The sequence below is a fragment of the Schistocerca piceifrons genome, chromosome 1 (genome assembly GCF_021461385.2).
Source record: "Schistocerca piceifrons isolate TAMUIC-IGC-003096 chromosome 1, iqSchPice1.1, whole genome shotgun sequence".
In the NCBI taxonomy this organism is placed as follows: Eukaryota; Metazoa; Arthropoda; class Insecta; order Orthoptera; family Acrididae; genus Schistocerca; species Schistocerca piceifrons.
Window position 1 is genome coordinate 704,899,072 of NC_060138.1, and position 288,358 is coordinate 705,187,429.

Here is a 288,358-nt window from a genome sequence, read left to right on the forward strand (position 1 = left end):
AGGGAAATTGTTGGTGTCTGATGTACACCCAGTCCAAACTTAAATTGTATGATAATTTCAAAGAGTGTCCCATAAAGATTCATTTGATTTCCCAGGACTATTTCTTCTACAATAATGAAGACAGAAACTTGGGGTGAATTAAATTTGCATCTTAACGGTATCGAAATAATAATACATTGTAATAGTAAAATAATAGGAATAAATACTGACGGAACTGCCCCTGGGTTCAGAATGCGTGACTGCTTTTAATTGTCTGTGACTGCTTTTAATTGTCTGGCTACGGTTAACGTCTAGGTGCAGCCAACGTCCTTGTCACAATATCCTAATCAACAGTCACACTATTGTTCAATAAATTAATGAAATGCAGGCGGAAAAAAATAATGTTCACAACTCACTAAAAGTTTGATTTAAGTACAAACAAAATTTATTGATCCCTCTTCATTCAGTCAACTTGACGACAGAAACTAAAGCTTGTTAATGAACAAACCAGAGCAACACATCTAGTCAACCACTGAGCAGTTCCGATAAACAACTGAAAATAGTTCTAAGTTGAACTGTATGTGTTAGAACTGGAAGCTCCACACTAACTAACTAGCGTTAGTCACAAATCCAAAAGAGCCGCAAACACGCGGATATGTTTCAGAGCTCAAACCTTTCCACTTTCCGTGAATTATCTAAGTCTGCGCTCTTGTTAACTCGCCGAAATATTCCTAAGCCCACACGACTATATGCCCACAGATTTTCTAAGTGTTAGCCAACGGTGAGCGCTACATAGAAGCGACCCATTCACCGCTCATAGATACGTACGTCCGTACTGCTCCAGCTCTAGCACACAAATACATTTACCATGGATTCTTAACAGCATTTTATCTTACTCTAAACATTCATATACAAATACATCAGACTTGATGGCAATTTTCACAGCTTTCCGATGCTGTCCTGTTTTTTTTGCCGAGTCCATGACTTTGCTCAATAATTAGAGTTTCGTGAGAACGATAGCTAGCGTAGGATATTTTCCTATTAAAAAACAGAAGCAAATAGAAATAAATACACCTACACTACCGTTCATTAATTTCGAATACACCCAATAAATGAAATCTACTTCTCTGCAGATAAGGTCTAATACCGTGGTACGGTTGAGGAAGCAAAGTATTAGTGCAACAGTTGTACACATATCATTATTTTTGTTTGTGGTCATCGAGATACAATAGTATCCAACAAACAATTTTGTGTACATAAACGTTATGTACCTATCTGAAATGCTTGTTTACCTATTTGCCGACGGACGCCGCATTTGGTGCACCTGTGTTGTTCCCTTTAGTGACGTGATGTCTGCAGTGAACGGCAAACATTGCTACGATACATAACATGTGGTTCCTGCACGTCAGTTCCTTTGTGACATTGAAGTATGCACATCGCTAGTATGGCTCCACGAGCGCAGATATCCATAGAAGAAAGTGCTGCAATTGTAGCACTTAGCCAAGCAGGTTTATCTATTCGCCAAATTGCGAAACAGTGTAGTGTGTGTATAGGGGGAGTGCAATACACCCTTTACCGTCAGAAGACAACAGGTAGCAATAAGGACATACTATGATCAGAACGACCTCGTAAAACAACTAAAAGTGACGATAAATATATCAGAGTGACCAGTAAGAGAAATAGATTCAAAACAGCGCCCCAAATTCGTGCAGAATTGGTAGAAATGAACACCACAACAATATCTGTTACAATAGTAAAAAGGAGACTGACTGAAGCTGGCTTGAAAGGATGTGTCACAGCAATAAAACCCCTTCTAAGGCACATAAATAAACAGAAGAGTCTTGAATGGGCTAGAAGACATCGTAATTGGACATCGGAAGAGTGGACGAAGGTGTTATTCACCGATGAATCGAAGTTAGAGAATTTTGGAACCACAAGGAAAATATTTGTTCGCCGATTTGTAGGGGAGAGGGTAGCCCAGCTGTGTTTTCTACCTACAGTTAAACACGGTGAAGGCTCTATTATGGTTTGGGGATGTTGCCGGAGATAGAGTTGGCGAAATTCTGAAAATAGAAGGTTGTATGGATCAGAAGCAGTCCCACCGCGTACTTCAGTACCATGCAATACGAAGTGGATTGCACTTAGTAGGGATAGGGTTCACCTTACAACAGAATAATGACCCAAAACATCGGTTGGCATACTGTACGAACTACTTTGCATCAAAGGATAATCAGGAAGTACTGTATGATATGGTATGGCCATCCCAAAGCCCAAACTGAAATGTTCTGGGATGAAGTGGACAGACGTATCACGGAAGTTAATATATCCAGCAAGGAACATCTCTGGAATATTGTTAAGGATGTGTGGAATCATATAGATTCACGATACCTACAAAAACTGAGTTTGTGAGGCAGTCATTAAATCCAAAGGAGGATACTTTGATGAAAGTAAAATATAATGATTTTGATTGTAATATATATGTGGAAGTTAATATAATTATATTTTGTGAGAAATAACATGTGATTTGTGTTGTAAATCTGAAACACCATAGTGTATTGAAATTAATGAGCGGTAGTGTGTTTCCAAATACCTAAGCATAAACTGAAATGCTGCCGCTAGTTTTGTTATTATATTAATTCTTTTGTGCAAAATATATGTTGTTATCCTTGAAATACATATTCAGGCATGTAGTTCAAAATAAATATTATTTACTAAAATTCTAGTAATATGTTCTGATAGAGCTCTACGAACTCTATCTGTGGACTCTTAGTTTATAAAAATCGCAAAAGACGTTGAAAATTTTGGTGCTTCATTTTAACTAAAAACTGCAGCAATTTGCGGCACATCTGTCACGCTGAACGATACTCATCAGTCGTCGTTGGTCCCATTCTTGCAGGATCATTTTTTGACCGCAGCGGTGTCGGAAATTTGATATTTTACGGGATTCCTCATATTCACGGTACACTCGTGAAATGGTCGTACGGGAAAATCCTCAAGTCATCGCTGCTTCGGAGATGCTGTATCCCATCGGTCGTGCACCGACTACAGCGCCATGTAACTCACTTAAATTTTGACACTCTTGTCATCGTAGCAGCGGTAACCGGTCTAACAATTACGCAGCTCCGTATTCTGCCTGTTTACTTAACTCTGCATTTGAATACGCGTGGCTATACCAGTTTCTTTGTCGCTTCAGTTTATTATTCAGTTTCTTCGCGGGAACCTTTAGAATTGACACACAAAGCTCTATGCTGAAACTGAAAGACAATTGACTACTTGTCAGTTTCAGACGCTTTATTCTTACACTTTGAGTTTTAACTGTGATTGACTTAGAAACAAGGAAATATGATTTGGAAGTTTTACCTTACCTTCGAAACCAGAGAATCCTTTGTTATGACGAAAACATGAGCTGGGCTGCGGCATAGCTCCCAGACGGCAGCCCTTCTTGAAACGGTGACGGCAGTCGTGCAGAAGACGACAAAGACTCAGGCCCCGGGGGATGTGCGCCACAGAACGGGGCGGCCAGCTGTCAACGCGTGTGACAGGCGGCAGTGGCTGTGGCGTCCAACAAGACAGCGCAGTGCAGGGGGCGCCCCTGGCTGCTGCTGTTGCCGCCGCCTGCACGAGACGTCGCCAACAGCCGACTCAGGTGCGTGGACGCGGGGCCGCGACGCTACGACATGTGTCCATCCAGAGCCTCGAGTATGTCAGATGACCTGCGGCACAAAACTCCGATGCACATATCGAGATCTGACTACTCTTATTGTTCTGCATACAATTCCAGTCCATTCAGTAATTTCTAAAACCCATTCACGTAGATATACTCATCTTGAGGAAGTCATTTTATCCAGGGCGGCAGATCCACAACATTGTACGTGGTCTCATGTGATCTAAAAGCTTTAACAGCAAACATAAGCATCACATTTCTTTTGTATATTATTATTTGCCTCCAGCACGAAATAAAAAAATGTTTGGGATTTGGTTGGTATGTATTACTACAGGTTTTGGTTTCGTACATGCTACAAAGAGAAAAAAAGTTTCTCATAAATTTATGGGATCTTACCTGTGAAGTGAAGGGGTATGGCAGGATACGAGAGGTTATTGTTGTTAGCGGCTATCTGTGTGTAGATGTACAGGGTGATGATGTTGCGAACTTTTAGGGATGATGAAGTAGGGTAAATGTATCGATCTGAGATGAGGAACTCTGGTCCCGAAACGACTCAGTCGAAATTTATTAGCGAAAATCGTTCTGATACGTCTGACAGTGGAACGCATGCACCGGCCTTGTTGGTAAGATTGCGGAATGGGCAACTCTCAGAGGCGGCAGTACAGTCCAAAGCAAAGACAAAATGTCCAGTAATCAGGGGCTCTACAACGCGTACCTTAAGGGCACCCATATGCACTTGTTCGGCAGACGAGAGGATTTTCACGGTAATGTAGATCAATAATTGCTCATAGCTCTTACGGTATGCATTTTAGAGCTCATGTCTACTACATATTTTTTTTCTTGTACTGGTCCATACCACCACCTCTGAAAGTTGATTATCGTACAGTATTAGCAGCAACACTACCGGCACATGCATTCCGCAGTCAGAGGTATCAAAATAATTAAAATCAATAAAGTTCAGCGTCATGAAGTCTGTAATTTATCACATAATATAACACATAGTGGCTGCATCTCCCTGAGATACCATTGTCATCGACGATGGAGAGATTTAATAATAAAATGTGTTTCCTCCACTGCAATATGCTCGTCATTGACGGTTCCGCTGCAGTCACGGGCCACAGAAACTGTGCATTGCTGATAATACATCCCGGCTGTGCTGCCGGTCACATGAATTGTAACATCGTGTTTGCCAACGATGCCGCCACTGTTGCCTGCCAGTACGATATGTCTCATTTACCCTGACAACCCGAAATAACTTTTGTCAAGAAACAAAACAAATAGATAAAGAAAACTGTGAAGGTACTTCTCTAGGGAGCTTCTATAAATATCTCTCCTTTGTTATTTTGTTTTATTAATTTTACACTGATTGAAAAGTGCCCAGAAGACCTTATCGGATTTCAATGTAACTTCCTACACGTACATACCGTGATTACAGTTGCAATTCTCTGTGACAAGCAAAACGGCTATCTACATCTACATCTAAATGTACGTGATTACTCTGCTATTCACAATAAAGTGCCTGGCAGAGGGTTCAATGAACCACCTTCAAGTTGTCTCTCTACCGTTCCAGCCGGCCGGTGTGGCCGAGCGGTTCTACGCTCTTCAGTCTGGAACCGCGCGACCGCTACGGTCGCAGGTTCGAATCCTGCCTCGGGCATAGATGTGTGTGATGTCCTTAGGTTAGTTAGGTTTAAGTAGTTCTAAGTTCTAGGGGACTGATGACCTCAGATGTTAAGTCCCATAGTGCTCAGAGCCATTTGAACCATTTCTACCGTTCCACTCTCGAACGGCGCGCGGGAAGAACGAGCACTTAAATTTTTCTGCGCTAGCCCTGATTTATTTTATCGTGATGATCATTTCTCCCTATGTAGGTGGGTGCCAACAGAATGTTTTCGCAATCGGAGGAGAACACTGGTGATTGAAATTTCATGAGAAGATTCCGTCGCAGCGAAAAACACCTTTGTCTTAATGATAGCTACTCCAGTTCCCTTATCATGTCTGTGGCACAATCTCCCCTACTTCGCGATAATACAAAACGAGCTGCCCTTTTTGTACTTTTTCGATGTCATCCGACAGTCCCATCTGATGCGGATCCCACACCGCACAGCAATACTCCACAATAGGGCGGGCAGGCGTGGTGTAAGCAGTCTCTTTAGTAGACCTGTTGTACCTTCTAAGTGTTCTGTCAATGAATCGCAATATTTGGTTGGCTCTACTTACAACATTATCTACGTGATCATTCCAATTTAGGGTATTTGTAATTGTAATCCCTAAGTATTTTTAGTTGAATTTACAGCCTTTAGATTTGTGTGACTTATTGCGTAAACGAAATTTAGCGGGTTTCTTTTAGTACTCATGTGAATAACTTCACACTTTTCTTTATTCAGGGTCAATTGCCACTTTTCCCACCATACAGATAGCTAAACTAAATCATTTTGTAATTCGTTTTCGTCATCTGAAGACCTTACAAGACGGTAAATGACAGCATCATCTGCAAACAGTCTAGGACGTCTACTGAGATTGTCTCCAATGTCGTTAATATAGATCAGGAACAACAGCGGGCCTATAACACTTCCTTGGGGAACGCCGGATATTATTTCTGTTTTACTCGATGACTTTCCGTCTATTACTACGAACTGTCATCTTTGTGACAGGAAATCACGAATCCAGTCGCACAACTGAGGCGATATTCCATAGGCACGTAGTTTGGTTAGAAGACGCTTGTGGGGAACGGTGTCGAATGCCATCTGGAAATCTAAAAATATGGAATCAATTTGACATCCCTTGTCGACAGCACTTATTGCGTCATGAGTATAAAGGACTTGCTGTGTTTCGCAAGAACGATATTTTCTGAATCCATGCTGACTATTTGACAATAAATCGTTTTCTTCGAGGTACTTCATAATGCTCGGATACCGTATATGTCCCCAAACCCTGAGCGGTTGTGTATAATTGTTAAATGCGGAGTTATTGTATCAGCATGCTCTGAGAGGAACCTGACTGGTATACAATCTGGACCGGAAGCCTTCCTATTATTAAGTGATTTAAGCTGCTTTGCGACACTGAGGATATCTGCTTCTATGTTTCTCATCTTGGCAGTTATTCTTGATTGGAATTCAGGAATATTTACTTCGTCATCTTTGGTGAAGGAGTTTCGGAAAATCGTGTTTAATAACTCTACTTTAGTGACACAGTCATCAGTGACGTCACTGTTGTTATCGCGCAGTGAAAGTATTTATTGCGTCTGGCCACTGGTGTGCTTTATGTATGACCAGAATCTCTTTGAGTTTTCTGCCAGATTTCGAGATGAGTTTCGTCCTGCAAATTATTGAAAGCATCTCTCATTGAAGTACGCGCTATATGTCGAACTTCTGCAAAACTTTGCCAGTCTTGGAAATTTTGCATTCTTCTGAATTTGTTTTTTTTTTCGCTGCTTCTGCAAAAACGATCTGACTCCTTTTGTGTACCATTGGGTTCAGTACCATCACTTATTAATTTATGTGGTATATATCTCTCAATTGCTGTCGATACTATCTCTTTGAAATCATTCCACAATTTTTATACGCTTACTTGATCAGATCGGAAGGAGTGCACATTGCCTTTTAATAAGGCCTTTAGCCGTGTGTATTCTTTAAAGGAAAATTTTTTATAAGAAAGAAAGGGTTTATTTTAAGTTGTTGGTCTGACTTGTTGTTCAGGCATTCAGGCATTTTTATCAGCTTTTCTAAATAGATATACTTTATGTTTCTTTTTGCTGGTTGTAGGAGTTACGGTATTCAACCTAGCAGCTACTGCCTTGTAGTCGCTAATCCCTGTATTCGTCACGATACTCACTATTAGTCCAGGATTATTTGTTGCCAAGAGGTCAAGTATGCTTTCGCAACCATTTACGCTTCGAGTGGGCTCATGAACTAATTGTTCAAAACAATTTTCTGAGAAAGCATCAGAGAGTATCAGAGTATCGGAGAGTATTCGAATTATTAGCGTTTAGTGTTAACCGGTCTTGGTAGGGAATATAAACGACATGAACAGCATCAGATGATGTTGTTGTCGTCAAGGACACGGACATGCCGCTTCTCATTTGAGACACCGCTATCACTGACTATTTGGAAGGGACCTCATTGTAGATCACCATGTGGCCGGCTGGTCGAATTATGCACTATGCAGATGTGTGAATAGGCAGATGTTCGACAGCTTAGCAACGTGAGGGCTTGCGTATTTGTCATCAATCCCTCCACCCCCGCACCTGCCTGAGCTGTGTGCGGCTCGCGTTCATGCCGTTTGTTTTTTGGCATTTTGTCACATCGAGTGGCATCTTGTTTCTTCCTTACTTACTAGCGTAACAAAGTTGCTGGCTTGCCTCCTTGAGTGGCAGCAGCAGCGCTTATCGATACTAGTACTGTTGTACTACCTTTGGTGTGACCACTAGCATTTCTGGGTGGTGGTGGTGGTGGTGTGTGGTAGTCAGTCAGTTGGGACGGAGCAGCGAGGAGCTCTCCACGGCGTGTGGCCAGGCCGGGACCACTGGCGGCGTGCACGCGCTGTCGGATCGTGAAGTGCTAGCTGCGAGAGCGACAAAGTTCGTTGCCCAAGGAACCTGGACGCTGAAGTTGAGTGATCAGTTAACCTGTTATGAAGCCTCAACTATTTAGACATTACTTCGTTCATTTGTTGGTTGTTGCTCCCTGGGCTGTTCAGGCTAGCAGCAACGTATGATGTACTGGGGTCGGCGAAATCTTGCAGCCGCCTTCCTATATTGTAATTAATTATGAAATTGACTGTTAATTATCAGTGAAGTGCACCGGCGGTATTTTCTGCCCTGTGGCCATTAACGGCCCAGTTACTTGCCCTGGCCGTTAACATACTTTCCCGGCAGTGTGCCTTTGCACGGCGTTTAGTTCGATAGCCTTTTGAGTTGTTTGGTTCATATTTGCTTAGAGTGATTATTGATCCCTTGGCTGTTTTTAAACGCCAATTTATGAAGACGTAGTCCTGTTCGCATCCTTGTCCTCGGCCGATATTTTCATCGTTGTGCCATTGGTTGGCTGGAAGGACATTGGTTAAATTGTTGGTTGGTCCTTGGGCCATACCTAGTTTGGGCTGCCATCCGGTTATTTAACTTCAATTCTTGGCTGCCTGTCTCACCTCACCTTGTGTTTGAGCTATCTTCTCAGGCGGACCCTTGGAACACATCTGAGCACCCCTTGTCTGCTTGTTTTAGATTGTGATTTTCATGCTAGTTTGAAGTATTATGCGAGGCCTTCAGCCGTGTATTAACTCAGTTCTTTTTAAATTTTGTGTAAAGGCCTTCAGCTGTGTTAAATTAAAATTTTGAAGATTGATTTTATTTTAAAAAAGAATAATTTTTTTCCTTGAAATTGGTTCTGTCTGAAATAGTTTATAATCCAGGCTCTAAAGCGTTAGTTGTTCGATGTGTTATGTGTGGCCTTCAGCTGAGGATTTACGTGAACCCCTTTTAATAAGGCCTTTAGCCGTGTGTATTCTTTAAAGGAAAATTTTTTATAAGAAAGAAAGGGTTTATTTCAAGTTGTTTGTCTGACTTGTTGTTCAGGCATTCAGCTGTTGTTTCAAATTTGTTTGTGGCCTTCAGCCATGCAATAAGTTGATATTTCTTTAATTAGGCTTTTGGTCATTCTATTGTAAGTTTAAAAAGGAGTTTCTTGGAAAAATTGTTGATTAGCGTGTTTGCATTATAGTTGTCCTTCAGACGTGTATTGTAGGCCTTCAGCCGCTAATTGTCTCCAATTGCATATTATTTTAAAGGAAAAAGAATTTTTAACTTCTGTTTTTAATTGCTTTTGATTTCTAGGCCAGGCCTTCCGCTGTTCTTGTTTTTGGTGTGGTTTCGGGCCTTCAGTCCAGAAAGCATCCCAAGTTCTTTAACTCTGTAGCCATATTGTTTATTTGTGATTTTTTAAAGTAATGCGTAAGTGAGTGGTTCTCAGAAAAATAAAGTTGTGTGTTTGATTGTGCAACTCACAGTAACTGTTTACGGCCACATCCACAATCATTACCTTATCCTGTGCGCTCTCTGAGTACCTACCTACCTAGTCTCACTGCCAATGTCAGCAATGGTCTATCTGCAACGTTCTGTGCCATCCTGCGTCATTGGTAGAAGACTAGTAGGACCCAGACTAGGTGATTTCTATTCCATGTGAATCTGCCGTTAATACGATAACACACTCGTCTTCGTTTGGGACCGTGTTTGGCGTCGCACTGTGTTCAGCGGTGACCCTGGCTTCTGAACATCTCAAATGGCTATCGTCAGCGAGTATGGCGGCAACCGGGACAGAGGTCCTACTCTTCCAATGCTTGGGAGAGGCACAGAGCTGTTATTCCTTGCGTCATGACGTTTGGAGCCATCGGCTGTAACTTAAGTCACAGCTGGTAGCGACTGAGGAAACTCTGGCGGCACAATGGACATTCTGTGCCTTCGTGTGTTACCTGATGTGCGACAGTATTGTGACGCCATTTTTCAATTGGAGAATGCTCCCCCACATATGACATGTACGTGATGATGAGGTACTCCTGTGGCCAGCCTGATACCCAGATCTGTCCCCAATAGAACATTTGTGGAACCAGCTCGGACTTCAGTTCTGTCTCAGGGCCAGTGTCCAGGACACTAAGGAATTGTTACAACAGCTGTGGGCCAAATTGCCTCAAGAGAAGATACAAGGTCTTTATCACACCAGTTCAAACCGAATCAGTGCGAGCAGGTGCAATGTCATACTGAATATGACTCCATCTTGTAATCACCGAAGAACCATCACATACCTCCTCAACCCATGAAGGTCCATTTCATTCCTTCTCCCCTTCTGTGGGAAAGGAAGGTTTTTTTTTATTGAAGGGTATATAGTAGCAAATATCAACACACTCGAATAATACACATGTCTTAAAGCATGTTTCAATTTACAGGTATAAGTATATTCTATAAGACAACCTATCAAACTGTACTGTAGTGGTAGCTTCTGACACCGAATGTAACAGAATCACCAAATGTAGTGCGAAGAGGTAGAAGGCACCATATTAAGACTTATCGGAGCTTTCCAAGTGATTTATTGTTTCCATCTACAGTGCTGCATTCCTCTCGGTCTGTGTCACCGGGTCTCGCAATGCTGAGGACACCACTTCGCTGCCTGCAAACGGCTTGGCATGGAATGGCTGCCTCAGCGACACGTGTATGCACGGCTGTGTATTGGTCTTGTATGGCCGCGGAGTTGTGGCATCGTCAGGATGCTCTGGTAGCTGACAAAGGAGCCTTCTCCTCTGCCACCCCAGCGCCACCCGGTGTGAGCTGCAGGCGGCCCGCTGCATTTCTTCTTTGCCATCATGGTTAAGACTGTGGCGACAACAAACGCTTGCAGTCAGGTGTCCAAATCTGCGGCCCTTGTCTGAGGATGCCCCCAGTATGTGTGTGGAGCCAAGACGACTGCCTGCGGTAGTGAGCAGTGGAGTGGCCTGCTGCTGGCTGGCTATGGACCCTGCGTCGGCCTCAGAGGGTCGAAGCAGCGACCTGCCAGGTACTGGAACGTTGGCGCCCGAGCTGTTGGTGTGACATGCCCTGCTGTCCAGGAGAGCTGCTACACTTCAATGCCCCACATTGGCCTCAGAGAGTCGAATGAGCGACCCCCCATGGACTGGAATGCTGGCGCCCCATCTGCTGCTGTGTGTAACCGGTGGTGTGACATGCCCCGCCATCCATGAGGGCTGTCACAATGTGGGAGGTTGGTCCTATTATGTTAGGAAACCGGCACCTGTTTATAAGCGGCTGTGCGCCTCTGTTTTGCTAACGCGCAGCTCCGAGTCACGTACTCACAACAGCTAGGTTGCGCCTGTGGGCCCCTTTTGCCTGTAACTTGCGCCATGCAAACTGCTGCGTTTACTCCGTTTACTCTTTTCAGTGATTTGACGATCCTGTGGGCTCCATTCTACTTCACAACCACTGGTCGGCCTAACTTACTGTCAACAGGCCAGTGCCTGGCTGTAACTTGTGTGCTCATAAATGTTGCACCAAATCTAACTTTCCTACCTTAAACTGTGATGCCGCTACATTATTCCCCCTTCGGAAAGACCCAGTCCCCAGGTCGATCTCTAATTACTCTTAAACTTGTTTGGGTTGACACGTACTTATGACATATTTACTACTACAATTAGGAAACTTAGATGTGGTCTACTCGTCTTAAAACACATGACATATAACAAAACGTAAAAATTCCTTACTGGATAACCACTCCACTTAAGGGGGGTAGGACATCAAACGGGCTGACTTGGATCATGAGAAGCACCACAGGACGTTTTATTTTCTACTGTCTATACTTTTACAAATAAATTCATAAAACTTTGTCAGCATGACCAGGAAGGATTCAGGATTCACACTCATAGCAGTGGAACTGCAAAAACATAACAAAATAAATCTCTTTTTAGGTATGAAATTTCATCATTTTTTCACTTGCTGTTGGCTGCATTTGCTGCTATAGGTACATTTTTCTTCACAAGTAAGAGAGATTCTTTGATGAATTTTGCACAGCATACAAACCATACTTACAGGTGTATGAAACTCTAGAATTTTCCAAATCTGTTAAAAACTGTGGTAAAAATTGAGATAATTAACTACAAAATTTGATTTTTTTCTAAACATAAAGTTTAAAACGTAACAGCTCATTCATTTTTTCATAAATTAGATAGATTCTAAAGTGTCAGACACCTGTAAGTATGGTTTGTATGCTGTGCAAAATTCATCGAACGGTCTCTCTTACTTATGAAGAAAAGTGTACCTATAGCAACAAATGCAGCCAATAGTAAGTGAATAAATGATGAAAGTTCACATGTAAAAAAAAAAAATTATTTTGCTATGTGTTTGAACTTCCGCTGCTACGAGTATGAATCCTGAATCCTTCATGGTAATGCTAACAAAGTTTTATGAATTTACTTGTAAAAGTATAGATAGTGGAAGTTAAAATCTCCTCTGGTGCCCCTCCTGCTCCAAGTCAGCCTGTTTGACGTCCTACCCCCCTTAAGGCTCGATCAGTCCCTTACCTTCCTGTCTTGCACCCTCGGTATCCAATCCACTGGGATTTAGACTACTGTCGGTTCCTTCTTGCAATTGGCTCTCTGCCTGATCAGAATGAAAACAACACACAATAAAGTTAAGACTGCGATGTCACTTGCCACAGTGGTGCTCAAGTTGGTTGTTATTTGTCGTTGCCTTTCGCTATATTGAGTGACATGCTGCACAAGCTGTTCAGCTGATATGCGCCCCTCTTGTTCTGAAACGAACTGGTTTACGGATCTCAACAGACCTGACTCCAGGCTCTGATTTAACAAGGTCAGATTCTGCCTTGGCAAAAACTCTAAAGTTGCTCCTGGCCAGTACAGCTGTGGCTGAGTAACATTCAATTGCGTGACTCCTGAAATTGACGATGGCAGGTGGGAGGATGGTCCTATTATGTTACACTCAGTTCCACTGATCAAAATTCCGCTCCCCTCGAGCTCTATACATTTCGCTTCGGCAAATACTCCCTGCTCAAGACAACTTGCTACTACTATTAGGTGGACCCACTACAAGCTCAATTTTGGCTCCACGATGTCCCTTGGACAGTCTATTTCCTTCCTCCTGGCTAAAAAAAACTGCACCGTGCAATTGTCAGGATTAGTGCTTATCACCCTGACTGGACATACCGTTACCTTCACTCTATGACAGCCCTGTAATTCCTCCCTCGTCATCTGGCTGTTAACTGCCGAGACCAACAATACCTCCTCAGTTTTTTACTTCTACAAACTTGCTCAACGCTCCCCATTTCAGTGATCTGAGTACAGGGATCACCATTACTCTTCTCCCCTCTTCTAAACGTTACTGTACCTGGCAGGCAAACAATACTCGAAAACACATACAACATAAGAAAATACAATGCCTAATTAATCTACGCAAACCCAATGATACATAACACGAAAACAAAAAAACTACAAATACTCCGTTACTTTCTGGATCGCAAGGCATACAGTACATCATGCTGTACTGTATCTTCCTGGTTTTCTCTGTGCTGAATACCTCTCTTCACTCTCTCTTTCTTCTTCTTCCCTTCCTTTGGCATGCCTGGACTCACATCTGGGAAACTCTTAAATGGCCGTAAACGCCCAATGTGTACTATAATTGTTCTAGTTGGCAGCTGAAGCTTAAAATTAACGGGGGACATGGTTTAATCAACTTAGTACGGCCCCTTAATACCTTGTGAGGAACTTCTTCGTTTCCCTTTTTACGTGTAGCGGCTGTACAGCATTACCCATTGGCCCACTCTATACTGTGGTAAACTTCCTTTCCGCTTCACTGCATCTTCCTGCCTTTCCAAAGCCTTCGTATTCACCTTTTGTACGCGTTTCCACACATCCCCAATTGTTCTCACGAATTGACGTACAGATTCACCGCTCTTTCCTTTCTGTAGCTTCACTAAATCAAATGGTGACGGCATATTTCGCCTGTACACTACCTCATATGGAGACAAACTGGTATTTGTATGGATTTTCGCATTATATGCGCATACAATATGCTTAAAATACTCGTCCCACTGATGGTGATGAGAATCCACATAAAAGCTCAGCTTCTTCTGATTGTTCTGTGTACCCGTTCTGTCCTTCTGTTCGCCTGTGGATGCAACGCGCTCGTCCTCAACTTCTTTACGTTCAACAGCTTACACAGTTCCTTCATTAAATCCGACATGAAGTTGGTCCCTTGGTCAGTAATTATTGTCTCCGGTACACCAAACTTCAAAATCCAGTTGTTTACTAACGCTTGCGCGACCATTGCTGCCTGTTGATTTGGCATAGCGACCATTTCCACATACCTCGAAAAATGGTCTATTATTGTCAGAACGAATCTGTTCCCCGATGGTGTTCACCTAAAAGGTCCTAATACATCGATCCCCAGCACAGAAAATGGACATGTCGCTTCCAGCAATCGTTGCAGTTGTATCTGTTTCCGACTCAAATGTGCTCTCTGCGCACATGGTATACAATTCTTGACGTATCGATCCACGTCTACTTTCCTACCTCTCCACCAATACCTCTCCGTCACTCTCCTATTTGTCCTTGTACACCCTGCATGACCAGATAGCACGTGATCATGTGCTTCCTTTAAAACCTCCTCCCTCAGCATCGCTGGCCCTACTACCCTTGGTCCTAACTTCGTTTCTCTGCACAGAATACCGTCGTACATATTAAATTGTGGCTGTGTCTAACACAATTTACAATCGTTGTCCGGGTCCTGTAATTGTTGCCATACTGCTAGGTCATAACCTATGACTTATACTTTTGCCACCTTCCCACTTAGTGCATCCATATTACTGTGCTTCTTCCCAGGCTTGTGCACCACCTCGTAGTCCACTAAGCCTCACAGCCCATCTAGCGAGTCTAGTGGACAGATCCTTCAACCCTACAACCACTTCAATGCAGCAGGATCTGTCACTACCCGAAATCTCCTCCTATATAAGTAACATTTAAAATATGTGATTCCATAGATTAAAGCATCTCCCTCCCTGTTGTTGAGTAATTTCTCTCTGCTGCATTCAACTGCCTAGACGCTTAGGCTACTGGATGTTCTTTCCCATAAATTTCCTAAGAACACACCCTAATGCTTGATTCCATGCATCGCATGCTAGTATAAACTCCTTTTCAAAATCTGGAAGCACAAGAACCGGACTTGATGTGAAAACTTCTTTCAGTTTGTCAAACGCTTTCTAACACTTTTCTGTCCACTCAAATTTCACACTCTTCCATAACAACCGCGTCAACGGCTGTGCTAAATCTGCAAAACCCTTCACGAACTTTCGATAGAAATTACAAATTCCGATGTATGACTGCACTTCCTTAACTGTTTTCGTTTCCCAAAAATCCCTTACAGCCTGTACCAACCTCGGATCTGTTCGCACTCCTTCCTTACTGATGACAAGACCTAAATATTTCACTTCTTCCAATGCAAAATGACACTTCTCCAGGCTCAACGTTAAACGAGCTGCTCTTAACCTCATAAAGACTTACCTTAACTGCTGTCTATGCTGCTCCATACTACTTGAAAGCACTATAATATCATCCAAATAGACCAGACACTGCCGTGATTCCAAACCCTTCAACACACTGTCTAGCAACCTCTGAAACGTTGCTGGAGCGTTTTTCAAACCGAATGGCATTCTGATGTACTAGTAATGACCTCCCGGTGTAGAGAAAGCAGTTTTTGGACGATCCTCTGGAGTCAGCTCTAACTGATGATAACCACTTGTCAAATCCATTGTACAAAAGTGCTGGTACTGTCCTAAATGATCCACAGTCTCCGATATGTTTGGAATAGGGTATGCGTCAGTTACCGTCTTATTATTGAGGTATCTGTAGTCACAACAGAACCTGTATTTCTTAGTTCCATTCCTAGGTTTCTTTTAGGCACAACGACAATGCCTGCTCCCCAGCAACTATTACTGTGCGCTATAATACTGTTCGCAAGGTGCTGATCAGTGAAATCCTCCACAATCGGCTGCTAATACCTCGGTTATCTGTATGGTTTACGGTAAACAGGTGCTTCATTCTCTGTTGGTATCCTATGTTGAACTAATGGAGTTGCTGGCTACGGGCCTTGCGGAAAAAACAAATCCTTAAATTCCACCAATAATTCTTCCATATGCTCTCTTTCTCCTCCTTTCAAATGCTTAATTTTGTCGCGCAATGGAGTTCTATCAGCAGTTAGTGGTTGATCGCTTTGCCTACCTCTCGAACACCAGTCTTCGTCATCTGGCACATCCAAATTTGCTACTTAAATTCCTTTTCTCAATTTCGCGTCTACAGCGCTAAAATTATTCACGTTTACGGGAACTACTTGCTCGTTGTTCCTCTCCTGTACCCATACAATACTACGTTTCACAAAACAAGCCAATGGACCCAAAGCTTCATTATCCTTCAATGGTTCAATAACACATACTGTACCCACTGGTAGATTCGACTCCACACTTACCCAAAGCGACTTCCCAGTACCACCACACACACACTGCGGTTCATTTGGTTTGTTCATTACATTGAATGCCCTCGCAACAGCTCTGCATCTACAACAGTTTCCCCTAGCTGAAATAACATTCCACCAAGTTCAACAGTTCGTTGTTCAAAATCAATTTTGGCATGATGTTGATGCAAGAAAGCTACTCCTAGGATCATATTGTAGCCCTCGCTTACCCATGGTACTACCTCCATGCATGCATCAAATTGGACTTTCACTATGCGAAAGCCAACTGTCACTGACCCCAAAGGTGTGACCTTCTTATCCCCCCTCCCCCCGTCCACACAACATATAACATGATGGGTCTACCTTCCTTCATCCCATTAAACTCTTAGTAGCCACTGACACTTGCGCTCCTGTGTCCAACAAAATCTTAAAGTTTTTCGTTCCTATGGATCCTACCACTGAACATTCCACCTCTACATACGTATTTGTAACATTGAAATTAAACGGGAGCTCCCTTAGGTAGGTCTTTGGCCCCCTCTGCCCTTTAACGGTTGTCCATCTCTACTAACTCCACTTCTCCATTCTCCACACTGCTGATTTCCACCCCTTCCTTTATTCCTCGGTGACTGGGTACATTGCCTCTGCACATGTCCCGTACGACAACACTTATAACATTTTATACCCGCTGTAAACACTGCTTGTCTATCACGTACCCTCTTTGCCACGTCTATTTCCGCACATTGGATTTTCAGCTAAATGTCTGAACACAAATTTTTCGGAGTCCTTTTCACACACTTTCACCGATAAATGTGCCGGTAACCCCTTCAAAAATACATCAAGTGCCCTTTGCTCGTCCTCCTGAAACAGAATACCATTCGGTTCATCGCTCTGACCCAACTCTTAAGTGTATTCGTTAATTTCTCTTATTCTGTCCGCAAATTTCTATATGTCTCCCCTTGTCTCTTCGTCACTGTAATCAACCTCTCCCTAAAGTACCGAGCACTATTGTGTTTCTTGTACCTTTGTAAAAGCCCCTCCTTGAACTGCTTAAACTGTTCTGCCTTCCTTGAGGCCTCAGAACACCTTACATATGTCTTTGCTTCACTCGTTAATCTAATCTTGGCTACATGTAACAACTATTCATCCAACCAACCATTCATTACAGCTGAAGTGTCCAAAGTCCTCCACAAACGAACACACATCATCAGATGCGTTGCCAGAAAACGGAATAATCAAACTCACGGCAGCTGGTTCAATCTCCTACTGCGACACCCTAGGCAAAAACGATTGATCCGATCCAGTTTCCTTCTCACTTCTAGATGTTAACTCACTTCTCAACTATGTATTGTCCGCTGTCAATTGTACTACCTTTTCCACCAAAATCTGTACCGCTTCTGGTACCGACACATCTTGCGTTCCTGACTCTGTCGTGGTGTTGCTTTCGTTCCCAGTTAGTCCCTAAACAAAATATTTAAGTATAAGAATAACCTGACTCCCTACACCACAGTATTATCATATTCAGTAACATCATACTCAAACCAGTACAAAAGTAATTAAGTGCCACAGGAGAAAAAAAATCTTACTGCCCCAAATACACTAACACTTACTCTGACAACAAAAAATACTATGCCCACGCAGAACATCTACAATGGCCTGCCATAAGCCAGACTCAAAAACACAAAAAAGAAATAAAACGTCCAACACTCAAAAGAAAACTGGTCAAAACTCACCACATCTTGTGACTGTAATGCAGGCAGTGGGCTCGAACATTGTACTGTACAGATGACGGCTGCTATTCTGACACCAAATGTAATGGGAGCTTGTGACACCGAATGTAACAGCAACACCAGATGTGGTGGGAAGAGGTAGAAGGCACCACATTAAGATTCGTCCGAGGTTTCGAAGTGTTTTGTTGTTGCCAACTACAGTGCCGCATTCCATTCGGTCTGCGTTACCCGCATGCTGGGGACACCACTTTGCTGCCAGAGAAACAGCTTGGCATGGAGTGGCTGCCGCAGTGACATGTGCATGCACTTTTTATTCTTTATTGTTATTTTTAAGCCTGTTTACAGGCAGGCCAGCAGCAGCATACGACGCCGCTCTTTGGCCTCAGAGAAACACAAAAGATACAAATGAAGACAATTAGAGGAAAAAATATGGCGGACATATAAACGGAGACAAACACTTTTTAAAATACATGGAGCTGTTTACGGGCGTAGAGTCCAAGATAAAATTTGTTCAGACACTTGGGCACATAGCCGGCCGGTGTGGCCGTGCGGTTCTAGGCGCTTCAGTCTGGACCCGAGTGACCGCTACGGTCGCAGGTTCGAATCCTACCTCGGGCATGGATGTGTGTGATGTTCTTAGGTTAGTTAGGTTTAAGTAGTTCTAAGTTCTAGGGGATTGATGACCACAGATGTTAAGTCCCATAGTGCTCAGAGCCATTTGAACCATTTGAACTTGGACACATACATAGACGAAAATTGTCACACTCGAACGTAGGTGCACAAAACGAATAACACTGAACCAGTAAGCAGGAAACGACGGCACACACAGAAACACGAGGCGTTGATCTCCGGCGCGCGAATGTTCACTATGCGTGTACGAGTCCGGGGACCTGCCAAGAGAGGAGGAGGGGGGGTGGGAGAGGGAGAGAGGAGACCAGAGATGCCACGGGCAGAGGAGATAGGGGGAAGGGAGGAAGGGGGAGGGGGAGCCTGGGGGAAGAGGGGTGGAGGAAGGGGGATGGGGGGGAAAAGGAGAGAGCAGGGAGGGAGGGTGCCTAAAGGAAAAGACACAGGAAGTGGGGGGGGAGGATCAAAGTTGATAGGAGGGGTAGATGGAGGGGAGGAGGACATCATCAGGGAGGGGGAGCTGGCGGAAGCCACCTTGGGAGAGGGTAAGGAGGGTGGAGAAATGGAGACCGGGTGGGACGTGGGAATACAGGTGCGGCAGCAGGCAGGGGTGGGAGAGGATGGGGAGACAAGCGGGTGAGGAGGATCGAGTTTACGGGAGGTGTACAGGATCCGTAGCCTTTCAAGGAAAAGGAGGAGGTGGGGGAACGGAATGAGATCGTACAGGATCTGCGTGGGGGAGGGGAGACGGATGCGATAGGCGAGGCAGAGAGCATGGCGTTCAAGGATCTGAAGGGATTGTGCATGCACTGCTGTGTGTCGGCCTTGTACGGACACGGAGTTGCGTTGTTGTCAGGATGCGCCGGTAGCCGACTCAGCAGCCTTCGCCTCTGCCACCCCAGCGCCGCCCAGTGTGAGCTGCAGGCGGCCCGCTGCGTTTCTCCTTTGCCGTCGCGGTTAAGATCGCGGCGACAACAAGCGCCCGCGATCCGGTATCCGAATCTGCGGCCCTCGACTTGGGATGTCTCCAGCGTGTGTGGGGAGCCAAGACGACTGCCCGTGGTAGCGAGCCATGGAGTAGCCCACCACTGACTGGCTACAGACCCTGCGTCGGCCTCACGGTGTCAAACCAGCGACCCGCTTTGTACTGTAACACTGGCGCCCCATCAGCTGCCGTGTGTGGCTGGTGGTGTGACACACCCTGCCGTCCAAGAGAGCTGTCACACTTCAATGCCTTGTTAGAAAACCGGCACCTATTTATACATGGCTGTGCGCCTTTGTTTTGCTATCGCTCTGCTCTGAGTCACGTACTCACAATACCCAGGTTGCGCCAGTGGGCCCCTTCTACCTGTAACTTGCGCCATGCAAAACCACTGTGTTTACTCTTTTCAGTGGTTCGACGGCCCTGTGGTCTCCATTCTTCTTGGCAACCGCTGGTCAGAGTACTTACTGTCAACAGGCCCGCGCCTAGTTGTAACTTGTGTACTCAGAAATGTTGTACCAAATCTAACTTTCCTATCTTGAACTGTGGTGCCGCTACATTACGGCAGTGATGGCGAATAATAGAACGCAGATAGCTAACGTGATGGCGTGACTGATGTGTCAGTTTTCGTGCTTACTGACAAAAGTAAAGCATTTAAATTAATCTGTGCACCGTATCTATAGCAACAGTAGGAAGACAGTGATTAATCTTGAGTGACTGAACAGTGCTCAGCGCTTTTATTCGTGGATGAACAAACACAGTCTTCACCAGTGCTGTGGTCGCAAATCGGAGGGTTACTGGTGAACCAATGTGTGGGCACTATCTCTGGTTTGAAAATTTCGAGGACTGTGCCTTCATGCAAACAAGGGTGAGTTGCATCAATCACTGATCTGAGGTTGTTTCGCGGCTTTTACGGAGTAGGGCAATGTATAAAGGAATATACTCGGTAAATACGTCAGTGCCTCATATCTCGTAGTGTGCACACTCTGGAACTGCAGTCCCACGACGCTCAGAACGGCAGCTGTGATGGTACATGGGTCTTCTCTTTACTTACAATAGATTTATGATGCACCTGGAGACATTATTCTCAGTACAGAATCGTCAAGTATCAGCTTCGTAAGTCATCGTCAACACGCTTTCTCGGACTCCCAGAACGAATTGAGGTGCAGACAAAGTAGAGAACTTTGAAGAAGACTCATAAGTCATATCTGATGTCAATTGAAAAAGTCTTCTCTTTAAAATAAAGTGTTGTTCCAGTTGTAATACTGTAATCTATCTATCTCCGAAAACATTTTCGCTGCAACAAGTAATCAAGCGTAATGAATATTAGGAAGGCGTCGATACCGGTGGGTGTCATCATGTCATTCGTAAAAAATAATATGTTTACGTAAACCGATTTCTATGTGAACAATGTACTTCGTGAGCTGCTGGATTCATCTAACACGAACAGAATCATTTTGAAGTCTTTTTGACCAGAAACATACTTATGTAAATTTCATAAAGTTATTTACAACACTATTTTCACCAAAAGTTTGTTACATTTACTTAAAAATATGTGTAAAGTCAGTTCAAATACTTTTGTTGCGTTACGTAAATTAATAAATTCTTTGCCTGCAATTGTGATCTTTCTGATCTCTCTCTCTCTTCGTGAAGAGAGATTATGTAAACTCCGATATGTTTGTGCAGTCGGAGTGAGCAGCTGGAGTTTTGTAGCACATGTCAGGTAATGGAAATAATTACTGTGTAAAATTAGTGACTACTGTGAACCAATTGATTGAGTGATTAAAAATACCGATCTTAAAATGAATGAACTTTCATTATTAAGTGGATAAAGTCATCCATTAAACTATTACGATTCTGTGAAGTTTCCAGATTTCTTTGTACAGGAAAAACATACGCAGAAGATGACAACGAAGCCAATATAAATCTACATTCCAGATTCAAAAATTAGCAACGTCGGCACGAATACTTTGAAAATTACCCAAACTTACATATATCAGTAGTTCGATGTGTCAGTGGGGGTATGTTGTTGTTGTTGTGGTCTTCAGTCCAGAGACTGGTTTGATGCAGCCCTCCATGCTACTCTAACCTGCAAAAGCTTCTTCATCTCCAAGTTACTACTGCAAACTAAATCCTTCTGAATCTGCTTCGTGTATTCATCTCTTGGTCTCCCTCTACTACTACTACTACTACTACTACTACGTGATCAGGCCCAGTGGACCGCACGCATCTACAAGTTTCCTCCTCCACTGTATTCTGTCCATTGCTGCTATCCGCCATTCGTCCACATCTATTGACATTTGTTTTAAATCTTCATGGAGTCCATCCCTCCAACGCTTCTTGGGTCTCCCTGGCGGTCTCTTTCCTGTAGGTGTGAAATCCAGGAGCTTCCGAGGCCATCTGTGATCCTCCATCCGGGCCACATGGCCGGCCCACTGCATTCGTTTGGCTTTGACAGCTCCTGCTATGTTGGGCTGCTGGTATAGTTCCTCAAGCTCTTGGTTGTATCTGATCCTCCATTCCTCTGTATCTGCATCCAGAACCGGACCGAAGATCTTCCGAAGCACTTTTCTCTCAAAGACAAGGAGCTTATGGAAGTCCTGTTTCCGGATACTCCATGTCTCACAGCCATATAGAACAACAGGCTGGATCAGAGATTTGTATAGTCGAATCTTGAACTGTCTGGAGAGAAATTTGGACCGAAGCAGTTGTGCTAGGCTGTGGTAAGATCGGTTTCCTGCTTGTGTTCTGGCATTGATCTCTGCTTCACATGACGAGTTCTCAGTGAAAAGTGCCCCTAGGTATTTGAATTCTTGCACTCTCTTGTAGGACTGGTCCCAAACCTGCAGTGATTGTAGATGATCAGCAGTCTGACAATGACCACGCGTCATAACGAGGTACTCTGTCTTGGCTTCGTTTATGTTTAGCCCAAATTTGCTGGCAGCCTCTTTTAGTGCTTTGGCCATTTGCTCCAACTCCTCTTCCGACCTAGAGAGTAAACAGATGTCGTCTGCATAAGCTAAGTATGCCAGTCTCTTTCCTTCGATTTCAATCCCTTCGTTCTCTTGGAAGGTCTCGCGTATGATCTTCTCGAGGGCAAAGTTGAACAGGATAGGGGACAACCCATCTCCTTGCCTGAGTCCTGTCACAATTTCAAATTCCCCAGTTACGCGATTTCCCATCTTCACCTTTGCATGTGTTTCATTCAGACAAATCTTTATCAGATTGATGAGTTTCTCTGCTATGCCAAACTCCCTTAAACAGTTGAGCAGGCTCTTGCGATGTATGCAATCATAGGCCTTCTTAAAATCAACGAATAAAATATGCAAATCTTTACCATATTCACCCAGTTTCTCAGTGAGCTGCCGGAGACTGAAGATGTGATCTACTGTTGACCGTCCTGGCCAGAAACCTCCCTGGTACTCCCCAATCACCGATTCTGCCACTGGCTGAATTCTATGTCTGAGGCAATTGGACAGGATCTTATAGCAGACGTTAAGCAGGGCGATTCCTCGATAGTTGTCACATTTCAGTTTGTCGCCCTTCTTATGTATTGGACAGATCAGAGCTGTTTTCCATTCTCCTGGTAGTTCTTCTTTGGTCCATATTGCCTGTATCAATCGGTGTATTTTTTCTGCAAGTTTCTCTCCTCCTGCCAGGATCATTTCAGCCTGTATTCCATCTTGACCTGGACTCTTATTCTGTTGAAGGTGTCTGATTCTGGTTTTTATCTCATCCAGGGTAGGTGGGGGATAGTCTGCATCGGCTGTAATTGGGTACTGGAAATCAAACTGCAGTTCGGGTTCATCACAATTTAGCAGCTGTCGAAAGTACTCTTTCCATCTGTCAGCTATGTCCCTATCATTCGTCAGGATCTTGTCACGGGAATCTTTGACAAATTTCTGCTTGGCCTGGTGACCTTTGCAGAGGTACTTCACCCTCAGAAACATTTCCCTCGTCTTTTGTCCTCTGAAGTCTGTTTCTGCTTCAGTGATGATATTCCTTACATGTTTCCTCTTTGTTCTTCTCAGAATTGCTTGTGTAGTCTTTCGGACCTCCTCAAATTGTGCTTTGGCCTGTGCCAGATTTGTCCCCTTCAGCCATTTGTTCCTGGCTTCCTTTCTCCTTTCCAGGGCATCTGCACATTCCTTTCCAAACCAGTTCTTCTTGCCCACTGGGTTTCCCATGAGTGTTTCCTTTGCTGTATCCCTAACTAAGCTCTGGATGATTCCCCACATAAGTTCAACGTCCTGATTCGCGTCCACTTCGCTAAGTGCTTCAAAGCGGTTACTAAGTTGCAACTGGTATCTGGTCTTCGTTGTCTCATCTTTTAGTTTCTCCACATGGTACCTTTCCACTCTTTTTAACTTAGGCCCCGTTCTTCCTTTACACTGTATGTTTAAATGGCCTCTGACCAGGAGATGATCACTCCCACCTTCGGCACCCCGCGCTGTCTTAACGTCTAACACCCATCTCTTGGCTCTGAGATCAACGGCAACATGGTCTATTTGATTTACAGTTCTCCCATCTGATGATACCCAGGTTCCTTTATGTATGTTTTTCCGCTGGAAGTTTGTGCTAGACATGAACAATCCTAATGATGTCGCGAAGCTGATGAACCTAACTCCATTGTCATTGCTTAGGTTGTGTAGACCGTGCCTACCTGTTGTGTCTTGGAATATTTGTTCTTTCCCAACCTTGGCATTCATATCACCAAGGAGGATCCTCAGGTGTCCATTTGGTATAGCGTCCATCACTGCCTCTAGCTGTGCATAGAACTCGTCTTTCACTTCACATTCGCTCTCCTCCGTGGGAGCATGACAGTTCACAAAAGTCGCCTTAATATGCTTTACTTCCAGTGTTAGAACAGATATTCTTGGGTTGACTGAAACGAATTCTGAAACATTAGTGGCCAACGTCTTACTGACGCAGAAACCAGTGCCTAACAGATGACCTCGTTCACAGGCTCCATACAGAATTGTACAGCTTTCAACATCAATGCTCCCAACATCGTCCCACCGGATTTCTTGCAGTGCAACTAGGTCTAGTTTGTACCTCTGAATTTCCTTGACCACACTGATTGCAGCTCCTGTGTTGTACAGACTCCTTACATTCCACGTTCCAAATCATATACCGTTTCTTTGCCATTGATGTCGTCTATTTTTGTCAGTAATGTTCCGAGGCTTACTTGTAGTCTTGAAAGCATGTTTAATTTTTTATGGAGAGAGGGTGCTGGCCTCCCGTCCAACCTGCGGTGTTACCCCCACAGCTCACAGGACTGCTGGCTTTTCTTAAGGGGTGGGCTCCCCTCAGGAGTTGGGTTATAGGAAGGAATAAGAAAATTGGAAAGACGCCCTCGGGCCTCGAAACCTAATACCGTTGGGGTCGAAAAAGTAAGAGTTGGCCAAGGGAGGCCGACAGGGAAGGAGAAAGAAGGAGTCTGACACAAGTAAGTGGAAGCAATGTCAGACTCAGCTCGGGTCCCCGCGGTCGCCACCCGCGTACTTCTAGCTGAAGCCCCTGGGGCTCTCCCTCTACGGTTTTTAATCTCCACGCTGCCCTCCAGTACTAAATTGGTGGTCCCTTGGTCCCTCAGAACATGTCGTACCAACCGATTCCTTCTTCTAGTCGAGTTGTGCACAAATTCCGCTTCTCCCCAATTCTGTTCAGTACCTCCTCATTAGTTACGCGATCTACCCATCTAACCTTCACCATTCTTCTGTAGCACCACATTCCGAAAGCTTTTATTCTCTTCTTGTATGAACTAGTTATCGTCCATTTTTCACTTCCATACAGATACTTTCAGAAACGACTTTCTGACACTTAAATCTATACTCGATGTTAACACATTGCCCTTCTTCAGAAACGCTTTCCTTGCAATTGCCAGTTTACATTTTATATCCTCTCTACTTCGACCATCATCAGTTATTTTGCTCCCCAAATAGCAAAACTCGTCTACTACTTTAGGTAACTCATTTCCTAATCTAATTCCCTCAGTATCACCCGATTTAATTCGCCTACATTCCATTATCCTCGTTTTCCTTTTGTTAATGTTAATCTTATGTCCTTCTTTCAAGAGACTGTCCATTCCGTTCAACTGCTCTTCCAGGTCCTCTGCTGCCTCTGACACAATAACTATGTCATCGGCAAACCACAAAGTTTTTATTTCTTCTCCATGGACTTTTATTACTACTCCAAATTTTTTTTTTCTTTGCTTTACTGCTTGCTCAATATACAGATTGAATAACATCAGGGATAAGCTACAACCCTGCCTCTGTCCCTTCCCAACCGCTGCTTCCCTTTCATGCCCCTCGACTTTCATAACTGCCATCTGGCTTCTGTACAAAATGTAAATAGCCTTTCGCTCCCTGTATTTGACCCCTGCCACCTTCAGAGTTTGGAAGAGAGTACTCCAGTCAACATTGTCAAAAAGCTTTCTCTAAACAAACGTAGGTTTGCTTTTCCTTAATTTATCTTATAAGTTGTAGGCTCAGTATTGCCTCATGTGTTCCAACATATTTACAGAATCCAAACTGACCCTCCCTGAGGTCGGCTTCTACCAGTTTTTCCATTCGTCTGTAAAGAATTCGCGTTAGTATTTTGCAGCAGTGACTTATTAAACTGATAGTTCGGTAATTTTCACATCTGTCAACACCTGCTTTCTTTGGGATTGGAATTATTATATTCTTCTTGAAGTCTGAGGGTATTTCGCCTGTCTCATACATCTTGCTCATCAGATGGTAGAGTTTTGTCAGGGTTGTTGGCTCTCCCAAGGCTGTCAGTAGTTCTAATGGAATGTTGTCTACTCCCGGGGCCGTGTTTCGAATTTGGTCTTCCAGTGCTCTGTCAAATTCTTCACGCAGTATCATATCTCCCATTTCATCTTCATCTACTTTCTCTTTTATTTCCATAATATCGTCCTCAAGTACATTGCCCTCTATACACCCTCTATATACTCCATCAACCTTTCTGCTTTCCCTTCTTTGCTTCGAACTGGTTTTCCATCTGAGCTCTTGATATTCATACCAGTGGTTCTCTTTTCTCCAAAGGTATCTTTAATTTTCCTGTAGGCAGTATCTATCTGACCCCTAGTGATATATGCGTCTGCATCCTTACATTTGTCCTCTAGCCATCCCTGCTTTGTCATTTTGCACTTCCTGTCGATCTCGTTTTTGAGACGTTTGTATTCCTTTTTGCCTGCTTCATCTACAGCATTTTTGTATTTTCTCCTTTCATCAATTAAGTTCAATATCTCTTCTGTTAACCAAGGATTTCTACTAGCCCTCGTCCTTTTACCCACTTGATTCTCTGCTGCCTTCACTATTTCATCTCTCAAAGCTACCCATTCTTCTTCTACTGTATTTATTCCCCCCCTTCTTGTCAATCGTTTTTGGAGGTTATAATTTTCGTGAAAGTGGGCATGTCACAAATAATACTAATATACTGTATACATTTATTGTTTCTTCCACATTCCTTCCAACAACTTTCCTGATTATTTGTAAGAGGTTACTCACATACGCTCCCATTCAGTTAGCACGTTAACCAGGTTTCACAGATCCTGACCTCTCACGCAGTAAATAAATATTTTTAGAATTAAGTAGACTTGGAAACTACCATTACACGGCGTTAGTGCGAACCTATCATAAATGAGCTTCCTTCAGACTGGCCGAGAACGGCATTCTGAATGGTAATTTAAATTGACAGCTGATGTACATGTTTTTGAGGCTGGTTTGTTTACCTTACGTGAAGTGCTGGGGTTAGGTGCATATGTGTATTTCGTGTAGCTGAATGTTTTTTCTGGGTCCAGAGACGCTTAGTATTCAACTACACTGGTAATGTATACTTATGGGAAGTGTGTCAAAGACCGACGTTTCTCTTTTCCTGATAGTGCTTTACGCATGCAAATAAATGCACCGCGCTTCTACATAAGCGCAACTTTATTGCTTTTGAGATACATAGAAAATTTAATTAATGGTTTCACCTTAAAATTCTACACGTGGAATTCATTCATTCAGTTAAGCTAATAGGATTAGGTCACCATATGATAACGTGGTCACTTCCGGAATTCAAATTTAAATCGCCATTCCATTTGTGTTATAAAATTTTGGCTGGCCGTTGTGGCCGAGCGGTTCTAGGCGCTTCAGCCTGGAACCGCACGACCGCTACGGTCACAGGTTCGAATCCTGCCTCGGGCTTGGATGTGTGTGATGTCCTTAGGTTTAAGTAGTTCTAAGTTCTAGGGGACTGATGACCTCAGATGTTAAGTCCCATAGTGCTCAGAGCCATTTGAACCATTTTATAAAATTTTGTTAAGCATCCATGTAGACATTAACTAACATGATAGTGTCTCCTGTATCGATTTCGCTATGGAGATGTAAACATCAGCACTATTTTTTTAAATTATCACGCAGTATTTATTCGGTAACCGACTTTCTCTTCTCACGTCTTCTTTGAAAACGTCTAATGACTTTATCAAAAACGTAACACAAAACTGTATTTGTCTCTGCTGTAGTGACACGTACTGCAGTTACCTGGGGTATCATAAATCACTCAGCTACTGGAGTTGACAGTAAACGAATGGAAGCCTCCTGGAGTTGACAGTAAACAAATGGAAGCACAAGGAAATGGCACACTGGTTACTCAGTCAACTCCATTCAGCTAAAGGTTTTTGTGAGTATAGTTAATGTCTGCCAACGAAGGTAGACACCAAAAACGAAAAACACGACAAAGATGACAATAAAAATTGTGCACCATTTGGATGACTTATCTGTGAAATTCAAACTTCTAAATATATATTTTTACTTAAATCGGAATAACTGAGAAGGTGAAACTTCTACGTTTTTACTTAAATTGCTTAATGCAACTGTACCTTCTAAAACTACGGAGTGATACTGAACCTACTGTCTCTTTGCTTTTTTTTTATCATTTCATTTCAGACAATGACATACAGAATTTTCCCTGCCAAATACAACTTAAACTTATCCTATTCATTTATTACCCACAAATTACAAGAATAGCGCATTCTGACTATTAATTAACACAAAAGAATGGTCCTGAATTAGAAGGAATCCTAGCAATAACCCATACCTTTTTATAAGTCACTTACCTCAGAGGAAATCTTCATGACACGAACTACAGCATATACAACCAGCTAAATAGAAAGATTATAACTACTGTAGGCTCTAACTACTAATATGCATGTGGTTAGCCAAGGAAAGATTTTGTTGCAGAGCAAACAACGTATTTAGCAAATTTTACCTCAATCATGTGACTTCCAGTTTCAAAAATTATATAATAGTCTGTGACATCCAGTTCCAAAAATTATATACTCGTCAATAATTTCATTGCCCACATTTTACAATCCATGTCCAACTAATATTAAAACTCCATGATGGACACATGTCCAGACCATCCGCTCACACTAACACTGCAAATCTCCATCACTGCTAACTATTAACGTCTAACTGCGAGTCCGACCAGCCACAGAGTCTCTTATAGAGGGCGCACAGCGCTGTCAGTGATATTAATGCAGTCTAAAGCACTGCTGACACATAAACAGACTACTTACAAACAATTTTACAAAGTGTTTTGGGCAGTGGCCAAGACTAATTTGCTAGAAAGAATTTTATATTAACAATAGCAAATAGATCAGATGCCCACAATTAGTATTACACTGTTCGTCAATAAAGCAAAAATTCTCCTCACAGTCCCTAAAGACAATCCTAACCATTCAACAGAAGAGTGGTCTATGGTAGTTTTATGCGCGAAGTCTGAGCAGTAAAAGAAAATGCTCATGTAAATAGTGTACCTCCATGCAGTCTTGAAGACGTAGTGTTGTCCTCCCAACAGAAACACAGAGCTTACTCTTCACATGAAGATTGTTAATGGGTCACAACAGAGCAGACCCACAGCAGGGTAAGTCGAAATCTAGAAGAATATTGATAGAATTGATAGGTCACCAGAGAGCAGAACCACATTATTACTTGTAGAGATTAAGGTAGTATTGGGCCACCAAAGGTGGAGACCCACTGTAGTCCTTGTAGAGATGGCCAGCAGCCATCCATTGTGACTGTGTGGGTGCACAACCACATTTGAAGAGTCTTGAGGAGACTGTAGCAAGTCCATGAACCACCACTAGTGCAGTCACTAAAGTTTTTTTTGCAATATCCTTAGAATTAGCGATGGTGTTAACCAGTCCCTTGCTGATTTATCAAGACATGTGCGAGCACTAACACAGTCATATAACCTCTGAGATTTTGTACATATAGTATGACCAACAGACAAATGTGTGCAGTGAAATTAATCTGTACTGTTTACCTTACTTGGAGAAATAGTGTCTATACAATCACAATTTTACAGCAGAAGAATAGGATTACAAAGGTATAAAAAACATAATTACAGTAAAGGACATGATAAAATAGATAACATTTGTAGCAATACAGGATTTTCAGAAAGAATGAAAATAAACATACACATGAGTATTACAGGAATTATGACATACGTAAATAAATGAAAAATGAGAATCTCCTTAGAAACATTAACTTGACACATGAGCATTAAAAGAAAACATAATAAATAATGTCTGGACATCTTCCCAAAGTAAAGAATATGTTATTAAAAGAGATTAGATTTGAGGAGAACAGTATTCCTCAGCATAGTGAATGCAGCTTAGTATTAGAAAGGAAAACAAATTCTACCAAATTTAACTTATCAGGTAAACACACAGAGATAGGAAGAACACAGACACACAAGGGTACACATAAATACATAGCGAAATAACACAAAAGGAAAGGACAGGGTCTGTTTTCAGTGTAATATTTGGTACTGCAGTTCTTGTGGTGAGCATTGTATACGTCTTTTTCATTTTTCTCCTTTCAATAATATCCTTCATCCAGATCCCTCTATAACTTTCAACCAAAACTATTTCATTTAATTCTGAGAGATCTCCCTTAGTTCAACATTTGTTCCCAAAAAGAAGTCCTATCTCTCTGTTGTCACTATACCCTTCTTATCTGTTCTTTTCGTTTTTCAAAATAATTATTCCTCATTGTACAATACTCTTTGGCCAAACCTTTCTCTTATAGCTTTTCAATGGATTTCTTCCCAACTCATCACAACTCATTTTCTTATATAGCACACCGTCTCTTAAACTGACTTAAATCTACTGAGTTCTGATACATCAATTAGAGAATGAAGCAGTGCAGCAGCACAAAACAATTAACACAAACAACAATGACAAAAATGCAAATTGGCAAAGCAAGCAGCAGAATATCTAAATTAGCAAAAAAATGCAACATTACAACTAATATAAAGCAATATACAGTAAACAAGAAGGTAAATCAGTGGTAATACAAAGTAAAATCCAGTAGGATATCACCTGACAAATAGCAGCAGCAAATGCAATAACTTATACCTGAACATGACAAAGCACAATGAGAAAAAAATATTACAGTAAAGACAGCAATGTAGATAAGGGAAATGTCTATCCACATCTTAATGTCTATGTCACATCTTAACACTAGGGTAGCGCACCACAACAACTTATTCTACCAAAAAATTACCAAGTCCTTGAAAAGAAAATTATGTATGCAAGTCCTGTTACTAGTCCGTTCTTCTTATTATTGTTCTTTCCTTTCCATGTACTCTATTTTTTTTAAGAACGTGGATCACAAAATTATGATTTAATGGATCTGTTGACAGAAAGTGTTTACATTAGCATATTATTGAATTTTATTTTATAAGACTAATACTGCAGGGCAGCTAGAAACTAGATTACAAAAAAAATAAGCAAATATGTACAAAGCGAAGCATAAAACATAATTCACCAGCCATACAGCTTTTCATAAGTAAGTAAAAATTCTCTCAGCTCTCGTAGAAAGACACTTGTTATAATCAGGTGTGCAGATGGAAGAATATTTCTCACCACATAATAAGCATTTCAATAAGTAGCACAAAATACAAGCTCCAAAGTGTAATCATATGTTTCCAAGTAATAGTGTCTCCCGGTTTGTGGTGCATTCTCCAAAGAAATATCAATATTGAGGTCGTCGGCCTCTCTTTTCTACAGCTGTGTGAGCGCTTGCAGCGTGCTTCACAGTGGCTTACATGACACCATTAAATTTGAAAGGTAACACAACAATGGGTTTTTCCAGGGTGCTAGCGCACAGCCAGTTGCAGCAGAGCATTATGTCAAGGTCACCTACAGTTTTCACCAAGATATTTGCGACGGCAGTGTCAGCTACAATCACAGTTTCATACAAATAAATTTCACAGGTGGGAAAATTAAAGGAGTAGTGTGTGGAAGCGAAATCTCATCAATAGCAGTGTCCAAAAATTTTTGTCGGCATTCTGGTACTCACAATCACATATATACTCACTTTTCATAATGATCATAACCATATCTCGACGTCATAATACACATGGTTGTCGTAAAAATATCGTCATAACACATCAATCATATCTCAAAATCGTTGTAGCTTCCTCCACTAATTTCAAAATCTCCAAAAAAATGCTCTCTTGCTCGTTTCAATAGTGTCATATACCTCAAACGTACTTCAAAAATTATGATCCCATAAAAAATACATCTCTCAAAGCTTTCGCAGTTTCATAATGGTTCTGAAAATATATGTGAACAGTTCACAAAATGCAGACAAAGTACAATTTCATAAATGTAAAGTAATCGAACTGCGTAATTACGCAGGTATGTGTCAGTGACATAGTAAAAAAAGCTTATTCCTCTCAGTTAAATGACCAGATAGGTGTGTAATTCTATGTTAGAGAAATATGGTACCGATGTATAAAATTGTATAAGCAAATACCATATTAACTAGGGCTCCTTGTACTTGCCACATGCATGGTACACAAAGTAGGCGTACTCCCATGAGGGGTAATGTAATCATACCTCAGATGTTACAGATCAAGACTGCTGAATGATGTATCGCCGAAAATCTTCTCTGTATCATTGTAATTCAAAAATATTTCTAAAAATGTTCCAAGTACAAAAATTAATCACTCAATAGCGTGTCCTGTAGCGCTAAACTGTGCTTCTTGCTGCAAGATAATCTCTGTCGTTGGCTAACGGTACAAATGTGACAAATGTCGTAGTTATCGTCATTCATAAGCAAAGTTCCCTAAAAAAATCAATGAACTTATCTTTGTCATATACAAAAGTAAAGTGCTATGTGTATAAATGTCGTAGTTATTACGTTCATTGCCGTGACCTTGAAATTACTATACTGTAATGTATTGTTGTGTTAAGAAAAATACCAGTCTCATTGTCGCTATGCCACAAAAGTCATTACCTAAATATGTTTTACTTTCGAGAAGAACGTAGAAAAACTGTGCAGACATAAAACAGATGCAGCGCAAAAGCAGTAGTGAAGAATGTGTCACTCCTAAGTAGCGCCGTAGTATACTCGTGTAACTGTCAAACAAACCAAATACTCTGTCATCAGTGACCTCTCAGAAAGTACTTTAAATAAAAAAATCTCATTTCAAGTAAATCAAAATGTTGCAGTAAAACCTCATTAGCAGTATATATTCCAGGAATGTGAGCATTATAGTCGTGATTTAGTCGTGCAACTAACAAGCCAAATGTACAGACAATGAGACTGTGTTATCAGTTCCCTATAAAAATGAACTCGTCAAATTACTATCTTAAAAATTCCATAGGTTATTAACTAGACAGATAACTTCAAAACATCGCTGCATGCGAAATGTGACAAAGCGTAATAGTAACTTGAAATGAAAAATTTAATAGCAACGACTAAGTCAGAAAGCAAACTATTTCTTAATAAACGGTTTTACACGAGAAATGTGGTATAATCTTTTGTTAATTTTTTGTTTGTTTGTACTCTAATAACCAATTAGGAGGAAAGCAATAAGAAAATTGATGAAGCCAAGCCTGTGGATGTATACCATTTCTAGAATTATTGAATCTACTGAATTTACGCGTTGCGATGAAGAGCCTACAGTCTAAGTCATCATGACGCCGAGTCGCAAATCGGTCATTCTTACATCGTGTCGGCGGTTCCATCTCAAAGTTCAGTGCACCCTGCCGACTCGTTTCAAGATTTCTGAAGTACCATGTATTATTGCCGTGTAATTTTTGTGTCATAATCGTATCTAGTGCTTCCTTAAGGTTTTCCAGATTTTTTAAATTTTTTAATTTTTTTTTTTTTTTTTTTTTTTTTTTTTTTTACATGTTTCGTGACCGTATCGGTAAATGCAACTGAGTCAGTTTTAGCCTGCAAGGCGTCGTGATTTCCATATTTTCATGAATAATAATCTGCATGTCTTTTATGTCAGCTTCATGATTCTGTAATGTGTCTTCATGTCGCGGAAAGATAGGCTGAAAATATTCACAAATTTGTGTTTTTACATCTTCAGAAACGTTTTGATGTTTCGATTCGATTTCGGGTGTCTCAGCGGTTAAACCTTCACGTGTTTGTTCAAGTGGTTGTTCAATTGTGTTAAATTTTTGGAGCTGTTGTAGTACTCGTTCCTGATTTTGTACCATTGTGTCTAACTTTTGGTTTATAAGTTTCTGATTTTGTTTCATTTGCTGCATTAATTACAATAACAATGTATGTTGTGAATGAACCATGTTCGTTTGTGCTTTTCGGCAATGCATTTGCATCGGAAATACTCGCATTTTGAAAATCAGAGAGTGAGTCTTGACTTAATTGAGAAAAGGGTGATGTCGCAAAACCTGCATCTACGGTATTTGTAAGATTTGGTTCTGTAATCTCGCATTCCTGAGGCCAAATCGATCGACAATACTTCCCTGTTCACTGATTGTTTCACTGTCTATACCATTATTTGTTGTCTGGTCCATGTCCCTATGCAAAATTACCAAATTACTGTATTGAACATTTGTCAGTTCGTTACTAGATGGTGCTAAGTTACGCTCGTCTTCACTGTCATTTCTCAATTTGTTTTGTAGCCTAGTGTTACGTTCCAGAATGAGATTTTCACTCTGCAGCGGAGTGTGCACTGATATGAAACTTCCTGGCAGATTAAAACTGTGTGGCGGACCGAGACTCGAACGCGGAACCTTTGCAGGAGAGCTTCTGTAAAGTTTGGAAGGTAGGAGACGAGATACTGGCAGAAGTAAAGCTGTGAGACCGGGCGTGAGTCGTGCTTCGGTAGCTCAGATGGTAGAGCACTTGCCCGCGGAAGGCAAAGGTCCCGAGTTCGAGTCTCGGTCGGGCACACAGTTTTAATCCGCCAGGAAGTTTTAGTGTTACGTTTTTCACACGCCATGATTATCACAGTTTTTCACACGATAACACACAAAAAACAATTTGAAAGGCAAAAATGAGAAGATACACTAAAATAGCACTGAAAATAATCAATATCTAGTTAGTTGCAAACACGACTGCGAAATACTTAGTGCAAATCTGCGTGCAAGCCACAACTGCTGTGCTCATTACAATATAGTATAGTAGTAGGAAACTACAACTACAAAGGAAATTCCATATATACAATTATGCGCTAGTAATAAACAATAACTAAGTTCTAATCATACACTAATTATTCAAACTACAAGAAAATCAGAAGATTCCAGTGAAGTATCCTCGGCTGAGGGTAGCCAGATGAAAATTCTAAATATTTTTTTGTACTTAAATTGTAATAACTGAGATGGTGAATCTTATACGTTTTTACTTAAACTGCTTAATGCAACTGAACCTTCTAAAGCTGCCGAGTGAAACTGAACCTACTGTCTCTTTGCTATTTTTTTATCATTGCATTTTAAACAATGACCTACAAAATTTTCCCTGCCAAATACAACTCAAACCTATCCTATTCATTTCTTACCCACAAAATACAAGGATAAAGCAATCTGACTGTTAATTAACACAAAAGAATAGTCCTGAATTAAAATAAATCCTGACAATAGCCCATACATTTCGTAAGTCACTTACCTCAGAGAAAATCTTCATGAGAACTCCAGCCAGCTAAATAAAAAGATTATAACTACTGTACTCTCTAACTACTGATTGGCATGTGGTTAGCAAAGGAAAGATTTTGTTGTAGAGCAAACAATGTATTTAGCAAATTTTACCTCAATCATGTGATATCCAGTTCCAAAAATTATATAATCGTCTGTGACATCCAGTTCCAAAAATTATATACTCATCAATAATTCCGTTACCCACATCTTACAATTCATGTGCAAGCAATATTAAATCTCCATGACGGACACACGTCTGGACTGTCCGCTCGTGTTAACACTGCAAACCTCCATCACTGCTATTAACTTCTGACTGCTAGTCCGACCAGCCACAGAGTCTCTTGCAGAGTGCGCACAGCGCTGTCAGTGACATTAATGCAGTGTAAAGCGCTACAAACATACAAACATATAAACTGGCTACTTAGAAAGTGACTGCATTTTATTTTTCCGATTCATAACGGGGCTAGTACAGCGACCAGTACGTATGATATGAAGAAACAAGCAGCCTTAGTTGCAGTGTTAAATATTTTTATTATTTCCCAATGACGCGTTTCACATTTTTAAAAGTATCTTTGAATTGGCTAGTATTTGGTACCGATGGGTACATGGAATGCGGCACATAAAATACCCCAGCAGGTAAACGCCCGTTGTCAGAGCTTTCAAAACACTACGCGGTGAGATTTCTGCATGCAGTGCAGTCCGATGCAAACCAAACTGGATCAGGCCTGCAGTAATGCTTTACATCGTAAACATGTCAGAGGTGTAGTGCATATTGTCCGGCATATTTTCGATGTAAAGCTTTACTGCGGCCTGATCCCGTTTGGTTTGCATCGGACTGCACCGAGTACCGTAATAGGGCTTTGACAAGAAAATTTACTTGCTGGGATATTTCATGTGCCGTATCCCATGTACCAATCGCTGCCAAATATCGGCCAATCAGAAGATGCCTAAATAAAGATGAAACGCGTTACTGGGAAATTAAAAAAAATTAACACTGAAGCCAAGTCTGCTTGTTTCTTCATATGCACTTTATTTGTACGTTACAAATCTGGAATGAGATTTTGGCTAGTCAAAATATATTTCGAAAGATATAGATGCATTTTACAATTAATAAATTAATATCATTATTAATTGAAGCTTTGTCTTTTAGTTGAGATGAGTTACTTGTATGGACATACTTTGATGTAATTCGTCTGACACCTGAGTTGCTTCTGAATGCTTGCCACGGAATACGTCAAGTAGTAAGTTGATCCGCTCTCTTATCAGGCTTCGTGGGTTTAGTTCATAGAAGCTGTCCACCAGAAAACCTGTCACGTCGCTGCAAATAAGAGATAGTTCTGACTTCCAATGAAGACTGAGGACAATTTCTAAGTACTAAACCAGTTGTGAAAACCTGAATCACAGTATGAGAGCTAATGAAGAAGATATAAATGATAAGACTGGTGTGAAAAGAGATGGATAATTTCATGTAGTTTTACGTTGTAGTTTGTTTAGTTACATCAGAAACAATAACTATCATTAACATCTGATACTTGAATTTTTCCTGGCAGAGTAAGTATTCCATGAGGTTCCATCCACAGGGCGTTCTATGGATTATTCTGTCACGGAAATCTTTGCCACGACGAAACCCATTTTGGAAAAACTTTTGGTGGAAGATCTTATTGACCACGATGACGTCTTTCAACTTAATAAGGCGACCCGGTGTTTCTTTCATATCTACAGCAATAATAAATAAATTCACTGTTTAGACATCTTAAGTTTAACTCCGCGGGATTGCTGTTGGATAGAAGACGTGCATGTAACTCTAACGTTATGGATGCACCTGCGCGCCTCTGATGAAACAACATTGGACAGAAGCCGCTAAATTCGTCACAGGGCGCTCTTGCATCAATAACGTATGGGCGTGCTCCCCAGCGCCAATTTTGCTACCGACTTAGCGATGTGCACCATCGATTTCCAGTGTAAAACTCTCGCCTCAAGATGGATGAATGGTTTTCAGTAGAGATATCGCGGCAAGATGCCGACGCCATCCAGATGCAACCTCATGGTATAAGTTTTATCGCTGCAAAATTTAGATTATGATGAATTCAGGGCCTTCATTCTAAAGCATTCCATTAGATATGGCTGGAGAACTTCCGACTGATCTTAGATTGACAAAAATAGCGGAGAATTCTATAGAATTCTGCCTCAAGATGCGCTGGAGAATTCCACAATACACATTATTTTAATGGGCTATTTCCGTCCGAACAGTCCACGAAACCCAGACGGTACCAACCGACCGCCATATCATCCTCAGCCGACTGGCGTCTTAATGTCAGTTTTCGTGAACTGGAGCCGCTACTACTCTGTCAAGTAACTCCTCAACTGGCATCACGAGGCTGAGTGCATCCAGGTAGATCAACAGCTCTTGGCGGCCCGGATCCAAGTGCCAAAAACGCGCGATAGTGCTTATGTTCGGTGATGTGACGGGAACCGCTGTGTCCGCTGCGGCACAGCCGTCGACAACTTATTATTTGATAACCCTTTAGTTTTCATCTGTGCATTTACGAATGTTACCAGCTGTTCAGTGGCCAAGAAGAGTTACGGGTATGAAACGTATTAAATTCACGATATTTAGACCGACAGCCGTAATCGTTTTTTAAACAGTAGTTTAATCAACCTGGCTGCTGGATGTTACAAAAGCTATTTCGTTCAAAACGACTTTGTTGTCCGTTCATCGTAGACACATTACTAAGAATTGTTTTGTGACGTAAAGCGGTTCCTACGGAGAACGTTTTATGGTACCCAGTCTGCATGTTGGAATCAAAACATTCCGCTCCCTCCGCGTCGTGAACACTTCGAGTCTTTCAAACCGTTGGTCCTCAGAACCCAAGCCGCCCTCGACTTCGATCTTTAGCAGTAGCAACGTTATAGACAACCGTGGCAAGTAGTAAGACGACCGAACGATACGAGACACTATCTCACTGGAGGCAGGAGCAGCCAATTAACGAGTTAGCCACCGACGTAGCGCATTTCTCTCGTCTCAATCAAGTAGTCGCTCATTTGCTCTCTGACTCCGAATTTCTGTTTGTTAATTTTTGTAATTTGAGCATAACGCAAACTAACTTTATTGTAGTTTCATCCACCATGCTGGTCAGTCTATACACTGAGCAAGCAGTAAAGGAACTATCGAGAAATCCGGGGGAAATTACATTAAAAAAATAGTACACTAGTTTTGCTATTTGGGCAACATAGTAACTGGTGACGCAGATGTAGAGAGCGTGGCACTAGCGAGGGAAGGTTTACTGAAGAACAGAAATATTTCAGTATCAAATATAAATTTAAGTAAAGGAAAATTTATGGTCTAGCTGCACTGAGCGTTGAAACAATTCAACAGGTGCTCGCGACCGGTCGCCTTGACCTCTTCGGCCATCCAGACACCCTTCCCGTCCGACTCAGAAGCCTCAAGCGATGCTCATTCCTGATTTCCGACTCTCTTCATTTTCCGCATTGCTCGCAGCCTCACTGTATTCTGGCAAGGGGACGAACGGTGGTATGCATCCTCATTGAAACAGTCGTATTGCCCGTCGAGGCGTATCTATACAGTTATATGTGTAGTGGTACCTGTTCTTTCGGACATGTGCTACAGAAGAATGCGTAAGTTTAGGTGAGTAGCCAATGGAGAGGTACCAAATAGCGTTGTGGAGAAAAAAGCTGAGTGGTGCAACAAACCGAAGGGATAGACTGATGAAATACTCACTGAGGGGTCAAACAGCAGTTAATTTGCTAATGGATGGAAGTGTGAGGTAACAGCTTGGACTGTATCTAGTGATTGCTTGGCAACTTTTCTCGATGGATAGCTGAACGCGGGTAAAGGTGGACAGCAATTGCGCCTGTTGTGTACTGATGTAGGGATGATTGGCCATTGTCCGTAAACGTAAGGAGGGACAATGTGAAGCGTTCGATACGAAAGTAAAATTCTATATACAGAACTAACAGAAAATTTTACGAAATTTTATTCTAATCAAATACCAAGTGAGTTGCTGATGAGGCACAGATCCCCAGTTGGGAATCTTTGTTAGGGTTTCTCCAGTTATGGTGCTTGATTTCAGTGAAGAGAAACTTTCAGAAAATCTTGATCAGAACCTCGAGTTTCAATCGTTGCACTAACAATAAACCAACAGACAATAAGATATATGATGTGAGATAGAAAATCAGAGGGAAGGCAACTGGATCCGGTGGCGTATTTAAACGACTCTACGTAAAGTACTGGGAACAACAGCAGACGATCAAAGGTCTAAGGGGGACATAAAATTGCAAGTGTTTGAAAAAATGCAGCATTCGTTCCCGATTTCAAGAAGGGTAATCGAACAGATATCCACAATTATAAACCTATCTGTCGATGCCAATACGTGAAGAATTTTCGAACACGTTTTACGCTCCCTATAATGATCGTTCTGGAGACCGAAAAATGCCTCTACAGTAGTCAACGTGGATTTTATAGAGTGGTGACATTGTCAAATCCAGCTCATCCTGAACGTATATGAAATGCAGAAGTCCGTAGACAGCGGCATACAGGTTTTTGTCGCATTGCTTGTCTTCCGGTAGGCACTTCCATACATTCGCTTAGTGAACAAAATACGAGCGTACGGAACGTGAAAACATCTGTCGTATAAGAACACCCAACAAATAGAACATACCTTGCTGTTCTTGTGGGAGAAAAATTTTCGTACGTAGAAGTGTCTTTGGAAGTAGCAAAAAGGACTGTTGTAGGATCATTGTTCTTCACGGTATACTGAAATGGACTGGTAGGCAATGTCCAAAGGCCATTTCTAGATGATGCCAGCGTACGCCAGAAAGCCACAATGCTAAAAAATTGTTGCGAAATGCAGGAACATCTCCAGAGTATCGATGCATGCAGCAGGAAATAGCGGTTGACCCTCAACATAAATAAATGTGACGAATTTCTCATAAATAAGTGGAAAGAGAACACAAAATAAACTGGTGGCGACACACCTCAGGACCAGACCAACTAAGAAAAAGACGTGATCAACCCCATGCAATGACCTTGTAGAATTCCTGGTTAACGACGTAGAAATCAGTCAGTCAGTCGGACAAACACTGGAGACATCGCGAAGACCAAAGTTAGAAAGAGCACGAGAATTTGATCAGTACCTTACAGAAGTCAAATCCCAATGGATTACAAACTGGTGAAGACAGTCACAGATGAATAATCAGAAAGACAGAGACAAATTAAGATGCAATTGAGTCAGATTTTAGGAAAGAACTGAAACGTACAATGAATGGGAAAACATGGGGCTGAACAAGAGAAAACAGGCTGAGCTAAGGTGAAAGGAAGAAAAGATAAAGAAGCTTTGGTGGTGCAACAAGAACTGTGAAGAAGTGGCAGAGAATTGCAGGAAAGCCTGGAAAGACCAGAGCAGCAAGAAGGGCCCCAGGAAAATGCGTTTTCCTAGGAATACGGAAGGAAGCGACCAGAACAATAAGATGGATCAGAGGACAGAGGGTTATGCGGGGACTGGACGAGACAGAGGACAACTTTATGAGGAACAATAGTAGAGACCTTTTGGCGAAATTCAAATGTAGTTTGACTGAATACAGGGGCAGAATACTATTTGTAAGAGATAAGAAAGGGGAAATGGGCGTTAGAGGAACTGTAAGATACCTACAGAGTACTTTCACGACCCGCTGAACTGCGAACCACCTGAAGACGAGCTGGAATTGTGGAAGGATACAGAAGATAGACGCGCCTTCCAACCAAGGACGAGATCTCGGAGGCCATAAGCGAACCAAAGAAAAATGAGACAGCTTGAGAAAATCGGATAGCAACCGGGATGATAAAGTGGGGAGGCGACAAGACGGTAGACAACGTGACCGGGGTTACCTGCCACATTTGGAGGACAAAGAATATATCAGAAGGATTGAATAATGTGATCATTGCGCCAATACATAAGAAGGTGGACAAGAGGGATGCAGACAATTACAGAAGAGTGTCGCTACTAGAGGTCGGCTACAAGGTGCCTCCTCGAGAGATGAGAACACCTTCACAGGATCGATGCATGCAGCAGGACATTACAGTTTACTCTCAACATAATCAAGTGTAACGTAATAAGCATACATAGCATACATTGCCGTTTTTAGAGAACTCCAATCCGTTTCAACGGAACTGTGTACTGAACTATTCGTTATCACTATATCTATAGCCTCAGAGAACTTCAGGTGAATCTTTTCATTTTTTAGTACTTCCGTATCTCACTTCTTCCCGCATTGATTCTTCCTGACTAGTCTCTTAAACTTCAGCCTACTCTTCATCAATATCAAATTGTGATTTGAGTCTATATTTGCCCCTGGGTACGCTTTATAAACCAGTATCCGATTTTGGAATCTCTGTCTGACCTTGATGTAATCTAACTGAAATCTTCCAGTATCTCTCAGCCTTTTCCAAGCGTACCTCCTCCTCTTGGGATTCTTGAATAGAGTATTTGTTATTACTAGCTGAAATGTATTGCAGTATTCAATTGGTCTTTCTCCTCTCTCATTCCTAGCACCAAGCCCATATTTTCCTGTAATCCTTTCTTCTACTCCTTCCCCTACAGCCGGATTGCAGTGCCCCACTACTATTAAATTTTCATCTCCCTTTATGTAATGATTTATCCGTTCAATATCTCTATATAATTTCTGTATCTCTTCATCTTCTGCTTGAGACGTCGACATGTAAACCTGATCTATTGTTGTCTGTATTGGTTTGCTGTCGGTCATGAGAACAACAATCCTTTTACTGAACTGTGTGCAGTAATTCACTCTCTGCCCTACCTTCGTATTCATAACGAATCCTATTCCCGTTGTACCATTTTCTGCTGATGTTGATATTACCCTATGCTTATCTGACCAGAAATCTTCTTTCCACATCACTTCACTGAGCCCACTATTTCTAGATAGAGACTTAGCATTTCCCTTTTCAGCTTTTCTAGCTTCCCTATCACGTTCAACGTTCCACGTCCCGACTCCTAGAATGTTATCATTTCATTGGTTATTCAATCTGTTTGTCTTGGCCACCTCCCCTTTGGCAGTCCCATGTCCGAGATCCGAATGGGGAACAAGTCCGGTGTCTTTTGCCAATAAAAACATCATCATAACGTTTTTAAATTACAGGTCACATGCACTGTGGATACACAGTGTGTGTCTTTAATGCAGGGGTTTCCATTGCCTTCTGCTTCCTCAAGCCGTTGATCATGTCTGAGTCTTCCGCCTTTTAGGGACAGTTTCCCATCCCAGGGCCAAGAGAGTGCACTAAATCTCTGTCTTCTCCTTCGCCCTCTTTGACAAGACTGTTAGAGAAATGGGAGTGACTTCTTATGCAGCACTCTTTCGTTGCTGATAATTTTTGTTTAAAAATTAAGTAGTATCTGGGTTCGAACTCGGGACTAAGGACTTTTCGATTATAACCAAATATGCTACGCCCACACCACTGTTATGTATGCCATAAAGAAAGGAACTGGAAGTTTAGGTAATAATGTGTTACTCTCAATTCCATCTGACACGTACGAAACCAATTTTCAGTTCTTAATAACTGAAATAATGTTAGACATTTCACTACGAATAATAGTCTGGATCGAACTAAATTCGTTATTATTATTATTTCCATGTTACCACAAATATAATCATAATGATCTCACAACTGGCCGTTGTCACAAAAAAGGGTCGTATCTGTCAAAAACCACAAAAAGATAGTAATTACGTACATAAGATCAAAACTCATAGATATTCACATCTTGCTAAACGAACAACGTCCTTTTCTTGTCTTTCAGCTACACAACTATATTTGTTTTTAAACCACAGTTTTCCAAACCGGTTGAACTTCACTTTCCATCTCATGCTTTCATCAGTTTCATGAAGGAGTCGTTATGCAGCCCCCTTTAATTGCAGCATCACCTTATCGTGTTCAAAGACAGCATAATATTTCATCCTTCTGAAAATTGCTCATCCTCAGGCATTTGCCAACCACACCTATAGGAATATGAATTACTGGTTCACCAGTTTTGAAAAATGAAGAAGCCGCAGGACAGTTGCTTGGTCCATAGTCTTTTACTGTACGCACGACCGATTTCAGAACACTTTAAGTTCCATCATGTTTCATTATTTTGGTAACTTTTGCAGTCCGGTCGTGATGTCCGTTTTTTTCGGATTTTTTAGGTCCCTTTTACCCTTTCGACACGGAATCTTTGGTTCCATGACAACGTTGGGCTGAGGATGACCTCAGTTGATTAAATGATTTTATTTGTTAGTAACGTCCTGTTCTCTGTTCTAATTTGTTTTAATTTAGAAATTTTAGGCGCATAGTTCCTTATCTGATATTTTAGACTTGAGAATCTCCACCCATTCGCCTGTAACAGAAGTTTTTTTAATATTATAGATTACATCTTCTGAAAGAACTTTTAAGTGTTCCGCAACCGATCGTGTACACAATAAGTGATTGTGGATTAAAGAACTGTCCTACAGCTTCTTCATTTTTCAAAATGAATTTTTACAGTTGCGGCTGCCTCATAAGAAGAACTCATTGGTTCGCCAGGCAGGCTACTTTGTACTGAATGATGTTGCTTCAGGAAGTCCAGTTACAGCTCGCTTTTCCATGGCACTTAAAAATATGTACCCGTGTGTTAGAAAATATTATTATACATTTATCCACGAACGCATAACATATTCTAAGTTTAGATTGTTTATTACAATTTAGAATGATCTTAGCTTATCTTGTCCCTTTATTATAAGCCATGGAGAATACCACTTATTCACCTTTTCTCTGTCTCTGCCGTTTTATATGTTATAAAATTCTGAAAGCTAATATCAGCTTTTTGTTTCAGGCTAAAGAGTGTAACCCTTTCATTTCACCCGAATCTTTCGGCCGAATCCGGCCATTCGGGATCCACTCCTAGCTTTTTATCTATAAACCGCAATTAGATTTAATAGTGTAAAAATCCTTTTATGAAAGTAAACTTATACTTAATCTATTATTGCTAAATACATTTGCATAGTATAATTAATATCAAACACCTTTTTCCTTATCTACGCAAATTCTCATATTCTTTTATCTTCCTGTTATCCACTAGTGCGTATGAATAAAGAACAAACAATTGTCTAAAGTAATACAGCCAAGATAGAGACTATGACTAATAAAAATTAATTTCTTGTATTCTAAATGCAAGCCACACATTTATATTTAAACATCCGTTACTCAGAGACTCCCCATATTTACCATATAGAAATTAATAGACTGTAGCAAAGCAATGCCTTTCAGTGGGTTCACATAAAAGCTCACTTCACATACTAGTAGTGATTGTTTCTTAAACACAATAACAGTATTATGCACAAACATACAAATGATATTAATATTTGTCTTTCAATAATAGAACTTACTTTATGTACAAGGTCAATTCAAAGTAGTCCTTTATCACTGCAGATATTCTACGGCCACATCTGCTGTATCTCTTGTTTCAACCATTGAATGCAGTGTGAGGTTTTACAATAAGCCTTGTGTGGATTAATCATAAGATGATACTGATAACTACCTGTTACTCCAGTTTTTTTTATCTAAACTTGGCCATATTTTAACAATAAATCTCTCAGTTCAGGTTGCTGGTGAGGGTTAATAATGATGGATTATAACACTTCTCACTAATGTTGTCATTACTGTTATCCTCTGATTATCACGTTCAGGCAAGCGTTTAACTTCTCCATCCCTGGTCAGAAGGAGTTTGATTTGTGCACTTCGACTAAATTTCCCGTTATCAAATCTACAGTACAGTCTTCTCCATTGACATACAGTAACTTTTTTTCGAGGAGAGATCGATTCGAGCATTCCTGTCTCTTAAGAATTCTAGGCCAGAGATGCAATTTTCTATTAATTCTTCAACTACGACGAATATGCATTTTATTGCTCCACTCCCTATTACCACTTCTATTTGCTTTGTCCAACATTGATCTGCCACCTAAAGCACAGCCTATCCTACAATTCTGTGCAGGGTAGGTGGGGACTTTCTGAATTGCCTTAATCTCATTAAACAAATTCTTCGACATTACGTTAGTCCTGTCTCCCGTATCAGCCATTACAGTCATTCAAATCGTCGTGACAACGAGTGTGCTTGCATGTATAACTTCCTCATGCTCTTCTGAATACTTCTTGTTATTAGTAGATAATTCCTTTCCAAATATCGACGTTGTCATTGCATCTCAGCATGTTGGTTGAGTGAATTTGATTACCCCGACCCCAGTCCACGGATGTCTTTGCAATGTTTATTGAGGCGGAAAGTAGGTGAGTAATTGGTCACAGATCGTGACTCTTCAGTAAACTCTATGACATTGACTGTGGGACTGTGATCTCTCCAATCAGAGACTACAGTACGATTTCTTGCTGCATTGTTTCGCAATTGAATAGAGTTTGTATTGCACTACGGTTGGTGTTAGTGGCCAGTTTTCTACTGACTGCAAGTGCTGTGACAGTTATTCCACATGGCACATTAATTATTGTAATATCCTGAATGGTATCTATTCTGAGCCCTCCTTTTTTTATTATGTCTTGAAGATCATCAGCTTGCTTTTCCATTACCTGTGGTGCCCTAGACGGTGTTATCAAATTACCATGATAGTCATCTGACCTGCCGTGGTTGTTAATTGGCGGGTAAGTTGGATTTCACTTACTCGCCCCACTACCGATATAACTGTTGTTACGATTAATCCTTGCATCCTCATTTATTAAATCAGTGAGGTACAAAATAGCCATGAAATTTTTTAAATTGGTTTCAGGTACAAGTTTTTCCCGAATATAAGTCGGTATTTTAGCTGTAAATATGTATAATGCATGTCTGTGAGAGACAGGTTCACCCCAAAAATGGGTTTTAATTTAATGTAGTTCATAATATTTCCGTAAGTACCCTTGCCTAATGTTATATGGTTCAGGGTTAAATATTGCTTTGCGTGACTCTCTTGGACATACTTTGACCAACATTTTAGCAGGATTGCCTGTTCTTAATTTTGACAACGTTATGCCGTTTTCGGTGCACAAAGGGAAGCTTCGTCTTGAATAAAGCCTGTGATAATATGTATCTTCTGCTGCTCTGTCCAAGTTTTGGGTCATACATCTTTACACGATTTGATGAAAATCACAGACTGTATACTTTTCTTGTCAGGAATAAACACCTCAAACTGTTGGAGTTTTAACAGGCTTTGCCCTAGTAACACAGAACATATTGAAGGTACTGCCCCATCCTACAGGACACATGGCTGGGTTGCCATCCACTAGTTCCTGTTTCAGCTTGATGCATATCATCTGGAGATCCTGGACTTTGACTGGCATCGCCTATTCTAGTTGCAATGGGTATTGAATCAGTTACTAAATCCTTGACATCGGACAACTCTCTCTCTTTCTCTCTCTCTCTCTCTCTCTCTCTCTCTCTCTCTACATGCTACTGATTTTAGCATGTACACCATGCCGCCCATAAGGTAATTCTTGAGTTAAGCTGGTCCTAATCTGGTTTAATTCCCTCTTAATTGACAGCAGTTGAGTGCCATGGTCAGTATATATTTCAATTACAGTCTGTTGTATTCGATTCCTGTATGATTTATGTGGGCGAACTGTTGCCATAAAGATTCTTTTAAATTCCCTTCCCGTGACCACAGAAATTTTCAGTCTAACTTTAATCTACCCTCAGTGATGTGAAGAGTCGCTAGGAACGACACTTTGTTGGGATTCCACGTTAAACTTGTAACCACCCGTACCCTTACAAACTGTAGGTACCCCTTTCCCCAGTGTGATATCTGGAATGGATTAGGGACGCGGAAGACGCTGAAGCGGCTTCCGATGGAAAAACTTGCGACCAGTCATAGAGACACACTATGTAACTAAATATAAAGTTTGCTTACGTCATACCTTTGCTTCTTATAGTTGTAATATTCAAGAACGTTAGTGCACATAAACCAACAGTAACATAAAAATTTCTTAAGTCGAATTGCCCGGTTTTCGAAAATAAAATAAAACGATCAGTAGCAGGCTTTAACAAACTAGAACAAGAAATGAAATTCATAGTTGGATATTAAGAAAACAAATAATTCGCAATCTATCCTGATCAGTTCAAATGGCTCTGAGCACTATGGGACTTAACTGCTGAGGTCATCAGTCCCCTAGAACTTAGAACTACTTAAACCTAAGTAACCTAAGGACATCACACACATCCATGCCCGAGGCAGGATTCGAACCTGCGACCGTAGCGGTGGCGCGGTTCCAGACTGTAGCGCCTAGAACCGCTCGGCCACTTCGGCCGGCTATCCTGATCAGTCATCGATAGGTAATATATTAAAGGAGAAATAAGTAAATGTAAGTATTTATTAATAAAAGGTATTATGTTCTGAATAGTAGTAGCAAATATCAGTCCCACTGTAAAAATCAGTATCGTTATATATAATATGGTTAACTGTAAAACATATAAGAAGTAGATATCATCTTTGTCAGATTATTTTTCTTTTTAAAACTTCTTTATTTTAAAAAAGTATTTGAAAACAGTGTTAGCAGCTAAAATGTGATCATCACCTACCTTTTGGATGTGTGTGAGAACTCGTGACAAAGCACCGTGTAACTGTTCATACGAAGAAACAGGCTCTGATTAATACAACCCTTTTAGGAATCAGTTAGTTTAGCAGTTATGATGCACTCGTCTAAGTGAGTAGCCACTAATCTTCTACCATTAATTAATCCCCGATTAGCGTTAAGATTTTAATTAACATAATAATAACAGTTTTCCTGGCAACTGGTCTGGAGGTAAACCGGACGGATTTGAAGAGTTCAAGAATTCTACAGGGTACAACTGACGTTGTTTACTTCTTAAAGTTGGACAGAATGAGAACTGAGATAAATCTTTGACTCTAGGGGTAAGATATTACGAATTACATATTCATTACTTCTTGTACAATAATCATTTTTTTAATGTAGAATCGCTGTTAAATTTGTTGTTGTGGTCTTCAGTCCTGAGACTGGTTTGATGCAGCTCTCCATGCTACTCTATCCTGTGCAAGCTTTTTCATCTCCCAGTACCTACTGCAACCTACATCCTTCTGAATCTGCTTAGTGTATTCATCTCTTGGTCTCCCTCTACGATTTTTACCCTCCACGCTGCCCTCCAATACTAAATTGGTGATCCCTTGATGCCTCAGAACATGTCCTACCAACCGATCCCTTCTTCTGGTCAAGTTGTGCCACAAACTTCTCTTCTCCCCAATCCTATTCAATACTTCTTCATTAGTTATGTGATCTACCCATCTAATCTTCAGCATTCTTCTGTAGCACCACATTTCGAAAGCTTCTATTCTCTTCTTGTCCAAACTATTTATCGTCCATGTTTCACTTCCATACATGGCTACACTCCATACGAATACTTTCAGAAATGACTTCCTGACACTTAAATCGATACTGGATGTTAACAAATTTCTCTTCTTCAGAAACGCTTTCCTTGCCATTGCCAGCCTACATTTTATATCCTCTCTACTTCGACCATCATCAGTTATTTTGCTCCCCAAATAGCAAAACTCCTTTACTACTTTAAGTGTTTCATTTCCTAATCTAATTCCCTCAGCATAACCGACTTAATTAGACTACATTCCATTATCCTTGTTTTGCTTTTGTTGATGTTCATCTTATATCCTCCTTTCAAGACACTGTCCATTCCGTTCAACTGCTCTTGCAAGTCCTTTGCTGTCTCTGACAGAATTACAATGTCATCGGCGAACCTCAAAGTTTTTATTTCTTCTCCATGAATTTTAATACCTACTCCGAATTTTTCTTTTGTTTCCATTTACTGCTTGCTCAATATACAGATTGAACAACATCGGGGAGAGGCTACAACCCTGTCTTACTCCCTTCCCAACCACTGCTTCCCTTTCATGTCCCTCGACTCTTATAACTGCCATCTGGTTTCTGTACAAATTGTAAATACCCTTTCGCTCCCTGTATTTTACCCCTGCCACCTTTAGAATTTGAAAGAGAGTATTCCAGTCAACATTGTCAAAAGCTTTCTCTAAGTCTACAAATGCTAGAAACGTAGGTTTGCCTTTCCTTAATCTTTCTTCTAAGATAAGTCGTAAGGTCAGTATTGCCTCACGTGTTCCAGTGTTTCTACGGAATCCAAACTGATCTTCCCCGAGGTTGGCTTCTACTAGTTTTTCCATTCGTCTGTAAAGAATTCGTGTTAGTATTTTGCAGCTGTGACTTATTAAGCTGATAGTTCGGTAATTTTCACATCTGTCATCACCTGCTTTCTTTGGGATTGGAATTATTATATTCTTCTTGAAGTCTGAGGGTATTTCGCCTGTTTCATACATCTTGCTCACCAGATTGTAGAGTTTTGTCAGGACTGGCTCTCCCACGGCCGTCAGTAGTTCCAATGGAATATTGTCTACTCTGGGGGCCTTGTTTCGACTCAGGTCTTTCAGTGCTCTGTCAAACTCTTCACGCAGTATCATATCTCCCATTTCATCTTCATCTACATCCTCTTCCATTTCCATAATATTGTCCTCAAGTACATCGCCCTTGTATAGACCCTCTATATACTCCTTCCACCTTCCTGCTTTCCCTTCTTTGCTTAGAACTGGGTTTCCATCTGAGCTCTTGATATTCTTACAAGTCTTTCTCTTATCTCCAAAGGTCTCTTTAATTTTCCTGTAGGCGGTATCTATCTTACCCCTAGTGAGATAGGCCTCTACATCCTTACATTTGTCCTCTAGCCATCCCTGCTTAGCCATTTTGCACTTCCTGTCGATCTCATTTTTGAGACGTTTGTATTCCTTTTTGCCTGTTTCACTTACTGCATTTTTATATTTTCTCCTTTCATCAATTAAATTCAATATTTCTTCTGTTACCCAAGGATTTCTACTAGCCCTCGTCTTTTTACCTACTTGATCCTCTGCTGCCTTCACTACTTCATCCCTCAAAGCTATCCATTCTTCTTCTACTGTATTTATTTCCCCCATTCCTGTCAATTGCTCCCTTATGCTCTCCCTGAATCTCTGTACAACCTCTGGTTCTTTTAGTTTATCCAGGTCCCATCTCCGTAAATTCCCACCTTTTTGCAGTTTCTTCAGTTTTAATCTACAGGTCATAACCAATAGATTGTGGTCAGAGTCCACATCCGCCCCTGGAAATGTCTTACAATTTAAAACCTGGTTCCTAAATCTCTGTCTTACCATTATATAATCTATCTGAAACCTTTTAGTATCTCCAGGGTTCTTCCGTGTATACAACCTTCTTTCATGATTCTTAAACCAAGTGTTAGTTATGATTATGTTGTGCTCTGTGCAAAATTCTACCAGGCGGCTTCCTCTTTCATTTCTGTCCCCCAATCCATATTCACCTACTATGTTTCCTTCTCTCCCTTTTCCTACACTCGAATTCCAGTCACCCATGACTATTAAATTTTCGTCTCCCTTCACAATCTGAATAATTTCTTTTATTTCATCATACATTTCTTCAATTTCTTCATCATCTGCAGAGCTAGTTGGCATATAAACTTGTACTACTGTAGTAGGCGGGGGCTTCGTATCTATCTTGGCCACAATAATGCGTTCACTATGCTGTTTGTAGTAGCTTACCCGCATTCCTATTTTCTTATTCATTATTAAACCTACTCCTGCATTACCCCTATTTGATTTTGTATTTATAACCCTGTAATCACCTGACCAGAAGTCTTGTTCCTCCTGCCACCGAACTTCACTAATTCCCACTATATCTAACTTCAACCTATCCATTTCCCTTTTTAAATTTTCTAACCTACCTGCCCGATTAAGGGATCTGACATTCCACGCTCCGATCCGTAAAACGCCAGTTTTCTTTCTCCTGTTAAATAGAATTGCGAAACATGTTCGTTCATTGATTTCGCTGCCATTGGGCATAGTGGCAATATTTAAACAACTGCGAGAACTGTCGTGCATGTTAGTTAAACTGATGGTCAGTGGATGGCATCGCCTACATTGTTTTCATAAAAATGTTTGCAAAATAAAGTTTTTAACGATAACAACAGCGTTAAAGTTTTGTGTACTTTTTGTCATTAGTGGTGAACGAAATCTTGAAACTGATGTCTCAGTCGTTAATTCCGATTAAGTAATACGGGAGGTATGGCGTACCGACAAGAAAACACCACTGATAAATAATATATATGATTCAGTTTCCTTCATCTGTATACCATGAAGCATTAATAAAGGTCAATAGTTCGCAGTGTTGAAGACAACCATAACCACAAAAACCTAAATTATAGCACTAAGCTACAAGGAATAGCATAAAGAAAAAAACGGCATAACAAACACGAACTTTCTACTCCTCAGTTTCTTTGGAGCAAGCAAGGAGCGTTTCATTAAAAAAGAGGGACTTTGTTCTCAGAGAAAAATGTAAAAGAAACATTCTGAATCAATAACAAGCTATAGTCGATAATTGCGACAGCATACACATTAAAAGAGAAAGATTCACAAAGTCATATAATGTTTTGCACGTGGATGATCAAACGAAACCAAACGATATCTGCAGATACTCAGCAGTTGCTGTATAGGAGAATATTGATACTTTTATAGACAAATATCAGAATTTACGGCACTGTACAATCGTAAACCTGTTGCCTGAGGCTAATTATAACCATCAAGTTTTATTAATTTATCAATATTCTTGACTAAGCACTAACAAACGATAAAAAAACTGTCATCAGGCCGAGTAGTTTGAACATCATAGTGTATTAGGTATGGTACTAGCAGAGAATGTTGCATTTTCTTTCGTCTGACATGTGAACGGGCATGCATACCAATCACTTACCGGAGATACAGTTAACAATGGAATCCGTACAGCGTGCAGTTCGATAAAATTCACATACAGAATGCATTGCTAAAAGAGAAAGGAGTGTTAAAAGGTAGACTAAAACCTTCATTACCGGAAAGTCTGTCAACTTAGAAACTTCAAATCTGTTAACTTACACTTACCTACGTTTTTTTCACTTCAGTTAGTTGCCGTAATTGGCAAAGTATTCTGTTTGAAAAGTCTGTTGAACCTGGATATAAAACGGAAATAAAATTAGAGACTGCAGTTCCAAAATTGAGAGTATTTAAGCGAGGATTTCCGATTACGGTATTTGCCTTTCAGCCAAACAAAACCTCTTCTTTGGCAATATTACAAGATCACATACTAAATGGAAAAAATCTCTAAATGAGTTCATGGAGGTTTTGAGAACTTCATTAAAGATTCCGAAACATGTCGGGCAAAAAAGCTCTCTTCATGTTTTCCCCTCAGGCATATTCAGCCTGAAAGTAATCTGTGTCAAAGGTAGTGTATGTATCGTTAGATTCATTTCCGTTACTTCGGCAAAATTCTGAGATGCCTTGAACTTACAGTTGAGGGAATGTGTTGTGAATGCAGTGTGTGATGTGTGTCACGTGCCAAATCCGTTAAGCAGTACAGCGAATTTCAGAGGCAAACATCTTACAAATCTGTCGATACCAAACATTTCCACTAAATCTCGATTTTGTGAATTGGAATCTCTAACATAAACACTTCGAATTCACATCCAGGTAACTCTAGAGAAAATCTCTGACCAGACAAGAAAAGGAGAAACTGTCAAAGCTCCTTATGGCACTATTTTATAAAAGGGTCTCATGTGATTGTTCGTGGACATAGTTTATATAAACATGGTCTACCTGTGGCTCAGTTGATGTGTTCGGATTCATTGACGAGTAATGAAAAATGTAGGTCGCTTCGACTAGTCGTACAAACTAGAAATCTGATTCATAAGTAAACAACGAGGGACCTTTAAGGGGATAATTACGAGGGCCGTTCAGAAAGTAACCTCCGGTTGATTTAAAAAAATACACCAAGTTAAATAAAAATATTTTAATATATACATCTTACAACTACATCTTTGCACTATTTGTCTGCATAGTCTCCATAGCGATTGAGGCACTTATCGTATCTCTTCACAAGCTTTGAAATTCCTTCTGCACAAAAATCACCCGCTTGTGCCTGGAGCCAGCCTGTGACCGCATCTTTGAGCTCTTCGTCGTCATCAAACCGCTGTGACCCGAGCCATTTCTTCAAATGCATGAAGAGGTGATGATCACTTGGCGCCAGGTCTGGGCTGTAAGGTGGATGGTTGATAACGTCCCACTTGAAGGACTCAAGAAGGGCCGTTGTTCTGCGAGCAGAGTGAGGACGGGCGTTATCGTGCAAAAAAACGATACCGGAAGTCAGCATACCACGGCGTTTGTTCTGTATAGCCTGTCGTAACTTTTTTGTTGTTTCACAGTACACGTCTTGATTAATGGTCGTATCACGTTCCATGAATTCAACCAACAACACCCCTTTGGCATCCCAAAACACCGTTGCCATCAGTTTTCTGGCAGAAAAATGTTGCGAGGCTTTTCTTGCTTTGGTAGGCGAATTTGAATGTGCCCACATCTTTGATTGTTCTTTTGTCTCAGGGTTCACGTACTTAATCCAGGTTTCGTCACCGGTCACGATTCTGTTTAACAATGGTTCTCCTTCGTCCTCATAACGTGACAGAAAGTCTAATGCAGAGGCCATTCTTTGAGTTTTGTGGTGGTCGGTAAGAATTTTGGGCACCCATCGTGCACAGAACTTACGGTAACCCAATTTTGCTGTCACTATCTCGTACAAGAGAGTCTTAGAAATCTGTGGAAAACCAGTAGACAACTCCGACGTTGAGAAACGTCGATTTTCACGAACTTTTGCATCAACTGTCTGAACGAGTTCGTCAGTCACCAATGATGGTCTACCACTCCTCTCTTCATCATGAACGCTTTCTCGTCCACTTCTAAATAAACGTACCCATTCACGGACAACTCCTTCACTCATAACTCTTGGTCCGTACATGGCACAAAGCTCACGGTGAATAGCTGCTGCAGAATATCCTTTGGCTGTAAAAAACCTTATGACAGCACGCACTTCACATTTGGCGGGGTTTTCTATTGCAGCACACATTTCAAACTGCCACAAAAACTAAACTAGCGCAGGTACGACGTTCACTCGACCACGGCTTGATGCCGACTGACCTGTTGAGTGCGTGAACGCACAGATGGCGTCGCTACTCCCCCCACAACCCGCACTGTGACCAATCGGAGGTTACTTTCTGAACCGCCCTCGTATAATCTGTAAAACGTTTCGGTATTTACTAGCGTATTTACAACTGCACTACTGTGATGGACTCGTGAATAACATCGTGGATAACACATATTTTAAACTTCAGGCTTATGGAGACAACGGTTGCTGATAAAGACTGGAAGATCTCCTGCAGCATAAAAAATTTTTCGCTTGGACTAAAATTGTTCATGTATTAAGAACGGTTTTATTTAAACGTAGACCAATAGTGCTGTGTAAGATATCGATCGATAAGAAATAAAAATTGCGGAGTAGCGAAATGGGTTGTATCTTCATTAAAGGATTTATGAATGTAATTCTGATAAGTAGTGGACAACGAATACAGACAAGGCCATATATTTAAGCATCCAGGGTGATAAACTGAGCCTCCAACGAATAAGTATAAATACGATGAGGATTCAGTCATATAGTGTAACAGCTGTTTTCGAATAATGTAGGCTTTAATGACAATGATTTCCGGGAGTTTAAGAGAAATAGCACTCGAATAAGTAATTCTAACACCTTCACAGTGGTAGCAGTCGAGAACAGTGAGCTCTTCGTCCACTTCGAGAACCAAATAAACATTGCCTCATCTCCAATAATCGTCTCAGTTGCTACATTATCATAACGAACATTCGCGTCTGTTTCTTGTTATGATGTCGGAGCTTCAGAGTATTGCGGCAGAGGTGATGCAAGAGAGGCTGTAGCTCATTTCTAAGAGACAATAAAGCACTCAGACTTAACTTAATACTGTTATATTGTTCCACTTTCAATGATCCCTTTCTGAATTCATGTTGCAGGATGCCTTATCTTCAGAACAAAAGGAAGTCAGATCCGCAGTGAATGGAGTCGTAAAATGTGCGGCTGCTTACACATCTCAGACTCGGCATTGTCACAGACTACAATGGGATGTCTGTCTGTTACTGATCTCAACTCATATTATGACAAATAATTACTTACAACCAAGTGGCGTGTCTTAATAATCAAATTTATTATTTAAAACAGTAATGAGAGTGTCGCAGAGGAAATCTTACTAAGAAGTAACATGATAACTTCATTAAAATTTCAAAAGTTAAAGAGAAGTAAAAGCACCTAGAACATGGCAACCATCTCTAAGCATAGGTCCAGTACCAAGAAAATTCAGAAAGTCATAGGCAATGATTTAAATAAGATCTGTATCGTGCGAAAAGCGTCCATTGAGCGTAAGCAATAAAGAGTGTGACGTCTTCTACATGAGCACTGGGAAAGTCCGTTAAATTTCGGTTACACTATAAATCAAACAAGTTTAAAGGCTGTCGGTTCAGTTAAATACCTAGCAATTACAAATACAGCTTAAACTGGAATCATGAAATAGCAGATGTTGTAGGGAAGGCGAACCAAAGACTGCTTTTTATTAGCAGAACACTTAAAAGATCATTGAACTCTAGAAACTGACTACACTACGCTTGTCAGTCCTCCATTAGAATATTGCTGTACAGTACGGGATCTTAACCAGATACGGTTGATGAAGACATCGAAAAATGCAAGGAACGGCAGCTCGTTTTGTATTATTGCAGAATAGGAAAGAGAGTGTTACGGAGAGGGTACGTGAGTCAGGATTGCAATCAGTAAAACAAAGGCGTCTTTCGTTGAAGCGAGATCTTCTCACGACATTTCAATCACCAACTTTCTATTCTGAATCCCAAATTATTTTATTGACTCTCCCCGAGGTATGGAGAAAAGTCTTCCGTAAAAAAGTAAAAGTAATCAGAGCTTGTACGAAAAGATATAGGTGCTCGTTATTCACACGTGTTGTTTAAGAGTGGAACGGTCAAGCAATTGCTTTCAGCACGTCTGCCAAACACTTCAACATAAATCACAAGAGCACGGCTAAATAGAGCAATATTTCAGCTAAAGACTGTCATTTTTCCACGTGGTCACCACCATTACTCATGAACTTTTGAGAACGATGAACCAAAGCCTGCATGCCACGCTTGTAAAAATCGGAACCAGCTGAGGCCAACCGCTTCCTTACAGCTTTGACAACAGCATCCGAGTCTCGAAAATGTTCGCCACTTAGTCCAGCTTTCAGAGGCCCGGAGAGATGGAAGTCTGAAGGCGATAAATCGGACTGTGTGGTGGACATGGTAAGACAGTCTAGCCGAATTTTGCAATGAGTTGCGTAGTCGCAAAACTGGTGTGGGGCCTGTCGTTATCATGTTGCAGGTGAGAGTTGGCCTTCTTTTCTGGCCTTACCCTGGAAATTCGGGATGTCGGTTTAGCCAGTGTCGTCTTGTAACGTGCTGAACTGACAGCTTCTCCAGCCTCCAGGACATCCAAAAGAACCACACACTGGCTATCCCAGAAGACTGTTATATCACTTTGCCTGAACACGGCTGTGTATTGAATTTCTTCTTTGTCGGAGAATTCGCATGTGGCGACATAGACTGTCTTTTGGATTCCGGCTCTTAGTGGTGACGATGCTGTTCAGAAAATTGTTAGCTTCAGTTTCATATTGGTTCAGTAGGTCCCGACAGATTCCCATTCGATGAGTTTTTTGTTCTCCTGTAAGCATCCGCGGGACACATCTCGCACAGATTTTGCGATAACCAAGACGTTACAGTATTGTTTCCAAGGCATTGCAGCCGACGTTCAGCTTTGCGCACAATTCTCTGGTCGTTATCCACTGCTCAGCGTGGATGAGTTGATCAAGACGCTCTTCATTACCAGGGATGTCAGCTGTGCAGAATCGACCGGGCCGTGGCTTGTCATGCACACCATTTTCACCGCCTCTAAAATGCGTACCCTCAGTCATACATTGCTCATGTCTTTTGTATCGTCTCCATACACCTTTAGCAAGAGTCGATGGGTTTCAATCGGCGCAATTTCTTCAGCAGTGAGGAATTCAATCACATTGTTTCATACGCACTCCACTTTTAGAACACCACACTGCTGGCGCCTACTACCACAGAACAACGGAACCACCTGCAAACGAAATAGGAAGATTCAAGCATTAGCACTACACCAACGACGTCTGGCGCCGACATCCAGAGTCACCACAAAAAAAAGAGGCACTACTTTCGGAACGACCCTCGTATGAGCAACTTCACCTTTTGCCCCAAATGTGATAAATTATGTATGAGTTGCTGTGGCACTGAGAGCACACTTGAAATAAGCACGTACACACGACCTGCGGAACTTAAGCCTAGTTTACACGACGGCACTAGGTTCCGGGCAACTGCGCTACCGACCACTCCTCTTGCGCTCCGCGCGTTTGCGCAACTCGTCGGTGAAACCAAATAGTTTCGGCGTGTTCCAACTATGACGACACTAGTTGCATGAGTTTAGAGGTTATGTGTGTTCGTAGAGTGTAGACAAACTGAAATATTGAGTGGGGAACGGAGAATAATGCTCGCTTTTTGGATATCTTATCCTTTGCATAGGCGTTTGTGGGATTTCAGTGATGCTGATTACAAAAATAAGCAACATATTGCTGCTCCTGAGGCCATCACATACGATCAGAACATAGATAGTTTGACAATATCTGAGCTGCAGGGCAAAATTTATTGAATTAGGAGCACATATGCAAATGAATTAAGAAAAATACAAGCAAGTGTAAATCTAGCTGTAGAAATGCTCTTGTCTACAAGACTAAACTCTCATCATTCGAGTTGGCAGACTTTTTTTTTAAGGAATATTGTTGACAGGAGGGAAGGCTACACAAATCAAGAAGCTACATTCTTTATTCAATATTCATCTATTTAGAACGTCGCAGCAGTGCGTCCCATTCACATATGTTTTAATTTTTTAATATTTCCACTGTACAGAGAGTAGTTTGCAAACCATTCTCTTCTTAATGCGGCCTACTTCGAATAATTATTGCTGCTAATGTTAATAATTCCATACAAAATGTGTATGGAATGTAGCCATGTATGGAAGTGAAACATGGACGATAAATAGTTTGGACAAGAAGAGAATAGAAGCTTTCGAAATGTGGTGCTACAGAAAAATGCTGAAGATTAGATGGGTAGATCACATAACTAATGAGGAGGTATTGAATAGAATTGGGGAGAAGAGGACAAAAAGAAGGGACCGGTTAGTAGGACATGTTTTGAGGCATCAAGGGATCACAAATTTAGCATTGGAAGGCAGCGTGGAGGGTAAAAATCATAGAGGGAGACCAACAGATGAATACACTAAGCAGATTCAGAAGGATGTAGGTTGCAGTAAGTACTGGGAGATGAAGAAGCTTGCACAGGATAGAGTAGCATGGAGAGCTGCATCAAACCAGTCTCAGGACTGAAGACCACAACAACAACAACAACAATGTTAATAATTATTACTGTTAATAATTATTGGTCATAATGAAAAAAGCGTCATCACCAACTAAAGCCGCATCTTATAGCATGCCAAGTGTTCTCGATTGTAATGCATGCAATGTGATATGTAATTTCAGTTCTGGCGACAGTGCTTCATGCATTACATTATCTTTATTCCTTATCGCATAATTAACTCTATTTAGATGAAACGGTAACAGTTCTAGTGACATTCTAAGATAATTAAAAGAACTTCTTGGCTCTTCCATTACAAATTATTTCAGCAAGGATGCTGAGAAACCGAGCTGATATCTTTTCTTCATCCAGTCACGAAACAAAACACGTTTCTTATTGCTTTATTATGCAGCGATTCCACAAAACAAGCTTTAACTCCATCACAACTCGTGCGATGTGCAGCTGCCAAAACTTTCATTTCAGACACGATTCAGGAACCCACAAAACGAAGAAACTGAAGTGTATACTGGTTTCGCCTTGTCTACACTCAAATATGAAACCATTTGCGTGCCAATCATTCCACGCAATGAGTGGCGCAACCCAATGTCGTCGTGTAAACTAGGCTTTATAGACTCTAACAGTTTCACATATTGATGTCTGTACTGTATCGGCCTCAGGGTATTGGGTGTTAATACCAAATAATGTTATGTGCGCTTAAAAATGTTTGGTATTCTCACTTTTTTTGTCTGTATATTTACAGTGTTTATTGGTGGCATGTTTTTGTCGCAAGTTTTGCAGCATTTTGTTCCATTTGGCAAGTAAGAGGTACAAATTATCATTACTGTATTGGATCACTCCATGGTCATTGGAAACCAGTGTAAATACAGTATTCGAAAGTATATCTAATAACGGTATTGGTGGCACTTACTTTAGTAACAGGCCTGTTTACGATTTTATCTAAAAAGGGACAAAGCTTTCCAGAGGTTTATATCCACAGTTTAAGAATCATATGTATTATTGATGTCATGACTGTTGGCAAATATATAACGGGAATGCTTCTATTTGTTATTACAATTCGGAGATGTGCCTGATGCAGCTCTTCGCGCTAGTCTACCCTGTATCTTTCTCTTCATCTCTCCACCTTCATTGTAATTTACATCTATTCTAATCTGCTGAGCGCTGTCAAGCCTTGGGCGCCCTCCATTGTTTTTACCTCTCCCCCTCTATTCTCTTCTTTCCGGTAACAAACTGATGATTGCTTGATGCCCCAGGATTTGTGGCATCAACCGATCCCATAGCTTAGTCAAGATTTGCCATCAGTTTCTTTTCTGTCCGCTTCTATTCAGCTAGTCTACAGCACCCGTCTCTAGTGTTAGATTAAAAAAAAATTACTTTTGTTCTCTTCTTCTCTGTACTGTTTATCAACCACGTTTCACTTTCATACAAGGCTACACTCCAAGCAAATATTTTCAGAAAATATTTCCTAACAATTAAATTTATATTATATGTAAATATAACTCGTTTTCAAAACGATTTTTCTCATTGTTGCCAGTCTGCATTTTATGTGCTCTGTGCTTCAGCAATAGCTATTTTGCTGTTCAAATAGCAAAACTATTTTTAGTGTGTTATTTTCTAATCTTATTCCTCCAGCAGTATCCGATTTAATTCGACCGCATTCCATTACTCCTGTTTCAGCACTTTTATATTCATGACGTAACGCCTTTTCTAAACTCTGTCCACTCCGTTCAGCTGATCTTCCAGGTCCTTCACCGTCTTTGACATAATAGTAATGTCATCGGCAAACCTCAAAGTTTTCATTTCGAGTACCTGAACTTTAATTTCCTATCAGAATTTCTCTTTGCTTTTGTTAACTGTTTCCTCAATCTACAGAATGAGTAACATGAGGATAAGCTACAACCCTCTCTCACTCCTCTCTCAACAACGGCTTTCCTTTCTTGTCTCTCGACTTTTATAATTGAGGTGTTGAGAGCCAAAGAAGGACATGTCATTCGACAGCAGTTTAGAGATATACTGAACAAACTGTGTAATCTTGTGTAATATTATTCCCAAATCTTATAGCCACTCATACATGCTCAGCAGGAAGAATACAACCTTATACCAAAATCTGTAATCATAGAGTAAAGGCAGAAAACAGGAAATGGTAATAGAAAAATGACTGAAATATCCACTTTTTGATTTAAATAACATTCATTTTATTATAAATCACTTGTAGATAAGAAATACCATATTTTCAAGCGAAATACTCTGTTTAATCACTTCAACGTGTTCATACGCATTCCTATTATTTGTATAAACATTCATAATTAAACAATACATATTAAAATAGATAATATAATGTAAGACAATAACCTTTTTAGTGCCTTGGCTTGTAGCATTGGAGAGTTTATTCCAAATATTTTGCTTTTTAAAACAACCCAGTTTATTTTGACAAACACACATGTTGATAAACTAGACACTCTTGATCACTGTCCCAAATTTCACTTTCAGATTCATTTCCTTCCGCTCCAGCAGTCACTTTAGTAATGGTACGTTCCTTTACGATATTAGCAAAATACTCACAAAACTGCAAAGGGATAGCATCAGTCATGCGAGAAAAATCCTGTGGTTTCTCAGATTTCCATGTACGCTCTCGGCACGTTATGAGAATGAGGAACTATCCCAGTCTTAAATAGAGGAAATTCCCATTTCGCTATTCCATTGCTGCTGGGTGAAACAAAGACGTATTTTGACTGAACAGTGTACTCAGATATTTTGTTTACTTCATCCCGCTACAGTGCTGCCATCACGCCTCATGTTCTTTCTCTCGACATAGGGACTTGTGTTTGTGACAAGCCTCCTTTCTGTACGAAACGAAATTTCGGCAGACAGGGCAAAAGTCACTGAACGAGCCCCATTTTAGAACTAATAAATGTGAAAATAACAACTACAGTAATAACTCATACACCCCATAAATGATGACATGTCCCCTTTTTGATCTTAACGTCTCAATTACTGCAAACCAAAATTGTTGTAAATAACAGTTCGTCTCCATATTTTAACCCTTCAAATTTCAAAGTGATCATTGCAGACACCTTTGTGAAAAGCTTTCTTTATATCAAGAAATGCTATAAATGTAAGTTCGCCGTTCTTCAAACTATCCTCTACGAAAAGTCGTACATCTACATCTATATGGATACTCTGCAGATTCAAAATTCTCTATTATTCCAATCTCGCATAGCGCGCGGAAAGAACGAACAACGGTCAATATAACCTCGCATGTTCCTACATTTATCAGGAACCGAAACTAATCATCACCATCGTCAGCATTTATCAATCATTCCTTTGGCCTGCACATAACTCGTGTTAATATTTTGTGTTTGTGATTTTTTACATAGAAGATTTGGAAACATTCACGCCTGTCAGTACCGGCCTATTTCACAAGTGGAATGACGACATTTTTTATGAGTAGCGAAGGTATTTCCTTTGTTCCATTTATGTTGCATGTCAGGAAGATCAGTTTGGTCATTGCTGCTTTTCCCAAAGGTCTCTATAATTCTGAGGGAAAGTCGTTTCCTTTAGGTTCTGTGATTCGACTACGAACTATCAATTTTTCTCACAATATGATATTGTTCATCTCAACGTCCTCTGTTTCCTCTCCCAAGTTCATAATATGGTCTTCCTTCCTCTTGTGCAGTCGTTCTATTTATTACCCTCACCCTTCAGCCTTCTCTTCTATCCTTAGTACTAGTTTACCATCTGAGTCTTTATTTTCATACAGCTGTTTCTCTTTCTCCAAAGATTTTTTGATTTCTCTATTCGACGCATCTATTTTTCCTTGACCCATTCATGCTTCAACAGGTTTGCATTTCTCCTCTAGGCATGACTGTTTTTTCATTTTGCACTGTCTGTCAATAATATTTTCTAGACATCTAAATTCCCTTTCACTGCATCGTTTCCAACATTTCTATAATTTTTTCTTTCTTAATTTAAATATATCGTGTGGTATCCAAAGATCTGTATCGTGTTTTGTGCACGTACCAGTTCGATCCTCTGCTACCTTCAGTACTTCATGTCTTAAAAGTATCCGTTCACATTATATCCCTTGCCCCTGTTTCAGTTGCCTAATGTCTCTTTTGGATCGTCCGCCCCGATACCTGAGTGATCAGACCGGCCGGGGTGGCCGAGCGGTTCTAGGCGCTACAGTCTGGAACCACGCGACCGCTACGTCGCAGGTTCGAATCCTGCCTCGGGCATGGATGTGTGTGATGTCCTTAGGTTAGTTAGGTTTAGGTAGGTCTAAGTTCTAGGGGACTGATGACCTGAGAAATCCCATAATGCTCAGAGGTATTTGAACCTGAGTGCTCAGTGTGACGGAAAGCCGTCCTACGGGCCCGGTTTCGTTCCCCGGCTGGGTCGGGGATTTTCTTCGCTCAGGGAGCGGGTGTTGTGCTGCCTTCATCATCATTTCATCCCCATCCGGCGCATAGGTCGCCCAATGTGGCGTGGGATGTAATAAGACCTGCACCAAGGCGGCCGGACCTGCCCCGCAAGGGGCCTGCCGGCCAATGACGCCAAACGCTCATTTCCATTTTCTTTTGGAACACTCAATAATATCTCGTTCTTCAAGATTTTAAACATGGCTGAAATAGCAACTGTTGAAATTCCCGTTCTTTCAATTTGTACGGGTCTTACCTCCTTAATTCACTACGTCTCTGTTAGTCTTTAAATTTTAATCTACAGTTCATAATCAATAAGTTATCATCAGAGTCCACGTCTGCTCTGGATATATTTCGGATTTTAAAATTTGGTTTCGAAATCTCTTTGTCTCCATTATATATTACATCTTAAACCTTCCAGGATCTACAGATCTTTTACGCGTTTCATGATTCATAGACCAAGAGTAGGCAATGATTAAACAGCACTCTGTGCGAAAAATTTTCTTTTTGATTGCCTATCAAGGTCCTCTATTATTTTCCATGTTCTAATTTTCTTACTATCAAATTTCAGCGCCCCATCATAATTTCGACTCCCTCAACGAACTGATAATACGTAGTACAGTGATGCGTTCAGTAATTCACCTGTATGCCTATTTTGTTATTCATTATTATTCTTACTCTTCAGTTTCTTAGTTGGTTACGTTTTGGTAGGTCTGTACTCACCGGAGCAGAAATTCTGCATTTCTTTTCATCGCACTTCTCTAATTCCGTTATATCTGACTTTAACCAATGCAGCCTGACAAAAAATGAGAAAAGTACCCTGAAGGGGAGAGAGAAACGAAATGAAACTTCACGTGTTGGGAGGGCACGTGACATTATTTTAGTGAATACAAAATCGAATCATATTTATGGAGAAGTTGGTCCGCTTGTCAGTATGATGTGGGACGCCCTCTGGTCTGGCTGTATGTACTGATTCAATTGTAAATAGTGTCATAAAGGTCGTGTATTCTTTCCTGAGGTAAGCTGGCCCACAACTGTTGTAACTGCTCGTTGATACTCTGATACTGGCACCAAGACGAAGCGAACATACGAGCTGGTGCCACACATACTTTGGACAGATCTGGGGATATTTCTGGCCACATGAGTACCTCAATATCACGGAGACAGTTCTTAGAGACATATGCCATGTGGGATGACCAATGTTCTGTTGAAAAATGGCATCACGATACTATCGCTCGAGCGGTAACACATGACGCAGGATGTCCTTGAGGTACCGTTTTGCTCTCAGAGTTCCTTCAGTCATCTGAAGTCATTCCTGACAGCCCCCCACACCATGATCACCATGATGCCAAGAAACACCCCGATGCGTCTCCAATGCATTGTAAGACTGCGACTTCTCGCCGGGTGGCAGCCATACTCGTTGACGACGGTCTTTCTAGGTAGTGGATAACCGTTGATTCACCGCTGAACACAATGCGATGTCATTCATCATCACTCGATGTTTCAGCCACGGCACCATTCTATGAACGAGCCATTAGCGTTGTCGTGTTAACGGCAGCTGACGCTTGAGACGGTAATTTGCTAGTCGGGCTGCTGTTTGGCTCCATCCTCTGGTGTGGGACGACACAGGGAGTCCATTATTTGTTCTTGAATGTCAGCCGCAAATGTGAAGGGGTTAAGATGTGCTTGGTGCACATTGCGGCAGTCCTCCCTTATTGTTGCCGGACGTGGTCGACCTCAACCTTGGCGACAAGTACAGCTGGCCACACATACGCTTGCAGTCCAGTTTGGGCCACTGTCACATCTGAGTGCTCCACAAAGCTGGATATTGCACGATCCGACCAGCTTGCCAAATGGAGTCCCACAATGAGGCCCCTTTTAAACTCTGTCAGGAGCTGATAGCCCTGTTTGACAAAAGTACTTAACATCTGCGTGTCCTTCGCAGTGGCCACTCGACATACAACGCAGTTCACGCTCCTTTTATACCCTACCAGGCCTGGTAACAACACTAAACACGACCGACTCTAATCATATGCATACCAACTAATGGTGTGAACGAAATTACCCTGACATTCGTCCTTGTCTTCTGGAAGTTTCATATTTTTTTTCTTGATAGGGCGGGAGGAACATTGCGAACATGGTCGTTTCAGTGATACAGGTGTTACGGCGTGTCGAGCCATAGTGTTGCATGGGTGTACTGACCTCCAAATGATTCTACATAGTACAGTCACCGGTGTTCGTTACTGCAACGGTCTACTCCTTCCTCATTGCATATTTTCAAGGGTGCAATCGTCGATGGACTGGCATTTCCCTTCCCCGACTTACATCCCGTCGAGAACGTGCGGTATGTGCTGGGCAGACGTACTGCAGCACGTCCATATGCACCAAAGACCATTCGGCATTTGTGAACCTCGCTGCTGGAGCAGTGGAACGACCTACCACCGGAACTCCTTATCAACGTTGTGGCCAGCATGGGAGCACGTTGACGAGCATGCCTTGCCATCCGTCGTAGTCGCACGCCCTATTAAGAACCGTGTCTCGTCTTTTGTAATGTCCTGAGAACCGTCAAAAATTGCAATGACTTCAGTGTAATTACTGTCTTTCAGTAACAGCGTCATTTCTGTTTCTCTCATTGCGTAATTCTTTCTGTTATCTTCTGTACTATACCGTAGCAGTTCTTTCTATGTATGGTCCAAGTTTCGTCGAGCTATGTTGCTTGTCAGCGACACAACATGCCAAAGTTACTTTCGTCCTTAAGTTTTGCACACCAGTGTATTTACATTTTCCAGACGAGTATAATCTTACTGAGAAAGATATTACTCGTATTTCCTGTGAATCTCATACTAGCATCACGTTTCATTGCAATACTTGTATTTTCGCATTATGTCTTTACCCATTCTATGCACAAAATCAATTGTCATCTGCTAACTGCCTCCTAACGTAAGAAGAACGGTAAGGAATGTAGACAAGGTAATTTTTAAATTCATAATAGGAGAGCATAACTTGAAATGCTATCAACTGTAGTCTTATCTCCAAATTACGAAAGAGTCATTCAGTGCTTTCGTAACTAAATTGGATTCTCTTTTCAAGTTACGTTAATTCTGCTGATAGCTGCGAACTATTGGCTGCTTCTACTACCGTCGTCGTCGAGAGCAAACCATTGCCGGCGAATGTTCGGTGTCCTCCTCTTGTAGGTCAAGTACGTAGGACTCTGAAACATAACAAAGCTGAGCGGAAAATACGAGGCTCGCCTTATTAGGCTTGGGTACCTCTCCTCCCCTCCCCCACGTGATGGCGTTGACACTTGTCAAAAGGGCGAGGGGAGTACTGGAATTTATAGATGAAAAGATTTTCTTTATATCTATGCGTTTCGATCAGTACTTGTCGTTATATAATTTCTGAAAGATACTGTGTAACATTTGTTTCTTTTGATGGGTGAATTTACAACTCCGAATAAACAACAGGAGTGTATTGGGTCTATTTCGGTGTACTGTCTTACGTTAGTACTGTAAGGTAATTTCTACTACCCCAGTAACAATGTATCTTCGGCGTAATTGAAAGGAAAATTAATGCTAGCGACGCAGATATCCGCACAAGTCCGTAAGTAAGGAATTAATTGTGTCGCCCATCGATGAAATCAGTAGTCTACGAAAAGTGTCGCTGAAACAGATGAAGCTTAATTCGGTTCACCTGCAGTCACAGGCCTTAGAAGTACACTTCACTCCAGCTGTAACAGAAGACGAAGTAACAGCGCAAGTAAAAAATACGACATTACTCATACCTGATTTTCTCACATACAATTCCTCGTAAGGGCACCATTTCCTTTATGCGTTAATTTTTCTACATAAATATTAGTTAAATTGATGACCCTTCTTTTTCAGGTGAAAAGGAGTTATTATTGTCGATTGCCTTGTAAAGCGTAGAACAATAACTGGTAGATATTATGGAAATATTCTGGGCATAATGCATGAGCAACAAAGGAGAGGTTTGGAGTGAAAAGAATAAAACCACTTTTCTTCAGAGCATTACATCTATTCTCAGAGGAACTTTGCCTGTGAGAAATTCTAGGCTTTTGAAGTAAGGCTTGTTGAAACGTAGAATATTTATACTATTCACTACATCAAGCACCATCTTGTTCCATTCTGTGCCCATATCTTTAGATATTTGCGAACTGGAAACGTTTCCACTTCAATAGAAAAGTTATGGATTTCGTACGCTGGTATTTTTCAAACCTTCCAAAATCGATATTTAGACATTGACTCAACTCACTGAGATAAAATGCATTGATCCAAAAGAGGACTACGTTGAATATCGTCTATTTTTGACCGACAAGACCGAAAACTTCTCACCTGACTTGTAGGCTGGAAACCACACAACAATTTCCTGTTGATGAAACGCCACATTCTACATGCAGGGCTTCTCTTTCTCTAAACAGCGGTTCTCTCCCTATTCGTTTTCAGCAGTTGCCTTTTGTTTCAGATATCGTCGTGATATTGTAAAAGTTTCATAAGGCGCGTCTGTTCATTCCACTGAGGGTCACGAACCAGCAGCACATTTATAATCGTCCATGGAGTGAAACGTTGGACTGTTCACTTCTGCGTCAGAACAGGCAGATAACAGAGGTAGAACGACTTACCTGAAGGCAGGTCATTATTATTTGTAGAAGAAAGATTATTCGCCTTTTGCCAAACAAAGCGTCTCGGTTTTCGCTATGAGTCCACGACAAGCGAAGCGGGCCAAATACTAAGTAATGCTGCTGTATAGGACAGAAAATCGTTATAGGCTCGGTGAACATTCATAGCACTTGCGCACAGAATTTGTTTACCTCTAAATCTATTTATTATTCGTTAGAAGGCGTCTCGACCATAGCAATCATTAGATACAAAAATAAAAAGAACGGCTGATAAATTTATTTCGTCTGAAATTGATGGCTTTGGCCGGTATGCGTCGTAAAGAATAACAAATATTGTACATTGTTATTCAGAAAAATTCTGTGTGTTTGGCGCCAACCATTGTAATGCGAAGTGACTAAATTGTTATGGTCAATCAGCACAAGACGATGAAACCAAAGGTTTGCAAACACATTCTTGAAAATGAAATATACGTGCAACAGAATGTAGATTTTTACCGCAGCATATTTTATTCAACAGTCATGGCAACAACCACGAATAGATTAAAGTGGGACGTTCATTGGATACTGTACCTTCCTCTCACGAAATGTTATTGGTTTCGTAGTGAGGTATGGTGTTGCCTCTCACTCAGCACTTATGTGCCTGGATGCAGGTTGTTTCGGATGTGGTGTACATTGTGTTACTTATGTGTTCATAGTGTTTTGTTCAACACAAATATGGCTCAAAAAATGATTCAAATGGCTCTGAGTCCCCTAGAACTTAGAACTACTTAAACCTAACTAACCTAAGGACATCACACACATCCATGCCCGAGGCAGGATTCGAACCTGCGACCGTAGCAGTCGCGCGGTTCCGGACTGCGCGCCTAGAACCGCTAGACCACCGCGGCCGGCTCAACACAAATATGTGTCACGGTTTCGATGAGTGGTGCAGTGTTGAATTTGTGAGCTGTGTTAGTTCCAGATCTCATTGGTAGTTCAAATTGTAATTGCAATAAGCGGTCCGTCGTATGACGAGACAGTATTGCCTGCCATCTGAGTGGAAACAGAGCAACGAAGTCCTTAACTTGATCGGAGAACGTTCCACGTGAACTGGCTGGAACTGTGCAGCTAGAAACAGGTTGCAGGCTCGGATAAAACTGGTCACTGGCAGGGAGTGAGGGATTCGCCGCGGGCAGGGAATTAGGCGTCCCTTCTGGTGCGCCGCGCAACCGCCGTCTGTCTGTCACCCGAGGCGGGAGCGAGCAGCCCTCGCGTTCGAGAGGCCGCCAAATGAACCCGCATTGTCCGCAGTTTACCGGCTCCGCCTCTCGCTCGACTTGGCGGTCGAGCGTCCTCCGAATAGCAAGTCGGCGGCTCGTGGGGTGGGCGGGGGCAGCCGCGAAAACCCGGGGGGCGTGATGCAGCGCTGCTCCCGGAGAAGGATGGCTGCTGTGGGGTACACCGAGGCGCCGTGGGAGGCTGACTCACACTGCGTGGACAACACATCTTAACAACGGATTTAGCACAGTTGGTATTCGGTAACGTTAATATCCACAGGAAGGTTACTAGCTTATTTTTTTGATTTCAATGTAAACGGTATCAACTCTATTTTTAATCGATGTATCACACTTCAAAACTGTACGCTGGATATTTTTCGGACAGAAGTCTTGAATGGTCGTTATATTACGCCGCAAAGATTCTGAGTACAAGGTGCAATCAGTGTGATCTTCGGTAATCAATAGCATATTCGTTGCCAGCAACGTTCACAGAAAAGTGAGGGAGCCGGATGTTGATTACGCCACTGAGCGATCTGTAAATAACTACCAGAACACAGAGATGCAAATTGCTATTTGGAAATATGTTTTGGTAAAGATTGATTTGAGAAGTGTGAAGATTTTTAGGTAACATTGTGGCCGCACTACTATCTCGCGCGTAATTTGTCATAAGTTTGAGAAACATGAATACTTAGCAATTTCCTCTTTATTGGTCCGGATCAGTTAGTTTGATTATCGAGACGGGGTTAAGTACAATTATTTGTTCACTTAGCTTAGAGCTGTAGATAGACCACTCCTTTACCACTATACTATCTAATTTCATGGCAGCGTCACACTTTTTTTTAATAAGAAGTTATTTGTATAAATATGACTGCATTTGGTAAGGAATAAGATTCACAATACACTCTGAAGCACCAAAGAAACTGATATAGGCATGGCTATTCAAATACAGAGATATTTAAACAGGCAGAATGCGGCGCTGAGGTCGGCAACTCCCATGTAACATAACAAGTTTCTGGCGCAGTTGTTAGATCGATTAGTGCTCCTACAATGACAGGTTATCAAGATTTAATTGAGTTTGAACGTGGTGTTATAGTCGGCGCACGAGCGATGGGACAGCATCTCCGAGGCAGCGATGAAGCGGGGATTTTCCCGTGCGACCATTTCACGACTGTACTGTGAATATCAGGAATCTGGTAAAACATCCAATCTCCGACATCGCTGGGGCTGGAAAAATATCCTGCGAGAACGGGACCAACGACGACTGAAGAGCATCATTCAACGTGACAGAAGTGCAAATTTCTGCAGATTTCAGTACTGGGCCATCAACAAGTGTCAGCGTGAGAACCATTCAACGGAACATCATCGATATGGGCTTTCGGAGCCGAAGGCACACTCGTATACCCCTGATGACTGCACGACAAAAAGCTTTACACCTCGCCTGGGCCCATTAACACCGACGTTCGACTGTTGATGACTGCAAACATGTTGCCTGGTCGGACAGGTCTCAAATTGTATCGAGTGGATGGGCATGTACGGGTATGAAGACAACCTCATGAATCCATGGACCCTGAATGTCAGCAGGGGACTGTTCAAGCTGGCGGAGACTCTGTAATGGTGTGGGGCGTGTGCAGTTCTAGTGATATGTTGCCCCTGCTATGTCTAGATACGACTCCGACAGGTGACAGGTTCGTAAGCATCCTGTCTGATCACCTACATCCATTGTGCCCGTTGTGCATTCCGACGGTCTTGCGAAATTCCAGCAGGACAATGCGATACCCCACACGTGCAGAATTGCTACAGAGTGGCTCTAGGAACACTCTTCTCAGTTTAAACACTTCCACTGACCACCAAACTCCCCAGACACGAACATTGTTGAGGATATCTTGGATGACTTGCAACGTGCTGTTCGCCACCCCGTCGTAATCTTACGGATTTATGGACAGCCCTGCAGGTTTCAGGGTGTCAGTTCCCTCCAGCACTACTTCAGACTATAACCGTGTCCATGCCACGTCGTTTAGCGGCACTTCTACGTGCTCGCGGAAGCCCTACACGATATTGGGCAGGTGTGCCAGTTTTTTGTGGCTCTTCAGTGTAGTTTTGAATACTAGTCTCTTTTCAGTCACTTAACAAGTCGAGTTTCTTCCATCATCACTTCGTGCAAATTTTGTTTCATAAGTGTGTGCCGCAGCGTTGCATGGAACGGAACACAGTCATTCAAAGTAAAGCATGATGTGCTTGGCATAGCTTCTTTTCCCTGCTCCGCACTGGGCAAGGTGTCTTTTCTTTAGCTGGTTTGTTGCTGCGCTATATTTTAATATTTACCACTTTCGACCAGTACCGCGTTTCGTCTCCGCAAGATAAGTCATGAAACCTTTGCTAGGACCAATCTAATATCAGGCAGGCCACAGTAAAATCATTCAAAGCCATGAGCTGCATTTCAAAATTATTAGCAATGTCAGTTTAGACGAAGTTTAGTTCAGACTTCATTTGTTTGTCAGATAGTCGTATTCTTACAGTCGAGTGTTACATTCGCGTGTGCATCATTTAACGTCGCGAATTGTATCTAGTTGATTTGCGTACGTAAAGTTATGGGGTTTTTCTATACAAGCATTTTGGACATTTCCCCTTTCAAAATTCGATTTATCTTGTGTAGAATTTTTATACTGTTAGTTTTGTGTACTGTAATTGTACTGTGACGTCACGCACTGTAGCACTATTCACTGCACTACGCAATACAGAATTTTACATGGCAGCTTATTTAGTACACAATTTTACATTTCCCAATTATTTTTGGTAAATGTTAATTGTAAAACAGCTATACATTTTCACTTTGATTAGGCAACTCTTATCAGACGGCACCCCACATGAATTGTTCAGGATAACATTCAACACAAACATGCACGAAAGTTAAGAGTAGGAAACCAGTTTAGTATGCAAGAACAACACACAGAAGGCCAACATAAAAAATAACAGTTTCACCATTTAGACAAATATAGTGATAACTGTTGATGGAAATGGGCTGCAGCTGTTTCAAAGACTACTGATCAATGAAAAGCGAATCTAAGAAAGTCACGTACCGTGTAAATACACTGAAAACATCTGATTGTTTCTGTCGCCTAATGGGTATCATTAGGCTTGTTTAGTGCTGTCACAGAATACTTAGTTGAAAAGAATCGTCTTTAAAATATATACGGAGTGTTACAAAACAATATCGACAAACTTCGGGTGGTTTTAGAGTGTGTCTTGAGGCGTAAACAGAGGTCGGGAGCACGTTTTCGGAAACACCATCCAACGACGCTACAGCGTGTAGCTCTTACAGACGCCGGCGCCTCCTGCTAGACCGCCCCTTCGGCAGCGAACGTGACTTTATACATTGACCGACCACGGGTGGGTCGGATCGAAACAGAACTGGAAACTTTCTGGGCTTTACATGGAGCCGAACGCGCCCACGCATGTCACAACAACACTGTAGCGATAGCTAACAGCAGTGGCGACAGACGGGCAAGACTAACATTCACTGTAGAAACACAGCGCTTCTTCATAGTTTGTCTCCTGCTTTTGCATCACACCATTGAGAATTTCAGTTGCTCCGAGCACTGCAATATGCATTTCGTCCACAGTGAGAGGAGAGGAAATGGGTCCATATCTTTACGCGTCTACGGACAAAGATATCAAAATAGGCGCCACCCACACGATTTCACGTTTGCACCTACTCATTAGCGTCTAGGTAAACAGGTGGTTTCAAAGGACGTCAAAACAGCGAAGGTGGTGTGAGAAGCTCAGGCACATTAAAGAGATTCGACGCAGGTCCATCCACACCCGCGCTGTGGCGGGGCGCACTGCAAAGGATTCACGTAGCGGTTGGAGATTGATGCATGAGGAGGGAAGGTATCCTTTTCATTTTCAGAAGGCACAGCATCTGACAGTTCATGATTTTGCTCCGTGTGTGGAGTTCGGCAGTGGTTTTTGCAGCGTTGTGCTGGACAGACATATTACACTGCATATACAGGGTGTTTCACTAAATGTGTTTGCCTCTGTAAGTTACGAAGTAATAGGCGACGGAAATATTTATTGCGGTAGGTCATCATAAGAAACTTTACACTGTCTGCGCAGCTATGAACATAGTTTATTGTGTTATTATCCAAAGAGTTGCTGCAAAAAGATACATTTCTTAAAATGGAAGAATAGTTGTTTCTATCATGCACTCGAATCAGTAACACCAGCTGTGTGTACATCAATTTAAATTACATTCCTATCAGTTTTAGTTTGGGAGCTACAACCGTTCAAAGTTACAGGGGCAGATACCGCACGCTGTACATAATACATGGCTGTGTGGTGGGTGATGGATGTTCTGGCGGTGGAAAGTTGATTTAAATGATATGTTCAAAAGTGTGTCCATGTTCCTCATTGCACAATGTAATGCGCCTTCTAAAGGATCTGCGGACGAGATTGTAACATCGCCGGTGTCACGTCCTCTGGGGATGTGGGCTCAGTGACATAAACACGATCCTTTAGATATCCCCACAAAAAGAAATGTAATGGTGTTAAACCGGGCGACCTTGCGGGCCATGAATGAGGACCATGCCGACCCAACTACCTTCCTGCAAACCTGTTGTTTAGTTCTTCCGCAACAGCACGCGCAGAATGGGCTGGTTGACCATCGTGCTGTATCCACATATGGACTCTCGTGTGTAGACACACATGTTCAAGGAGACCACCCAAACTGTCGACTATAAACGCGCGATATAACTCACCTGTCAGTGTACCTGGGAAGTAGTGTGGACCGATGATTCCACACCATACATTAATAGACCACCTATGTTGACGGTCTACAGGTCGTACCCACTGAGGATTGTCTGCAGCCCAATAGTGCACGTTATGGCGATTCGCTGCACCATAATTTGTGAACGTGGACTCATCAGAGAACATAACATCTTGTAAAGACTCCAGCGTGAAATTACGCTTGGCCCATTCACAAAACGTAGCTCTCGCACGGAAATCGTCCCCATGCAGCTCCTGGGTCAGTGACAGGTGGTACGGGTGAAACCCGTCGCCGTGTACTATACGCTAACAGATGCGAGACTGACAATAACGGCTGCAGCAACGGCTCGTAAGCTGACATGAGGATCGTGGTGTACTGCAGCTAAAACAAACACCTCCGTCTCCTCATTTTTTGCAATTCTTCGTCTGTTACAGCGGCGCATTACCAAGCTGCCTCTTTCTCGAATTCGTTGCTCGGCACGTAAGAACGTAATGGCTGCCGGAGCTCTTCGCCTAGGATATCTCACGGCGTACGCCATGGCTACTTCGGTGGCATCGTGTCGGCACTCTCCGAGCATCAGCAACATGTCAACGTACTCATTGTTCGTGGATGCCATCTTCATCCGATGTCAGCAACTGTGGTATATTGAGCCCCGTTTGTTTGTGTGGCCCGAACTGTCGGGTATACGGCCGTGTGCGGCGACAGTCGGCAGTCTAACAGCGCATCGAGGAAGCTTCTCGCTCCGTGACACTGGCGACGTTACAAGTCGGCCGCATCACATTTGCACAGCGTGTATGGTATCTGCCCCTGAAACTTTGAAGGTTTGTAGCTCCCAAACTAAAAGTGATAGGAATGTAATTTAAATTGATGTATACACAGCTGATGTTACTGATTCTAGTGGATGATAGAAACAACTATTGTTCCATTTCAAAAATTGTATCTTTTTGCTGTAACTCTTTGGATAATAACACAATAAAATATGTTCATAGCTCCAGAGACAGTGTAACGTTTCTTATGGTGACCTACCGCAATACATATTTCGGTCACCTATTACTTCGTAACTTACAGAGGCAAACACATTTAGTGAAACAGCCTGTATGTTGTTCACCGACGAGGTGTCCTTCAAGCGTGAGGCTGTGTTCAACGCTCACAATTATTACATTTGGACGGAAGAGGAACGCCACGTCACACACGAAAGAGGTCTCCAAGGGAAGTTTACCATAAATGTATGGACTGGAATGGTACACGATCGCTTTATTGGCTCCTACATGTTTCCTCCTCGACTTACAGACGATAGCTATGCAGCGTCAATTAGAGAAGTGCTGCCGCAATTACTGGAGGCGGTGCTACTTGCAGCCCCGTCGCAGTGTGCGGTTCTAGCACGCTGGGACACCCTCACATTTCGGTCTAGCTGCCAGGACTCAGATCGCACAGATGTTTGGAGATCCCTGGGTTGATCAAAGTGACCCTGGAACTTAGCCGCCTCAGTCGCCTGACCTCAATCCCTAGGTGTGTAAAACTCCAGTGGAGTCAACGGAAGACTTAATTGCAAGGATACATGCAGCATGTGAAGATGTTCGTGTGATATCCGGTATATTTGAGCGAGTGCGTCAGGCAGTCGCACGCAGGCGTCAGGCATACTGCACTATTGGAGGCAGGGGTTCTAAACACCTTCTTTAATTTTATTGAATTTCTTGTAACAATGGAGTAAATAGTAATTTCAATACTTGAAACTTGTTTTCTATTTTCTACCACAGTGAAGACTCATAAATTTCTTTGTCTTGTCTTTGCATTGATATTTTCTATCCTTTAACTCAGATAAAATCGCCGATGTCTCGAAAACTCTTCCGTTATTTATTGAACGCAACTGATTCCTACAAACGTCACCGGAATAGAAGGCGGAAGCTGCTGCATAGGCAGAAGTTAGCCCCTATAGATTCGACGCTGTCGCTTTGTTTCTGTCACATACTATGTACCAAAGAACACTGGAGATTTTTGAGAGTTCCACGAGAAAAATAAACAGTCGACAGAAACTGAGGCGTAGCGCCATATACCGTTAAGTGGGAGATGTGTCTCAGAGCTGGATAGTGACAGATGGTGACGCGAGACTGGACCCGCACGTAGTTTATGTATCAGCCGATAGAGGACAATATTGGATAGGGGGACTGTGATTTTACTTTCGATTGTGCCCACTAGAGTGCACTAAAGTAATAGAATGTTTTTGATAAACTGTTCTAGTATTTTCATAAAGTGTTATTATGTCTTTTTGTGTATGTAAAATGTTATAAATGTGTTTTAGCAGTATGAATGATGCGTGAGTGTGGTTTAAGGTTAATATGAAGATAATTGTTTAACGAGTTGTGTAGCAGGATTTAGTGTGGGAACATTTCGAAGAAGTAAGGATATGGACAAAGGGGATTTTTGTAGAATAGATTTGTAAAGTAAATTTATGGTAAAGGGAAAGTTAATTGAGGTATGAGCAACAATAGTAAATAACTTTATGCATAGGCAAAACTTCAGCATATTAGGTAATTACGTCGGTAAATGGTGTAGTCGTTAGGTTTACTATTTTGCGATTGGTTATTGATGAAAAGCGCGGATTGACGCGGGGGAATGTTGTTTTGCTATTGGCTGTTGAGTAAACTGACCAATGGTAAAGCAATGTTCTTCGCGCACCTTTCTCTGCTGTTAGAGAAGACTTAGAGTATCCTAAAGAGGAGTGGAAGCCTAGCCATGAAACAGTTCGGACGTGGGTAGAAGTATTTCCGATGGAAACGATAAGCACCTAGCAATGTTTCATATATCAAAAGTGTTATAAAGTGACGCCATAATTATTCCGATGGGTGTGTAAAAGTTTCGGAATTTCCAAGTGAATTTTGTGACGAGAAAAGACAAATTCCGCGTGGCGTATTGAGCAGGTCGGTGGCTAAAAACTGTGACTGCATTTGGTGCCGACAGGTTTAATATTTGGCGAGTATTATCAATCAAAAACAATCTGTATTTTTGTAGCTATTACGTTTTCGGGAAATGCAACACCATTAACTTGCTAACGTGAGTGAAAGAGATTGTGAGTGACTATGTTAAAACTAGCACGGGCTTGGCAGTGATAAGTGTTCACCCAAGTTTCAGAATATATTAATTGAGGACAAAATTTCCAACCTTTCATTTTGTGTGAAAACTTTCTCCCGAAACGTAGATTAGTGACTTTAATTGCAGTCTGGTTCACGTCGAAGTACAGTAGGTTTCGTTCGGTTTCCATACTGATGATTTGCTGAGATAATGTTCACAGGTAGGTGCAGGTTCGTCGTAAAGGGACGGAAAGAACCGCGCCGCCGCAAAACGAGTGTCCGACACCGTCATCCACCGAGGCCCGACTACGCAGCGGCTAGCGATCGTGGCATTCAGTCGCGATCACTGAATAACAAACAACCCAAGTCTTTTACGAGACTCAGTGGGGTAGCAACATGACGGATATCCCTTCCATTTCGTACACGTAATGGCTGACCCTCTTGAGAGAACATTTGGAGAACAATGGAAATAGCGACAACTCCCGAAAGCATGAAATGCCTTATAACACGAACCTGGGCTGCTCAGGTGGAACTGAACGTGCAGTATTTTTTTTTTTCCCTCAAGAACCGCTTGCATAGCAATGCTCAATGTCAACATTTGGAAAACATTATAAATATGGTATCTGTTCTTTCGGACATATCCGAAAGAACAGATACCTTCTTCAAATCGTTAAGGCTAACCGGCCATTGACCTTCTTCTTTTGTGCTGGATACACACGCATTGCCCAAATTCTTACGGGACTCGGTAAGATTGTCTGCCGCGAGTGATGAGTGTAGTGGGCAGGGGCACTACGAATGTAGTGTGTGGACATTAAGTTGGGAATATGGATCACGCGGGAGCATGCAAGCGTGCACTGTATTCTGTGCCCTCGGTGGCTCAGATGAATAGAGGGTCTGCCATGTAAGCGGGAGATCGCGGGTTCGAGTCCCGGGTTCGGGGCACACATTTTCAACTGTCTCCGTTGATGCATATCAACGCCTGTCGACAGCTTATGGTCATGATTTAATTATCATTTCATTTGGAGAACTTAGTACGACATCTAAAGTTATCGTGCGTTGCGTGGCGGATGGTACGTTGTACTACTGCCAGTCATTTCCCTTTCTGTTCCATTCGCAAATTTTTCTGTTGTTCCACCAACGCGAGTGGCTGGCATTGTAGAATTATGTAGCTATCTACTGGTGCACGGCAGATGCTTAGGAGGGAATTGCTTCTTCTTTCTTAGCGTTAGTACGCTGTGACACATTGTCAGACCTTTACTATGAATTTTATTTCTGTAGCCAGGTGGTATTCATATCGCCACATCGACAAAGTCGTATTATTGCTGATATCAACATATATGTTGAAAAATATATGCTCTACGTCCGTCTAAATGTTTGTTAGAACATTCTGTAAAAAGTTGTAGTAAATCGGTCAAGAACTTTTACTTTCCGAGATTTTTGGTAACAACGTTACACAGATAGTAGTACAGATGGATAATATAGACTTGATGCTGTCCTAAGCGCGGGCTGTTACTGAGACGACGTAACGTAATATTACTATGTTATCATTGCCTTGTATCCAACTGAACTGTATTTTCCTAGCGATTTTTCTCGTTTTAATGCTTCGTCGTATCTATGCTCAGATTTCCACTTCTGGTGCATTACCATGTAACTCTGTATACCACACCGGCATTTGTGTGATAGACCCCGGGCCCGACGACGAACGGATCATCAAACACTGCCGTAACGCACCGCACGGCGAGGCAGCGAGCCGCAGCAGCAAACGCATCACAGGGATCGACCCCCGGCCACCTGCTTTGTTATCTACACGGCACACAATTGACAAATGTGCCAGAGAGGCAAAGTGAGGTTGTGTGTATGCAGAAAGCACCCAGTGCTGTTGGCTATCAACCTCGGCAGAAGGCTAATATTGCACCAGCTAGCAAAGCGAGGTTCCGCACTGTTACGTAGCACTTTGCCGAGAGGCGCATAATTGCGATTGTCTGGGCAAGAATAATGAGGACGAGTTTACTGTCTGACAGTCAGTGTATCTTTCAGGATTCCTTTGTAAAAAACATGTTTAATGTGAGTTTACTGACTTTTAATCCAAATTTCAATGAAAGGAACGCAATAAATTAGTAATAAACCAGCCAGATGCAGCTTTATAGAATATTAGCTGAGTATGTATTTACTCCAGTCTTCTATTAGTCCGTCCGCCACGATAGCTGAGCGGTCAGCGCGGCGGTTTGACACGCCAAGGGGCCCGGGTTCGATTCCGGCTGGATCGGAGATTTTCTCCGCTCAGGGACTGGGTGTTGTGTTGTCCTCATTATCATTTCATAATCATCAGTTGAAGATGTTGAAGGCAACGGGAAACCACACTGGAATCCCTTCCCTAGACGCTCATGCGGTGGACCTCTCTGAGCGGTTCTAGGCGCTACAGTCTGCTACAGTCGCAGGTTCGAATCCTGCCTCGGGCATGGATGTGTGTGCTGTCCTTAGGTTAGTTAGGTTTAAGTAGTTCTAAGTTCTAGGGGACTGATGACCTCAGATGTTAAGTCCCTTAGCGCTCAGAGCCGTTTGAACCATTTGGTGGACCTCTCTGACGAGGCTTTCCCCATGACAAGACCTGCGGTAAGGCAGAACACAAAGTTTAGTGTCTATTAGTCCATCTGCTCCTTCTCTCTCTCTGTCCATCTCTTCCTTCACCCCTCTCTGTCCATTTCTTCACTCCCTCTCTCTCCACACCCACTCTCTGTCCATCTTCTTCTCGACCCCTCCCCTCTGTGTCAATTTGCTCATCCCCCCCTCTGTCCATCGGCTCGTTTCCCCTCTGTCCCTGTCCAACTGCTCTCTTTGTCCATCTCTTCCTCCCACGCTGTCTGTCCGTCTCCTCCTTCCCCCTCTCTTTGTCTATCTCCTCCTTCACCCCCCCCCCCTCTGTTCATTTCCTCCCTTTCCTTCCTCTGCGCATCTGCTCTCTCCTCACACCACCCATTTCCCCCTCTCTCTGTCCATATCCTCCTGCCTCTGTCTCTGCTCGTTTCCTCCTTCCCCTTGTCCATCTCCTCATCCTCCTACCTGTTCCTATCTCCTCCTTCCTCCCACTATATGTCCAACTCCTTCTCTCCCTTCTCTCGCTACCTTGTGACGCTCACTCTATGTCGTAACTAATGTGTGTACCAAATTCGGTTGAAATCATTTCAGGTGTTTAGAATGAGCTTCTCGCCGATTTATTTGCCAGCGTGCACACACTGCAGATACTTTTCACATATATTAAAAATAATTCACACGTATTTGTACACATATTTCACCTGTACCTCTAGCGAATTCCGCCCTGCAGGCCGGCCGGAGTGGCCGAGCGGTTAAAGGCGCTACAGTCTGAAACCGCACGACCGCTACGGTCGCAGGTTCGAATCCTGCCTCGGGCATGGATGTGTGTGATGTCCTTAGGTTAGTTAGGTTTAAGTAGTTCTAAGTTCTAGGGGACTTACGATCACAGCAGTTGAGTCCCATAGTGCTCAGAGCCATTTGAACCATTTTGAACCACCCTGCAGTTTCATTTTCACACAGGTGAATGTTTATGACGTTGTATTTTCTTAACTATCTGTTGTACAATCATATAATTTTACTGGGGCATGCAGTGGTGTACGTGGCTACTGTCTGTGAAATGTTTTCTGAATAGAGTTAGCAGTAAAGAAGTAATAAACTAAAACGTCCTACATGACTCCACAATTTTCGACTCATCTCAGCACTTGACATTATACCTCCTGAACAATGTGTCGTAGAATGATCTATTTTGTAGATACGTTCAGCAACATATGTGGATACGATCTGCGAAAGGTGTTGGCAATAGAGTTAACAGTAAAGCAGTAATAAATTAAAACCTTGTGCATGATGGGGCTGTTTTTCACACATCTCAGAATTTGTTGTCATATATCCTGAACTATGTGTTGTACAATGGTATATTATTGTAAGTACATTCAGCGACATGTGTGAACACAGTCTGCAAAAGTACCGACAGTAGAGGTAGTAGTAAAGAAGTAATAAATTAAAAAGTCATGTTCATACGCCAGTTTTAGTGAATGAACATCGACAATGTAGTAAGCAATAAGCTTTTTCCTTTCATAATTTCATGGGGGACGTCAGCAACAAAAAGTTTCGTAAATGTTTGAAATCGTGTGTTAGGTTTGTTTCAAGTCTCTAAGTGCTGTCATTCTCAAATGGTGATAGTGGACTATCACTCGCTGATGAGTATAATTGTCTTCTTCGAAGCTGTTTCTATGGAATGTTAAGTAACTATAGAGGCAAATCCTGGAGTTGAAGATTTTTCCAGATTGTTGACATATTTTTTCTGGTGAGGACTGACTGCGTAGCGTTGCTTGTCTTGAGGAGTTGGCCGGCTGGTGTGGCCGTGCGGTTAAAGGCGCTTCAGTCTGGAACTGCGTGACCGCTACGGCCGCAGGTTCGAATCCTGCTTCGGGCATGGATGTGTGTGATGTCCTTAGGTTAGTTAGGTTTAAGCAGTTCTAAGTTCTAGGGGACTGATGACCACAGAAGTTAAGTCCCATAGTGCTCAGAGCCATTTTTTTCTTCAGGAGTTGACGTTGTTTCCTAGCAGTGCGTTCGTTACTTTCAGTTTTCCGCCTCAGTTGCTCGAACTGCAGAGTGCCTTCCCAAACACTGCAACCTCATATTGGACGGTTAAATGCATTAGTTTCCCAGCTATCAGTTTCAATTTGACATCTTTTCATGTCGTTCGTGAATCTTTGATTGGTTTCTTTGGTCTCCCTAGTTTTCTTTGACCGTCCTTTAGCTGAGAATACGTGATTTGTTTTGGAAGACGAGATTCAGACATATGGACTATGTGGCCCGTTCGATGGAGTAGATGCCTGATGATTGTGGCTTCAAGAATAGCGTTTGCTTCTTCCAGAAGACTGATGTTAGGGCGTCGATATTGCCATTTTATCCTTAGGATCCATCTCAGCCAGCGTTGATGGTACTTTTCCAGATATCATATGTGCCTTTTGTAAGTTCTTAATCCTTTGTACCCCTATGCGAGAGGTGGCATCACAATAGTCTGGTATACATAGAGCTAGGCTCTTAACGCTGATGTTATGGTTAACAAAGACGACCAAAAACTGTACTGGCACATTTGAGGCGATGTTGTGTTTCAGCATCAATATTTTCATTTCCTGAAAGATGACTACCAAGTACGGTAAATGTTCTATGTTCTGCAGGACTCTGCCTTAGACTGTGATTCTTGGGGGTATGGCGATAGAGTTGGGTGCAGGTTGGTGTAGGATCTACGTCTTCTGGGTATTAAGGCTTAGGCCAGTGCTCGTGTATGCTTCATCAAGTACATTTAGGATAGCTCGTAGATCTTCTTCTGAGTTGGCAAGAACGACATTATCATCTGCATATTGAAGTTCAATGATGATTATAGTGGATACTTTAGTCTTGGCCCGTAATCTACTGTGACTGAATAGACCATCACCAGTCCTATATTCTACACTCCTGGAAATGGAAAAAAGAACACATTGACACCGGTGTGTCAGACCCACCATACTTGCTCCGGACACTGCGAGAGGGCTGTACAAGCAATGATCACACGCACGGCACAGCGGACACACCAGGAACCGCGGTGTTGGCCGTCGAATGGCGCTAGCTGCGCAGCATTTGTGCACCGCCGCCGTCAGTGTCAGCCAGTTTGCCGTGGCATACGGAGCTCCATCGCAGTCTTTAACACTGGTAGCATGCCGCGACAGCGTGGACGTGAACCGTATGTGCAGTTGACGGACTTTGAGCGAGGGCGTATAGTGGGCATGCGGGAGGCCGGGTGGACGTACCGCCGAATTGCTCAACACGTGGGGCGTGAGGTCTCCACAGTACATCGATGTTGTCGCCAGTGGTCGGCGGAAGGTGCACGTGCCCGTCGACCTGGGACCGGACCGCAGCGACGCACGGATGCACGCCAAGACCGTAGGATCCTACGCAGTGCCGTAGGGGACCGCACCGCCACTTCCCAGCAAATTAGGGACACTGTTGCTCCTGGGGTATCGGCGAGGACCATTCGCAACCGTCTCCATGAAGCTGGGCTACGGTCCCGCACACCGTTAGGCCGTCTTCCGCTCACGCCCCAACATCGTGCAGCCCGCCTCCAGTGGTGTCGCGACAGGCGTGAATGGAGGGACGAATGGAGACGTGTCGTCTTCAGCGATGAGAGTCGCTTCTGCCTTGGTACCAATGATGGTCGTATGCGTGTTTGGCGCCGTGCAGGTGAGCGCCACAATCAGGACTGCATACGACCGAGGCACACAGGGCCAACACCCGGCATCATGGTGTGGGGAGCGATCTCCTACACTGGCCGTACACCACTGGTGATCGTCGAGGGGACACTGAATAGTGCACGGTACATCCAAACCGTCATCGAACCCATCGTTCTACCATTCCTAGACCGGCAAGGGAACTTGCTGTTCCAACAGGACAATGCACGTCCGCATGTATCCCGTGCCACCCAACGTGCTCTAGAAGGTGTAAGTCAACTACCCTGGCCAGCAAGATCTCCGGATCTGTCCCCCATTGAGCATGTTTGGGACTGGATGAAGCGTCGTCTCACGCGGTCTGCACGTCCAGCACGAACGCTGGTCCAACTGAGGCGCCAGGTGGAAATGGCATGGCAAGCCGTTCCACAGGACTACATCCAGCATCTCTACGATCGTCTCCATGGGAGAATAGCAGCCTGCATTGCTGCGAAAGGTGGATATACACTGTACTAGTGCCGACATTGTGCATGCTCTGTTGCCTGTGTCTATGTGCCTGTGGTTCTGTCAGTGTGATCATGTGATGTATCTGACCCCAGGAATGTGTCAATAAAGTTTCCCCTTCCTGGGACAATGAATTCACGGTGTTCTTATTTCAATTTCCAGGAGTGTATTTCTATCCCTTTGCCAGGTTGCCGTCGACAAGATGAAGTACAGTTCCAACAAATATTGATAACAAAATGAGAGCTACCACGCAATATTGCTTCACATCCGCTATGATTTCGAAATTCTAGGGATATTGTTGACAAGAACCATGCCATTCATGCTATCGTGCAGTAGTCTAAGAACGTTAATGTACTTCACAGTACAGCCTATTTTAGGTAAGATCTTGCACAATGAATCTCTGTTGACTGAGTCGAAACCCTTGACAAAATCTATGAATGCCATGTACAGAGGAGATCTTTGTTCTTTACACATGTCCTGCATTTCACTGGCACAAAAAATCATATCTGTGGTACTGCGATTAGGTCGAATTCCGCACTGTATTTCAGGTAATCAGACTTCAGCGAGAGCTATCAGGTCGTTGGACAGAATTCGAGCAAGTATTTTTCCAGCAGCAGATAGAAGGGATGTTCCACGATAGTTGCCACAGCCAGTTCTGTCGCCCTTTTTGAAGATGGTAACTACCAGAGCATCTCTCAAGTCTGGAGGAATGGCTTCAGTGCTTCATATTTTGACAATGAGAATTAGTATGAGGATACTTCCACCTTCCCTGAAAAATGCAACAGGGATTCAATCTAATCCGGTGGTTTTGTTGTTTTTTAGTTTTTAATAGCTTTCTCAACTTCTTGTAGAGAAGGTGCTTCGCCAAGATGGGGTTCTGTAGGTTCTTGCGGAATTGTGGAAAGTGTTGTTTCATTGATCTCTGAGTCTTTATTCAAGAGATCTTGGAAATGGTTATTCCATCGTGTGTTAATGGAGTTTCTGTCCTTCAGAAGGATAGAGTCATCCCTAGATTTAAATGGGTTTAGACCATGAGTTACTGGCCCATATATAGTTTACGTTATACTGAAGAAAGCTTGAGTGATGTTAGTTTCTTCTAGACGTTGCATTTCTTGAGATATCATCGTTCACCATTTGTTTTTCAGAGCACCTGTTTTCCTCTGTACTTTTGCCTTCGCTTCTTGACATTCTCTTTTCTTGATGATTGACTTAGGATTCCTCAGTCAAGCCTGATGTGAATTTCTCTTTTTGTTTAGCAGTACCGGAATTTCTTGGTCGTTTTCGCCAAACCAGTGTTGGTGTTTGGTCTTGCAGTATCCAACTGATTCTTCAGCAGGTGACATTATTGCAGCCTTCATTGTCGCCCAGTGTTATTCAGTGCTTTCAGGATATTTATGCAGTAGCCTTTCATTCATAGATTTTCTGGAATTTTTCTTTGTTGCTACTATCCTTACGACAGTCTGCGTTCATTTTAGATCTTGCAGGTCTTCTCTGTGTCCTACGTTGTAAGTGAATGTGAAGGGTTATCACAGACCGTAGCCGTCCAGCAGTCATCAGCACTTGTCAATGCTTTCTTAATAATGACATCGGATTGGTCTCTGGTGAGCAAAATTACATAATTAACCACGAGCCATTGTCTTGAGCGTGGATGTTCCCTAAGATTTTAAGTTCATCCTTCTGCCTGAAGATTGTATTAGTGATAACTAAATTTTGCTCTGAGCATTTTGTGAGTGGAAGAACTCCGTTAGAACTGCACTTCCCTGCACTCTCTCTTCCAATTACTTTGGGCCATAATGTTGAGTCTCTACCATCTCGTAGACTGAAGTCTGCCAAGAGACTGACTTTGTCAGTTTGGGCTACTATTGATAGAAGCATTTCCAGTCTGGAGTAGAAGGCTTCCTTTCATCGTCTTCACAAGTGAGGGTTGGGGCGTATGCACTGATAAAACGGCTCTGAGCACTATGGGACTTAACATCTGAGGCCATCAGTCCCCTAGAACTTAGAACTACTTAAGAATAACTAACCTAAAGACATCACACACATCCATGCCCGAGGCAGGATTCGAAACTCCGACCGTAGCGGTCGCTCGGTTCCAGTCTGAAGCGCCTAGAACCGCTCTGCACTGATAACTGTAAAGCGTTTGTTATTGGTGAGTTTGAGGCGTAGGCTCATGAGTCTTTCGCTTATGCCAGAAAGCAGTTCATCGAGGTGAGGAACAAGTTCATTTGTGACAGCAAAGTCAACAAAATAAATGCATAGTTCACGAATGCGATTTCCTTTCTAAAATGAAGTGTAGGCACTTCCTTGTTCTTTGATTTGTCTTTCGCCTGGTCTTCTAGTTTCACTCAGTGCTGCAATATCGGTCTTAAATATTTTATGTTCACGAGACACAATAGCCGTTCGCCTTTCTGATCGATATACGATATCTTTATCCATTAGAGTTCGAATGTGCCAAGTAGCAAAGTTCATCTTTATTTTCTGTCGACCATATGTGCCCTCTGAGTGCTCCTTCCAGCCGTGTTAAAATTTAGGCTCACTATATTTAGGGCACCTTTTACAGCCCCCTCCTCTGAATAGACCTGCTCAGTCACGAACGCGGTACACGAGTTGCCTTACAGCCTCTCCTCAAGCAAGGCTTGGGACCAGCTATGGCGAAGTTACACTCAAGTATTGGATCACTGAAGTATGGGTATTCATGCATAGTCGGCTACACCGCTCCTTCACGGTCATCCGTTTGATAGGTAGGTGGTTGGTACATCGCCAGCGATTATTTCCAAACAGTAAGTGATATGTGTACCAAGTTTTCTTAATATATCGTCAAGTGGTTTAGGAAGCGATCTGGAACGTACATACATAAATTTTTACATGTATGGATATAAATAAGGAAATAGTATGATTATATCACTAACTACCAACATGATTGAAACTGAGGATACATTAATCTCTCAAATGTAGTAACAGAGGGATGCTCTAAAACTAAACATTCATTAACAGAAATCTGGGAATGCAAAAATTAAAGAGTACAGTAGATTGATTCAGTGGTAGGCCATTTTCTCCGTCGAAGTGTTGGAAAAAAATCTGCAAAATCTCTCAGTCAGAAAATTCAGTGTAATGTATTTTATCATAAAGCAAATCAAAAACTACTGTACTTATTACTTGCCGAATGGAATCTATATGAAATGATGAGAAAGAATATGTTGATTCGATAGGTAGCCGTCGATGAGGTTAGGGTGCTTCTGAGGAAGAGAACGAAATACTGAACAAAATCAATGAATCACGAAACGTTAAAGATTTTGTTATTGATATCAAATTCATCGTGGTGAGAGACGCGCCAGGATTAAAAAAGGCACAAGACAGGGATGAGGTGTTTTTCTTTTTTTTAACCTGTATATCGAATGAGCAGTGAGTGAAGTAAAAGAAGGGTTCGGAAGTAAGAGTAAAATTCAGGGTGAAAGGATAAAAATGGTAAAATTCACAGATGACATTGGCATCCGGGGTGAAAGTCACGATGAATTATATGAATGCTTCTGTTAAAGGAACAGTCGATTCAGCTGAGCATATATACTGAGAGTAAACAAAACAAAGACGGAAGGATTCAGATGTAGTAAAAATAAATGTAATGATAAGCTTGACGTCAGTACTGTGGGCCTGTTAGTAGATGTAGTGAAGGAATTCTCCTACTTTGGAAGCAAAGTAACGCATGGCAGATGAAGCAAAGACGCCAATAGAACGACATTAGCGCTATATAACAGAGCAGTTCTATCCAAGTTAAGTTTACTAGTATCCAACATACGCCTTAACTTGAGTAAGAAATTTTTAAGAATGTACGTTTGGGGTACTGCATTGTACGAAAGTGGATCATGAAAGCGAGAAAGTCCGAAAAGTAGTAGACCAAAGCGTTTGAGGTGTGATGTTTCAGATGGACACTAACAGTTAAATGGGCTGCTAACATGAGAAACGGAGTTCTGCGCGAATCGGCTTGCGACAGTGACTAGAAGAAGGGATAGGATGACAGAAAGTGTTTCAGTACAGCTGGGAATAACTTCCGCGGTGCTATAGGCAGCGGTAGAGGGATTGAGTTGTAAGGGAAGACAGAGACATACTCATAAATATGTACGGCAAATAATAGAAGGCGTGCTTTTCTGAGAGAAAGAGAGGAAATCAGCAAGAAAATTGATGATTGTGTATGTAAGCCATTTACAGTGTACGTAATAGCTTACTTTCTCGGAGGTAACAAAAATTACGCTGTTGGTTTCTGACACCACTTACGGTACAATTGGTTCATGTTCAAATTTAAAAGCAAAGTACAGGGTGTGGCAAATGAAAGTGGCTGGAGAACAGAGTTCCAGGGTACAAAGGGACACAGCAGAGGAAAGGAAACGCAGAACTAACCTGACTATAGCAGATGTTGAAAGTGACCACTTGGTACTTTTGAGCCATGGTCAACAAGTTGCTGACGGCGGATCGAAGTTGGACTGCTGGAATTACTGCAATTTCATCCGAAATGTTCTGCTGCAGTTCTTAAAGCCTAAGAGAGCTATAGCGATGCATCGTAGACTTGAGGGCTCCCCACACATTGTAACCGCACACTGACAGACCAGGTGACATGGATGACCAGCTATGGCCGTAAGCAGGCTGACCTCTGCTAACAACCCTTTGAGGCGTGAAGGTTGTGTAAATGTGTCCCAACGTTCGGCCGGCTGTATGCGCAGTAGCTCCATCCTATTTTTTCTACGTTAATGCTGTCAAAAATGGTTTGAAAATGTTGGCAATGTAACTAGCCGAAGTAAGCGTCTGATGAAAGAAGATGAGACCAATAATGGGCTGTGCAGAAATTGATCATGCAACTGTATTTTGTGAAAGTTATGCGGATTCCCAGCTGCCCAGGACCTGTAATTCTATAAGCTGACATAACCATTCAGATGAAACCAGGGATCATCAGATATAAAGGACAGATTCCAGTCCAAGCGTTCATTGTTATACTACTGAAAAGCGACTCACAAAAGTGGAAGCGCTGAGGAGCATCTGCTGATTTTAATGCATGAACAACAGATACTCAGTGGGGATGCATGTGCTGGTCCAGGTCGAGTATTCGTCCGCATGATGTACGTGATACGTCGGCCTCTTGCGACAGGCGTCAGATTGATTTGGCAGGACTTTGAAGCATTTTCTGGTGAACTGCAGCCACATTTTCTGATGTGCAGCTCGTTTCCGAATGTTTTTTTGACTTGTTTCAAAGAGATCCTGTCTGACGCAATTTTCGTTCTGAGTGATGCATGGCACTCTTTATTGGCACTTTGACACAATTAAACTTCTCATCAAACAACTGACAAACCGTTTAAACGACTTTGTTGTCACGTGACTATCCGCAACAAACATACACTGCTCCGCTGTGAGTACCATTGTCTCCTTTGCACTGCTCCACTCATACTGAAAAAAGGCCACACCACGCTCTGAACCGGTGTGGATGATGTGGCGCTCGTTCACGTGGTGTGCGCGTCATGGGCTTTGGTTATACGCATACATTCACATCCAGTCGTATCCTCTGGGCCACTTTTATTTGCCCCACCTTGTATGTTGCACGCATAATAGCATGCCAATCATTGTACAGCAAATGGTCGTTCCTTTATCATTTTCAGCGTACAAAATGTAGACGCTGAGACAATCCCGAATGTGTAAAACGTTATCATTGGGTTGAAATTAGAGCTGAATTCCATTTCCAGTGAAGAAGCTGCCTTCACTCGTGTATTACTCACAAATAAGTCACATAAGATTATGATATGTTGCCAGATGCCATCCGTCTTCGTATTCGCATTTGTGAACGAATATAGCTAAATTTCAAAAATGTATCGGCAGGGCTATAGAAAGATGTGAAAGATGTTATTTTGGGTACGCAGCTGTTCATGGATAGGTAGCATATTGGAGCCATCTGAACAAGAACATCACCAGTTTAGTGCGTTTAATTCGGTGAATTGATCAGGGTGGTCCAGCTCCTAAGCAGCTAGACTTCGAGACAGCAAACCCTTCGGTTTATGTTCATGGGGTAAGAGGCACGTGAGGCCTTGAAGATGGACGTTAATACAGGCAACAAACTATCGGACTACATAATTGTTCTCTGACACGTATATGATCATCTCTATGACCACCAACAATCAGGTCTTAATTCTCCAACAAGCAGAAAATACAATGAGCAATGACTGGAATTTTTTTGAGATTACCTATGTAATTTTTTGGACAAGATACTTTTCATATGTCTAAGAAGTGAGTGTGTGTTGCTGAATGACGTGAGTAAAATGTTAACGACTTGCAAACAATAGACTGATGACGCTTACGTTCAAATAGCTACATTTCGATAGTCGTCCAGGATAGGCTAACATTACAGTTAACAATTTCTCGGACTTCTTGCGACGTCAGTTCCGTTCCATCGGTCGTCAAGGGCGACGGTAGGCTGGCGCCTGTACAAAATAACGCTCTTCAATCAGAAGCATTTACGTTGATTATTATTATTATTATGTAGTATTCTGCCTAGTGGCAGGTCCATGTCTTCGTACGGAGAATTTCTGATTCCACTGTTCCCTGTCTTCAGCTTCTTCCTTCAGTCTGTTGTCTCTCCTTCCATCTTTCATGTCGTCCAGATGTTGAATTCTTCTTCTTCCTCGTCCTGCGTTTCCTCTGAGTTTCCCTTCGATGACATCATGTATGAGTCCCTCGTGTCTAAGTACATGTCCAATACAGTTGGCCTTTCTCTGAAGAATTGTGCGCAGAATACTTCTCTTCTCTCCTACTCTTCGCAGTACATCGTAATTTTTTATGCGATCTGTCCACTTGATCTTTTCCATTCTCCTCCAAGCCACATTTCAAAGCTTTCTAAGTATTTTTTCTCCTTCTTTCTCATGGTCCATGTCTCTGCTCCATACAGTGCAATGCTCCAAATGTAGCACTTTATCAGTTTTTTCCTCAATGCCAAACTTGCTGGTCAGCAAAGTCCTCTTCTTGTTGAAAGCAGCTTTGGTCATGGCGATTCTTGCTCGGATTTCGTTGGTGCAGTGGGCATCCTTTGTGATAAAACTTCCCAGGTACTTGAACTGATTCACATTTTCCAGTTCCCGATTGTCAACAGTTATCTTCAAGCGATTCTCACGTTTTGATATGCGCATCACTTTTGATTTTTCGATGTTGATTTCCATCCCGTGTTTTCTTCCCGCTTCCACCAAGTTGTTCATCGTGTGTTGCAGCTGTCTCTGATTTTTGGCTACCACTACCAGCTCGTCTGCATACTTGATGGTGTTGATGAGAAGTCCTCCTACTTTGAACTTTCCGCATCCTTTCAGTGCTTCCCTCGTCAGCATTTCTACTTACACGTCGAAGAGACTTGGGGACAGACTACATCCTTGTCTCATTCCCCTTCCTATTTCCACACCTTTCGTTTCTCCATAGTTCAGTCGTACCTTTACCCTTTGTCCCAGGTACAAGTTCTTGTAAGTCTCCGATCTCTCCAGTTGATTCATATTTCCTTAAGGACGTTCATCAATATATTCCAATTGACTCAGTCGAAGGCCTTCTGCCAGTCTATAAAACAAGCGCAAACTTCTTCGTTAACGGCCAAAACTCTCTCTGACAATATCCTCATCATGCCAATGGCATCTATAGTCGATTTTCCTTTCCTGAAGCCAAACTGGTCTTCTCCCACCACTTCTTCAATTTTGTTTTCCAACCGTCTATTTAGTATACTTACAATGATCTTTGCCACATGCGGCATCAGACTAATTGTTCTATAATCACTACACTTCTTGGCTTGCTTTTTCTTCTCAAGAGTAACCATTGTGACGTCCAAAAAGTCTTCAGGCCATTCTCCAGTTTCATAGATTTTGTTTATGAGTTGTGTCAGAACTTTCAAATTTTCATTTCCGATTTCTTTAAGCAAATCCACTGGTATGTCGTCATCCCCTGTAGCTTTCCTACTTTTCATGTCCTTTATCGCCTTCTCTACTTCCCTTGTCAGTATACTGGGCCCTTTTTCATCTTCGTCAATAGCTTCCTCTGGCTCTATGTCGATGTCATCTGGGCGATGTTCTGTATCATATAGTTTCCTTACATATTCTTCTCATGTTTTCAGCACTTCCACTTGTTCAGTAACCACTTGTCCTCTAGAATCTTCTATTCCGAACGTCCTTACACTTTTGTTCTCTTTTTCTCCCAGTTCCTTCGTTTTCTGGAACGTGAGGTCGTACATTCCTCTTCTTTGTAGTTCTTCTATTTCGTCACATATTTCTTCTAAGTACTTTTCCTTCCTGAGGGCGTTGTTAAGTCTTCTGTATTCTTCTTCATTAACATTTTTACACTTCCTCCTTTCCTCCATCTTCTCCAGCACCTCATTGGTGATCCAGGGTTTTCTCGCTCTCTTTGTTTTCCTCCCAACTTCACTCTTCAGAGTATTTAACAAAACCATTTTAAAATTTTGCCACTGATCTTCTGCACTTGCATTTGTATTTTTGTGTCTCACTTCGTTAAATTTTTTCTCTAACGATTCTCTTACTACCACGTTATTTTCTCTTAGCTTTTCCAAGGCCCATCTCTGTTTTCTTCTCCCATGCTGTCAGATCTTTTTCAGCCTTGTGCTGACATCTGGAACCAAAAGGTTGTGATCTGAGTCGATGTCGGCAGCCGGCATATTCCTGGCGTCCTTCACACTGCCCTTAAACCTCTGTTTGACGAGTATGTAGTCTATCTCATATCTGTCATATCTCCTGGGCTCTTCAATGTGTACAGTTTACTCTTCCTTTTCAGGAACAAAGTGTTCATCACCACCAAATTATTTCGGTGACATAATTCCACTAGCATTCCTCCTCTGTTGTTTCTTTTTCCTAATCCATATTGTCCATCAATATTTGCTTCATTGACTTGTCCAACCACACTATTCCAGTCACCCATGATTGTGGTATTTACTTTTCCTGTACCTTCAGACTGAATGATGTCTTCTATTTCATCATACATTTCCTCCGCTTCTTCGTCATCGTGATCTGATGTTGGCATGTACACTTTGACTATTAGAATGTCTTCTGATTTTGCACTTATTTTCACAAACATTAAACGGTCACTATGACACACGACTTTATTCACACTTTCTACTAATTCATTTCCCATCACTATTGCTGCGCCACGTTCGAAACTTTTACCACAGTAGTAAAAAATTGTGTAATTACCTGATACTATGTGTCTGAAATCTTATGGGACTTAACTGCTAAGGTCATCAGTCCCTAAGCTTACACACTACTTAACCTAAATTATGCTAAGGACAAACACACACACCCATGCCCGAGGGAGGACTCGAACCTCCGCCGGGACCAGCCGCTTACCTGATACTATTTCACCACTATCTGTCCACCTCACTTCACTTAAACCCATTACGTTCACTTCACATTTATCCACTTCTCTCTCCAGATTTTCCAGTTTTCCATGTCCCAATCCTGAAATTAAAATGTTCATATTTTTTGATGACACCACCTGAAATATTCCCCACCTGGAGATCCGAACTGGGGAGTAGTTTACCTCCGGAATATTGTACTCCAGGAAACGCCATCATTATCCTCCGTCTTCCAACGTTAGTGGTAGTCTTTCCATTTCCTTTCCACGTCGCAGTATCACGGCCGAAGAACCAGACTATGGTTGGTTTCGCCCATGAGTCTTCGATCTTGATCCATCAGAAGCATCATTTGCTCTGTGCATCAATTCGATGCTGGTGGCCGCTGCTGCCTGGTACCAGAGAAAGTATAGGATTGGGAAAAGAAAGACCCCTAGCCCTCGAAACCTAATAGCGTCAGGGTTGGAAAAACAAGAGTTGGTCAAGGATGGCCAGACAGGAAAGATAAAAGTGAGGGGCGTGGCATCTTCATCTACATTTATACTCCGCAAGCCACCGACGGTGTGTGGCGGAGGGCACCTTACGTGCCACTGTCATTACCTCCCTTTCCTGTTCCAGTCGCGTATGGTTCGCGGGAAGAACGACTGCCGGAAAGCCTCCGTGCGCGCTCTAATCTCTCTAATTTTACATTCGTGATCTCCTCGGGAGGTATAAGTAGGGGGAAGCAATATATTCGATAACTCATCCAGAAACGCACCCTCTTGAAACCTGGACAGCAAGCTACACCGCGATGCAGAGCGCCTCTCTTGCAGAGTCTGCCACTTGAGTTTGCTAAACATCTCCGTAACGCTACCACGCTTACCAAATAATCCTGTGACGAAACGCGCCGCTCTCCTTTGGATCTCCTCTATCTCCTCTGTCAACCTGACGTGGTAAGGATCCCACACTGATGAGCAGTACTCAAGTATACGTCGAATGAGTGTTTTGTAAGCCACCTCCTTTGTTGATGGACTACATTTTCTAAGGACTCTCCCAATAATCTCAACCTAGCACCCGCCTTACCAACATTTAATTTTATATGATCATTCCACTTCAAATCGCTCCGTACGCATACTCCCAGATATTTTACAGAAGTAACTGCTACCAGTGTTTGTTCCGCTATCATATAATCGTAAAATAAAGGATCCTTCTTTCTATGTATTCGCAATACATTACATTTGTCTATGTTAAGGGTCAGTTGCCACTCCCTGCACCAAGTGCCTATCCGCTTCAGATCTTCCTGCATTTCGCTCCAATTTTCTAATGCTGCAACTTCTCTGTATACTACAGCATCATCCGCGAAAAGCAGCATGGAACTTTCGACACTATCTACTAAGTCATTTATATATATTGTGAAAAGCAATGGTCCCATAACACTCCCCTGTGGCACGCCAGAGGTTACTTTAACGTCTGTAGATGTCTCTCCATTGATAACAACATGCTGTGTTCTGTTTGCTAAAAACTCTTCAATCCAGCCACACAGCTGGTCTGATATTCCGTAGGCTCTTACTTTGTTTATCAGGCGACAGTGCGGAACTGTTACATTATGTGTTTGTATTGATAGCACTGTCAAAAACAGTATCGTATCGTTTCATAGTATAAACATGCGATGTATATCGGAGTGCTAACGTTTTTCCGAGGCAAAGTGAGGATAGATTGGTAAATTTCTCAGAAAGTAAAGTGTGACGCCAAAACGAAGTGTTTTTTAATAAATGTGAGTTTCATGGCAATAGATTTTCGAATAAAGAGCAACGCTGTGTTCAACATGTGACGTGTGCAGTTACAGACAATGAAATACAGGCAAACTCGTCAGTATCTAGAGAAACAGCCTATTAGTGCTTCGAAGATTAAAATAAAACGTTGTGATACACAGTTTTCTAGAAATGAAAGTGATGTAAATGGTGAGTTAGGTTGTATTCTGATAGATTTACACATCCTAATAAATGTGTTAGGTGAATGTATGTGTTGTAAAATATGTGGAGGGCCAGTTAGTGTACATGAAAACATTGAGGTATCAAATGGACTAGCCAGGAAACTTATCATTAATTGTGCTAATTGTAAATATACTCATTCATTTTGAGATTCTGATAAATATGAAGATAATTATTTTGAAGTAAATATCAGGTGGTTTTATGGATTGAGAGCTATTGGTAAAGGACACACTGCAGCCGAAACAATGTGTGCCATGATGAATATGCCACGCTAACCTTCTAAAGTTGACAAGTCTGCAGGATTCATTGGAGCTGCTGTGGAATCTGTTGCATGTGAATCAATGAAGGGTGCTGCAAACGAAGCTGTTGAAATAAATGTTGGTATGACTGACATACCAGTAGCTTTAGATGGCACTTGGCAGAAGCGCAGCTAGAGTTGTAAGAATTCTTTTGCTACGGTGACCAGTGTGAATACTGGAAAGGTAATAGATTTCCAGGTTTTAACCAAACATTGTTATAAGTGTCAATCAGGGAATGAAGAAGGACATATCTGTGACGGAAATTATGAAGTAACAAGTGGTGGTGTGGAAGCCTCTGCAGCAATTGAAATTTCTAGCCGATCTGTGGACGAAAGGGGAGTGTGTTACACTAAGTTCTTAGGTGACGGTGACTCAAAAGCATATAACACTGTAGTAACAGCTCAGCCTTTTGGTGAGAAGATTATCACAAAAGTGGAATGTGTTGGTCATGTCCAGAAGAGGATGGGCACCAGGATGAGGAAGCTGAAACAAAGTTTGAGAGAAAAGAAACTTTCTGATGGTAAAACCATAAGCGGCAGGCTGACAGACAAAATGATTCATGAACTACAGCAGTATTATGGGATGGCCATTAGAAATAATACTGATGATTTGTTGAAAATGAAGCATGCAGTATGGGCTACCTTCTTCCACAGACTGTCAACTGATGAAAAACCAATACACCACCTTTGCCCTCCTGGACCTGATTCATGGTGCAGTTATAGCAGTGCCCAGTGCTCAAACAGTTTATACAGCCATAAACATTCCATCCCAGCAGCAGTCATGGATATCATAAAACCTATTTACACAGACCTGGCAAATCCTGAATTACTGAAGAAGTGACTGCATGGTCAGACTCAACATCCCATTGAGTCGTTCAATAATCTTATATCGACTAGCTTACCAAAGAATGTTTTTTTTGGAATGAAGACAATAAAGTGGGGGTCAATGATGCTGTTACTGCTTTTACTGATGGAAACATTGGTAGGGTGAAAGTGCTACAGCATATGGAAATTAATCCTGTAGCAAACTGCATCAGAGAACTTGAACAGATGGGCAAGGTTCGCATTGATAAAGAAGAGTATGCAGTACAGTTGACTCTAAATGGTACAGACAGAAGAAAAGAAGAAAAAACTTGGAAAAGGATCAAGGGTATGATGTAGAGTATGGTGCAGGGTGCTTCTGAGCGACTAAAAGTGAAAATAAAAATTAAGCATATATTAAGTGATTTACAGTCTTTTGAAACTTTAGCCCTTCCTGAAAATTTACTTTTTCTGTTGCATTTTCCCCTAAATCTCAGAAACCACTTCGAGTAGAGTATTAAATTTTCAGGGAGTAATAACAAAAATATCCTGAGTCTTCTGAACTAAAAGAAGAGCATAATGTTACGTATAATTAAAATTATTTAGAATAACGTGCAAAAGAGTACACAAAATTTTAACCGTGTAATTAAAAAATTGTATTTACGAAAGCATTTTCTGAAATGCAATTATTGTAGTTCAGTGGACTCAGAACATAAATTTTAATGTCTTGTAAAAGTTTCATGTCAATGTCTACAGTGATTCCTGAAATACAGGGAAGCCAAGTCACTAAATTTAACATTGTCGGGATAGGGCGTTCCAACTCCGCTCAAGGCGGATATCGTGCTGATTCCTTTTCTTTCCCAGCCATTACAACTCGAGTGCCTGTTCCGTTTCCAATCATCTAACCTCGATGGAACTTGAGATGGTAACATTCCTTTATTCCATTAGCTTCACCCAAGGATAGTGTGGGATCCGTACCAGATCGGGTTGACGGAGGAGATAGAGAAGATGCAAAGAAGAGCGGCGCGTTTCGTCAAGGGGTTATTTGGTAACCGTGATAGCGTTACGGAGATGTTTAACAAACTCAAGTGGCAGACTCTGCGAGAGAGGCGCTCTGCATCGCGGTGTAGCTTGCGCGCCAGGTTTCGAGAGGGTGTGTTTCTGGATGAGGTATCGAATATATTGCTTCCCCCTACTTATACCTCCCGAGGAGATCACGAATGTAAAATTAGAGAGATTAGAGCGCGCACGGAGGCTTCCCGGCAGTCGTTCTTTCCGCGAACCATACGCGACTGGAACAGGAAAGGGAGGTAATGACAGTGGCACGTAAAGTGCCCTCCGCTACACACCGTTGGGTAGCTGGAAGAGTATAAATGTAGATGTAGATGTAGAAGGATAGACCGCACCAGTGCCTTTATATAAAGTGCGTAGCTGGTCTCCTGCAAATCCCAACCAACAGAAATCGCCCATTCGTCTTCCCCGAAACTGAATTCTGCTGTCCATTCCATTTTCAATTATATTTCAGCACTGCTCCTGCAAAAATATTCAAGTTGATATTCATTATTTTCGATCAAATGGTTGTTTAAGTCGTTTTGAAAATCTGTATAGTCCGTCAGCGGATAAGCTGAAAAGTGATGATCGCTCCGAAACAAAACTTATCCAGCCTGCTACCACTTTCGTCAACAAGCAGGATCCGTGGGCCACATCTAACATCATTTTTCTTGCAGACGCACATTCGAAGACTAGAAATGACAAACGTTGAGTCGTTTTTTCTCAAGACTTGTACGCCGCATGGTCTTTGTGTCAAGCAGTGCTTCCCTCAAGAGTTCCAAGTGCCATGCGCTAAGGTCTCCTACATTTAGCTACGCACATCTGTTGAATCAGCTGATGCTATGAACCAACTGCATGTAACTGCAACCCGCACAACTGACTTCTTTGAATTTAAGTACGTATCTGAAGCATTGTTTTCAATGGGTGCGTGTAGACCTCCAAATACAGTGTGACCCAAGTGTGTGATACGCATCTGTTTCAAATAGTTATTAAGAATTGATACTCTGAAACAGAAGAATGCAAAAATGTCTGTGTATTAAAGAGTGGAAAGACTACTGCCGATGTATACATGCCGTACTTCATGTGACAGATCAGCTATGTTACCAAGTTGCAAAACAGAAAGATCTGTAGACTAAGATACCACTGTTTCCTCAACAGCGCAGGCAGATCTACACTAATCTTTACAACATATTATCCCAGGAATGGAGCTGTGTAAGAGGCAGAAGTCAACACTGAGATATTTTTATTTTCCTTGTAAAACATTCAGAGAAATGACAAAGCAAACGTAGTGTCTGAGTATTGATGGCACTTGAAAGAAAAAACTTTCTCATTTTTAGTTGGAACCAAGCAGTGCCCTAGCATGCACCTAGATGGTTCTTAATAAATTATTTATGCTGCTCACCTCACCACTGCAAAAAATGTCGAGACAAATTAGAAAATAAATATGTGCTCTCAGAAAACGTTGTCAATTTTTTTATACAAATACGTTATGAACATACAAAAAAGACATACATTGTTTTTGATCCTCATGACAAATCTGAGATTTGGCACTTACAATATTTGACGTTTCACTTTTGTTTGACATCGAGAAGCCTCATACTTGAGGGGAAAATGTTGTGCCGCGAGGGATTAGCCGAGCGGTCAGAGGCGCTGCAGTCATAGACTGTGCGGCTGTTCCCGGCAGAGGTTCGAGTCCTCCCTCGGGCATGGGTGTACGTGTCTGTCCTTAGGATAATTTAGGTTAAGTAGCGTATAAGCTTAGGGACTGATGACCTTAGTAGTTAAGTCCCATAAGATTTCATACACATATGAACATTTTTTTGTAAAACTCCTTTTTTTCCGCGGGCTTTATTTTGTTTCCATTTACTCCAGTAGCGCCAACTTGGCCTTCTCAGAGAGAGCGTGTCTGAAGATTTCGTATCACGGAAGCCTGCGTTTCCCTCCTATAGGGCGGGACCTTCCAGCCTGCCAGAGCGCCACGGAGGAAATGGACGGCCCTCCCGCTCCCAGAGCCTCGGTGCTCGTTAAGAGTTTTACTGCCTGCTCCAATGTCCCTCGGACTGCGGACGCAACATCTGTCCCAAACTACAGCCAATTCACCGTTTGTAAAAGTTATATTGTTCTACCCTGGCAAGGAGCGCAGTCGCTTGAGTTGTAACTACCATTATGTCAGTCGTGTAACACATTTGCAGAGAGCTAGCTGTCTGATATCTGCGAAGTACAACAACGCAACAGGAATTTGTTCATTCTGTAGCGAACTACATGCTCTTGTGAAACTGGCTGGCAGATTAAAACTATTTGCCGGACCACATTCAAAGCCACGGGCGTGCCTTTCGAGAGGGAGTGCTGTTACCGACTCAGCTATCCACCCACAACTCACGAATCCCCCCTCATAGCTTTACTTCTCTCGGTACCTCATTCCTACTTTCTGAACTTCATAGAAGCTCTCCACCGTATCTAAACGGACTAGCAACGCTAGAAGAAAGACTTGTTCTACACTACTGGCCATTAAAATTGCTACACCAGGTAGATGACGCGCTACAGACGCGAAATTTAACCGACAGGAAGGAGATGCTGTGATATGCAAATGATTAGCTTCTCAGAGCATTCACACAAGGTTGGCGCCGGTGACGACACCTACAACGTGCTGACGTGAGGAAAGTTTACAACCGATTTCTCATACACAAACAGCAGTTGACCGACGTTGCCTGGTGAAACGTTGTTGTGATGTCTCGTGTAAGGAGAAGAAATGCGTACCATCACGTCTCCGACGTTGATAAAGGTCGGATTGTAGCCTATCGTGATTGCGGTTTATCGTATCGCGGCATTTCTGCTCGCGTTGGTCGAGATCCATGACTGTTAGCAGAATATGGAATCGGTGGGTTCAAGAGGATAATACGGAACGCCGTGCTGGATCCCAACGGCTTCGTATCACTAGCAGTCGAGATAACAAGCATCTTATCCGCATGGCTGTAACGGATCGTGCATCCACGTCACGATCCCTGAATCAACAGATGGGGACGATTGCAAGACAACAACCATCTGCGCGAACAGTTCGACGACGTTTGCATCAGCAGAGACTATCAGCTCGGTGACCGTGGCTGTGGTTACCCTTGACGCTGCATCACAGACAGCAGCGCCTGCGATGGTGTACTCAGCGACGAACCTGGGTGCACGAATGGCAAAACGTCATTCTTTCGGATGAATCCAGGTTCTGTTTACAGCATCATGATGGTCGCATCCGTGTTTGGCAACATCGCGGTGAACGCTGATTGGAAGCGTGTTTTCATCATCGCCATGCTGACGTATCACCCGGCGTGATGGTACCGGGTGCCATTGGCTACACGTCGCGGTCACCTCTTGTTCACACTGACGGCACTTTGAACAGTGGACGTTACATTTCAGATGTGTTACGACCCGTGGCTCTATCCTTCATTCGATCCCTGCGAAAACCTACATTTCAGCAGGATAATGCAAGACCGCATGTTGCAGGTCCTGTACGGGCCTTTCTCGATATAGAAAATGTTCGAGTGCTGCCCTGGCCAGCACATTCTCCAGATCTCTCACCAATTTAAAACATCTGGTCAATGGTGGCCGAGCAACTGGCTCGTCACGATACGCCAGTCACTACTCTTGATGACCCCCCCATGAACCATGGACCTTGCCGTTGGTGGGGAGGCTTGCGTGCCTCAGCGATACAGATAGCCGTACCGTAGGTGCAACCACAACGGAGGGGTATCTGTTGAGAGACCAGACAAACGTGTGGTTCCTGAAGAGGGGCAGCAGCCTTTTCAGTAGTTGCAAGGGCAACAGTCTGGATGATTGACTGATCGGCCTTGTAACAATAACCAAAACGGCCTTGCTGTGCTGGTACTGCGAACGGCTGAAAGCAAGGGGAAACTACAGCCGTAATTTTTCCTGAGGGCATGCAGCTTTACTGTATGATTAAATGATGATGGCGTCCTCTTGGGTAAAATATTCCGGAGGTAAAATAGTCCCCCATTCGGATCTCCGGGTGGGGACTACTCAAGAGGATGTCGTTATCAGGAGAAAGAAAACTGGCGTTCTACGGATCGGAGCGTGGAATGTCAGATCCCTTAATCGGGCAGGTAGGTTAGAAAATTTAAAAAGGGAAATGGATAGGTTGAAGTTAGATATAGTGGGAATTAGTGAAGTTCGGTGGCAGGAGGAACAAGACTTCTGGTCAGGTGACTACAGGGTTATAAACACAAAATCAAATAGGGGTAATGCAGGAATAGGTTTAATAATGAATAGGAAAATAGGAATGCGGGTAAGCTACTACAAACAGCATAGTGAACGCATTATTGTGGCCAAGATAGATACGAAGCCCACACCTACTACAGTAGTACAAGTTTATATGCCAACTAGCTCTGCAGATGACGAAGAAATTGAAGAAATGTATGATGAAATAAAAGAAATTATTCAGTTTGTGAAGGGAGACGAAAATTTAATAGTCATGGGTGACTGGAATTCGAGTGTAGGAAAAGGGAGAGAAGGAAACATAGTAGGTGAATATGGATTGGGGCTAAGAAATGAAAGAGGAAGCCGCCTGGTAGAATTTTGCACAGAGCACAACATAATCATAGCTAACACTTGGTTTAAGAATCATGAAAGAAGGTTGTATACATGGAAGAACCCTGGAGATACTAAAAGGTATCAGATAGATTATATTATGGTAAGACAGAGATTTAGGAACCAGGTTTTAAATTGTAAGACATTTCCAGGGGCAGATATGGACTCTGACCACAATCTATTGGTTATGACCTGTAGATTAAAACTGAAGAAACTGCAAAAAGGTGGGAATTTAAGGAGATGGGACCTGGATAAACTGAAAGAGCCAGAGGTTGTACAGAGTTTCAGGGAAAGCATAAGGGAACAATTGACAGGAATGGGGGAAAGAAATACAGTCGAAGAAGAATGGGTAGCTTTGAGGGATGAAGTAGCGAAGGCAGCAGACGATCAAGTAGGTAAAAAGACGAGGGCTAGTAGAAATCCTTGGGTAACAGAAGAAATATTGAATTTAATTGATGGAAGGAGAAAATATAAAAATGCAGTAAATGAAGCAGGCAAAAAGGAATACAAACGTCTCAAAAATGAGATCGACGGGAAGTGCAAAATGGCTAAGCAGGGATGGCTAGAGGACAAATGTAAGGATGTAGAGGCCTATCTCACTAGGGGTAAGATAGATACTGCCTACAGGAAAATTAAAGATACCTTTGGAGATAAGAGAACGACTTGTATGAATATCAAGAGCTCAGATGAAAACCCAGTTCTAAGCAAAGAAGGGAAAGCAGAAAGGTGGAAGGAGTATATAGAGGGTCTATACAAGGGCGACGTACTTGAGGACAATATTATGGAAATGGAAGAGGATGTAGATGAAGATGAAATGGGAGATACGATACTGCGTGAAGAGTTTGACAGAGCACTGAAAGACCTGAGTCGAAACAAGGCCCCCGGAGTAGACAACATTCCATTGGAACTACTGACGGCCCTGGGAGAGCCAGTCCTCACAAAACTCTACCATCTGGTGAGCAAGATGTATGAAACGGGCGAAATACCCTCAGACTTCAAGAAGAATATAATAATTCCAATCCCAAAGAAAGCAAGTGTTGACAGATATGAAAATTACCGAACTATCAGTTTAATAAGTCACAGCTGTAAAATACCAACACGAATTCTTTACAGACGAATGGAAAAACTAGTAGAAGCCGACCTCGCGGAAGATCAGTTTGGATTCCGTAGAAACACTGGAACACGTGAGGCAATACTGACCTTACGACTTATCTTAGAAGAAAGATTAAGGAAAGGCAAACCTACGTTTCTAGCATTTGTAGACTTAGAGAAAGCTTTTGACAATGTTGACTGTAATACTCTCTTTCAAATTCTAAAGGTGGCAGGGGTAAAATACAGGGAGCGAAAGGGTATTTACAATTTGTACAGAAACCAGATGGCAGTTATAAGAGTCGAGGGACATGAAAGGGAAGCAGTGGTTGGGAAGGGAGTGAGACAGGGTTGTAGCCTCTCCCCAATGTTGTTTAATCTGTATATTGAGCAAGCAGTAAAGGAAACTAAAGAAAATTTCGGAGTAGGTATTAAAATCCATGGAGAAGAAATAAAAACATTGAGGTTCGCCGATGACATTGTAATTCTGTCAGAGACAGCAAAGGACTTGGAAGCGCAGTTGAATGGAATGGACAGTGTCTTGAAAGGAGGATATAAGATGAACATCAACAAAAACAAAACGAGGATAATGGAATGTAGTCGAATTAAGTCGGGTGATGCTGAGGGAATTAGATTAGGAAATGAGACACTTAAAGTAGTAAAGGAGTTTTGCTATTTGGGGAGCAAAATAATTGATGATGGTCGAAGTAGAGAGGATATAAGATGTAGACTGGCAATGGCAAGGAAAGCGTTTCTGAAGAAGAGAAATTTGTTGACATCGAGTATAGATTTAAGTGCCAGGAAGTCATTTCTGAAAGTATTTGTATGGAGTGTAGCCATGTATGGAAGTGAACATGGACGATAAATAGTTTGGACAAGAAGAGAATAGAAGCTTTCGAAATGTGGTGCTACAGAAGAATGCTGAAGATTAGATGGGTAGATCACGTAACTAATGAGGAAGTATTGAATGAGATTGGGGAGAAGAGACGTTTGTGGCACAACTTGACCAGAAGAAGGGATCGGTTGGTAGGACATGTTCTAAGGCATTAAGGGATCACCAATTTAGTATTGGAGGGAAGCGTGGAGGGTAAAAATCGTAGAGGGAGACCAAGAAATGAATACACTAAGCAGATTCAGAAGGATGTAGGTTGCAGTAAGTACTGGGAGATGAAAAAGCTTGCACAGGATAGAGTAGCATGGAGAGCTGCATCGAACCAGTCTCAGGACCGAAGACCACAACAACAACAAACTCTTGATGAACTGTGGTATCGTGTTGAAGCTGCATGGGCAACTGTACCTGTACATGCCATCCAAGCTCTGTTTGATTCAATGCCCAGGCGTATCAAGGCCGTTATTACGGCCAGAGGTGGTTGTTCTGGGTACTGATTTCTCAGGATCTATGCACCCAAATTGCGTGAAAATGTAATCACATGTCAGTTGTAGTATAATATATTTGTCCAATGAATACCCGTTTTCATCTGCATTTCTTCTTGGTGTAACAATTTTAATGGCCACTAGTGTAGAAACCATCCACCAGGCTGAAGCTAAGCCGTTTCTTCACAACCTCCTGTCCTCCAGGAGTGCTGGTCCCGCAAGACATAGTAAAGAACCCCTGCGAAATTTGGAAAGTAGAAGAGAGGTACTAGGAGAAGTAGTGCTATGGGGCTGTGATGTTACTGGCTCTGGGAGCCGTAGCATTCACTCCAAAACCACACTTCGCAATTGAGAAAGGATGATACTTGCTCATGTAGGATTAGCGTGTAGTGTGCTGGGACACTTTTTGTGCTGTCTCGTCATCAGTAACGGCATGCATGATCTCATCGATGCCACTGAACTCATGGCGTCATCAGTGACGCCATCTCTGTTATTGGTGATATCATCCTTATCTTTGACATCTTCAACCATCTCAGTGGGATACCATACAACTATCTACAGCCAATCATAGCACAGTATTAAAAATCCAATATGGCGGGAATTGTCGAATTTCATTAGTGGAAAAAAATTAAAACTCCCTCTCCCCATTTCCAACGAATCACAGGGCAACACTCTTTATCTTCACTGCACTATTTAAAAAATCCAAGAAGGTGGAAGTAGCCCCATTGTGTCAATAGAAAATTAAAAACTCCTCGTCCCGAACACCTGAAACCAGTCTTAGTATAGTATTAAAACTCCAAGTTGACTGAAATAAATCAATTGTATGCGTTACGCCCCGTATCTCCTCCTATTTCCAACCACTCAGGGTGTACTATTTAACTGATATGTGAAAATGGTATGAAATCACTTTATTTCCGATGTATGCTTTCCTATCTCCAACCACTTAAAGCGTAGTACAAAAAATATGCCGAATACGCAGTAAAAACTACATAATCTTTATATTAAAGTCAAAGATATTCATTATTTACGGAAGACATGTACCCCTGGCGTAAAAATAGTCATATTAGACTATTTATGTACACTTATACAGAGTGAGGCAGCTGAGTCAGGACACCCCAAATAAATCCTGAATCAATAAATATATCGAGGTGGAGTTTTCGTCAAGTTGTAGTGGACGATATGGCGAATTTTCTGATATCGCTAGTAATTTGCATCGTTTATAGTCGCCAAATTACGACACCGAATTTGTGTTTCTCTGATCGAACTACATACTTTTACACCTAAAGAGAACCTCAACAACATATAATGTATGGAACTTGATCAGATAGTGCCAGCTGGTTATAATCAAACTGACAGTGTTCCGAGTTTTGCAATGTGGGATGTATACACCACCAGACCCTAAAACATCGTAGATATGTTCATTAATCAAGAAGAGTGTGCTGAAAAACGCAGTAGTTCACTTTCTGTTACCAGGTGAGAATATAGCGCTTAAACAGACAGAATGAGGTGTGGATGCAGAAAAAGGGGGGTAAAGATCAAAGAAATGCGACAATATTTATTTATCGGGCATTAACTACTACAGTTTTAAACAAACCACACGTATTTTTGAGCTAGCTGTGTATATTGACAACGTAAGTAAATCATTACAACTCAGCGTAGTACTTTCACTCAGAATTGTTTGCCAGAGTCAACCGGTATGGTCACGAGGCACTCGCATCGGTCGTCTGCTGTCACAGCCCATTAAGACCAAATTTCGCCTACTGACGCATTCGTCGTACGTCCCACATTGATTTCTGCGGTTATTTCACGCAACGTGCCTTTGCTAACAGCACGATGTCGCCTGCAGCTAAATATGCGCCAACAATCATCCATGCTGCTATGTAGGCAAACAATTAGTGTCCATGGCTTCGTGGCGTTTGCGCCACACTCGAACCATAACTGCAGCCCGTCAGTTCTTACCAACTGAAATCGAGACACATCTGATAGGCCACAGTTTTCCTCTATTGAACAAGTGTTCATAGCTCTTAAGGTATACATTTTAGAATCCATGATTACTAGACAATTTCTTTTGGTCCATACTACCTCCTACGAAAATTGCCTACCCTTCAGTATTAACAACAAAGGTACCGGTACATGTATTACACTGTCAAAGTTATTGGAGCGATTTTCGCCTATCTACGTCTACATCTGCATCTACATGGATACCCCGCAAATCACACTCAAGTGTCTGGTAGAGGGTTCAACCAACCACTTTCACAATATTCTTTATTATTTCACTCTCGAACAGCGCGCGGAAAAAACGAACACCTGTATCTTTCCTTGCGAGCTCTGTTGTTCCTTATTGTATTATGATGTACGTCGGCGTCAACGAAATATTTTTAAATTCGAAGGAGAAAGTTTTGATCGAAATTTCGTGAGAAGATCCTCCGAAACGAAAAACGCCTTTGTTTAAATGATTTCCACCCCAAATCCTGTATCATATATGTGACACTCTCTCCCCTGTTTAAGATAATACAAAACGTGCTGCTCGCCTCTGAATTTTCTGTATCTACTCTATTAATTCTATCTGGTAAGGATCTTAGACCGCGCAACAGTACTCCTAAAGAGGACGGACAAGCCTAATGTAGGCAGTCTATTTAGTAGAACTGTTAGACGTTATGGTGCATATATATATATATATATATATATATATAAAACCAGATGAAACTTTGGGACACAGTGTTCACCGAAAGCCGACACACACAGATCGGTATCTGCATCCTAAGAGTTGTCATCCACCACAGCAACGTAGTGGCGTCCTTAGGACTTTGCTACGGAGGGCATATGCCATTTCCGACACAGACAGCTTAACCCAAGAACTTGAGCATTTGATGACTGTTTTTAAGGAAAATGGCTACACCGAGAAGCAGATTCGTCGGGCTATGGAGTTTGGACCATCTCCGGAGGTGTATGAAGACGAAGATAGATCGGTGGCCTTTCTTCCTTATGCTGGAGGCTTATCGTTTAAGAATGGACGAATTTTAAAGAATTCTAACATTACGAGTGTGTTCCGTCCATCTTCTAAGATTGGGGCTCTGCTCGGCTCTGTGAAGGATGATTTGGGGCTTAGGAAACCCGGGGTGTACAAAATTCCGTGTCAGTGTGGGAAAGCTTACGTTGGCCGTTCTATTCGCACAGTGCGTAACAGGTGTGTGGAACATCGCCGTCATACGGGGCTACAACAGCCGGAAAAATCGGCGGTAGCAGAACACTGCCTAAATGAGGGACACAAAATGAAATTTGAGGAAACTACATCTACATCTACATTTATACTCCGCAAGCCACCCAACGGTGTGTGGCGGAGGGCACTTTACGTGCCACTGTCATTACCTCCCTTTTCTGTTCCAGTCGCGTATGGTTCGCGGGAAGAACGACTGTCTGAAAGCCTCCGTGCGCCCTCGAATATCTCTAATTTTACATTCGTGATCTCCTCGGGAGGTATAAGTGCAGAGTCTGCCACTTGAGTTTGCTAAACATCTACGTAACGCTATCACGCTTACCAAATAACCCCGTAACGAAACGCGCCGCTCTTCTTTGGATCTTCTCTATCTCCTCTGTCAACCCGATCTGGTACGGATCCCACACTGATGAGCAATACTCTAGTATAGGTCGAACGAGTGTTTTGTAAGCCACCTCCTTTGTTGATGGACTACATTTTCTAAGGACTCTCCCAATGAATCTCAACCTGGTACCCGCCTTACCAACAATTAATTTTATATGATCATTCCACTTCAAATCGTTCCGCACGCATACTCCCAGATATTTTACAGAAGTAACTGCTAGCAGTGTTTGTTCCGCTATCATATAATCATACAATAAAGGATCCTTCTTTCTATGTATTCGCAATACATTACATTTGTCTATGTTAAGGGTCAGTTGCCACTTCCTGCACCAAGTGCCTATCCGCTGCAGATCTTCCTGCATTTCGGTCCAATTTTCTAATGCTGCAACTTCTCTGTATACTACAGCATCATCCGCGAAAAGCAGCATGGAACTTCCGACACTATCTACTAGGTCATTTATATATATTGTGAAAAGCAATGGTCCCATAACACTCCCCTGTGGCACGCCAGAGGTTACTTTAACGTCTGTAGACGTCTCTCCATTGATAACAACATGCTGTGTTCTGTTTGCTAAAAACTCTTCAATCCAGCCAAACAGCTGGTCTGACATTCCGTAGGCTATTACTTTGTTTATCAGGCGACAGTGCGGAACTGTATCGAACGCCTTCCGGAAGTCAAGGAAAATAGCATCTACGTGGGAGCCCGTATCTAATATTTTCTGGGTCTCAAGTACAAATAAAGCGAGTTGGGTCTTACACGATCGCTGTTTCCGGAATCCATGTTGATTCCTACATAGTAGATTCTGGGTTTCCAAAAACGACATGATACGCGAGCAAAAAACATGTTCTAAAATTCTACAACAGATCGACGTCAGAGATATAGGTCTATAGTTTTGCGCATCTGCTCGACGACCCTTCTTGAAGACTGGGACTACCTGTGCTCTTTTCCAATCATTTGGAACCTTCCGTTCATCTAGAGACTTGCGGTACACGGCTGTTAGAAGCGGGGCAAGTTCTTTCGCGTACTCTATGTAGAATCGAATTGGTATCCCGTCAGGTCCAGTGGACTTTCCTCTGTTGAGTGATTCCAGTTGCTTTTCTATTCCTTGGACACTTATTTCGATGTCAGCCATTTTTTCGTTTGTGCGAGGATTTAGAGAAGGAACTGCAGTGCGGTCTTCCTCTGTGAAACAGCTTTGGAAAAAGGTGTTTAGTATTTCAGCTTTACGCGTTTCATCCTCTGTTTCAATGCCATCATCATCCCGGAGTGTCTGGATATGCTGTTCGAGCCACTTACTGATTTAACGTATGACCAGAGCTTCCTAGGATTTTCTGTCAAGTCGATACATAGAATTTTACTTTCGAATTCACTGAACGCTTCACGCATAGCCCTCCTTACGCTAACTTTGACATCGTTTAGCTTCTGTTTGTCTGAGAGGTTTTGGCTGCGTTTAAACTTGGAGTGAAGCTCTCTTTGCTTTCGCAGTAGTTTCCTAACTTTGTTGTTGAACCACGGTGGGATTTTCCCGTCCCTCACAGTTTTACTCGGCACGTACCTGTCTAAAACGCATTATACGATTGCCTTGAACCTTTTCCATAAACACTCAACATTGTCAGTGTCGGAAAAGAAATTTTCGTTTTGATCTGTAAGGTAGTCTGAAATCTGCCTTCTATTACTCTTGCTAAACAGATACACCTTCCTCCCTTTTTTTTATATTCCTATTTACTTCCGTATTCAAGGATGCTGCAACGGCCTTATGATCACTGATTCCCTGTTCTGCACTTGCAGAGTCGAAAAGTTCGGGTCTGTTTGTTATCAGTAGGTCAAAGATGTTATCTCCACGAGTCGGTTCTCTGTTTAATTGCTCGAGGTAATTTTCGGATAGTGCACTCAGTATAATGTCACTCGATGCTTTGTCGCTACCACCCCTCCTAAACATCTGAGTGTCCCAGTCTATATCTGGTAAATTGAAATCTCCACCTAAGACTGTTGTGGTTGCCAACATTTCCGGTTATTAGAACAGTGTCTATAAAGAGGCGATTGAAATTAGGTTGGATGATAATTTAATCAACAGAGACAATGGGTTTCCTCTTAGCAAAACGTGGAATCCTGTATTATCTCGCATCAAAACTGAACATTCTTCGGTGCGGCCTTGATTGCGATGTATCGTCGCCAGCAGTGTTTCACTAAGGGCGGCGCCACCTCCCTGTTTTGGAAGGCAGAAACCGTGATGGGCGGCGCATGCGCCGTGTACTGAACGGTGGCCTATACAGGACGTCGATTTGCAACCTGGCGTCAATTCTCAGCGGGACTTATCAGCAGAAGCAGCATTTTCCTGAAGATGGCGACCAGTTGGATCGCCGAAATATCGAGTCAAGTTGATTTTAGGATCCGGAAGCAAACCCGAAGAGACTTTCATGATTAGAACTGTTTCAGTTTCTAAGTGTTCCGCCAATAAAATGCAGTCTTTGGTTTGTCTTCCCCATAACATCTTCTATTCGTTCTTTCCAGTTTATGTTGTTCGTAATTGTAATTCCTAGGTATTTAGTTGAATTTACGGCCTTGAGATTTGACTGATTTATCGTGTAACAGAAGTTTTTAGGGTCAATTGCCAATTTTTGCACCATACAGATATCTTTCCTGGCCGGCTGATTTGGAGGAGGAGAGTAAACAGCGAGGTCATCGATTCCATCAGATTAGGGAAGGATGGGGAAGGAAGTCGGCCGTGTCCTTTCAAAGGAACCATCTCAGCATTTGCCTGTAGTGATTTAGGCAAATCACGGAAAACCTAAATCAGGACGCGGGTTTGAACCGTCGTCCTCCCAAATGCTAGTCCTTATCTTTTCCAAATAGTTTTTCAATGTGTTTTGATCTTCTGATGACTTTACTAGACGATAAAAGACAGCATCATCTGCAAACAAGACGGCTGTTCAGATTGTCTCCTAAATCATTTATATGGATAAGGAACAGCAAAGGGCCTATAACACTACCTTGGGCAACGCCAGAAATCAGTTCTGTTTTACTCGATGACTTTCCGTCAGTTACTAAGAACTGTGACCTCTCTGACAGGAAAATACTAATCAAGTCATATAACTGAGACGATATTCCATAAACACGTATTTTGACTACAAGCCGCTTGTGTGGTACTGTCAAAAGCCTTCCGGAAATCCAAAAACACGGAATCAATTTAAAATCCCTTGTCAATAGCACTCAACACTTCGTGCGAGAAAAGAGCTAGATGTGTTTCACAAGGACGATGTTTTCTAAATACGTGTTGACTTTGTGTCAATAGACCGTTTACTTCCAGGTAATTCATAATGTTCACACACAATATGTGCTCCAAAATCCTGGTGCGTATCGATGTTAATGATATGGGCCTTTAATTTAGTGGATTACTCCTACCACCTTTCTTGAATATTGGTATGACTTGTGCAACTTTCCAGTTTTCGGGTACGGATCTTTCGCCGCTCCAGCGGTTGTATATGATTGGTAATTATGGAGCTATTGCATCAGCTAGAAAGAAACTTAATTGGTATTCAGTCTGGACCGGAAGACTTGCTGTTATTAAGTGATTTACGTTGCTTCACTGCTCCGAGGATATCTACTTCTAAGTTACTCATGTTGGCTGCTGCTCTTGATTGGAATTCTGGAATATTTATTCGTCTTCTTTGGTGAAGGAATTTCGAATAACTTGCGATTCGTTCGGTACAGTACAGGGATCCTTATCTCAAACTGATACATGTATCCTCTCCAGCATCCTTGAAAGACTGTACTATTATCACGGAATTATATATACAGATAGATACAGGAACCGGCGCTTATAACTTTGATTCTTTGTAGCGTTGTTGGACGAAGCTTCCGGTTAAGTTCCTATGTAAATCTTGATCTTCTGAGTCCCATCTACAACCACTAGAAGTATGTAACACGAGCTGTGAAACACCCTGTATATGTTTCTTTTTTCAACCTCCGATCGGTCACGAAATTAAAATCACGATGAAAATCCGAAACAACTTTGTGCAGATGTGTTGCGCAGTGTCTCTATATTCCTGTCGATAACATCACGTCGTACTTTTCAGATCAGAGTGCACAGTAAGCGTATAAAGATGCAATAGAGTCTCCCACCAAGTGTGAGGATCTTGCTGAGGGGTTCCACATAACGTACCTGTCATGCGGTTCGTCCTACATGACAATGCTCTGCTGCACTCTGCAACTACAACAGCGATGCTCCTGCGGCGTTTCCGATCGGAAGTGTTTGGTCACCTATCAAACAACCCATACTTGGCTCCCTCTGATTTTCATCTCTTCGCTAACATGAACTGCTGGCTATGCGGGCAGCGTTTTGGCGCAGACAACGACCTGCAGACCGGCGTAGGGAACTGGCCGAAAGCGCAGGTACTCCATGACGAGGGTATTGGAAAGTTGGTGCCACGCTACTGCAAGTCAGGGTGGCGACTACGTGTGTACCTACATATTCCACTTGTGTTGAAAAAAAAAGAAACACTATGATTTTCATTGTTGTTTCCATTTCACGACCGATCATAGGTTTGAGGGGAAAAGAGAGAGAGAGAGAGAGAGAGAGAGAGAGAGAGAGAGAGAGAAATAGTAGAACCGATAGCAGTATATTATTTAGCGTGATCTCTTAATGAGTTTTAGGGGAACTTTTCTGATGATTGTAAATTGTTGAAATGAACTGTGAGAGTAATTACGTTTTTGAACTTTTATCTGGCACTCTGCTTCATTTGCTCTGTTCTGTCGATCCATTTATTTAAATATTCGCTATAGACCCATTATAGTCGTATGGCCACCTTTTCACAGGTGTTTCGTACTCTTTCTCTTGCAATAAATTTACAAGGCGAATTTAAACCAGTGTATTAAGATTAATCATCATTCTTGAGGACAGCGTACCTAATTTCACTTTTTCAGTCAATCTGTTTTAAACATGTTCGAAAACCTGTGGTCAACTGCATAAATATTTCACTATTATGCTAAGCCACAGAATGCTTAATTGTTATTTGGGCTAAACTGGATCAGCAGACAACGGACCCTTCGATATAGTTGTGTACTTGACCAATCACTTCATATTACTACTCATAGAACCTCAGTGAGCACGTAACTGGTTTGCTTATGCAAAAAGCAGCCTAGTGAGGTCGCAGCGCCTGGCTTCAAATTCCTAGCAAGCAGACTTGTTTTTCTGGAACGTCAGCAGGAATGTCGGGCTATTGCACAATGGACGCCGAATTCTTACAAAGGGAATAAACTAGTGATTCTGAATTTTTTCATTTACACTGTATTATTAGTTTTGTCCGAAGTCGCCGGCCGTGGTGGTCGAGCGGTTTTAGGCGCTACAGTCTGGAACCGCGGGACCGCTACTGTCGCAGGTTCGAATCCTGCCTCGGGCATGGCTGTGTGTGATGTCCTTAGGTTAATTAGGATTAAGTAATTGCAAGTTCTAGGGGACTGATGACCTTAGAAGTTATGTCCCATAGTGCTCAGAGCCATTTGAACCATTTTATTTGATCCGAAGTCCGATTTCTGTGATAGATACGTACGTTAGCCTACGTCAGATTCTATAGTCGTTTTGTCGTTAGTGAAAGCGTATCCCCAAAACAGCCCAAAATTGAAAATTTTACATAGTTAGGAAAAAATCCCTGGCGAATTTACTTTGCCAGTTCAAAGAACCGGAAATTAATATAAATATTCCATTGAATTATCTAATACCTATGACACTCTTTAGATTACTTAATTATAAACGCCGGCCACTGTGGCCGAGCGGTTGTAGGCGCTTCAGTCCGGAACCGCGCTGCTGCTACGGTGAAGGTTCAAATCCTGCCTCCGGCATGGATGTGTGCGATGTCCTTAAGTTAGTTAGGTTTAGGTAGTTCTAAGTCTAGGGGACTGATGACCTTAGATGTTAAGTCCCATAGTGCTGAGAGCCATTTGAACCACTTTTTTCATTATAAGCGAGGTGTTATTTATGGAACATGTAACTAATAACAGCCTACAGAAGTGGATGGATGTTCTATATTCCGCAAAATTAAAATATCCTAACTGCTGAACAGACATTTTTGTTTTGCCTTCCATCTTAAGGATTGTGTAATAACATAGATTTATATAATTTTCGCTGAGTGCTAAACGAAAGAACAATTTTGCTTCCTTCTCTTATCATTTCATTCAACAATGGAACAGTGTAAAAAAGGGCGGGATGGAATTGTGCTAACGACAGCAAAACCAGCGTCATAAGGTTCCTACCTCTCTTTTCATTAGCATTATATCGCGAGTTTCTGCTCGAAAAGGCAGGGACTGAAACCAATTAAGTTTTTCTACCCTGAATGGCGAGACGGCGGGCGAAGCTTTTAAAACGGCCGCCCCGCTGCACAGCAAGGTGTTCCGGCAGTGACAAGTGCAGAACGAGTTCCAGCCGGGCGGCCGTCCCGTACTCGTTCTCTCATTAAGCTTTCGCTCCGGTTAGGCGAGGCCGGGAGAGTGTCTCGCCGTGAAAAGACCCGGAGTAACATTCAGGCAGCAAAATACAAAACGGAAAGTGGCGTAGCAACATTAACACGCAAACGATGTCTGGGAATGTCATGGCCCACAATACCCATTCATTCCGAGTCGAGGCTGTAGGCACACAGGTAGTCGTGTAGTTCATGTGCCGCTGTGGGTATGTAAGGTTCTGTTCCGCATAAACACTTACTACGATTTACACCTGCGACAGATATTTGGAAAATCTTTCGTATGTACAGTGTGCATCACCTAAAACTTTCACCGCAAATATTGGGGAAATGGAAGGTGCTATTGATGTGCTGTTTTCACAGGATGGACTGGTAGCCTGAGGTTCGTACTGTTACCTAATAAACAGAGTGTAATAATAGTTATAAAGTGTATTTTTTTGTCCAAACATACACTTTTTCAAATAGAACAATGCCTATTGACATTAACGAACTAACAGTAGGATAAACTAGAAGGTCAGTGGTATTTGTTGCAGATTCTGGTGCAAGTCATTTACGAGATATCGTTTTTCGGAAAGTTTCGCGACCGCTATGGTCGCAGGTTCGAATCCTGCCTCGGACATGGATGTGTGTGATGTCCTTAGTTAGGTTTAAGTAGTTCTAAGTTCTAGGGGACTGATGACCTCAGATTTTAAGTCCTACAGTGCTCAGAGCCATTTGAACCATTCGGAAAGTTTCCACACCGATAATTGTTTGTGTGTGCTTACGTGTTCCTTGAGAGCCAGTGTGTGACAGTCCAGGCAGTAGGTCGAGAATGGATAATGCGATTTACCAATGCAGAAAAAGCCGACATGCTCATGGTACATGGAGAACGTAGGAAGACTGCAGTTCGTTCTTGTACGGTGTACGCAGCAAGATATCTCAATAGACGTCAACCATCTCGGCAATTATTTATCAACCTCTTCATCCAGTTAAGTGAAAGTGGTAGTGTAACAAATAGACAACATAACAGAAGGAAGCAATTGACGACATAACAAGGGGAAATTAAGGTTCTTGTTGGTGTTCCTGCTGATACTGTTGCAGTTGATCTACACGTTAGCTCCCACTCAACGCACAAGGAAGTGGCACAATTCAGGCAAGTGTGCTACACATTCTCCATCGACAAAGGTTCCATCCCAATACCACCTCTCTCCATCAAGAGCAGCGTGGAAACATTTATGAGAAACGTGTTATCTTCTGTACATGGGCATTAAGACAGAATACTCTTGACGTATCATCTATATCGTTTACTGATGAAGGCACATTTACGTCATGGCCAGGTAAACCACCGAAACATACACTACTCGTCTGTTGACAATCCCTACTGACTTCGTTAGGTGGAACGTCAGCGTCCGTGGAGTGTAAATGTGTGGTGTGGCTTAGTGAGCCATAAGCTCATAGACATGTTTTTCATAGACGGAACACTCAACGCGCACAAGTATCGCAGCCTCCTGACAGACTATCTTGCACATATGCTTGAACACGTTCATCTGCAAACTATGAGGAACCTGTGGTATCCTCAAGATTGCTGTCCAGTCCGTAGTGCACGAAATACTGCAGCATGTCTTCACTATTTGTTTCCAGATCGTCGGATTGGACACAGGGGACCTGTACCTTGGTCGGTCCGTTCCCTGGAATTGACGCTTGTAGAGATTTTTCTGTGGGGGAGGCTGGAAGACGCTGTTTACAAGGTCATGCCAACTACACCCGATGATATGCCACGACGTATTACTGCAGCCCGCTCGGACATCTCTGCTGAAATGCTAGCAAGCGTGTAGCAGTCGTTCCATGTCAGACTGGAAGCGTGTACTGCCGCTGCAGGTGCCCAGTTTGTGGTGGTCAGTTCCGTCGTTGATGGTTAGAAGACACATAACTGTTTTATGCACTTTCGTTGTTCTTTAGTGTGTGCTAACACAGGTATCGCACAAGTGCCGGTGTGGGAACTTTTCAAAATATATCTCTTAAACGACTCGCACTAGAATCCTCTAACAGACACCATTGACATTCTAATTTACCTAAATTTCAGTTTGTTAATGTCGATACGCATTTTTCATTTAAAAAAGTATATGTTTGCACAAGAAATACACGTTCCAAGTATTATTACAATCTGTTTACTGGCTAACTAGAAGAGCCCCTGACTACCAATCCATTCTGTAAAAACCGCACATCAATAACACTTTCTATTTCCGCAATATCTGCGGTGCAAGTTTTAGGTGGTTCACCCTGTATACAAAATACTGAAATAGTTGAATATATCGATTGGAAGAATCTTCACACTGTTCTACGTAACGGACGTACAGATTTAAACATTTATCATATCTCTTAACAATAAAGTCCGCTGCGATCAGTGCGGATGACTGCCATGCGGAGGACCCGGGTTCGATTCCCGGTACTGCCAAGCATTTTTCCTCGGTGGGCGCACTCGCCCTTGTGATGAAAACTGAGGAGCTACTTGATCGAGTAGTAGCGGCTCCAGGTCAGGAAGGCTGACAACGGTCGGGAGAGCGGTATGATTACTCTACGCCCCTCCATACCGCACCAAACGATGCTATCGGAGAAGGGTAACATGATGGTCGCTCGACTCCTGGGTGTACTACGCGTTCCCACCTCTCGCCACATGACGGTACGTCCAACGTTGTCTAACATGAACGTTTTGGTAGTCCAGGTGATATGGTGTGAGCAGGCATAATGTTGATGGGCGTTCTGACCTCCAAATCTTTGACCACAGTACACTTATTTGACACTGTAAGCCTTCCCCACTGCATCTTTTCAAGAGTGCATTCGTCCCCGACTTCATTTTTATGGATGGCAGTGCGCGACCGTATCGAACAGCGCAGGTGGAGGAGCTCTTGGAGTTACAGGAAAAGCAGGAGCCAGAGTGAGCTTCATTGCGAGAATTCCAAGGAAACGTAGTTCAGCCAAGAAACAAGTAGCTCGCAAATCCCTCATTCAACCAGTTCGTTATTATTGTTGGTCAGTCTACTACACTTACCAGCTATAATTAACAGGTGGGATAGGGAAGATCCGAATAAGAGCGCCATGTTTTGTGAATTTTGAATTGCGGCTCTTAACGTCCATAATCTAAATCATTTCATTCAGGTACAGAAGACACGTCAAATTGAGGTAAAATCTCACCATAAACAAAGAACAGCGATGTTAACAAACAGCCTCATAAAAATAACACAATAACCCCCCCCCATGAACCATGGACCTTGCCGTTGGTGGGGAGGCTTGCGTGCCTCAGCGATACAGATAGCCGTACCGTAGGTGCAACCACAACGGAGGGGTATCTGTTGAGAGGCCAGACAAACGACGTGTGGTTTCTGAAGAGGGGTAGCAGACTTTTCAGTAGTTGAAGGGGCAACAGTCTGGATGATTGACTGATCTGGCCTTGCAACACTAACCAAAACGGCCTTGCTGTGCTGGTACTGCGAACGGCTGAAAGCAAGGGGAAACTACAGCCGTAATTTTTCTCGAGGGCATGCACCTTTACTGTATGGTTAAATGATGATGGCGTCCTCTTGGGTAAAATATCCCGGAGGTAAAATAGTCCCCCTTTCCGATTTCTGGGCGGGGACTACTCAAGAGAATGTCGTTATCAGGAGAAAGAAAACTGGCATTCTACGGATCGGAGCGTGGAATGTCAGATCCCTTAATCGGGTAGGTAGGTTAGAAAAGTTAAAAAGGGAAATGGATAGGTTAAAGTTAGATATAGTGGGAATTAGTGAAGTTCAGTGGCAGGAGGAACAAGACTTCTGGTCAGGTGACTACAGGGTTATTAACACAAAATCAAATAGGGGTAATACAGGAGTAGGTTTAATAATGAACAGGAAAATAGGAATGCGGGTAAGCTACTACAAACAGCATAGTGAACGCATTATTGTGGCCACGATAGATAAGAAGCACATGCCTACCACAGTAGTACAACTTTATATGCCAACTAGCTCTGCAGATGACGAAGAAACTGAAGAAATGTATGATGAGATATAAGAAATTATTCAGATAGTGAAGGGAGACGACAATTTAATGGTCATGGGTGACTGGAATTCGTCAGCAGGAAAAGGGAGAGAAGGAAATGTAGTAGGTGAATATGGATTGGGGGTAAGAAACGAAAGAGGAAGCCGCCTGGTAGAATTATGCGCAGGGCACAACTTAATCATAGCTAACACTTGGTTCAAGAATCATAAAAGAAGTTTGTTTACATGGAAGAATCCTGGAGATACTTGCAGGTTTCAGATAGATCATATAATGGTAAGACAGAAAATTAGGAACCAGGTTTTAAACTGTAAGACATTTCCAGGGGCAGATGTATACTCTGACCACAATCTATTGATTATGAACTGTAGATTAAAACTGAAGAAACTGCAAAAAGGTGGGAATTTAAGGAGATGGAACCTGAATAAACAGAAAGAACCAGAGGTTCTAAAGAGTTTCAGGGAAAGCATAAGGGAACAATTGACAGGAATGGAGGAAAGCAATACAGTATAAGAAGAATGAGTAGCTTTGAGGGATGAAATAGTGAAGGCAGCAGAGGATCAAGTAGGTAAAAAGACGAGGGCTAGTAGAAATCCTTGGGTAACATAAGAAATATTGAATTTAATTGATGGAAGGAGAAAATGTAAAAATGCAGTAAGTGAAGCAGGAAAAATGGAATACGAACGTCTCAAAAATGAGATTGACAGGAAGTGCAAAATGGCTAATCAGGGATGGCTAGAGGACAAATGTAAGGGTGTAGAGGCTTATCTCACTAGGGGTAAGATAGATACTGCCTACAGGAAAATTAAAGAGACTTTTGGAGAAAAGAGAACCACTTGCATGAATATCAAGAGCTCAGATGAAAACCCAGTTCTAAGCAAAGAAGGGAAAACAGAAAGGTGGAAGAAGCATATAGAGGGTCTATACAAGAGCGATGTACTTGAGGACAATATTATGGAAATGGAAGAGGATGTAGATGAAGATGAAATGGGAGATATGATACTGCGTGAAGAGTTTCACAGAGCACTGAAAGACCTGAGTCGAAACAAAGTCCCGGGAGTAGACAACATTCCATTAGAACTACTGACAGCCTTGGGAGAGCCAGTCCTGACAAAACTCTACCATCTGGTGAGCAAGATGTATGAGACAGGCGCAATACCCTCAGACTTCAAGAAGAATATAATAATTCCGATCCCAAAGAAAGCAGGTGGTGACAGATATGAAAATTACCGAACAATCAGTTTAATAAGTCACGGCCGGCCGGGGTGGCCGAGCGGTTCTAGGCACTACAGTCTGGAACCGCGCGACCGCTACGGTCGCAGGTTAGAATCCTGCCTCGGGCATGGATGTGTGTGATGTCCTTAGGTTAGTTAGGTTTAAGTAGTTCTAAGTTCTAGGGGACTGATGACCTCAGAAGTTAAGTCCCATAATGCTCAGAGCCATTTGAACCATTTAATAAGTCACGGCTGCAAAATACTAACGCGAATTCTTTACAAACGAATGGAAAAACTAGTAGAAGCCGACCTCTGGGAAGATCAGTTTGGATTCCGTAGAAATATCGGAACACGTGAGGCAATACTGACCTTACGACTTATCTTAGAAGCTAGATTAAAGAAAGACAAACCTACGTTTCTAGCATTTGTAGACTTAGAGAAAGCTTTTGACAGTGTTGAGTGGAATACTCTCTTTCAACTTCTGAAGGTGGCAGGGGTAAAATACAGGGAGCGAAAGGCTGTTTACAATTTGTACAGATACCTGATGGCAGTTATAAGAGTCGAGGGACATGAAAGGGAAGCAGTGGTTGGAAGGGAGTGAGACAGGGTTGTAGCCTCTCCCCGATGTTATTCAATCTGTATATTGAGCAAGCAGTGAAGGAAACAAAAGAAAAATTCGGAGTAGGTATTAAAATCCATGGAGAAGAAATAAAAACTTTGAGGTTCGCCGATGACATTGTAATTCTTTCAGAGACAGCAAAGGACTTGGAAGAGCAGTTGAACGGAATGGATAGTGTCTTGAAAGGAGGATACAAGATGAACATCAACAAAAGAAAAACGAGGGTAATGGAATGTAGTCGAATTAAGTTAGGACGTCGCTTCTGAAAGTAATTGTATGCAGTGTAGCCATGTATGGAAGTGAAACATGGACGATAAATATTTTGGACAAGAAGAGAATAGAATCTTTCGAAATGTGGTGCTACAGAAGAATGCTGAAGATTAGATGGGTAGATCACGTAACTAATGAGGAAGTGTTGAATAGGATTGGGAAGAAGAGGAGTTTGTGGCACAACTTGACTAGAAGAAGGGATCGGTTGGTAGGACATGTTCTGAGGCATCAAGGGATCACCAGTTTAGTATTGGAGGGCAGTGTGGAGGGTAAAAATCGTAGAGGGAGACCAAGAGACGAATACACTAAGTAGATTCAGAAGGATGTAGCTTGCAGTAGGTACTGGGAGATGAAGAAGCTTGCACAAGATAGAGTAGCATGGAGAGCTGCATCAAACCAGTCTCAGGACTGAAGACCACAACAACAACAACAACATACAATAAAATATAACAGCTAATAACCGGTTGCTCAAATTATCATTTCATCCTTTATGAATTCCGCTATTGAATAGTAGTATTTCTAACACAGTATCTGCTGTACCCTCGTTTTTAAAATTTTTGACTTCTTATTAAATGTATTTTTGCGCTTTAGCTTGTTATATATTGTCATTTTCATATACTGTGGAGATCGTTCATAGCATTTATAACACAATATGTGCTGCAGCCTCGTTTTTAAAATTTTTGGCTTCATATTAATTGTATTTTTGCTCATTAACTTGTCATATATTGTCATCCCCTATACTGTGGAGTCCGTGCATATAATTTCAACTGGTGTGTGGGCAGCGCAAAATTATTTTTATTTCTTGTGTAATATGTATGGTTAAAATGATTCATCTCAAATAATTTTTGTCTGCTGTGCAGGAAGATTGTACGTTCATAAATGTATACGGAAGGAGCAGCTATGATTTGTAGTTTCCGAAATAATGGGCGACAAGACTCTGTTTGCTGTGCAGTACACATGTATCGGACAACTTTCTTTTGCAGTTTCAGTATTCGAGATACACTACTTGAACTTCCCCAGAAAATTATCCCATATCGAATGACAGATTTAAAATAACTAGGATATGCAATTTTTGGTGTAGTCAGTTTAAGTCAGAGGAATTTGCAAGTATTTGCATTGCAAATGCAAAACTCCTTAGTTTAATTGATAGGAAGTCAATATGTGTAGGCCACCTTAAGTTCCTGTCCACATTTAGTCCCAGGAATTTGACCATGTCAACTTCTTCCATATTTTAATTGTTATGCTGTATCTTAAGTTCCACACATTTTGAATGTTTGATTTTGAAATGTACCATATGGGTTTTTGAAATGTTTAGTTTCAACCCATTTAAATGGAATCAGCTTTGTAAGGTGTCCAGTGTGCTTGCGACTGAGCTCGGATTTTTTTCTGCATCGTCATCTTTAATTAAAACTGAAGTATCGTCTGCAAACAGAACTGACGGGGAATTTATATTTATGGGTAAATCATTTACTTAGAACAGGAACGGGATTGGCCCCAAAATGGGGCCTTGAGGCACACCTTGTGATAATGGTCACTGGTTCGTTTAATAGCCGCGCCACGTCGCGAAGATGCTCAACAGATTCCAGAGGCAGACGGTGCAATAGAGGTACAGTGCATGACGTAGAGATTTGATGTTCATATGCGAAGAGTGCAGTATGTCACGGAATTACCGTGACGGGAAAATCTGAAAAAATGGAGTTCATATCGAGGCTTACCTACAGTCGTTCTTCTCACTTTCCATTCGCATTTGGAAGTAGGAAAGGGGAACTGATAGAGGATACCTCCACACAGGGTTTCATTTCGCCTGGAACGAGCCTTTCGGCACCTCCCATGGAATTCTTCCTGAACTCACTGGAACACGTCGTCACCGCAAATATAAAATAGTACACATGAAGTACATTGCAACGTAATTTCCCGCTGCGCCGGCACCAGTGAATGTGATTATAGGTGATCAATGTGATGCGATAGACAGGGCATGGGGAGAGGTAGTGTGTGTGTGTGTGTGTGTGTGTGTGTGTGTGATGTGTGGTGTGTGTACAGCCAATATAAGCTGAGCTGTATGTGTGTGCGAGTGTGTACAGCCAATATAAGTTGAGATTTGTTCCGTGGTTGTGATCGGTACATCTCAGTAACTTTTGTTTCGATTGTTGTTTCGGTACATATCGAATTTTGTTTACGACTGCCAGCAACCACAGAAATCTAGTAGCGTGTAATGTGTGTCAATAAGAAGTAAATAACGTAAGAAACGTTTGAATATGAGCGTATGTATAATGTGCTTTTACGAAATCTTTTTTCTTCCGTGTCATAATCTGTGTCGTAGCTGCTGAACAACTGGACGCATGGCTAAAAGTTGGCAGCCTTGCGACCTGGTATCACAAGTAATACTAAAAATGTATGCTTGACCGTGATTTGAGAAATCCCTTATACCTAGAAGGAGCCCGAAACTACCTGTTACCTGCAAGTTTTGACCGGTACAGACGGCTTCATAAAGATGTACAATTAATCGTCGCTTTCGACATTACGAGTACAGGTTGAACCATGGAAAAACAAAGTTCAACGGCACCAGCTGCATCGATTAAATGTTATGATTCCGCATACGCAAGGTCTTTTGAGGTTTTCCGTGGAAAAACATACTTCGTTAACATTTTCAAAAACCTCTCTTTCAGCCGATAATTTGGAAGACAACTATGCAGAACGCAGCATTTCCTTAAATATCGGCGCTGATAATTGGTCATGCAGTATCGAGTGCATTATAACAGTGTCTTCACCAGAAGCAGTTTCTCGTTCTCTTTCGATTAAATCCGAACAATTTTGAAGAAACGGACAAGCAAACATTTTCAGTATCACTTTATGCGTTTGGTCGTTTACTAGTCGATAGTTATGAATATTATATTATTTGTGAAAATAACAATTTATAGACTGCCAAATAACATTGTAAATTTAATAAAAGTTCATCCGGTTACACGTATTTTTCCCAATACATCAATTGTAATATAAATAGTAATGAAAATGACTGTGTTAGAAATAAAAAAAAACCGACGAGGGGAACTCGATCCAGCGATTACAGGGCTCGAACGCTAACCACTCGGCTGCCGCCGCTTCATGGTAAAATTAGCCACGCTCAGCCATATGTATTTGACGACTGAAATTACCTTGCGATTTTCTCAATAACGCTTGAGAAGTACGCGCTACTGCTTACACGTTTTCTTGTCCACGTGGAGTACTACTAGTGTACGAAGTTTACAGTAAATCCGCGTTCCAAACGTCGTGGCCTCCCCTTGTAAGTCAGGTTAGCGGCCTTATCACGACCTCCTCTTAAGATGGCCGGGGCAAAGTTTCAAGTGATCGCTGAGACACGGCAATATATGGCGGGAAAGTAAAAGCCTTGGAATATGGTCGGGAGTCGGGAAATTCAGAAATGTTAAACTACATTCTAGTTCGCCCAGCGACGGCTGACATCAGGAGGCAATTTCTAAGACAAACTAGTGACGATAGCCGTACCGTAGGTGCAACCACAACGGAGGGGTATCTGTTGAGAGGCCAGACAAACGACGTGTGGTTTCTGAAGAGGGGTAGCAGACTTTTCAGTAGTTGAAGGGGCAACAGTCTGGATGATTGACTGATCTGGCCTTGCAACACTAACCAAAACGGCCTTGCTGTGCTGGTACTGCGAACGGCTGAAAGCAAGGGGAAACTACAGCCGTAATTTTTCTCGAGGGCATGCACCTTTACTGTATGGTTAAATGATGATGGCGTCCTCTTGGGTAAAATATCCCGGAGGTAAAATAGTCCCCCTTTCCGATTTCTGGGCGGGGACTACTCAAGAGAATGTCGTTATCAGGAGAAAGAAAACTGGCATTCTACGGATCGGAGCGTGGAATGTCAGATCCCTTAATCGGGTAGGTAGGTTAGAAAAGTTAAAAAGGGAAATGGATAGGTTAAAGTTAGATATAGTGGGAATTAGTGAAGTTCAGTGGCAGGAGGAACAAGACTTCTGGTCAGGTGACTACAGGGTTATTAACACAAAATCAAATAGGGGTAATACAGGAGTAGGTTTAATAATGAACAGGAAAATAGGGATGCGGGTAAGCTACTACAAACAGCATAGTGAACGCTTTATTGTGGCCACGATAGATAAGAAGCACATGCCTACCACAGTAGTACAACTTTATATGCCAACTAGCTCTGCAGATGACGAAGAAACTGAAGAAATGTATGATGAGATATAAGAAATTATTCAGATAGTGAAGGGAGACGACAATTTAATGGTCATGGGTGACTGGAATTCGTCAGCAGGAAAAGGGAGAGAAGGAAACGTAGTAGGTGAATATGGATTGGGGGTAAGAAACGAAAGAGGAAGCCGCCTGGTAGAATTATGCGCAGGGCACAACTTAATCATAGCTAACACTTGGTTCAAGAATCATAAAAGAAGTTTGTTTACATGGAAGAATCCTGGAGATACTGGCAGGTTTCAGATAGATCATATAATGGTAAGACAGAGAATTAGGAACCAGGTTTTAAACTGTAAGACATTTCCAGGGGCAGATGTATACTCTGACCACAATCTATTGATTATGAACTGTAGATTAAAACTGAAGAAACTGCAAAAAGGTGGGAATTTAAGGAGATGGAACCTGAATAAACTGAAAGAACCAGAGGTTCTAAAGAGTTTCAGGGAAAGCATAAGGGAACAATTGACAGGAATGGAGGAAAGCAATACAGTATAAGAAGAATGAGTAGCTTTGAGGGATGAAATAGTGAAGGCAGCAGAGGATCAAGTAGGTAAAAAGACGAGGGCTAGTAGAAATCCTTGGGTAACATAAGAAATATTGAATTTAATTGATGGAAGGAGAAAATGTAAAAATGCAGTAAGTGAAGCAGGAAAAATGGAATACGAACGTCTCAAAAATGAGATTGACAGGAAGTGCAAAATGGCTAATCAGGGATGGCTAGAGGACAAATGTAAGGGTGTAGAGGCTTATCTCACTAGGGGTAAGATAGATACTGCCTACAGGAAAATTAAAGAGACTTTTGGAGAAAAGAGAACCACTTGCATGAATATCAAGAGCTCAGATGAAAACCCAGTTCTAAGCAAAGAAGGGAAAACAGAAAGGTGGAAGAAGCATATAGAGGGTCTATACAAGAGCGATGTACTTGAGGACAATATTATGGAAATGGAAGAGGATGTAGATGAAGATGAAATGGGAGATATGATACTGCGTGAAGAGTTTCACAGAGCACTGAAAGACCTGAGTCGAAACAAAGTCCCGGGAGTAGACAACATTCCATTAGAACTACTGACAGCCTTGGGAGAGCCAGTCCTGACAAAACTCTACCATCTGGTGAGCAAGATGTATGAGACAGGCGCAATACCCTCAGACTTCAAGAAGAATATAATAATTCCGATCCCAAAGAAAGCAGGTGGTGACAGATATGAAAATTACCGAACAATCAGTTTAATAAGTCACGGCCGGCCGGGGTGGCCGAGCGGTTCTAGGCACTACAGTCTGGAACCGCGCGACCGCTACGGTCGCAGGTTAGAATCCTGCCTCGGGCATGGATGTGTGTGATGTCCTTAGGTTAGTTAGGTTTAAGTAGTTCTAAGTTCTAGGGGACTGATGACCTCAGAAGTTAAGTCCCATAGTGCTCAGAGCCATTTGAACCATTTAATAAGTCACGGCTGCAAAATACTAACGCGAATTCTTTACAGACGAATGGAAAAACTAGTAGAAGCCGACCTCTGGGAAGATCAGTTTGGATTCCGTAGAAATATCGGAACACGTGAGGCAATACTGACCTTACGACTTATCTTAGAAGCTAGATTAAAGAAAGACAAACCTACGTTTCTAGCATTTGTAGACTTAGAGAAAGCTTTTGACAGTGTTGAGTGGAATACTCTCTTTCAACTTCTGAAGGTGGCAGGGGTAAAATACAGGGAGCGAAAGGCTGTTTACAATTTGTACAGATACCTGATGGCAGTTATAAGAGTCGAGGGACATGAAAGGGAAGCAGTGGTTGGAAGGGAGTGAGACAGGGTTGTAGCCTCTCCCCGATGTTATTCAATCTGTATATTGAGCAAGCAGTGAAGGAAACAAAAGAAAAATTCGGAGTAGGTATTAAAATCCATGGAGAAGAAATAAAAACTTTGAGGTTCGCCGATGACATTGTAATTCTTTCAGAGACAGCAAAGGACTTGGAAGAGCAGTTGAACGGAATGGATAGTGTCTTGAAAGGAGGATACAAGATGAACATCAACAAAAGAAAAACGAGGGTAATGGAATGTAGTCGAATTAAGTTAGGACGTCGCTTCTGAAAGTAATTGTATGCAGTGTAGCCATGTATGGAAGTGAAACATGGACGATAAATATTTTGGACAAGAAGAGAATAGAATCTTTCGAAATGTGGTGCTACAGAAGAATGCTGAAGATTAGATGGGTAGATCACGTAACTAATGAGGAAGTGTTGAATAGGATTGGGAAGAAGAGGAGTTTGTGGCACAACTTGACTAGAAGAAGGGATCGGTTGGTAGGACATGTTCTGAGGCATCAAGGGATCACCAGTTTAGTATTGGAGGGCAGTGTGGAGGGTAAAAATCGTAGAGGGAGACCAAGAGACGAATACACTAAGTAGATTCAGAAGGATGTAGCTTGCAGTAGGTACTGGGAGATGAAGAAGCTTGCACAAGATAGAGTAGCATGGAGAGCTGCATCAAACCAGTCTCAGGACTGAAGACCACAACAACAACAACAACATACAATAAAATATAACAGCTAATAACCGGTTGCTCAAATTATCATTTCATCCTTTATGAATTCCGCTATTGAATAGTAGTATTTCTAACACAGTATCTGCTGTACCCTCGTTTTTAAAATTTTTGACTTCTTATTAAATGTATTTTTGCGCTTTAGCTTGTTATATATTGTCATTTTCATATACTGTGGAGATCGTTCATAGCATTTATAACACAATATGTGCTGCAGCCTCGTTTTTAAAATTTTTGGCTTCATATTAATTGTATTTTTGCTCATTAACTTGTCATATATTGTCATCCCCTATACTGTGGAGTCCGTGCATATAATTTCAACTGGTGTGTGGGCAGCGCAAAATTATTTTTATTTCTTGTGTAATATGTATGGTTAAAATGATTCATCTCAAATAATTTTTGTCTGCTGTGCAGGAAGATTGTACGTTCATAAATGTATACGGAAGGAGCAGCTATGATTTGTAGTTTCCGAAATAATGGGCGACAAGACTCTGTTTGCTGTGCAGTACACATGTATCGGACAACTTTCTTTTGCAGTTTCAGTATTCGAGATACACTACTTGAACTTCCCCAGAAAATTATCCCATATCGAATGACAGATTTAAAATAACTAGGATATGCAATTTTTGGTGTAGTCAGTTTAAGTCAGAGGAATTTGCAAGTATTTGCATTGCAAATGCAAAACTCCTTAGTTTAATTGATAGGAAGTCAATATGTGTAGGCCACCTTAAGTTCCTGTCCACATTTAGTCCCAGGAATTTGACCATGTCAACTTCTTCCATATTTTAATTGTTATGCTGTATCTTAAGTTCCACACATTTTGAATGTTTGATTTTGAAATGTACCATATGGGTTTTTGAAATGTTTAGTTTCAACCCATTTAAATGGAATCAGCTTTGTAAGGTGTCCAGTGTGCTTGCGACTGAGCTCGGATTTTTTTCTGCATCGTCATCTTTAATTAAAACTGAAGTATCGTCTGCAAACAGAACTGACGGGGAATTTATATTTATGGGTAAATCATTTACTTAGAACAGGAACGGGATTGGCCCCAAAATGGGGCCTTGAGGCACACCTTGTGATAATGGTCACTGGTTCGTTTAATAGCCGCGCCACGTCGCGAAGATGCTCAACAGATTCCAGAGGCAGACGGTGCAATAGAGGTACAGTGCATGACGTAGAGATTTGATGTTCATATGCGAAGAGTGCAGTATGTCACGGAATTACCGTGACGGGAAAATCTGAAAAAATGGAGTTCATATCGAGGCTCACCTACAGTCGTTCTTCTCACTTTCCATTCGCATTTGGAAGTAGGAAAGGGAAACTGATAGAGGATACCTCCACACAGGGTTTCATTTCGCCTGGAACGAGCCTTTCGGCACCTCCCATGGAATTCTTCCTGAACTCACTGGAACACGTCGTCACCGCAAATATAAAATAGTACACATGAAGTACATTGCAACGTAATTTCCCGCTGCGCCGGCACCAGTGAATGTGATTATAGGTGATCAATGTGATGCGATAGACAGGGCATGGGGAGAGGTAGCGTGTGTGTGTGTGTGTGTGTGTGTGTGTGTGTGTGTGTGTGTGTGATGTGTGGTGTGTGTACAGCCAATATAAGTTGAGCTGTATGTGTGTGCGAGTGTGTACAGCCAATATAAGTTGAGATTTGTTCCGTGGTTGTGATCGGTACATCTCAGTAACTTTTGTTTCGATTGTTGTTTCGGTACATATCGAATTTTGTTTACGACTGCCAGCAACCACAGAAATCTAGTAGCGTGTAATGTGTGTCAATAAGAAGTAAATAACGTAAGAAACGTTTGAATATGAGCGTATGTATAATGTGCTTTTACGAAATCTTTTTTCTTCCGTGTCATAATCTGTGTCGTAGCTGCTGAACAACTGGACGTATGGCTAAAAGTTGGCAGCCTTGCGACCTGGTATCACAAGTAATACTAAAAATGTATGCTTGACCGTGATTTGAGAAATCCCTTATACCTAGAAGGAGCCCGAAACTACCTGTTACCTGCAAGTTTTGACCGGTACAGACGGCTTCATAAAGATGTACAATTAATCGTCGCTTTCGACATTACGAGTACAGGTTGAACCATGGAAAAACAAAGTTCAACGGCACCAGCTGCATCGATTAAATGTTATGATTCCGCATACGCAAGGTCTTTTGAGGTTTTCCGTGGAAAAACATACTTCGTTAACATTTTCTAAAACCTCTCTTTCAGCCGATAATTTGGAAGACAACTATGCAGAACGCAGCATTTCCTTAAATATCGACGCTGATAATTGGTCATGCAGTATCGAGTGCATTATAACAGTGTCTTCACCAGAAGCAGTTTCTCGTTCTCTTTCGATTAAATCCGAACAATTTTGAAGAAACGGACAAGCAAACATTTTCAGTATCACTTTATGCGTTTGGTCGTTTACTAGTCGATAGTTATGAATATTATATTATTTGTGAAAATAACAATTTATAGACTGCCAAATAACATTGTAAATTTAATAAAAGTTCATCCGGTTACACGTATTTTTCCCAATACATCAATTGTAATATAAATAGTAATGAAAATGACTGTGTTAGAAATAAAAAAAAACCGACGAGGGGAACTCGATCCAGCGATTACAGGGCTCGAACGCTAACCACTCGGCTGCCGCCGCTTCATGGTAAAATTAGCCACGCTCAGCCATATGTATTTGACGACTGAAATTACCTTGCGATTTTCTCAATAACGCTTGAGAAGTACGCGCTACTGCTTACACGTTTTCTTGTCCACGTGGAGTACTACTAGTGTACGAAGTTTACAGTAAATCCGCGTTCCAAACGTCGTGGCCTCCCCTTGTAAGTCAGGTTAGCGGCCTTATCACGACCTCCTCTTAAGATGGCCGGGGCAAAGTTTCAAGTGATCGCTGAGACACGGCAATATATGGTGGGAAAGTAAAAGCCTTGGAATATGGTCTGGAGTCGGGAAATTCAGAAATGTTAAACTACATTCTAGTTCGCCCAGCGACGGCTGACATCAGGAGGCAATTTCTAAGACAAACTAGTGACGAAGATGGGCTCTGACTGGCCAGTGACTGGGGATTTTAGGGGTTGGGTTTATGAAACGTGGAATTGACCAGCGATTGGCGGAAAAGAGTTATATTTTTCCTGATTGTTGTTTGCGGCCATATGAGCATAAACTGCTGTGTCAGGAGCTGGTGGAAGAAAAGTAGTCACTTTTGGTTTGATTGTGTTGGGTACAGGGCACTGGTTCGAGACGTCATGGTGCTTGGAGGTGTCCGAGTCCTCACGAATGAGATTCTGATTCTCCACTACGACCAGAGTTCTCCGACTTGCCGCCACAGCAGCCTGGTGAGAGACACAGCTGTACGGCTCACTATATGGGGATTAATGTTTGAATAGGAAGCGTACCGTCGCCACAGTTCCACTAAACCCGATTCATACCTTAGTATCGTTTGATATGGTATTCAATCGACCACTGGAGTTTCTAAATTAATTATTGGGTTGTGCTGGATTAATGATTTAATTTGCAGCTAGGAGACGGTAACCACCCTTCCGCTTGTCTATCTTGTTAGTTGTGCTCAGCAGTTAACTTGGGTTTTCGTAGAGTGTTTCAATTTCGTCGCCTTTGTGTGCCTTATTGTGCAGTACGGTCAACTCTGCGGACGTATCATGATCTTCTAACTTCTTATGTGTTTTCTATTATTGCGCTTTTTGTTCGTACAAGTGGAACATGTATTGAATCATATTATTTTTCTTTCTTTTCTTATGTATAAGCTATATGTAAACTGAATGAGAAATAAACCAAAGACACCGCCAAAAGTAAATTAACGAGTTGTTTTGTGGCAAGGATAATGTTTTAACACGTCGTTAAAATCTGTATGAAACAAAGAAGGAAAAAAGCTTTTCAGTTTATTACTTTATGTATCTTCACCCCTTTGCTTCGCGAAGTGGTAACTAAGGACGTATGCTTGGATCCGTCGTACCAGCATTGTTAAAAACGTGTATTTTAACCGTTCATTTAAAGTATTATAAAAATTATTAGGAAAGGAATCTTTATTCCCACGGTTATAAGTTCAACTCCTGTCTGTTCATCATTTCACTCGCCGCCGAGATCCTGCACCAAGAGGTTCGGTGCAGACAAGAATAATTAACATGACTACGGAGTCTTTCGCGACGGAGTCCTTGCATAAAAAGTTCTCGGTTTACTTGCCGCGTTATGAAATGACTGACGGAACAGCCATGGGTTCGCCACTGTCACCAGCCATAGCTAACTTCTTCATGGAGGATTTCGAAGAACGAGCGTTGAACAGTGCTCCCTTATGTCCATTCTGCTTCTTCAGGTATGCTGACGATACATTTTTAATCTGGCCACATGGCAATGAGGCACTGCAGCAGTTTGTTGATCATTTTAATTGTATACATCAGAACATAAGATTTACAGTGGAGGTGGAGAAGGATGGGAAGTTACCCTTCTCAGATGTGCTGGTGGGGCGAAAATCAGATGGACGTCTCGGACATTCTGTGTACAGAAAACCGACGCATACAGATTTATATCTAAAAGTGCGTAGTTTTCACCACCCAGCTCAGAAGGGAGCTATGCTGAATACCTTGGTACACAGAGCAAGCAATATTTCGGACAAGGATCATCTCGGCTCCGAGATTAACCATCTGACGACGGTATTCAGAAAAAAAATGGATATTCCGATCGTAATATCGGATCTACTCTGGCGAAGAAACCTAGGAAGGACGCTGTTCGAACAGATCCAGAGGACCAACACATCGCGCGGCTACCATTCTGCGGTGCAACGACCAGCAAGATCGGCAGAGTCCTGAGCCGGCAGGGAATGAGACCCGTCTTCCGGCCACCCAGGAAGATTAAGGAAATGTTGCGACCCGTGAAAGATAATCTTGGCCTGAGAGTACCGGGAGTTTACAGCATTCCTTGCAAGTGTGGCAAAAATCATGTGGACCAATCTATAAGAACTGTTGCCGATCGCTGTGTGGAAGATCAGCGTCACCTGAAAAATAGGTATCTAGAAAAATCAGCGGTAGCTGAGCACAGTTTGTTAAATAAACATAAGATTTTATTCGATGGAACAACATTACTTGTTCACGCTTCAAACTATTGGGATTCTGTCATCAGGGATGCAGTTGAAATTAGACTTTGTGAAAATAATTTCAACAGAGACTCCGGTTATGCACTCAGCAATGCATGGAAGCGCGCAATTGATAAAGAAAGAGCGCAGAGGGAGACTTCTCACATTCCTCGCAGTTATCCGCCTGTTGCGATGGATGGCGCTGCAAGCAACGCTGGATAAAGCGCGCAAACAAAATCTATGGATATAAAGGCCGCCACATCGGTACGCGCCGTTTTCACCGTGACGTCATCCAGCCAATGGGAAGCCGTCCACTGCTTATAAGAGCGGAAGCATCTCCTGTCCACGACAGACAGTTTTACCTCTGACAGAGATGACGGAGGTAGTCATCGAAAGCTTGGAATTTTATCCAAATTTGACGCGGCTAGTAAACCGAGAACTTTTTATGCAATAATAATTAATGCCGTATCTGGAGGAGCGTTCCTGCATCGACATTGTCACACTCAAGACTAAACACAATGGAATTATTGTGTAGGTAATGACTCAGACTTGATAGGCACTTACTGAACTTGATTTAGTTATACCAAAAATATTGTACTTCGCGTGTTTAAGAACTTATAGACAGATCGAAAATTGCAACGGTTGCGGTGATTGGTACCACACACTACTGGAAGCAGCAGTACGTATTGCAAATTATATTTATTGACCTTGAACGTAATGATATGCAATGTCTGTTGATATTGGTATCAGTTAAAGTTCACCCAAATATGTGCACAGATTCATAAATTACCTTCAAAATTTTCTCAAATATTCTTTCCAATAAATTTTTCCAATTATTCAAACAATTATTAATCAATTTCCGTTTCAACATCCATATTCTTGCAGTACATCTACATTTTCTCTCTTCAACCACTTTTTAGCAATGGAAGCCTACTATTCGGCAAGTGAAACGGCGGATATGATATTCTGCTATGGCTTAGTAGATGAACGTAACGTGCGAGCTCGTGCCCTCTACTCTGAAAAATGTCTACAGCACGGAGGCCTTCTGATAAGCTGTTCTTCAGACTTTTCCAGCTTCTGAGAGACACAGGTACACTTGCACCTCGGAAGGCTGACAGCGGAAGGCCCTGCACAGTCCGCACGCCTGACACAGAGGATCGTGTGCTCCGTTTGGTAGAAGAAACCCCTGGGAACAGTGTGCGACGATTAGCAGCAGCGAACAGCGGAAGGCGTGCCTCGTTCTCCTATTTGGAGAGCAGGGGGGGAGTACTACATGAACAACTGCTGTGCCTGTATCACCTAAAACGCGTTCAGCGGCGGTTATGTCAACGGCAGTTGCAGAAGTGTGGTGCAGATCCACTGTTCACATCCAAGATTTTATTTACCGAAGAAGCAGGGTTCAGAAGAGATCGTGTTGTGAATTTCCATAACCAGCGTTTATGGACGCTGTAAATCCCCAAACAATTCAGGAAAGAGGCCATCAACACCAATTCTCAAACAACGTATCAGCAGGCGTACTTAGCGGTAGATTAATAGGGCCATTCGTGCTACCACAAAGGTTAACTGGGGAGCATTATCTGGACTTTCTCATTAATGTATTTCCTACCTCGATAGAGGCCACCCTTTGACACAGACATTTCAGGACCGCTGGATGGATCGGGGAGGTGGTGGGGGGATACACACTTTGGCGTGATCGTTTCTCAGATCTCAATCCCCTAGACATTAAATTATGGGGCCACTTGAAGGAATTGGTCTACGCCACGCCAGTCAACGATGCGCAGACATTACAGGGTTGCGTCTTCAATGCGTTACAGCAGGTACAACAACAACCAGGTATGCTTCAAAGGGAGCGCCATTCCTTATGACGTGAACACCTCCTGTAAACATATGTTCGTCGCAGAAAGTATGCATTTCCAGACCCATGTTTATTGGACTTACATTTCTTGTTTTGATAATGTTCAAATGGTTCAAATGGCTCTGAGCACTATGGGACTTAACATCTGTGGTCATCAGTCCCCTAGAACTTAGAACTACTTAAACCTAAGTAGCCTAAGGACAGCACACACATCCATGTCCGAGGCAGGATTCGAACCTGCGACCGTAGCCCTCGCGCGGTTCCGGACTGAGCACCTAGAACCGCTCGGCCACCGCACCCAGCTTTTCATAAGGGATGGCATCCTTTGAGTAATGCGGGCAATCTGGCAGGCACGATGGGTCAACACAAATATGCATCTATCTTTGTGGAAAATGTCCACATGCAGTTTGTTTTTCCTTGGTACTATGGCATCTACCAGTTGGAGAATGCAACGTGTGTCACAGCTCGCAGCATATATGTGTGATTCGAAGAGGACCAGGACGAGTTTAAGGTACTACCCTGGACACGAAACTCCCCAGACTTAAACCCAATCGAGAATCTGTGAGACCATCTCGATCGGGTTGCTCGCGCCATGGATCGACAACCGAGAAACTTAGCACAACTGGTAACGGCGCTGGAGTGAGCATGGCTCCACATCCATGACAGAACCTTCCAGAATCTCACTGATTCTCTTTCTACACGTTTCGTGCTGTAAAAGGTGTTTTTTCGTGTTCTTGACCTGTGTCACATTAATGTGACTGGACGGTGCTGTGCAATACTGTGCCAATTTTCATCATGAGACTGGTAGCAGGCAATTTGTTTCAAATGCATTTATTTTCAAGCACATATGGGGAAAACAGAATGAGACATTATGTTACTTTCTGTTGGTCATGTTTTCAGATGATCCCGGTATTTTATTGTACGTTCAGGTGCTATTTCACAACCGTTACTGACATGGTGTTCAACCGATGTCAAAAATATTGTACGAGTGCGTGCTGGAAAGCAATGAAGTAATGCCTCCGAATTTATTATGTGAAACTGTTAACGCCATTTTAAATAAGATAAACATTATCAACATTCTACACCTTTATTCTTCTTGTCTACATATTTACAGCCCTCTGATGTGAGAGGACTCAGAATTGTAGCGTGTAGCATGGCGGTGTGTAACGTAGCTACGACGATATGTGAGAAACAGCGTGCTGTAATCGAGTTTCTAAGAGTTCACCCGTACAAGGAGCACCCTCTTCTTCAGTATGAGAATGCTGGCCCACACTGAGCGCTGCATCTAAAACTACCCGACGTCTTGAGTTCACTGTTGCTGATCAGCCTTTATAAAGCTCCGACTTGGACATATTCGAACTTCGTCTGTTTCCAGAACTTAAAGAACGTCTTCCAGGACTTCACTTAGATAATGACGAAACTATTCAAGCATAGCTGAGGTTGTGGCTCCGTCAACAAAATCAAACAGTCTACAGTAGTGTTGTCAACAAACCGGTTTCTCGTTGGGAAATATGTGTTCGTCGCCGGATTGACTACGTTGAGAAATAAATATGTAGACATGAAGAATAAAGATCTAGAATGTTAATAACAATTGTTTTATTTAAAAATATTCAAGAGTTTGCTCATAAAAAATTCGGCAGCTTACTTTTCAACACACTCTCGTGTTTCGTAACGTTCCCAATACATACGTGTACAGAAAGCCATCGACTGTAAATGTTACTTATAAACATATACTGTAGACATAATAGTGGTTCTAGTTTTATGCCTGAGGCATATCAGAAAAAAAACAGCTCCATTTCTTTGGTTCCAACCACGTTTTTATGGAGATTTCTCTCAGTCGTGAGGTAAAAACCGGAACTGATAATCCCCTCACGATTCATTTGACTGTCTAACTCTCAGCTTGGTGGGATATGTCTGAAAAGAACCGAGCTGTAAAATAAGTCGTATCCAAAACAGCCCTTAGAACAGAGAATCAAAAGTATAACCGTTATATGACCAACAACAAAGCTGTTGGGGAAGTCACCGTATTGGCAGAATTATGGAAGCTTCCACCCAAAGAATCTTTAGATGTTTTACATAATACATACAGAAGATAGACGTGTTACCAGGTGACTGGAAACTAGCCTTATCCTCTGCGTAACAGCGTAAGAACTACAGTGGCGAGTTAATGATCTGATATCATGTTACTGCCACTCATGCACATAATGATGGGGACTCAAGCACATATTGTTTGTGCAGTTTGCATACCTCAGGGACAAACATAAATTTGGGGACAAACATATTCTTATGAAAATTGATTTATGACCCTCTGGGATAATCTGTCATTAACCTATTGTTCTGTTAAGTGGTTTTCCATGTCACTCCCCCCCCCCCTTGCCTTAACTATTGTTTTGTTCCACATCACTAGCTCCACTCCCCTTAACCTACTGTTCCCCTTAAAATACTGAACATTTATGGGCCACTTTTTGTCACACCCTCCCCCTGTCCTCCCTTTAACCTGCTGTGTCACTGTTTTCTCACTTCCATTCCCACTCTGGGAAATCGCCCAGCCTTCCTCTCTCCCTCCCCTCAGAGAAAAAAATGGTGGTGGAAAAATCGTTCAGTCTGTTCTAAGCTGTTAGCATGGAAGGACATATTGATTACTTTTGGAAATTATGGGTGTTATTATGTTAGAAAATTTTCTCAAAATTGATGGGAAAATTCTCTGTGTGTGCTCAACTTGATGTGCAGAGATCAAATGAGCTAGTGAACAATGCCACCACCAGAGGACATCTGTCCCCCACACCTTTTCCCCTCAACTCCTTTCTCCCTACCCCTACCGGAAAAAAGACACTGAGCTGGTGGAGGGGAGGGATCCCACGATAGGAAATTCAGTTACATCAGAGATATGATGATAAAAATATATATATATATTGTTTCCTTATAAAATTCAGTTTGCATACCAGTTCTCTGGGGTTGGATCTCTCTTTCAATTGGTGGGACAAACTCATCATTCTCTGTTGTTTACTTAGTTTTGCAAGTTGCAGGTCTTGAAACATACATCGTAAAAAAGTAATTAAATACACAAATAGATTGCTTTTTTCCTATCTCACAACGAATACTGTCACGAAATCGAAAAATACACTCACCACAAGTAATTATAGCACTCGCTTTATTCTCCAAAAAATCACTTGCACTGCAGCTGTGGCTTAAGACCGGAAGCACCCTGTTTCCTTTGTAGCAGCCGCACTGCCAGTGGGGCAGTGCCACCTTGCACATCTCAAAACCGCAGTTGGGGGTTGCGCCACACGTCAAAACCACTTTGGGGGTCTCGCCGCCAGAGCCATGCACTGAACTCACGCCATCAGCCAGGGGCCCAACCATTGCAGCAGTCGCTGTACAGTGCTAATCCCCTGAACAAAGCATCAGGTGGGGCAGCCCTTTGATATTTGATACCTCAGAATCCACATTCCTTCTCTCTCTCTGTTTGTTCAAACACACACAGACCAAGATGCTCCCCCATCCTGCCCACCCCTCCTCCTTTCCTGGCCCCTCCACTGCCGTCTTGTGCCTTATGCAGATTCGGTGTTGACAGTCAGTATGTCCCTTTGTTCTCACACTTCCAGTGCTGTGGAAATGTGTAGCAGGTGGAACAAAGGCATTCCAGAAGAACTCGTGGGGGGGGGGGGGGGGGGAGATCCCATACCATACTCCAAACCTACTGCTGATGAATTCATCTTCAGTCACCGCCCCAGATATACAGGGTGTTACAGAAAGGTACGGCCAAACTTTCAGGAAACATTCCTCACACACAAAGAAAGAAAATATGTTATGTGGACATGTGTCCGGAAACGCTTACTTTCCATGTTAGAGCTCATTTTATTACTTCTCTTCCAATCACATTAATCATGGAATGGAAACACAAGGCAACAGAACGTACCAGTGTGACTTCAAGCACTTTGTTACAGGAAATGTTCAAAATGTCCTCCGTTAGCGAGGATACATGCATCCACCCTCCGTCGCATGGAATCCCTGATGCGCTGCTGCAGCCCTGGAGAACGGTGTATTGTATCACAGCCGTCCACAATACGAGCACGAAGAGTCTCTGCATTTGGTACCTGGGTTGCGTAGACAAGAGCTTTCAAATGCCCCCATAAATGAAAGTCAAGAGGGTTAAGGTCAGGAGAGCGTGGAGGCCATGGAATTGATCCGCCTCTACCAATCCATCGCTCACCGAATCTGTTGTTGAGAAGCGTACGAACACTTCGACTGAAATGTGCAGGAGCTCCATCGTGCATGAACCACATGTTCTGTCGTACTTGTAAAGGCACATGTTCTAACAGCACAGGTAGAGTATCCCGTATGAAATCATGGCGGTGAATCTGACGAAACTAAAATGAGCTCTAACATGGAAATTAAGCGTTTCCGGACACATGTACACATAACATCTTTTCTTTATTTGTGTGTGAGGAATGTTCCCTGAAAGTTTGGCCGTACCATTTTGTAACAGCCTGTATAGCTAATGGATTCACCACTGATCTATATACTGGCCATAATGCATGGTGGATCAATTTCGATGACTATCCAAACTGTAACGAATGGTGGATCTACCTTAAAACCCTATTCTGACCATAACGCCTGGTAGATCCATCCTCTAACTTTATCCCTGATGTAATACGTGGTGGATCCACCTTCAAACCCATCCCAACCATAACATGTGGTGTATCCACCCTTGAACCATATCCTTGATGTAACACGCGGTGGATCCAACTACTAGCTCAATGCTGATCCTATCTTGAACCTACCCTGTACCATGGGGGCCTCCCAAGTGAAACCAGTACATGCACACACACACACACACACACACACACACACACACACCACACACACACACACACACATACATAAAAGTAGCGCAGTTGCGCTAGGTGTTGAGAAGTGTGCTATATTTACAAGCAGTTTTAGAATACATGGGGAGAAGTGATATGATAACATGAACAGTAGTGACACAAAATCGTAAACTTACGAAAATTGACATAAAATACGTTTAAATGGAGGGTAAACATGCCCCAAAGTGGAGAAATTGAGGGAGAATGAGGAAGTACTTAAATGTCTGCTCGGTGCAGAAAATTTCTTGAACCGGGATATATACGCGGATAAGGAAAAAAATTCCCGGATTTTTCCCGGATTTCCTGGTTAGAATTACAATTTCACCCGGGTGAAAACATACCTTTTCCATGTTAAGAGACAGTATATTTTCCCTCGGAACTGCAAAACTTATCAATCCTTTGAATGGTTGTGGTTTTATACATGAGCATAGAATTTCCAGGCCCTTTAGAAAACGAAACTCAGGGAAAAAGACACGTTTTGGAAATATCTTTGATGAACAGCAACATGTACGCTGCGTGTTTTCGTATTACGAAAGTATAAACTGAAATTCCACCAAAAACCGCATGTTACTTTCCGAATCATTGAAATCGAGATTACGATGCGCTTTTGTAAGCCAGTCATAGCTCATGTCACGTGATCTCGCCAGCCAATGACAGCGGATATTCAGAGCATAGGACACGTGATGTAGTCAGCCAACAGCAGCATCACTGTTAAGTAGCACGTACTCACAAACAGGGAAAGTTAATAGTTTAAATTAATATACATAGTGTTGCTGCAAGAAAAGAAAAGCTTTCACAAGGTTAATAAGCTGCAAGAGAAGCTAAGCTTTCGCATATAATGTTGATCTTTTTGCGCGTGTTACACTTTAAAAACATATCACACAAATGTGCCAGTAAAATTTTTAATAACAACATAAATGTCTGATCTTCAAGGTTCTAAATTCTTCTAAATGGCTCGTCATCAAAGAGTTGATTTTTAAATGAGAGTCAAACGCTCTGCGATTTGAGAAATTCATGGTACATTGTCGCACATAGTTCAACTTACGTAAAATGATATTTGCTTTGAAAGTTACGCTTTTCAAACCACCATACGCAATATTTTCACGCGACCTGTTAGAAATAGGTTCGTTTCAGCAGTTGCCAGAGAGTGCCAGGTAGCAGCTACCAGCCGGCCGCGGTGGCCGTGCGGTTCTAGGCGCTTCAGTCCGGAGCCGCGCTGTTGCTACGGTCGCAGGTTCGAATCCTGCCTCAGGGATGGGTGTATGTGATGTCCTTAGGTTAGTTAGGTTTAAGTAGTTCTAAGTTCTAGGGGACTGATGACCACAGCAGTTGAGTCCCATAGTGCTCAGAGCCATTTGAACCATTTTTTTAGCAGCTACCATGACGTAAGAAGCCCGTATGTTCATATGTGTAAAACATTAAAAGATCATACATTATATCATAAAAGAAACAAGACATCAGAGGATACTCCAAGAGCATTGGAATTTCGTGGACATACTAAAATGTGCAACTTTAAAGTGCATACTTAAAATGCACATTCGTATGTCCAGATTCCCATAAACTTTTCAGTGTGGTTTTCGAGATGTTAATTTTCTTGGAGCTCCAGTACTGTATTATATCATGTTTAGTTCTTTATTATGGCATAATGCCATACGTGCTAGATGATGAAAACGTGCACTTGAAGTGCAGCGAACAGTTGAAACTAGCCAGTACAGTGGAATTAAATATTTCGTTTCAAATACATTGACAGTCGCTGGGGAAAAGGTTAATAAAAGTCAAATTTGTTTAGCAAACAGACAAAAATAACTTCATTGTTCTGCAAGGCGATTAATGCTTGACTGTCAGAAAGGTGGAAATAAAATAAAATCTGAAACTAATAACATATTTTAGTCTTCCGTAATTATGTGAATGTATTTGAATTCACTTGATAGCTCTCAGCCACAGATATTGGTTTTGTTTTAATTTGAAGTGAGAGTAAACGAAGGGGAAGCAGCAAAATCACTAAATGTGAACACGGGTCACGTGGAGACTACCCACTATAACTCAAACTGCTCTTCGCATCAGCCCTGGATCTACGATTTTTGCAAACCGGGTCAATACTAAAAAATAAAAATCGAATTTTCAAAAATATGTTCATCTTGTAGCGCACGTCTTTCTGAAAGTCTAAAACATAAAACATATGTGCTCGAGGAAGTGTAAGACATGTTATTTGGTCTTAAGTGTGCCAAAGTGCAGTGCCACGCCTCTTCATACAGCATTCATCTATCGCACGTCACTGTATTTCGCTCTGTGAAATTGAAAGGTATGTATTTTGTAATGGATGCATATTCAGGACAGTGGAAATTGAAATGTATTGTGGTGCCTCTCCTGCTCCCAGTCGCCCGGTTTGAAAGCCTGACACTCTTTAAAAAAAATTCGCAGTTGATAGTTGATGGGATTATTTGTAATCGGGAGAACAAGAACTCTTCAGAAAATCTGCACTCTTTATTGCCGATTAGCTACTAACTTGCTGTTTTGTTTGACATAAAATTAAATATAGGGTACATAAAACCAATAAAGACAAGAGACAAGCAAGAGGGTACACATTTCTTCAATCCTTAGCTCTTAGCATTTTTTTTCTCTCTAATCTTGCTGCAGCTTCACATGCCGTGCTTCCCTTGCGAAAGAATCTGTTACCTCATCAAAGTTTGTCAAACGTTTTGATACATGAGAAATCGAAATGTCGTTATCGAAAACGGAAAAAGCTGTTAATACAAATAATACTCAGGACCGGTATGGTTTCTCGATCTGATTACGTCTATTTTGTCACTGTCTGCTAGATAAAACAAAATAGGCATTTCTAATATTGCAGCAATTTCGTAACACACACGAAATAAACGAGACTGTTTTCGCACAAATGGCCATTTTTATAACACGCCAGAATGTCATTCACGAAGTACCATTATCAAATGCCTATTAGGCCTACTACAATCAAAAAGCTTTATGTTAGGAAATAGTTTCACGTTTCATTCATACGCACCAGTTTCTCAAGCGTGAGATCGAAAAGTAGTATTACGAAATTTTTATATAAATTTAGAATCATCTTATTCTTCCATAATTTGTGTGATGTCCCCGTTTCTTCTCATTCCTCGTTATACCAAACAATCTTGTCATTACCAATGCTGTAGCTATTCCTGCTATTGTCAAAATTTGTTCGCCGATTAGCTTCACTAGCCCTGCCAGAATCACCGGTTTAGTTATCCTGCGATTATTCTCCCGTTAGTGTAAAGACATTGATTTCCCCGAAAGTCGATAATATTTTTTTTCTTTTGTTTATTACCTTGTCATAGTACATACGTATCATTTATTTCAACTATTCTTTATTTGTTAATACGTCACCTTTGTAAATCTTTGGTTGGGCCCGGAGAAGTACTGTGTCAGAGTGAGAGCGAACGACTATCGATAGATAGCGTGCGAGTTGTTGTGCTATCGTAGCCGGTTTGCGGGTGGAAAAACATTGCGAAGTTCGGCGTGAAAGACGGTGATACGCGGAGGAACAATTAATTACAGTGCGTCCGCTGTGTTAATAGGAGATCGTGCATTATTAAGTGAACAGTAAAACCTGAAAAGTATACCGAGTGTTTGCGGTGACGATTTTACATACTGTGTGAACTTGTGACAATTAGCGGTGAACCATATAAAATAAATAAAATAAATAAAAAATGTTATTTTAAATATGTTAATTATTCTATCTGTATGATGGTGATTGTGATTGCAATTGTATTTGCTTATCTGGAACGTGGACGTTTAATTATTCGGTATCAGACGCTTGACAATGGCTTTTTCGTAAAGGCAATGTTACTCGTGGTTGACCGTGAAATAAAACTGAATAATCGGACTTCGTAATTAAATCGTTTCCAAAGACTGCTGCGGTAGGTGCGGACTCATAATCTAAATCTCAATATTACAATAATTTGCCAGCCATGCCAATACGTCGTACAGAGGTGATTGTCTACTAAACATAAAAAAGTTACACAGTTAGTTAAATCAGATATATTCAATGAATAAGCCTACAGTTCATAATCCTACTTACTTTTATAAATATAAATTCTTTACAGAATCGAGTGCCTAGTGTGGTTGCAACTCGCAGTATTCTTCTATAACATGAAATATGGCGGTGTGCCAGACAATAAAAAAAAAATACGTGCTTCTCCCACCACTTCAACCAGAGCTCTCCCTTTCTTAATCAAACATAAGAGTAACGTAATTGTGCTTTTGTTTTATCAGCGACACAGCGCTGCAGTTGTGTGCCATAGGCTTTATTTATTTGTCACTGATTATTTATTTAATTAATATTTCGCGTTTCCGAGGAAACTCACGCTCGGCATGCAAATGTGCCTTTATATTGCCCCCTGAATTGCGAGGCGAAAGGACACACCTGCAGGCGAGCAATTCACCTAAAGGCACAAGAAAATCTAAGTTATCTACAACTATTTACATGACTTACATTACACATTATACACATTATATATAAAATTTGAATGACGCGGGTGCGCCGTAAAAGTTCTTATGTTGGCAGATATAGTGCGCGCATGCGCAGAAGCGTCTGTGTAACTGCGGCACTGCCGTTATATCGTACAGTTAGATCACGCGGCACAGTATTGCAGATCATATTGTTCGTGTGCGCGCGTTTTTCAGTCGTTGCACAAAGAAAATATTCAACCAAGATTACATATGAAGACTACATTCTATGACAGGTAACTTAGTTTTAAATTTACAATATTTGTTATAACACAATACAACTTAGATTGTTGAATGTTCTTAGTTACATAGTATTGTTTTGAAATACTTCAAAGAAAAATGTCCGTATTTTTCAGGTGCGTTGACCTATACACATCGTGTCGTTATTACAGTTCATATTCATCCGCTGCACAATAATTTTTTACAGGTTAGTATCGTCGTGGTAAAGTTTTTTGATCACAGTAACATCGTTGTATAACAACGTGATTAATACATAAGCGTGTCCATTTCTCATTTCCATTATAGTCGTAGTGATGCAGTTCGTTGTGACTAAAAGCATTGCTTATTACAGATCAGACGTGACCCGTCGAGTAATTGGTCCACGTGCAGTTCGTTTTTTACATTCCGTGGAAGCTTTGTTGCAGAACCTCGGACGGCACATAGCTGGCGTCGATCCTTGGACAGTCCAGGTAAGAGTGTCTGTCACATTTCGAGAACATTTCATTCCCTGAAGTTCCAACCAAAATTCTTCCACCCGTCGTGTTGTTTTCTGGACAGGCACTTTGTGTCCATTTAATCCAGTTAACATCTTGAAGTTGGGTACTGTAGTAATATCACTAGACGATGCACGAATTATGCACTTCACATTTTCAGTTTTTTGCTGAATATAGCTCACCTAAATGTTCGTAGTTATTAATCAAGGAAATCGTTCATCGCGTTCACATAGATACGCTGCATAATGAATGGCATTAACAGTTTCTTTCACATAGGTTTCCGCGTAGTTGCAGAGTTAGTAATGTTCGTTAATGTCCGTGAACAGTGGTTCACTATGCAATGTCTTTTTGGCACTCGTTTTGTTCAAATTTTTACATAGTAACAGTTACACTATACATCAGTTAAAAAAATAAGTAATTATACATACACACGTCACATATTTTCTTAGCATAAACATAATATAGTTGCACATAAACATGTTTACATCATCATTACATCGCTATAGGTTATTACATTGTGTCACATTTGATTACATGAATTGCAGATATTTACATCCTCTTTAGCGGTTTTGCTGGGATATTATCGATGTTTTTTGTGATGTCATCTGAAATTAAGATAGGTTAGACACAACATTCATTACATCAGTAGGCAAGACCAGGCGTTTTCACTACTCAATAAATATTCAAAATAGTAAGAGAGAGAAAATGTTCGATTCCTCGCGTTTTGTGCGTGTGTGTAGAGTGTCTGTGTGGCCTTGACTACTGATAGATGCTTTTCGTGTTGAGAGATGTGCGTCTAATCTATTTCTCAAAGTAAAAGATCGCTTCACAGATGACGTCTGTCAGTTCGTCAGGTGTCACACCAAGTCAGTGGTACCTTCAGTAACAAATGTTCTGTGAAAAATTAATATGTCATCCACTGCTACGTAATCATAAATTTTACTTTAATATTCTGTCTTTCAGGTGGAGGCGCGCGCTGAAAGAAGAGTTCTTCTGTCTTCAACTGCGTCACTGGAACCGCTGAAATGAAAATTTCTATACTACTTATTATCTGTGTTGTAACAACAGAGTTTTTCGAGTTGCTTAGCAATATTTTGATGGGTATGACTTTGACATTATTCAGCATGAAATGCTCTAAGATCTCGGTGTGCGTATAGCCCAATAATTTTGTTAGTTCTAGGATGTTGTAACAGATACGCACCAGGATGCGGTATGTTAACAATTATATAAGGTCCTTCATATAGCAGACGCCACTTAGCGTTGCGTCGCTTGAGTGCTACAGATTTATGATGAGTACGAAGTAGTACAAGCATTCCTACCTCGAATTTTTGTTTTCTTTTTATTATGTTTCTGTGATGTTTGTTTCGTATTTGTGCGTGATGTGTCAATGTAGTCAATACTTCTTTTATTTTCTGTTCAGGTGTGATTTCCTTGTCTGACAACTTAGGTAATGGTTCTATCCACTGATCGTTCTGTTTGCAATTGAACATGATCTCGTTAGGTGTGTAATTCGTATCGTAAATATTTAAGTTATTGTGTACGTCTTCGAAAAGACTTAGGTAGGACACCCAATTAGTATGTTTTGATGAAATATAGGTCCTCATGAATCGATTTAATTCTCGGAAAAGTCTCTCAGTCGCGTTACATTGTGGACTAAACCTCGAAATAAATATACTTTTAATGTTATTGTCCTTCAAGAAATTTCTCCATTTGTACCCAGAGTAGTATGCTGCATTATCTGATAGAATTGCTTTAGGTTTTCCCACGTGCGTCAGGTAATCACTTGAGAATCTTCGTATTATAGCATTTGCAGTGGCGGATTTTAAAGCATAAAGTTTTACATGTTTAGAAAATATATCGTAAAAAGCTAAGATATATTTGACGCCTCCAGAGCTTGCTGGATGCGGTCCACTGATGTCAGTACACAGAATTTCCAGGGGTTTACTAGGTAAAATAGAATGTAAATCTGTTTTTGTGGATAAATTCTGAGGTTTTGATTTTTGACATATGACACATGTTTTTAGTTCCCTGTAAATTTTTCTTCTCATGTTGCTAAAATAACAGTATGTGCTGAGCTTTGCCAAACACTTTTTCGTCCCATAATGACCCCAAACTAAGTGTGTGTGCCAAATTAGATTACGTTCAGACTCTTTGGGAATGCATACACACCAGTTAGTAGCATTTGGATGTCGGCGGTAAAATAACACATCATTGTGTAACTTGTAATACTTAGTCAAAGGATGATTGTGTTTTTCTACCAGTAATGTTATTATCTTATACCAGTGAGGATCAGATTTTTGTAATTCAGCCATGTTTCTGCACATATCAATATAATATTGGTGATACTGCTTGTCTTGCATTAAGAGAATCCTGTAGTCATTTATATTTTCTAAGTCACTGTTGGTATCATTCATACCTTGTGGAAGTCTAGACAAAGTGTCTGCAATGGTGTTGTCCTTACCTCTTATGTACTTAATTTCAAAACAGTAGTTCTGAAGTGTAACTGCCCATCGTGATAGTCTAGGATGTACAAGTTTACAAGTTAACAAAAATGTCAGGGCCTGGTGATCGGTGTAAATTACTGTATGTTTTCCAAATAAATAATAATTGAATTTCTTGAATGCCCATACTATGGAAAGTGTTTCTAACTCAGTAGTGGAGTATGTACGCTCACATTCAGTTAGAGTGCGACTCGCAAACCCAATAATTCTTATCTGTTCCTGCTCTTTATTCTTTACAACTTGAAATAAGCAACAGCCCAAGCCAGTACGTGAAGCGTCACAAGTCATACAAAAATCTAAATTGAAATCTGGACGGCTCAATATGTTAGCATTCACTAAAGCATGTTTAATTGTATTAAAGTCATTCTGGCACTGTTCCGACCAGATCCAAACTTGATTCTTTCTGAGTAGATTTAGCAGATGTTTACTGTTCAAAAGTGGTTGTGGCAAAAAACGTCTGAAAAATGAACATAGCCCAAGGAATGATTTTAACTGCTTTTTAGTTCGAGGGCTAGGAAAGTTTCTGATAGCATCTAATTTACTGGGATCCGGACGTATGCCCTGTGAATTAATGATATGTCCTAAATACTTTATCTCACTGCAACCAAATTTTGATTTTCTTAGGTTGGCTGTGACTCCAGCTTGTGCAAATTTTTCTAAAATTCTTTGAAGAGTGTCAACGTGTTCATTCCAAGATTGTGTAGCTATCAGTATATCATCTACATAGTGTGTGACTGTCTCAACTAAATCGTCGCCATGCACGGTATCCAGGGCTGTAATGAATACCCCAGAGCTGACATTCAGTCCGAAGGGTAGAACACAAAACTGATAGGTTCGCCCCCCGAACATAAATGCAGTATATTTCCGAGAATCAGGAGTGATACCCACCTGCCAAAACGAATTAGCGAGATCTATTGTGGAAAAATATTTTGCATCTAGAAATTTCTGTAATTGCTCTTCTAAATTTTCAGGTTTTGTGTGAACCGGTAAAATTATTTCATTAATAGCTCGTGCGTCTAACACTAACCTAATGCTTCCATTTGATTTTTTGACAACAAGTAGAGGACTACAATAAGGTGAGGTGGATGGTTCAATGACCTTCCAGTCTAACATTTGTTTTAATTCTTGCCACACAGCAGGTCGTTGAGATAACGGTACGTTATATGTCTTATGGTAGAAGATCTTGTGAGGCTTAACTTCAATCTTGTACACATACGTGTTGATAACACCTAATCGTTTGGTAAAAACTTGTAAATATTTGGATAACACTTCCTGTAGTTTTATACGTTCATGTACACTGAGAGCTGTAGCTTCACTTATCTTATGATCAAGCAATGTTTTCAAGTCCATTAGCTCTGTGTCAGATGAGTGTGTTTGCATGTCTTGAATGTCATTGTCAAGTACTAACTGAACCTTGTACCCTGTACAGTGTTTGTCATGCTTTAGAGTTCTCCTGTCCAAATCAATAATAATTACACTGCCTTTATCATTTAAAATACATTTACCTTTGGAGAAGTCTATAATGCAGTCCTTCTCGCTCATAATATCTATTCCTAATATGCAATTTGTCACAAGGTTTTGTACAACCAGGAATGGCCATTGTACGGTTCCATTACCTATTTTAACGTTTACAAAAACTTGCTTCGTAACCCTACATGACTTATTACCTAGTGCAGTAGTTATTTTACAGTTTTGGGCAGGAAACTCAGGCACAGGTTCCAATTCACACATCTTTTTATAGAAATTAAAAGACAAAACGCTCACAGCTGCACCTGTATCTAGGATAATAGTAGTTGGAATCCCACCTACTACACCAGTAGTAGATGCTAAAACAATTTCATTTGTGTTTGAACGACATTGTGTACTGTCTTGTAAAAGTTCATCTGATATATTCTCATTGTGGTTGTATCTTATAAATAAAACAGGTAGTTTTCGTTTAGTATTATTCGGCATATCATTATTCTGTTGTTCAAATGTGGTGTCAAATAACTGATTAACATTGAAGTCGCCCCCCAAGAATTCTTCAGCCACGACCTGGGGCAAAGTAGTGACTGTTTCTAGTTTGTTGGATTAGCATTTGTACTAGGTACTGACACAGATTGAGGTTGTGCATCAGGTGTCATTTCTATTATATTCACATTCGGATATTGCCTATTATGATCTCCAAACTTTTGCGGTTGTTGTTGCTGTTGCGCATTATAACTTACCTGTCGGTCGTAGGGTATGCTCCAATTTTGTCCTGGTGGCTGCTGTGGTAAAGCAGAGTTTGAATGAAAGTACTGATCGTTACGAGTCCAACCTTGATGCTGTCTTGGCTCGTAGTTATTATTATTTCTATTTCTGTTTGTGTTTTTGTTATTACCTTTGTATCCGTTGTTACCGTTGTAGTTATTACCGCGGTGCCTTTTGTATGGATTGCCGCATGAAATGTTATTACTGTTGTAACTATTGTTTGTATTGGAATACGCGTGTTGATTTTGATTTCCGTACTGAGACGGCATCTGAGTTTGCTGTTTTTGTTGTACCGCGTATCCAACTGTGGGCGCGCCAGAATTGTGTTGGCAAGCCTGCATGTTTTGCATACCACTAGTGTGAACATTGTGGCTGCTGTTTTGCCTCGCGAAGCGCTGATCTTCAAGTAACATGTCAACCGAATCTAAAGCTGTTAAAAAATAATCTGAATCGTCATCCGGGATATGTAGAAGTTTTTCCTTAATGTTGAAAGGCAATTTGGCCTTCAACGCTCGGAGTATATCACGCGTTGCGACTGGTTCGTCTAAAAAATGTCCCATGTTCAAGTATTTTTCAAAATATCTGCGTAAGTTACCATTTTTACTGTTAAAAGTTTCAGGTTCTAAAATTTGTCTTCTGAGTCGCTCCTGGACGGATTGCGACCAGAATTTGTTCAGAAAAGCACGCTCAAACTCACTGTACGTGGTACATACGTCAGCTTGACTGTATGCCCAGACAGCTGCATCGCCTTGGATGTAACCGACAATATATGAAATCTTTTTCCGGTCGCTCCAAGTGCGTGGAAATGCGTTACTAAAAGATTTAAGAAAAATCACCGGATGAATGGTTCGTTTTTCTGGGATAAAAATCTGAAATTGCCTGTGTTTCATTAAGCTTTCATCTTCCTTCGCATTGTGATATGGATTTATTCCACTGTAATTACTGGTATGTTCAGCTGGCGAGTAATTACGATAATGTTGCTGTGGTTTACCATGATAATAGCTTGTGTTTGTGTTTCCACATCGTGGTATGTGTTGTAGTCGTGGTGTGTTTTGTTCTTGCGTATTTGTCGTGTGCGGAATGTGTGTATCATACTCGAATGAATATTGGTTTCTGAACTGTACATTTTGACTGATATTTTCGTTACATTCAGACTGTAGTTGATCGGTGAATTGTCTCATGGGTGCAGTGACGGATTGTACTGCGTCACTGATCAGCTGTTTGTTATTAGTAATGTATTGCGCTACGGAGTCGTGCACAATTGTTGGTAAATTTTCACGTAAGCATCTATCAAAATGTTTGTTTTTCTTCTCAACCCAATCATGAAATTCTTTATTAATATTTTGAAAATGAGCTGTGGCATCTGATTGTAAGATGTCAGTCAGGTGTTGTTCAACATTGTCAAATTTATTCTGTACGTCAGTAATTTCAGAATTGGAAAATATCTTCAGATTTTGTTATCTCTCATACATTGACGTCCAGGTCCAGAAAGTTGATTTTTTACATGAAACAAAGAGAACAATGTAACAAATGACAAAATAACAAGTCCGACACGCAGTCGCCAATATAAAATAAATAAAATAAATAAAAAATGTTATTTTAAATATGTTAATTATTCTATCTGTATGATGGTGATTGTGATTGCAATTGTATTTGCTTATCTGGAACGTGGACGTTTAATTATTCGGTATCAGACGCTTGACAATGGCTTTTTCGTAAAGGCAATGTTACTCGTAGTTGACCGTGAAATAAAACTGAATAATCGGACTTCGTAATTAAATCGTTTCCAAAGACTGCTGCGGTAGGTGCGGACTCATAATCTAAATCTCAATATTACAATAATTTGCCAGCCATGCCAATACGTCGTACAGAGGTGATTGTCTACTAAACATAAAAAAGTTACACAGTTAGTTAAATCAGATATATTCAATGAATAAGCCTATAGTTCATAATCCTACTTACTTTTATAAATATAAATTCTTTACAGAATCGAGTGCCTAGTGTGGTTGCAACTCGCAGTATTCTTCTATAACATGAAATATGGCGGTGTGCCAGACAATAAAAAAAAAATACATGCTTCTCCCACCACTTCAACCAGAGCTCTCCCTTTCTTAATCAAACATAAGAGTAACGTAATTGTGCTTTTGTTTTATCAGCGACACAGCGCTGCAGTTGTGTGCCATAGGCTTTATTTATTTGTCACTGATTATTTATTTAATTAATATTTCGCGTTTCCGAGGAAACTCACGCTCGGCATGCAAATGTGCCTTTATAACCAGACACCATTGTCATGTGGAGACACTAACTGTAAGAATTGCGTGAAAGTGGAACAAGCCAAAATGTTAAGTAAAAGAACAGTGCTGTGATTTGATCAAGAAACATTTATTATATCATCCAAACTGTCTTAAAAGACGACGACGTAAATTGAACTGATGCTTAACGGACTGTTATAGTGATAAACACGTGACTGTTTTCCTGTGGCAACACGCTGAAAGAACTGTGCGAAGTATTGGCATTAACCGGCTATACATCGTAAATACTAAAGACAGTGCATAACTCCGTCTTACCCGCACCGCGTGATTAATAAACTTTTAATAATTAAACGTCGCGCGCGTAACGACAACGCACACACTGGAACTATCATCATCGCGCCAGTGCTGCCAATTGATTCGACTACAACGGAGACGTGGGCAACCGCCGTAAGTGGAATATTCATGAAAGAGGAGGACCCATCATTATCTTCACGCCACGAACCAGGATTAACTTCACACATCGTCCGCGCGGACCACCGCTGACGTCATCGCACTGCCTGCAGCAACAGTTAAGATATTAAACGAAAATTATTACGCTCTCTCTCATTTCAAAATTAGAGACAATTGCAGCTAAATTATCTATTTTAAAAATACTGTCACAATATCAAGGTTCAGCTTTGTTTAGTTCCAATAGATAGTCTTTCCATTATTTCGTCTTGTTGACAGTGTTGAAAACCCGCCAAATTAAAGTTCAATTAATAATTTTCTTTCAAAATTCTTCTCAGACATTTTGCTGCACATCATAATTTTATCTTAATGTTTGTGTGTAACTTCTCTTGGAGGTAGTACATATTTTATTCTTTTGTGCAGTAAAATTAGCTACCATAAAATTACGTGTATTACCAGCTGATGCTGTCCGCCATTACTGCTTGAAAACTGACCAATAGCATTTTTGCACCTATTTTCTCATTTGCTGTCAGCTTCAAAAACAAAATTACGTATTTCGTCGGCATCTAGCAGATGCGCGATGTCTATGTGGGCCCCTACAATATTTTTTTTTTTACTTTTGCAGGTTTACTGGAATTACATTGACTTTAATTGTTCATTTGGCCCCCGCTAAAGTGATTTATCGCATCTATATAATAATTGTACTGAATTACCTAATTTTTTTTGTTACGTAAACATTGGCATACCATATTTATATCAAAATTGACGTCTTATTGGCCCCACATAAGATTATGTACGTTCTGACAAAGACTGCCAATTTTTTTTTTCGACCATGACTAACAGGGATAGTCAGATTCCTTGTATAGGTCATGTTTTATTATTTAAAAGGTTTTTTTAAGTAGATAACCAGTTTCCTTACATTAGGCGTTGTTACATGTTCGTACAACACGTCTTCCGCGTTGCTTCCAGAATAGAGCTTAAAACTGTAAAACTGGTCCTTACTAGTGTAGCGATCTGTCCAAAACTTTTTTCTGTCAAAATTACTTTTTCTTGGATACACCGAGAGGATAACACATAATCTTCCTCACCTGTTATTCCTGTTAATCGTTTATTTCCATTCTAGTAGTCTGAATCTATAGATTTAGCTAGTAATTATAACAACGCTGATTATTCGCAAACCCAATCAACCACATAATCAGACAGCGATTGGCATTCATCCGTTCGGCTTTACTCCGCTCAGCTCGTATAGCCCCCGTCCCCTTTTGTCTGCGGAAAGTTTATTTCTAGATGCGACGAGGATTTTCCTGACAGAGACATCACGTACAATATGCACGCATTCAAAAATCAACCTATGATTCATTCAGAAATCAACTTAAAATGTGTTCAAAAATGTTCAGAAACCAACAGGGATGCATTTCAAAATCATATGAATAATCGATAGACCAACGTGCGCTGGATGCTAGGCGCTTTGTGAAACAAGCTTTTTTTCCTCAAGAATATGAATTTTGCGTCCTCTTTTCCCGTTTGCATCTAGCTGATTGCTGCGACTGCTTGCACAGGCAACAGCCGCATTCCTGTAGCCAGAAGCGGGTGAATCTACTACTCAAACGCGAATCAACTGCGCATGCACATGAGCCCGCTTGTAACTGCTAAAACGAATCTAATGTAAACATTTGTGACTTCACGCTCATCGGAGGCAATTTGTTGTTATGAAGCATTGCCTAGTCTTCCTAAAGCCTTTGACACATTTTTCTGTTGGCAGACGCTTGCATGAGCACTGTGTGTCGTTGTTGTGTATGGCGCATTTCCTTTGCAATTTTAGTTATTTTCGTTTTTTTCTCCCGCTTATGTTCCATTGTTGAAGTATTATTCTGCAGTAACGGGATACAGTAATATCCTTTGTTATAATATCGGCTCATACCGGTCAAAATTACAAAAAATGTAACTGAAAACTAAAGCAACGAAAAATTCCCGGAATTCTAAAAAATTCCCGTGTTTTTCCCGGCTTTCTCCCGGATGAAAAAATTCCCGGGTTTTTCCCGGATCTCCCGACTGTCCCGGGTAGTATACATCCCGTGAACACAGTAATGAGTATGTGACAAAGAGGAATATGAATCAAAAGTTGACATGGAAGCACTGGGAACCAGGGGAACAGTCATTTTTCGTCGGCAGCGATAAGATGGCTGGGAGAAATTGTTTAAGGTGGACGACCACAAACGTGGAAGTCGGTACCTGTGCCTTTCGCGGGCAAGTGCTCTACCAAGCTCGACCCACGACTCGTCCTCATAGCTTTACTCCTGCCAGTACCTCGTCTCCTACTTTACAAACTTCACAGAAGCTCTCCTGCGAACCTTGCAGAACTAGCACTCCCTGAAGACAGGATATGGGGAGACATGGCTTAGCCACAGCCTGGGGGATGTTTCCAGAATGAGATTTTCACTCTGCAGCGGAGTGAGTGCTGATATGAAACTTCCTGGCAAATTAAAACTGTGTACTGGACCGAGACTCGAACTCGGGAACTTTGCCTTTGCTGGAAAGTACGAGACGAGGTACTGGCAGAAGTAAAGCTGTGAGGACGGGTCGTGAGTCGTGCTCGGTAGAGCACTTGCCCGCGAAAGGCAAAGGTCACGAGTTCGAGTCTCGGTCCGGCACACAGTTTTAATCTGCCAGGAAGTTTCATATCAGTGCACACTCCGCTGCAGAGTGAAAATCTCAGTCTGTGCATGGTTTTTAACAACATTCTGCTGTACGTCTATTGAGGTAATAGGGTACATATAAGTTGGCTGCTGTCTCTAATGCTTTCGTGGAAAAGAGAACGATCTGACTCTAAATTAATATGGATCTGCGTTAAAGGATGATAGAAAGTAGATGGAGTAATCGGTTGAAAGGGGTTGTAACGAGGTATAGTTTGATGGTAGACTAAGTATGTGTTCTGAAGAGAGGCAGATGTGTGGCAGGTCATTTACCACCCATTTAACCACTTTCCCCTTGTTGTCTCGGAGTGTAACAGTTGTGTGGTATAACCTGTGTGTGACTCATATATAATTGCGTGTACTGTGTACGACTTAGAGTGCTGTCTACCAGCAATCGTTAACAGCAAACCCCTCCATACCACAGTCAGCAGAGGACTCCAACACATGTGAGATGAATCATGTCCACCAAACCGATGGAAAACCTATTTTGGCACCCTCCACTAGATGAACGAAGATGTATGCAAAGTACTCAATTTCTCTGCCGCATTTTGGACATTAATCGAGTCTTCAGTTTCACAACTGCATTGAATCTAAGTTGGTGACAAGGGTTGTGAGGTACTGCACTCTTTCAGCACACATTTTCTTGATGGATTTTGTGTGTGGAAGAGGCTGTTAGTGCAGCATGACATGTAATTTCCGACATGGAAAACCTCTGCTATGCTTTTTTTATTTCCTCTTAATGAGTCGTCGTTTCATGCATTTTCTGTTGCTGACAATCATTCGTTTAGGAAAGAGAGAGCACAGCATAATTTCCAGACCATAATCAAATGAGACCAGTGCAAGCTATACACCCGCAGAAAGCTGCATAGTGCATGTATCACAAAGAATCTGTGTTTATTTCTTCCTTTGCTGTAGAAGGAAGGAGTTTTATGATCTGAATGTTTCTCGCCATAGTGAGCAGGATAGAAAACTATGTTAGGTGTTGGAAATATATTTCCTGCATTGGAAAATTAATAGTGTTTCAATCTATGTGACTAATATATCGGAAATCACACTGCTTTAACATTATAGCATGCTTAAGTTCAGAACAATGCAGCCTTAGGTGTGTGTGTTTATGTTCTACAATCATTTCTCTCTTTCCAGTACCTTCCTGGTATGGAATACAAACACTACAACAATAATAGAGAATTGAAAGCAAACGTGATTTACATAAAATGTTTCAAATTCCTTCAGTCTGGAGCTCTATCATACATAAACCATACATTTCTTCTGATTCTTCTTCTTCTTAATCGTCTGTTTTATCACCACAGCACTCTCGAATGTATCAGGTTCATATCCACTATGCACCAATAAGGAGTGCTAACGTCCTGAGCATGCATACTTCTACGGAGTTCATGTATGACACAGCACTAATGGTGAAATCTGGAGATGGAAGGGACAGCTCGTTTCCAAATAAAAGGCGGAGTGCTGCTATGGATATGGATCATTTGTTGGGTTGGTAATCATCAAATGTGTTGATGAGACTTTTCAGTCTCTGACTTTATTCTACCAATGTGAGAATACTTTGTGACTCCCATCCACATAGCGGGAGATTGTAAATCGTAATAAAATCTTACCGAATTTATAAAGTATTTCGGCTAAGGAATGTAGTTTTTGCGCACCTCTCAGCGGATGGCTATTTCCTACACTGATAACAGTGTTTGTGTCATGTGATGTGGGCAGTGTAATAGGGTTCACGATACATCTACGTGTATATGACCCTTGCTAAGTAATGTAGGGGTTAGTTTGTCAATGACACAGAAATTGAGAACCATGCTACAATGTCATTGGTTGACAGCATCACGAGATCGACATGATGAGGTGTCGGATTTACGTGACAACTAGTCAAGAACGGTGTTCGGACCTTGAATAACCGGGTAAAATGTGTTGAAATTATGGAAAATGTGGTAAAATTGCGAAATTGATGGAGAATACACAAAACTGATGAAAAATGACAGAAATGTGGAGGGATGAGGGTATTTACAACTCGCGTGGATGTACGAAAATCATTGCATTCCTTCATCGGTGGGATTGACAACTGATAGTGCATACTATCCATGCTCTGTGGGTCTACGCCCTGCAGAATGTCCACTTTTTCCACAAGTGACTATGCATTATAAGTCATATTTTGCGATGTCTTCCACATTTTTATCAATAAGGAACACTGCCTCTGTCTTTTATTTCAACCATCCTGTGCATTGTGGGAGTAGCATAGTTTACACCATGTGATGTGCAGCTTCCTGTTAGAGCTAATGAATCAAAGCATGTTAATATCAGTTTAGCGCCTGACACAGACCTTGCATGCACAGTAGAAAAACAAAATGTATGGCTGCATACATAGTTGTAGTCATACACTGCTTCGATGTGTTACAGCAAAAAACAACATATCAAACTGCTTGTGAAATAATAGCACAAGAACTATCTCCTTGTGACTGATAGTCTGTGGGATATGGTCTTCCTCTAGTACAGGTGTCAAAAGTTTATATAGGTCCGTGGAAGCGACTTCAGTCTCTAGTCACTTGCTCCAGTGGACCAATACATGTATATGTAATGGAAGTAGTACATATGGTCCATGTCAATATGCAGATGGTATTTGTTTCTGATATATTGGAAGAGAAAGACTAGGTAAAATGTTATTGAGCTCTCCAGCAGGTGACGTTAGCGACGTTTCTATAGTTTGTGATATTACTTCATTGTTCACTGAATGTTACAAAAACAGTGAGGAGAGAGAGAGAAAGAGAGAGAGAGAGAGAGAGAGAGAGACTGTGCTGTCAGTGAAGATTCTGACATCATTACACTGTCGTATTTCTAGCATGATGGTTATAGGAATACGATAAAGGAGTGCATATTTATAGAATGTCATTCGATATCGATGAATTGTAGGTATTATGCTTCTGAATATCTTTGTAGAGTCTGCATGTAGTCTGCATGGTTGTGAATTTCCTCCTAGAAGTTAGTTTGCTTTTTTTCTCATTGTGATTGCTGTCTACTTAGTCAGTGACTGGTGGAGAACTAGACAGCCTTCTAACTATGGAAGAATACTGCCAGAACGTGACGGGATTTCGAGAGAATTAGCAGGTTTCTGTGACTCGGCTGGGGTTATCAGTTCTTCTTACTCTGGCGAACGCCGACTATCGTGCAAGAACACACGTAAGATAAATAAAAGATGCGAAGGCTTTTTCTTTGTAATTACGCCCTTTATTCCTCGACAAATATGTGATAACGACGTTGTAGCGGGAGGGTTTTGCTACTGGGAAGCTACAGTAGGCCATGTGAAACGACACCCAGCTGGCGTGAGTGTGGACGTACACTAATTTTCCGGACACTGTACACCTGTAAATGATAATCACGCTACATGTCGGGTATGTTATGCAGTTTGAACGTGAAGTTACTGTGATTAGTATTCCGACATATCACCAGACGTCTGTGAGAAGCTATCACACTACCATTCCTATAAAAAAAAATTACGTATGTCTAGCCGTAAGGGGAGGGTAGATTTGACTTGGGGAATTGTGATTTCAACACATTGAGGGGTATATCTGACCATAAGGGTGATAGATTCATTTTGTAAACAGCTGCCCAATATGGCAATGCAAGGGTTCAACTGGATCTGCTATAATGTACAAACAGGACACAGCTGTAACAAAATGGATACACGGGACGTCTTCTCCTCGACTCCCCTAAGCAGATCCTCACATGTTCTTCATCACAATGTCGACTGTGATGTTGATTACAATATACCACCCTGTGTAGATGATATCTTTCCAATGCTTTCGTTTGTGGGAGCGCTCCTGTTTATCACTTAGTGATAGATGACTGTGCTTTAAAACACTCGTTTGAGAGAGTCTTGGTGTGATGCTGGCTGAAAATATCTGCAGTCTATTCTCGAATCTGGTAGACTGGAAGACTTAAATGTCAAATAATTTTCTGGTGCTGAGGAGAATCGAGAGACCTAGCCGGTGCGAGTGTGAACATACCATAATTTTTTCGGACTCTACGTATAAACGAGGATTGCATTGCTTGTCTGAAATGTGTGTATGTTGGAGTGTAAAGTTACTATGGTCTTTGTTCCAACATGTGCAAAGAAAATTATATACGTGGGAATGTTTCTAGTCATAAGGGAGTAAATGGCGAAAACTGCGATTTCAACGCATTGGTAGCCATAAGGGGGATGACAGATTTTAGGTGGGTAATTATGTCTAGATTTACGTGGGAGATTCGTATGTCCAGAGCCTTAGTCGTCGGGAGGGGGTATTCCGACACTTCCATCATTGTCGAATGTCACCAGATTGGCGCTATGATCGTAATATTTAATTGTGATTACGCTGACAAATATGTGGCTGGTTTCCGAGGACGACTCTGCCTGACATCTGGACGCATGGCGGGGGTAGCCAGTGACCAGAACGAATGGACATTTCCCGTTTAAGCCTCGAGCCAATGTTGAGCCTCTTGATCTGAACAGGCAGGATATGAGCGTGCAGTTACCTAACCCTGTCGCCCTCTGGGGTATGGATAATGAGCTAATACTCAATATTCGTGTGGCAGCCTTCGCGATCGCGTGTGTTGTCAGTATTCTCTGATGTACATATGAAAAATTGAGAAGATTCAATATGGCCAGTGTTTGTGCTGGACGATTATCTCCCCCATGTAAACTTATCGATTGACAGTTGGGCAGTCACAGCGGCGCTCTCTCCGGCCTCTGAGCGTACGGAACGGCCAGTGTTGTGTGGATGCCGGGAGATGAGCGTGCAGCTACCAGTGTGGCCAAAGTGCGGCAGTTGCCAACGGAAGGTTCCGCGATCTCCAACATATAATTGTGACAGCTGCTATGAAATGGATCATGGTTTAAGTGTATGTGTTTAGTGCTTCTCAATGCGGCCCGGTGGTCTCTGTCTTTCAATGGTATTTGTTGTTATTACTACCCTATCACTCAGTAGATCCTTCCTCCTCCTTCTTTTTCTCCAGAGAGAACAAACTTGAGAGTTGTACAGTGATTAAAAAAGAATAGCATACCTGTAGTGGTCAGGATTCCACAACCATGACAGCATAAATTCCCGCCGAAATCTGAAATTCGAACTATCATTTTATAGAGCACGACATCTAATCAAGGCATCAAATTCCTCATAGATCAGTTTATTGTCTCTGATAGTGGTATTGTGAGGATGCATCTGTCCAACCCTTCCCGGAAATTGTTTACGGACATGGCGCAGTCGAGGTGAAATCTTAAATTCTTAGCTACCTCCAATGTAATGGACTTCCCGTCAAACAAGAGAACTGTGGCAGTCTTCACCAATAGAAAGTAGGGAAACGCACAGAAGGGGGAAGAGTTGGGTTTGGAAACTCGGCCTTGCAGGATCGAATCCCGGAATTTCCCACCACATATACCAGTCCAACCACCAATATCAGGGTGTATACGACCCGGGACAACGGGGAAATCCGGGAAAAACCCGGGAATTTTTTCATCCGGGAGAAAACCGGGAAAAACCCGGGAATTTTTCGGAATTCCAGGAATTTTTCATTGTTTTAGCTTTCAGTTAAATTTTGGTAATTTTTACTGCAGAATTGATTCTCTAGCAAAGAATGTTATTGTATCCTGCTACTGGAGAATGATACTGCAGCAATAAAATATAAACGAGAGGGAAAAAAATAAAACTTTAGTGGCAAAGGAAATGTGCAATTTACAACAACAAAAAACAAGCGTCTGCAAATAACAAAAATTTGTCAAAGGCCGTAGGGCGCAGACTGTAATTCTTCGTAACAATAAACTGCTTGCTATGAGCATGACGTCACAACTGTTCACATTAGGTTCGTTTGACCAATTGCCAGCGGTCTGTTGCGCATGCGCATTTTACTCGCGCATAAGCAGTACCTGCTCCCGCTACTTGAAGTTTGGCTGTTAGCTGTATCGGTAGTAGCAGCAAGCAGTCAGATGCAAACGAGAAAAATTTTTCTCGCGCGCCCTAGCTGCCAGATTAACGCTTGCACAGAGTTGTCTGAGTTGTAGTGGGTAGGGGGTTAACCTCCACGTGACCCGTGACGTTAAGTGATTTCGCTGCTTCTCTGCGTGTACAGCTCCCACGTCAAATGAAAACAAAACGGATTTCTGTGGCAAAAATATATCATTTACTTCAGTTTTCTGATTTTATTTTATTTCCAAGTTAGTCGCAGTCAAGCATTAATCGCCTTGCAGAACAGTGAAGTTATTTTTGCAAGTTTGCTAAAGAAATTTGGCTTTATTAATCTTTCCGCCGAGGCAATCATTTTATTTGAAACGAAGTGTTTCATTCTACAGTATTGGCTAGTTCCAACTGTTCACTGAATTTCAAGTGCAATTTCAAGTGCACGTTATCATCTTCTGCCATATATGGCATTATGCCATAATAAAGAACCAAAAATGAGATCGTAGAGTACTGGTACTCCAAGAAAATTTACATCCCAAAAACCACACTGAAAAGCTTAATATCAGATGGGACCTACTTCATTGTGAATCTGGAAAAAACCAATTTGCACTTCAAGTCGAATTATGCATTTTAGTATGGTTTACGAAATTCCGTTTGTCTTCGGAGTATCCTCTGATGCCCTGTTTCTTTTATGGTGTAATGTAAGCTCTCTTACTGCTTTATACACACGAACATACGGGCTTCCTACACCACTGCAGTTGCACACGCACAATAATGCCTGTTTTCTGGCGCTCTCTGGCAACTGGTAAATCGAACCTATTTCTAACAGTGTCCGGATAGTATTACGAACGGTGGTTAGAAAAGCGTTACTTTCAAAGTAAATTTCTTTTTACGCAAGATGAATTATGTTACGTGTGAGAAAGTGGGATGGATATCTAAATCACAGAGTGTTCGAAACTGAACAGTTTGAGGACCAGCCACTTACAAGAATTTCGAGCCGAGACATTTATGTCATAATTTTAAATTTACTGGCACATTTGTGTGATGTGTCTTAAAGTATAACACACGCAAAAAAGATCAATATTACTTGTGAAAGCTTAGCTTCTGTTGTAGCGAATTAATCTTAGAGACTAATATTATATGTGAAAGCTTAACTTTTTTGTAGATATACGGTACTGTGTACATTAATGTAAACCGTTAACTTTTCCTTTTGCATGTTCGCGCTATGTAACCAGTCGTCTTGCTATTGGCTGACTATAACACGTGTCCTATGCTCTGAATAGTTGCTGTCATCGGCTGACGAGATCTCGTGGCTTGAGGTATGACTCGCTTACTCGGTTTCAACGCTACGGAAACAAACGCGCTGTGTTTGGTGCAATTCGAATTCATACTTTCGTAATACGAAAATATGCAGCGTATATGTTGCTGCAAATCAAAGTTCTTTCAAAACTTCTCTCCTTTTTTTTAAATTAAAAGTCTTTCCAAAACTTCTTTGCCCCGTATTTTCTTTTTTTTCCGGGAAGTTCTACGCGATTGTAAAAAGTTAACCATTCAAAGGATTGATAAGTTTTACAGTTCCGAGGGAAAATCTACGGAAAACCTACTGTCACTTAGCACAGAAAAAGTGTATTTTCGCCCGGGAAAAAGCATATTTTTTAAATGGGATATCCGGGAGAAATCCGGGAATAATCCGGGAATTTTTTTTCCTTGTCCCCGTATACACCCTGAATATGATGCAAGGAAGAATTGTCCTACACAGAGGGTATTGATTTAATTGATTGTTAAATCAGTTTGATAGAGTAGGAGACTTATTTCCAAGACATCCACAGCCCAGCATTTTCAGAAGGGCTAGAGGTCTTCCAGGTATACACTACCATATTCAGGACAAAGCAGAGATTAGTGTGGTTTCTGGTGGCACATGATAGGCACTACCTGGTTCTTCCGGAATGCCTTTGTTCCATACGATAGCAATGAAAGCATGAGGACAAAGAGATATACCGCCTACTAGTACCAGGTCTGCATCAGGGGCGAAGGGGCCGGGGAGGGAGATGGAAGGAAGGAGGGATGAGGAGGGTGGGGGAGCATCTTCGTCTGTGTGTGATTGAACATGTTGGTTCATGCACAAACAGGAAGCACCTACTTGAGAGTGAATGTGATTTCCCAGTTATCAAATAACAAAGGGCTGCAGCCACCTGATGCTTTGCTCAGGGGATTAGCGCTGTACGGCAACTGCCACAATGATTAGACCCCTGGCCGATGGCGTGAGCCCAGTGCATGGATATGGTGGCGAGGACCCCAGAGTAGTTTCGACGCGTGGCGCGGCCCCCTACAATGGTTTCGACATGCGCAGTGTGACACTGCCCCACTGACGTTGCACCTACTGCAGGGGAAACAGGCGATTCCGGTCTTATGCCGCAGCTGCGGCGCAAGTGATTTTTTGTGGGAGGAAGTGAATGCTGTAATTACTTGTGGTGAGTGTTCTTAGTCGATTTCATGATAGTGTTCGTTGTGTGATGGGAAAAAAACAATATAGTTTTATCTGATAGGGGTGGGGAGGGAGGAGGTGAGGGGACAAGAAGTGTGGGAGGGACGTTCTCTGGAGCTGACATTGCACACTAGTTCAGTTGATCCCTGCAAATCAAGGTGAGCACACTCAGAGCATTTTCCTGCCAATTTCGAGAAAGTTTCCTAACAGGAGACACTTACAAATTCCAAAAATAAAGAATATGTCGTTTCACATCAACAACTTACCACAGACAGAGCGATTTTCTGCCATTTCTTTCTGTGACGCGAGGAGAAGGAGGAAGGCTAGGGTATTTCCCAGAGTGGGAGGGCGACCGGGGAAAAGTGACACATTAATTGAAGGAGAGGGGATGGGGAGGGGATGAAAAATGAGTGGCTCAGAAATTAACAACAGATTAAGGGGAACAATAGGTAAAAGGGAGCAGAGGGGATGACATGGAACAAAACAATAGGGTGAGGCAAGGGGGGAGGGGGAGAGAGTGACATGGAAAACCACATAACAGAACAATAAGTTAAGGATGGAATGTATGCTTCTCCATGATGTAAGCAACCCACACTAACAAAATGCACTTATCCTGCCATCACCCTACTAGTAACATAAATTGGGTGAAAGCAAGTGACAATCCACAAAAGGCCTGTCAGTAGCTGAAAAAATACTGATTCTGACAACACTAATGTGATATCATGTGTCGTGTAGAGATACTGTCATGCATTATTTAGCATACTGGCTAGGGTTGTCAGCTTTGGCAACTCAAAAGTCGGGACCCTTAAGACAAAAGGTAACACTAAGTATATGAAATATGCAACTCTTACGATCTAATATTGGCAGTTTTTATTTTCACACCAAAACTAAATTTAAAATACCAGACTTAAAACTTAAAATGTTTAAAAGTTAACACTGTTTATCTTATACATTGGTGAAAATCAATGGGGCCGGACATAGAACATATATACGTACTTGTTCACTGAAGACGTGGCTCCTTGATGTTCTTCTTACGTAGAACATGCTAACAGAGCTGTGAGCAAGTCATATTATAGTATATTTTAACAAGAAGTTCACTTTCGACAGATTTCACCTTAAGTTTGTTTTGCTCATCAGTCCACAATTTTTTTTTATTAGGGAAAACCCGAAAATCACCGTGTATTAATAATGTTTTGCTCTTACGGAAAAGTGGAAGTATGAACCATGTGAATACGTCTTCACTCAGGCACTCCTCACAACTGCCTCTTCAGTATTATTATGAAAACGAGGCGGAGAAACAATTGACTATTAAAACATCTGTTCTGATGCCTTCTCGCGTATATTACACATATTGGCTTTAGCCAACAAGAACAAGATGAACAACTTAAAAATATGAAATTAAAAATTATGCAATATGATATAAAAAGTAAAACAGTAAAATTAAACAAAATTTACAGATTGGGCGTGTCCCGTCATACTCATGTTGGGAAGCAGGACGGCTGTAGGAAAGTAGGGACGATCCCTGCAAAATCTGGACAGGGGGTAACCATATTACTGGCAGCAACTGGAGTGACTTGAAAGCTACTCCGGATTATAAAAGCAACCCTGACTATCACAAAGTCCAAAATTAAATTAACAAGATGTTCCTCGAAGCCCTTTGAAATGAAAACAAGACTTCGAAAGAAAGACTGACTCTCGCCTCTCTTCTTCAACTGGGTAGTCTATTGCACAAAAATAATACGAAATATCGCTAAGAGCTAAAACTTCGAAACCTGTTTAAACCTTTAAGAATTAGGACTAAGAGGAAAGATATTAACAGACTTAACTTTTGCAGATGGTACAGCCGTAATGACAGAATATTTGGAAACAGTAATACAATGAAGTAATGTAGTGAAAAAATAGCAGAAAAAACTGTCTTCCAAATGTGTTTAAAAAAAATAGTGCAAATGTCAAATATCAGACATAACACAATCCAGTTACACACTAGTTACGAAACGATAAAACATTGGAATATCTTTAAAAAACTCAGGAATAGGTTTCAGTTAATGGACTAGATAAAGAAACACTGAAAACAAGAGCTAGAAGAATGGAAACAGCTTTGTAAGCTACACGAAATATGAAAAACAAAAGGCTATTTCAAAGCGTACCAAATCTGTCCATTACAAGTCTGTCATAAAGCTAGTATGTATGTATACATCTGAGTGTGCTTTCCTCTCAGAGATGTTTACTAACGCAACTAGAAAGAAAAGAGAGAAATATAATTCAACAGTACATACACAAAGTCCTGACTATAAAAGTGGAATCTGCCGAAAACAATGGAAAAAACAAATATAATCTTAAATAAAAGAAGTTAGGCGCATTATGCGCAAACATGGAGTTCGGTTTTAAGCCTTACAGGACGAATGAATGACTCCACATCGACTAAACGACATCTTTGATTAGAAACAGAAAACAGGAGTATTGTTGTACAAGAAAGGAGAAGAAAGTAGAGGAAATGGGTGTGCAACCGGAAGATCAGCAAAACAAGATGTCCTCCGAAAAGGTGTCGTGACGTTTGGGACTTCCTGAGAAGATAAACGAACAACTGGGTCAAAATGGCCAGATGAATGTGCACCAGACACAGTCCACTGACGAAAAACATTTCGTTTAACGAAAATAAAAATAATAGATACAACTTTGAGCAACTGTCACAATGTAATTCTTCAAGCTTTCCCGGCGAGGCGTCGTCATGTTGATTAATGGGGTTTCGGCCGGTTATTCGCGTCTTTCCTGCACGATATGTCAACTGCGTGACTCTCTGTCTTCTTCAGGTGCTGTCTGATACTGATTCCAGTGTGGAACGAGTCCGGTATTCATGCCTACGTTGTGCTAGGCGTTCCCTGGTGTGCGCCGCCAATAGCAGCGGCTGTAGCGTTTTCTTCTAGCCGTGGCTGTTCCGAACGCTGTGCGCGTACTTCGTGGTTATTATCCGTTGTCGGTATAGCTGAATTAAGTTCTGAATGGAATCCAAGCTGTACTAGACGTTATATCTTCCGATTGTCGTCATTTGCGTCCTTCTGTAAATTAGGACGTTCTGTTACCGTGCTGTGTCGTGTTAGCCGTTCCGTCCGAAGTTCTTGCTCCCCAGGAGCGGGTGCAGCCTCATTTTCAGGCCGATTGTGTTCAAATTGTCACTCGAGACTCGGAAGAGCGTCCTCAGATACTTTGTCCGTTGTCTGAGGTGCCATTTCACGTACGTCCTTAGTTACATGTACTGGACTGTCATCTCTAATTCCATCCTGATATTTGTGTCCCTTGGGGTCTGGATGTTGTCTACATTACGTCTACAGAAGATCGAGTGCTGGGTTACAGGCCGAGCTCAGCTGGAAACCGGTGTCCCGGTTAATGAGATTCTCCGCAACCTTAATCTCAATATACTCTTTGACGACGCTGTCCCCGTATCTCCATGTTTGTGTTAAAATCTTGGCATCGTTATACTTCATAGAATGATTGAGTTCTAAACAATGTTCGGCAATCGCTGACTTGGTTGCCTGTCTCAGTTTTGTGTGCCTTTGGTGCCCTTTGCACCTGATGTCAACGGTCCTCGCCGTCTTGCGGATGTATGCCACTCCACATTCACATGGTACGTGGTAAACGCCCGGTTTCTGTAGACGCAGGTCATCCTTCACAGTCGTGCAGGAAAGACGCGAATAACCGGCAGAAATCCGATTAAACAACATGACAACTGTCACAATGCTTGTAAGCTTATCTAGGTCCTTAGATGACTGACTAACGAAATAAAGTGAAATATGTCAAAACTCATATATTTTACTTGATATCGATTCAGCTTTTACTCTCAACATGTTTTGCTGCCTTCTTTATTTTTTACTGTACTACTACAACATCGAGCTCCTCATGATTGGTTTTATATGTAGTGTATTTTGTTAGCTGAAGAATACTGCTTACAGTGTGTTCAAAATAGCACGAAGGGCGTAAATGTAATTGATTTAGCGAGTGTTTACGAAGTGCACAGCGCAAGGTAGTCAATCATGTGTCCATGGGGCGCGCGGCAGTAAAACTGTTATTACTGTGGCGGCGGCGGATCGCGTGATAACGACTCATTCCGGGGGCAGGTCACGTGATGGCTAGTAAAAGAGGCGTTGCCGTGCTGGGGGAGGTGAGGGAAAGGGTGCTGCCCGGGCTGCGAGCACACGAAGCACACGGATGTTTGCGGAGCTGCTTCTTGTAAACAGCTCGGTGTCTTATGTGATCTTTGTGGAAATCTCATGTTGATAGACACTGGCAATCTCAGTACCAATATGAGCGTTTCTCGTTACCGCAGTATGTTACGCGCTTCCGCCGCGGATCACTATGACTGATTCCACTCAAACTCAGTGCACCAACCCCATGTAGGCGATGGGGAAACCATTTTGGCAGTGACAAGTGAGCCCTTACCATTATACGAGGAAAGGAAGTTCGAATGGGTAAAGCACCATTGCTACTATTACCGTTAACTCGGAAGATTCATAACTTAAAAACAGACGGCATAATCACCCAGACATGATATGCACGACAGGATCAAAGCAGAAGAAAGAAACATATTCTCATAAAAAAAGAGGACATTGAGAAAACACACACACACACACACACACACACACACACACACACACACACACACAAACACACACACACTCTGCGGCTTCCAGCGAAAATGTTTCATGGTACAAAATCAAATTATATTAAATTTCCTAGAAAATGGATACTTCTCATTTTTTCTCTAGAACTAATACTTTACACGTATCAGGGGATGGAAAAATCACGGGCCATTAGAAGTAGTGTTTCAGTGTTATGAAATTGATTTTTATTGTTAAATATAGCGGATTAAGAACAAATGTTAAATGTGTGTACCACATCCAAGTGAAATAGAACTGTATTATCCTAAATTGTGTTCTCGGGGTGTGATGGGGTGGAGGGATTGGAAGGGGGATTGGAGAGTACAGGCATGAGGGAAGGCAGATAACCAGATTGTGATCATGCACTTCCCTCCTTTGTAGTTCTGCGAACTGAAGAGCGAAAAGAGGATTACCCACCCTCTATACCCCACTACATCACAAACAACCACCAACAGGCATTTCAAAAAGTTATGCTTTACTTCCGCAGTTCGCCTTTTGAAACAGTGGCAACACAATGTGCAGACACTTGCCTGGAGGGGGGTCGACGGGTGAGGGGGAGGAGAGGCGTGTATTTTCCACAGAATTTGTTAACACTGCTTTGAATACAGATGTGAGTTGCTACATAGAGTTACAGTACTAAGTCAAGAAACGCATAGCGACACATGCTACGTGAATCTCTGCACACTATTCTGTACTGCTTAGTCACCCTGTACGGCAGCTGTAATGTTCTTCCAGGAAAGGCAACTCCCTCAGCACATTCGCTGCTCGCGTTTGAGTTACAGACAGTCTATATCTCACAAGAATTTCCGGTCCAGTTCTCTTATGTAAATAGACAAACAACTTCACTTAGCTCGTGTTTACATAGTGGAATTAGAGTATTTATTTGCAGTTGTTAAATTAACTTCTACGTAAAGGAAGTTCCAATAAACAATGGATGAGAAGTGCTTAATTTGTAACTATGGTGTTGTCAGTGACCCATGTAATGTTGATGGGGAAGGGATTGGGTTTAATGTGGCATCTTGCTGCTGTCTGTCGTTGACAGCATATTGTAAATCCATGTAACCACGTAACAACTGATCAGGAAGTTACAGCACTTCTCTCAAAGCCAGTTGTATTACTGGTAGACTGCATAAATCTCTTCAATTCAGGGATTTCTGGCACTTGTGGGGTTGGCTGCACTGAGTATAGTCACTTACTACACGTCCACAGCATATATTGTAATATGGGTGTCAATATGTTTGATGGACTGATTACGTTCAATTCACAAACAGTAATCTACTGTAAAGCACTGCTTGACTTACGTTGAAATATGTAAAGTTTCGTAACACCAAAGTGGCCTACTTCTGTTGCAGAGGGAGCCAATTCAAGCGTCTTGCTCTTTTCAGGTGTTGGGAGAGCTGAGGCTGGGATGATACATTTGATACCCCTTATGCTGTGAAAAATATTCCAGCCACTGGCAGTGGAGACAGTGAAATCGACATCGTCGAACACATTTTTCCAGCACGTTACACTTGGGGCAGCGTGGCAGACAGCTTCAGCTCCAACTCCAACTGCGGAGCTTTTTCACTTAATTGCTCTCTTAACAACGGCAAAGGAAAACTCAATTAATAAGCTGAAAAAGCCTACATGAGCTCAGTGAAGTTGTTTTGTCTACTCAAATGACAGAACTGGATATGAAATGCTGTGGAAGTATGATCTGTCTGTAAACTTAAAAGTGAGCAACGCCTAAATTGGAGAAAGTAGACTTTCCTGGAAGAACGCTAGACCTGCCTTGGAGAACATCTAATAATCAGTTTCCCCTCTTGCGATGTAGAACAGTATGGAAAGGCTTATGTAGATTTTGTCATTTGCCTCTATTGTGTTAGTATTACTAGTAACACGTACTGGCCAATGCATTCCATGCACTGCTAACGCACTGTGTGGAAAATAAACACTCCTGGGTATGTCTACACACTGTGTCACCAGGGGTCGATAAGACAAACTGCGGAAGAGTAGGTATAATTTTGTGAAACACGCTGTAGTTGCTTTTGTGACGTGACGGGAAAGAAAGAATGGGGAACCGCCTGCTAGGTCTACCTACGAAGGAGGGAGATACAACCATGGTCCGACGACCTGCCTCCCCTCACGCTTCTCACCTCCCAGCCCCTCCTCCCATTTTCACTTTGCAACCTGTTACGCCCCCGGAACACATTTTATCGCTTAATACAGTTCCCTGTACTTAGATGGGGTACATGCATTTGAGATTTCTTCTTAAAGCGTTTCACTTAACAATAAAAGTTAATTTTATACCATTAATTTTTTTTAATAAGCTGCGATTTTCCATACCTTGCAACGCGTAAATTAATAATTCTAAAAAAAAAAATGAGTAGGACCTTCTCTGTGGAATAGTTAATATAGTCTTCGCTAGAAGCCACGATTTTCGAGACAGCGAAGAAAAACATAAAAAAGTGCTCTTTAAAGGCCCCCCCCCCTCGCTCTTCCTCACGCTCACACCCCACCGTTCAGGATTTTTAGTATGTTGCTTATGGCACTCCCTCCTACCACTGTACAAAAATTTGCTATTAAACGAATTTTTACTCTAGTTTTCCGTCATTTACTGGAATAATTTCGTTAGGGCGAAGTGACATAGATGCCAAGCCCCATCTTTTGTTCCTGTCCATATAGTGTGCAAATGAGAGCCCTTTCTTACCTTAACACCATGTGTGGCCCGCTGCCAAGAGAGCTAGAGCCATGCAGTGCGTGCCTGCTTGGGAATTTATTGCAGTAGAATATAAGTACCATTTTAAAAAATCTGAATATAGTTGGTAGCTTCGTGAAACCACATATAACAGGAAAAGAAATTTGCGAAATAACATTGCCCCTGGCACCGAAACAAAGGGAGCCAAAAAGTCCTAAGTAATGCCAAGCACTTTCTTCCCACACACGGTTCTATCAGCACTACTAAGTCGGTGTAATACCTTGCACCTTTCCCCGACAGCTGATTTATCGAATACGATGATCACATTAAACTGTACTCTCACACGCGTGTTTTACACATTAATTGGCACCAAAAATAAATTACCCTCGGATTTAAACCATTCCAAGTCATGACTTGTAAAATCTCGCTAAGAAACAGAGCATCGACAGAAAAACGATATTTATCGTGACGATGTGGGCGGCAGGTATTCTTATACTACCGTCAATACAACACAGACATGAAGCGTTAACGTGCTTGTAACGCTGCCGTCGCGATTTAATATTTAATCATAATCGGCCTAATTAAATATCGAGACTCTGAGTGTGTCGGACTACTCAGCAACTTGTTACCACTAAAATTCTACAACCACACATAGTTATGGAAACTTATTTGTTTTCAGAATTTTGAAGTCGGAATTTTAAACAAGAGATAAACTGAGTCTTACTAACATGTTAAGCAGAAGGTAGACGAAGACGATACTTTTGATACCTTTTCCTACCACGAAGCATAATAAAACGGGAAAAGTATAATCACAAGGCAAATATAAAATAGTACATTCATCCACAGTCATCCACTCAACATTCCTCATCAAGCATAGGCAATGCTTCTCCTGAAGAAAAATACGGTGCACAGCTAATGAAATCTACTGTGTTACGCGCAATAGCTAAAAGATTTTCGTGAAGCGACGTTGTACAACTTACGGTGACAGGTTTCAGAATAAAACAAAGTAAGTTCATATCGCTGACTTTTATGAAATTTGTGTCGACAGATTTATGAATACCGCACTTTAAAACAATTTTTTTTTATAAACTTAGCTGATTTGATGCACTGTTGACATGGACCTCATGTACTTTAGTGCCATGTCTGTGACACCATACAGACTAAGAAATTTCTTCTTCCCCCAATTATTATGAGAAGTCATACTATTCTTCCAGATCGTACGTCTTCACCACTACATTCCACTCACACACGTAGTACCATATTGCCATCCAGCCATTTCCTTTCATCTACCAAATGTTAAATAAATTTTCTGGAATTTTCAGCCGGCCGGAGTGGCCGAGCGGTTCTAGGTACTATAGTCTGGAACCGCGCGACCGCTACGGTCGCAAGTTCGAATCCTGCCTCGGGCATGGATGTGTGTGATGTCTTTAGTTAGGTTTAAGTAGTTCTAAGTTCTAGGGGACCGATGACCTCATAAGTTAAGTCCCCTAGTGCTCAGAGCCATTTGAACCATTTTTTCGAATTTTCAACGTCTACGTGTAATTCACATAACAGATACAGGCACATATTACTGGCGAAGGAAACTGTCTTTATAAATAACTTAAATTTCTTTTTCAGTAAAGTCGATTGTAAATTTTATGTTTCTTATGATATATTTTATATAATTTTGAACTGTAACGAAGTACTATCATGTTACGTGAGAAAAACACAAGTATTTTAATATTTTTTGCCACTGTAAGAGAACTGCAGTCGTTCGACAAAGATTTTATTTATTGTAAGAGCGTAGAGTATTATTTCGTAACATATGTTTGAGCAGCTGCTCTTACTTAAGAATTAGAACAGGGCGAAGGAAAGTCTCCTACAACACGGAATTTTAGACAGTCCGTTATATGGGGCAGACAAATAGTCAACGAGAATTTTTTAGTGAATAATTATGAAAAATTGAGTCATTTAGACTCACCGCTAGGTGTTTTCACTGAAGTTAACACTCTTAATGAAAAACCAAAGCAAGCTGTAAATGCAAACTCACAGGGATAACAAAGCAGCCACAGGATTTTAATCAGAGACAGGAGGCCAAATTGGGCACAGAACAGTCAAGGGATGATTTTCGCGGAAAGAAAAGTCTATCATAGAAACAAGGACAGGTGCAGACACGAAGAGAAATCCATAATAGTGCTGACAGAAGGTAGCGGACTAGACATTATCAGGAAAACTGATATTTCTCTCAGCTGTGGCCCGAGATGGAACGATAAACGTTACAAGTAATAGGGCTAAGAATATTAAATATGGAAGGAACAGTGGAAGCACAAGTAAAAATGTGTTTGAAACACAGATGTAGTTATAGGGAGTGACATATGGTACTGATTGAGCGAATTTAACCTCAATAATTACCCTAAGGAAGGACGAGTTTGGAAGCAATTAATGCGAAAGAAGAATGAACTTAAACAGAAGTCATTTGTAATGAGAATGTGACCAATGAATCAAACATTTAAGAGATGATAACGTTAATGATGATACTGTGGTATATAGTTGAGGATGTAGGTGTGTTAGATGGTAGTGTGGCGCTAATTACTAAACAGACATGTCCGTTCGTCGAGAAAGTGGCAGATGAGTATCCTGAAACAGTTTATGTGCCTGGTATGAATGTGTGTGTTTTAGTGATCTTGGTAACCAAAGTGGATTTACGCGATGAATGAAGTGGTGCTGAAAGTGATGTAGACAAACAGGTTGTTGATGACGATGCTCGAATCGGCATAGTAAACTGTGATGACGGTCATACGGTTGAACATATGGAGGCAAGTGTCATTGTTCTTATGTGAAGCAGCTGTTGTGGATAACATAGTCTGAGTTTCCAGTAGTGCAGTGGATATCCATCTGGATGAAGAGAATTGTAGAAAAGTTTCCAACAGCTGTGATAGTAATGCGGAAGAGAATGGTGACGTGCAGTCACATATTTTGTAGATGGTCAGGAACTAATGGTGAATGTCAAAGACTTGAGCACTGAATGGATGAGAAACATGTGTCAGAGAATGAGACCGATAACTGGTAATGTACTAAAAATTTTTTACCATATTATAATGTCAACCGAAATCCACTAACGTCTGCCTGGTATCCAGCGGTTAGGGGTCAGCGTCTATTCGCCTAGATGGTGCGGCTGCAGCAACCTTCTTAATCTCAACAATCAAGTCGTATTCCTCGTGATCTTTCCTCGGAAGGACCACCACCAAGTTAGTTTTCAACTTGAAAACCAAACATGATGATAACACAAGGAATGAATCCACTACCCCGGGCACCAGTCGCAAGGCTGGCTTTACCTGGTCATCGGATTCCGGGGGACCAGGAGCATCATGTTACGCCTAAGGTTGAGAACCAGACGACGTCCAAATTATTACACACAAAACAAAGACACTTCATCGGTACACTTAATACTAATACTCTTTTCAAACTGGGCAAGATCAAACAACTTACAGACGTGCTGCAAAAATTCCAGATCAAAATCCTTGCAATCCAGGAAACACTATTTACGGACGAAAACCATTTTGATACAGACAACTACAGGATCTACAAAGGAAAACCAGCAGTTAAAACTAATGAGAAAGGACTCAAACAGTTTGGCACAGCATTTGCAGTCCACAAATCTATCAGCGACTCTGTCATTGACTTCCAGTCTGCCTCAGAACGTATATCAACGCTCTCCGTCAAATCGGCCAACAAAGCATATACCTTGATCAACGCACACGCACCCACTAATACCTATAACAAGAAGAACCGGCAGAAAGTGGATGACTTCTGGAATGACCTTGAAGAGACGACAAACAAAATTGCCAAAAACCGTGTAATAATCTTGTTAGGCGACTTTAACGCACAATTAGGTAAAGAGAAAAAATACAGGAAAATCACCGGAATCCATACAGCTCACAAGAGAACTAACAAGAATGGGGAAATATTGATAAGCTTTTGCGAAAATTTCGGCATCGTAATTATGTCAACACAATTCAAAAAACCCAACAAGAAACTGTATACTTGGAAGTCGCCCAACACAATGTTGGGTGAATTCCAGAGAGACCATGTGGCCATCTCCAAGAGTAACACAGCAGAAATTCTGAATGTGAAAACGAGAAGAGGATTTTTTGACTCAGACCACCATCTCCTACAGATAAAGACCAGATTACAACCCAATAGAAAAAGCCAAAACTAAACAAAGTGCTGAGACCAGACCCCGAATACATAAAACTCAAGAAGGAAAACATCTTACAGGAAATTAGTCAGACAAACACCACAAACTGGACAGAACTTGTGGACGTCCTCAAATCCACGATGAAATTGGGTCAACCCCCGAGAAGGAGAAAACACAGGTGGTGGAATATAATATGTGACCAAGCAATAGAAGAAAGGACCAATGCCTGGAAAAACTTCAATAGTCACAAAACATCATAAAAATAGCAACAATTTCTAGTAATCCGAAAACAAACATCGAAAACTATTCGGAGGGAAAAAAGAAATTATGATAAACGGCGACTAGATGAGATAGAACAAGATTTTAAGAACAACAACACCAGGAATTTTTATAAGACGTTTAAAGAACATATTGCAGGATACCAGCCACCCAATCTTTGTTTCAAGCAGCCGGATGGTTCACTAGAAACTAACACGAAGAATAACTGCCAAATCCTCGCAGACTATTTCAACAAACTTCTCAACTGCGAAAGACCTACAGAGGATATTCACTACGAGACGTCTACACCAAATCCTGACGCTAAACCGCCAACCATCAACGAAATAGTAGAAATTATCAAGACACTGAAAAACAATAGAGCCCCAGGAGAAGATGGAATTATTGCAGAACTATGGAAACTAAATGATGAAAGATTAACAGGAAAAATTCACAAAATCATATTAAACATTTGGGAAACAGAACAGATCCCTTCTGAATGCAAATGCGCACTCATCCATCCACTCCACAAAAAAGGGGACAAAACTGAACCAAATAATTACAGGGGTATCTCACTCGTACCGGTCACATATAAAATCCTATCAAAAGTTCTCATGAATAGATTAGAAGAACAAGCTGACCCACGAATAGGAGAATACCAGGCTGGTTTTCGCAAGGGACGACCATGCATAGAGCAGATCTGGAATCTGAAAATGATTCTCCAGATGAGAAACACCCGAAACACAGTGGTTACTTTTGTAGATTTTAAAAAAGCCTACGACTCAATAGACAGAGTAGCGCTCTGCAAGACGCTGGAAGAATTCAGCATTGACAGAAAGACAAGAGCAATCATTCGGGAAACATTAACTGACACAGTCTCCAAGGTTAAATTTATGGGGGATATATCGAAACCATTTGAAATCCAAACTGGAGTGCGACAGGGTGACGGACTTTCACCATTACTCTTTAATATCATTCTTGAAAAAATTGTCAGGACATGGGAAAAAGAAGTCAAAGGAATCCAAATTGGCATTAGAAAAGATAATAGATTCAATGTGAAGTGTTTAGCTTTTGCGGATGACCTTGCAATCCTCACAAATAATAGAAAAGAAGCCACTAACGCCATAGAGAAGTTACACGAAATTGCACAAAGAACTGGCCTGCAAATCTCATATGAGAAAACCCAGTACATAGAAAGAGTGCCACAAGACAAATTGCCTATTGTGACAACCCATGGGAAAATCGTACAAGTGCCACATTTTAAGTACGTGGGAGAAATCATCCAGCCATCAGGGATCAACCTAAAGGCCAATGAGGAAAGAATAAAAAAACTACAGAAAGCATATAAACTCATGTGGAACTATTATAACAAAACGTCCATATCCATTAACGCAAAATTGAGGCACTACAACACTGTCGTACTTCCGGAGGCACTGTATGCATCTGAAACAACACAAATAGGTGGGCAAACTAAAATCAAAGAAATAGAGAAACAAGAAAGGAAAATTCTCAGGAAAATTTTTGGCCCGATACAAGAGCAAGGAATCTGGAAGAAGAGACCAACATCAGAATTATGTAAATAGACAGACAAGATTACGGATACAATAAGGAAAAGAAGAATGCAGTTCTACGGACATATCCACAGGATGAATGAAAACAGAATTTCAAATCGAATTCTTAAAGTCATCAACTCAGGCAGGGGAAAAACAAAATGGATAAAAGAAGTTGAAGAGGACCTCAGACAAGCACACATAACAGTAAACGATGCATAAAATAGAACTGAATTCAGAAACATCATCAAAAAACATAAATTTGACACCACAACAGAAGAGACCAGGATGCAAATGCACAGCGGAGCGAAAGAAACAACACAGTGAACACATGAAGAAAATTTGGGCTCAGAGAAAACATAAACAATCATCATAAAGGAATTCAAGTTCAAACGCTCTCTTAAATGGGAATAATCGAAAATAATAATAATAATAATAATAATAATAATAATAATAATAATAATAATAATAATAATAATGTCAAAGATAAATTAGAAATTCTAAGGTGTCAGAGAACTTCAGACGTAAAGATGAGAGCTTTAAAGAGGAAACAGGTTTGTTGCTCAGTGGGAAAGGGATGTATTTGAGGATGAAGTAAATGTTGGAACTGTGAGTAAATACTGCATCCATAAACTAGGGAAGAATCTGTTGAATGGGGCAGATTTGTGTAAAGCCACCGCTGAAAAATCTCAATTGCAGTAGCATTAAATGTTGTGGGAGATCACCTCCTGGGAACAGAAGTAAGATTTTATAACGTAACTACAAATGAAAAGACAGTGGAGTTTCCTGTGACGGTTACAAAGATAAGAATTTCTGTTAGGATTGTAAGTAAGCCTATCAACAAGTAAGTAGTCTTAGAGGTGAATATGGACGAAGAAATAGAAAAAATAATCGTTTTCAGTGATCCCATGGCTCTCCATGAACATGAGTACAGGTACATATTTTTTCTAGAAATGACGGAACTGTGTACTGCACCTACAAGAACCTAGAAAGCAATGCTACAGATGGCAGGAAAAGAGTAAGATTTGAAAATGTGCTATCTGGTAATTTGGTAGCCGGTATCCATCGTGAGATGCTGAAAGAGGAGGACAAAGAGTTTAGGACAGAAAGAAAGAGGACGGAACAAAAGGCATTTTGGACGAAGATTAGGTTTCGGACAAGTGGCTAACAAGGAGCCAGCACTGCATATCCCCGAGTTAAATTCAATTTATCCTGGGGAAAGAACGAGTATGACGAGAGCTCATGTTCAATACAATACAGATTGTACTATACTATTCACTTACTGTATCACTTAATTTTTCGAGGGAGCGACTTTGTATAGGCATGAGGTATTCGAACTGAACTCGCCGAGGTGTAGCTGGCAGAAGGAAGCCAGGTGGAAGGTTCAGCTGAGTGCAACTATCAATGTCGTAGTAGATTTTAAATAGTACCAGGAGATTTTAATTTCCACTAACCCTGGAGATAGGAGGAAGAAGTGAGAGGACTACAATTACCAATCTTTGTTGATAAAACTACTCATCTGATTGGTTTTAACATAGTATTGGTATCCTGTGGTGTTAAAATAACATAACATTTGAATTAATTGGTAAATGTTCCAGGGAAAGTGGGAGAACATGTTCAGTCAATACCACTTTTCCTTTCAGTCTCTTATTAACTAGATTAGAAAGAAGAAATCGCAATAAAGAGACGATATTAATAATTTCCTTTGAAGAAAACACAGGAACATGATCGTGAATGTCAATAAAATTGTCTGTCCTGTGTGCGATGTGCTATTGGAATATGGAAATTCGCAAACAGAAGAACGATGGACGGAATTATGAAACACGTAATAATAACGTGGGTCTCCACTACTTGTAACGACCTATAAGACCTGATGCCACATCGTAGGCATGTATTACATTGTTGCAGTTTGTTTTATTCTGGCAGCTCTTCAATGGTCTCCACGTAGCTATGTAAATCCCCTTACGCCATTTTACCGCATAAAACTCGAAACCAGTTTCCCGGGTACCGAATCACGGTTCTATGCATCATTAATCAAATGGTTCAAATGGCCCTGAGCACTATGGGACTTAACATCAGTCCCCTAGAACTAAGAACTACTTAAACCTAACTAACCTAAGGACATCACAGACATCCATGCCCGAGGCAGGATTCGAACCTGCGACCGTAGCGGTCACGCGGTTCCAGATTGAAGCGCCTAGAACCGCACGGCCACACCGGCCAGCGCATCATTAATCAATTAGTCTATGACACGTGATATGCTCTCATTATACTCAAATAGAATGAAAAGTTTAAAAAAAATCGATAAATACATGAAGACAGTTAAAGATACATTGTAGTTTGGTTTGATGACGAAAGCTGGAAAATTGTACATGCTCGAACCCGGTGCAAACAGAAATCTGGGAAAGAAAGAAATTTATTGTGCCTAGAACGTCTAACGTGATTATCAGAAATAACATTCGAATATAAATTAAAGATATAAAAACAGCTGAGGTTAAAAAGCTATGGAAATAACATGTTGTTTTTTAATCAACAAGAACACGCTACAACCAATTACTGATGTTGGTACGTTGCACTTTTTTCGCTTACCCGTCGTCTGTTTCATTTTACTTTCGAATGTTTCCGAGCACGTCGATGTAGCCGGCCGACGTGAATAAATGAAGAGCGCGCCGCTGCGGACTGGCAGTAATTCGAGTCCGACTATCGCGGAAATGAGCGACCGGCACGGCCAACGGGGATTTGTGCATGCGCCCTGGCGTCCGCTACAGCGACCGCTGGCGCTGAATAATGCAGCGTTCTGTGTCGTGTCGAGGAGTCGCGCTGGCGAAGCGAGAGTTCTGGTGCGGGACGGAGGAGGGGGTGGACCAACTGTGGTCGGGATCAGCGGCTTTTCTGTGCGTCCCTGCTGTCACACAAAGGGGTGCAAGTTTCCTTGAGGTCAAGACGGTGCCAGGGAACTTGTGGTAGAATTTTTTATTTTTTAATATCGCTCTTGACTCCTGCTTATCGCTTGCGAGATCGACAACCAACGTAACTGTAGTAACAGAAAATAAGGTTTTTGGTTTTTATTTTGGGATGATCACAACGATAAATCAGTTTCGGTTTAATGTAGACAAGTATCATTGAAATGTGGTCCTGCTATCGGAAATAAGAACTTCGGCTATAACGGCTTTGCTTTTATCGTACTGCATGTATTGTAAGTGGGCTGCTTCTGTGTTGGCAGCGCTGTGTAGCGCTTTGCATTGGATCTGTGACTGCGCTTTCTTTGTAAGAGACTCTGTGGCTGGTTGGAATTGTTGTTGGAAGTTAATCTCCAGTAGTGTTGGGCAGTTGGAAGTTAGTCACCAGGAGTGATGGAAGTACTGTCGGGCAGTTGGAGGTGAACAGCCAGCAGTGATGGATGTTAAATGTGAGAAGTTAGCATTGATGGAGGATAGAGGTCTGAAGTGTTAGCGTAGGCAAACGATGTGGAAGTATCCGAATTGGACATTGAAAATTATTCATGATTATATATCTTTGTACTGAATGTCAATGACGATTTATATTCGTGTTTGAACTGGATGTCACATTATTAGGGTAAAAAAATACATTATTTGGCTTGCAACAAAATCTTTCCTTTGCTAACCACATGCCTATTAGTAGTTAGTGGCTTTAGTAGTCAGAATCTTTTATTTAGCTGGCAGTATTGACGCTCGCTGTATTACAGTAGTTCGCGAAATGAAGATTTTTGTGAGGTAAGTGCTTAATGAAATGTATAGGTTATTGTTGGGATTTCTTTTTAGTCAGGACCATGCTTTTGAATTAATTATTTGAAGTCAGGTAGTAATTTTTTTGAGCAGTCAGATTGAATTGCGCTAGGATATGGCTCTGAGCACTATGGGACTTAACTGCTGAGTTCATCAGTCTCCTAGAACTTAGAACTACTTAAACCTAACTAACCTAAGGACACCACACACATCCATGCCCGGGGCAGGATTCGAACCGGCAGTCGCGCGGTTCCAGACTGTAGCGCCTAGAACCGCTTGGCCACAGAGGCCGGCGCGCTGGAATATTGTGGGTCTCAGTCATTCAGCAATTTAAGTACAGCGACACTCATTTAAAATAAGAAGTTTCAGTATTTGTCACTGTTGTGTTCACCAAAGAGAGGTGCCCAACGTAAATGTAGCAGGAAGCGAACCCCTGTTACGCAAATCTGTAGTTAAGTGGAAGTAGCCTCCTTGCACACTAGCTACAAATTCTTGACGAGGCGATAGACAAGGGGCGACCAAAAAGTTACCGTTTGAGGGCATTGCTGCAGCTCACATGCAACTTAGCGTCACCTAGATGCGGGTATATAAGTACAAACATATGGACAAGGGATTACTGTGGCATTCGTGTCTCTCCGACGCGTGTTCGGTCAATGCAGAAACGTGAACTATGGTGACGTTATTACCAAATGCATCCAAACAGTACCAACGTTTCCGAAACTCCTTCACCAAAGAAGACGAAGTAATATTCCTGAATTCCAATGAAGAACAACTGCCAAGACGAGAAACATAGAAGTAGATATCCTTGGAGTAACGAAGCAGCTCGAATCACTTAATAAAAGCAAGGCCTCCGGTCCACATTGCATACAAGTCAGGTTCCTCTCAGAGTACGCTGATAAAATAGCCCCGTATTTACCAATTATATACGACCACTCGCTCATAGAAAGATCCGTACCTAAAGACTGGAAAATTGCTCAAGTCACACCAATACCCAAAAAGGGAAGTAGGAGTAATCCTCTGAATTACAGGCCTATATCACTAACGTCGATTTGCAGTAGAGTTTTGGAACATATACTGTATTAGAACATTATGAAGTACTTCGAAAAAAAAAACAAAAAAAAACCGATTTATTGACACATAGTCAGCACGGTTTCAGAAAATATAGTTCTTGTGAAACACAACTAGCTCTTTATACTCATGAAGTAATAAGTGCTATCAACAGGGGATGTCAAATTTATTCCATATTTTTAGCTTTCCCGAAGGCTTTCGACACCGTTCCTCACAAGCGTCTTCTAACCAAAATGCGTGCCTACGGAGTATCGCCTCAGTTGTGCGACTGGATTCGTGATTTCCTGTCAGAAGGGTCACCGTTCGTAGTAATAGATGGAAAGTCATCGAGTAAAACAGAAGTAATATCCGGCGTTCCAGCAAGGAAGTGTTATAGGCCTCTATTGTTCCTGATCTATATTAACGACACATGAGACAATCTGAGTAGCCGTCTCAGATTGTTTGCAAATGATGCTGTAATTTACCATCTTGTAAAGTCATCAGATGATCAAAACGACTTGCAAAATGATTTAGATAAGATATCTGTATGGTGCGAAAAGTGGCAGTTGACCCTGAATATGGAAAAGTGTGAATTTATTCACATGCATACTAAAAGAAATCATCTAAATTTCGATTACTCGATAAGTCACACAAATCTGAAGGTTGTAAATTGAACTAAATACTTAGGGATTACAATTAAAAATAACCTAACGATCGCATAGATAATATTGTGGGTAGAGCAAACGAAACACTGCGATTCATTGGCAGAACACTTAGAAGGTGCAACAAGTCTACTAAAGAGACTGCTTACACCACGCTTGTCCACCCTATTGTGGAGTATTGCTGTGCGGTGTGGGATCCGCATCAGGTGGGACTGACGGATGATATCGAAAAAGTACAAAGAAAGGCAGTTCGTTTTGTATGCTCCCTGCCGCCGTTGGATAAGCAGCTGAGCAGCAAGTCGTATACTCCTAGCTCACTCATTTGTTACATAGTTTAATTCTTAATTTCTTTGCGTGTTTTTGGTACTTGCATTGTTTAATTCATAAATTTCGGGCGTATTATAGTATTTGAGAGTGTAGCATCGTGTTTTAGGACCTGAATAGTGTAATTTCGCTTAGTCTCCTTCCGCCGCCGAGCAGTGTCAGCAGTGCGCAAGTAGCAGCATTACTGCACTTACTAGGCAATCTTGTATTTTAATAACCGTTTAAATTTTGTCGATTTGTTTGCGCTCTCTGTAGATTAGTTCAGACGTTCTTAGCAAAACAGTTTTTAGCATGGATAGGGACTGCAACTGCTGTGTTCGGATGCAGGCTGAGTTGGCATCCCTTCGCTCCCAGCTTCAGGCAGTGTTGGCTTCGGTCACACAGCTTGAGGCTGTTGCCAATGGGCATCACTGTGGGGGTCGGGATGGGGGTTTGTCGGGGACGGCCAGCTCGTCCCACGCATCCCCTGATCGGACTACGACTGTGGTTGCCCGGGATACTGCCCGCATTGAGGCTGATCCCTCACCTGTGGTAGAGTGGGAGGTCGTTTCAAGGTGTGGCAGGGGGCGAAAGACATTCCGGAGGGCTGAACGGAAAGCCTCTCCAGTTTGTCTGACGAACCGGTTTCAGGCTCTGTCTCAGGCTGATACTGATCTTCGGCCTGACATGGCTGCTTGTCCTGTTCCAGAGGTTGCCCCTCAGTCTGCAAGATCCGGGCAGTCGCAGAGGGTGGGCTTACTGGTAGTTGGGAGCTCCAACGTCAGGCGCGTAGTGGGGCCCCTTAGGGAAATGGCAGCAAGAGAGGGGAAGAAAACCAATGTGCACTCCGTGTGCATACCGGGGAGAGTTATTCCAGATGTGGAAAGGGTCCTTCCGGATGCCATGAAGGGTACAGGGTGCACCCATCTGCAGGTGGTCGCTCATGTCGGCACCAATGATGTGTGTCGCTATGGATCGGAGGAAATCCTCTCTGGCTTCCGGCGGCTATCTGATTTGGTGAAGACTGCCAGTCTCGCTAGCGGGATGAAAGCAGAGCTCACCATCTGCAGCATCGTCGACAGGACTGACTGCGGACCTTTGGTACAGAGCCGAGTGGAGGGTCTGAATCAGAGGCTGAGACGGTTCTGCGACCGTGTGGGCTGCAGATTCCTCGACTTGCGCCATAGGGTGGTGGGGTTTCGGGTTCCGCTGGATAGGTCAGGAGTCCACTACACGCAACAAGCGGCTACACGGGTAGCAGGGGTTGTGTGGCGTGGGCTGGGCGGTTTTTTAGGTTAGATGGCCTTGGGCAAGTACAGAAAGGGCAACAGCCTCAACGGGTGCGGGGCAAAGTCAGGACATGCGGGGACCAAGCAGCAATCGGTATTGTAATTGTCAACTGTCGAAGCTGCGTTGGTAAAGTACCGGAACTTCAAGCGCTGATAGAAAGCACCGAAGCTGAAATCGTTATAGGTACAGAAAGCTGGCTTAAGCCAGAGATAAATTCTGCCGAAATTTTTACAAAGGTACAGACGGTGTTTAGAAAGGATAGATTGCATGCAACCGGTGGTGGAGTGTTCATCGCTGTTAGTAGTAGTTTATCCTGTAGTGAAGTAGAAGTGGATAGTTCCTGTGAATTATTATGGGTGGAGGTTACACTAAACAACCGAACTAGGTTAATAATTGGCTCCTTTTACCGACCTCCCGACTCAGCAGCATTAGTGGCAGAACAACTGAGAGAAAATTTGGAATACATTTCACATAAATTTTCTCAGCATGTTATAGTCTTAGGTGGAGATTTCAATTTACCAGATATAGACTGGGACACTCAGATGTTTAGGACGGGTGGTAGGGACAGAGCATCGAGTGACATTATACTGAGTGCACTATCCGAAAATTACCTCGAGCAATTAAACAGAGAACCGACTCGTGGAGATAACATATTGGACCTACTGATAACAAACAGACCCGAACTTTTCGAATCTGTATGTACAGAACAGGGAATCAGTGATCATAAGGCCGTTGCAGCATCCCTGAATATGGAAGTTAATAGGAATATAAAAAAAGGGAGGGAGGTTTATCTGTTTAGCAAGAGTAATAGAAGGCAGATTTCAGACTACCTAACAGATCAAAACGAAAATTTCTGTTCCGACACTGACAATGTTGAGTGTTTATGGAAAAAGTTCAAGGCAATCGTAAAATGCGTTTTAGACAGGTACGTGCCGAGTAAAACTGTGAGGGACGGGAAAAACCCACCGTGGTACAACAACAATGTTAGGAAACTACTGCGAAAGCAAAGAGAGCTCCACTCCAAGTTTAAACGCAGCCAAAACCTCCCAGACAAACAGAAGCTAAACGATGTCAAAGTTAGCGTAAGGAGGGCTATGCGTGAAGCGTTCATTGAATTCGAAAGTAAAATTCTATGTACCGACTTGACAGAAAATCCTAGGAAGTTCTGGTCGTACGTTAAATCAGTAAGTGGCTCGAAACAGCATATCCAGACACTACGGGATGATGATGGCATTGAAACAGAGGATGACACGCGTAAAGCTGAAATACTAAACACCTTTTTCCAAAGCTGTTTCACAGAGGAAGACCGCACTGCAGTTCCTTCTCTAAACCCTCGCACAAACGAAAAAATGGCTGACATCGAAATAAGTGTCCAAGGAATAGAAAAGCAACTGGAATCACTCAATAGAGGAAAGTCCACTGGACCTGACGGGATACCAATTCGATTCTACACAGAGTACGCGAAAGAACTTGCCCCCCTTCTAACAGCCGTGTACCGCAAGTCTCTAGAGGAACGGAGGGTTCCAAATGATTGGAAAAGAGCACAGATAGTCCCAGTCTTCAAGAAGGGTCGTCGAGCAGATGCGCAAAACTATAGACCTATATCTCTTACGTCGATCTCTTGTAGAATTTTAGAACATGTTTTTTGCTCGCGTATCATGTCATTTCTGGAAACCCAGAATCTACTATGTAGGAATCAACATGGATTCCGGAAACAGCGATCGTGTGAGACCCAACTCGCCTTATTTGTTCATGAGACCCAGAAAATATTAGATACAGGCTCCCAGGTAGATGCTATTTTTCTTGACTTCCGGAAGGCGTTCGATACAGTTCCGCACTGTCGCCTGATAAACAAAGTAAGAGCCTACGGAATATCAGACCAGCTGTGTGGCTGGATTGAAGAGTTTTTAGCAAACAGAACACAGCATGTTGTTATCAATGGAGAGACGTCTACAGACGTTAAAGTAACCTCTGGCGTGCCACAGGGGAGTGTTATGGGACCATTGCTTTTCACAATATATATAAATGACTTAGTAGATAGTGTCGGAAGTTCCATGCGGCTTTTCGCGGATGATGCTGTAGTATACAGAGAAGTTGCAGCATTAGAAAATTGTAGCGAAATGCAGGAAGATCTGCAGCGGATAGGCACTTGGTGCAGGGAGTGGCAACTGACCCTTAACATAGACAAATGTAATGTATTGCGAATACATAGAAAGAAGGATCCTTTATTGTATGATTATATGATAGCGGAACAAACACTGGTAGCAGTTACTTCTGTAAAATATCTCGGAGTATGCGTACGGAACGATTTGAAGTGGAATGATCATATAAAACTAATTGTTGGTAAGGCGGGTACCAGGTTGAGATTCATTGGGAGAGTGCTTAGAAAATGTAGTCCATCAACAAAGGAGGTGGCTTACAAAACACTCGTTCGACCTATACTTGAGTACTGCTCATCAGTGTGGGATCCGTACCAGATCGGGTTGACGGAGGAGATAGAGAAGATCCAAAGAAGAGCGGCGCGTTTCGTCACTGGGTTATTTGGTAAGCGTGATAGCGTTACGGAGATGTTTAGCAAACTCAAGTGGCAGACTCTGCAAGAGAGGCGCTCTGCATCGCGGTGTAGCTTGCTGTCCAGGTTTCGAGAGGGTGCGTTTCTGGATGAGGTATCGAATATATTGCTTCCCCCTACTTATACTTCCCGAGGAGATCACGAATGTAAAATTAGAGAGATTAGAGCGCGCACGGAGGCTTTCAGACAGTCGTTCTTCCCGCGAACCATACGCGACTGGAACAGGAAAGGGAGGTAATGACAGTGGCACGTAAAGTGCCCTCCGCCACACACCGTTGGGTGGCTTGCGGAGTATCAATGTAGATGTAGATGTAGATGTAAAATAGGGGAGATAGTGTCACAGACATGATACGTGAATTGGAGTGGCAATCATTAAAACAAAGGCGTTTTTCGTTACGACGGGATCTTCTCAGGAAATTTGAATCACCAGTTTTCTCCTCCCATTGCGAAAGCATTCTGTTGGCACACACATACATAGGGAGAAATGATCATCACGATAAAATAAGAAAAATCGGGGCTCGTGCAGAAAAATTTTAGTGTTCGATTTTCCCGCGTGGAGCGGTAAGAGACAGCTTGAAAGTGGTTCATTGAACCCTCTGCCAGGCACTTTATTGTGAATAGCAGAGTAATCACGTAGATGTAAATGTAGAACGTGCTGTTATTCTTTTCTTGGATGCCGAAGAACAATCACCAGCAGACACACATCGGAAGAATGTGTATGAGGCAGGATGACTGTCGGAATGGTGCGCCAAGTTTCGTGCTGTCGCAATTCGACGCTAGACGCCGGTCGATCTTAACGCTGATGTTACGTCAACTCAAGTGGGAAACACCCAAGCCCCTGTCCTATTGTCTTGATCTCTCCCAATGCGATTATCAGGTCTTCGGTCCCTTACAAAAGGCCTTCAAGGCAGTAGGCAGTTTTGGACTTCTTGCCTGTTTGGCACACCGATTCTGTATTGTACGGCCTTCGAAAGGAAGCTTTTTGATCGCCTCTTACATCTGAAACAGAACCACTAGGCAAGAGATGATAAACAGTAACTATCATTTATTGAAATAAGGCAGCTTTGACAGAAGGAATGGTACTGATGTAAAGTTCTACATCTAAGCTAACTAAATTTAGTGGACGATTGCTAACTAATCCAGTTGAAGTTCAGTACCGGTCAATACGGTAAACGCTTTGAGTATCACTTTGAATAATGTTAGACAGGCGACATAAACTTTCTAACGACTAGACTGGTCGGCATTCTAGGTAACTTGTAGGCAACTGTAGCACTGGAGAACTGGAACTGGGCGATAACCGCTGGAGCTGGCCGATAGCTGGCCGCGCGGTGGAGGGCGGTCGCTTAACTCGTGCTCTCGGCGTATGAGTTTCAACCTGTGAACTATTTGCAGGGTCCATGAAGCAGTTCCTTTTGTTTGTGTTTTGAAAGCATTATATGAAGACTTTCCTAATGGCTTGCTAAGCCTAACACAAGAAAGGATTTTCTGTTTGGTCTGTCTCCCTTAGCCTTAGGAGTTTCTCCTCCACCACAAGGCAGTGGTTCCCCTCTCATTTAATCCCCAGAAAGGAGGGTTGCCTCATCTGCCAGGTTCGCCGTTCCGAAGTCTTCCTTCTCCGCCGTCGCTGCCATTAAGGTCTTCACCCGTAACCCTGGGCAGAGGTTCCGTGTTATACCCCACGGGATTGGGTCCCTGCTTGAACTCAGCCATCCTAGTACTCCGGCCTACTGAAGTGTAGGATGCCCACCCCCGCGACGTGGACGCGCCAGACAGGAATTACCCCAGTGGAGGAACAGGGAAGGGCACCCTACCTCCCTGGAGCCGGGTTAATGATTGTGTATGGTGCCACAATCAAAGGTATAAAATGATGAAAAATAAAAGGAAGGCTTCTGAAGTACCAGTAAAGATGGAAACAGAGGACGGTACCGTGATTGAAGATCCAGGGAATATAAAGATCTCTGGAAAGAACATATTAAGAAGCTGTTAAACGCTGAGGCGCAGGTACATGAGAAAACAACAAATAATGGAGAAATTGAGAGAAGTTTGGAAGCAGAATCAGGACAAATTTCACGGGAAGAAATGGAAAAAGCTGTGAAGAAGATGAATGAGGGGAAAGCCCCAGGACCTGATGATCAGTGGACATGATAAGAGCAGCAGGTCCAGTGGGAATGCAGTGGCTGTATAGAGTACTATCAAGTGTGTGGAGAAGCAGTACAACACCTGACGATTGGACAACAGAAGACATTGTTCCCATCTTCAAGAAAGGCAATAAAAGACTTTGTAAAAACTACAGAGGAATAAACTTATGAGTCATACAGCCAAGATTTTTGAAAGAATTTTACTAAATCGAATAAGTGAAAAAATAGAAAAGGAGCTGAGTGAAGAACAGCATGGGTTTAGGAAAGGAAGAAGCACGATCGACCTGATATTTTCTATCCGTCAACTGATGGAAAAAAGTTGGGAGTATAACAAAAGGGTGATAATGGTTTTTATAGACATAGAAAAGGCATATGACTCACTTAACAGGGAAACACTCTGGGAAGAAATGAAGAAGATAGATATAGAAGATGGATACATTAATATAATAAAGACAATGTACAGTGGACACAATTGTAGAATTAGAACACCATTGGGGAACTCTGAATACTTCGAAATAAGACAAGGGCTTGAGCAAGGAAGTATTCTATCTCCTGCACTTTTTAATGTTTTGATGGAGGGAATGAATAGGACAGTTAAAGATATAGTAAAAGAAAAAGACAAAAAGATGATTTTTGCAGATGATATGGTAATATGGGGTGATAAAGAGGTAGATGTACAGTTACAGCTTGATGCGTGGAAGGAAATAATGATCAGGTATGGATAAAAATAAATAAAGATAAGAGTGAAGTAATGGTATTTGGAAGAGAGAAAGGGATCAACGGAAATATTATCTTGAATGGAGAACCCCTCAAAGTGGTAGAAAGATTCGCTTATTTAGGGAGTGAAATATCTAGGGATGGAAGAATAACTAACGAAATTAATAGGAGGTTACAGAAGGGAGGCAACTTCTACCAAACAATAAAACACCTGGTTTGGAATAAGGAAGTTTCAGAAAAAGCAAAACTCCTTAGGTATAAGAATTACTACTTCCCTATTGTCACCTATGGTGGAGAAACATGGACAATGACAGAAAGGGACTAGAGCAGACTGCAAGCAGGGGAAATGAAATTTCTCAGAGCAGTTAAGGGAAAAAAAATGGACAAGGTAAGGAGTGTAGAGATTAGAAAGGATCTTAAGCAAGAAAGTATGAGAGAAGAAATTGAAAAAAAAATAGGTTAAGATGGTATGGGAATGTTAAGAGGATGCATGGTCAGAGAGTCCCCAAAACTATGGAAGAACTAAAGACGGATGGGAAAAGACCTAGAGGGCGCCCAAGAACACGGTGGAAAATGGGAGTGAGAATATCTGTGGAAAGGAGAGGTGTGACCTGGCAGCAAGTGGAGGAAGAAAATTGGTGGGAGGACCGAGCCAAATGGAGAGGACTCGTCAGCACCCAGACCCGGCAGTAGCTGGACCGGGATTCGGATGTAGATAGATGAAGCAGTTTCGTGTTTCAGCGGTCTCTGTGGTGGCAGACGTAACTATTGGAGAAGGTAGAATCTAATTCAATTCTTGTGCGGAAACACTAAGTAGTTCCTGGTATGAGCGTTATACAGGTGTCGATAAACCACATTATGTGTGTCGCTATTTTCAGACTGCCTGTTGTTTGGAGCCATCTAAAAATGAAGTTAGGTACCGCTTCTGGCGAAAACACAGCGCTCACACAATAACAATATCGTGCATAACTGCTGCAACTATATCTGCATTTTTAATGAAGATAGTTTTCATCATTCTCTTAACCCATTCGATGAAAGCAGCTAAATTTGTCTGTAATTGTTGCTGTCAAGGAACAAAAGTTTATTTGGGGTTAAAGGGAAACATAAAGATTAACACATTTACGCTACACTAAAATGACCACTGACACATCAGTTTAGAAGCGTATATTAAGTAATCTACACACGTTTTACAAATAGAAGGTGAAACTTTCGGGGACTGATAGCTCAAGATTGACTTTGACAATCAGGGTACTGCGTGCAACATACTTCAATGAGCAGACGTCATTCCTAAAGTGCGATTCTGGAAACGCTCCAAAATATCCATCAACAACGACCATAAATTCTTGATTTGAAGCGAAAAATTTTCCAGCCGCGAACTGCTTTGGATTTATCGGATCTTTTGATTAAAGTAAATGTTCCAATAATTCGTACTTCTTGACGGTACCGTCACTGTTGTCAATAAATTATCTGTGTTGTTTTCCTAGGAGTCAGTTTTTTTTTAAATTCAGTATACTACTATGATTTTTCAGCACATTTTGCTGATAATAAAGCGTCTATTACTACATTCATATAAAACAAAAGTTACTGAAATAATCTAAAATCAACTCTTCGATAGCCGTAAATTGCACTGAGGTGACAAGTCATGGGGAAGCGATATGCTCATATACAGATTGAGGCAGTACCACCTACACAAGGTACAAAAGGGCAGTGCATCGGTGGAGCTGTCATTTGTATTTAGGTAAAAAAAAAGTCGTGTGACTAAGGCCTCCCTTCGGGTAGACCGTTCGCTGGCTGCCGATTTGACTTGCTCGTCGATAGGGATGAAATGACGATGATTAGGACAACACAACACCCAGTCCATGAGCGGAGAAAATCTCCGACCCAGCCGGGAATCGAACCCGGGCCCTTTTTATTTATTTTTTGTTCGGTGCTGTTCGTTGCGTTTTGTCTGGGCGGACATCAGATGACATCCGTTCAAGTTGATAGTTGATTCCTTTACTCAGTTTTTTTTTAATTACAGAGGGCAAGCAGCCCTCTGACCGAACACGCTGAGTCACCGCGCCGGCATCCCTTAGGATTGACATTCTGTCGCCCTGACCACTCAGGTACCGGGGGCGGACTGTACTCAGGTGATAGATGTGAAAAGGTTTCCGACATGATTATGGCCCCACGACGGGAAATAACAGACACTCAACGCGGAATGGTAGTTGGGGCTAGGCGCATTGGAAATTCCTTTACAGAAATCGTTAGGGAGTTCAATATTCCGAGATCCACAGTGTAGAGAATGTACCGAGAAAATAAAATTTCAGGAATTACATCTGACTGCGGGCAACGCAATGGCCGACGATCTTCACTTAACGACCGAGAGGAGCGACGTTTCTGTAGGGCTGTCAGTGCAGAAGGCAACAACACAGCGTAAATAAAAGCAAAAATCAATGTGGGGCGTACAACGAACGTATCCGTTCGGACAGTGCGACAAAGTTTAGCGTTAATGGGGTATGGCAGCTGACGACTGACACGAGTGCGTTTGCTAACAACACGATATCGCCTGCAGCGTCTCTCCTGTGCTGGTAACCATATCGATTGGACTCTAGACGGCTGGAAAACTGTGGCCTGATCAGATGAGTCACGATTTCAATTGGTAAGAGCTGATGGCAGGGTTAGAGAGTGACGCAGACCTCCCAAAACCATGGACCGAAAGTTGTCAACAAGGCACTGTGCAAGCTAGTAGTAGCTGGATAATGGTGTGGGCTGTGTTTACATGGAATGGACTGAGTCCTCTGGTCCAACCGAACCGATCATCGTCTAGAAATGGTTATGTTCGGCTGCTGGGAAATCATTTACAACCATTCATGGTCTTCACGTTCCCAAACGACTGTGGAATTTTTATGGATGGCAATGTGAGACTAGTTTGAAGAACATTCTGGAAAATTAGAGTGAATGATTTGGTCACGCAGATTGTCCGACATGAATCCCGTCGAACATTTATGGGACATAATAGAGAGGCCAGTTCGTGCACAAAATCGTGCACTGGAAACACTTACACAGTTATAGACGGCCAATGTAATCGTGAAACAGTCGCTTCTTGTAAGAAAATAGTGTGTGTGTGGCGGGGGGGTTCAAGAAAGTTACGTCCACCGTCGTTGTTGTTGTGATATTATGTTGCATCTTGATGATTGCTGAACTGCATGTGATGAATACACTTTTTTAATGTTACAGTAACGGTACGTCAAGAATAATGTTCCTTATTAGTTATATCTTACAGGTTATGTGAAACTTGCTGAGCAGTGATGGCTGGTTGACGTAATTACGTATAGCCGTTTCCTGTATTACGAGAATTGATGTTACTGTGAACAGGCTGAGGGGTTACGATTTTAGGCGGAATACAATGTCTTTTTAAATCAAATTTATACTTTCAAAAATTGATGCTAATATAGCTTTCATTAGACCAAGTGCTATGGTGTTCCGCAGATCATTTAAACGCTTACCTCTTCTTCTTTTCGTTTTGCTCATTTGACGACCACGTTATTTGCGTCAGCTTCGTTTCTTCTGGTCTTTCTTTTTGGCTAGTTGTTTTTCATTCTCATGCTTTGCAACCTGGTTCGTTCTGCTGTAAACGATAATTTTGTTCTGGGTCTAGTTATGGCCTCTAAACATGTGAGAGCCTGAATTTTTTGTTTAAAAGTCATCCTGTTGTATATCTCTGGTTCTGGTACTCCCGTTTCTTTCAGATCTCTTTGAACTTCTTGCACCCAGCTTAGTTTGGTTCTCTTATTCAGCAGAATCTGTATTATTTGATAAGTTATCCTCTGATGGTCCATACAAAGATGTGTTTGAAGAACACGCTCCTTTTCCTGATGATGTCAGAAAGTTTCTCTCACTCTTGGTATACAATTTTCAGTTCATTCGCCTTCTAAATTGATCATCATCTGTTATTCAAGGTTCCAATCTTGTCCTGAGAATCTTTCGTTCCACAATTTCTAGTCTCTTATGTTTCCCTGTTCTTATTAGATTAAATATTTCTGCTGCGTATAATGATTCAGCGCGGATCACTGCCCGGTAATGTCACAATTTTGCATTGCTGGAAATATTCCTCTAGTTATAGATGTTCTTAGTTAGTTTGGATGCTATATTCATTTTGTTGACTCGTGCTCCTATTGCCGCTTAAAGGCTTTCATTTATCGAAAGCCGGCCGCGCTTGCCGAGCGGTTCTAGGCGCTTCATTCTGGAACCGAGCGACCGCTACGGTTCTGCCTCGGGCATGGATGTGTGTGATGTCCTTAGGTTAGTTAGGTTTAAGTAGTTCTAAGTTCTAGGGGTCTGATGTCCTCAGATGTTAAGTCCCATAGTGCTCAGAGACATTTGAACCATTTATGGAAATAAACAAAAACATGAAACTGACCTCGCACTGTGTATAGCGTACCAGTAATAAGGCAAAATCTTGAAGTTACTGCGTAGGGATGAGTCATCACACATTTTCTTTGAAGTTTTCAGGAAGGTGTCTCGTAATCTTGTGGCCAGTGTACCAGCGGCTGTGTTTAAGCTCCAGGTTGCGGCGCAGTGGTTTTGGATTTGTGTTTGCAAAGAGTGAAACTCTAATCCCTGTCTGACAAACTTAGATTTTACGTGGCTTCCTTAAATCATTGCATCTGGGACGATTCCTTAAACAGGCAAAGGTCGGTTCCTTGTACCACAGTTATCCATTCCGAACAATTGGTATGTGTCATCGACGTGCTTTTAAACTCTGTGCTTCATTTTCTTAATTCTCGGCTATGACCGGTGTGGATCACCGAGGGTATTCACGTGGGACTAAAGTTTGAGATGCATCTTTGGAATGTCAGGCCAGAGGAAGAGTTGGAAATAGTTGGGGCGCAGCGCCGGCCGCAGCGGCGGCGGCCCCACACGGCCCTGGCGGTGTTCTTACGCTCCCGGGCTTCGTAATGAAGTGTGCTCTGAGCGTAACTTCAGCTGTAATGACTGCTCGTTAATTTAGCGGCGAGCTCCTCTGCGAAAACAGTCCCGAGTGCAATTTGCGGTTAGTAATATCCTGCGGAGGCGCCATTACAGCAAAACGGGTGTAAAAGCTCTCGTTACTCCAGAGTTACGCACCATGTGTCATTGTTTTGTAGCGCTCTTATCGTTGTTTATTTGTCGTTTAGTAAGAACTAACTATGGCTTGGCTGCAATGCACAATAGTTGGTAATCATTTCATCTGTCTCTGTTTGCATTGGCATGCCGATCTGTGTGTTTCACCTGTCTGTGACGCATGAACAATTAGGGAACAAGCTCAGACTTTAAGGATAACTATAAATGTAAGAATGGCGCAAGCTTAAAGAGAAGAATCCATATAGAGTGTCCATGTGTTAATTAATATTTTGGTTGAAGGTATGGTATTTATTTATTCGTTTCAGTTTTATCAGTAACCTGCGATGTCGGGTTTAAAGGTGGGTGTTTTTTGCAACATTACGTGTTCTTTACAAACTTAGGAATGCACATTCATGCTGTTTCGTAAATTGAAATATAAGAGCCCCTCTGTGAACAGCTGGTTTCTCTTTTGCAGTAATAGCATTATAATTAAAATTCTTCGATGTGTAGAGGAATGATCACATGAGAGGCAGACATGACGTCCATTTTCGCCTTGTGACTATCGCGCAGAACATGGCCCTCATGTATTAAGTCTTTGCACCATCCTTGAACTGTCTGTCACTAACCAAAATTCTGCACCTTGTATCTTACATATTCCATTCACCACTTCTTCTTAGCTTCAGTTACTCGATATCTCACATTGTGCAGAGTGAGCTGGAATTTCATTGTCAAAATTTTGGAACTATTCAGAGATATTTTTTCAGTATTTCGGTGTAAGGGGACCGTGATCTCCGGTGGCTCGTTACAGAGTAATACTGTAATTACGATTTATTCACGCTGTTACCACAGGTACCTTTCATTACTGTGAAAATATCTTCATGATAATGAAATAGTCTGTAATATGCAAGCACCGTAACGTAAAACAGAAAACACAGAGAAATGCGGCTATTTTAAACGAAAGACGTACACTTGCATCACCGTGTGTTCAGTCCGTTCTGTCAAAGTACAGTACAATACGTAGGAAATGCAGAAGTGTTCCCTTACAGGTATTGCCCACCATAATCACAGCAGCGTGTACGGCAATGCACCATGGCTTGTCTTACACCCTCAAAAATCCCGGGAGTTTGGCGTAGTACTTCCACAGCTGCTACAACATAGCAACCAAGTACTTCTGTCGATCGGAGAATTGTAAACTAGGCTCGTCACTTGTCCCAGAAGAAGGACTCCAAAGGTGTCGCGTCCGGCGGCCAAGCTGCTCATGGAACACGCAGTCCAAAGGAAATGAACGAATGATCGTAGACCACGAGGGCTGATACTAAAATGCTCATAAAATATCCCCGAAAAACCACTGAAATTTAGTCGTAGAGTTTAGATTCATCATGTATTTTAAATGGTTTCGGTGTCGTTAACCATATTTTATTCTTTTTTTCATGCTGTGACCCTTTTCATTCCACATCGTTCTGAAATCTACGTCCTGTCGGCGCGCTGTTGCCACAGGCGGTACACAAGCTCGTTTTGCAAGGCCACACTCTTCCCGTAAACGAGTCTTGACTACCTTAGCTGCTGCGCCACTTTGCTCAGTACCTACTAAAAGGGGTGTGATTTGCATCCGAAGTGATTACCTGAGAGATGGGTTGACGTCAACTGACGCATTAGCACTTGGGGTAAAGAGGATGGTGGGGGGGAGATCGGCTCTATTCGCAGCACTACTGCCTTTTCTGTAATTTACTTCTAACCGATTAACAACTCTCACTCAAATAACAGAGGCTTCACTTAGGTATCTAATGAAAATTCCAATGACGTACAAATTGTGTGTAACTGGAAAAGTGTGTCCCGACAGGGAAAAGGGTGCTCAGGTGTGAGATATGCTAACGAAGAGAGGTTATGATAAGTGCACCCAGGTTCCGTTTGGAAGAGTGGCGCGGCGTGGCAGTGAACTTTGAGATGACGTCAATATTGCTAGGGCGTAGTTTCACCTCCACGATCTTCAGGTAAAATATTAGTCAATGCAATGACAACAGTTGACTTCTAGACAAGCAGAACATTTAAGAGCAAAAGGTTCGTGTACGACGTCACGGGGACAATGTTTCCGTATAATTCTTCCAATTACACATGGAATTACCTTCTGCATGAATTAAACAAGTAACAAGAGATAAATTTTAACTACGCATTAGACTACACAGTTTTATATTTTCAAAATGGTTCAAATGGCTCTGAGCACTATGGGACTTAACATCTAAGGTCATCCGTCCCCTGGAACTTAGAACTAGTTAAACCTAACTAACCTAGGACATCACACACACCCATGTCCGAGGCAGGATTCGAACCTGCGACCGTGGCGGTCGCGCGGTTCCAGACTGTAGCGCCTAGAACCGCTCGGCCACTCCGGCCGGCTATATTTTCAAAAGACGGATACAAGTTTACAAGGATTATCTTCTACAAGCATGCTCATAAAATCTGGGTAACTTTTTGTAATTACGTTTAAGACTAAATTTTCCTTTCTCTTTCACAATTTTGAAATGTGCCCTATAGTATATGCACGACAAACATCCAGACGATATTCACACTCGCCCCATACTTTTACAAGCACGTCTGGAGTCACCGCATTCGCTGCTGTTGCTATGCGACGTCGCACTTCGGCTACGTTTGACGAGGACGAACAAAGAGGAAATCTTTCACAAACGTCCACAAAAAAGTGGAAAAAAATCACATATGTCAGGTGACCTTGGAGGCCAGTGGTGCAATGTGAGCTCTCATGTGACCCTTATACCCGATACATCGCGAAGGTACGTCATTAGTTAGAAAATCACTCTTTTCAGCTGCAGCTGATTTTTACGTGTTGTAACTGAGAACGTAAAAGTATTTTTACTGCTGTGTTATATAGACTTCTGGACATGAAGCAACTGAATAATAATGAACAAGTGAGCGAGCCAGCTGCAGCTTGGAGAACGTTCTGGCAAGCACTTGAACCGGCCACATACGACTGACACCAATATAAACTCTTTTCGATGCATAAGTTAAAAAATTACACCAAGTTTCTGTCTTGACTCACAGAGAAGATAGAGGCTTGTGAAATCGGATTAATGTTTTGACATACTCGTTGTTTTGCTAACAAGTACGTTCAGGAAATGACCAGCGTGTATGTGAATTACCGTTGACGCTATGTAATTAAGTAAAAAGATTTAGAGCAAATAGAAAGCCATAGAAAGCTCGAACAGTCTTCTCCAGTTGCAAGACATTGCATACTTCAGTGGAACGGGCCGCATTATGGATGTTTAGAACAGTTTCGAGCTGTTTCCTGGCCCATGAACTAAAGGAAAAGCGTTTGGACACATTTTTCTATAGCGTGTGAAGAAAACACACAGCAATATTTAAACGGTTGACTTCCTAATAGGTACGCTATACCAAATACTATACATGAGCAGTTACGTGCAGAATAATTGACGTTTTAATGGTGTGCTTTTGGGTGTACAACCGAGTTGCTCCCATCTTATTCGGAATATTTCGATGACCGCCCAGCCATCTTATTCGGGTGCTGCAAGATGTGCTATAATGCATACCTGCTGCCTGGACTACAATCAGACTGTGAAGTATTATTGCTGTCGCGACGCTGTTTATATTCGAGTTCGACCCCCGGCGCCCGCGTATCTCCCTTGATGCTCATTTGCTTTTCGGAGCCCGTGATTCGCACATTCTCTCGGCATTTTCCAGCCCTATTGAATCTGATGGCCGGTAGGAGCTTAATAAACTGAGTACGGTACCCTAACTCTAGTTTAAATTAAAACCTCTGTCTCGGTTTATTGGATTTACCGACAACTTGGCGTTTGCATAAAGATACTGGTCTCGTCGTATCTGATTGCTCTCTGTGATAGCTGATTTGTTCGGCTGTTTTAGTTAGGTGAGACGCTCATGTTCATTGCATATCTCCTCGACCATTCTAATAGTCTGACTCACGTAAGACTCGCCACATTCGCATAGAATGCAATTGACGTCCGGTTTTGGGAAATCTAAATCATTTTCAACGTTACAAAGATGTGAGAGAAATACACTGAATACCCGGAAGGTCACTACTAATTAATCACGCAGAGAAACCCTAAGAGATCCCAATTTGCGTTTTTGTCCCTCTGTCGGACGAGGAACAATTCTTCTCTATCCTCGCATCTCCTGCTTAATAGTGTAGCGTAGGATTCTATTCTGTGGTGAGGGAGCAGAAACATTAGGAAAGGCACGTTCACGCAGCGGGTCGCAGTAGCAGCTGCGCGCCGCGCACCGGCTCACGTTCGTCGAGGGACCGACTGACATCAAAGCAGCGGCCATCCATCAGTGTCGGCAGGAGCGCGCATGCGCGAGCCAGCCTCGTCCATTTGGCGGCGCGGGGTGGCTGTCGCGCGCCGCAGGCTGCCGGCTTTCAGGGGCGAACTCGAATCTGCGGAAACACAGGCACGGGGATAAAAGCAGGCAGCGAGTTAGCCAACCGACGTCACAGCTGTGCGATAACGTACGCCTCACCTGAGTATTGCGATATTACTTGAAAAGCTTTCCCTAATGGCAGTGATTGACTAGTATAGAAACTGTTAATTCCTGCTTAATGGTACGACAAAAATAAAAATGTTTGTAGAGCACAAAAAGTGTCAGCATCTAAATACCACATATGCCTAAATACGAACAAAAGTAGCAGGTTCAATAACTATTAGAAACGATAAGAAATGAAGGACAGAGCTACAATAATTCCTCAATTATTATTGGTTTTTTCATGTTCAGGTTACGGCAAAAAATTAAAAAGTGCAGTTTTCACAAGACGCATTTCCCTTTTATTTACAAACCACGTTCGATGATCATTGAAGACATATGGATACGTAACATGTCTATACATTTCGATACTTGCGGACCAAAAACCATTTTAGAAAGAAATGCTGTTTTTAATTAATAAATATTAAAATGTATAGACTTTCTATGTATCTATATTTCCAGAATTTCTGTGTAATATGGTATTTACAGATTAATAAAATTTATAAGAAAATTCTGTTTTTAATCTATAAATATCGAAATGGATGCACACATTGGGTATCCACATTTCGAGAATGACAACAGAAAATGCTTTTCAAATAGAAGCGGACCGTGTCTAGAGAAACATAGTCTTCAATTTGCAGTAAGCTTAAGATGGAAGACCCAATAGGCAAGTGAGACTAGATTTGTAGATCTGTGAATTCAAGTATACGTGAATTCACCGTGGATGCACATTAAATTTGATGCTAGTAAAATCCAACTATTACGAATAACAATCTCGGAAGACACAAGCACAAAATTAGGGACAACTGAAATACAAGTTTATCAAAACAACGGAAACAAAAATTCCTTTACAAAGTTGGAAGAAATATTAATCAAAATAGGAGCAGCTACTACTAGGAGAGAATACAAGGTCACAACTCAATTCTGTGTCGGGGCAATCAAACATGACGAAAATAAATAATTCTCACAGAATCAGCAGAGGGAGTAGGTCTCCCAATCTCATTTAAAAACGAATTACATTGTTAGCAACGCTATAGCATCCAAAAGTTTGTAAGTGAATACGGAAAAATGGAGAAAATTTCTCATTTCAAATATTTGGGCCAAATTATTCAGTAAACTGGGCTCGAAAAGATAAGTTGTGTAACTCATTGCCACAAAATACGAACAGCTTTCAGACTTAACAGAAGATATCTCCAACAAAACATGCTCTACGAAATACTGGAACACTGTGGCATAGTCATCAAATCAGAGAACTTCTATGGAGATTGTAACGTCTCTTATCAAAAGACATATTATGTAATAAAGAGAAAACATTGTGTATCATGTTTTGTTCTTGTATAAAATTATGTACTGTTTTTTTTTAAAATTTATTTTAGATAATATCAGTGTCGGCGAGTACTGAAACCGCCACAGACGATACTTATTAAATATCAAACAAAGATGAGAATATGTGACTAGTATAAATAATACAGAACGAACATTAATTTCTCTGTCGTCTTCTTGGAGTTATGTGAGTAGGATAGCCTGTGACGTTATATTGTACGCTACGTAGCATTCTTTTGTCAAGTTTGTAAGAGGGACGCCATTAAGTAAAGTTTTGGAAAGGTGTGTAATTAATTGAATTGTTTAAATGTTTTGAATAGAGTTACTTAGTGAAACCTTGCATTATGATTTGTAATAAGCTTGCGTGGTATTTTATCCCATCCCTTTGAGACATTTTCAGTTATTTAAGTATTATCCGTGGTGCAGAGCTGCGCTACGAACGAACGAGCCGTTGCCGCGGCGCATTCAAATTGCATTACATAAAATCTATCATACCGCAAAGAAGAGGGCAGGTAATAGTGAAGTAAAATTATTTCTTTCAGCTTTCGGAATTGCAGAGCAGTGCAGCAGATTTTATGATGTGTTTTACAGGTTGATGCGGGCTGCTGATAATATATTACTAACAGTGCAAAAAGATAATTTACTTTCATAACATAAAAGAAATCTTGCTGTGCGTAGTTCTGGTCTGGCAACCTTCTAGTAAAAACATCTTTTTTCTCCGATAGTAGTCTCACGTTCTCGTGTTAGTCGTGGTACTTATTGTTGTTTTACTGTTAACAAAAATCCACTGCAAAATTATGATGTTGAACAATCATTGCGTACTGTAACATCAGTATTGATAACGAAGTAATTTTCATTAACTTTTTTAATAACTATAAAGTAAGGAAGATATGTTGAACTTTATGGCGAGTTACAGTAACGAAAAAATGTTCCTTTAATAGAAAGCCAGATCCAGAACAATAAGAACATAATATATTTTGTTTTGTTGAAAATTAATGATCCAAAGAAAGGCATAGCACAGCATCACTAAAAGGTATTTCGGGTCTCTTTTCGTAGTAACATATTTTATCTCATACATTAGTTGATACGCGAGTAATAGTAAAAACAAAACAAATAGAAAAGAGACGAAGCGAAAAGATGAACCATCTACTTTAAACGAACAGAAACACTGATGAAATTTAAAAGAATGAACGAATAGTAAGCAAGAACATTTTCGGTCCAAAATACACTGAAGAAGGAACATATAGACTAGTAACAAATAAGGAAATTCAGAATTGTACCAACACAGGCTCAGATATGAAAAAAAACGCAAGCTACAATTCTTTGGGCATATTAGAAGAACAGAAGCAACCAAATTAACTAGACAAGTTGTGGAACTGTATAAAAATCGCAGTAAAGTTAAAAATCATATAATAAAATTGATTGTAGCAAGAAAAGCAGACATGAAACAAGCACAGATAATACAAAATAAAATACAAGACATAATTTTTAAAGCATAACGTTAGGAACTGAACACTTGGCCAAGCAGAAAAACCTAGGAACCCTGCAACTACCTGGTCTGAAGAAAGAAGAGCGCATTCTGCGAAAGTGAGACTAACGTGGACACAGAAGAACACTAAAAGAAAATTCTGAAATTTTATTTGACGGTGCTGAAATGAAATGAAAGGTTTCTTATTGTTTATCACGGAAAAAGAAGTATTTATGGAGCTACTGGTACTTTTCTGTGTCTGACAAATATCAAGGCAGAAGAGCATAAAACTAATTCCTACGTAAAATGATCACGTCACAAAGATCTAAAGGAAGCAATTCAGTCGCAAGATACACAAAAAGGTTCAGTAATTAACCAAGCGATAAAGAGTTTTGAATTTACAGACAGCACACTGACTCTGAGCTTGGCCAGCAGTTGTACTTGTCGAGTGCTGTCGACCTAATGCGGCAGTCTTTCCTTGTATTTGTCCATCACACTTTGTCAGCATGAACAAGGAAGACTCCCACACGACTGTTGGTTGTGAGATCCGTGCGCTGCTGACTGTTGCGTCATAAGCGGTTTCCGAAGAACTTTCCTGTAAAGAAGAAACTTTGATGTTATTGACTAACTCGTTGGCCAAAACAAGAAAGAGTGGAAGACGAAAACGCGCATTTAAGCCAGTGCTTTTTCTGTAGGGAAGTTTCAGTCGGGTGCGAAAAGTCACTTGTGTGTGTGTGTGTGTGTGTGTGTGTGTGTGTGTGTGTGTGTGCGTGTGCACGCAGGTACTGATAAGTTAAAATACACATTTATTTATGTGAGGTACGTTTTTATATCCTTTAATGGAGTATACATTGTGAGGAACTATGTGACAAATTAGAATCATGTGCCAGACTGGGATTTGCAACCAATATCCTTGGGAACTTCGAAGTATAGAGGGAAACAAATGATGAGTTGAAATTATGAGGCAGTCCGTGTGACGTTCACAATGTAATCGGTAGCACGGTGCCTGCTGAAAGCAGGCGTCTGCTTTTGGGTGACACACCGTTATAACTCGTCGCAGGTGTTCCTTGCTGTATCTGTTCTGTATGAAACTCACTGATGGAGTGTGGAAAGACGTGGAAGAAGCGAAAACAATTTTTAGTTTGTTCTTTGTAAAGATCTCTGTACAAACGATCTATTTACAATTGCAACAGATGGGCTGTGGTATCATATGAGGAAACTATGCAAGAAGTCAGCCTGACTAGTCGCTTGACGTTTAGGTGGCAGAAGAGTGCCATTTTTATTTCCCGCCTGTAATGACAATTCATTGTTTTGTATGAAGCCAGATGTTTACATTTTAAACCGAGTACACACATATAACATCTTGCACGGTTTTGAAAGTTCATAATCTTCTTCAGAAAGGTAGCGCTCAGTCAGATAAAACAGAATCGGTCGTTGTTGGGTCATTGTATCGTATTGTATTGTATGTGAACCGGGGACCTAGAAACGAGGGGAGGCTCCGTCCCCGCCGCAGCCGCAGTGGTCCACAACCCCACGACGACTACCGCAGTCCACTTTACCCCTCCGCCGCCCTACACCGAACCCAGGGTTATTGTGCGGTTCGGCCCCCGGTGGACCCCCCACGGAACGTCTCACACCAGACGAGTGTAACCCCTATGGTTGCGTGGTAGAGTAATGGTGGTGTACGCGTACGTGGAGAACTTGTTTGCGCAGCAATCACCGACATAGGGTAACTGAGGCGGAATAAGGGGAACCAGCCCTTATTCGCCGAGGCAGATGGAAAACCGCCTAAAAACCATCCACAGACTGGCCGGTTCACCGGACCTCGACAGAAATCCGCCGGGCGGATTCGTGCCGGGGACCAGGCGCTCCTTCCCGCCCGGAAAGCCGTGCGTTAGACCGAACGGCCAACCGGGCGGTCGTTGTTGGGTCATACCTGCACTTATACCAAATCTGGCCAAACAGCGCTCCAGCGGCGCTCCTGCCTAGTGCTCCGAGCACAGTAGCGAATGGGCTGAGGTGCGAGGAGGGAGAGCGAAAAGAAGTCTGCAGCCATGCGCCACTAGGACAAAGCAGTTTGCTTGCAACACGCCAAGCAGTTTGCTGACAACACTACTTGCACTGAATTAGATTTATTGTGCGTTAGATATACTACGGCATCTAAGCACTTGTACAGAAAAACAAAAAGTGGAGAAGCCACATCGTTCAATGTAGGACGGGAATAGTTCTACTTTTTATTGTCGTTTGTAGACCATGCAAAATACTTAAAATGCCACCGCACTATTATGAGCAGCTAAAAACTCTCACTGTAAAGTCATTAAGCCACCCACAAAGATGTTATGATGCACTTGTCTCTTGACTAACGAGAGAGAATGCTGGCTGAATCGTCCTCGCTTTTGGCTCGTAATATACCTCATGACTTCCACCTGGAGCTGACAGACCTACAGTGTAGCATTCGGCTCAAAGGTCTGCTTCCCCAGTTCAGAGGATTACAAGACTTTTATAAAATGTTGCCCAAGAGCAATATCCTAAACTACACAGACAACTTGCTAAAGTTACTTCAGTGTGATTCACCACATGTGTGCAACCGTCTTTTCTCTGTAATTAAACTGAATAATTCCCACGAACGTTCGCTAACAGATTTTAATGTCCGTAACTCCATTCGTTTTGTTGTATCAACAGCTATAGTTCCAGACATATTATGTATCAGAAAATCGAAACGTGTATAAATTGAATTGTACCATTCCTTGGATCTGTGTTGACATGAATTGAACCTGCCTTGCCCATCCTTCTGACTTACCTTCAACATATCTGTGACGACCTGCAATGCTCTTAAATCAAGAGACATAACCACAGATTAAAATACACTCATATTTAATATTTAAACAAAAAGGGTTGGCACCTGATTTGCAATGGAGCACCGTCAATATAATAGGAACAAATTAGGAATGCAAGGATTATACTCGTATTTTTTTTAGGGTGTCGCCTATCCAGGATCTAGGACAATGGTTTGGTTCTGAGGTTCAAATCAAATCTGAGTTTAATTAGTCATTTATATGCTCCAAGATTTCGACATATACAATATTATACTGAGAGAGAAAAAGTTTCAACGAAATGTATGTAAAGTCTCGTAATGTTAACTGAGAAATTGATCCCATGCAAGTCACCTGAAATATTGAAACATACAGCTCTCTAGACGCTGAATTTAATCGTGAATACTCCGAGAACTCTGTGGGAAGGTCCCTCATCTACATGGAAGACTGCTTTGGAAACGCCACAAACTTTCCTAATCTGTGTAGCTCGCAGATCCAAAGAGAACGAGTCCAAGACCCACGAAACAACACAATTAATCAGAAAGCTTAAGTTGCAAAGCGAATCCTGCAAATCATTAGCTGCTCAGAAAGTGAATAGCACTAACGTGAAATGCGACGTCTACTCCAAACTCACGAAACGTGCGCCACTCAGCACCGGGTAAGAATACCCGAGATGCCGAAAGAAAACAGCTGACCCTCTGGACCACCAATGCCCAACATTCTCCTCCTATAAAGTCCCATAGTGCTCAGAGCCTCTCCTCCTATAAACTCCTGATTTTTTGTAAAACTGTAAATGGACGGGAGGAGACCCAGCAACTGCCTCAGTGACAAGCGATAATCTCGCTTTATTTAAATGAATACAGGGGGCCCCTGCAGAAAACTTCCATTCTTGGTGTACTGAATGCATCTTAACATGCAGCAGGTTGCTTTTGGCTGCTATCTATGTTCTACCATTGGTCGAATCCTTTATGCCTATGCACGGTGGCAGGAAAGACGTATCTGACTAGATAAACAAATTTGGAGGAATGGCAGTGAATTTTCTCACTGCGGCCGATCAACGCCATTGCAGCCAGCTGTTAGGCGCCAATTCAGATGCGTATAGCGCGTGTGGCGCAGCGCAACGCGCATTTTTGTAACTTCATAGGTTCAAATGGGACCGTGCAAATCGGGACGCGACGCGACTGGAACGCGACACGCACCTGCGCCAGGTCGCGAGGCGTTGTGGTTGTGGCACATTTTCTCGCGCCGCGCGTCGCGCGAGCACTGCCGGAGGGGTGAGGCAGGGAGCGCAAATTTAGCCGTGCCATATGCTCACTTCGGCGTGGCGCATATGGGCAGTTGAAGTGTTGCCCATACAAAAAAACACGGCCTCACTATACACTGAATTTTCTTATCACTGAGTAGTGTTTCGTTTTTCGAGGTTTTAACGCTCCATTTCTTTTCGTTATTACATAATAGTTTTTAGTTCTTTTGTTTTGTTTATTCTTTTGTCAAGAACAAAGCACAGTTCAATAACTGGTGAGGATGGTAAAAAGGGAAAGACGATTGATTCATTGTGAGGGTAATGAAGGAGGAAGTAAGGAGTATTATGAAGTCATGTGATCTAGAAACAAGTCAGGAAAGTAAAACAAGATTATCCACGTGCTGGTTGTTACGCTGATGTATCTGTACGATCTGTAGCAAAACGTCAAAAAGGCGTAATTTCCATAGGTAAGACACCTCTGTGCTCTTGGTAAAAAGCGTCCAAAATATGAAGTAAATAAGTTCCGCTATCATTACTTGGATATGGATGTAATAAGAGACATTATACTACATACATGTGGACTTCAGTTTCGCACCAAAAACTAGAAACAGTCGAGAAGGCCTCAGGTTTAATTGGCTCGTCGCGACGAGAAAAAGCATTTCAGTAGTAGCATACACCCTAGCAGCCTTAATAAACTAGTTAAACAACAGGCTCCACAAATGAAAAAATGGTCTGTGTTATTCCGAAGGTATGAGTATTCTGGAAGAGTGTGTTGATGAGATATATTTAATTTGTTGAAATGTATTACTGACGAAGGAAGATCTCCTTTCATGACAATGTTTTTCGAACGACGTGAATACCCGCTCACACATGGCAGCTTGCGCATTCCTGTCGCGCGCATTATTCCCAGTTGCTGACAATACACTGACCATTGTGTTGTGCGACAGATCAATTTTTTATTTTTCTCAATAACAACTGTTTTATTCGCGAATCACACATTGTCAGTTTGGCAAGCCGTATGTGAGTAACCAGTATCTGGCATGTGCCTGTAATTCCGCCTGAAGAGAACGCTCGTCATTATTTTAGTACTGCTCAGAACAAGAGGAGGAATAAAATCTTTTGGTGAGTTTCCATTCCAGTCGCTCAGTGTTAAAAATACGGTGGGTTGTGGGGATTCAACCAAAATTTCAACAGAATTGGCAATTTATTTTGTGTGAATTGTTAACCTTTTCTCATTCGAAGAAGCATCACCATTTATGAGTAACGGCCACATTTCTCTGGTTGACAACAGCTACTGCGATTGAATTCTGAAACTGAGTGCCTCATTAAACAAATAATTGGCAGTCAGAGAAATCAATAGCTTACGAAAAACCTCATAGTGTCGGTTTGCAGTAATTTAAGAGAAGAAATTTCATATTTCTTTTCATACTAGGAAACTCTTGGTTCGGTAGCTGTCGATAACTCTTAAAAAATTACAGTCACTGGAGTGAAGAAATAAAAAAAAATAAGTATAACTACTGATATATCCCCATAGACAAGAAAGTTCCGTGTGTTTACGAATTTAAAAAAATGCTCTCCTTCTTGTGTGCTATCATTCGCCAAAATCTCGTTTCGATATCTCGAGCGGTTTAGGAGATATGATGGATGTTGTAAACATTTCATTCTCCAGGGCATGAGATCGGGAGTGAGCGCGCTACACAGGATCCGTTTTCTCGAGATCCGAAGCAGATATAGATCCCCTCCTAAGTCTAAAGAAAAATTTAACATGATAGCTAAATTTCATACGCCGGAACATATGGTGTAATACGCACCAAACGCAAAATCATAGCGACCACAATTTTTTATTGCAAACTTTTCAAATTTTGCTTAGCGTCGTACTAAAATGTGTATACCACAATAAGTACGAGCATTAGCGAGATGATGGGCACTTCGCCGCGAATCTGACATATAACGCGACAAGCAAGGTAAAAATGAAATATTTTAACTGAATAGTTTCTGTAAAATCGTTTGAGATAGATTACAGTTTGCGCTCGCTTCGTTTCTTTCAGCGCAGAGCATCGCTAACCGGCGCGTGCGAAGTATGTGTTCGCGTCTCAATATGCGTTGGACCCGCATGACACGTGCTTCCATGCGCGTAGCGCTGTAGTGTCGTGTCACGTCACACGTGCTATTCGCGTCTCAATTTGCACCTAAATCTGCATACGGGGCAGCCTCTGTGGCTGACCTACTGTGATAAAGCCAGATGACAGGATGAACGTCTGAGCCCACTCGCGTTTACAAGATAACGTGAAGCCTCGTTCTATCCGTGTGTTAGTTTACAGTTGACACTTTGCAGAAAATGGTTAGTTCTAAAAATCCAAAACGTTTGTAAATAATTATTGGGACTAAAAATTAGATAGTGAATCTGTGTTTTTTACTTATCGTTCGATAACTTTTCTGGATGTTGAGAGTTAATTCAGATTTGTATAAATTTTATTCACTACTATGAAAATAAACATTTTCTGAACGTAGACCACAGTTATTAATGCTAGTTTACTAATTTGAGTTTGGTCTTTGATACTGGAATCCTGAAAATAACCGTTATTTCTACACTCCACAATACTGCATGAAATATTAGCTGACGAGCAGGTAGAAGCTCTCCTTAATGACAGCAACGAGAAATTATCTGATTGGGAAGATGATGAATTCTCGTTTTTCACTCAAGATTGTCCTGCTTAATGTCCTGCTTAATGAAACAGATTGGTGAACAATAAGAACGTTAAAATTCCGTGCCAGTAGGTAGGAGAAGATGACGTTCCTGTACAGTGGATTCCTCTGACAGTGATGATGTAGAAAATCTGAATTAATAGCAAAGAAGAGTTGTCCTGCAACCAGTTTGACAAGCATGGTCTTGCAATGTCGACCAACTACAAAAATTTGTTGAGGCAAGGACTGCCTCAAAATGCAGGAAACCTACCAGCAATTCTAAGACACCAGTTCTATTAGAACTGCAATTCGCGTAAATAACACGCAGATTTCAGTACGCGGTGATGGCGCCATATAGCGACCTAGATAGGTTCCATAGGATTTACCTCAGGCGAATTTGGTGTCCGAGATATCAACGTGAGTTCACCATAATGCTTCTCAAACCACTGTAACACTGTTCTGGCTTAAAAATGACATCCCCGTCAGGGAAGACTTCAAGTATGAAGGGGTGCAGGTGTTCCGCAACTGTCAGCGTTTCTTCGATTACTACCACAGGTTCCATGCAAGTGCAGGGAAAATCTCCCTTAGTATTTATATTGTATTGTATGTTAATCGGGGGCCGAGAAACGACGGAGAGGCTCCGTCCCCGCCGCAGCCGCAGTGGTCCACAACCGACTACCGCAGTCCATTTCACCCCTCCGCCGCCCCACACCGAACCCAGGGTTATTGTGCGGTTCGGCCCCAGGTGGCCACCCCAGGGAACGTTTCACACCAGACGAGTGTAACCCCTAAGTTTGTGTGGTAGAGTAACAGTGGTGTACGCGTACATGGAGAACTGGTTTGCGCAACAATCGCCGACATAGTGTCGCTGAGGCGGAATAAGGGGAACCAGCCCGCATTCGGCGAGGTAGATGGAACACCACTAAAAACTATCCACAGATTGGCCGGCTCACCAAACCTCGACACAAGTCCGCCAGGCGGATTCATGCCGGGGACCAGGCGCTCCTTCCCAATCCGGAATGTCGTGTGTTAGACCGAATGGCTAACCGGGCGGGTTCCCTTAGCATAATACTACTCCCACCAGCCTGTGTCCGTGGCCTGTTGCACGTTTCGAGCTGTCCTTCACCTCAATGACAGCGTTTTTGCAGACGACGAGCGACATAGTGTAGCAAAAATGTGATTCACCCGAAGAGTCGACACGTTTTCATTGATTGGCAGTCGAATCCCGATGGTTCCGTGCCTACTGAAATCGTAATTCACGACGTCATTGGGTCAGCATGTGAACACGTAGCGATGGTTTTCTGCGGAGTTCATGTTCAACAAAGTACGATGAATGGTGTGCTCCGAAACATCTGTGCGTGCACCAGCATTTCGGACTTCGGCAGACATCACCAACTATCTTACTTTACAGAGCAGACGAACCTCCGAACCCCACGTTTTGTGAAGAATCGTAGTCATCCAATCATTTAGCACCTAATGGTAGTTTCACAATCCTATCTGTTTCCGTAGATGCTCACGACAGTAACACTTGAACATTCGACCAACTTTGCCGTTTTCGAGATACTACAGGCTCTACATAAAAATAATCTATCCTTTGTGAAAGTCGCTTATCGCAATGTATTTCCCCTTTTGCAACCTCCATCTTCGCTAGGGTGTCTCCCCCTCCCCCCCCCCCACCCCCCTCCGTATCTGCTCCGCTTGTATACTTTTTGTTACTGTGTCCCGTGCCCGAAACGCCTACAGGCGGCATCCAACGTCGCGGAGGGCTATGTTCATAATGTTTTGTCTTATCACAATAAATACAAACACTGGTACGTTTCCACAATAAGTGATATTTGAGGTCCATATATGTGGACCTGCTATTTACACCTTACTGAGTTTACTATATTTTTACTGCTCAAAAGAAGAAATTAATGTTTTTCAAACTGGTAATATTAAACTTGTTGCTATTGAACTAGTGTGTGTAGTGTCTTTGTATGTCTGTAAAGTAGAATATTCCGTACGGCGTCGACAACCCCGACAACGTACGTAATTTCGTACACGTAGGCAAGTTACTCTCGTGATGGAGAAGCAGCTGGCGACTCCGATGGTTACCTGTAAAATTCTTGAAATGTAAGACAAAAAAAAAGAAACTTCTATAGGATCTTCTCGAATTGGAACACTACCATTCGCATTTGGTCATTCGATGATTGTCTGCGAGTGAAATGAGTTCTTTTTAGCATATAAAACTTTCTCTATGCTTTTGAGCGTCTTATTGAATCAGGTTCTACTGCAAATATCGACCACCAAATATTAGAAGTCCTATATAAGCTTGTAGAACGTAATAGTGCACCACAGAATCCTTTGATCAAAATTAAATACGCGCAATTACCATTGAAATGCAACAGACAGTATTATGACCGTTACTAAATTCCACATTAACATTACTTATCTCAAAAAAACGAATTATACAATATGGCGGCTAACAATGTCTGTTTCATTGTACACACTTCCTAAACGTCCTCTCGTAATCCTGTCTCGTAACAAAGTCCTGCGGTTGTGTCATATTTGCCGCGCGGGATTAGCCGAGCGGTCTAGAGCGCTGCAGTCATGGACTGTGCGGCTGGTCCCGGCGGAGGTTCGAGTCCTCCCTCGGGCATGGGTGCGTGTGTTTGTCGTTAGGATAATATAGGTTAAGTAGTGTGTAAGCTTACGGACTGATGACCTTAGCTGTTAAGTCCCATAAGATTTCACACACATTTGAACATTTTTTTGTGTCATGTTTGTTTATTAGTTTTCTGGAAACTGTGAAAAGAAAGTTTCCTGCACCTTTCTTTTTCTCAGAGGTGAAGTGCAAACATGACAACTTATTTTTAATTGCATGTTTATAAGGACTTTTGTTTGAAAAAAAAAAGATATCTATAGTGCTTACTTAACTCAGTAATAAAGCTTTTGTTTGTTAGAAGTATAACAAGTTTGAAATAAATACTACTGATAGAATGCTGCTTATAAAAGTATGCTGCACTATTCGTCTCTTAGATGTAGTTGAAGTGTAAACACTTCTTCCGACGCTTTCTGCTGGTGCAGCCTTCAACCATTATAGCCCTGCTTGGGATAGCGCAGTGCTGGAGGAAGCCGGTGCGCTATGCAGACTCGGCTGCGCTCCCGGAAGGCGAGCGCGCGCAGGGCCGCAAATCTTGGACAGGCCTGACTACATGGAGGGAGAACCTAACTGAGATTTGCAGCTGTACCGCTAAGGGATACTTGGATGATACAGAAGTGCAGTCCGTTAGGGAGTGGCTATGCAACAGCCGCCTTATGACGGTGGCGCACGCAGAATTATTAAAAACACCTCAACCACTCACTGGAGCTAGTGTAGCATCCTCTCATTGAACAGAAAAAGAGGTACCGATTGTGGGATAGCGCCGTGGATGTCGATTTCAAATATCTGATAAAACGTTGCGTTCACAATGACTCAAGAGATGTAAATGACATTTTTAAGGAAAAAAATTGTGAGATTGAGAAGCCTGGTGCAAGTTATACTGGAGATTTCAGTTTTTCAAATCGAATTAGTTTAAAGTGAAAATACAATAAAACTGAGGAAAGGAAGGTAGATAAGGCTGTGCGTGCCACAGTGCGGTTTAATAGTGTTGCTCCTACAGAAAACTGTTCCACTCACCTTGGGGTGATTTCTTCTCGTGCAGTCCGGTCCACAGGAATGACTTGTTAGAAAATGTGTAATGTTCTTCGACTATAGAAAGCTGTACCGGAAACTAGCCGCACTACTCTCCTCTATAGGTTGCATAAAATGTCTTCTGGCATCATGTTAACTGAGTAATTAAAGGGTAGACAACTCTTGAGTGAAAACATTTATGCACTACACGCTATTAAAATTGCTACACCATGAAGATGACGTGCTACAGACACGAAATTTAACCGACAGGAAGAACATGCTGTGGTATGCAAATCATTACCTTTTCAGAGCATTCACACAAGGTTGGCGCCGGTGGCGACACCTACAACGTGCTGACATGAGGATCGTTTGCAACCGATTTCTCATACACAAACAGCAGTTGACCGGCATTGCCTGGTGAAACGTTGTTGTGATGTCTCGTGTAAGGAGGAGAAATGCGAACCATCACGTTTCCGACTTTGATACAGGTCGGATTGTAGCCCATCGCGATTGCGGTTTATCGTATCGCGACATTGCTGCTCGCATTGGTCGAGGTCCAATGACTATTTGCAGAATATGGAATCGATGGGTTCAGGAGGGTTATACGGAACGCCGTGCTGGATCCCAACTGCCTCGTATCACGAGCAGTCGAGATGACAGGCTTCTTATCCGCATGGCTGTAGCGGATCGTGCAGCCACGTCTCGATCCTTGACTCAACAGATTGGGACGTTTGCAAGACAACAACCATCTGCACGAACAGTTCGACGACGTTTGCAGCAGCATGGATTATCACCTCAGACACCATGGCTACGGTTACCCTTGAAGCTGCATCACAGACAGGAGCGACTGCGATGGTGTACTCAACGATGAACCTGGGTGCACGAATGGCAAAACGTCATTTTTTCGGATGAATCCAGGTTCTGTTTACAGCATCATGATGGTCGCATCCGTGTTTGGCGACGTCGCGGTGACGCACATTGGAAGCCTGTATTCGATATCGCCATACTAGCGTATCACCCGGCGTGATGGTATAGGGTGCCATTGGTTACACGTCTGAGTCACCTCTTGTTCGCATTGGCGGCACTTTGAACAGTGGACGTTACATTTCAGATGTGTTACGACCCGTGCCTCTACCCTTCATTCGATCCCTGCGAAACCCTACATTTCAGCAGGATAATACACGACCGCATGTTGCAGGTCTTGTACGAGCCTTTCTGGATACAGAAAATGTTCGACTGCTGCCCTGGCCAGCACATTCTCCAGATCTCTCACCAATTGAAAACGTCTGGTCAATGGTGGCCGAGCATTTGGCTCGTCACAATACGCCAGTCACTACTCTTGATGAACTGTGGTATGGTGTTGAAGCTGTATGGGCAGCTGTACCTGTACACGCCGTCCACGCTCTGTTTGAGTCAATGCCCAGGCGTATCAAGGCCGTTATTACGGTCGGAGGTGGTTGTTCTGGGTACTGATTTCTCTGGATCTATGCACCCAAATTGCGTGAAACTGTAATCACATGTCAGTTCTAATGTAATATATTTGTCCAATGAATACCCGTTTATAATCTGCATTTCTTTTTGGTGTAGCAATTATAATGGCCAGTAGTGTATATTGTCACATGCTTTATACAAAAAACGCCACCAGGTCCATGCTAATCTGCAGTTACAGTTTCGACCTTCACACGCAATCCCAGTCACTCATCGTTGCTAGCGTATGGTAATTAACCAAACCCGTAACCAAACAGATTGCAAAAAGGATTATCTGTGACTGAATGCTAGCTCAAATATTACGCTCATTGGCTACTACGAATGTTCAGTTCTCGACCATAAGTTGTATAACATGCCACGTGGACTTCGGTTAATTCAAAAGTCACAGTTTACGTATAAAAATCAGAATTTTATGCCTTTATCTCTCTCACTGTCTCGCGTTCACTTTGCGGCTCTCCGTAGTCAAGTTTAACCCATAATGCCGCAAAATTATCGCATCTATTCAGAGATCCTTATACCCTCGTCTGAACATGATCAGAGTTCAGCGCTGAACTGCACTTACTCTTCACAAAGCAATTCTGTAGCCCTCAAAATAACCACGAAAATACTGTGCACTGATTGGCTGATACTCATCATAGCCAATCCCATATTAGTGTTAGATCTCGCAATCCCACATATTTTGCATCGACCAGTCAGAACTTAATAGTTTCTTCGAGCAGTTTATTAAAAGAACAAATTTAGAACACCCATTAATACAAATATGACCCCCTCTTTAAATAACTGAATTATCGTAAAATGTTTTTGTTGTGTGCACAGTCAATAGGCGTAACAACATTCATTTTTTGTATTACCTTCTATTCACCCCATCATTCACATTAATAATAAACTCATTAAATCGACAATAATTAATAGGAAACGTAACATTCATAGAAGATAGGGTTTTGTTTCCAAAATATACTGCTTTAACTACGTATGATTTAAGCTGCTGGTGGCGTTGTGGGTAAATTACGCGGTAACAAAAGTATGTAAGTGGAGCAGACACCGAGAGGGGATCATTCTAGTTAAGATATGGTCTGCAAATGGGGAGATCCACTGAGATAGGCGAATGTGTCAAATAACAGATTATTATTATGCACATCCTGTCAACGAGTGTCTCGAAAACATCGAAGCTCGTCAAATGCTCACCTGCTACTCTTGTGAGCATCTACGAAAAAGAGGTAGAAGAACAGTGAAACTACTAGTAGACGCTAAGTGATTGGACCTCCACGACTCTTCACAGAACTTGGGATTGGGAGGCTCGTCTGCTCTGTAAATCTGTGGCACCTAGGCCGAAAGAGCACAATGCTGGTGCACGCACTAGTGCTTCGAAGCACACCGTTCGCCGTACATTGCTGAACATGGAGTTCTGCAGCAGACCACCCCTACGTGTTCACATGTTGATCCTACGACATTGTGAATTGCGATTGTAGTGGGCACGGGATCATTGGGCTCTGACCATCTATCAATGCAAACGTGTCAGCTCTTCGAGTGAATCGCATTTTTGCTACACTAGGTCGCTGGAAGTCTCCACAAACGCCGTCATTGCGGTGAAGTTGAGCTCGGAACTTGCAACTCGCCACGGGTGTATACTGGTGGTAGCATTATTATACTAAGGGAGATCTTCTCTCGCAGTTGCATGGGACCTGTGGTAGTAATCGAAAACATGCTGACAGTTGTGGAATACCTGCATCGCTTCATACTTGAAGTCTTTCCCGACGGCGATGTCGTCTTTCAGCAGTATAATTTTCTTGTCTCCGAGCCAAAACCGTGCTACAATGATTTCAGAAGCGTTGTAATGAACTCACATTAATGTCTCGGTGACCAAACTCGCCTGAGGTAAATCCTACGGAAGCCATCTACGTCGCTATAAGACTCCATCATTGCGTACGCAAATCGGTGGCCCGTTACTTATGCAGATTACATGACTTTTCAAGAATGTCTCAGTTACCCGGAGAGTCCTTAAGTGACGGTATAAGTGGTGTACAGTATAAATGGTCACGCTTTGCGATAGTCAAGCCAGTTCGTCCATGAACTGACTTTGTGAGCCGCCGCGTAGGAACTCTTCCTGTCTGTTACGTGAAAACGCTCTCGTGGTTTTACGTCCCCTTACAGAGCAGTGTAATACTACCGTCCACGTTTTACATAATGAAGCAGTAAGACGTGCTTTTGTGAAATAGTTTTTACACTGGATGTCATTAAGATGAGTTCATTTAAAAAAGATAGTTATTTGACCTCTAGACTCCTCCTAAAGTTTGAATGTCAGAAGGCAACTTTTGTTAGAGAATGTTTATTACGTGATTCACACCAGATTAAATGCATTTTCTCTACGTAACTCTTTGCTGCGCGTCACGAGCGATTTCTGCATCGAAACCTCATTCCACGGGCTCTGCATGCGCCGGATGGCCAACCGGACCCTACTGCTCGCTCCTTACTCCTTACGTACTGTAGCGCTGATATATTCACTTCACGTATGTGAAATAGCAAAACTGGAAATAAAGTAAAATGCGCTCTTATCTGCAAATAGGGGGTACCTTATACACCCCTTTCGGTAATTTCTTTTCAAATTTGTGATTTTTTCGTTCAGATTAAATTGGAATTTTGGAAACATTAGAAACACTATATCTCAGTTCTTAAGAGCAGCCTTTACACCACAACATTTCTTATTCTCTTCAAATACAATTTCAGCAGTTTGACAGAAATGTTTAAAATGTGAAAGCTACTGGTTCATGAACTCTTATTACATTTGCACGTATTGAAACAGTTTTCCTAGCTTCCGATTATTAGTACTAGCAAAATTTTTGAATTTTGTATGCCATGCTCTCCAAAATTTTAAGTAGAAAAATTCTTTCTAAATATCTACATCTACACAGATACTCCGCAAACCACTGTAAGGTGCGTGGCGGAGGGTACTCTGTACCACTACTTGTCATTTCCTTTCCTGTTCCACTTGCAAATAGAGCGAGGGAAAACGACTCTCTGTATGTCTCCGTGTGAGTCCTAATTCCTCGTATCTTATCTTTATGTTTCTTACGCGTAATGTACCCTATGTGATCAAAAGTATCCGGACACTCCCAATTTCATATTAAGTGCATTTGCTGCCACCTACTGCCAGGTACTCCATATCAGTGACCTCAGTAATCATTAGACATCGTGAGATAGCAGAATGGGGCGCTCCGCGGAACTCACAGACTTCAAACGTGGTGAAGTATTTGGGTGTCACTTGTGTTATATGTCTGTACGTGGGATTTCCACACTCCTAAACATCTCTAGGTCCACTGTTTCCGATGTGATAGTGAAGTGGAAAAGTGAAGGGACACGTACAGCACAAAAGTGTACAGGCCGACCTCGTCTGTTGACTGACAGAGAAATTTTGGAAATTTGTGGCAAGGTCCTATGACAAAAATGCTGAGGTCATCGGTCCCTAGGCTTACTTACTACTTAAGCTAACTTAAAGTAAACCGTGGCAAGGCGCCGTACACTGTGCGGCTACCCCGCGCGGCTCTGACAGAGACCGCCTACAGTTGAAGAGGGTCATAATGTGTAACAGGCAGACATCTATCCAGACCACCTCACAGGAATTCCAAACTGCATCAGGATCCACTGCAAGTACTATGACAGCTACACGGGAGATGAGAAAACCTGGGTTTCATGGTCGAGCGGCTGCTCATAAGCCATACATCATGCCGGTAAATGCCAAACGACGCCTCGCTTGGTGTAAGAAGCGTAAAAATTGGACAATCGAACAGTAGAAAAACGTTGTGTGGAGTGACGAATCAGAGTACACAATGTGGCGATCCGATGGCAGGGTGTGGGTATGGTGAATGACAATAGTAAATCCGGCCGGGGTGGCCGAGCGGGTCTAGGCGCTACAGTCTGGAACCACGCGACCACTACGGTCGCAGGTTCGAATCCTGCCTGCCTCGTGCATGGATGTGTGTGATATCCTTAGGTTGATTAGGTTTAAGTAGTTCTAAGTTATAGGCGACTGATGACCTCAGAAGTTAAGTCCCATAGTGCTCAGAGCCATTTGAACCAATAGTAAAATTCGGAGGCGGTGGTGTTATGGTGTGGTCGTGTTTTTCATGGAGGGGGCTTGCACTCCTTGATATTTGGCGTGATACTATCACAGCACAGGCCTACATTGATGTTCCCTTAACCGGAATCGTGGGTCATTTTGGACCCGCCGACAACAATAAAACCGTCTAACAATGGAAACTCGCGGAGTTTGTTTCGCGCGCCATTGTAATCCCAGTACATTGTGAGGTGCACCAGAGACCGGGAGCTCGCTGCTCGAAATTTCCTGGAAGTGGAGGTAAGTGCCACCTCTGGGTCCAATTTGAGCAGCGATTCCAGATACGGATTTTTTTACTCAGTGCATACTGACTTATTTTGTGGTGTTTCAGGCACTTTATTGCCACAGTGCAGCGGGACCTCACCAAAAAACAAATCTGTAAACTATTATTAGACGAAAATTATTCAGACAAAGAATCTTTAAGTGATTTTCAACCTTGTGATGAAGAGAACATAAGTGACGATCACATAAGTTACGATGAAAATACACAACAAGAAATTTTTTCTGCTTCAAGTAATTCATTGTCTGTTGATTCAGTAGAGAGAGATAGCTGGATGTGAAGTAGTGCATATTTTCGAGGTAAAAATCGATTCAAGTAGTCTACTCATCCATCAGATAGGTCCAGTGTCATAAGCCGCAACATCACCACTCACATGCCTGGGCTCATCGGTACATCTCGTGAATAACGGAACATGTCACCAATTGAATCATGGCAGCTGCTGATTTCAGGTGAAATGATCGCACAGATTTGCACTCACACTAATCAAAAACAACAGAATATTCAGAAAAGTATAAAACTAATGCTACTTACACTAACCATGTGAGTATTATGGAAATGAAAGTATTCTTTGGGTTGTTGCTATTATGAGGTGTATTCAAATCTGGCCAAGAAGATATAGGAAGTTTATGGGCAACTGATGCAACAGGACGAGATATGTTCAGAATAACGATGTCAGTAAAGCGATTTATGCTCCAGTTATCTGCTTTGAGATTTGATGCTGTGAATTCTAGGGAAGAAAGAAGAGCTAATGATTGTGCTACTCTCATCTCAGAAATATTTCGAAATATCATTCAGAACTTTAAAAAAAAACTATACCTGCTCAGAATATTTGACTGTTGATGAAATGCTTTGCCCTTTTAGAGGGAAATGTTTTTTCAGGGTTTATATGAAATCGAAACCTGCTAAATATGGCAACAAGATTATGTGCCTTTCCGACGCTAAAACGCACTGTTTAAACGATGCTTTTATCTATACGGGCAAAACAATCACTGATAAAACAAGCCAAGTTTCAGTTCCAACACAGAATATACTGCATCTTGCAAAACCTTTATTTGGAGCAAACAGAAACATAACTGCCGATAACCAGTTCTCTTCTGTGGAGCCGGTTGACAAACTGATTGAAAATGGTTTGACTTGTGTTGGAACGATGCGCAAAAATAAAAGGGAAATATCACCAGAATTTTTAGCCAATAAACAACGAGTAGTAGGATCTACGTTATTTGGTTTCGTGGAGGATAAAACACTGGCATCTTATGTCTCAAAAAAGAATCGAAGCGTAGTGATGATCTCTTCAATGCACCATGACAATTCAGCCAATGAAAACAGTGGAAAACCTGAGATAATTGAATTTTGCAACAGAACAAAAGGTGGTGTTGAAACATTAGATCAGAAATACGCCAATTATTCAGTCTCTAGAAGAACTCAACGATGGCCATGTGTAATTTTCTCAGCATATTGAATGTTGCGAATGCAAATGGATTCATATTATCGAAGGCATCAAATGGTGGAGAACGTATGAAACGTAATCATTACATAAAAGAAATTGGACTATATTTCATAAGGCTATTTATCACAGAAAGAAAGATGGAGTATTCTTAATTTTCAGTAGATTTGAAGAGTAGGATAGATAATTTTCTAGGGGCAGCTGATGAACCACAAAATGACCTACGACTAGAAAATTCATCTTGTAATCAAAGTGGCTCACGAAAAATAGGAAGATGTTATTTATGTGATCCTAAAGCTGACAGCAAACAATCACAAAAATGCGACAGTTGTTTTAAATTCATCTGTAAATGACATGCAGAAAAAAAGTGTTGTGGACCAAGTGCCATTCTTAGTTCAGGTACTGATACTGATAACATTTGGACACTTCCATGTTTCGTTTTCATTATTTTTATTTGTGATTGGTGGCATAAAGAGTCCCAGTTTATGTTAAGGGGAAGTTATGAGAGACTCCATAATATATCTAGGTTTTTTAATCTAAGCCTTTCTTGTAATCATGTAACATTCCAAAGTAAGGCACTAAAAATTCTTCTAAAATATGAGACATAGGACTTAAAGTTAAAAAGAAAAAACAATGTAAAATTTTTGCTCAATAGAAGTTGATTTACATTTGAAATTAAACTTATTTTAATACAGTCATTACGCATTTACATATGAATTATATTTTTATGGGGATTATGTTGAATTTCTATTCAAGGGTCCATTCGGACCGGCGATTCTAGTTATGTTCATCAAAATATCGATTCCGGTTAAGGGTTAAGTACCTTCTTGTTTCCCATTGTCGAAGAGCAATTCGGGGATGGAGATTGCTTCTTTCAACACGATCCAGCACCTGTTCATAAACCTAGGCCTGTGGCGGAGTGGTTACACGACAATAACATCCCTGTAATGGACGCCTGCACTGAGTCCTGACCTGAAACCTATAAAACATCGTTGGGATATTTTGGAACGCCGACTTCGTGCCAGGCCTCGCCGACCGACATCGATACCTTTCCTCAGTGCAACACTCCGTGAAGAATGGGTTGCCATTCCCCAAGAAACCTTACTGCACCTGACTGAGCGTATACCTGCGAGAGTGAAAGCTGTCATCAAGTCTAAGGGTGGGCCAAGACCATATTGAATTCCAGCATTACCGATGGAGGGGGCGAAGAGCTTGTCAGTCATTTTCAGCCAGGTGTCCGGATACTTCTGACCACATAGTGTATGTTGGCAGCAGTAGAATCGTTCTGCACTCAGCTTCAGATGCCGGTTCTCTAAATTTTCTCAGTAGTGTTTCTCGAAAAGAACGTCGCCTTCCCTTCAGAGATTCCCATTTGAGTTCCCGAAGCATCTCCGTATTACTTAGGTGTTATTCGAACCTACCGGTAACAAATCTAGCAGCTCTCCTCTGAATTTCCTCGATGTTACATTAATGTGTATCAACAAAACATGTTATAGAAAACACTGCAAGAATATGGACAAAGACAAATAAACTTTAACTTTTGAAATATTTACCAAGTATGTAAAATTTGCTTAGCAAATACCATAGTAGTGCAATTCCTTTAACTTTAACAGAAATCTAGAAAAAATATTGCAAACGTTTAGCTCATGTTTTCAAGCAGCTAGTTGCCTCTCTCAGGAATCCATTGAAGCATAACTTTCCAGAATTTTTCTTAATACACAAGTTATTTAACGAGAAGCACCAATATTCGCCGGCTGAAGTTGTTGGTCGTATGCGACGTGTTTGCAGTGCTTGACGATTGCAGCCAGAGTTCTCGTATATGCCAACAGCATCTCTGGTTGCTTACTGCTCATCAGGCTTGGTTATCAGTGCACTTCACGTGTATAGGTGTGTTCACACTTTCCCGTGTTCCTTTCATTAAGGCATCAACTGAATTTTAGAACCAGCACAATAATAATAAATTACATTTCTCATACATTGGATTGTTTCTTCTAACTCTACTGGTTCTGCCCAAGTGGGCAAAATTCAAAACTATTAATTTACCACTACTTTCATGAATTAGTGAATTCTTTTCAAATAATTATTATGTAGCAAATAATCCTAATGTTACGTGTTTGATTTCATTAATTTTTGAAAAATTGTCCTCTTTTAATCACTTCATTCTTTACTTAATTGATTCTTTAATAACAACTATTAACTCTTGGTATTAAATTATTTAGGTTTACATTGTTGGTTTATCTGTACTTCATGAAGGGTCGCTGTGTTTATCAATGTCGTGGTGATGACGTGTCTCTGCTTACGCCGCGCTGGCCATGTCCCATAATCACCTGGCTCGGCTGTTCCAGCAGCCAGGTTGAGCTCTGCACATATCATTACCCTCTCGTTACCTGTGCAATCCCTTTAAAGACCTTGCTGACTTCACAATACGCCAGCACACCACATTCTTTCGAGATTCATTCAACCCCTGCCTTTTCTTTACAAAAACATAAACTGGATATACTTTATTTCAGAATGCTTAGACCCACTTTCTCTCTCAGCAGTTTAATAGAGCTACTATTTACAAATCATTTCATGGTAATATCTGTGTCTTTCAAGTGGAAGGTCTAAAAGAGAGATAGTCTATCTCATGACTGACATTAAGGCACATCAGAGTTTGGAGGCTTTTCTGATTTGATCCATTATAAATGGTTTTTGAAAGCCTGCGACTGTAGATACAATAGGTTTGTTTATAAATAAATAATTCTTCTGCTACCAGTCACGATTTTCTTTATTTTACTATTTGCACGACGCGTTTCGAGAAATAATTCCCATTTTCAAGTGCGTTTTTATGATGTGTGTTAAGCCATTTCTTTTGATGTTGTCAGTGTGTGTGAGTCTGCTACGTTTTGTTGACTTTTACTGTAATACATAAGAAACGCGATTTTTTTGTTGGGTATCAATATTTTCTGTGAGGTTAGTGGCTAAGGTTTGAGAACAATTTGTACTTACAATTTTCTAATGGTCCATTTGTGTAGAGAGTCACACACACTTAACATCACACACAACTTGTACATTTTACACATCGAAAATATCTTATATAAACAAAACAGTTACAAAGATCTTCTTACAGGTAGTTCACAGAGATAACATTACAGGTCTTCCACAGATTATGATTTGCTTTTGTACAGAGGTTAATTTATCTTTACAATTTGGCTCACGAATTACTTATACTGACTTCACAATTGTGCTTATTTCTATGTTTTACTATTTTTATTTAAGTATATTATCGAAACATCTGAAGAAATTCACTGATTCACTTTCAAGTTTTTCATTTAATATTTTATCTTCATATTTTCTGTAATGTGAATATATCTCCAGTTCTTCAAGCAAATCCATTTTATGTCCTTTATCTAGTCGGTGGAGTGCTTTGACATTTTGCTCTATTTTTCCAAATGGGTGTCCTGTATTATGTATGTGTGTTGCTATTGCTGATGTAGCGTGTTTGTTGTGGGTGTATGCTCTAATGTGCTCTGTGTACCTGGTGTTGATATTTCGGCCTGTTTGTCCTATGTAGAACTTGGAGCATTCCTGGCATGTTACCTTATATATTCCAGAGTCTGAATATGGATCATGATTACACTTTATATTATGTATTAGTTTTTGGTGTAGTTTATTGGATGTAGAAAACCCAATTTTTACTCTGTGATTTTTGAAAATATTTGCAATCTTCTGTGATACATTGCCTATGTATGGAATGCTAGATATATATTTGTTTTTCTCTTTTTCTTCTGTGGTGCAGTTTGTACCTGGGTTTCTCTTCAGAAAGCTCCCCCAAGATGCACAGTTTATATCACTTGACATCACCAACCTTTATTCAAACATACCCATACAAGAAGCTCTAACAGTAATACAAAAGAACCTTATGCAACACAAGAAACTTTCATACACAGAGATTGTCGAATTTATGGAACTCCTTCAGCTAACCCTAAGTTACAACTACTTTACCTTTAATGACAACATTTATAAGCAACCAGATGGCCTAGCAATGGGATCGTGTATATCTGGTACCATAGCTGACATATACATAAATCACTTAGAACAAAAATTATTTGACAGGCAGGAACCCTGCCTAAGGAAAATAGAATTTTATAGGAGATATGTAGATGACACACTACTGTTAGTGAAAGGAGATACCAAAGACATCACAGACATTCTTAATCATTTCAATAATCTAAATGAGAAAATCAAATTTACAGTGGAACATGAGCAAAATAAAAGTATCAACTTTCTGGACCTAAATATTACAAGACACAACAACACATGCACATTCAAAATTTATAGGAAAAACACAATGACTGACACCACAATCCCTGCAACCTCATGTCACCCAAATATTCATAAACAGGCAGCTTACAGGTCAATGCTGCATAGGGCAACAAAAATACCATTGAACCAAGGAAATATACAACAAGAAATAAACACAGTGAAGAAGATTGCAGTTGCCAATGGTTACAATGCTTCCATGGTTGACACAATCTTAGACAAAATGAAAAGAAACCCAGGTACAAACTGCACCACAGAAGAAAAAGAGAAAAACAAATATATATCTAGCATTCCATACATAGGCAATGTATCACAGAAGATTGCAAATATTTTCAAAAATCACAGAGTAAAAATTGGGTTTTCTACATCCAATAAACTACACCAAAAACTAATACATAATATAAAGTGTAATCATGATCCATATTCAGACTCTGGAATATACAAGGTAACATGCCAGGAATGCTCCAAGTTCTACATAGGACAAACAGGCCGAAATATCAACACCAGGTACACAGAGCACATTAGAGCATACACCCACAACAAACACGCTACATCAGCAATAGCAACACACATACATAATACAGGACACCCATTTGGAAAAATAGAGCAAAATGTCAAAGTACTCCACCGACTAGATAAAGGACATAAAATGGATTTGCTTGAAGAACTGGAGATATATTCACATTACAGAAAATATGAAGATAAAATATTAAATGAAAAACTTGAAAGTGAATCAGTGAATTTCTTCAGATGTTTCGATAATATACTTAAATAAAAATAGTAAAACATAGAAATAAGCACAATTGTGAAATCAGTATAAGTAATTCGTGAGCCAAATTGTAAAGATAAATTAACCTCTGTACAAAAGCAAATCATAATCTGTGGAAGACCTATAATGTTATCTCTGTGAACTACCTATAAGAAGATCTTTGTAACTGTTTTGTTTATATAAGATATTTTCGATGTGTAAAATGTACAAGTTGTGTGTGATGTTAAGTGTGTGTGACTCTCTACACAAATGGACCATTAGAAAATTGTAAGTACAAATTGTTCTCAAACCTTAGCCACTAACCTCACAGAAAATATTGATACCCAACAAAAAAATTGCGTTTCTTATGTATTACAGTAAAAGTCAACAAAACGTAGCAGACTCACACACACTGACAACATCAAAAGAAATGGCTTAACACACATCATAAAAACGCACTTGAAAATGGGAATTATTTCTCGAAACGCGTCGTGCAAATAGTAAAATAAAGAAAATCGTGACTGGTAGCAGAAGAATTATTTATTTATAAACAAACCTATTGGAGGCTTTTCGTTAATTACCACAGAATTTCTTTATCTTTGACTACACTGTATATACCTCTCATTCCATGGAAGTTTTGATATTCTACCTCCACTACATTATGGTGTGGTACCCTGTCAACCATATATGGTCGTTCAAAAATTTCGTAAAATTTCTTTATTCAGTATCTATTTTAGACGATTTCTGTGAGTCCTTATCAGTATCAGATCACTCGCAACGTATTTATTAGGTGTTGTATTCTTTTATGCATCGCCTCACGAGGCTTCTCCTTTGTTATTACTTTTTCCGACGCTAATTTATGTTTTTTCCTTAGATTTCTTCCAAACCCAAGATTTTGGGAATTTTACTAAGAGTTCGATTATAGTTTCACGTCTTTTACCCACCAACAATTCATAGTGCGATATTTATGTTGTTGTATGTGGAAGCTCATTACGTATCTCGTCAAGCTCTCCAGCATTCATTCCCCAAGTGATATGATGGTCATGGGAGAAACCTCTACATAGTCTTCCTAGCTTTTTCATAAGCCTCTTCAGAGGATTCGAAGATGGATGGAACATATAACTTTTATGTCCTGACCTTTCAAGATATTCTTCCAACGTTTCGATAAAGACTGGGACCCATTGTCGCTGAGTGTTTGTTTATTCATGTAATTTTGCCCTAATATACTAGCTATTACTTTTTCGGTACATTTCCTCATAGGGTACATCTCAGAAATTTAGAAAACACGTCCATTTTTACCAAAACATATTTAAAACCTCCTTGGGTGGTTGGGAGAGCCCAAAAACATAGGCTGCAGCTAGCTCACCTACTTCTTTTAGAGTAATATAATACATTTGCCCTTAACTTCTGGTTATAGGTGTTTTCGTTTTCTGACATTTTTCACATCTTTCTCGTATTATTCTAACTCTATTCACCATATTGTAAAATTCAAGTTTCTTTCAATTTTTTTTGCACAATTTTTGAGTAAAAAATGATCATAGGTCATGTGCATGTACCATATGAACTCCTCTATGGTATGTTCAGGTAAACATAACTTCCAATCTTTCCATACTAAATTAGTTTTGCAGTGCAACACCCCTTTATCCACCAAATAATATTCCCTTATTTTTGGCTCCTGATTTATTTCTTACTTTTCCTTTACCATAGCCAATGGGATCTTTTCTTGTTCCTATTTTTTGTTTCTCAAGATTTTTCGAACCTCACTTTCGTGCTCTATCCCTTTCATATAAAGCAAACGATTTATCAGGAATCTGATTCTCTCTGTTCCTGTTGTTCCATTCTTAGCGGCAATCGAGACAAACCTTCTGCCGCCACATTGTCCTTGCCAGGACTATATATCAAATTGGAGTTCCTGAAGAGCAGTGGCCCGTCGGGTAAGTCTACCATGTGTCAGCCTGCAAGTCTTAATAAACGACAGTGCCTTATGGTCTGTGAATACCTTTACTTTTCTCCCTATCAAATAGTATCTGAATCTTTTCAAGCCCACACTATTGCAAATGCCTCTTTTTCAGCAACTTTGTAGTTACATTCACACTTTATTAACATTCTGCTAGCAAAACTTATTGAGCTCTGTTCCACACCATCCTCAGTCTCAGTTTCTTCGAATATATGTGCTCCAATTCCAGAATCAGGATTGTCTGCAGATACACAAAACTCCTTATCTAACCTTAGGTGAAACAGTATTCCACCTTTATAGAGAGCCTCTTCAATATTATAAAATTCTTTCTAACACTGTTCTGTCTATGACCGTGGGACATTCTTCTTAGTTAAATTCTGTATAGCTGCTGCATTTAATACCTGTCCCCTCATGAACTTGCGATAAAAATTACAAAGACTGGGGAAAGACTTTATTTCTTTCTTGTTCTTTAGTGGTGGGAACTTCTTGATATCCTATAGTTTAGCAGGATTCGGTCTGATATCTTCTGCTAACATAACCTATCCCAAAAACTGTATTTTCCTTTTCGCAGGTTCGGATTAATTGTGACGTTACGTCTTTTAAAGGGCTTCAATACTTCCTCCAATATTCGATTGAGTTCCTGGTAACTAGTGGCTGTGATTAAAATGTCATCCATGTGTGGAGTGATCTTAGAGAACAGCTCCTCTCCAAGTATGGAATATAAGGTCCTGATAAATACAGCTGCTGACATCTTTAGTCCAAATGACAGTACTCTGAATTTATAGCGTCTACCCTGTATACGAAAGCTGCGAATTTCCTACAATTTTCAACCAATTTTATCTGCCAATAACCACAGTCAGCTCCAGACTAGATAGTTTACTGCAATAATTCCTCAACAGTTTCTGGTCTATCGTTCTCAGATTCGATTGCCTTATTTAGTACCCTAGCATCCAATGTAACTCATACTCAACCATCCTTTTTGGTAATGTAAACTAGTGGGTTACAGCACTGACTGGTTGACCTCTCTATAATCTGTAAAGACAACGTCTTCTGTGTTTCGCAACCTATGGCTCCTTTTTTTGATACTGGTATTATATGTGATCTCAGCTTTAAAGGTTGACGTGGCTTGACTTTAAACTCATAAGGTTCTCCCTTTATTGATCTTGTTCTATCAGAAAATACTTCTTTATATTTTAACATGTCTTCTAGCTATCTTTTCCCATCTGTATCAATATCATCAATCTTCTTTACTTTATTCTTTATTTCATTTACTATTCCTGGACCAACCTCACTCTGATTCTGATACCTATTTAGCTACTTCCACGAAAACAGTCACGCACTATTTTTAGGTAGTACTTATCCTGCACTTTCCGTTTTGGACTAACCATGGGACCTAATTAAATTTCTTTCTGAGTACCGTTTACTATTAGGGTCATACTAGCTCTTCCTAAATCTATAACTGCTGCATGGTCCACCAACAAATCTGTCCCTATTATTAATACAGTACAAAGATTTGGGAGCACCATAGCAATAATCTCCAATATAATTCCTTGAACATTTATCTCTAGCAACACTTGATTATTTAATTCTGACTTTTTTCTCCTGCTGAACCTATAACCGTAACTACTTCTAAAAGCAATACTGGTAGCTCACTTCTAGCTCTTATTTGGTCATAGAGCTCCTCTGCTACAGCACATAACTCGCTACCTGTATCAATAACAGCAATTCGTTTAATTCCATAACTTCCACATTTACAACCATTTGGTATTTCTTTACAGTACCTATTTCATCTTCTTCAAAAAGACATCTGAAATATCCTCAGGATATTACCTTATCAATCTCTTCATGGTCAATGGACCGTCATTCATCATACGTTTGACATGACCTGACAGCCCTCATTCTCCATGACAGACATTTCCTTCCATTCTACTTTTAGCACATCCTATTTTCCTCCTCTAGTCTAATTTTTATGGTAATAGATCGTGAAACTGTTTCACAAAAGCTTTATGATGAAGTTTCCCTTCTGTCGAAAAAATATGAAAAGTAGATGCTTTTAAATACTGGTCTCCATTTTCATTGATTTCACTATTATTTACAGCAATGATATCTTTTAATTTTGAATCTAATTTATTTTCAACCATTTCAGTGAAGATATCAGAGTGTCTGTTTGTGTAATCACTGGCCTTTTCCTGAAGGCTAGTTACATTTGTGAATATCTCTTTGGTATTTGTTTCTACCGGATATTCTACTAGATGAAGCTGTCTCTGTTTCATTTACGTTTTTATTTACATTGGAGATCGAAGCATTATATTTTACAATCTCCTTACCAAAACTGTGATCTAAAATTTTAATATTCTGTTATGAATCTTTAATAAATTACCTATTATTTAATATTGCTACTTCCCCAATGGTGTTTTTTTCCAAGTTTTGAGCCACTGCCCGCTGTACATTGATTATATTCTCATTTTTTTCTTCTAACATTTTGAAATCTTTGTTAGTATCCTTAATACATTTATCCAATCTATCAGCTGTGATCTTATCGATTTCTTTCATAATTTTTATCAGTTGCTGTTTAGTGTCTCTAGAACTTTATTCTCTTATTAGTTGCTTCGAGTTTATGGTTTTTTCTTCTAGTTTCTTGTTAATTTCCCTAGCAGTTTCTTCAATTTTGTTGTTAGTTTATCCAGTTTTTGGTTTAGTTGTTTAGATTCCCTATAAGTTTCCTCTAATTTACTTGGTTCAAATGGCTCTGAGCACTATGAGACTTAACTTCTGAGGTCATCAGTCCCCTAGAACTCAGAACTACTTAAACCTACCTAACCTAAGGACATCACACACATCCATGCCCGAGGCAGGATTCGAAACTGCGACCGTAGCGATCGCGCGGTTCCAGACTGTAGCGCCTAGAACCGCTCGGCCACTCCGGCCGGCTACTCTAATTTACTCATCATAGCTGAAAACATGGCTTGCATATTAAATTCTGAACTATTAATTTTGTTACGTTCATTTTCTGTCGTCATAATTACCATAACGACTGTCTAAAGGTCTGATTCAGCAGCATCTTCTGTGGTATTTAAAGTATTTAATGGGACTTCCTGCCCCTCGTTACATCTACATCTACATTTATACTCCGCAAGCCACCCAACGGTGTGTGGCGGAGGGCACTTTACGTGCCACTGTCATTACCTCCCCTTCCTGTTCCAGTCGCGTACGGTTCGCGGGAAGAACGACTGTCTGAAAGCCTCCGTGCGCGCTCTAATCTCTCTAATTTTACATTCGTGATCTCCTCGGGAGGTATAAGTAGGGGGAAGCAATATATTTGATACCTCATCCAGAAACGCACCCTCTCGAAACCTGGACAGCAAGCTACACCGCGATGCAGAGCGCCCCTCTTGCAGAGTCTGCCACTTGAGTTTGTTAAACATCTCCGTAACGCTATCACGGTTACGAAATAACCCTGTGACGAAACGCGCCGCTCCTCTTTGGATCTTCTCTATCTCCTCCGTCAACCCGATCTGGTACGGATCCCACACTGATGAGCAATACTCAAGTATAGGTCGAACGAGTGTTTTGTAAGCCACCTCCTTTGTTGATGGACTACATTTTCTAAGGACTCTCCCAATGAATCTCAACCTGGTACCCGCCTTACCAACAATTAATTTTATATGATCATTCCACTTCAAATCGTTCCGCATGCATACTCCCAGATATTTTACAGAAGTAACTACTACCAGTGTTTGTTCCGCTATCATATAATCATACAATAAAGGATCCTTCTTTCTATGTATTCGCAATACATTACATTTGTCTATGTAAAAGGGTCTGTTGCCACTCCCTGCACCAAGTGCCTATCCGCCTGCAGATCTTCCTGCATTTCGCTACAATTTTCTAATGCTGCAACTTCTCTGCATACTACAGCATCATCCGCGAAAAGCCGCATGGGACTTCCGACACTATCTACTAAGTCATTTACATATATTGTGAAAAGCAATGGTCGCATAACACTCCCCTGTGGCACGCCAGAGGTTACTTTAACGTCTGTAGACGTCTCTCCATTGATAACAACGTGCTGTGTTCTGTTTGCTAATAACTCTTCAATCCAGCCACACAGCTGGTCTGATATTCCGTAGGCTCTTACTTTGTTTATCAGGCGACAGTGCGGAACTGTATCGAACGCCTTCCGGAAGTCAAGAAAAATAGCATCTACCTGGGAGCCTGTATCTAATATTTTCTGGGTCTCATGAACAAATAAAGCGAGTTGGGTCTCACACGATCGCTGTTTCCGGAATCCATGTTGATTCCTACATAGTAGATTCTGGGTTTCCAAAAACGACATGATACGCGAGCAAAAAACATGTTCTAAAATTCTACAACAGATCGACGTCAGAGATATAGGTCTATAGTTTTGCGCATCTGCTCGACGACCCTTCTTGAAGACTGGGACTACCTGTGCTCTATTCCAATCATTTGGAACCTTCCGTTCATCTAGAGACTTGCGGTACACGGCTGTTAGAAGGGGGGCAAGTTCTTTCGTGTACTCTGTGTAGAATCGAATTGGTATCCCGTCAGGTCCAGTGGACTTTCCTCTGTTGAGTGATTCCAGTTGCTTTTCTATTCCTTGGACACTTATTTCGATGTCAGCCATTTTTTCGTTTGTGCGAGGATTTAGAGAAGGAACTACAGTGCAGTCTTCCTCTGTGAAACAGATTTGGAAAAAGGTGTTTAGTATTTCAGCTTTACGCGTGTCATCCTCTATTTCAATGCCATCATCATCCCGGAGTGTCTGGATATGCTCTTTCGAGCCACTTACTGATTTAATGTAAGACCAGAACTTCCTAGGATTTTCTGTCAAGTCGGTACATAGAATTTTACTTTCGAATTCACTGAACGCTTCACGCATAGCCCTCCTTACGCTAACTTTGACATCGTTTAGCTTCTGTTTATCTGAGAGGTTTTGGCTGCGTTTAAACTTAGAGTGAAGCTCTCTTTGCTTTCGCAGTAGTTTCCTAACTTTGTTGTTGTACCACGGTGGGTTTTTCCCGTCCCTCACAGTTTTACTCGACACGTACCTGTCTAAAACGCATTTTACGATTGCCTTGAACTTTTTCCGTAAACACTCAACATTGTCAGTGTCGGAACAGAAATTTTCGTTTTGATCTGTTAGGTAGTCTGAAATCTGCCTTCTATTACTCTTGCTAAACAGATAAACCTTCCTCCCTTTTTTTATATTCCTACTAACTTCCATATTCAGGGATGCTGCAACGGCCTTATGATCACTGATTCCCTGTTCTGTACATACAGAGTCGAAAAGTTCGAGTCTGTTTGTTATCAGTAGGTCCAAGATGTTATCTCCACGAGTCGGTTCTCTGTTTAATTGCTCGAGGTAATTTTCGGATAGTGCACTCAGTATAATGTCATTCGATGCTCTGTCCCTACCACCCGTCCTAAACATCTGAGTGTCCCAGTCTATATCTGGTAAATTGAAATCTCCACCTAAGACTATAACATGCTGAGGAAATTTATGTGAAATGTATTCCAAATTTTCTCTCAGTTGTTCTGCCACTAATGCTGCTGAGTCGGGAGGTCGGTAAAAGGAGCCAATTATTAGCCTAGCTCGGTTGTTGAGCGTAACCTCCACCCATAATAATTCACAGGAACTATCCACTTCTACTTCACTACAGGATAAGCTACTACTAACAGCGACGAACACTCCACCACCGGTTGCATGCAATCTATCCTTTCTAAACACCGTCTGTACCTTTGTAAAAATTTCGGCAGAATTTATCTCTGGCTTCAGCCAGCTTTCTGTACCTATAACGATTTCAGCTTCGGTGCTTTCTATCAGCGCTTGAAGTTCCGGTACTTTACCAACGCAGCTTCGACAGTTTACAATTACAATACCGATTGCTGCTTGGTCCCCGCATGTCCTGACTTTGCCCCGCACCCATTGAGGCTCTTGCCCTTTCTGTACTTGCCCAAGGCCATCTAACCTAAAAAACCGCCCAGCCTACGCCACACAACCCCTGCTACCCGTGTAGCCGCTTGTTGCGTGTAGTGGACTCCTGACCTATCCAGCGGAACCCGAAACCCCACCACCCTATGGCGCAAGTCGAGGAATCTGCAGCCCACACGGTCGCAGAACCGTCTCAGCCTCTGATTCAGACCCTCCACTCTGCTCTGTACCAAAGGTCCGCAGTCAGTCCTGTCGACGATGCTGCAGATGGTGAGCTCTGCTTTCATCCCGCTAGCGAGACTGGCAGTCTTCACCAAATCAGATAGCCGCCGGAAGCCAGAGAGGATTTCCTCGGATCCATAGCGACACACATCATTGGTGCCGACATGAGCGACCACCTGCAGATGGGTGCACCCTGTACCCTTCATGGCATCCGGAAGGACCCTTTCCACATCTGGAATGACTCCCCCCGGTATGGCCGGCCGCAGTGGTCTCGTGGTTCTAGGCATGCAGTCCGGAACCGCGCGACTGCTACGGTCGCAGGTTCGAATCCTGCCTCGGGCATGGATGTGTGTGCTGTCCTTAGGTTAGTTAGGTTTAAGTAGTTCTAAGGTCTAGGGGACTGATGACCACAGCTGTTAAGTCCCATAGTGCTCAGAGCCATTTGAACCATTTTGAACCCCCCAGTACGCACACGGAGTGCACATTGGTTTTCTTCCCCTCTCTTGCTGCCGTATCCCTAAGGGGCCCCATTACGCGCCTGACGTTGAAGCTGCCAACTACCAGTAAGCCCACCCTCTGCGACCGCCCGGATCTTGCAGACTGAGGGGCAACCTCTGGAACAGGACAAGCAGCCATGTCAGGCCGAAGATCAGTATCAGCCTGAGACAGAGCCTGAAACCGGTTCGTCAGACAAACTGGAGAGGCCTTCCGTTCAGCCCTCCAGAATGTCTTTCGCCCCCTGCCACACCTTGAGACGACCTCCCACTCTACCACAGGTGAGGGATCAGCCTCAATGCGGGCAGTATCTCGGGCAACCGATCGGGGGACGCGTGGGATGAGTTGGCTGTCCCCGACAAACCCCCATCCGGAACCCCACAGTGATGCCAATTGGCAACAGCCTCAAGCTGTGTGACCGAAGCCAACACTGCCTGAAGCTGGGAGCGAAGGGTATCATTCATTCTGACTACAATGTCTTCTTTCGATTTTACAAGTGGAAACACACTATGTGTCTCTGAAGAGTCAGACGTCTCGTGAACAGTATTCTAGCTAATATTTGGTTTGTTCATGAACTTGTTCATAGGATTATAAGCTAACTATTAACGGTACGAGAACATGCTCTACCACATGACTAACGACTACTGCCGACTATGGCGCACATCCTGTAACTTGAGCATGCAATCGGTATAGTTCGTATAAGTTTGTACATCTCTGGTATGTCAAAGTTACTAATTTATTTATAATATCAACGTTTCCTGGCTCTGTAAACTTACTGAAAGATAGTATTAATAACAATCACTTGACTCACACCACAATAAATGTACTTTCTCGGAGTATCTCTTTGCTGACGTCACAAGCGACTTCTGCATCGGCACCTCGTCCCATTGGTTCTGAATGCGAGAGATGGCCAACTGCCTCTGCTAGCCAGTGTGGGAACCTACTACTCACTCCTTACTCTGTACGTACAGCAGTGCTGACACATTCTCTTCACGTATGTTAGTAGCAAAACTGGAAATAAAGTAAAATGCGCGCCTGTCTGCAAATAAGGGTTACCTTACAAGCTGTATATAGACACTTACCTCCACACATACCTCCACAAACCTACCAACAAGCTGGCCGATCCCTGATATGGAGAATCAGTATTCCGTTCCAAAGACGGACAAACAAGTTATTAAGCAGGTGGTCATAACGTTTTGGCTCATCGGTGTACATAGGTGTGATACAAGGCACTGCGTCTCATGCCACACAAAAATAAATTAAAAAAAAAAATAAGCATACAGGACATACACAGAAGATGTGTCAGGAAGCGTTAAACAACTGAAATTTTAATTTAGTGAATGATGAAATAATGTCATTATTTGCTACGTCGTATATTTCATCTCATCATTATCATCACAAGTCATTGTGCCCATTGCTGAGTGTTGTGACATCATTACTGAAGCTTCTCCATCCCGGACGGTTACCAGCTTCATTTAGGGCCTGCTGAATAGATAGACCCGAAATCTTTTTGATTTGGGATATACACTTGCTCGCTGCTTTCGCCTTGGTCTCGTGCCTTCAAACTTCTCTTCCATGATTATTTTCTCTAGATTTCCTCAGTCCCTTCTCACAATATGGACAAGGAGGATTCTTGGCTACACGAAAAGTGCCTCGAGATACTGAGTTCCTCAATATTGGACACATTTCTTCGCCTTTCGGTTCATTTTATGCACAGTGTCGTGCGCCAACACCAAACCATCTCACTTGTCCCTCCCCCCTGTCTGAGGTTCGAGTCCTCCCTCGGGCATAGGTATGTGTGTCGTCCTTAGCGTAAGTTAAGTTGGATTAAGTAGTGTCTAAGCTTAGGGACCGAAGACCTCAGCAGTTTGGTCCCACAAGACTTTACCACAAATTTCCAAATTTTTCAAACCTCAGATGTATCAACAAGCTGCTTGTCCCTGGCCTTCAGGGACCACCTTTCGCAACCATAAAATAAGATGGGAAACATGAGTGTTTCAACAAACCAGGCTTTCATGGTGTTCGTTACGGCTCTGCTCTGCCAGATCTTGGTGAGTTTCTTCATAGCCACTCACCCTTTCGTGACCCATCTTCTTATCTCACCCTCACAGATGCCTGTGTTGCTGATGGTTGCCCCTAGATAGACGAAAGAATGAACGACTTCCAGTTCATTTAATGACCTATGAGTTAAGCTTGTGCTGCTCGATCAGTTATCATGAGTTTGGATTTGATAATATTGATATCTAATCCATATGGTGGGCTAATGTCATTCACTTTTGGTAACAGCTCAGCAACTTCAATTTCGCCATTGGCCAAAAGCACAGTGTCATCAACAAATCGCAGGTTGTTAATAGTTCTACCACCAATTGAGACGCCTGTAGTCCAACGACCAAGAGGATTTGAAAATAAGTTTGAGACAGACTTGATTGCTCAGTAGGCATCAACATCCTTTTATTTTGTTCTTCCATTTCCCTTTGTTGTGTGTCACACCCTTCAACTCAACAGACCAGTATATATATTCTTCCCTGCAAATGGTGGCTCCAGTCCAGAAACAGTTGTCAGTTCCCCTCTGTGACGTGGTAGGAGCTCGGTGGCGCTTCCACAACCGCGCGTGCTCCCTGGGTATCAGTTTATGGCGAGGGCTGAGTACGGGCGTTCTACGTTTGGCGACCCAACCTGTTTCTCGTTACGTCGGCTGACCCTGCCATCTGGCACCTTTGCGCGCGCTTTGTGCTTCGGCCAGCGGCCATCCCGGAATGCTGATAGGTTGAAGCCATTGTTGTGACCTCGTTTGAAGCTGGACGCTCTCATTGTTCTGGTACGTTGTCTGTAGGCCAGTAGGCGTCATGACCAATGCACGTAAAAATAAACTTTGGCAAACAGGGTTAAAAATTCTATGAGTTAGTAATTGTCTACAGTAAGTACTTTTTGGATTTTATATAAAAAAATTGTTTTGAATTCATCTGGGCCTGCACCATTATAGATGCCTCGTAAGAACATTATATGATTAGTAAGCCAAAGCGCTGCTTATATTCACAGACTTTCTCTTACGATATTATTTTTTGATGCTCTAAGGATTTACTACTACCACACACAACTACATAGATGAATAAGCCAATTACGTAACCGTGAAACATCGTTGAAATTAGCTATCAATTGAAGCTATCAAAATCACGAAAAATATTAAATAGGTCTCATGAGTTACTGGTCAGCAGCAAATTCCACTGCTGAGTGGAATATCTACAGTTTCGTCACGTATCTACAGTTTCGTCTGCGCTACACCTACGATACGCAGCAGTACAAGGTATTAGACAGCGACAGCGTTAACGATGCGTTACGAAAGTAGGTACCACGACAGATACGCCTAAACAAAATTGTTATTAGTTACAAACAGCCACAGATACATGCACTAACAACTACATGTGCTTGCAGACAGCTTGATATTCCCCATGGAGCCGAAATAAGCTTATATCGCCACAAAAATAACATCGCAATAAAAAGTCTTTGAATATAGTAGCGTTTTGGCTTACAAAACTTATATTAATTTTATGTCATAGAAACTAATCAGTTGTACATTACTAAACATCGTCTTTGATCTGGGTCATGCTTCTGTGACAGCTGACCAGATCTACTATATATCCACTATTTTGTCTTCTCATAAGTTCCTCTACGAAGAAATATTCTTGCCCGCTAATCTTTTCTGTAGTATTTTTTTATTTTTTATCGTCTGATTAACCGGATAAGTTTAACAAAACCATTACTTCCTCCTCAGTACCACTGTTTCACCTCTAACAGCTACAAGCCCCGCCGGCCGGAGTGGCCGTGCGGTTCTAGGCGCTACAGTCTGGAACCGAGCGACCGCTACGGTCGCAGGTTCGAATCCTGCCTCGGGCATGGATGTGTGTGATGTCATTAGGCTAGTTAGGTTTAATTAGTTCTAAGTTCTAGGCTACTGATGACCTCAGAAGTTAAGTCGCATAGTGCTCAGAGCCATTTGTACCAAGCTACAAGCCTCTCACTCTGCCCCCTACTCGTTGACAAAAAAGCATATTAGAAGATAATATAGTGAATCTCTATATAATACGTTATTCCAGCTTCTAAAGTGCATAGCTTGGTTTATGAACACGTAGAATGCAACTCTTGGAAATTCAGTACCGTTAAGCATAGCTGTTGCATCACGTAACTTATATTCAAATACAACAGAGTCAAACGTTATGATGTAAAATGCACAGTACAAACGAACCGCTCAGTTTATGTGTATCTGTATAAATGTATTGTGAACAAGTGTCTTTTGTATATAAAACATTTTCTGCCACTCGTATTACGGGCTGAATACTCCAGCGAATGTTTATCTGTGTTACAACTGTGTTTATAAGCCTTTATCCACGAACATAAACGACACAAAAAAGTGCATCAAAGTAGATGGATGTTTAGAATTCAGTGTACATACAGCTAAGTCTATGAAGCACACACCCAGTACTATTAATTAAATAAATTTATGTATAATAAAGGAAGAACATCAACCAAAATTAACAAACTCTTTCAAGGATCTACAAAATGAAGAAACTGTTAATGTAAGTTTGAGAAATGATGTTTTACAAATATTGTACTGGAAATAGGTTAGAGACATTGCAATAGCGGAGAAGAATAAACAAGACAGAGTTTCAATGGACACAGGACAACTGCTGGAGGAGAGAAAATATTTAAAAGTAAACGACAACAGAAGTCTGAATTAACTGAAGTAAACCGAACTGTTCAGAAACATTCATGTAAACGTTTCAGAAAGTACAATAGGAAGATTATAAGGGAGAGATTCAAGAACAACCAAAGTCTGAAAAAAAAGCAGACACTTACGTCGCGTAGACGTCATATGTTATCTAACCAGCAATGAACAAACCAACAGCTGTATTTTCATTTCAGATTTATTCCAGAGACTACCAGATTCAGCATTCCATTATCCTATCATCAGCCCGTCTATTGTAATATAGTGGCTGAGCTTATATTGCCAGACAAAATATCGTGCAAAATCGAACAAGTATCCACAACAGTGTATAGCTGTGCTACATACGCTGGTGCAGATACTGGTTCCCTTTGTCGTGATATTTTGCCTGGCACTATAAACTTGACCACCATATTACCATAGAATACCTGTTGATGGCATAATGGAGCACCGAAGTCGGTTGCCTCTGGAATAAATCACAGATGAAAACCCAGCTGCTGGTTATTACGGATGCATGGTTTCGCAGTAATATGTACTGATAAAATTCTCTCAGACGTACAGTCTCGACAAATGGTTTAAAAGTACAAAATACACGAGCTGTCGGCTGAGTACTCCTCGGCCATTGTCCAGTGGTGGCTGTTAGTTGCTGCTACCGTCCTTATATAGCCGCGCTGCCGTCTGTGACGTCATTGGTGCCCCTTCCAATGTCAAGTATCGTAATGTTTTTGTTGCGCGCCCGGTTCAACCTTCCCACAGACAGGTCCCAAGCCATCCTTAGCTGTAGGCCACAGTATTTATTGAAGGTGTTGTCACAAATTTTTATCTCGATCGCTTCTTTAATTATGTTACACCAGAAATTACTAGTCTGTGTAATAACTGATGTCTCTTCAAATACAATATAATATTTGTTTTTTAGAGCATGCTCCGATAAGGTACTGTTGATCTCTCAGGGTACCGAAAGCGAAAGCATCGCAAGAGACGCTTCCCCGTCGGTAACCGTCACGAAATTTTAACCCTGGATAGCTGATGCCAGTAAGAACCAAAATTACTGATGTTGTGTAGGTCGACAACGCACCATTTTTAAATTACAGAAACGCTACGTACTCCGATTGGCCGTGGGATTGCCCTGTTGCCGTTCGTCGGTTGACGGGCAGCGCTATGGTTGTCGGTTCACACATATAAAGTCCCTCGCCCTGTCACTGCCCCAACGTGACTGGCACACGTGTCAAATAGGTCTTGCTTTTTGTCTACACTTCACGTAATGTTCGCTTTGGGGGACACACACGTCACCTGCGATTTAGTCGTACAGTAAGCATGGCGGCACAGTATTTGTTTGAGATCAACGAGATATGGTTTTGTTTATGGACTAGCCACCGGTAATGGTCATGAAGCTCGGCTGTTGTATGAGGAACGGTACCCAGCAAGACACCACCCACACCCACAAACGTTTACAGCAATTCACCACCGACTTGGCGAAACAGGCTCGAAGGCCTCGAACACGACGGGAAGCTGCATTTGAAGAGACTGTTCTCTAGCGCTTCGAGGAAGCACCTACGACAAGTACTCGAGCGGTTGGACACGACATGGGGGGTCACTCATCGGTTAGCCTGGGAGATCTTGAGGGATGACTACCAGCATCCGTTTAGGTTCCACCCTGTCCAAGACCTAAATCCTGTGGTGGACTATGAACACAAGCTAGGATTTTGCCGTGTTTTCTGCGACCTGTTGTACGAAATCCCGACTTCCCCACCATTGTGTTGTTTACCAACGAGTGCACTTTTCATCGCGATGGCCTTTACAACACTCGAAAGGTTCATTAATGGGCAAGGGGAAATACGCCACGTACGTCCACGGACACCAGGAGCGATTTTCACTCACCATTTGGGGAGGCATTGTGGGTGACCATCTGATTGGGTCAGTCCATCTACCTCCTCGACTTACCGGGGCAATTCACCCTCACGTTTTGCAAGATATTCTACCCGGCCTGCTGGAAGATGTTTCCGTGGACATACGGCTAGGCATGTAGTTGCAGCATGATGGGGCGCCCCCACATAACAGTCGTGCTGTGCGCGGATAATTAAATGAACTCTTCGACAGCCGGGTAATTGGCAGAGGTGCTCGTAGGACATGGCCCTGGGATCATCAGACCTCACGCCACCAGTCTTTTTCCTGTGGGGATTCTTCAAGGTTCTAGTTCACCCAAATGGACGTCAACCACCTAGAAATGAAGAGGAATTAGTGGTTCGTATTCAGCAAGCCGATAATCACATCAGGGCAATGCGAGGAATCTTTGAAAGGGGTCAGCAAAACACCGTTCGACGTTACCAAGCTTGTGTCGCGTCAGAGGGTCGCCAGTTCGAGCACCTTCTATAAGTAAACAGTGTCCTAGCTACAAGAAAAGGACGTTTCCAGGGCCGACACAATTTGTAAAAGACGTTCTGTACGTGAACTAACAGCTGTTGATGGGTTTGTTCCCGGTTCGTCTTATCACGAAACTACAATGGATGTGTCGGGATCGCCCCGAGGCCCCCAGAGTGGAAGGCTGGCGCGCTACCACCGAACGTGCGGGCCAACTTGGATACATCACGATTTCCGGCAGGCAAAGCATTCACCGTCACGCGTTGTCCAGACCATCTGGCAACAGGGCAGTCACGCGGCCAATTGGAGCGCGGGGCGCCAAATTTCCATAATTCAAAAATGGTGCGTTGTCGACCTACACAACATTAGTAATTTTGGTTCCTACTGGCATCAGCTATCCAGGGTTAAAATTCCGTGATAGAGTTTTTCTCCACCGTGTATTTACCGTCTCTCCTAGGAAGGATGGTCGAAATGAAATCATATCACATCGGTCAGATGGTAGATTGCGGTTTTATGACGAGCTGAGAGAGCATATTAAAGATGTATGAAGATATCTTCGCAAATGTGTATACCGCTCTTAAATAAAGGATTAATCAAAGAATATAATTTGAGAGTATGCAGAGCGATTTGAACACATAAAAAGAGGAAAATCCTTGAGAATGGTGGGAGAATTACAGAAATGAATGTGGTGAAAGAAAAATTTTCGAAGTTATTCAAAGAATGTTTACTTATGTGGACAATAGTTGAAACAATGTTCTGATTGTTTTAATCTACGAGAAAGAGAGAAGGGATGATGTGAAGGACTACAAACCCATCAGTATTTCACCTGTGGTATATGAAACTTTAACAAAAATATTTACTAATCGTATACAGAATAGCTGTAGACATCAACCAGAGAAAAGAACGAAATGGCTTTAGTAGCAAGTGTAGCACGGTGGACCATCTGCAGATCACTGACGCTGTAATAGAAAGAATCAACAAAAATCATTTACCACTTTGTGTGGGATTTATAATCTATGCAAAAACGTTTGATTCTGTCATAAATAAACAAAATTGACACAGTAAAACAATATCAGTTACGACGGAAAGAATAAATAAAACCAGTTTCAAGAAGCATTAAAGCCATAAAACAATATAATCAAGAGGTAAAAGATCTTTAGGAAGACCAGTGAAGAGGTGTCTTGACCAATTTTGAAAAATACATAACGGACCAAAGGCCCCAATCCCTAATGAAAAAGATAACGATGATAATTAAGTCTGTGCTGCCAGCACTAATGAGCCAAGACATGAAAAGTACCTGCATCAATTTGTTCTAGAATATAATAAAACTATTATTTGCAATTTTGGAAGGGGTCTTCTAATCAATAAACTGGGATGAAGAAAGAATACCTGTAACGAGATCTTATCTGAATCAACTTGGACTTGCAGAAGATACTATTTTGTTTGCTTCGGACTTTGAAGGACTCCAGCAAAAGCATGGGAACTGAACGGAGTAAGTATGACAATAAGAACAAAGTAATCTACGAAGATCATTTCATAAATAATGGACAGGTGACCAACACTGCAGAATGAATGACGAGTGGCTATTGTTAGCTGTCAGCTGCATGGTAAGGTCTGTGGAACAGGTCTGTATTTTGTTTTCGTCCATATCATTTTATAAACGACGTCCACTCTGATCTGAAGCTGTAACTGTCGAAGATTAAAGGTAGCAGATTAAGATCGAAATTTTACGTGGCAAAAATACGACCGACATCCACAGTGCTTGAAGTAAAATTTGTCGTGAGTAAACAGTGGACAGTAGTGCAGTTGCTAGTGCTCAGTATTTTGACAAATGAGTTGAACAAGAGAAAGGTTTTGTGGGATAGCTCTCTCACTACTTGAGTACTGAAGGGAAGGACAAGAATCTAAATAACTAAAATCTAAAAAACTAAAATCGCTCTAGTAAAGATCTGACGTTGAAGGTCAGACTTTCCTGTATCGAGCCGTCACTATTAATGAAAGATGTGTTAGAGACATTGGACTGGAGTTGAAATGAGATTCGGACAGTAGATCTAGAGGACAGGTCGATCTTCCACATGACAAAAACAATTTTGTTGTTCTCAATCAAAGGTCAAGCAACTTACTATTTTGGCTTATGATCACCACGGAATTATAATTACAGACAAAGTTACATCTAGACTAAATATCACTCCTGAATTCACTCAACACCTGAAGAAAAAAAATCCAGGAAATCTGACCTGTTTATGACTTTATATCTCCAGAGCTACGCGTCATGTTGTTATGTATCCCTCAAAGACAATAAAATGAACAAAGCTAAATTTTTGAGTATTAGTTGCTCGAGAGGTGGAACATATCACATTGGTGACAGCAGCAGGAGGATGACAAGAATAAAATGAAGCTGTAGACTTTTTAGATTAATGATTAAAACGAACTTATTGCTGACTCGAGTGAAAACTATTATCTGAAATTTCATATTCTGATGAAAGTCAGGTGTAGAAGTCGTCGTTGGAGAGCGGAGAAGCTTGGTGACGCAGGACCGTGAAAACGTTGAACTGCAGTGCAAGAAACAATTTTCACGAGAATAACAGCGTTAGTCGGACTTCGAAAAAAGAAAATTAGACCGCAGAATGGACTTGTCAACGAAGTTAATGTACATTCGATAGCGCACTGTTGGCGTCCGATCACCACGTCACCAAACCGCCCAGTTACAACGGCTTTGATCCGTTTGAACTTATAAACGCAAACTTAAAAATAATGTAAGTAGAACGAATTGACCACTTTCCCAATAAATTAAAACGTGTTTCATTCAGGCATATCATTAAAAATCAAGTGAAAAACATTAAAATATACAGCACCTTCCAGGATGGCGATATGGTTTAGTAAGCGCAGCAAGAAGACTTAACTCCGCTTCGTTGTTTTTACAAAACGTAAGATGAACAAAAATCGAACATAGATGTGTTTAGTTTCAAAGATATAAGTTCTGTTATAAACTAAAAATCATCTCATCGCTGACTTTATAATACGTCATAATACGATAATGTAACTTTGCAGATACATTCAGTGGTATTTATGGATACTGTCTGCAAAATGTGTTGCTAATAGAGTTGGAAGTAAAGAAGTAATAAATTAAAACTTGGGTCGACACTGAAGTTCTACTGCCTGAACAACGACAATCTAGTGAGATGTAAACTTTTTTCCTTTTACTATTTTGTAGGAAATGTCAGCGAAAAAATTTCGAAAAGATTTGAAATTTTGCGTAAAGTTTGTTGGAAGTCGCGAAGTACTCTCATTTTCAATTAGTGGATGAATTTAGTCTGGGTAATTTGCGCACAGTGTTTTACGCTGTCCCAATACATATACACAGTTTCTAACTTCAATACTGATTTACTATGCTAAACCTACCTCTTAACAAGTAGATTATGACAGCGTCTTAACTTTTTAATTTCGATCAATAATTATATGAAATACCGAAAATAAATTTTTTATTTCTCCAGGAACCCTTTACCTCCTACTGTAATCTGGAAATTTTGTAAGATAGATGCTGTGTTCAGAATTAAATTTCCTACATGCCATAAACGTTTAGTCTAGAACCAGTAAATACCTCCAGTACAAACGTACGGAACTGAATTATGGACACTGAACACACAAAATTAAGCGTTGCCCAACAATGAATGGCAAATTGCCTGTCGCACATGGCAAGAAGAGACATAAAGACAAACAAATGGATAAGACAAAAAGAGGAGTTGAGGGCGTGACAGTGATTGTTGCGAAACTGAAAGGGAGATGCACTGGGCATATACTGAGAGGAAATGGTGGGAGATAGACGAAGAATCTTTGTTGGATTCCTTGCGACAAGAAGCGACGTAGAGAACGACCTAATGGAAGATGGATTGATTGTACGATGGCTTCCAGATTTCTCCACACCAGGGCACTCCACGCTAATAACGTTTCAATGCAAACATTCTGCCCATCTTAATATCTGTGCACTTCCGTAAATCTTAATTTAATAGTAATTCTACACAAAAAAACAGGTGAGACAATTCGAATACGCTTCCAACTCTTTACAAATGTAAAATATACAGCGTATGGCACTCAGGACATGCTTCGGTTCTGAAACAACTTTGGCGAAATAAAATCACCACTAAATGACTGGTTGCTGTTGTTATTGGATCTTGTAATGTAGTACAGCAACATCAATCTTCGTGTCATCATCAGTGACCGTAACAACTGTCGATGTTCAGGAGCTAAGCAAAAATTCGCCCCCTGCTATTTCCTTATTTTTACTTGTACTGTGCAGCCTCCATTACAAGCCGTTTGAAGACCGGCGTCAGGCTATAGTTCACTAGCAATAATTCGTCCCATCTGCTAACTGACTGACATGGCTGATCATGAATTAAATGGGTAAAAATATCTTAATCAAACGTGAAGACTCGCTCGCATCGCATTGACCTTCTTCGAGGTGGCAGAATATTTTTTCGCATACATCTTCTTGAGGGAGAGAAGGAAAAAGACCAAGAAACAATGAATGTTAAAAAAAAAACTTTAACGTCTGTCCTACTGTTATCTTGTTGAGCAAACATGCGAAAGCGTCACTAAAATGCAGGTAAACATAAACTTTGCGTTGTTGTTGTTGTGGTCTTCAGTCCTGAGACTGGTTTGACGCAGCTCTCCATGCTAATCTATCCTGTGCAAGCTCCTTCATCTCCCAGTACCTACTGCAACCTACATCCTTCTGAACCTGCTTAGTGTATTCATCTCTTGGTCTCTCTCTACGATTTTTACCCTCCACGCTGCCCTCCAATGCTAAATTTGTGATCCCTTGATGCCTCAGGACATGTCCTACCAACCGATCCCTTCTTCTAGTCAAGTTGTGCCACAAACTTCACTTCTCCCCAATCCTATTCAATACCTCTTCATTAGTTACATGATCAACCCATCTAATCTTCAACATTCTTCTGTAGCACCACATTTCGAAAGCTTCTATTCGCTTCTTGTCCAAACTAGTTATCGTCCATGTTTCACTTCCATACATGGCTACGCTCCACACAAATACTTTCAGAAACGAATTCCTGACACTTAAATCTACACTCGATGTTAACAAATTTCTCTTCTTCAGAGTCGCTTTCCTTGCATTGCCAGTCTACATTTTATATCGTCTCTACTTCGACCATCATCAGTTATTTTGCTCCCCAAATGGCAAAACTCCTTTACTACTTTAAGTGTCTCATTTCCTAATCTAATTCCCTCAACATCACCCGACTTAATTCGACTACATTCCATTATCCTCGTTTTGTTTTTGTTGATGTTCATCTTATATCCTTCTTTCAAGACACTGTCCATTCCGTTCAACTGCTCTTCCAAGTCCTTTGCTGTCTCTGACAGAATTTACAATATCATCGGCGAACCTCAAAGTTTTTATTTCTTCTCCCTGGATTTTAATACCTACTCCAAATTTTTCTTTTGTTTCCTTTACTGCTTGCTCAATATACAGATTGAATAACATCGGGGACAGGCTACAACCCTGTCTCACTCCCTTCCCAACCACTGCTTCCCTTTCATGCCCCTCGACTCTTATAACTGCCGTCTGGTTTCTGTACTAATTGTAAATAGCCTTTCGCTCCCTGTATTTGACCCCTGCCACCTTCAGAATTTGAAAGAGAGTATTCCAGTCAACATTGTCAAAAGCTTTCTCTAAGTCTACAAATGCTAGAAACGTAGATTTGCCTTTCTTTAATCTTTCTTCTAAGGTAAGTCGTAATGTCAGTATTGCCTCACGTGTTCCAACATTTCTACGGAATCCAAACTGATCTTCCCCGAGGTCGGCTTCTACCAGTTTTTTCATTCGTCTGTAAAGAATTCGCGTTAGTATTTTGCAGCAGTGACTTATTAAACTGATAGTTCGGTAATTTTCACATCTGTCAACACCTGCTTTCATTAGGATTGGAATTATTATATTCTTCTTGAAGTCTGAGGGTATTTCGCCTGTCTCGTACATCTTGCTCACCAGATGGTAGAGTTTTGTCAGGAATGGCTCTCCCAAGCCCGTCAGTAGTTCTAATGGAATGTTGTCTACTCCCGGGGCCTTGTTTCGACTCAGGTCCTTAAGTGCTCTGTCAAACTCTTCACGCAGTATTGTATCTCCCATTTCATCTTCATCCACATCCTCTTCAATTTCCATAATATTGTCCTCAAGTACATCGCCCTTGTATAGACCCTCTATATACTCCTTCCACCTTTCTGCTTTCCCCTCTTTGCTTACAACTGGGTTTCCATCTGAGCTCTTGATATTCATACAAGTGGCTCTCTGTTCTCCAAAGGTCTCATTAATTTTCCTGTAGGCTGTATCTATCTTACACCTAGTGAGATAAGCCTCTACATCCTTACATTTGTACTCTAGCCATGCCTGCTTAGCCATTTTGCACTTCCTGTCGATCTCATTTTTGAGACGTTTGTACTCCTTTTTGCCTGTTTCATTTACTGCATTTTTATATTTTCTCCTTTCATCAATTAAATTCAGTATTTCTACTAGCCTTTGTCTTTTTACCTACTTGATCCTCTGCTGCCTTCACTACTTCATCCCTCAGAGCTATCCATTCTTCTTCTACTGTATTTCTTTCCCCCATTCCTGTCAATTGTTACCTTATGCTCTCCCTGAAACTCTGTACAACCTCTGGTTTAGTCAGGTTATCCAGGTCCCATCTCCTTAAATTCCCACCTTTTTGCCATTTCTTCAGTTTTAATCTACAGTTCATAACCAATAGATTGTGGTCAGAGTCCACATCTGCCCCTGGAAATGTCCTACAATTTAAAACCTGGTTCCTAAATCTCTGTCTTACCATTATATAATCTATCTGATACCTTTTAGTATCTGCAGGATTCTTCCATGTATACAACCTTCTTTTATGATTCTTGAACCAAATGTTAGCTATGATTAAGTTATGCTCTGTGCAAAATTCTACCAGACGGCTTCCTGTTTCATTTCTCTCCCGCAATCCATATTCACCCACTATGTTTCCTTCTCTCCCTTTTCCTACTCTCGAATTCCAGTCATCCATTACTATTAAATTTTCGTCTCCCTTCACTATCTGAATAATTTCTTTTATCTCATCATACATTTCATCGATTTCTTCATCATCTGCAGCGCTAGTTGGCATATAAACTTGTTCTACTGTAGTAGGCATGGGCTTCGTGTCTATCTTGGCCACAATAATGCGTTCACTATGCTGTTGGTAGTAGCCCTTACCCGCACTCCTATTTTTTTATTCATTATTAAACATACTCCTGCATTACCCCTATTTGATTTCGTATTTATAACCCTGTATTCACCTGACCAAAAGTCTTGTTCCTCCTGCCACCGAACTTCACGAATTCCCACTATATCTAACTTTAACCTATCCATTTCCCTTTTTAAATTTTCTGACCTACCTGCCCGATTAAGGGATCTGACATTCCACGCTCCGATCCGTAGAACGCCAGTTTTCTTTCTCCTGATAACGACGTCCTCTTGAGTAGTCCCTGCCCGGAGATCCGAATGGGGGACTATTTTACCTCCGGAATATTTTACCCCAGAGGACGCCATCATCATTTAACCATACAGTAAAGCTGCATGCCCTCGGGAAAAATTACGGCTGTAGCTTCCCCTTGCTTTCAGCCGTTCGCAGTACCACAACAGCAAGACCGTTTTGGTTAATGTTACAAGGCCAGATCAGTCAATCATCCAGACTGTTGCCCCTGCAACTACTGAAAAGGCTGCTGCCCCTCTTCAGGAACCACATGTTTGTCTGGCATTTCAGCAGATACCCCTCCGTTGTGGTTGCACCTACGGTACGGCTATCTGTACCGCTGAGGCACGCAAGCCTCCCCACCAACGGCAAGGTCCATGGTTCATGGGGGGAGGAACTTTGCGTTAATAAGGTTTAACAAATTAATCACTCATGTTTGTATGGGTAGGTAGTGGAATGTTTGTCTCTGATTTAGACCTGGACTGAACAGTTGCCGACGTTTGTTTCCGTATGTGATACGTTAAGCATGCTGTATACTTTCAGACCTTCTGTGTTTCCCTAATGTCTGTTACTGTAGCTGGCATTACGAATCCTTGTGTTTGACCCGTTACGCATTCGATTTCAGGTTTAATCAAATGGAGAACTAAATACACGGATGGCTGCTGCTCTGCTAACATAAAGAAGATAGATTAGCGTCTAACGTCCCGTCGATGACGAGATTATTAGGGAGAGAGCACAAGGTGGGAATAGGTCTGGAATATGCGGAATAAGTCCAAGCTGCACAGTGTGACTATGTTACGGGGGAGACAATGTGAGCACTGATCAATGCATATGATCTCTATTGCATAGATTCGTGGTAAGAATACCATTCGGTTACGAAGCGATGTTTACACACTATGAGTTATTTAGCGTCCAAATGTGAAAAGCGGGGCTCTATCCGTAAATTACAATTTGTAACGCTACTGTTCCTTGGGGAATATCTAAGTACTTTGTAGATACACTCACAACAAATAGCAGATAAACAAGGCAGAAAAGCAATCTGGTATGTGTTGTAAGTGTGATGAAAGTTAAACGTCTATTTTGACAGTAAAGAAGATTATTACCCATCATTATCGAGGCCATTTAGACGTCACACGGGTTCAATTAAGGAAGGATTTGAGAGGAAAGAAGAATTGGTTAAGACCGTGGCCTTGTCAGAAGAACAGCCGTGGTCGATGCCCCTATTTCAGATTACAGGGTAGCGTTGTAAGTTCCGCGCCACCTCTCTCGGTGTATATGGCCAAAGCTCACCATATAATACGCCGATGGGCATGACAATATTTGCAGCCCCTAATAACAGTCTGTCACTGAACATGTAAGAATTGCAGTAGAGCATCTACTGTCCGAAACTTCTGGGCGGGAGGGGGTCCTCGGATAACTGATTTTTCGGAAACGAAAATACGAGTATATTGTACCAGTGTCCACAAGAATATGAAACAAACACCAGAGTAAATAAAAAACTGTATTTATATTTTTATCTTAGGTAATACAGTTAATGCTGGGGACTGACTATACAGCCTAGTTTTGAAAGGTACAAAATGGCCTTTAAAACAGGTTTACAGTTTACGCTCCACATCTGAAACTCGTTTTTTTTTACGCTAAACCACGCAAAAGATTTAAAGACAAAAACTGGACAGTATCACATTCTTGTGCCAGCTAATAGCCGTCTCAAGGCAGTGAAAATCACCCTCACTTGACGTTCCTTTTTCAACACGGTTTTCATCGCCAGGCGCTTCTCTATCATCACAAGGGTCTTCTTCGTCGATGACACTGATAGTTATTTCATCATCAGCCAACTTTGCTTCAGCACAGCGTGCGTACATATTTGAATTTGTTGACGGAGCGCTTTCGGGTAAGTTGTGTTTCGACTGGTCCGTGTTCGGATAATCGATGGTCTACTGGACACACCGTATTGTTAGGAAAATACAGATTACTAATGTAACTTTGTATTGACGTCATCACAACCCATGTTAGAAAAGACTATCCGATGTGATGAGGCGTTTCTTTACACTTGTTCCAGCGGTATTGCGAGACACATGCCAATGGTATCCTTACTTCGATAAGATTCATACAGTTTTTGGATCTGAAATTGTTGCCTATTACGTCGATTATCGATTCATACGATGTTTGGATCTGGAACTGTTGGAGAATTTGGCATAACTGCACACCGTTTCAAATGTGGTGAATCGGCGACAGCGACTTAATCTCGCAGACCAAGGAACTGCGTCCTCATTTCATACAGTAACTTCATTAGGCACAGACATTAACCTGTAGCCAGCAGCATGTATATCAAAGAGCCTCCTAAAGCGATGTTTACGATATGCGGCGGCATCCCGCCTGCTCATCATTAGTGGATTATCGCGTTCTGCGCTTTGGCGTCAAACGTCTCGTGTGCACCGCTACTGAGGTGAGAAGCACAGTCACTCTTCTTGGCTGAAAGCGTCAGGTTGCAAGGACCCACTGATTTATCTCCAATGCAGGTGTAGGCTCCAGGTCAAAAAGTGCAGAGGATGCTATAAACTAAGTAGCAACTCCTCAGAATAGCGGGGCAAGATTTCTGTCCAGACTGGAAAATAATGGCAGTCCTCATGGCCAGCATGAGATATCTATACGATGCATAATTACCCTCTAATACACGTGGGTAGAATAGAAGTGTGAACAGTAAGTACTGCCGTTTTTGAAAGACGAGATCAATGATACGACACGCCACAGCCACTAACAAGCTAACAAGCTGGTAAGCCTATGTGAAACAATAAGCTGTTGGTAGCATTATTTCGTACCAAACTGAGATTGGGCTTGCTCAATTCCGTCAGTTGATCGAGCTTCATAATGCCCTATCAGAACTGTTGTGCCTCTGTAGAACGTGAAAGGTTAGTACACTGTCCGTTATACGTTCCCACGTAATATCCATGTAGCACTCCAGCACAGCATAGTGCTGTGTCTGCTAACCGAACATTCTGTACTATGTCTCTCAACGACATAACCCAGTCTTCTTGACGATAAAATCCACAATCATCTCTTTATGCGTTTATTCCTGTCTATTTTTGACTGTCCTTTCCTCCCTTTGAATTAAGAGACGGGCAGTGCTTAAGACGCAGGGTTCTGTTTCTGGACGAGGGGGAGTTCTTCGTTCCGCCATTGTGATTTAAGTTCACTGTACTTTCTCTTAATTTCCTCTTGCTTAAGGGATCCCGGATTCTCTTCCCCACTGTTCACCATTCCGAGACGTACACAGCCTTGCACGATCTATATGTTAGTAGTAGGGCAACAGTGACACCACCCCAAAGTAGATCACCCAAAAGTAGGTCACCCCAAGGTCGTCCTCACCCCAAAGTAGGTCACCCTAAGTACCGTTATCCAAGATGGCGGCCATGACACAATAACGTGACGTCACGAAACTTCAGCTGATGACGCGAGTATTATTATCGAAGATGGAGGCTTTAGGAGGGAAGATAGCTCAATTGCGCTACATCTACTAACCAAAGAGAGTGCCACGCCCCCCTGGCGGCAAGTTTGAACTTTGGAGGGAAGATAGCTCAATTGCGCTACCTCTACTAACCTATGAAAATGGTGGGAAAGAAAGGGCTACCTCCACTAACCTAAGTCACCTCTTCCTAGGAACTGGCCATAAGTCTTTATTTAAACAATTAGAGGCAATACCACCATCGAGTATGTTCACCTTCCTCTTCGAATTTCGAATTTTGCTGTAAGAGCTTACTCCTGCAGCTGAGCAAGTTAGTATGGTATTGCCGTTCAATACAAATATAATTTTTATAAATTAGTTTATTTTGTTAAAATTTGTTTAAACTTGATTAAATTTCACTAAATTTGCCATTACTGTCATGTTACCACCACAAGATGCTGAGATATCGATAGCTGTATTACATGCACTCATTCAGCTCTAGACATAAGACTTTATTTAAAAAATTAAAGGCAGTAACACCATCAGATGTGTTAGCCATCCTCTTGGAAAATTTTGCTGAGGGCAGTTGGTATAGTGTCGTCCCCACTAGAGGCTGCTCATTTAATTCGAATATAATTTGTAAAAATTTGTTTAAATTTGTATAAATTTCTTAAAATTTCCTTAAATGTATATAAATTTGTTTAAATTTTTTATTTACCTACAGCATTAGTGTTGTGTTACTGCCACAAGTGGTTGACATATCAGTTTCTCAGTATTTTAATAACTTTATTACATGCACTCATTCAGCTCTGGACATAAGTCTTTATTTAAACAATTAGATCCGCTACAATCATCAACTCTCTTCATGAAATTTGCTCTTTATAGCTGATACGAGTTACTGTCCTGTTTTTATTCAATTCGAATATAATTTCTATAAATTTCTTTAATTTGTATAATTTTTTAAAAATTTCTTTAAATTTATCATCTACCTACAGCATTAGTGTTGTGTTACCGCCACAAGACGCTTAGGCATCCGTTTCTCAGGGTTCTTATAGCTGTATTACATGCACTAGACATAATTCATTATTTAAACAATTAGATCCATTACCGCCACCAAATGTGTTTACCAGACTCTCGGAAAACGTGCATGAACTTCTAAGGCTACAACGCTCCTCACTTAAACTGGGCTATAATGTTAGATCACTGAGCCTTAGAAGTGCGTGTGTTTATTTTCTCTCTCTTAACAATACCTTCCAGCTACTGATCCTAGACTGCGTGTGTTTATTTTCTCTCTCTTAACAATAACTTACAGCTACTGATCCTAGACTCTGGAATAATAGTTTAAAATTGATGGCTTGGTTGATTTACATGAAAATGCCTCAAACTCCATCCGTCTGAAGCTCCGCCGCACTTAAAAAATCAACTTTTTCTAGTTCTTCTTCGTCTTAATGGTGTGCTATTAGATCACAACACTTTCAAATCTGTTACTATACATCGGTAAGGGTTGCTAACCTCCTCGACATGGACGCATCTCGAGAAATCTTGTGCACTTGGATGGGCGAGGACTCTGCGAGCTCCATCCATTCACGAGATGTGAAATGTAGCTGACTACTTCTGATTGGGTGCAAATTAAATAGGTACCAGTGTAGCAGAGCAGGTTAGTCAATGACATTGTGAGGTGTGTCTTTCAGTCTCTAATTTTAGTATAAGACTGTGAGAATGCTCTGTGACTCCCATCAGTATGGGCATAGCTCGTAAAGTAAGCAATGTCGAGCGCTGTCTAATATACTTTGATGATGTTGTGTTCGAGAATTAACGATGAATGGATGTACTGCACAGTCATCTATCCAGACTCGCAAAGTGGAGAAGGGGTGGTTTAGCCATGATACTGAAATTGGGAAACATGCTCTCACATTATTGGTCGGATTTGAAATTAATTTAGGATTGGTAAAATTGTTCATATAATAAATTGTAATGCTTATTATTTCAGTAGATCTGTGGTATCTTTTCCATCCAATGGCACGTTGTTGGTTACCCCATAATGATTGACTGACAACGCTTGTTCGAGTTAGAGAAACATTTTTGGTGAGGGCGACACCTTCTGGGGGATGCTAGCACCGGAACAGTGTTAGTGAATATGACTGCAATATGAGGAATCAGTCGAAACGGAAAGATTAGCAAATCAGATACGAACTGTAGTTTGTAAACCCACGCAATTGCGGTAAATCTATTCCAATTTCGTTATATTGTAAGTGAATTTTATTTAAAATCATCGAGTATGTGTTACAGTAACAGCAGTAACAAATTTATTTACACCGTGCAAAGTCTAGAGGTGTCCAAATTGACCTATCTCACCTCCAAAATTCAAACTACCTGCAAAGGGGGGCTTCGCAGGGAGGCGCGGCCCTCTCTGGGGATCTTTGGTAGTGGTTCTCGCGTCATCAGCTGATGTCAATCGCGTCACCGTGCGAGGTCTAGTTTTCTGTGAGAGGTTGTGTTAATATCAGCTTAGAACCTGACACAGACCTCAAAATCATGGCGGGGAATAATAAATAAAGTGTTTGACAGCGTACAAAGCACGTTAGAGCAGATAAATTAATGTTTCAAACAACAAGACAGGGTCACAGGGCGCATCCCTTGCCACTTACAGTATGGTCCTCGGCATACGATCATTGTCCTACGGTAGAGGTGATGAAACTTTAAACTGAGGTGTGCAGTTGATCAAAACATGTATATTTAATAGGATCGTTGCATGTGCTCGATGCCTGCATGCATGTGGTATTTCATTTTCGATATATGGTAGGAGAGAGAAGTGGTGAAAATCTTATCAAGTTGTCTATTGGAGGAAGTTAGTGGAGCTTTTATAGTTGGTAATATTTCTCTGTTGGATGGTGCAAAATAACGATGATAGATGTGAATGGACTCGAATCTGTAGAACTTTTATGTAGATTGGGGACACACCGCAGTACGGTAGACAAAATCATTGTCCTTCTAGTAGTTCCGGTTTTCATCGAATGGTCAAAACACAGTCTTGTCGCAGTAACGCAGCTTAGCCTGCTTCTTCTTGGGCTGCAGAAGGTGGTAGATATATTATCTCCCGACTCCTACTCAGTTGCGATTTAAATTGGAACGATCACATTCGTAAAGCTGGAGAAATGGCAGCAGTTGCATGGGGGCTAACTAAAACGAGGTTGGGATTTTACTGTATCAGATCGGCTCAAGGAAGGTGGGTCGTTTTGAGATATGAGAGTGCTAGAAATATGATTCATTAGTGGCTGTAATAAAGGACTTCTCCATAGAATCCTACGTATGTATATGCTTGATTGCGTGGACTTGATTCAAAGTCGGATACTGCATTTCTAGCAGACAGTGTTGCACTAGAGATCTGAAAAGCTCGTGTACATTTCTTACGACATCATACACTGTTTGTGATCCTTCGCATCGCCGATAGCCCACTCGATATATCACGGAACCTCTGATATGGCATAGAGAGAGAATGCTTTGCAAATATGGATAAATATCTAGCCACAGTGGCTTGAGGGGGGGTTGAAAATACCGGTTTCATAACACGTTCCTTATCAGAATAATTTTCTACATTGGGAGCATCTGGTTTATAAAGTATGTGCTTGTGTTCTGAGATTTGTAAAGGAAATGACTATGTCCAGTGGTAAAGAAGGCTTGGATTTGACGTGGAATACTGTTCTCTGCTGTATTGGAAATGGCTATGTCAAAGCTGAGCTGGAAAGGAAAGGGAATTAGAATTAATGGAAGAAGGCTTACCAACTTGAGATTTGCTGATGATATTGCCTTACTGGCCAAAGACTTCGCAGAGCTCCAAAACTTAGTTACAGATCTTGCATCGGAATGTCAGCTGGTTGGCTTAAACATGAACCTTTCCAAAACAAAAGTAATATCCAACAAATGGGTCCCAGCTGGAGATGTGAAAGTGAAGGACAGTCTACTAGAAGAGGTCAGTGAATATGTCTACCTTGGCCAGATTATAAATATGAAGGGAGACATAAGACCAGAAATCTATCGACGCATCAAGCTTGGCTGGCAAGCATTTGGGAAGAATTCAAAAGTATTCAGATCAAAAATGCCAGTAAATCTGAAGAAAGCAGTATTTGATCAATGCATTCTTCCTGTGATGACGTACGGATGCGAGACATGGACACTGAACTCATTCACAAAAGGGAAACTTAGGACAGCACAGAGAGCCATGGAGAGATCAATGCTGGGCTATACAAGAAAGGACAGGAAAAGGGCAGATGACATCCGGTCTGTGACGAAGGTTAATGACATCTTAGAGAGAGTAGGTTCCTTGAAATGGCAGTGGGCTGGCCACGTCGCAAGAAGAAAAGACAACAGATGGACGAAGCTAGTACTGGAGTGGAGTCCGAGAGAGCACCGGAGGCCTAGAGGAAGACCACCAGACAGATGGGATAAAGACATCAAGAAGATCGCTGGTAACACCTGGCAGAGAACTGCCCAAGACCGTCCCACTTGGAGAAGACTTCTGAAAGCCTACCTGAATCCACGACTCGAAGAGGCCACATCATCTAATGATTGAATTGGCTGATGATGATGATGATGACTGTAATAGCAAAGGGGAGAGTATGTCAACCGATAAGGATGGTACAGATATTTCTGTTTCCAGAGCCGTAAGCAGGGTGTATTTCGGATACTTTGCTCATTGTCGAATGTTATTCAGTTGTAAGTATAGTGATCAAATATATATGTGATTCTGTCTATGAGGGGCCTGTGGTGGAAATGATTCAAGTTCCCCACTAACAGTGGGAGGCCATCCGAATTGAGAGGGCTGTTGCAATACAGGGATGTATTTGACTTAACTGTGTAGTCGTCTAGACGACCAAATAGTGAACTAATACTTAGTATGTGTTGGACAGCTTTTGTGATCTAGTGGGAATTCGACAAGATCGAATATTGATGTGTGATTGCGCTGGGTTAATACTCTGTTATCATGTAAATTGTTCGCTCGAGTGCTTCTTCTCATTTGACTTCTTTATTTAGTTGAGAGGATGTCGATTGTGTTGTTTGCATCTACCAGGTGGAGGACACGTTTGCCAGTTGTCTAGATATGAGAAAGACGTTATTTGACTTTGTAAATTATAGGACGTGATTTGGACTCTGCTAAATCACGGAAATCTTTATTCGTGAGTGGAAATATCGGTTTAGACGTAAATGTGTTCGGATAGGTGATGAGTTTCTAAGTCGAACGTGAAAAACTATATAGATTTTTGCTCATAAAACTGCACTTTGTCCATTTTCGTGAAAAAGGGGACATTTATTGCGATCGGAAATGTTTTACTTCATTATAGGAGCGAAGTTGATGTTAAATAATATTCAAACGCTGAGCAGTGACTCTTGTCCGGCACTGCTCAAGCATACTATGTGACTTAAAAACGAAGTCAGTGGACGCTTGGTGTTGTGGGGCTGTGACAGCAGTACTTCGTAGCCATTAGGTTAGAGGAACAGGATGCATCTGGAGGGAAAGCGGGGCTTTCGCGGCAAGGCACTTTGGTGAGGCAGGTGCTGTGAGACTGTTAGCGTAGTAGCTCGATCACGTAGTTTGTGATTGTATGTGGATGAGAAGGCAGTTTTTTCGGATGAGGATCTCCCACCGTCTTCGGTTAGTGTGAATTTTTAGTAGGCGTGTGCAGTGAAGTATAACGTCAAACTGGGATAGATGGTGTATGCTTGAAGGTAATAGACTTTTTAAACTCGTCTCTGTCGAACAGCAGGATCTAGTGAGTTGAACTTTTTTCCCTAGCTTGTAGGTGTAGGGTAGAGTTTGAGAGTTACTGTGGCAGGTTTCGAGTGGGATAATTTTTTTCTCATAAAGGATAACACGAGATGTCAATCTTTTGCGTAGTATTGTGGTTCTTGTGCAATGCTATGCTTATAGTTGTGTAATTAAAGCATGATACGGTGAGTTGTACAGTTAGTTTTTGCGATTTTAAGCCATTCTTTTGCAGCACTAAGCATATAGTTGTGTAATTAGGAGCGATCTTTGTGATTAATTATGTAATTAGGATGGATATTTGGGTCAGTCTCCCGCATCTGGAGAGTCTGAATGTGTTAGAGGGTGCACTTAGGCTTTCCATCCAGCCGAATCAGGGTTCGAGTGGATGATAAGTTTTGTTTCTACTTGGACTGAGTGTTTGTGTATTGAATTATGTCAGGTGTGTAAGTGTTATGAGCATGTTTGCATGCATTATTTCAGTGATGTGCATGGTGTGTACTGGATTATTTTCGGTAATTTAGGAGTTGGATTGTTTGAGGGACGAGACCAGGCAGGAGGTCGTCGGTCTCATCGGATGAGGGTCGGATGGGGAAGGAAGTCGGCCGTGCCCTTTCAAATCACTGAAAACTTAAATCAGGATGGCTGGACGCGGGATTGAACCATCGTTCTCCCGAATGCGAGTCCAGTGTGCAAACCACTTCGTTACTTCGTAATTTACGAGTTGTTTGTGTCTCTGCACATCAGTGTAATGTATTATTATTTACGAGAAGTTTCGAGGTCTGTGAACTATATATAGTGACTCTAAGCACGTTAGAGTGAGTGTTTTGCAACAGCGTAATAAATAAATTAGGTGAAATGCGTAGCTAAGTAAATTGTTAAAAAAAAAGCATAAAGTACACTCCCTCGTCTCTTCAGCTGCCCAGAACAGGCTGATTCCCTTTTTCACACAAATTTTCCTTCTCTCCAGACTGCTGGAATGGTGAGTGTCTTGTGTCAGCGTAATAAACTAGGTGAGATCTGTAATTCGACGTATGTAGGAAATGTGATTGGATGACCTTGAAAAGTAGTTGAAACTAGGTATTTGGAAGTGCAGCGAACACCTTTTCTTGCAGGTAGCCCTTTCTTTCCCGCCATTTTCTTAGGTTAATAGAGGTAGCATATTTGAGCCATCTTTTCTCCAAAAGCCGCCATCTTGGATAGCGGTACTCGCATCATCAGCTGATGTCAATCACGTCATCAGCTGATGTCACGTCACGTACTTGCGTCATGACTGCCATCTTGGATAACGGTACTTGGGGTGATCTACTTTGGAGTGAAGGTGGCCCTTATGGTGACCTACTTTAGGGTGGCGTCCCTGTTGCCATACTACTAATGTTCATAATACGTGAAATTGTAAATCTATTTTTCCTCTTTTGTCATTCCTTTCTTAACTCATTTTTTACTCCATCTACTTTTCTGATTTCCTTTCCTGTATGGGTCATCGACGAAAATGGAAAGTGTTACAGTGTGAACACTTTGATCGAATGCTTCCAAACTGGTACTCTAGCATTTCGCTATGTGGGAGCTTATGCTCTCAAGAGAAAAAAGTCATTCCCACAGATGAATTGTGGTTGTAGCAGATGATAGCTATTGAAGGTGTCTGATGCTACTGGAACTTTTCATGTCGAGACAGAAACAGAGCAAAATTCTAGCAAAGGTTACAGAAATAGCGTTGGAACAAGCCGTCGGAAATAGGCTATTAGAACCTGTATATTTTACATAGCTCCTTCGAATTTCCTTGATGTGTCAATTTAGACATCAGGACTGATGGTAGTTCACGTTTCAGACATTGCAGATGCAAAATATCTCTTATACCCTGAATAAAATATTTAATTCGATTGTTCTCGAACTTCTGGTATCAATGAACAAAGGGATTCCGCATGACACATTCTCTTAGTGACGGCAACATGCAAAACGGTGTGGGACACTCGCGCAAATCTTTCTGATATGTGAGGTATTGTAAAATACCTGTTTTCACGATGTTATCCATATTTTTTTTTAAAACAAGGCCGTCGCCGACCGAAGATGATCTCGCACTTTATTCATGTTCACGGTTGTTTGCTCTTTCATTTTTAGTCATGTGATACCTCTGACATAAAGCACTTTAGCTCGTCGAGCATTGTCCAAGAAAACGTTTACAGTTTATAAACAAATACCACATGCTGCGGAATTATGTGCTGAAAGTAAATGTTGAACGACATGGATTTCATATCTGGTGGTTTTTTTTTTTGTTTGCATAACTTACTTTGAATTAATGCTATAGACGAACGAGCCACAACAACACGAGAACTAAAGTGACATTTAGGTCCTTGGTACAGAACCTGGCCGCTGACACTAGCGTCAACAAGTGGAGTACCTTGCCCAGACGTCCTGGCCGGGCGCTGTGGCCAAGCGGTTCTAGGCGCTTCAGTCCGGAACCGCGCTGCTGCTACGGTCACAGGTTCGAATCCTGCCTCGGGCATGGATGTGTGTTATGTCCTTAGGTTTAAGTAGTTCTAAGTCTACGGGACTGATGACCTCAGATGTTAAGTCCCATAGTGCTTAGAGCCATTTGAACCAGCCAGACGTCCTGGTGATGTTACGATATTACGTTGTGGTAATATGGTACACTGACCGCTTACCAAGGCATGACTATAGCATGTGGGAAGATAAGAAAAACTCAGGCTACGGTTCATTACTAGGGTAAACAGAGCTATAGCCACTCTGTCAAAGTCATAGCTCAAAACACACTGGAGAAGATCCTGTTTAAGCAGTACCTCGTTGTAGAAAGGGACGGAAAGTAGAGGTCGTTCCATCAATATACACTCCTGGAAATTGAAATAAGAACACCGTGAATTCATTGTCCCAGGAAGGGGAAACTTTATTGACACATTCCTGGGGTCACATACATCACATGATCACACTGACTGAACCACAGGCACATAGACACAGGCAACAGAGCATGCACAATGTCGGCACTAGTACAGTGTATATCCACCTTTCGCAGCAATGCAGGCTGCTATTCTCCCATGGAGACGATCGTAGAGATGCTGGATGTAGTCCTGTGGAACGGCTTGCCATGCCATTTCCACCTGGCGCCTCAGTTGGACCAGCGTTCGTGCTGGACGTGCAGACCGCGTGAGACGACGCTTCATCCAGTCCCAAACATGCTCAATGGGGGACAGATCCGGAGATCTTGCTGGCCAGGGTAGTTGACTTACACCTTCTAGAGCACGTTGAGTGGCACGGGATACATGCGGACGTGCATTGTCCTGTTGGAACAGCAAGTTCCCTTGCCGGTCTAGGAATGGTAGAACGATGGGTTCGATGACGGTTTGGATGTACCGTGCACTATTCAGTGTCCCCTCGACGATCACCAGTGGTGTATGGCCAGTGTAGGAGATCGCTCCCCACACCATGATGCCGGGTGTTGGCCCTATGTGCCTCGGTCGTATGCAGTCCTGATTGTGGCGCTCACCTGCACGGCGCCAAACACGCATACGACCATCATTGGCACCAAGGCAGAAGCGACTCTCATCGCTGAAGACGACACGTCTCCATTCGTCCCTCCATTCACGCCTGTCGCGACACCACTGGAGGCGGGCTGCACGATATTGGGGCGTGAGCGGAAGACGGCCTAACGGTGTGCGGGACCGTAGCCCAGCTTCATGGAGACGGTTGCGAATGGTCCTCGCCGATACCCCAGGAGCAACAGTGTCCCTAATTTGCTGGGAAGTGGTGGTGCGGTCCCCTACGGCACTGCGTAGGATCCTACGGTCTTGGCGTGCATCCGTGCGTCGCTGCGGTCCGGTCCCAGGTCGACGGGCACGTGCACGTTCCGCCGACCACTGGCGACAACATCGATGTACTGTGGAGACCTCACGCCCCACGTGTTGAGCAATTCGGCGGTACGTCCACCCGGCCTCCCGCATGTCCACTATACGCCCTCGCTCAAAGTCCGTCAACTGCACATACGGTTCACGTCCACGCTGTCGCGGCATGCTACCAGTGTTAAAGACTGCGATGGAGCTCCGTATGCCACGGCAAACTGGCTGACACTGACGGCGGCGGTGCACAAATGCTGCGCAGCTAGCGCCATTGGACGGCCAACACCGCGGTTCCTGGTGTGTCCGCTGTGCCGTGCGTGTGATCATTGCTTGTACAGCCCTCTCGCAGTGTCCGGAGCAAGTATAGTGGGTCTGACACACCGGTGTCAATGTGTTCTGTTTTCCATTTCCAGGAGTGTAGAAGTCATAAGAATAAAGACGGAATTGTCGCAACGAAATTTAAAAAAATAATTCGAAGTTATTCAAGGAAATATTCTTATGTTCACATAAGGTGAATATTCGAGAAACCATGGGTAACGTAAATCAGACGCAAAGTATTGGATCACGTCTTCTCTGTTGTACGAATCCATTGTTTCAAGTACTGTTACACTTCTCACAGTTTGTTTCCTTTTCGTGCGTGAGGTAGTTATTTCGGAACGAAGCACGAAACTGAAATCGTTACTAGATGGGCCTCGTTATTAGGATTTGTTACTTAACTCCGTGTATGTTAAGCGTTCGAGCTAAAAATAAACGGCACCAATATCGCCGCAGGTATAAATGCCTTTACGCAGGTACCGGCCGTGCCTTTACAATAGAAACATGCACCCATTGACAGGATACCTTCTGAGATTGATGGACTTTATACAGTGCCTTTAATGAAACACATGTACTGAGAGCGTAGTCCAGGCGCCCACACATCCAATGTTCTCATTCTCTCTCTCTCTCTCTCTCTCTCTCTCTCACACACACACACACACACACACACACGCACACGCACACGTATATAGTAATGTATGCGTACACGTACTGCCTGTGACGGTATGGACTGGTACGGGTAATGAAGAGATATGGTGAATGGAACGTTCTGCAATTCGTGCAAACTGAAAGGGACAGTGATGAGGGGTAGAGGGACAGAGAGAGAGAGAGAGAGAGAGAAGAATTTTAGTGGCGTAATAACTGTATCCCGCGAACCGAGGGCAAAAGGGACTCGGTGTGCGGTGCCCTTGCAAATGCGACGCGTTCGGGCGATTAGCCGCTGTGCAGTGTCCCGTGGACAACGGCGCCCGCCGTGCATAATTCAGGCCCCCTCCTCCCTCCACCCCCACCACCGCCGCCGCTAGATCGCGTGCCTCGCCGGATGAGCCAGTAATCAGTTCGGCGCTGCCTGAGCGCGGCGCCGCGCCGCAGAATAGGTTAATGAGTGTGTGTGCCCATGTGCCCATCGACCAGCTGCGTCGCTTCCGACACGGTCGCGTTCTGCCGGTAAAGAGTCTCTTCCGTCAGGTTTGTTCTTCGCTGTTCGTCCTGCCAGTCTGTTAACGTTATCTCTGCCAGAAGTGCATATGCATCTACATCTACATGACTACTCTGCAATTCATACTTAAGTGCCTGACAGAGGGTTCTTCGAACCACCTTCAGACTATTTCTCTACCGTTCTCAATCTCACTTACAGCGGGTGGGTAAAACGAACACTTAAATATTTATGTATGAGCTATGATTTTCCTTATTTTATTACGATGATCATTTCTTCTTACGTAGGTTGGTGACATCAAAATATTTTCACATTCAGAGCAGCAAGTTGGGAACTGCAACTTCCTGAAAAGATATCGGTCAAAGAAAACTTCCTTTGTTTTAATGATTGCCATCCCAATTCCCTTATCGTATCCGTGACTCTCTCTACATTATTTCGCGATAACACAAAACTAGCTGCCTTTCTTTGAACTTTTTCGATGTCCGTCAATCCTATCCGGTAAGGATCCTATACAGCACACGAATAGTCTAGCAAAGGAGGAACAAGCATAGTGCAGGCACGATACGATATTGCAGTGCCTGTTTGATAAGAAGTAGGATGCAATCTTCCTTCGGACATGCATGCATGCCCATCGCTTGCGACACCATTCAATTGGTTCAAATGGCTCTGAGCACTATGGGACTTAACATCTGAGGTCATCAGTCCCCAAGAACTTAGAACTACTTAAACCTAACTAACCTAAGGACATCACACACATCCATACCCGAGGCAGGATTCGAACCTGCGACGTAGCGGTCGCACGGTTCCAGACTGAAGTGCCTAGAACCGCTCGGCCACAACGGCCGGCTGCGACACCATTGTTGACTCAAGTTAAGTATTGTCAATCTCCTTTATTGAAATAAAATTACTAATGTTATTTGCTTGAACTCTTGTATAGCATTCCTAGAATGAGTGGGCAAGACCCCACGTAAATATAAACATCAGAAAAAAATTTCCATCACTCGATTCCGAGAGTTCCGGAACCTGTACAGAAAATTGCAGTAGAGATCAACGTAAAGACCATTTCCGCCCCTTTTATTGCTCATGAAAAACTCACATTGCATGTTGTACCACCACACAGGGAGACCTTCAGAGGTGGTGGTCCAAATTGCTGTACACACTCCTAATACCCAGTAGCACGTCCTCTTGCATTGACGCATGCCTGTATTCGTCGTGGCATACTATCCACAAGTTCATCAGTGCACTGTTGGTCCAGATTGTCCCACTCCTCAACGGCGAATCGGCGTAGATCCCTCAGAGTGGTTGATGGGTCACGTCGTCCATAAACAGCCCTTTTCAATCTATCCCAAGCATGTTCGATAGGGTTCATGTATGGAGAACATGCTGGCCACTCTAGTCGAGCGATGTCAGTATCGTGAAGGAAGTCATTCAGAAGATGTGTACGAGGGGGGCGCGAATTGTCATCCATGAAGACGAATGCCTCACCAATATGCTGCCGATACGGCGCCTTCCGTGACCACCAGCGGGGTACGTCGGCCCTACATGATGCCACCCCAAAACAGCAGGGAAACTCCACCTTGCTTCACTCGCTGGACAATGTGTCTAAGGCGTTCAGCCTGACCGGGTTGCCTCCAAACACGTCTCCGACGATTGTCTGGTTGAAGGCATATACGACACTCATCGGTGAAGAGAACGTGATGCCAATCCTGAGCGGTCCATTGGGCATGTTGTTGGGCCCATCTGTACCGCGCTGCATGGTGTCGTGGTTGCAAAGGTGCTGTAGTATATCGAGAGGTTGTTAACAATGGAAAATTTTACTGAAATTCAGGAGGATCTGCAACGAATTAACGCATGGTGCAGGGAATGGCAATTGAATCTCAGTGTAGACAAGTGTAATGTGCTGCGAATACATAGAAAGAAAGATTCTTTATCATTTAGCTACAATGTAGCAGGTTAGCAACTGGAAGCAGTTAATTCCATAAATTATCTCTAGTTGAACCATGCCTAGACGGTCAATACCGCGGGATGTCGGCATCATGCAGCCTATTGCGCACAGGGTTCCTCCGAGCCATAATCCATAGGTAACGGTCATCCACTGCAGGAGTAGCCCTTGGGCGGCCTGAGCGAGACATGTCATCGACAGTTCCTGTCTCTCTGTGTTCCCTCCGTGACCGAACAACATCGCTTTGGTTCACTCCGAGACGCCTGTACACTTCGCTTGTTGAGAGCCCTTCCTGGTACAAAGTAACAATGTGTACGCGATCAAACCGCGGTATTGACCGTCTAGGCGACTGTAGCGCCTAGAACCGCTCGGCCACCCCGGCCGTCTCTCTGGGCAGTGAAATGGACTGTGTCGGTGATACAAAATCCACAGTCAACGTCTATCTTCAGGAGTTATGCGAACCGGAGTGATGCAAAACTTTTTTTGATGTGCGTATTATTATTAATCTAGGTTACTTAGCGTAGCGGAGAAACAAATCAGGCATGGAATTAAAATTTCAATTTGACGTGTTTCCCTTGTCTTTGAGCAACACTTTAACAATCAAGTGAAAATTTTTTTTTTAAGGATTAATAAAATCGGGTATGTATTTTATTCCTTAGTTTATATTTCGTAACGGTTATGAATATCTACAAGACACAAGTACGCTAGATCGAATGTAACTTGGAAGTCAATTTAATACGTGTGTTGTAATTGAGTGCCATTGGATATGAATTAAACTGCGGGAAGGGTGCGATGTGATAGAGGAAAGAATTCTACATACCAGCGTAGATACTTAAAATGAATACTGGTACTATTGGCAAAAAGTAACCAAATGTAATTTTTATGTGACAGGTGCGGACCGTTGATAAACAGCGGTCTCTAAAAGTCCTAAGGTAATTTCCGTGGTGAAGTGTGGGAGTGTTGTAATAGAAGGCTACTGTAGAATAGACTGTGATTGCTGGAACACAAGTGAGCTTCATTAATGTTAGAAGGAGAGATTTTCTTTCCTTAGTCTGAAAGCAGCATAATAAAATACCTACAGAAGTTAATTATATTTAATGGCACGTTGTTTTGTCGTTCCTCGGACTGTTTTAGTGCGCATACAGAAAACTGTTCAGGTGTTTGCATTTTACATATGTTATCCACACTCTCGACTTGTATTCAGTTGTGTCTGGTGGTCATTCGGGAGTGGTGTAGCAAATGATCGGGACTTGTATTTTCTTTTGTCTCTCTATGGCGACCATAACATAAGCAGTTAACATTTTTTATTCTTATCATAAGAAAATAAAATAAATTAATAGGTCTACCGCGTAATCCCCATTGCCAATATGTCATTCTTTTCCAAAGAGGCAGGTACGTATTTGTAGAGTATTGTACAGTGATTTGCTCCGATCATCTACACTCAGAACTTAAAAAAACTTGAAGTGTTGTCTACACTACGTAATTCGTATTCGTTTATTAGGTACAGTTCTTTAAAATAATCTCGGTTGTATGTAAGTATGCAAATTTTTTAAATATTTAGTATTTTTAAAGATTACAAAAATTAAAAATATATGTATATTTTGCTTAATTACATACAATTGAGAATCTTTTAAAGAACTCTACTTTTAAATGAACCTCCTTTTAATTGCTTTGTATAATTATCTGGACGTTATACGTGCATTAAGGACCTCTATGGTGGCCTTGCATCCTATATGAAACTGGATGAAGCACACATGGCAATACTGACTCATGTGATTTACGACTTGTTGCAGTGTATCAGTTCTTCGTTTTTAATCTCTCGTTGTAGTATTTTCTTTTACTTGTACTGTAAAATCTGAAGAAAGCTATTCCAAGCCGAAACCGATAATTCTGTTCAAAAAACTTTGCGATCAAGAGAATTAAATTAAAAGTTATGTACATCGTGTGAACGCTCTCCAAACTATCATTTTATGTCAAATTCTTTGTCTACACTACATGGAGGCTCAGGGTTCAGTCAACGAATTTTAATTTGTTATTCGAGAAAATGTGATCCTATACTTTGCTGATGGTGCCGAGCTACTATCCAGTTAAGGCTTGCGGTATGTACGCGGTAAGCAGTACATATGATATTTATTTAAATAAACTTTGAGTTCTTTTATTACAAACTATTCATATCGTCTACAGTGACTTTTTCAGTGTTATAGATATAGCTAGTCCAATGATATTCCAGTCACAGTATGTGCCGAAATATTCCATTCGCCGAAGCCACAAGGACGCACATAATTCATTTGACTGTAGTCTGTTTGGTATAGTTAGCCAAACTTGTATCTGCTGCAATCTTTAGCATAGTACAAGCAAACTGTTTCATATACAGAGTACAGAGTGACGTGTTTAGAAAATATAAAACGATCCACATTGCTTGAGTACCACATCAGCTACAATGACTTTCATTCAAACTCAGTACACGCAACACCGTTGCTTGCCCACAGTACTACAGTATATATTGTTGCTAGTGAATGTCATCAGTTGTCCGCAGCTCGTAGTCGTGCGGTAGCGTTCTCGCTTCCCGCGCCCGGGTTCCCGGGTTCGATTCCCGGCGGGGTCAGGGATTTTCTCTGCCTCGTGATGACTGGGTGTTGTGTGATGTCCTTAGGTTAGTTAGGTTTAAGTAGTTCTAAGTTCTAGGGGACTGATGACCATAGATGTTAAGTCCCATAGTGCTCAGAGCCATTTGAACCATTTGTCGTCAGTTAACTTCACGAACATACTCTTCATTTGAATACTGTGATTATATTCCCATTTTATCTCTTTTTCAAACAAAATATTTACACTATTGTGTTGACACGTTCCATTTGACGACTGGAAATTTTCTTTAGGTATTCAGATTTAAGTTTTCTGTAGTTGCCCTAAACTGCTTGAGACGAATGCCGGAATCGTTTTTTCTACTTAGCCACATCGCAATTAATTCCTCATCCATTTTAATTTCAGTAACTGCTCCGTCGCTAATGATCTCGGTTTTGACCGCACTTTAACGTCTGACACATCGTTCAGTACCCAAAGAATCGAAAGAAACTTTCGGCTCCCAGAGTACTTCCACAGGTCCCGGAAAATCTCCTTTCTTTCAACATTAACCGCCATATGACACGCGATACAACGACTGTTAGTGTAAAAAATTCATGGACGGAAGTGGAATGCTCGCTTCATCTTCAACGCTTCCGTAAGGACATTATTCAGGGTACGTCAGTGCAGTCGCCTTATATCAGAGAATTGTAATCGGGTAATCGCTCGGACTGTTTCAACATGGAGCAGAAATTCCACAATTTTTTGACACGCAGCAAACATTTTTGTTACCCTACAAATCTTCTACAGCTATTCCGTATTACTTCATACATCATATTACGATCTGCTCAGTTTTCTAATACGTGAAGGCAGAGAGCGTATGTGTGTATTTCTGCACAGAACAACTTTTTGTTTTTTATGTGCACACAATACGGCCGAAGCGGAACTGACGGAACCGGCGCAGTCTCTGAGCACCTCCTGCCCTCTCCCCCCCCCCCTCCCCCCTAAAGCGCTCACCGCTCTGAGAGTGGCGGCTGGCATTTTACTGGCACTAAACTGGACCAAACGAGATAGGCTCTTGCGACTCTGGAGTTACTGCCGGATACGACGGAAACTTCATTTCTCAAGGGGCATTAAATGCACGCTCCTGGTTCTATGGGATAGTGCCCCTAATGCACTTAAATGCCGAGATATGTTTTCCCTTCTACCTCATAGAATCTGCGAGCAAAGGAGTGTGTTCTCGAAGCAACTACTGTAGATGGCTCTGCTGGAAAACGTAATCAGAATTAATATATCATGCACTGAGCTGATTTACGCGAACGATTCGATTTTATTTTTTATTAAATAATCGTCGTTCCAGCGTTGTATTGTCCGAATATTAACTACATACAATTGGAAATTTAAATTGGAAGTGCTGAATGGATGTTACAGAGTGTAAAACAGTCGTGACGTCTGATATTAAGTGATTTCGGTAATCCTTCAGCAGAGTGCTTAAGTGGTCACTGGGACCGCCATTTCCTCCGAAAAGTGTTCTGAGACGGTAAAGAGAGAGTGCTAAGGATTGTAACGTTAATCCAGTAGCAATTATAGATTTATTGCATGGAGCACTACATGTGAGAATAAGCCATTTGAATTTGATTTGTGGGCGATGCAGCTGAGTCACTACTTGGTAACAGCAAAAGAACAATTCTATAAACAAAGATAACTTCGTAATCTGCTGTTATAAGTGAAGAAAAGGAAAGGACCACCGTCCTGGCCACAGACGGGACAATCGAGCTCCACCGAACGCTGCGTCATCCTTTCAGTTATATCCACGAACACGGATTCCGTGAGCACTCTTCGATCTCGATATCCAGAAGGCTGTAGATTGCAGTGCCCAAGCTAATAGAGTGTTTCTCCAGTTCCTTGAAGCCTTACATACAGTTTTTGACACAAATAAAGTTTATACTTCTTGAAGAGTAGTTGCAGATACCACTGTTGTACACAGCGACGTCACAAAATAGTTTTGGAGTGCAGGAAGACACGTAAACGATATGGTTTGTGGGACGCTCAACTGTGTGGTTATCAGCGCCCGTACAAATCACCATCTTTTCACTGTCCTGTCTCGCCACTATCCCAAATGATGATGAAGACACAAACACCAAGTCCCTGGAAGAGAAAATCCCCGACCCGGTCGGGAATCGAACCAAGCAACCTGTGATCCAGAGGCAGCAACGCTAGCCACTAGATCACGAACTACGGACTATGCAAATGACAGACACTGTTGCCCAACGGAAATAAATCTAATGTAATGCACGTAAATAGACGAAAAGATTGATAAAAAATTTTCTTTTTTAAATTTCAGTCTTGATCGCAACACGTATACTACAGGAACATAGGTGACCGGTTTCGGTCATATCACATGACCATCAACAGACCTGTAATTTAATTTAGAAAGTGATAGAAACCTTACTAGATTGAAAATAAAATATGACAAAATGTTTATAAGGTTAAAATAGAATAAGACTTTTTATACCCATGGCATCCTTCGAAGATGGTAGGTGGAGCACTCTTCTAAGCTGCTGTGATGTCAACAGGTGCCAGCAAGTGACGGCATACGCTTAAATACGAAGATGCTCCGCCTACCTCTTCTCCCTCTATCTCACGTCAACCAATCAGTGTACTTTGTTTTTCGTTTTGACGTTTATGTGAACCCGTTTTACACTATTTGGTTGACGTGAGGTAGAGGGAGAAGAGGTAGGCGGAGCATCTTCGTATTTAAGCGTATGCCGTCACTTGCTGGCACCTGTTGACATCACAGCAGCTTAGAAGAGTGCTCCGCCTACCATCTTCGAAGGATGCCATGGGTATAACAAATCTTATTCTAATTTATCCTTATAAGCATTTTGTCATATTTTATTGTCAATCTAGTAAGGTTTCTATTACTTTCCAAATTAAGTCACAGGTTTGATTATGGTCATGTGACATGACCAAAACCGGTCACCTATGTTCCTGCAGCATACGTGGTGCGATCAAGACTGAAATTTAAATAGATAATTTTTTTATCGCTGTTCCAAAAATGTTTATTAAAAATGAAAAGATTGATATTATTTGGCTATAGAAGAGGGGATGAACACTGGTCAGTCACAAACCTGCAGCATCGAGAATAAAATGCCAGGAGTGATTTAAGGTTGAATAAGCTTATACATTTTCCACACAAGTCTTCCACGTGCAGCGCAGGCTGCACGCACATCTCCCGGCAGCCCCGCGCAGTGAGAAACGGCGGCCTCGCGCAAAACACTGTCCCAGCCGGAAACGGTGGCGTGACGTTGATGTTGACGCTTTTGACACACCAGGTACATCCCGTAGAGCCTTCTGAATTCCTAGACAGGGTGGCAGTGCCATCTTGTTCATGCCCTAGTAACAGAGCATGCGCTGCAGTGGTGTTCTTATAAGTGGAGCGCTGTCACGCACTACAAGTCTATACGCTAATGCCCTGCATAGATCAACAATTAAACATTGGCCGGAAACTTATGCTAACACTCCTTACACACTAGAGATACAAATAATACCAATACATAATAATAAATAATAACAGTAATAACTTATAATAATAATTATTTGTAGTAATGTATCTGATACCCAGATATAATTGAATAATAAATCGCGAGGTGCTTTAATGCTGATGTTTCATCTTCTCCAAAGAATTTAATTTAGTATGGTCTGTTTTGAAACTATGTCGTCTCATTCCTACATATGACGACTCGTTTATTCACCAGACGTCTTTCAAAACTTAACGCTGTAGGTATAACAGTTTCCTCGTAATTTTCTTTCTATGAAGTCCATTTCCCTGTAACCAAAGCTTCGTAGTTTCCGCAAAGTTTTTTTTTTGCATTGTTTGTAATATCGTTATCATGGTGGTCTGGCGCGTAAGGCACAAGACTCCGGCACTGGAGGCTCTCGGTTCAGTCGTGGGTAGGAGTGGAATATTTTCATCGTCCCAGTCTCTCCAGGGCTGCATCTTTTCACCCTGTCTGATATCAAATGCGTAATGGGATCTCTACGCCGCCCTCCTGGTGCCGCTAGACTCTGTCAGTAGGTCAGTCACGGGCTACGCGCCACAGACTTTACTTTCATTCAAAAACAAATTTTCACTCTGAAGCGGAGTGCGCGCTGATATGAAACTTTCTGGTAGTTTATAACTGTGTGCCGGACCGAGACATGAACTGGGGACCTTTGTCTTTCACTAACAAGTCCTCTACCAACTGAGTTACCAAAGCACATCTCAAGACCCGTTCTTACGGCTTTACTTCCACCAGTCACTCATCTCTTACCTATCAAACTTCAGTTTATTCTTCATAATATCGCAAAATGGGTGCCTGAGAACACATTTATCCATGCCGTGAATAGGATGTATATTGTTTTCGCTTTTCGTCTTTGGACAGAAAACTGAATCTCACTCTGATGGCCGGCCGGGGTGGCCGAGCGGTTCTAGGTGCTACAGTCTGGAACCGCGCGGCCGCTACGGTCGCAGGTTCGAATCCTGCCTCGGGCATGGATGTGTGTGATGTCCTTAGGTTAGTTAGGTTTCAGTAGTTCCAAGTTCTAAGGGACTGCTGGCCTCAGAAGTTAAGTCCCATAGTGCTCAGACCCATTTGATTTTGAAATCACTCTGATGTGCATTGTGTCCCACCTGTCATAATTTTCATAATTTTGACAATTGGAATATTTTCCTTTCACCTTGCAGCACCTCTACTGCGAGCACCATCATTCCTTTCTCTTTCTCACCGTCAGTAAATTAATGACGTTAACAGCTAGCCGCCGCGACAATTTCTACTCTACCTCTGACAGGAAAGTAGCAGTGTTTGGTCACTTGACCAAGGCAATGCACGCTACGACTTAGTCTGCAGCTCGCTTTGTAGCGTAGTGGCCTGGAATCTTCGTAAAGCTGCTGACCCGGGCTGCGGCTGCCACTTAAAGGCAACGCCTCTACTACTGCAACGGGCAGTGGAATGCAACCTATTCAGGGGTCCGCAAAGTACGAAACTCAAGCGGTCAGTAAATTTTACTAAAAATATGTCTACAACTGTGGTAGGTAGATACAGAAGAAGTGTGAATAGCATTGGTTTAAGAAAGAACGTAAACTTGCATCAACATGCTCATACCGAACAGTCTCATATTCCACAGAGACCTGTACAGGGATGACAAAAGTCATGGGGTGCCTCCTAATGTCGTGTCGGAAGTCCTTTCGCCAGGCATAGTACAGCAACTCGACCTGACATGGACTTAACAACTCGTTGGGAGTCCCCTGTCTCTATAGCCGTCCATAATTACGAAAGTGTTGCCGGTGCAGGATTTTGTGCACGAACTGACCTCTCGATTATGTCCCATAAATGTTGGATGGGATCCATATCGGGCGATATGGGTGGCCAAACCATTCGCCCGAATTGTTCAGAATGTTCTTCAAATCCTAGTGCTCCTGTGACATGGCGCATTGTAATCCAAAAGAATTCCATCGCTGTTTGGGTACAGGAAGTCCACGAATGGCTGCAAATGGTCTTCAAGTAGTCGAATATAACCATTTTTAGTCAATTATCGGTTCAATTGGATCACGGGACCCAGTCCGTTCCATGTAAACACAGCCCACACCATTATGGAGCCACCACCAGCTTGCACAATGTCTTGTTGACTACCTGGGTCCACGGCCTCGTGGGGGTCTGCACCACACTCGAACCCTACCATCAACTTTTACCAACTGAAATCGCGGCCCATTTGACAAGGCCACAGTTTTCCAGTCGTCTAACGTGCAACCGAGATGGTCACGAGCCCAGGAGAGGCGCTGCAGGCGATGTCGAGCTGTCACCGAAGGTACTCGCGCCAGTCGTCTGCTGCCATAGCACATTAACGCCAAATTTCACCGCACTGTCCTAAGTCTTGACATTGTGAGTCCTGGAATACCTAATTCCCTAACTATTTCCGGAATGCAGTCTTTTATGCGTCTTGCTACAACTAACATTCCGCATTCAAAGTCTGTTAATTCCCGTCGTGGCACCATAGTCACGTCTGAAACCTTTTCACATGAATTCTCTGAGTACAAATGAATGCTCCATGCCTTTATACTTTGTGTACGCGATACTACCGCCATCTGTGTATGTGCATGTCGCTATCTCATGACTTTTGTCACCTTAGTGTACGTTTTTTTGAAACTGGTAAACTTATAAATACTCACGATACATTTGGTCGAGAAAACAGACATTTTCTAGAATGTGTGCAGATGTTGGTCGTCCTTTAAGGTACTTGGATGCACTCATGCATTTCTTTAATGGATACACATAAATTACTTTTTGTAAAGTGAATAAGACCATTGTGAACGTAGCAAGACATGATCTGTCGCTGTCGTTGTTTTAATTAGTTTCCAGTAAGTCGAATTCGAAAACACCTGAAATTGTGAAATCAAGTACATGAGTATTAACTATACTCGAAAATATACGGTTTGTTACTTAGAGGTCTTTAACAATGTCTGATTGACTTCATATGTCTTTGTATAATTTGTGATTACATAAATAGATGTAATTACGTCTAAAATCAATGTGAAATATATTTTAATTCAAAAATAAGAATAACTATGAAATTAATTCTTGTAATTAGAATTTTATTTGTTTACCTTGCGAAGCAAATTGTTTACAAATAGAGGATAATATTATTTATTATGAAATCTGTTAAGATACCTTCAGCAATCGTGAGTTGTTCCTATTCCCGCAACGTCTCAAGGATTATGCAACATGTTTAGATGTTTTCTGCACCCCAAATCATTCAGCATCCAACGCACCATGTGCAGATAGCTATGAGCAGAGTGAGTAATGGTAAGAAGACATATGACGTTGGATTCCTGTAGAGATTTAGTTCACCTTTTCAGAGGCCACTTCATTCATAAATGTTAAGTGGAATTTGTGCCTTAGCGTGTTAACAACCGCTACGGTCGCAAGTTCGAATCCTGCCTCGGGCATGGATGTGTGTGAAGTCCTTAGGTTAGTTAGATTTAAGTAGTTCTAAGTTATAGGGGACTGATGACCTCAGATGTTGAGTCCCATAGTGCTCAGAGCCATTTTTTGGTAATGTTACAATGTTAAACCTCAGTTAATAGTTGCTAAATACGCAGATATCAAATCTGTTGGTTTTCTTACATTCATGAGAGATTGTTAAATTTCACGTGTTTAAAAGGAAAAGAAACAAATTATAACTTGTTAAATACAGTCTTCTCTGGGTGCCGTATTCCGGTTTTGTGCCCTGCACCATACCAATCCCAGCTCCTCACTTTCTAATACATTATAACTATAACCATGATTACAGTTGTTATAACAAACTAGTAACTGATACTCATGCATCTCTTCGATACCCAACTGCGAAGTCATTTTAAATTATGTGGCACGCAAGACTCAAGAACCAGTTGTCTTCACTGAAACTAAACACCGAAACTGAAACGTTTCATAGACTTCGTAAGAGTTGACAGCGGAGGAGGCTGAGGATCAGTATTCCATTACTGACCATTCAAATGTGGACTGTTAAGCTTCTAGAGTAGTTGCCACGGGTAATTTCAAAATTAATTTTCATTCCGTGAGTACCCTCTAAGAATAATATAAAATGTAGTTCAGGCAAATCACTATGGTCATGGCTTTGCGAAGAGATAGAAGGAGACCATTTTATTATGCAGGCAATAGAAACATTTTTGACAAGTATGAACATCTTTATTAAAGGTGATAACATAAGTAAGGCGGTCATGTAGAACAGGGTCCAGAGCCAATTTCTTATTCTTATTAACTAACGTCTTTCTGGAACGAATTCTCAGTCTGCAGCGGAGAGTGCACTGATTTAAATATTCCTAGCTGATCAGTACTGTGTGCCGGACAGGGACTCGAATCCGGCACCTTTACCTTCCGCGCGCAAGTGCTCTACCGACTGAGCCATCCAAGCACTACTCACTATCCGCCTTCACAGTCCTATTTTCGCCAGTACCTCACCTTCTACCTTCCAAACTTCACAGAAGTTCTCTTGCATACCCTCCGAGACAAGCACTCCCGAAAGAACGGATTTTGCGGAGACTTGGTTTAGCCACAGCATAGGGGGTTTGTTTCCATAACGAATTTTCACTCTGCAGCGAAGTGTGCTCCGATTTGAAGCTTTCTGACGGATTGAAACTATTTAACGGACCATGACTCTAACATGGGGTCTTTGCCTTCAGCACTTTCCCACGAAAGGCAAAAGTCCCAGTTTCGAGTCCTGCTCTCGTACATAGCTTTAATCTGCCTGGAACTTTCAGTAACTGTTTTCTTCAACACTGTCACATACAGGGGAAAACTCAACAGCACATATAGTTCAGTTTGTTCGTAGTGTAGTGATCATTCTTGGCCACACCCATCAGCTCGTCTTCCGACTTATTGTCAATGCCCACAGCATCTGGTAGCAGGAACACTCTGTCTGGCCTGGATATGATGGGTTACAGTCTCTGTAACCGTTCTAGATGGGTTATGCTTGGATACTGCCATATGGGCCTCAGGGCTTTTTTCCATGAAAGCACTTGTTTTGCTGTACGTAATGGAAATAAAATTCTGGAAGTACTGGCATGGACCAGGATTTTGCGGAGTACTGCTACTAGTGAAAGCAGGAACTGGAAAACTGAATCTCCTGCACGCAGTTCCTGAAGCTGATTGGCTGAAAGGTCCGAATGTTAAAACAATTTCATGGAGCTCGCAAAACAGAGTCAGCCGGCAGTCCTTACGGGCGTTAGAGGCAAGTCATGTACCCTCCGGGGCGGAAGTGGAGTCTAAGAGCGTGAAAGGGGGCTGATTATGGCTTTTTGTTGCTTATTATATTCAGAAGGCCTTGTATGGTGGCCAGATTTGGTTTTGGTTGTCATTCGATGGCATGCAGACTTTCGCCTCGAGAATTATACATACACATCTCCATCAACTTCACAACCCAGCACACCTATCAATCATTAGCACAAGTGTGCATTAGTGAGGCATTCATAAGGTTAAGAAAGTACATCATTTTTATATGGATCAGTATTAGATCAGGAAACTTCTCACAAATCGTTCCAGTCATGAACACTCATGTAAAAAGTTGAAGGGGTAATTATAAATATGTAAATCAACACACTCCAGCTTTTTGGATTACAGGAGGCTATGAAGGAGTCAAATCATGTGTCCATTCCTTCATGCAGAATATTACTGTTACAGTTTTGCTATCTGCTCTTATTCCAGAGGTCAGAGAGAAAACTTTGGTGCCAGGGACTTGTACTTGGCTTCTTCAGTCAGTCCACAGTCACCACCCGAATTGAAATAAAAATTTGTAAATCGACAACCGAGAAAATTTTCTCACACCTATGGGAACCTCCCCATCGCACCCCCTCAGATTTAGTTATAAGTTGGCACAATGGATAGGCCTTGAAAAACTGAACACACATCAATCGAGAAAACAGGAGGAAGTTGTGTGGAACTGTGAAAAAAATAAGCAAAATACACAAACTGAGTAGTCCATGCGCAAGATAGGCAACATCAAGGCAACTGTGCGCCTAGGAGCGCCGTCATCGCGTGGTTTGCGTGAGCAGCTGCGGAACGAGAGGTCCTAGGTTCAAGTCTTCCCTCGAGTGAAAAACCGAGCGAGGTGGCGCAGTGGTTAGACACTGGACTCGCATTCGGAAGGACGACGGTTCAATCCCGCGTCCGGCCATCCTGATTTAGGTTTTCCGTGATTTCCCTAAATCACTCCAGGCAAATGCCGGGATGGTTCCTCTGAAAGGGCACGGCCGACTTCCTTCCCCATCCTTCCCTAATCCGATGAGACCGATGACCACGCTGTCTGGTCTCCTTCCTCAAACCAACCAACCAACCATCGAGTGAAAAGTTTTATTTTTTATTTTCAGACAATTATTATCTGTCCGTCTGTCCGTCCGATGCGAGGTAACTGCGCCGTAGTATGGGGACGCTACAACTAAACGGAAAAATTTGTAAACGTTAAAAACGTATGTTTTGACAGGGCAAAGGGAAAACTGTGCGGCTGTGAAACTGTTGCGTTCATTTGTTGTAGTTTATGTGACAAACTCTTATGTTTTCATCACTTTTTTGGGAGTGATTATCACATCCACAAGAAAACCTAAATCGGGCAAGGTAGAAGAATCTTTTTACCCATTCGCCAAGTGTACAAGTTAGGTGGGTTGACAACATATTCCTGTTATGTGACGCACATGGCGTCACCAGTGTCGTATAGAATGTATCAGACGTGTTTTCCTGTGGAGGAATCGGTGGACCTATGACCTTGCGATCAAATGTTTTCGGTTCCCATTGGAGAGGCACGTCCTTTCGTCTACTAATCGCAAGGTTTTGCGGTGCGGTCGCAAAACACAGACGCTAAACTTATTACGATGAACAGAGACGTCAATGAACGAACGGACAGATCATAACTTTGCGAAAATAAAAAAGTAAACTTTTCACTGGAGGGAAGATTTGAACCAACCTTTTCACTGGAGGGAAGATTTGAACCAAGGACCTCTCGTTCTGCAGCTGCTCACGCTAACCACGGGACCACGGCGCTCCTGGGCTCAGAGTATCCTTGATGTTGCCTATCTTGCACATTGACTACTCAGTTTGTATATTTTGCTTATTTTTTCCATAGTTCCACACAACTTCTTCCTGTTTTCTCGATTGATCTGTGTTCAGTTTTTCAAGGCCTATGCACTGTGCCAACTTATGACTAAATCTGAGGGGGGTGCGATGGGGAGGTTCCCTTGTCAGTATAATGTGCCTGTTAATGTGATCGAAATCTCGGGACTTACGGAGTGTGGAGCAGGTAGGGCGGAAAATGCACTGACTTGGATAAACTCAGAACTATGAAAATTACACAAAATCCAACAGGTATGTAGGTGTTCATATCAGCTCTTTGTGATCTACACTTTCAACAAGGTATTTGGCTCTAGCATTGTATCAGGGTACATGTGGTGGCCTAAAGACCAAATTTGTTCAAACTTAGAAAAATCCGAAAAATAGAAAACTAATTGCAGTTTCTCCCTTCTGTAGGTACTCATCTCACTCTACACATTACGATCTTTGCTCTAATAACGCACAGGGGGACGCACGATAGTCTATGGCCAGTTTATTGTGAGGCCAATTTACCCTAAGGCCAATTTACTGCAGAAAAATCCAAAAAATAGGAAACCAATGGGAGTTTCTGCCTCATGTAGGTATTCATCTGATGCTGCACACTGTAATCTTTCTTCTGAGCGACACAGCTTTACAACATCAATCAATGTATGAGAACAATGGTCAAGTTCTCCTGAGAGCAAAAGACAGCAAGTCCGTCCGTCGTCAACAAGAGCTGACGTGGAAGACGTCCGTCCCTCATGGGCGCCCAGACGGAAGATCCTGTATCAAAATTGCTGGCTCTCCAGCAAACGTCTGATTTCCTCCCGCATTGGTGCTGGCGGTGAGTCATAACCATAGAACTGCTTCTATGTTCTCCCCCTCTGTTTATTCTTTCCACCGCCAACCAACCATCTACTTTAGTTTGGTTCTTGGTCTAGACACTTGTAGAATTTATCCCTACTTAGTCGTCTAAACAAAATTCCGCCAATCGGAGACCACTCAGTGAAAAATTCACGGGAAGCTGCATGCTGTACGTCTCTGCAGAGCTAACGGCTGCTTCAACACCGTGTCAGTCAGGACATTCCAAACTTCCCCTGTGTTGTTCAACAAGATTTCCAGATGCGACTGCAAGCTGCCAACCAAGCACTGGTGCATACTGTGTGCGCTCTCGCAATCCGGTCTGTGAGGTCGCTGACCGTTCTAGCATGAAGGAACCCTGAGACGCCTCGTGTGACCATGTGGAACTTCCTGCGGCGAGCTGGCCTAGGAAACCACCTTTGAAAGCTGTGACGCCGTATCCCCTCACTACCCGCTGCTTCCGGGCTGGTGAAGGCTGTCCACACACTCACCATGAGACCTACCTGTATGTCCCACACCTGCTTCTTATTCCACTCATCTCACAGGCTTTGATAATAAAACCATATACCCATCATGCAATGAACATTAAAACCTATAGGAAACCAATGGGAATTTATGCCTGGAAACCACCTTTGAAAGCTGTGACGCCGTATCCCCTCACTACCCGCTGCTTCTGGGCTGGTGAAGGCTGTCCACACACTCACCATGAGACCTACCTGTATGTCCCACACCTGCTTCTTATTCCACTCATCTCACAGGCTTTGATAATAAAACCATATACCCATCATGCAGTGAACATTAAAACCTATAGGAAACCAATGGGAATTTATGCCTCATGTAGGTATTCATCTGATGCTACACACTGTAATCTTTCTTCTGAGCGACACAGCTTTACAACATCAATCAATGTATGAGCACAATGGTCAAGTTCGCCTGAGAGCAAAACTCATGGGCGCCCAGACGGAAGTCTTTTGTACTGACGATACCAGACCGTTCTCCTTCTCCAGGAAATGAAGGAAAACACTTTCTCTGGTTACTGACCGCCTGGCATCCAATTATCAAATATACATTGCACTACTATCTGCCCAGTACTTACAATCACAGTGGGTATCAATCTATAAATAACTTTTTGTCTCCTTCTACTAAAGTTCCCTAATCTCATAAAAGTTTATATGCAAGTTCACATCCCTCGTGAACTCATCTTGGTACTCTCCTTGTGCCTCAATGTTATTCAGTCTACTCACTCTCTTTGATTACCATTTTCTCCAGAATTGCGTTCATTGCTGTGTGAACAGAACTCAGTCAAGTGCAGGGGTGTGCGATTACTAGGAGGTCGGGAATTCCCGATAAAACTCCTACAATCATCATAGTTAACTCACCTGTTCTGTGTACCATGTCCACGGTTACTTTCCCACCACGATCATGTCTTCTGGGGTAGAGACACTGCCGGTCCTCCCAACCATAAGAAGCCATCAGAAAGAAAATAAATGACTCAAAACAAGTTACTATAGTCCCTAGTAACATGTAGTTTGTAGAAGAGTGTCAGCCTTCCATCTCCTCACATTCCTGTTGAGAACTTATCTTTGTCATCCTAGTTATCCGGTGAGCTTAATAATTTATGAATCCATGTCAGAGGGGGTCAATATCAAACTGATAAATGGGCTCGTACTGCCACGATCTTTCTAAATTTAACTCCATATTTAATTACTGAAATAACACCACATACTCTCTATATCTGTGAAGTTTGATCCCGTATTAACCTCCCTTTCTGTGTCATTCACTTTTTTGTCAGGCAGTGTATTTACTATGACAAAAAACTGTCCATGATGTGTTCCTGTAATTCTTACAGCAGACTAGCAGCAGAGGCGCCTAGACGCCACAATAAATCATGTCGTATGTGATAATATTCTTCAGTAGTTGTATACTTACAAGGGAACCTCCCCATCGCACCCACCTCAGATTTAGTTATAAGTTGGCACAGTGCATAGGCCTTGAAAAACTGAACACAGATCACTCGAGAAAACAGGAAGAAGTTGTGTCGAACTATGAAAAAAATAAGCAAAATATACAAACTGAGTAGTCCATGTGCAAGACAGGCAACATCAAGGAGAGAATCAGCTCACGAGCGCCGTGGTCCCGTGGTTTGCGTGAGCAGCTGCGGAACGAGAGGTCCTTGGTTCAAGTCTTCCTTCGAGTGAAAAGTTTACTTTCTTTATTTTCGCAAAGTTATGATCTGTCCGTTCGTTCATTGACGTCTCTGTTCACTGTAATAAGTTTAGTGTCTGTGTTTTGCGACAGCACCGCAAAACCGTGCGATTAGTAGACGAAAGGACGTGCCTCTCCAATGGGAGCCGAAAACATTTGATCGTAAGGTCATAGGTCAACCGATTCCTCCACAGGAAAACACGTCTGATATATTCTATACGACACTGGTGACGGCATGTGCGTCACATGACAGGAATATGTTGTCGACCCACCAAACTTGGCGAATGGGTAAAAAGCTTCTTCTACCTTGCCCGATTTAGGTTTTCTTGTGGATGTGATAATCACTCCCAAAAAAGTGACGAAAACATAAGAGTTTGTCACATAAACTGCAACAAATGAATGCAACAGTTTCACAGTCTCACAGTTTTCCCTTTGCCCTGTCAAAACATATGTTTTGTTTCGATGTTTGTTTAGGTGTAGCGTCCCCATACCACGGCGCAGTTACCTCGCATCGGACGGACGGACGGACAGATCATAACTGTCTGAAAATAAAAAATTAAACTCTTCACTCGATGGAAAACTTGAATCCAGGACCTCTCGTTCCGCAGCTGCTTACGCTAACCACGGGACCACGGCGCTCCTGAACTCACACTCTGCTTGATGCGCCTATCTTGCACATGGACTACTCAGTTTGCATCTTTTGCTTATTTTTTTCATAGTTCGACACAACTTCTTCCTGTTTTCTCGATTGATCTGTGTTCAGTTTTTCAAGGCCTATCCACTGTGCCAACTTATAACTAAATCTGAGGGGGGTGCGATGGGGAGGTTCCCTTGTTAGACACAAGGTATCCGTTGTACAAAAATCCTGCGGTGCAAGTAATACATTAGTTACATATTTAAGCCTTCTGTAGACAACAGTTTGAGTAACTATGGAGCTAACAACAAGTTTACAATACGTGTAATACTTGCGAAGTCTGTCATTAGCGAACGTTCATAATTCACAAATGGCGACTGCTGTTTATGATTCAACCTGACTCTGATAGAGAAAGATACAAATTTAGCATTCATATGTGCTCAGCATTTTATCTGTATACTTAATTTAACCAATTCTATTGTAATATCTAATTATGTAGCATAAACACAAATTTACTGCAGTGAGACGACCATATTCAGAGCAAGTACTAGACATCCCAACGCAGCAAACTATTGTGTTAAAATTCTTAACTGAATGACTCTGGAACAATTTCTCTTCTCTGTAAAAAAAATATTTTATGCAACAGAATCATAGATAAAATCATATCTTCAACATCTCACCACTTTTAATTTAAAATTTTCTCGATACCACGAATTAAAATTTTTAACGAGCCTGGTAAAGCACGATGTCTTAAGCTACGACAGAGAAAATCTGAAATAGGGTTGAAGCTACGGCATGAATAAATTTAAGAGAAGCACTCTTTGCCGTAAGTTCTACTTGGTCGCCGATGGAGGGCATCTTCATTGTTATGCATTAGGGAAAGATTGGCCCCAGGAGCTGGGGCGTGTGTTCAGCGGGCGGGAGCCGCGCGGAAAAGGCAACCGCGTCCGCTGTGAGGGCATCGTGGCAAACGGGCGAGCTGTCGGCCGGGAGCTCTCGTAAATGCTCGTCAACAGTGGCCGCACAATCCCGGTCGTTCTGCGCTGACGTCCTGACCGTTTCCCAACACTATTAGAGTTTCGGACATCCTCCCAGACAAAAAAATATTCAAATGTGTGTGAAATCTTATGGGACTTAACTGCTAAGGTCATCAGTCCCGAAGCTTACACACTGCTTAACATAAATTATCCTAAGGACAAACACACACACTCATGCCCGAGGGAGGACTCGAACCTCCGCCGGGACGAGCCGCACACTCCATGACTGCAGCGCCTTAGACCGCTCCGCTAACGTCTCAGTCAGTAGCCAATACAGTTAAACGTTCGCTCACGTCACTTGTGTTTCACACTCGTGAAACAAGTTTCACCCTCAGTCGCAGTAATGCCCCCTACACTCCCTCCCTCCTGTTGGTATCTGCCACCTTAACGCCTATAAAGGTGAGAACTAAAACTTTTAATTTGTTTTATGTCATTTTAAAAAGCCTGCGAATCTTAGATGTATGTCTTTATGCCCGTAAAAGCACAGATTCTTTACCAAATTTATGACGTTATCAGTGCCAAAATCGATGGTATTAACTATTTTTTTCCCTTTTTTATTGGCTTCTAGCATACAAACTTTTTAGCCATCACAAATAAATGTACTGACTAACTATGTGCCATCTTGCTTAAAAATGAAAGTTATATGCAACTTGGAATTTATTACATTTATGAGTATACGAAAATACACTCCTGGAAATTGAAATAAGAACACCGTGAATTCATTGTCCCAGGAAGGGGAAACTTTATTGACACATTCCTGGGGTCAGATACATCACATGATCACACTGACAGAACCACAGGCACATAGACACAGGCAACAGAGCATGCACAATGTCGGCACTAGTACAGTGTATATCCACCTTTCGCAGCAATGCAGGCTGCTATTCTCCCATGGAGACGATCGTAGAGATGCTGGATGTAGTCCTGTGGAACGGCTTGCCATGCCATTTCCACCTGGCGCCTCAGTTGGACCAGCGTTCGTGCTGGACGTGCAGACCGCGTGAGACGACGCTTCATCCAGTCCCAAACATGCTCAATGGGGGACAGATCCGGAGATCTTGCTGGCCAGGGTAGTTGACTTACACCTTCTAGAGCACGTTGGGTGGCACGGGATACATGCGGATGTGCATTGTCCTGTTGGAACAGTAAGTTCCCTTGCCGGTCTAGGAATGGTAGAACGATGGGTTCGATGACGGTTTGGATGTACCGTGCACTATTCAGTGTCCCCTCGACGATCACCAGTGGTGTACGGCCAGTGTAGGAGATCGCTCCCCACACCATGATGCCGGGTGTTGGCCCTGTGTGCCTCGGTCGTATGCAGTCCTGATTGTGGCGCTCACCTGCACGGCGCATCATTGGCACCAAGGCAGAAGCGACTCTCATCGCTGAAGACGACACGTCTCCATTCGACCCTCCATTCACGCCTGTCGCGACACCACTGGAGGCGGGCTGCACGATGTTGGGGCGTGAGCGGTAGACGGCCTAACGGTGTGCGGGACCGTAGCCCAGCTTCATGGAGACGGTTGCGAATGGTCCTCGCCGATACCCCAGGAGCAACAGTGTCCCTAATTTGCTGGGAAGTGGCGGTGCGGTCCCCTACGGCACTGCGTAGGATCCTACGGTCTTGGCGTGCATCCGTGCGTGGCTGCGGTCCGGTCCCAGGTCGACGGGCACGTGCACCTTCCGCCGACCACTGGCGACAACATCGATGTACTGTGGAGACCTCACGCCCCACGTGTTGAGCAATTCGGCGGTACGTCCACCCGGCCTCCCGCATGCCCACTATACGCCCTCGCTCAAAGTCCGTCAACTGCACATACGGTTCACGTCCACGCTGTCGCGGCATGCTACCAGTGTTAAAGACTGCGATGGAGCTCCGTATGCCACGGCAAACTGGCTGACACTGACGGCGGCGGTGCACAAATGCTGCGCAGCTAGCGCCATTCGACGGCCAACACCGCGGTTCCTGGTGTGTCCACTGTGCCGTGCGTGTGATCATTGCTTGTACAGCCCTCTCGCAGTGTCCGGAGTAAGTATGGTGGGTCTGACACACCGGTGTCAATGTGTTCTTTTTTCCATTTCCAGGAGTGTATGTGTACGTACCAAATACATATGTTATAAATCCCTTCGTTTCTATACATTGTACTCTAAAGAACCGTAAACGCAAGAGGAATCATGCCACTATGCCTGACTAGTACGTTTACTCTAAGCTTTTTTACAATACGGGTTAATTTTAATGGAAATAATAATCTATTACACACACGACACATGTATATTAATCCCCGTGAAAGCGGCGACTGTAATTTCAATTTGTAATTTTGCTATGTCATTTTAAATTTATTTTAAGAGCCCGTTATGAATTTTAGACTTGTTTATGTTGACGGCCGTGGAATTATAGAAAACTGTAATAGTTTAACTGTGTTATTGTTATTTTGTTACATACCGGCAGGACTCCGACTCGCTCAACAACAAGATATGACCCGGCGGGGGTTTGAGTCCTCCCTCGGCATGGGTGTGTGTGTTTGTCCTTAGGACAATTTAGGTGAAGTAGTGTGTAAGCTTACTGACTGATGACCTTAGCAGTTAAGTCCCATAAGACTTCACACACATTTGAACATTTTTTGAACAAGATATGATATGGTTTGCTTTTTAATCTTAGAATGCAGCTGACCAGAGGGCTTACATTAACTGTTCACTACACTAGCGACTTCCTCCATTGTATGTATTACTGCTGCGTTATACACAGCCCGATGTATTTAACGTGTGGCCATTGGCTGCTTTGTGTAAGTTATCACGTTGTAAGTTGAATCAGCGATGTTCTTTCGTTGTGTGGTTGTGTAACACAATGTATCTCCACGGTTTTGAAGATGTTTGCGTGGAACATGCCAACAAAGGAAAGCTAACGCCACTTGTGGCTACTCTCCAATTTTAATTTCTTGCTATCGCTGTTCCCGCTGCAGGCGATGCCAACGCTCGCTAAAGAAATTTGCCGGCCGCTGTGCCCGAGCGGTTCTAGGCGCCTCAGTCTGGAACCGCGCTACCGCTACGGTCGCAGGTTCGCATCCTTCCTCGAGCATGGATGTGTGTGATGTCCTTAGGTTAGTTATGTTTAAGTAGTTCTAAGTTCTAGGGGACTGATGACCTCAGATGTTAAGTCCCATATTGCTCAGTGCCATTGTTTAAAGAAATTTGAGTCAGTTAGGTCTGATCGGCAAGTTCAATTCTCCCGTAACAACCGTTCGATCATTTACATTCGGTTTTCCGCAGTTCCCCTGAATTACTTAAAATCCAGAATTGGTCCTTCAAGAAGAAGCGCCTGATTTATTTCCTTATCCTTCCTCAATGTGAGAGGCTGCTCTGTCTAAACTTCACGTCGTCGACAGTACTTAAAATCATAGTCTTCCTTCCTGTCTATTGTAGCAATAGCCTCAATATTTTTTTCAGTTTAAATCTGTATTAACTTCAACACTGGTGGCTCAGGTAACTATCGAAAACAAACCGGCCAATTCGAGAAAGTATGTAGGACTTTTTCTTACAATGTCACGGGACTTACGACTCTCAGAAAATATCACCGAAGTAACATATCCGCCAGAGGCAGTTCAGCCGTTCTACAGTTGCCCAAGTCGGTTGTTGGTGACGTGATTGTGAACTGCAAACGCGAAGGAACAACCACAGCTAAACCATGACAGGGTTTACCGAGGGAGATTGTCGAGCACTGCCGACGGGGTGTCTGTAAAAAGTCGCATGAAATCAGCGTTACTCTTGACTTCCAAAGTGCTACCAGCAGTGCAGCTAGCTTAATTCGTGTGCGCACGGAGTCATAAGGAATGGGGAACAATGACGGAGCAGCTCCTCGTAAGCCGAACATTTCTGTGGTCAGTGGTACGCGACTGTTGAGGTGGTGTAAAGAGTGATGTCAGTGGACAATGGATAACTGGAAACGAGGCATTTGGAGCGATGAATCCGTCAGTCTGATGGCGGGGTTTGAGTTTGGCAGATCCCTGGCCAACGTTAACTGCAGTCATGTGAAATGCCGACAGTGAAGCACGGAGAATGTGGCGTTACGGTATGTGGATGTTTCTCGTGGTTATCGTGTGGTCCTTTTACTGCACACACGAAAATGCTAAATGCGGAATTAGATGATCACATTGTACAGCATTGTCTGCTGCTTACAGTAGAGGAAACAGTTCTGAGACGATGATTGTTTATATCAGCATGACAATGCAACTCGTCATAAATCAGCATCTCTGAGGCAATGGATTGTGGACAACAATATTCCTGAAGTGGACTGGCCGGCCTAGCGTCCCGACGTGAATACAGTGGAACAACTATGAGATGCCTTAAAGCGTTGACATGACGCCTGGTCGGACGAGCCTCGTTTCAAATTGTATCGAGCGGATGGACGTGTGCGGGCATGGAGACAACCTCACGAATCCGTGGACCCTGCACGTCAGCAGGGGACTGTTCAAACTGGTGGAGGCTCAGGAATGGTGTGGGGCGTGTGCAGTTGGAATGATGTGGGACCTGTGATACGTCTAGATACGACTCTGGCAGATGACACGTATTTAAGCATCCTATCTGACCACCTGCATCCATTTATGTCCATTGTGCATTCCGACGGACTTGGGAAATTCCAGCAGGACAATGCGACATCCCACCCGTCCGGAATTGCTACCGAATGGCTCCTGGAACACTCGTCTGAGTTTAGACACTTCTGCTGGCCACCCAACTCCTCAGACATGAACATTATTGAGCATATGTGTGGGATGCCTTGCAACATGCTGTTCAGAGAGATTTCCAACCCTTCGTACTCCTGTGGATTTATGAACAGCCCTGCAGGATACATGGTGTCAGTTCCCTCCAGCACTACTTCAGACATTAGTCGAGTCCATGCCACGTCATGTTGAGGCACTTCTGCGTGCTCGCGGGGGTCCCTGTTCGATATTAAATAGGTGTACCAATTTCTTTGGCTCTTCAGAGTAGTAGCAAACACAGCATGGTATGTCATTCTTAACAGAGAGAAATCTTGAGACGTAAAGGTAACTTCGGGTGCATCCCGAAAGAGTCGTATAGGAGCAGTAGCTTTTCAAAAGATGAATGACCTAGTGGATATCGTTGGAGGTTTCATGAGGCTATAATTGCCGGCCGTTATGGCCGAGTGGTTCTAGGCGCCTCAGTCCGGAACCGGGCTGTTGCTGCGATCACAGGTTCGGATCCTGCCTCGGGCATGGATGTGTGTGATGTCCTTAGGTTTAAGTAGTTCTAAGTCTAGGGGACTGATGACCTCAGATGTTAAGTCCCATAGTGCTCAGAGGCTTTTTTTTCGTGAGGCTTTTCGGAGATGGTGCTATTATATACTGAAAAATTGTAATGTTAGAAAATTAAAGCGATATATTAAAGCCGGCAGAGGATCAACGCAGTTGACCCTCTACGTAAACAAATGTAACGTGTTGCGCAGAGATATGCTGATAGATTGATTAGTGAATGATTGCACGATTGCAGAATAATCATTGATATACGATTAAGTTATGTATTTTCAAGTTACGATTCCACCTGGGCTTAGGGCGTAATGACTGTTGACTTCATTTTTATGCTTTTTTCTGTTTTTTAAACACAGATGTAGTAATGTAAGTCTTTCGCAAGAGCTACCTTCCAGCGGTCCCCAGTTATTGTTTGTACGGATAAATCAGGCGAGCATTGTGCAGTTTGGAGTAATATTTCGCCCGTACCGTTCCAGTAGAACAGTTCTGTGCTCTACGACATTTAAACACGCTCTGTTACACAGATGCGACATAAATTCCTTGGCAATTTGACACCATGGGTGTCGTATTAGAAATAACAACTCTGGCTCGAAAATAACAAGATAGGGGCCAATCGGCTTTTTTGAATCAGAGTTCATAAAGTTTATTTGCAGAGATTGTTAGGAATCAGTATGACTAATTGAACAACTGTAGCTTATTGTTTCAAATAACAGTGTTTATTTTAAAAAGTCAACTCAGTTCCTTTTACAGCTGAAACTGCTGAGATAGCAATGCAAGCTCACAGCAAATGTGCTCAGTGCTTCACTAAATCACAATGAATGAAGACCAGAGTTCATTTTTTACACATGTCACTCCTTTTGTCCCGTCGTCTTACTAAGACCCAATATTACATAAAAGGCTTAGTGAAAAATCAAAGTTCCACACTGACTTCTGTCGAAAAACTTGTGACCATGCGGTTGCCCACCGGCCAGAAACTGTGCACACCAACATGTCTGTAATGTCTCTTCACTTTAAGTCCACTTTCCAACACCTCCCAGCACGGAATGTTCCCTCTTTCCCTCCCAAACAACAGCTCTAGTTCCACCCTTCCATTCTGTTTCTTCCCCCTCTACCACAGCTATCTAGCGCGTCATCGGCTGTTGCTTTCGCTGCCTCGTTTTCAGCCGCACCGTCACCAATGATATATCTTAACACAATATAAAATTTATAATTTTCTAGCCTGTTGGTCGACTTAAGCAAATGACGTCTTATATGAAGCGTGCTAAAACGCAC